Genomic DNA, 287,699 nt, shown 5'->3' on the forward strand with positions numbered 1-287,699 from the left:
GGGAAAAATGAAGCTGAATGAGATTTCATTGCATTTTATTCTTGCCAAAGAGTGATTTCGATTTTTAGGCTTCAGACACAGGAAGAAGACGCTCACAGGATGAGAGTTCTATGTCCAGGCCTGCAAGCACTTGGCAATGTGCTTGCCTTTCCCTCCTCCCTGGCCCAAACGGGGCCCTGTGGACCGCTGGAGGTGGACTCGTTCCTGGTCTCTCTGACAGGGTGAGGATCTTCTCAACACAGTATCTCCATCAACTTCTCCATTCAGAACATCATGATGGGTTTACAGCATTCTCTTTTAGGGATATATGTGCAGTGAAGTGTGGTTGGCTAGTTCCATTCTCAGAGGGCCGTGGCAAGCTGTGGGGGCATTTTGTGGCTGTCATGATGGTGGAGACCACTGGCACGTTGTAAGCGGATTGATGGTGCGAAGTGTAGTATTCTCCCCGCCATGAAGAAGCCTCATCTCCAAGCCTGTGTGAGTTTAGAATGTCATTTGATTTTTCACGTGGCTGAAAGCCTGTTGATAACCATGTCACTGTAGACATGAACCCCCCTTTACATCTAACATAAATTCTCTGCGCACTTCCAGTTCATGTGAAATTTCCCAGTCATGTTATTGCTTTTGTTTTGCCTACATCTAAAGCCTAAAACCAAAAGTCACTTTTTGGGCAGGAACAAAAGCTATTGACTCCCTGTGTAGCTTCACAGTCTCTACATTTTGCCAAAAACAATTCAGGCCTCAGAGAGAAGAGGAAGACTGGGGAAATCGGAGGAATAGCGTGTTTTGTTTGGCAGGATTACTGTCCAGGGTGGCTCACCATCTTAGAAAGATGGCCTCATCCATGACGTCACTGCTGTGGGGCTGCTCTTGCAGCCGCTGCTTTTCACGTGCACCTGCGATGCCCTTCATAGAGACCTCACGTATGAAGCCAGCAGCAGACTTCCTACGGACGCCTCGTTTTGCAGGCAGGCATGGATATTCCCGGAAGGGTACAGCACTCCTGCCGTCAGTGGTCCCGGCTCAGGATGCTGAAACAGGTGGCTCAAATAGCTGACTGACAAAGAGGCTCTGCGGGGCTGGAGAGGGCTGGAGGGTTGCTGTCTGTGGCCAGAGCTGAGCTGGAGTGTGCACATAACAGTGTCTGTGTTTAGTTGTTTTTCAGAATTGTAGTAGCTGATTCAGGCAGTGCATTGCCGGAAGCGTGTCACCCGGAAAAGCGGTGGCACCACTGTGCTTCAGGTACAAGGACATTCACTTATACCCCTGGGACCCGAGGTGGCTGTGGTTCCTCATTTCTATTGGGTTCTGGCTGAGAATGTGGGGTCTTCAGATCCTTTTTAATTTTGTGGCCTCTAAAACTAAATTTAGAAATGGTATCCTTTGAGGACATCTGCCTCCTGTGACAATATTGATAGAGCCGGCAGATATTGACTGGCTTTCCTTTCCTGCTGGAGCTGTGAAGTGCTGGGGATAGAGTGGAGGACATGACGAGGCTCTGGAAAACGTCTTATAAGCGTGGGGCTGGAGCACCTGTGATAACAGCATCCCACGCAGGGGCTGCTTCATGTCCTGAGGGTCCCACTTCTCACCGAGACCCCTGCCTAACGCGTTTAGGAAAGCAGCCGAAGTGCCTGGGACCCTTCCCCCATGTGGGAGACCAGGGGAAGCTCCTGACTTCTGTCTGCCTAGTCCTGGCTATTGCAGCCGTTTGGGGAGTGAGTCAGCAAATAGATGATCTCGCTGTCTGATTTCAAATAAATATATATGTTTTCTAAGACTGAGAATGGCATTCGTTGTTAATGCTGTCATCTATCAGGTACTGATCTAAGGAAACTCCTGGAAAATATAGATGAATAAAGATAGATGTACAGTATGCACATTGGAACAAAGCTTGATGTTAAACAATAAAAAACTGATAAATTACATTAATGTATCAGAAAACCCCATAACCCTTAACATTAAACTTATGATTGATTAGACAGAGGGCAAAACTAACTGATTTAGTGAAAAGAAAAAAAAAAAACAATGGCAGACTGTATGTGGCCATACCATTTTTCAGTTTAAAACTTTTATCTGTTTTCCTGCCTATAATTTTGTTTGGAGAAAGTTCTGGAAGGACATGAACCAGTGGTGATGGAAGAAATCGAATTTTGTGAGATTTTTTTTTCTTTTCCTGTCTGTCCATTTTGTTTTAAATTTTTTTTATTATGTTTTTTATTGGAAAGGCAGATATACAGAGAGGAGAGACAGAGAGGAAGATCTTCTGTCCAATGATTCACTCCCCAAGTGAGCGCAACGGGCCGATACTATGCCAATCCGAAGCCAGGAGCCTCTTCCGGGTCTCCCACGCGGGTGCAGGTTCCAAAGCTTTGGGCCGTCCTCGACTGCTTTCCCAGGCCACAGGCAGGGAGCTGGAAGGGAAGCGGGGCTGCCGGGATTAGAACCGGCACCCATATGGGATCCCGGGCGTGAAAGGCAAGGACCTTAACCACTTGCGCCACTGTGCCAGGCCCCTGTCTGTCCATTTTTTAAAAAAAATAATAAGACAATGTATTTGGGACATAATTTCCAAGTCAGCATATTTTCCTCCATGATTGGGAATAAACAGCATCACTCCCTGTGCTTGCCATAGTTGTTTGCTCAGGTCGCCATAGCCAAATCCCAGAGACGCAGTGCAGAACGTGGCCGTCTCCCAGCGCTGGAGGCTGGGGGCCTGTGACCCGGATGTGGCAGGGGTGGTCTCAGCTGAGGCCTCTCCCCTCGGCCTGTAAGTGGCCACTTTCTCCCCGTGCTTTCTGCTGTGACCTACTCTGCTCCTGTAAGAACGCATGTCCCATCCATTGAAGGTCTGCCCTGATGACCTCACTTCATCAACCAGCCATTTCCAAGTACAGATGCCTGAGAGTTTTGCTCCAAATTTCAAATACATAAATAACAATAGAAATGTCGTTTACTACAGGTGTTCATAGAACAGCGAGCTCTCAGGAGAAGCGAGGAAACCCAAGAACGTGGCAGAACAGAGTACTGCAAAGACACAGCCTACCTGGGATGGTTTGCTTGCTGATGCTGACCTAGAACTTCATGCTTGTAATAGCACCCGTTTACCGGCCTGTTGCACCTGCTGCCTTGATCTCATTCTTCTGCCATCAGGACACATATGTGCAGCATTCTCTGCCCTCCTGACTTCGTGGAAGCTAGATGTGTCTCATCCCAGGGATCTGGCGCTATCTCCCAAGAGTGCTGAGATCTCGGTATTTGCCATTTTCAGCATCCGTGATGACTGGCTGCCTTTGCATCCCTCAGAAACTCGTAACTTGTGTTGTTTAGATGCTGGGCGTGGGCAGTGAGAAAGAATGAAGCTATCTTCTTGCATGGCTGCCTTTGGTGGCCCAACCCCAACGTATGTTCTCATTCAGTCCTTACACTTTCCCCTCATGTCAGACAGCCACTGGACTCTTACGATGGCTCTCTCCCTTGGGAGCAGTGCTGAACCGAAGTCTCTCCAGTTCTGTGTCCACTTTGGGATTCGGGATCTCTGGACCATTCCCATCCCATCCACCCTGGGTCCATCTTGTTGCTCTGTAGCCTGCGAATAAATGAATCAAGGCAACCAGCGCTGTGGGTGTTCTGCACCTGATAGGACGAGGCTACTCTCCTTTCCCAAGAATTCTGAGATCTCGGTGGCCATGTCTGAGCAGGGTTACGACAGTGCACGATGGCCTTTCGTCCTTGGATGCAGCACTTTTAGGAGACAGCCCAGCAGTCCCGTGGGTTTCACGCATTTCTAGGAGGCCCTCACTTTACAGCAGCTGCCGACTTTCTCTTTGATAGTCAGGAGTCCTCAAACCAACATTGCATCTTCCCTTCTTCCCATCAATTACATAGCTATTTGGGGGAAGAGTCCCAATGTAGTAAGCGGGTTCAGTGGGTTGCACTGACTGGTTTCTTTTCCGTGATGTGTTTTGGATAGAGATGCTGATCAAAGAATGGCAAGTGCACAATTCAACTCCAAAACCTGAATAACCACAAATGCTGACTGATAGCTTGCTGGTATAAGGCGGTGGTGGTGGCAGTGAGTGCAGTCTGCCACCAGGGGGCAGGCTTGTCCGTCCAGGGAAGACAATATTGAAAGGGTAGGTCCTGCTGCCTGTGAGCTAACATCTGCTTCTTTGAGTCTTAAGGTAGGGTCCATTCTCACCTGCATGGTTAATTTGAGCCAATTGAGCCGTTATTTGGGTGGCTGGGAAAGGAGGCTGACTGACTTTCATGCAGTTGATCACCTGGTCCTCTGTTTCTTATTCTCTATGGGGTTTTTTTTTTTGCTTGTTTATTTAAAATTTTTAGGTTTATTTTTATTGGACAGGTAGAGTTTCAGAGAGAGAAGGGGAGAAATCTTCCATCCACTGGTTCACTCCCCAAATGGCTGGAATGGCTGGAGCTGGGCTGGTCTGAAGTCAGGAGCCAGGAGCTTCTTCTGGGTCTCCCGTGTGTAGGGTCCCCGAGGACTCCTGCTTTTCCTGCCTGTCAGCAGGGAGCTGGATTGGGAGTGGAGCAGCTTTGAATTTTTAAACTAATATTGGAATGGCTTTCCATTGTCAAGGCAAATTCTTGCTGCCATTACTTTTAATGACTCTGTGAAGTTTCATCCAATCCATTTCTTGTGTTTCTGGTGAGTTAAAGTCTGAGAAACGTTTGGGCTGGGCCAGGCGGTGGCCCTTGTCACCCCTGGTCTCTTCTGCAGTCTTCCCAAATCTATTTGAAAACAGCAGCGTGTGAGACCATTTTGCTCGGCCCCCAACCACTGTAGTCCAAAGAAGCAAAGGTTAATTACAGGTCATGAGTCAGAGTCCTGGACAAGCATCTTTTTGTGTCAGAAAGATAAATCCAATCAGGAACCACTGTTTGATGTTGACAGTGGGCAGCTGCCTTGCTAAATGCAGTGAATTTTCACCAGAACCCTAGGAAGGATGACTCCCTGAGGTCAGAGAAGGCTTCACCTTGCTGGAGAAGCTCCAGAGTCTTCAGCAAGGCGTCTGGTCCTCTGATGTCGTCCTCTGGTGATGTCTTTCACTCATGTTCTTGATAATGAAGTATATGACAAAGGAACACCAAAAAGTGGGTAACGTTTTCACCCTTAAAATGGCGGCAGGTGGTACAGCCCATCTTGGGACCACCAGGAGCCTTGAGCTATTTACTTGAAAGATGAATTCCCCACAGGAAGGGCTTCTGGAAGTCAGGACAGTTGCTAGGGATACATGGGGGTCACCTTGCCTTGCAACAGAAAGGGAGACAGTGCTCTCAATGCCTCCCACTGACTATGGCTGTATGATACTCCCCTCTCGTCATACGAAGGTTCTTCCTTCATCTAAGCTTCTTATCATGAGACTCCCCAAATAGACAGGCATTGTGTATTACACACACACACACACACACACACACACACGCATGCACACACACACACACACACACACGCATGCACGCACACACGGGGAGGGGAGAGAGAGAGAAAGAGAGGTTCCACTCCTCAAATGTTCAAATGGCTCTAGGCTGGAAGCTGAAATTGTGGGCTGGAAACTCAATCTTGCTTCAGTGTGGGTGTCAGGGACCCAGTTATTGAGCCGCCACTGGTGCCTTCCAGAGTCTACATCAGCAGGACCAGGAGCCAGAGACAGTGCAGAACTTGGGCACACCTGATACTGGATACAGGCATCCTAGCTGAATGCCTTATGTGTGTGTGTGTGTGTGTGTGTGTGTGTCTTAGAATGTTTGAGGAAGACTCTAAGTGTAACTTATTATTTATAGATAACAAATTCGTAACAGCCTTAGACATTAGAAAAGCCATAGAAATGTGTGGTGGGATCCATGAACAACCCTGACACCCTCTTACAAGGAGGTTGTGTGTACAGAGCAGGAGGGGATCTCAGGGTGGAACAGGAGGACAAGAGGAGGTCTGTGTCCCAGTCCCGGAGACTCCCGGAGGCCTCCCAAGTGCTTTCGCCACAGAAGCAGTGGGTACTTCGTTGAGGATTGTCAGTATGGACACCGGACAATCGTATCCCAACTGCCTAGGAGATCACAGGGAATGTGAATGCCCTCGGAGGCTGAGAACTCTGAGGTCAGTCATTTCCTATTGGATTTCCCACACAGGATGGTAGCAGCCCCAAACCCTCTCATAGGGTCTGGTGACATGGGGACTACAGTCAGGAGCCCCAGGTGGCACTCAGAGATAAAAAGGGTTGTAAATCTCCTTTTGAACTCAGGAGAGGAACTTTCTCTGGTCCCTATCTAGTTCCAGCCTTGGCTCCCAGGCCTCTCTTACACCAACCATCAGGGTTGCTTGTGAGCCCCAAAATTAGTTCAGATAGACAGAGACTAATAAAGGTCAGCTGGTTGATAATCACACAGCTTGGACCTCACAGATCAAGATTCCCATCTGGCTTTTCAGATAGACAGAGAGAGACTTAGGTACAGATATAGAAAGTCTGGAACAGTCAGGGAAAAGGCCAACTAACCTATAATCACTCAGCCTCTACTTACTGGTCAGGCTCCCTATTTGCTTCTCCTGGACTTTACTAGGTAGGGTGTACAGTTAAATTCTTCCTCACTCACTGGGTTTTTGGGGATTTCCCTGCTCACCTGCCTAAAACTTTTCTATTCTTCAATTGTTAAAATGTGAAGTTCTGTAAAACCATGCTTAACCACTATGTACTGCAAAATTTTAATTGTGGCTTAATTTTCTTCCCCCAAAAAGTTGTATCAGTTTATGGTTGCTGGTTGTGTATATACTAAAATTGAGATGTCAAGGAAGTAGTTACAGGATGTGGTCAAGAACTTGCATTTTCTAACATGTTGATCACTCAATACCATGTTGATTGGCTTCAAAAATTTTTGTTTTTTATAATGATTACATGGTGGATCAGGGTGGTGGGAAGCAGCAAGGTTTAGGGAAAATTGGGTGTACTCATTGTTTCCAAATTTGCTATTTCTCCTGGAGGAAGGGGAGAGACAAAGGGGGAAACCATTTCTGACTTTCCACATGTCCCAGTACCCAGGGATGAGGAATCGCCACCTCATATCAACCCAGAGTCTCCATGTGCACATGTTCTCAGGGCTCTGTCCAAGTGGTTGGATAGTTCTGCAATGCTGCCGATTTCACTGATCTAAGGATGATGTCACCCTCCAATGACCATTGGCTCCATTCACTGAGATTTTTTTGCTGTCATCGTTTATTTGGGGTTGTTGTCCAGTTAGTTCTGTTCTTCTGCTGTAGCACCAAATGAGCTGCCTTATTCTCCTTTTACAACAGGGCCTGTGTCCACTGCTCCGCCTTTTTAATTAAGTAGGACCTGTTCTTACAGGCGAGACCAAGGGCCCAGGCCAGGCTTCCCAAGCGTTGTCAGATCTCTCACTCCTGGGGCTCACAAACCCAGCACCTACCTAGTAGGTGGTCCCCAGGACCCAGGCCATGAGACCCAAGTCCCATTGGATCCTTACCCCTAGGGCTCATAAACCCAGCACCACTTCACAGAAAGGCCCCAGGACCAAGGCCAGGCAACCCAAGCTCTACCAGATCCCCTATCTTTGGGGCTTATAAACCCGGCACCCACCTAGTAGGCAGGCGATGGAAGCCTGGCTAGGTGACACAAGCCCCGTCAGATCCCCCGCTCCTGGGGTTCATGAACCTAACAGCCACCTCACAGATAGGCTCCAGGATCTGGGCCAGGCGACCTAAGCCCCATTGGTTCTCCTATCCCCAGAGATCAGGAACCCAACTCCCACCATGCAGGTGGATTCCAGGACCTGAGTCAAGCTACCTGGGCCCTGTCGGATCTCCCATCCCTGGGACTCACGACCCAGCCTACACTGACTGGGCCCAGGCTGGCATGACTCGCCTCATCTCAGCATCTGCAATCGTATTGCACAGCCTTGCCTAATCTAGTTTGCCCCCATGTTCTAGCTCCTACTGGTGGGTGCTGCAGCCTATCCTAGCCCAGTCTGATTGCTGTTCCAGTCCTAATGTGAACTGGCTATTGTTGTGGCCTGATCCAGCCCCTCAGATCAGCCAGTAGGTTTATGTGTTGGCCCAGACTGGTCTGTCCTCAGACCTGACCCACATGTATGCTGGTGGGTACTGTAACATGGCTTTGTCTGTGCCTTACTTCTTGTGTTCATCTGTAGGGACTGCCTCCCAATAAAGGAGTTACCTAAGCTTGTCTACTGGGTCTCATTCAAGTGGCAGTTCTCATGCACACCAGTGGGTTGTAGGCCCAGGATGACTTTGTCTGCCTCCTGCCCTGGCAGGAATAGTGGCCTTGCTCAACCAGCCACACCCGTTTCTGGTTCTTGTTGGTTGTTGTAGCCCAGCATTACCTGGTACGCACCCAGACACAGCTTTCATGTAGTTCAGCGGGGATCAAGACCTGGTCTGGCAAGTTCTACACCCAAAATGGCTCTCACGAGCACCAGTGGGGGCTGGAGTCAAGCCCAGTCTGTAGCTCCACCGCCCCAGTGCACATGCGTGCTGGTGCAGACAGTAGCTATGTACACTCATTCCTGCTGCACCCAGTCCTACTCTCGTTCTCATCAGTGGGAATACCAACCCATCTGGGATGCCCCTTTAGCTCCCCAGCAAGGCCTGACCCCACCACAGTTCTTGGGTCAGTTCTTGGGTTCTTGGGCCAGCAGAGATTGCAGTTCCACAGGGGTGAGCCCACATTGTCCCTACAGATTCTGCTATCAGACCCACTTCTCTCACTCTTGTTCTTCCCTCCAGACCAGTTTAGCATCAGTCCCCTACTTACATACACACGTTGTGGACTTGTCTGTGAAAGTAAATCCTAACCTGGGTATAAAAACTACAGGTCATCTCCCCTACCACCTGTGAGATCCTATCATCCCTTTGTAAATCAAGACTCTTCAAACCGTGAGGATGCACTGCTGGGTGGCCCGAGGGGCTTCACTCAGTGCCTTTGAGCCCGGCCCACCAAGGCCCTTTGGTAGGGGGTAGCTATGCAGCCTGGCTACAGGCACCCGTGCAAGTCAAAAAAAAAAAACAAACCTTCTAGGATGGGGTGGTCCTAGAAGCCCACTGAGTGGCGTTCCCCCTCAGGGAGCCAGTGTGCTCAACTGTGCATATTTGTGCCAGTTAGAAAAGCATCCAAGCACGCCATGAGTGCCCCTCTTCCAAGGCAGCCATGCACCTGGCTACGGGCACCCATGTGGGTATAACAACAACAAACAAACATTTCCAGGATGGGTGGTTCCCGAAGCCTGCTGAGTGTCTTCTCTCCAGGAATCCAGTGTGGTCAGCTGTATGTACCTGTGCTGGTTCTTAGCTCAGTGTCTTTAACCACAAGGCCAAATGTCCATCTCTCATGGACCCTCGTTGCTCCCTCCAAGCCACACTACTAACCAGGACTCATGGTTGATTGGCTGCTCATCGACTGCTCTCTTGTGCATCCATGAACCTGCCATTCCTTTGCTAGCTATGCTTTTAAAGAGTCACTTGCATTCACTCACAAACCTCTTTATGCTGTTTATACCTCTCCCTTGAATTAACTAATTAATATAACTTACCATTATGCGGCCACTTGATTCCACAAATTGAACATCTACAACATTGCAGACACTGGTGCTCATATTCTGAATAACTCAGTTAAAGAAACAAATGTCCCCCTTTTTATGTAACTTCAATTTTATGCAAAAGCTGAGAACTGAGACTTTGACAAGACCCAACAAATGCAAGCTGCTGAAAAGTTTTGCTTAATTTAGCATAGTTGAGAAAACTGTAAAAAGATTGAGAAAAGATATTGCATCGCCCTGGAAGGATTCCCTGCTCGTAATACTTCCCAAGTGTCTTTAATTTCTTGTTCTGTTGAAAACAGAAATGTCTAGGCTTGGTTCACATGAGGTAAACAGCAAGGAAATAGGATCAGCAAATCCAAGAGAGGATTTGTGCCCACACCCAAAAATATTTATGTATTTTTACATTAAAATGAAGTGCATATTTCTTTTTAAAAGGCATTTATTTGAGACATGGCCAGAAAGAGAGAGGAGAGGGAGCACATTCCTGCTCAAAGAGTCGCTCTTCAAAATCCTGCCATTGAGAGCCAGAAGTACTAGCTGGGTCTCCCAGCCCAGGGTTGGGATGAGCTGCCGTGGCTGCCTTTTCTAGGGTCTGCATTAACACAAACTTGGAGTCGGGAACTGGAAGAGGGGACTCCAGTGAGGGACCTGGGCCTGCCCAGCACCAGAAGTAGCCTTTTTGATGGACAGCCAACCTCTGGCACTAACTGTGTGTGTTCTGCTATTGAGGAGCTTTCATATGAGACACGCAGGGAGCTGCAGCTCTGCAGTCAGCAGTTCCAGTATTGACTGTGGGAACCCTAAGATAAATTGCCTCCTCTTCAGGAGGATCAGCTACCGAGGGGCAATTCTCCCCGAGTACCCATGGGTCTGGGTTTCAGGACTGGGATATTCTTGGAAGGCAAGGCCCTGTGGAGAAAGAGAGAAACAGGGATCTTCATTTGCTGGTTTCCTCCCTGATTTGTCACAATGGTTGCGGTTGGGTCAGGCTGAAGCCAGGGTCTCCCACATGGGTGATAGGGACCCAAACCCTTGATTTTAGCATGGCTCATCCTGGACCCCTATATGGCTGTCGGTGACTCAAGCAGTTGGGCCATCTTCTGCTGCTTTGCCAAATGCATTAGCAGGGAGCAGCCTAGATTTGAACAGGCACTCATATGAGATGCTGGTGTCGTAGTCAGTGGCTTAGCCTGGTGTGCCACAACGCTGACCTCTGAGGATCTTGGTTCTCATTGTGTCACAACAGAAGCTGGGTATGAAAAGTAACACGCTCAATATGTGCCCAAACGAGGTAGACCAGTGTCAAGCACATGAAGAAAGGATGCTAGTTTTGACAAGTTTACAATTTTTTCCTTTAAAATTTTTATTAATACACCGAGAACAGATTTCATGCATTCCATGCAATTCCAAGGAGACAACCACGCTTCCCTCACTCCCGGATTCCTCCCCTACAATCCGCTTACCTCCCTCCCTTCACAGTTTTTTTTCTTAGATAATTTCTTTTGCTTCTTATATCTGAGATGGGTGGGGGGATCAATGGGAGAGACCACACCCAGCCCCCTAACCATCTCAGTCCCTGATGTCATTCCAGGGCCCCTAATGCTGAGCATGTTCTGACGGTTCTGCTCAAGTAGTTCCAATAGTTCTGAGATGCTGCTGATATTGGTGCTCCAAGGATGAGAAAATCCTTCCAAGGGCAATTGGCTGACATAGTCAACCTCAGAGTCTCCACTTGCCCAGAAGATTCTTGTCAAGTTTCACTGGGGTAGTTGATCCATTTGTTGTACCTCCTTTCTTTGCAAACCAATGCGTGCTGCAGCCCAGCCCAGCCCTGCCCAACACACGCTCAACCCTCACATACACCAGGGAGAGCTGCAGCCCAGTTAGAGTGAACCCCAGTGACCCCCTACTGTGCCAGCCCCCCAGCTCTGGCTCCTGTGCCTGTCAGCATGACCAATGGACTGGTCCAGTCTGTCCCATAGCTCATTCAGATCTCATAGATATCATTGGGCATTGAAGTCTAACTCAACTGACTCTACCCTTCATTCCACACTCATGCTGGCAGGTGCCACCGCCTGTCCAGCCAGGCCTGCCCTGAGTCCAGGTTCTCATGCTCACCAGTGGGAGTTGTAACCCATCGGAGAGGTGCCCACAGCCTCCCCCAGACCCCGGACATGCTCTCTGTCCTGGGTATTGCACTCTCCAGGTGGTTCTACAATCTAGTTCGACAGGATTTGTCCCCAGCACTTGCCAGCTGGTGCTGTGGCAAAGCCCAACCTGTCTGCCCTTACTCTGGCTCATGCCTGAACCAGTGGATACAATTGGTTACTCCAGCCTAGCTCACCTAATCCAGTTCATAAGTAGGCCAACAGGTGTTGTAGCCCTGCCAGGCCTGGTCTGCCCCCAGCTCTCATGCTCACCAGCAGGAGCAGTGGCCCAGTAATGGGGTCTACACTACTCCTTATTGGACTTACCACCACCCTTTCCTTGGTCCCTGGTCTCATGTGTGCTGGTGGGTGCTATGGCCCAGTCTGACATAGCCCATCTCACCTTGGCATTTGCTGGGGGGTAACGTAGCTTGGTTTGGGTCCATCTGCCCCTGGTTCCAGCTTGCACTGGCTGGAGCTGCTGCCGATCTCGGCACATTCAGCCCCCAGTCCTAACCCTCATGTGAACTGGCTGGTGTTTCGGCCCGACCCTGCCCCTCCTGCACCCCATCCTGGTTCTCAGATCTGTCATGGGTGTTATGAACTGGCCCAGCCTAGCCTGTCCCCAGATCTGAGTCACACGGATGCTGGCAGGTATTGTATGTAACCTGGTCTGCTCTGAGCTTCTCCTTGCTTTGGTTCTTGCAGGGACAAAGGAGTTCCCTAAGTTCTCTTTTGGATCTCATCTCAGTAGCAGAATGTCGGTGGGTTCTTGGCCCAGGCTGACGTACCTCTTGTCCTGGCAGAAACAGTGTCCTTGCCCGACTGGCCCATATCCAATCTGGTTCTTACTGTTGGGTGTTACAGCCCAGCCACAACTGGTCTATGTCATGACACAGCTCTCATGTGGCCCAGTGGGAAGTTTATAATCTTAAGACAGATCCAGGACAGAAATCAACAGTTGGAGCACTAGATAGCATGTAGCACCATTCAAATGAAAAACAAAACAGAACAAAGCTATATACTACAAGTTCCTGGGAGTGGAGAGGGGTTCAGGAGGACGCTCCATCTGCCCAGGACCAAGGGGATGACTGGGACATTGAAACTGAGATGGTCTTGGCTTAACTGGCCTGTCAGTCACCTTAAAAAATGATGGAGCAAGCCCAGCCAGCCATGGAAGGTGACACTGAGGCATTGAAGTCTAGAAGCTGGCTGGAAACACATGAACGGCCTGCGATCACGTTAGCTCGGGCTCAGGAATTTTAAATCCAGCGTGTGTGTAGCCCTTGCTTGGTGTTGGCCATGAGAGTGTGCAGGAGTTGAAGTGGTTGTGCAAAGTGTAGCAGCCACACGCACATGCATGCTGCCTGGAGTCCGGCTTAACGAGCTTGTGTTTGCAGAAGGCTGTGTCTGCAGCACGCCCCCAAACCCGGATATTATTAGCCAGTTAGCACCACCTTCACAACGACATTCAGTGCTGCAGTTCCAGCAGCCCTGGTTTCTTGTTGCCTCCTTTGAAATAGCTTGATTCCTGTAGATTTCAGCACCAGCCTGACTCAGAACTGAAGGGGCCACGGCGCCTCTGGACTGGGTCACTGGGATTCCTAAGCATCACCAGTTGCCTGCTGGACCAATTTCCTACCAGTCACTGTTGCCTGCCTGTAGGAGGGTGCTTGTGTTCTTCTCCTGGTTGCCAGTCCACATAGCTATCTTTATATATGTATCTCATGTATCTTTTAAAAAGTGGCTTTTTTTTTTAAATTTAAAAAGGCATATTTACAGAAAGAGAAACAAACAGAGAGAGAAAGAAATTTCCTATGCACTTGTTCACTCCCCAAAAGCTGCGGTAGTCATTGGGCTGCTCTGAAGCCTGGAGTCTGGAACTTCTTCCGGTTGTCCTACATGGATGCAGGGTCCCAAGGCCCTGGGCCATCCTCTGCTGCATTCCCAGATGATAAACAGGGAGCTGGATGGAAAGTGGAGCAGTTGGGACTCAAACTGGTGCCTGCATGGGATGCTGGCACCATAGGCAGAGGCTTAACCTACTATACCAAGATACCAGCCCCATTGCGTGTGTTATGTTCATCACATGCATAATATGTGGTAACATATGATGTTACATGGTGGCATTTCAGAGTGTTGTGGGGGGCGGGCTGGTGCTGTGGCATAGCAATTAAGCTTCCACTTCTGATGCTTATATGTCATATCCTTGTACCTGGGCTCAAGTCTGCTTCAATTATTTTTGTTCTCAAGATTTATTTATTTTGAAAGTTGGAGTTATAGAGGGCAAGACAAGATACAGAGAGGTCTTCTACTCTTTGGTTCAGTCCCTAGATGTTGCAATAGCTGCACTGGGCCAGGCAGAAGCCGGGAACTTCTTTCAGGTCTCCCACGTGGGTGGCCGGGCCCCTGACACTAGGGTCATCTTGTGATGGTTTTCCCTGTCATTATCAGGGAGCTGGAGTGGAAGTGGAGCAGCTGGATATGAGCTGGCACCCATACGGGATGTAGACATCACAGGCAGGAGTTTTACTTGCTATGCCACAACGCCTACCCCCTGCTTCCATTCTGGTTCGGCTTCCTGCTAATGTATACCCTGGGAGGCAGCAGGGTCTTGAGTCCCTGAACCCATGAAGGAGACTTGGCTGGAGTTTCTGGCTCCTGACTTTGACCTGGCTTAGCCCTGGCTTTTGCAGCCATCTGGGGAGAAAATCAGCAGATGTAAGATCTCTCTCTCTCTCTCTCTCTCTGTTTCTCTCAATCATTGCCTTTCAAATAAATTAAAAAAAAAAGCTTTTATAAAGTCTGTGGAGAGATGGAACTAGAACAGAAGTTATTTTGCTGCAAAACCCGATCATCAGCACGGGTGCCTCTTGCTGCATCCAGAGCCTCTGGCGTGCGGCTGAGGTCGGTCTGCTTCCTGTTTGCAGGCAGCTTGAAGTGTGGCTGGACAAAGCAACTCTGGGGAAGCTGACTTCTCAGCGACATGCAGCGCCGTGCGAGCACTCTCCCAGGAGTCCCTGGAGAATAGCATTAGATCAGTTTATGTTGGTGCTAAACGTTTTGAAATCCATACATACCACAAGTTTTTATGAAGTTCATGGAAAATGTGTATTATGAAAAGCTGTGCATGCATTTTGGCATCAAAGTATACTTACTTTTTTCCACCTAGAGGCAAAGACACACACACACACGCACACATGCACACAGGGGAGGCAGGCAATAGATATCTTCCATCTGCTCACTCTCCATGCACTCTGAACAGCCAGCGCTGGTCCTGGCAGAAGGCAGGGGCCTGGGACTCAGCCTCACGTGGGTGGCAGGGGCCCGACTACTTGTGTCACCACTCTGCTTCCCAGGGTTGGCATCGGCAGGTACTGTTTTCCATGAGCTTTTAGAGATGAGTGAGCATTTGTCTATGTGTATGTTTCTGTGTGCGCTTGTGCAGAGTGCCTAAAAATGTCCGTTGGTAAACACTGCTGGGTGTGTTTGCATGTGTGTGAGAAGGGAATGCGTGAGCCTGATGTGTGTGTGTAGATTTATATGTGAAGGTGTATACATTCATAGGTGTGTTTGTATCTGTGTGGGGAGATGGGAATGCATGTGTGTGACAAATGAGTGTGGAGCAGATAAATCTGTGCATTTACACACTCATACATGTGTTTATATATGTATGATGTGAGCACACATGTGTGGCGTATCTATATATGTGTGTTTGTGAGTAGGGAACATGGGAACGCGTAAGTATGATGTGTGAAGTATATGCATATATACACTCCTACATGTGTTTGTATGTGTAGGGGGCAGAAATGTGTGTGCATCATGTGTGTGGAGTATGCATATGTGTGTTATGTATACATGTAGGTACATAGGTATGTATGTATACATTCATATGTGTGCTTTGGGGGATGGAAATGTTACATGCATAGTGTATGTAGACATGGGGAGTAACCATATATGTTTGTATGCAGGGGGCATGGAAATATATGTGTATAATATGTGGAATAATTATGTGCACGTTTAACTCATGTGTGTGTATAGAGGGCATGGGAGGTATGGCCTATGCACACAGCCTTTTGGACGGGCCCTCAGAATTAACAGTTGTACCCTGGGCCATGATAGAAGCACAGGCTGGCCTGTTCCTGAATGTGGGTGCATAGAGTGGCTGACTATGCCAGGGCACAGGAAGGTGGGGGTGTGGCCAGGTGCAGAGCCGTCCCTATTTCCAAACCTGCTCTTGGCTCCCATGCCCCTCCCCCCTGCTGGTAGTTTGCGAGGAAGGGGCATTACAGGCTCATCTCCCTGCTGAAAACCACGAGTTTCAACTTCTTGCCAGTGTGTGCATCTGTAGGAAGCAGCTCGCCCTGCTGTTGTGCTCAGCAGGGTCACTGACCACCCACTCTGGAGCATTGCACACCTCCGTGAGAAAGCACAGGGACCCACCTGGTGCCCTGCTCCTCTGGGGGAGTTCTGCCCTCTTCCAGAGCGCCCCTAAGTACACAGGCAAACAGCAAGAGTAGCTTTCGTTATGTTTTTTTCTTTCTATGAAGAAAATGTGTATGAGATGGTGTCAGGGGCCCACCTTCTGCTCTTCCAGGTGCTGTAGCAGGGGCTGGATCAGAGGCAGAAGAGCTCAAAACCAAACCAACCCAAGCCTGGACTGAGTGTGTTCCTGCCTTTCCCCTTTTGTCACCATTCCCCAAACAATACAGTAGAGAGACTACATGCTATCACTTACACCTCTTCAGTTTTATTCAATTACATTTACGTAGCCATGCATGATAGCTGGCCGCAGTGCCGAGTGGTGTGGCAGCACATGGCTGTCTCTAAGGTCTTCCTCTCCCAGATTCCAGTTTCAACTTTTCCTTCTAAGGTGACCTGGCATACTCCCCCCTCCTTCTCCAGGCTCCAACGTGAACCCTTAACTCCATGCCCTGCGATTCCTACAGTTCTCAGACTCTTTTCCATGGCTGGCAAAGAGAGTGGGTTGGGCAGGGCTTACCAAAATGTCAGTAATACGGGTGAGAAAATTCTAGTTCTTGGTCAGACGTTCTCTTTTTTGACGTATCGGATCTACCTGCATGGCAGAAAATAACAGCTAAACTTGAAAAAAAAATGCCCGGAGTTGTAAGTGGATCATATTTCTGTTTGAATTTGATGCATTTTTAAACTAACCTAAGTTTTCAGAGTTAGGTATGCTAAAAGGTGTTAAAGAATCAACATGTGAGGTGAGAGCCTGTGGAAATGACAATGACGTAACCAGAGAAAAAGGAGAGGAGTTTGGAAGAAAGCAACTCAGATTGCATTCAAGTTTTAAGTTGGCCAAGACCTGGGATGAAGGAGGGATTTAGGAAGGATCTGTTTACACAAAGAAGTGAGGTGCAGGGCGTTTCCAGGACAACTGAAAGAGAGTTCAGACTCTTTAGCAGATACCGATGGCAAACGTCCTAAGTTGGGACAGGACAGAGAGGCTAGAGATGGGATGGCGGTTAGGCAGTGCTGTGTACCTGCAAAAGCTTGAAGACTCATTGATCTTAGGAAAGTAGGATAGATGGGGCCAAGTGCAGGCTGGCAGACAGACTGCACGAAAGGAGCAACTCTGGGATTTGATGGAGAGTCCTTGGGTAAAACAGGGGGAAAGAGAGCCCTAGGGCAGCCTGTCCCTCAGACTTGGAGATCATTCTTCATTTGGTCTTCTGTCCAGTTTGGTTAGCTCCAGCTGCCATCACAAGCTGCCAGAACAAGAAGCTTAAAGAACAGATTTTAATGGGAAGGTAGAGGTCAAAGTGTTGGTTGAATTGGTTTCGGGTGAGGGTCTGCTTGCTGGCTTGCTGCCTGCTTACTTCTCTTGTCCTTGTGGTGCAGGAATAGATGGAGATAGAGATGGAGCATAGATAGGTATCTGTCCCAGTCCTCTTCCTATAGGAACACTACTGCTGTCATGAGGACCTAACCCTCAGAACCTCAACTGGCCTTGATCACTTCCCTGCTAACCTCCCAAAGCTTGCCCTTGAGTTGTCACTACTGAACTAAGTCCTCTGCCTTTTTCTTTTCCACATTCCTTTGTGCTGTTGGGTGGCCCCACTGTTGGCATCGACAATTCCCATTGGTACCTTGCACGTGGCACTACTCCATCCCAAGGCTGTGAAAATGAGTGTGGCAGAGAACCAGTTTCTAGAAGTGTATGGTTTGTGGAGGGAATGAGACAAGTACATGATGTCCATCTGAGACCCTGGGTACAGTTTTGACTGGCATCCCAACTACACAGGTGGCAAGAATAAGTGTGTGTGTGTGTGTGTGTCTGTCAGGGGGGTGTAGTTCCCTGCCAGGGCGTGCAAAGAAGATCAGTGGCACCAGCTGGAAGGCCGTAGCTGCAGCCTTGACACAAAATGCTGCGAGGTTGCAGTTAGAGAGAAGGGTTCTTTAAGGTGAAATGGCCAGCATATAAAAAGGCTTACCCCTCCATGCTCTGTGAGGGTGGTTTCACCATTTGAGGAGCCTAATAGGTGTCCCCAGGGCTACTCAAGTCTTATTGCACCTGTGGATTCTAAAGGCAGGAGGCTGATGGAGGTCACAGACCAAGGGGCTGTGTGTCTGCTCTTCCATGGACCACAGGTCAAAGATGCATGTTCTCTGTGGGCTAGAGGTGGGGAAGTAGGTCACACTAGGGAGCCTTATAGGGCTGTCCTAGAGAATTCACAATGTTCACATCTTCCTTGAGATGTTGCTAGAAGGGCCCACGCAGAAGCTTTTTTCATGATCAACCAGAAGATTGCCTTGGCTTACAACAAAGCATGGGAGGCAAGAAACATCCCGAGTTCGGAAGAACAGTGGGAAAACTAGGGAGAAGCTGGCTTTCTCCATGAGAAAGGCACTGGACAGAACCAACATCGGATGGCAATTTGCCTCTTCCCTGTCCAGGGTCTAACCTTGGAGGTCAGAAGTGCAGCCAACAAGGTGGGGCAGAGAGGGAAGAAGCCAACTATGAGCCTGCTGTGCTGGGCAGAAATGCTTGGGCTGGCCTCTGAAGGACCTGAGCATCAAATGGAGACTGAGTGACTCCCTGTGGGCACATGCTGTGAATGGACACAACTGGGCAGGAAGCCAGGCAGTGGGCTTTCCCTGAGCGCTCATTTGGCAGCCCCTTACTGCTCCACCGTGGCAGGCCAGACAGGAAAGAGAACATGGCTTTCTGATATCTTACTATAGTTTGCATGTATCTCCTTAAAATCTTGTGTTGGGAACTTAATCCTCAAGGCAGCGTTGTTGGGAGGTAGTGCTTACCGAGCGGGGTTTCCTTGTAGTGGATCAGTGCAGGCTCAGCAGAGCTTACAGGTGTTGACCTGGCCTTTTGATTTCTCCTTGTTCCTCCACCATGTGTGGCTTTCTGTAGAGTTATGACACAACAGAATGTCCTCATCATGCACCTGCTGCTCAGTCCTAGGCCGCCGCCCTGCCCCCTGCTCCAGAACTGTGACAAGGAAATCTCTGCTCACTATAAGTGACCTGGTTTGGGCATTCTGTTATGGTAACACTTAAAGGATCAAGGTATGCTTAGTGAATTCTTGTCACTCAAGTGTCAGTTATGAAACAACAAGGAACCTTAGCAGAACAGCATACCTGACTCTCGCCCTCCTAACACAAACCCATCAGGCACCTGCTATTTGCTAGGTGCTGAGTGGCCTCCGGGAGACAGATGGGAACAAGCCCAGGCAAAGCCCTGAGCCATGGTCCATGGCCAAGGCAAGGGTCAGCTTGGGGAGACACAAAGGGTATTCAAAGATCTGATGAGGGGAAAAAAAAATCTCATGGTGGTAGTGTGTGTGGGGGGGGAGGGAGAGGCTGGAGTGGAAAGAACTGTTCCATGGAAGAGAGATGCCAGGGTGGGTCATGCCAGGCTGTCAGAGCTGGGTGGGCCAGTAATGACCTGGAATCTCCCAGCATGTGGTAGAAGAGAACGGTCAACAGGGATTAGTGTGGAGTGCAGAAGAGATCAAATGCACCAATCCTGTTGAGATGAAGGAGAAGAGAGTCAGCAAATTTCTAGAGACAGACAGCAATGAGGGGTTGCCTGGGCAGGGGATAGGGGTTCAGAGCCATTGCTAATGAGGATGGGCCCTGTGTGGGGAGGGTGGTGATGACACTTTTCCAGAGTCAGGTTGTGGTGATGGCTTCATTCGATATAGCAAAATCATTGAACTCTGCTCTTTAAGTGGGTGAATTATGTGGCTGGTGAATTACATCTCAAATAAACTGTCAGAAAAATATCTAGGCTCGGCCAAATAAATGCAGAACGCCAAGTTCGTGGGAAATCTGGAACCTGGCAACACTGAACAATAGGACATGGAGGGGGCGTTGGTAAGACAGTGAAGGAGTTGGGGAAGGATGGCGGGTGTAAGTAAGCTCTGGGAGGCAGAAGGGGAGGCGCCATAGGAGAGACGGGAAAGGAATGGACCCGACAAACTCAGAGGTTGCGTTGCAGGCATAATATTTAATGACAATAACTTATACCCAGCTCTGTTTTTTTCTTTTTAAAGATTTTCATTTATTTTTATCATAAAGTTATATACAAAGAGGAAAGTCTTCTTTCTGTTGATTCACTTCCCAAGCGACCACAACAACCAGAGCTGAGCTGATTTGAAGCTAGGAGCTTCTTCTGGGTCTCCCACACAGGTGCATGGTCCCAAGGCTTTGGGCTGTCCTTGACTGCTTTCCCAGGCCACAAGCAGGGAGCTGGATGGGAAGTGGAGCTGCTGGGATTAGATCCGGTGCCCACATGGGATCCCAGTGCATTCATGGCAAGGACTTTAGTTGCTAGGCTACTGTACCCAGCTCTTGCAGATACTCTTTTGAATACATACCAGGCTGAAAAAAGACATGGGAGAAGATGGGAGAGGAAGTCAAAGACAGAGAAGACAGGAAGATATGTAGTGAGGTGGTACAGGGTCCCCAGCTCCAGTGGTGGCATCATGAGGGGATTGAAGGTGAGACCTAGTGCAGGAATGACGGGGATTTAGAGGAAGTTCTTGAGCAGACAGTGGTGGGGCAAGGGAGTCCCGGCTCTACCTGGAAGGTGCTGGGGTGGGGTTGGGGTGGGGTAGGGAGGTGCGGGAGGCAGGCAGAAGCCCTAGAAAAATGATGGCAGGGTGGGGCTTGCTTGGCAGAGTGGTGGGGTTGGGGATGCTGGCTGTGGGGAGAGGTGGCGCCCCAGGAACACTTCATACCAGCAGCAGGTGAGAGTCGGGGTTGGCAGGTAAACTGTCTGAGCTGGAGAGTGCAGGAGGAGGGGCTGGAATGAAGAAAAATAAGCAAGTTGACTGGATAGGCACGGAGGGCAAGACACAACGGGGTTACACAATGAGGCTGCTCAGGAGACTGAAGCCATAGCTTTTGGTAAATTGCAGGCTCTTGGGTAATTACAGGGGCCTTTCCAAAGGCTTCCCTGAGGAGCCTGCCTCTGCCATGTGAGCCCACCCCACCCAGCCTGCCAGGGGTTGATCTGCCTCTCAGATGTGGAGCAACAGGCCCAGTCCTGTCGCCTTCCTCATGGGGCCCTGGCGGGACAGACTGTCGCCTCCCCAGCTCTGCATGGTTGGCCTGTTCCGGTCCCCACTGTGTGTCTGACGGCGTCTCCCTGGGCACTCCCCAGCGTGAGAAGAACCCAGGGCACAGTCCCCAGGGCCAGGGTGGGAGGCAGTGTAGTTGGAACACCAGGTACGGTCCCAGGAGCTAGGCAAAGGCTTGATCAGTGAAGTGATTTGGACTTGATCCTTTATCCTGAGAGTAACTGAAGCTGTTGAGGGTTTTGAAGCAGGTGAGTCAGTTTCTACCTACAGTTAATGGTATGTACTTCATGCCAGGAGCCTGCCAGTCTTTTCATGTACATTATCTCATTTAATGCCAATGGTTCTGTAGGGAGTTGGGCCTCCTTCCCTCCCTCCGTCCCTCCCTCCCTCCTTCCCTTTCTTGCTTCCTCTACCTACACAACATCCAACAATATTTTTTTTCAACTGAGACCTCTTTGTGCCAATCACTGTAAGCCTGTTCAACAAATAGATGAAGATACATGAGTGCTCACTTCTTGAGGGTCAAATCCATTCCTGCATAAGGCTGTCTGTAGAGGCAGCATGGACAGAATTCAAGCTCAGAGTAGCAGAGTCTAGGACACGGATGGTGTGTGGGGCCAGAGGCCTGTTTTGGCTGAGTCCTTCTCCTGTGAGGAGTCCATAAGTCCAGCAAGTCCTGAAGGCAGACGGTGAGGGAGAGCTCGGGAATTGAAGGATGAGATGATGCTGAGCGGAGAGAAGGGGCTGATGAGGTAGTTATGAGTGAAGTGAGGGGGACAAAAGGCACATAGATGAAAGAGCTTGCTGCACGTGAGCACCTGCCATTTCTCTGCTTTTAAAAAAAAAAAAAAAAAGAGCCAGAATTCTGATTTTGTTTTGGGGATGGCAGAGGTGGAAGTTTCTAGTCCCCAGGGATTGGTTTTAAGCCACATGTAGCTAAGATACTAGTCACTTTGCTGCCATTTTAAAAAAAAATAGTTTATTTTTATTGGAATGTCAGATATACAGAGAGGAGAAACAGAGAGGAAGACCTTCCATCTGCTGATTCACTCCCCAAGTGGCTGCAGTGACTGGAGCTGAGCCGATCCAAAGCCAAGAGCCAGGAGCTTCATCAGGGTCTCCCATGTGGGCTTAGGGACCCACGGCTTTGGGCCATCCTCAACTGCTTTCCCAGGCCACAAGCAAGGAAATGGATGGGAAGTGGAGCAGCTGGAATTCGAACTGAATTCCAGCGAAAAGAATGCCAGTGTCACTGGTGGAGGGGAGGCTTAGCTTGCTATGCCACGGCACTGGCCCTGAGACTGTTTTAGTGAGAAAAAAGGGAAAGCTGTCGAGGGCTGTGTGGGAAACACACACACACACATACACACACACTCATTCACACACACATCTGAGAGGTAGAAAGGGAGAGAGAGATTTCTTACCTGTTGCTTCACCCCAAATGCCCACAATGGTGCCCAGCACTCAGGAATCCCAGGTGAGCCACAGGAGCCCAGTCACTTGAGCCAGTACTGCTCCCTCCCGGGGACCACTGGCTGAAGTAAGCAGCAGAGCTAGGGCAGATACCCATGAATTCCCATGTGGGATGCAGATGCCATAAGCAACATCTCTTTAAAATTATTATTATTGCTTTTTTTCCCCCAAATTTTTGATGATGTTTATGTAGTTGATCAGGATGGGAAGGGTCAAGGATTAGGGGAAAGTGGGTGAGAGAGACCATTGTTTCCAAATTTTCTTTTTCTTCTTCCTGTATCTGGGGGAAGAGGGATGATAAGAGAGAAGCTGCACCCAGCCTCCCAACCGCTTCAGTACCTGGGATGGGGAAAGGCCACCTGATGTCAACCCATGGTCCCTGATGTGGAGCACACTCTGAGTATTTTGCTCAAATGGTTTTGATAGTTCTGAAATGCTGCTGATCTCACTGTTCCAAGGATAAGGAAATCCTTCCAAGGTCCATTGGCTGGCATAGTCCACCTTAGAGTCTCCATTCATCCAGATATTTGCTGGTAGGTGACAAATTTGTTTTGCTCTGCTTCCTCCATAACAGTGTCTTAACTGCTGTGCCAAACACCTGTATCTGTGAAATATATTTTTATTTCCTCTGATAGAATACAGGAACAGTAAAAGGAAGATTAAAAAAAGATTTATCTGTTTCTTTTATTGGAAAGTCAGATATACAGAGAGAGGGAGAGATAGAGAGGAAGATATTCATTCTGTCCATTGGTTCATTCTCCAAGCAGTGGCAACAGTTAGAGATGAGCCAAACTGAAGCCAAGAGCTAGAAGCCTCCTCTGGGTCTCCCATACAGATTCAGGGTCCCAAGGCTTTGGGTCATCCCTGATGGCTCTCCCAGGCCACAAGCAGGGAGACAGATGGGAAGTGGGCTGGCAGGACATGAAACGGCGCCCACATGGGACCCCAACACATGCAAGGTGAGGACCCCAGATGCTAGGCTACCACACCTGGCCCAAAGATAATTTTTTAAAAAGGTTTGCTTAATTTACTTGAAAGGCAGAATTACAGAGAGAAGGAAAGGGAAGAAAAAGGTCTTCCATCCTCTGGTTCATTCTACAGATGGCTGCAACAGCCAGAGCTGGGCTGAACCGAAGCCAGGAGACAGGAGCATCTTCTGGGTCTCCCATGTGGGCACAGGGGTCCAAGGTCTTGGGGTATACGTTGCTGCTTTCCCAAGCATATCAGCAGGGAGCTGGATGGGAAGTGGAGCAGCTGGGACTCAAACCAGCACCCCTATAAGATGCTGGTGCCACAGATGGTAGCTTTGCTGAGGACACCACAGCACCTCTCTCATATCCCCAGGGACGGGGATGATCCTTTATAACCTGCCTGCATGTAGCATCCTGACTTTATAGTCATGATGCCTGGAGTTATGGCAACAACGACAAAAAGCCAACAAGTAGCAGTGGTAGACTGGAGAGAGCTAGGTTCTTCCTGAGTCCCAGCAGCCTAAACTAATGGCAGCAGGATCTTCCTGCCAGAGTTCTCAGTTCTAAAATAGCAGCAAACCCATAGCAGTGTACAGTCTTTGCTACCTGGAGCTGACCAGCCGCTAGCTGCTCCCAATGGGGAGGAGGCAGGAAAGAGAGGTGACCTACCTGGAGTGTGGGGTGATGTGGCTGGAGCATAGTTCTGTGTCATACGTCTTGACGACAATCTATCTTGCATGTGTTATTCTAACATCTTCCTTTCCTAGAGCCCAAATTCATTCCACAAGCACAATAAGTATTTTCATCTTGAACAGAGAAATGTCCCCTCATTGATTCTCATTTTACTTCTGAAGATACCAAATGCATTCTCTGTTGCTCTGCCTTTCAAGTCCATGAAAACAAACATTTCAGAAAAACCAGAAGTGGAGCAACGTCAAGTATCTGCTGTAGTTATCTGTGTTCCTGGAGCAGGCATACATCCCCACTCCAGAAGTGGGGACCTGCACGCAGAGCTTCGCCCTTCCAACGAGCATGCTCGGGGGTAAGCACATGAGCCAAGCAAAGCCTACGTGGCTGGTGGTCAGGGTTGACCATGGGAATGACAAGACTTGCTGGTCATGAGCAGCTGTGGCCTGATGCGAGGAGAATGGCATTTGGTGTCACTGATATTCTTTTCCTACTCCTGTGACTTTGTGCAATCATGACACGGAGATGAGACAACTCCTCAAAAGCATCACGGTCATGATGAGTGCTTAGTCCAGCCCTGAACAGGTGGGTGGGGATGCTGCATTCCAGATAGAAGTGCTTGGGTTCACATCTCTGCTTCTGTATCCAGCCTCCTGCTAAAGCACTCTGGGAAACAGCACGTGATGGCTCATGTGGTTGGGTCCCTGCTACTTACAAAGGGAGACCTGGATTGAGTTCCAGGTCCACAGCTTAGGCCCGACCCAGCCTGGTCTGGCATAGGCATATGAGGAATCCGTCAACAGATGGAAGATTCTCTTCCAAATAAATAAGTATTTTTAAGAAGATTATGAGGAGAAGGAAACCACAAGGAGACTGTGGTAGTGAGCTACAAGGAGCTTAAGAAGAACTGATGACCAACATGTAATGTGACATCTTAGCTGGAACAAGAAAGAGACATGAGGCAAGTATACAGAAAACCTGAATCAAGTGTGGACTTTTATTAGTAATAACATCAAATTGGCCACTTTAATGTAACAGATAAATAGTAGGGGAAAGTGGGAATGGGGTTTATAGCAACTTCCTATATTACCATCTCACATTTTCTGCCAACCAAAAACTATTTTAATATTTTATGTTTTTGGAGTCTGGCATGGTGGCATGGTAGCCTAGTGGCTAAAGTCCTCACCTTGAACATGCTGGGATCCCATATAGGCACTGGTTCTAATCCCAGAGGCCCCTCTTCCCATCCAGCTCCCTGCTTGTGGCCTGGGAAAGCAGTTGAGAAAGGCCCGAAGCCTTGGCACCCTGCACCCACATGGGAGACCTTGAAGAAGTTCCAGGCCCCTGGCTTTGGATCACCGCAGTCTGGCTGTTGCGGCTGCTTGGGGAGTGAATCATCAGATGTAAGATCTTCCTCTCTGTCTCCCCTCCTGTCTGTGTATCTGACTTTCTAATTAAAACAAACAAACAAAAAAATAAATAAATCTTTAAGAACAAACAAAAAAGAGCACCTACAACAGCGCTCAACTCCTAATTTAGGAACAAGGTCAGAGTGAGTGCCATCCTATTTGATTTTGCATTGGAGTGTCTATTCTGCGTTATAGAGGAGAAAAAGAAAGAAGCCTTAGCTTGAGAAGCAGTAAATCTGACTTTGTTTTATACACAGATGACATATCATCTATGTATAAAACTCTTCAAAAAAAGTAAGTCAGTTGCTGTTGAATTGAAAGGCAGAGAGAGGAACAAAGATCTCCCATCTTCTCCCCCATGTCAAATGTTCCCAACAGCTAGAGCTGGGCTAGACTGAAGCTAGGAGCAACGAGCTCCATCTGGCCTTCCCATATGGGTGACAGGGACCGTGCTCAAAGTCACTGGTCTTTAGGGAAATGCAAACTAAAACCACAATGAAATTCCATCACATTCTTATTAACAATGACCAGAATAAACAAGACTGATTGGGGGGCATGCTGCTGTGGTTCAACAGACTAGTCCTCCACCTGTTAGCACCAGCATCTCTTATGGATGCTCGTTCATGTCTCGGCTACTCCACTTCTCATTAAGCTCCTGTTTACGGCTTGGGGAAGCAGCAGAGGATAGTCCAAAGTCTTAGAACCCTGCACCCACATGGGAGACCCTGGGAAGAAGAGCCATGGAAGAAGCTCCTGTCTCCTGGCTTTGGATGGGTTCAGCTCCAGCTGTTGCAGCCATTTGGGGAGTGAATTAGTGGATGGAAGATCTTTCTCCTGTGTCTCTTCTCTCTGTGAATCCTATGTGACAAACCAGCAAGTGAAAAGAAACTCACACTAATATTACTTCTTCCTCAAATGCACTTCTCTTCCCATTTTCTTTGCTAAAAAGAGAAAAACACTGCACAGTGGGTTCTGACAAACACGCCTATGGTTCCATTTGCACAGCGCAGCTGTACCCCGTGTTTCTTTCCTATCCAAATGGAATTTACCTTTTAGGTTGCCTCATGTACATGGCTTTTTCTGCATTTGCCTCTGAATTTCTTCTTGTTCACTTGGAGATTCCTGCCTCTTGGGCCTACTTATTTCTTCCAGGGAATAGAGCAGGTGACTCACTGTCTCGGACCTAAGACACTGCATCAAACATTGAGATGTAGGTGGCAAGTATTTATCTAATAACCAACTTGTCATATATATGAATTTTTTTTCAAGACAGGAAAACTTATCTAGCTATGTGCCAGGCAAATTCACTTAGAATTAATTCACTAGGAACTAATTTGGGAAAAAAAAGTAAGGATGTTAACAATCCTTTAAAAAAATAACTCAAGTTAGAAATCCTAATTATAGGTTCTTTTTGCGTAACTTGAAGTGCTACCTAGAGGTGAGGGGCAAAGTGTGGCTGCACAGCATGCTAGCAGAGAATGGAGTTTCTGGATTGTGGAGGGCTCTGGGAAAGGAGAGGAATTTTCCTTTGGGAAGGTGCTGCCCTGCTCTGCTGATGGCCTGTCTGACTGGTGCTGCCGAGACCCCAGAACACAGCAGAGCCTACATCTCATTCAGGGCTCAGAGCCCAAGGGGCACCAGCGTGGCCTTAGGCAGTCAGGAGGGAAGGCATGAAGAGGTGTGTGCAGTTGTTCTGATCTGGAGTCCGCAGCTGGGGGCGTCTAGTGATGCTACCGCTTGGCAGGTTTGTTCCAGCACAGGGACATGCTGTGTGGGGGACAATAGGGGTGCGTTCTCTCTGGGGGTGTCACACCCAGAGTCCTAGCCCTTTCACCTTTACCAAGCCTCCTGATGACTAATGAGGGTTGGGATAAAAATCTGAAGATGTGGGTTCTGTCTGTTGAGGTTATGTTCCCCATTGATAAGATCAAGAGTGCAGTCTGGAGGGGTTACATGTCACTTTTCACACTCTTGGGTTGTGCCCCAGTTTCCACTTTCCAGTTTCCAGGTTGGGAAACCAGATGGGTATATTTCAATATTATCAACAAAACAAAATTAGACCAGAGAATAGACAGATTTATTGGACACACACATATGAGGTTTTGTCTGTTGAATTTCCATGTAGAAATTTTAAAGCCTGGTGGCTCAGAAGTTGATCTTATTTGGAGACAAGTTTTTCAAAATTCATTTTTTATAATAAATTTATATTGAAAAGCAGAGTTATCTCTGTGTGTGTGTGTGTGTGTGTGTGTGTGTGTGTGTGTGTTCCATCTTGTGGTTCACTCCCTAAATGGCCATGAGAATTAGAATAGAACTGGGCTATTCTGAAGCTGGGAGCCAAGGACTCCTACGTGGATGGAAGGGCACAAGCACTTGGACCATCCTCTGCTGCTTTCCTAGGTGCATTATCAGAGAGCTAGATTGGAAATGGAGCAGCTGGGACTCAAACCAGTGCCCCAATAAAATGCTGGCTCCAGATGGAGGCTTAGCCTGATATGCCACTGTTCCATGCTCATAGACAGGTTTTTTTTTAAATTTTTATATAGACGTGCTAAGATCAGATGAGATCATTGGCTGGGCTTTAATTTAGTCTTACTGATGTCTTCAGAAGACAGGAAGCTCAGGATACAGACAGACATGTGGGGACACAGGGAGAAGACATTTTGTGCGCCACATAGATTGGCCTCCATAGCAACTAACTGCTGACACCTTGACCTTGGACTTGGATCCTCCAGCTTCGTGAGGCAGGGCATGATGTTGTTCTCTCATGACAATTTCATGAAAATTAAATTTTGAATAGGCACACACATGCTTGTATGTTACTAATGCAGATTGATAGTCCCAAATGAGTGGGAAACATGGGGTTGCAATGAGCCCACAGAGTTTCCATACTCAGGGAGCAACCATGGAAACCACCTGCCCCATCCAGAGGAGACAGCAAAGGCTGGAGACCCTCGCTGCTCCTCTTCTGGTGGAAAGGAAAACCCTGGGCCTGGCTGAAGGAAATCTCCTGGCCTGGTGCTTCTGTTTCACCAGGGCAAAGCAAGCAAAACAAAATACCATCAAAGAAAACATTGTGTTAGAACAAAACAGAGATGTATAGGTGTAAATTATTTATATTGATGCTTTTTTAAAGGGAGAGATTTGTTATTTAGAGAGCTCAGCCATTCGGAATTCACCCAGAAACCTCAAAGAAAGCAAGAAAGTTAACAAGTCAGTAAGTTCTATGCAATGGAATCCATGTTCAGAAGCTCTCGCCTCCTTTGTTCTCGGAAGCTCTGGACCCTCTTTTAATCTTTTTGTTCTCTCTCTCTCTCTCTCTCTCTCTCTCTCTCTCTCTCTCTCCTTCTTTATTTTTAAAGATTCATTTATTTGAGAGAAAGAGAGATCTTCTGTTGACTCACTCTCCAAATGACTGGAGCTTAACCCATCTGAAGTCAACACCCAGGAGCCTCTTCTTGGTCTCTCAAGTACATGGAGGGGACCAAAAACTTGGGCCATACTCTGATGCTTTTCTTGGCCATTGGCAGGGAGTTTGATCAGAAGTGGAGCACTAGGATTAAGCTGGGGCTCACATGGGACACCGATGCCAGAAGTGGAGGATTAGCTGATAAGCCATTGCCAACAGTTCCCATTACAGTCAGTTTACTTTCCTGTATTTTCTAACCAGAAAATGTAAGACATCTTTTAGCTATAGCTTCTGTTACTGAGATTACACATGCATGTTTCAGAGGAGAACAGTTCCCCTTGGGCCACGAATTTGTAAGGTAGCCTGCACTTCTGACAGTATGCTAAGAAGGTGCAGAAAATGCTAGAATTTTCATGGATTCTCTTGGGGAAAGATGACTGATAGCAATAGCATCCAACCACTTTTCCACTACTGGACTGGGTAGGTGCAGTGATCCTGCTCCTTTCTCACATTTAGAATATATTTCTTTCTTTAAAAAAAATTTTTTTTATTCAATTTAGTTGACACTGGGGTCTCCCTTCCCCCTCTCCCAAGTTCCTTCCCCTCCCCTCTGTTCTTCCCTCCAGTCAGAATAGATTTCTTATAAGAGCTCTGCAGGCACGTGCTGAATTTCTTGCTGTGAAATTGATGCCTTGAAACCCAGCCTATGTGGCTCTTATTCCTTGCATACAACATTTACTGGTGTGATTGCCCCTCCCAACTCAAAAAGAAGGAGAGAAAAATCCTAAGCAATGAGGATAAACTCGAGACTTGGGAAGGGAACCTGGTGGAGGCCTGATGGAGCAACCAGGCAGAATCCTTGCACCTGCATCCTACTATTCCAGTGTGATGTGCGTCACACAAATCCTACAGTCTGGCTCCCCACGTCATTGCCGACTAGAAATGGCAAATGGGAAACAGGCGCATGCAGATGAGAGCAGAAATGACAGCTAAGGAAGTAATGAGAATAAGGACAGCTGAACTGTGAGAATTCTTAGGAAGCCTCCTCATGGGGAGCTTTAGTGAAGGAATAACTCGCTCTGCAAACCTTAGCGACGCACGAGGACTCTGTCGCGTTTCAGACCAGAATGGTGCCATTGAGGAATTTAGAAGACAAAGTATACTGCTGTAAATCATAATGAAGACATTAGTCAGGTTGTTCTGTGCCCTCACCTTGAAGCTTGACCTCTGTTCTTATGAGGCCTGCCCAGCCCAGATGTAGTAACAATCCTGTTAAGTCAGTGTAGATAGAATCTCCCACCCTATCTGATCACCATGGCCTGTCTTCGCCAAGAATCCTGGTGAGTCAGTGTGGAGAGTCGTCTTGCCCTTGATGTCTCCTCTTGGTCATTTCCCATCCGCTGACTGTTTTGCTCTGCTGGTTGGCTGTCTATTTACTGCTGTCTTGGTCAGATTTAGAGTTGAGTATATTCTCTTTGCACTGTCACAGTAGTCTTGATACCAACTGCAAGTAGCCTTGAATAGGGTCTTCCTTACCAGGTGAATAAGGACCAGAATAATTTTTCTTTACTATCACCAAGAAGACAAACTTGTTACCGTAGCCTGAATGGAGACACCCTGGCTATTTGTTGTCCCAGCCCCAGGATTTTTTTGGTAGTCACTCTTGCTCATTTTCCTCTGGGTACCATGAAGCTGAGAGTGACTTTTCTCAAAGGTGGGGTATGTGTGCAGGAAGCTCTGGTCAAAGGTATGCTTTGAAAAAGTAGTCTGAGCAAAAATAGACAGATGGGATAAACAGCGGGGAAGAGGCAAATTTGCCTAAACACCTTCAATATAAAATTTTCTATAGTGAAAGAAAAACAAGTATCTGTAGGTTAAGTCACATATCTGCCAGACAGTGGTTCTAAAAAAATCTATGTGCCCTGACCCATAAGTGAATTCAGTGTCAGTGAGTTGGGGTTCAGGGACTGGTGTTTTATTGTATTTAGACAATGTTGCGAAGACCAGCTGTGTGATCCCTGTTTGAGTCCCTGTTTTCTGTTATTTTTTCTGTTTTTAGTTTTATATAGGAGTAAAATGGCTGGATCATAAGGTAATTCTGTCTTCAGCTTTTTGAAGAGCTACTAAGCTGTTTCCCGCAGAGACTGCCTTGCTTCCCATTTCCACCAGCAGAGTGTGAGGGCTCTTTGACAATGCTTGGGATTTTCTGTTTTTCACAACAGCCCATCTATTAGGTGTGCAGTGTTATCTCCTGGCCCTTCTAATCTACATTTCCATAAAGGCCCAGGATTCTGAGTATCTTTCTGTGTCCGTGTGCTCTGCCCATTAAAAAAAATTATCTATTTTTATTGGAAAGTCAGATATACAGAGAGAGGGAGGGACAGAGAGGAAGATCTTCCGTTTGATGGTTCACTCCTCAAGTGGCCAAAAAGGCTGAAGCTGAGCTGATACAAAGCCAAGAACTAGGAACCTCCTCTAGGTCTTCCATGCAGGTATGGAGTCCCAGGGCTTTGGATCATCCTCTGCTGCTTTCTCAGGCCGCAAGGATGGAAGCTGGATGGGAAGTGGAGCAGCTGGAACACTAATTGACATCCATATGGGATCCTGGTACATGTAGGCGAGGATTTAACTACTGGGATATCATGCCAATTCTGCTTTGTCCATTTTAAAATCAGGTTGCTTATCTGTGTTTGCGTTGTGTTCTTTCTATCAAACCATAATCAAAATGTGATTTGCCAAATATTTTCTCTCATTCAATTGGTTGTTGCTTCACATTTTTTGTAAATGTCTTTTGATGAGTAAAGGTTTTAATTTTGATCCAGCCCAATGCATGTTATTGTGTTGCCTTTATTTATTATTTTTTAAGGCAAAGTTACTGCGAGAGGAGACACAGAAAGAGAGAGATCTCCACTCACTAGTTCACTCCTCAAATGGCCACAGTGGCTAGAATTGGGCAAGTCTGCAGTCAGGAGCTTCATCCAGGTCTCCCACGCGAGTGCAGGAACCTCAAGACTTAAGACATTTTGTGCTGCTTTCCCAGGCCATTAGAAGGGAGCTGGATAAGAAGTGGAGCAGCTAGGACCTGAACTGGCACCCATGATGGAATGTTGGTGCCACAGGCTGAGCCTGCTATGCCATGCCTCTGGGCGCTTGTGCTTTTGATGTCATATCTAAGAATCTATGGCCAAAGTCAAGGCCATGGAGACTAATCCTTTGCTGTTCTTGGAAGAATTTTATGATTTTAGCTCTTACTTTAAGGTCATCAATCCATTTTGAACTCATATGTCTATGTGATATATGGTGAGGATCCAATTTCATTCTTTTGTTGTTTTGGTATGAAAGAGACTTTGCCCCCATTGGATAGTCTTGGATCCTTTGTGAAAAGTCTGTAACAAATATAATTTGGCCACACACAAAGGGATTTGTTTCTAGATTCTTAATTTTATCCCCATGGTCTGTATATCTTGCCCTATGGCAGTACCACATTGCTTTGATTAGCTTTGCTTTCTAGTAAGTTTTGAAATTGGGATGTATGAATCCTTTGATTTCTTTTGTTCAAGATTGTTTTGGTTATTAGGGACTCTTTGTAATTCTGTATAAATGTGAAGACTGCACTTTCCAGTTTTGCAAAAGAAAAAAAAAAACCCGAACAGGCTTCTGATAAGGAATGCATTGAATTTATAGATGCATTTGGATCCAACTCTTGTTTTATTTTTCTTATTTTTCCCCCTAGACTATTAGGATGATCAGGGAACCCTCTAACCTGATTTGACAGGTGCTAACTTTGAGATTCCACAGCCAAGAAGCTTGGAACTGCCCAGCACTCTATTCCTGAGGAGTTCAAAGCAATGAGACCATGCAGAGTATTCGCTGCCTAACTCTTCCGCATGAATTGGGCAGGCACTGTATTCCAAAGCCAAGAATAGCTTTTTTGTGTGAATTCCGACTTAGAGACCACACTTCAGAATCTACTGTCTATGTACATTGATGAATCAGCACCTAAATAAGGAATTGAAATTGGACCAGCTGTTTTGTTTTGTTTTGAGGCTCAATTGGAAAGCAGAATTAGCTTTTCAGTAACTCTTCTTTTGTGAATTCATTTTATTACTTTCATAGCTCAGTGTATTTTGCAATTCATATACATTGGCTAGGAATGCATTCAGTTGTATGTAACAGACTTACTTTTCTCATGTCATATCAAGTCCAAAGGTAGGTGGCTACTGGCATTTGATCAGGCACTCAAGGATTCCAGTGCTAGCATCCTTGTAACTCTTTTTTGTCTCTCACTCACAATTTTGAAATGGCTTCATTGCTACAAATCACTTGTACATTTGTAACAGGAAAGGATGGGTGAGCACCCCAGAGCTCATGTCAAGAAGACTGGCTATCTGTACCTGGAAGAGATCTAGCACTTCAAGGAACAGGACTGTCATAACTGATTCCAGCTGATCCTGATCCACTTGCTAGAGTTGGGCACATTGTCTCCCTAAACATGGTCGAGATTGAATGGAAAGCACAAAAAGAAACAGACAGAAGATTCATTTCTTTATTTGAAAGTCAGAATTACAGAAAGAAAGAGAGGGATAGAGAGACAGACAGACAGTGATCACTCTTCAAATGGTCACAATGGCTGGGGCTGGGACAGGCTTAAGCCAGGAACCTGGAATTCCGCCTGCATCTCCCATGGGGTTTAGGGACCCGAGCACTTGGGCCGTCCTCTCTGCCTTCCTAGCTGTGTTAGCATGGAGTTGTTCCAAAAGCAGAGCAACCAGGACTTGTCTGTGTGTCATGTGCGATGCCAATGCTGCCTAACCGACTGTGCTCCAACACTGGCCTCGTTTTCCTAAGCTCTTTCTACCTCCTGTGGGAATATTCTCATCTTTGATAGAGTAAGCATATCAGAAGTCTCCATCTCTCTATTTCTCTTTTGGGCCTGGATGATGATTTGGCATATGGTGGGTACCCAGTACGTGCAGGTTGACTTCACCAACATGTCAGCTGAACTGTTACCTTCTTCAGCAGAACATGTGTGACAGGGCTGGGAAGGCACTGCTTGTCTTCTGTCGGTCTGATTAGGCAGGTGTTGGAGAAGCCTGGATGTGGTCAACCACCTGTACCAGCAGGTACCAGCTGGGTTAGAGACTCTGTGTCTTTAAGGTCCCCAGTTCACACAGTTTATTATATATCTTGTAAGCATATCCTGTAAATGTTGAAAACACTTTTCTTTTCATGTCCTCTGGGGAGAGAAAAGTCATGTTTCCAAAAAGCATCTCATCAATGATTCAATCAAAGAAATGTCATTAATCAGAAGACAAACAGGAAAAGAAATCCCCCCTGTTGTATTTGGGCAGATTTCCACAGTTAATTTATATTTCAAAATGTGAATGTAAATTAAAAGGCTAAGTACTTGAAAGTCAAAAATATTCCTTATTTGACATTAAAGTCAGTGAACTGATCACATTAGCAGAAACGTAGCTAGTAAAATGTGCTAATTTATGGTGAAGAAATTAAACAGGACGACAGATGGAGACTTGAATGAGTTTTTCTCACCCCTAAATTTGCATATTGTATCTGACAGTGCACAGTCTTCTCGCTTTATATGCTGCCCTGCAGTACTGAAAGAAGTGCAGAGCTATTCATGTCGGCTTTGCTCAAGCATCCCGCCAAGAAGGAAAGGAGGACGGTGTGGAGTCGCAGACTTGGCTTGGCCTCAAGTGTCCTGTTCCCCTCTTCCCTCAATCATCCCTTCTGCATCTATTGCATAAGAACAGGCAACTATCAAATAGCGACATGTCCCCCATTCTCCACTAAATCGTAGAAAACGCACAGAGCTCTAGCTCTCTGAGGAAAGGGTTGGGTGACACGGGGCAATGTTCTCCCAGGTCCTTGGTTACCTCTCCTAACGTTTGAATTCAATGTTGTTTAGATTATTTCAAGGCTTAAGCCATAGAAGCAAAGGCCTGGATGGGTCTTTTGATCTTGGCTCCACTGCCTACTAGCTGAGTGGTGTTGGATAAGTTGGCACTACAGTTTCTTATCAGCAGAACAGAGATGTTGGCTTCATCCAAAGCCCAAAGCAGGTAATAGGCATTCCTCACATGCTAGTTGTTTATTAACTATAGGATTCTTCTCCGCTGAAGTACAAAGAAGGCAACTATTAAATGACAGCCAACCTAGCCTGCTCCCACTATATGCCACTCTTGCAATTTCTAGAAATCACTAGTAGGGTAGCGAGACACTACCAGTACCTTACCTGTGCTTGTGCATCAGAGGGAAAAATTGCAATCCCTCCCACCGGGCAGTACTGGCCAGGTCAAATGTTCCTCAGCCAGGGCTGTGCTGGGAGTCTTTGAGCGTGCCAAAAGATGCCTAACTCTCGTCCCCAAGTCATTAGTCTACAGCAAAGAGAGAAACTGGAAGCCTATGTCCCTGTTGGCATTAACAAAGACAATTTGAGAAGGCATTATGGTGCAGCTAATTAAAAGCCCTTGCCTGTGACACCAGCATCCCATATGGGAGCCAGTTTGAGTCTCAGCTGCTCCAGGCCCAACCAGTTCTCTGCTAATGCACCTTGAAAAGCAGCAGAAGATGTCCAAAGCGCTTGGGTTTCTGTCCCTAAATGGGATAACTGGATGGAGTTTCAGGCTTCTGGCTTCAGCCTGGCCCAGCTCCAGTTGTTGTAGACATTTGGGGAATGAACCAGCCGATGGAAGATCGGTTTCACTCTGCTTTTCAAAGAAATAAATAACTCTTTAAAAGAATTTTTTTTTTTTTGGAAAGGCAAATATACAAAGAGAAGGAGGTACAGTAAGAATTTCCATCTGTTGGCTCATTCCCCAAGTGGCTGTAATGACAGGAGCTGAGCTGATCCAAAGCCAGAAGCCAGGAGCTTCTTCTGGGCCTCCCACATGGGTCAAGGTCACAAGGCTTTGGGCCATCCTCGACTTCTTTCCCAGGCCACAGGCAAGGAAATGGATGAGAAGTGGAGCACCCAGGACACAAACTGGTGATCATGTAGCATCCCGGAGCATGCAAGGTGAGGACTTTAGCAACTAGGCTACTGTGCTGAGCCCTAAACAAATAAATCTTAAAGAAAAAAGAAGAAATATGCCTCTATGGTATTTACTTGAACTGTCAGTTATCTCCATCCCCAACACACACACCCACACATAGAGCTGTACCCAGGAGAGAAACAATTCCTTTGTCATTCTTTTTTTTTCAGAGATTTAAAAATGTTTCCACCTGATTTTTTTTAACCTCTTGTCAATAGGAAATATTTAGGGACCAGGTGCTGGTTGATTTTATTATCCATTTCATAATCATTTGTATCTTTACAGCCAGCTGTGTGGGATTACAAAAGTATGGAAATCTTCACAAGAAAGTACTAGAAGCTGTCTCTGGTGGGTGTTACTGTCTGGCAACCAGGTCTCTTTGTATTCTTAAAGCACTTTTTTTTTTTTTTATCATTCTTAATGTGACAGCAAACCACGCTTTTCTGCCCTTCCCTACAGAGTCAGTGAGAATTAATTCCAACTCATGCAATCTGGCTTCTCTTCTGAATTTATTATTATTATTATTATTTTATTTGAAAGGCAGAGTTACAGAGAGAGGAGGAAATAGAGAGATCTTCCATCTTCTGGTTTATTCACAAAGTGGCTACAATGTCCAGACATGGGTCAATTTGAAGCCAAGATCCAGGAACTTCTGTGTCTCCCATATAGATTTAGGGGCCCAAGGACTTAGGCTGTTCTCTGCTGTGTTTCCAGGCCATCACTAGAGAGCTGGGTCAAAAGTGGAGCAGCCTGAACTTGAACTGGCATCCTTAAGGGATGCTGACAGCATTTCACTGGCCCCTGTCAGAGCGGCATAGAATGGCTGTTGAACCCTCTCCGTCCAGCTCTCTGACACTGTTTTCCAGGAATCCGCCTTGCTCAGGTTCCTGGGAGTTTCATCTTCATGGATCACAGCATCCTCTTGAGTTTGGTCAGTAGGAGGCACTGTCTGCGACCAGAAGGCTGAAGAGTGAAGCTGGGGTTTGTTCCCTCTCTCCCACTCTGTTGGGTTCCCTTGGGCAGGGTCTCTATTCCATGTAGTAGCCCCACTAGTTACTCCGTCCTTTTCTAATTTAGCACTACACAGAATGGCAGCTCTCGTTGCTGCTCTTAGAAAGTCAATGTTACGTTCTATTAAAAAAAAAGAAAAGCAAGTCAATGTCATTGAGAGTTGAAAACCACATGAAAAACATCCTGGAAAAATAACACATTTTAAAGCTCTGCCCTTGTTTTTAAAGCATTGCATTTAATTTATAACCTCGTTCATTTTTTGGGCAAATATTACCTTCATTTATCTAAAAAATTATTTTGTTTTACTTGTGATTTCTTCCTTGGTTTATTGATTCTTCAAGAGTATGCAGTTAGATGTTCACTGTTTTGGAACAACTTCAATTTCCTCCTGTAATTGATTTCTAATTTCATTATGTTGTGGTCAGAAACCAAACTTCTAAGGTTTCGGTTCTTTGAAGATATCAAGGTTTGTTTTGTGACTTAACATTTAGTCTGTTCTGGAGAATATCCCATGTGTGTTTCTTAGAAGCATATGCAAAGCATCCATTCACTCATTTGTTTGTGTGGATAACATAACATTGATGTAAATCTTCATGAAACATCTTGAAAAAGACAAGGCCATGGCCATTCCTAATTCATATTTAATCACACGTTTTCTTGTGGGTTCCACATTCACTACATATCTTCTTTTTCCTTGGTCATCTGTGCAATTCTTCTGTTATTGAAGGCATGTTTGAAAGTCTCCAACTCTAGTTGTTGAATTATTTCTTCATTTATAGCTATTTATTTTGCGTTATGGGTCTGAAATTTGGATCCAGTTTACAGGTATTGTTTTAATATCACTAGAAGAGTTGATTTGAGGAGTCTTTGTTAATGTTGACCATCTGGGCCATCTTGAATTTTGGGGGCTATTAGAGTATAAACAATTTTTCGGACCCATCTCACAGAGTATAGATGACAAGAGCAAGAGAAGTTAAGATTGAAATACAAATGGCTATGATCTTGCCTCTTTAAAGATATCTGAAGATTTATATTCATTTTGGATTATTCATCTAAGCATTACTCTTAAATAGAAGCTTATTGGAGAGTTACTTTGAATTTATTTGTTTATTTTTGGTTGTTGTTGTTGTTTTAACCCCAGGACCACTTATATACCATAAGCTGGTACCATGGTGTAACAGATAAAGCCATTGCCTGTGGCACCAGCACCCCCCATATGGGCACAATTTTAAGTCTTGGTTGTTCCACTTCTAATTCAGCTTCCTGCTAATGCACATGGAAAAGCAGCAAAAGATGGCCCAAGTGCTTGGCCTCTGCACCCATGAGGGAGACCTGGAGGAAGCTCCTGACTCCTGGGTTTTGATGGGCCCGACTCTAGCTGTTGCAGAGACAAGATGTTTGTTTTGGCCTGTCTCTCTCTATATAACTCTACCTTTCAAATAAAGAAGTAAATCTTTAAAAACAAAAACAACAGAAACTGACCTGGTTGAGGCTAATTACTCAGTAAAGTTTTAATAAAGTATTAAGCAAGTGAAACTGTATGTGCAAAAAGGAAGTACATATGAAATTCAAGATATTACCAGTAAAATTAGCAATGCTAAAAACTGTGCATGACTTTGCCATCAAAATGTTCATGTTTCCTCAAATAATTAACGGGTATTGAAATTTTCTTTTTTTTTTTAAAGCATTGGTTATAAGGTCAAAATTAATAGAATTTCTTTTGTCCTTTTTGTCTTTCCAACATGGATCTTGCCATGTTTTTTGTCATGTCATAATTTTAGCTGTGTATTATCTAACTATCATGGGGATGGCCCTGAGATTTCTTTTATCTATAATATGAGCTCAACAATAAGCTTTAAAGATTAAAAAAATGAAAACCCTGCAATTTTGGCAGCATAGCACAGAGTTTATTGAAGGAGGTTTGGAATATTTTCTCCTATCTCAGACTGCCTACCTGCTGCAGCCAGCCACCGCTATGTGAAAAGTCAGCGCCACACAGAAAGGAGATGTAGACTTCCATCCTCTCTGCTCACCCTGCAAGTGGCCAGCTCACACCAGCCAGGGCCGAGCCAAGCAGATGCCAGGAACCAAAAGCTTCATGTGGGTGCGAAAGCCCAAACACTCGGATGCTCTTCCTCAGCTTTCCCAGGCTGGCTTGCAAATGGAGTAGCCGGGACTTGAACTGGGTGCCCATTTGAAGATGTCTTCATTGAAGGCAACAGCTACCCTACAGTGCTGGTCCCTTAAATTCTTTTAAAAACTGTTTCTGTTGATATATTTATTTGAAAGAACAGGAAAGACAGAAAGACAGAAATCTTTCACCCACTGGTTCACTCTCCAAATGCTCACACTAGGCAGGACTGAAGCTGGGCAGTCATATCCCCCATGAAGATGTCAGGGCCAAGAAATTGAGCTAACCTCTGCTGCCTCCCTGTATGCACATGAGCCTGGAGCTGGATCAGATATGGAGCAGCTGGGTCTCAAACCAGTGCCACACCCATGGGAAGACAGAAGGAGCTGCAGAGAGAGGCTGAGTAAGATGAGGAATTCCATGTCCATGGAAGTAGAACTGAGTGCCCATTCTTTAGGACCCATCAGCTTTCTAGCATCTTCTCCAACATACGGTCCAGCCTGTGAGCATTGAAGGATGGCTTTAGGACCCATATGGCTGCTCCATATGGGACTTCTTTAGATCATCTGCCTTCACCCCACTTTCTGCAATAGTATCTCTACAGTTGGCAAAACCAGGGAAGATGTCACAGAAAACAAGCAATGAAATTCTTAGAGATGATCATTGGCATCTCTGATTCACCAGTGCTTGGCCAGATGTGGGAACAACTGACTGAGCCAAGAGTGGGGGTTCTTATCTGCTTGATCCTCACAACTTGCTCCTATGAACTTGACAGCTGCACCTGAAATCTCCCCTAGGGATCATCCTGTTACTAAAAAGAATTTAAGATTCCTGCCGACCAACCGTCAGAGTCCTCAATGACATTCTTCAGGAAATCGTAGATCTGTTTATTTATCCAAGAACTATTCACCAACTGTTGGCCAGATGCCTGGCGCTGGGTTGGGGACGGTCACTGGGGAGAGGGATTGCTTGGTGTCTGGCCCTTCACTCCTTTAATCAGACATATCTGCAGGTGTCTGATCCATGGCTGACATCCTGGATAGGGGGAATTCTGCTGTTTCAATCTTTTGTGGCCTACGGGATGCCTTCATTTAAAAGAAGTTTATATCAAGCAAAGTGCATAGGGTCCTGACCTATTGGTTGATGTGTAAATGAATTCTGTATCAGCACAATGATGAGCCTATGATGGTTATGTGTGTTATAGGTTAGGCTATATTAAGTCACTGTGATAAGTGATCTCTGCATCTCAGGGACCTGTAACGCAACAAGGTTCTTTCTTTCTCCCTCTCTCCCTCTTTTCCTCCCTCCCTTCCTCCCTCTGTCCCTTCCTCCCTCCCTTCTTCTTATCTCTCTTTTTAAAAAATTGATTTCAATTATTTGAAATGCAGAGTTACTTGTGGGAGGCAGTGGCAGGGCCAGGGCAGGCAGATGTTCTTCATCTGCAGGTTCACTTCTCAAATGGTTGCAATGACTGGAGCTGGGTCAGAATGAAGCCAGGAGCAGGGACCCAGGAACTTCTTTGGGTTGCCTATATGGGTGTGGAGCCCCCAAGGACTTGAGACCATATTCTTGCTGCTTTCCCAGGTGCATCAGCAGGTAACTGAATCTAAAATGGAGTGGCAGGGATTTGAACTAGTACCCCCATGGGTGGCTGGTGATGCAGGCGGCAGTTTAACCAGCTATGCCAAGGTTAAGAAATCTAAACAGCCCCAATGAGGTCGTTTTAGCTGCCATTGGAACAATACTAAGTTTGAGGATGTGATGAAGTTAGAGCTCTGGCTTCATGAACACATCAGTACTGTTATGGCAGAAGTGGTTTGGTTATAGGCAAGAGTGGTTGATGGTAAGTTGAGTGTGGGCCTCTTTGTTCTCTCGTAGGTGCTCATTTGCTCTTTCAGCATGCCTCCATGGAATGACACAGATCCCATCGGGTGCAGCTCTTGTATCTGGGGCTTCCCAGCCGTTAGAATCGGGTGAGCCATATTTCTGAGCTTCTGAAGCTGCTCAGTCTGTGGTGTTCTGTTGCACTCAGACACTCATGCTGCATGCCTCGGGCGACCCCGTGTTATATGTCGCCCTCCTCTGGGGCTCCAGCTGACAGAATAACCTCCACCTGGGACATCACCAGTCTGCAGTGGTGATGAAGATTGGTGAACTTTGCATTGGCTCTGACAGTCCCTGCCTGGAGGGTGAACATATTACCATTATTGACTTTTAAAAATGCATTATCTATTTCTTCCCTCTTTTTCAAAAAAAATTATTTTTGATAATGTTACCCAGTTGATTAGGGTGGGAAAGATCAAGGATTAGGGGAAAATGGGTGAGACCATTGTTTCTAAATTTTCTTTTTCTTCTTCCTGTATCTGGGGGAAGGGAGGAGGTATGGAGAGAAGCTGCACCCAGCCTTCCAACTGCCTCAGTACCTTGGGATGTCATCCCAGGGTCTCTGATGTAGTGGACTCTCTGAGGTTCTGCTCAAATGGTTTCGGTAGTTCTGAAACGCTGTTGATCTTGCTTCTTCAAGGATGAGGAAATCTGTCCAAGGTCCATCGGTTAACAGAATCCACCCAGAATCTCCATTCACCCAGACACTTGCTGTCAATGCTTGGCTGGGGTAGTTGACCAATTTGTTCTGCTCTCCTTCCTCTGTTATGGTACCAGATGTCCTCTGCAGGCTCCAATGGACTGCCATGTCCTCCATGTGCATCCGGCTATATGCCCACTGCTTCGTCTTCAGCAGCCCCCAGCAGCCCCCACAATCATCGAGGGGATGAGGTAATGGTTTTTCTCAGCAAGAAACACCAGAGACAGTCTGGTCGAGTATGTCCATTTATTGTAAAGTAAGCACAAACTTATACAGACCAAGAGAAGGGGAAGTAAGAAAGGCGTCTCCCGATGATCCTCCCACCCACCAATGGCACTTTAATTGGCTAGAAAGAAGCTCTATCTCTCTGGATCCTCCAGTCCTGATGCAGGTCACATATAGGCTGGCATGTGATGTGGAACTGCACCGACTTTTCAGAGTTGCTTATCAGGGAAGTCCCAGCACAGCTGGTCAAAGGACAGAGAAGAGAAACTGGGACACACCGTGTCCTTATGACCTCCCACAGGGAAGGCAGAGATGCAGGGGCGATTTCCCACACCATTTAAGCCACTGAGGAGGCCCATTTCTGACACATGCACTCCATGATCAGACCATAGATCCTGTGGTTCTGCCCATGGTTTGGAGTTCTGGGTTCAGTGGTTTAACTGGGGGGATGCCCAAAGAAACTTCATCTGAAGTGACATCAGACCTGACTATTGTGTGCTTGCCAGTATAAGGTATAGCTCTGTTTTGTTTTTAAAGATTTATTTATTTTTATTTAAAAGGTAGACTTACAGAGAGAAAAACAGAGAGAGAGAGAGGGAGGGAGGGAAAGAGAGATCTTCCGTTTACTGATTCATTTCCCACATGGCTGCAATAGCCAGAGCTGAGCCAACCTGGAGGTAGGAGCCAGGGGCTTCTTCTGGGTCTCCCACCTGGGTGCGAGAGCCTCAGGACTTATGCGATTCTCTGCTGCTTTCTCAGGCCATAGGCAGGTAGCTGCATGGGAAGTGTAGCAGCCAGGACTGGAACTGTCATCCATATGGGATGCTGACAGTGGCAGGTAGAGAATTTGCTTGTTGACCCACGATGTTAGCCCCTTGCTGTTGATTTCTCATTGGTTAAACAAGTTATACACATTCTCTGGATGTCCTTGGCACAGGGAAATATAATCTTACCAGAGGCAGCAGCAAGTACTTGGAGACAGTAAAGCAAAGTACGGTGATACTCAATAACTACTTGCTGATTAAAGAACTTTGCAAGGTGATGAATTGTGTGCAGATGGATTTTTTTTCAGATCACAACTGTATAAACCAGTCTCTCTCTCTGAATAGGAAGTTCATGATTGCATACTTTCTTTGTGTTACAGGAAGAGCTGAAATGAGCTAAAATCATTCAGTATTTGGGAGGAAGACCACAGCATCGTTCTCCAACCCCCTCATCCACCCTGCCCTTTTGACATGCATTAGGAAGCGTTCAAGAGAAAAATGTCTAGAACTTCTAAGGATTAAGGAAATATTCGCATCAGTGGAAAGTCAGACTACAAACCCCCCAGGAGTCAAAGCTAGGATCCAGAGTGAAATGGTAAAGAGAGTTTTAAAAGCAATCTGGAACCATTCTATGTAAAACAAGTTGTCTGCCAACAGGAAGCCTCAAAGGGGGTGGGCGAGGTTGTCAAGTATGACGAAATGAAATGGATTCCAGACTACCATGAGGATTTTCTTGATTGAGGCAAGCACAACTTATCAACTCATGCTCTGAGTCCACATTTCCTCCTCCCCTTTTCTGCAAAGACATGAGGGAAAGCACATAGCCTTTGTGGAGTAGCTGGATTACGTTGAGCTGTTTCTTTGTACAAAAAGATGCTTTGGGTGGGTTCTGCAGAAAAAAGTGACAAAAATTCAACATGAAGAGGTCTTAGCGGAAAAAACACAGAAACGAATAACACTGCTTCTCAAAGATAAAACCAGAGGCAGATTTTGACTTCATGGATGGCTGGATCTAGGTCCTTATGTGGTATGGTCTGGTTTCTCTTCCCATTCTCTTGCTGCTTTTTCCTATTCCTAGGGTTTCTTTGCACTTACTGCCCATCAGGAGCTTGACCATGGCATAACATACTTGCCTTGGCCACACACCCACTTGTCTCAGAGCCACCCACCACATAGCTAAGTCTTCAACCTTCTTCCGGCCTGTCGGTTCTGCTGTCGCAGCTGATAGGGTTTCCTCATGAACTTCCATCCAGTTTGTTGGCCCCCATAAGCTGGGATATAAGCTGCTGGTTGTCAATCATCAGTTTCACTTTTTTTCCCTGCATTCATAAAGGAAGAGGAGGGGTATTCCTTGCTGTCAAACTACATCAGCACCCGTGGATGGGGGACAAACATTTGATAATACCTTAGAGACCGTGATGTTGGGGAGAATGTTCCTAGAGTATTACTTGAGTATTTTTTTTAAGGAATGTTTTTTTAAAAAAAATATGTATTTACTTTTACTTGAAAGTCAGATTTACAGACAGGAGAGACAGAAAGATCTTTCATCCACTGATTCACTCCCCAAATGGTTATAATGGTCAGAGCTGAGACGATCTGAAGCCAGAAAACAGAAGCTTTTCTGGGTCTCTATATACGTGCAGGTTCCCAAGGCTTTGGGCCATCCTTCTCTGCTTTCTCAGGTCACAAGCAGGGAGATGGATGGGAAGTGGAGTAGCTGGGACATCAATTGGCACCTATATGGGATCCTAGCACATTCAAGGCAAGGATTTAGTCACTGAGCCTTTGTGCTGGGCCCACTTGAGTGTTTTTGATAGTTCTGAACCTGTTGGTTTCATTACACCAGGGTTGAGAAAGTCTTTCCAAGGTCCACCAAGTCTTACCAAGTCCACCTTAGTGAATCCAAGGCCCAGGAACATGTTGCAAAGCTTGGCCAGGGAAATTGTCCAATCTGTTCTGCTTTCCATCCTCTGATGAGGTAATTGATGTCCCGTGCTGGCCTAGGTGAGCTGACTGTCATGTCCCCTGTGTGCATTGGACATGCTATTCATTGCAAAGGCATAGGCAACTGAGGAGGCCCAGTCCTGATATATGCATCTCAAGGTTGGATCATACATCCTATGATCTTTCCTATGGCTAGATTTTGAGGCCAGTAATGGGAATATCCCACAAGAAACTTTATTTGGGGTGATCTCAGATTTGAGTCTTGTGTGCAGTAGCCAGTGCAAGGTCAGGTTTGATCTGTTGTTTGCACCAGCCAATGCACATACCAGTGGATGCAACTGCCTGGTCAATTCTTTCCCAGCTCCTTATTTCTCGTGGCTCAATTCAACCAGCCCACCACAGACCCCATCCTTGTGCGTGCCAATGGGTGCCACAGCCTAGTTGGACCAGCCTCAATATTCCTCACCAAGCCTGTCCCCAGTGCAAGTGTTTGCATGTGCCAGCCTATGCTGTGGCCTAGTGTGGTCCAGCCTGTATCCCATCTGGTTCTCATGCACATCTGTGGGTGTTGTGGCTTAGCCTAGCCTGACTTGCCCCCAGACCTGGCCCTCACATATGTCAACAGGTACCACTTCCTTTTCTAGCCTGGCCCGCCGCCAGCCCTGGTTCTTGTATTCATCAGCAATAGGTACAGCTTAGCAGAGGAGTGCCCACAGCTCTCCTGTCAGACATGTTTACAGCCCCAGATCTTGCACCTGCCGGAGGCTACTGTAGTCTGGCCTGATAAGACTCACACCAAATTTTGGCACTTGCCAGGTTGTGCTGTGGCTCAGCCTGGCTGGCCTGCACCCATTTTGATTCTTGTGCATGCCAGAGGATGCAGCAGTTTAGCTCAGCCTGGTCCATTCCTAAACTGACCTGCCCCAAATTCTAGCTCTCACGTTCACCAGTGGAACAAGTTCCCCCACCAGGCTTTTTCCCAGTCCTGGAAATCACACATGGCAATAGGAGCAGTGGCCCTGCTTGGCATAGTCTACTCTCAGTCCCAGCCCTTACATGCACCAGTGGGTGCTGCAGCATGGCCCTGCTTGGCCTTGTGCCAGTCAGTCCCAGTTCCCATGTGTGTTAGGTGGGCTTCTAACAGGTGAAGTCTGTAGTCCAGCTTGGCTTGGACCATCATCACCTACAGCTCTCCAAATAAACCAGCAGCTTAATCTGCAGTCCCAACCGAGGCGAGCCCACAATTCCTCTACAGAATATACCCCCAGATCCAGTTCTCTTGTGTTCTGGTGGGTGTTGTGCCCCAGCCTGAAGTGACAGACCCTGAAGTGCCCACTCCTGCTCTGACATAACAGGTAGGTTTGGCAGCCTGGACCAGCCAGGATACCCCCAGCCCCAGCTTTTGAGAGCACCAGTGGGTGGAGGGCAATGCTATTTAACCCATCCCAGGTCTCTCACACTGGTGTGTGCCTTGGCCTGATCCAGACATATACTTCAGTTTTTCCCCTCTAAACCACTCCATGTCAGCTTCCTCACATACCTGCGAGTGCAATGGCTTGGTCTGTGGAAGAACACAGAAGTCATCCCTTCCCTGTCAAAATACCCCCAGCCACTCCCACTGCAAACCGTCCCCAGAACTTCAAATCCATGCAATCTTCCCCAATATGGGGGGCTGGGATGGAATGTCCCAGAAAGAAAGAAAATAAAGAATAAGCAACTATGCTGGCATACTGATATACTTAACACAAATTTGGCATTTACCAGGCTCAGGATTCCTAGTAGCTATTGGCTGTTTTTCTCCCAGCAGTGTAATACTTGCCTAGGTACAAGGCAACCTAGGGCACTGCCTACAGCTGATGCCAATCAACCTTACGTTTCCCTTCTCCTAAGGCAACCCCATAGCTTGGTCGCTTTGTTGCTGTCTACCTTGCTTACAAGTGCTCTTCAGCACTGTGGCGTGCTCCTCTGGTGATCGCTACAAGGTGACAGAGCAATCATAAAGTTAGTGTCGGTAAATAGCAATCACTTCATTGTGCTTGCACATCCTGTGGGTGAGAAATTCAGAAAGGGTTACCAGCAGTTAGGTTGTCTCTTATCCATGGTCTCTTGGCCTCTGACAGAGCTGGAGCAGCAGGAACTACTACCCAATAGTTTCCAGGGCTGTGTGGGCTAGTCCAGCTGAAGGGACTAGATAGAAGTGTACACATGGGCTCTTTGAGCCTTGGCAGTCCTCCTCCTTGGTGAGTGAGTATTGAGTGACCATCCAAAGGACAGATCTTTATCCCAATGGGGGGTGCTGAGACAGCCAGGAGAAGTGACTTGGTCATCTGTGGCCACACTGCAAAAGTTGTTTGGTACCAACTATGCCATACTTTACTGGTTGAAGCGAAGTCCAGATTTAAGAGAAAGGGCTGCAGATCGATCAGTTGGAAGACCATCAAAATACAGGCCATGTATTCCAGTGGTCTCACATGCTTAGCCTCTCACACAGCCAGTTTCTAGTGTGTAACAGGTACTCATCAAATGCTCAGTGAGTAAGTAAACATTGCTCAAGCCCAACAAAGTCAACATATACCTAGTCTGCCACCTAGGGATAATTACTATTTTTAAAACTTTCCATTATTATTTCAACGCACACAGTATATAGTCATTTAGCCTTTTGCCTCAACCATTACTTCTGTAAGTACTATTTGCATTCTGGGATTTTCCACTTAGTACTCCCTTATCAACAGTCATACAAATTCCCAGAAGGAAAACACGCTGTGTGCTTGGACACTTCCAGAGGTGCTATATTTTCTTGATTTGCTATTGGATTCTGACAGTGTTTTATTGGTACAAACAAACACTTTCAAGAACCTAAGTCTTCCCTTATTTGTAGGGCGTGGGGCATATGTTCTAAGATACCCAGTGGATATTTGAGATAACAGATAAAGCCAAAGCTTTTTCTTAGACACATATACCTATGATAAAGTTTAATGTATATGCTTGTCACTGTAGGAAAGTAAGGATAATGATCTAATTAAGCAGAACATGTATAACCACACTGTAATGAAAGTGATGTGGACGTAGCTCTCAACGCATCTGTCGCATTATGCTCAGCGTTCTTCTGGAAGCAAAGGGGATGACGTAGGCCTTGTGCATCGCTTTGGGTACACTGACTTTCCAGTGATTTTAGCACAAGGAGGTTCACCTGCTGCAGGTAATCCTGGATCATTTTCCATTGCGTATTTCCAGGCTGCGGGTGATGATGGGTAAGTGAAGCAGTAGAAAAGAAAGTGCAAAGAGGGAGGGCTACTGTATTTGTGCGTGATCTGGCATACTATGTAAAAATTTCCTTAGAAGATGAATTCCCCAAAGTAAAATTGCTGGGTTAAAGGGTATGCACATTTCTGAGATCTTCGATATGTATTCATACTAATATGCTTTTCTCATTTCTGAGGAACCAAGATTGTACTTTAAATTCTCCTCATATGTCTGAAATTAGATTTATTTTCTTTCAAACAATAAAGCAGAAGTGCATTCTTTTGTATCCGAACTATTTCCCTTAGTGGCTTTTGCTTTGTTCCCGTTCTAGTTCAATGATAGCAGCAGTGCTTCTGAGCGGAATTATCAGGAGGCTTTCTAAAAATATCACATCCTTGCAGAAATGTTCAGATTGAAAATGAAACGTGTCCTTAGTAATTGAATCCCACTGCAGACCAATTCATCTCAGTTCCAAGGGGCAAGGAAAGTGGCACAGTGAGAGTCGTGGCTGTGGCACATTGCCCGTGGCTTGCAAAGTTCCTGGAAAGGGACCCAAGAGTGCAGAGAGAGCCCAAGCTTGGCCTTCAAGCCGCTGACACAGGGTTTAGCTCTCGGACTGTGAGATTCTGATTATCTTTCTAGGAGGCATCCTGTCTCTTCCCTTTTTGCAGAACTTTAGTTCTATGAATGATTTGTGCTGTACTGACATATAACCTAATTTTAGAGTCTCATTGAAATTAGGGAACGAAGAAATATAACAAAATATAGTATTAGTTCCAAAAATTGGTGGGAAATATAATTGAAAGACAATTCTATTTTAGGACAAACATTTTTTTTTAAGTTTAGTTTATTTTTATTGGAAAAGCAGATCAGATTTATGGAGAGAAGGAGAGACAGAGAGAAATATCTTCCATCTGCTGGTTCACTCCCCAAATGGCCGCAATGGCTGGAGCAGAGCTGGCTGATCTAAAGCCAGGAGCTGGGAGCTTCTGAGTTTTCCACGTGAACACTGGATCCCAAGGCTTTGAGCCACTCTCCACTGCTTTCCCAGGCCACCATCAAGGAGCTGGATGAGAAGTGGAGCAGCCAGGACATGATCCAGGACCCATATGGGATCCTGGAGCTTGCAAAGTGAAGATTTAGCCATTGAGCCATCCTGTCCAGCCTTTAGGGCAAAAAAAAAATTTAAAAATTCCTGTGTAGTTTTTTTTTTTATATATATAAAACACATTTTGACACACTTTTTGAAGACTCTTTGCATAGTTACATTTACAATGTTATCTTTCTGTAATCAAGGTTTCCCTAAATATAAATTTTAGATTCTACATGCTTCAAAGCTGTGCATCCTCTGATTTCGTGGTGTCTAATATTTAGTCTGGCCAATATCGGGATCCATAAAACATGGATCTGCCTGGCCACTCTCTCTCTCGGTATGTATCTATCCATATATCACCACCAACATCATCGTCTACCCTTTGTCTGTCTTGGAGCAAATTACTTCCATGAAATAAAACACCGTGGACTTTCAGTTGGGAGACTGAAAAGAGAAGGTTTGCAGTCATTTTCTTGAGTGATATTGTAACAGCGGCAGATCACATCCCATAGCGGCGGGAGTCATTGCCAGGGACGCTGTTGCTGTAGCTGATGCCAACCCTGTAATGAACACTTAGGGAATCAGTGTCTTTCCTGGTACTTGTCCTTTGAACCTGCAATTTTTCTGGGCTGACTCAATGAGCTCTAGCAGCACGAGGAATTCTCCGAAATGGTTGGAATCTTATTCTAACCATGGCTTTGCCTGCCTGTCCATGTGACCATGGGCTCAAAGCCTGCCTCATCGTTGCCAGTGGCTTAAGGAGAGCAGCCCTTCCTGTGAGCTGTGTCTTTGGGCTCGAAAAAGAGGATGACAATGTGCACAGGAAAAAATTGCATGTTGAGTTTTCTTTAAAGATATTTTTTATTTTATTAGAAAGGTAGATATATAGATAGAAGGAGAAACAGAGAGGAATATCTTTCGTTTGATGATTCACTCTCCAAGTGGTTGCAATGATCAGAGCTGAGCTGATCTGAAACCAGGAGTCAGGAGTCTCTTCCAGGTCTCCAGCATGGGTGCAGGTTCCCAATGCTTTGGGCTGTGCTCTACTGCTTTCCCAGGCCACAAGCAAGGAAATGGATGGGGAGTGGGGCTGCTGGGATTAGAACTGGTGTCCATATAGGATTTAGTGCACACAAAGCAAGGACTTTGGCCGCTAGGCTACCACCACACCAAGCCCACATGTTAAGTTTTACAAAGGTTAAACAACCAATGGTAATGGTCTTTTTTAAAATTTTTCTTAAATAAACTTGAAATATTTCGAGATAAAATTGTTTTCTGCACCTTCAATTGATACAGGTAACTTTGTTTTTTCCCTTAGGCTAGGACACTTTCTGTAACACCGGGGCATTTGTACTTGACATTGCCTAGGATGTACAGGACACGGCTTATCCAAGGAGTGTTAGGAACATAATTTCCAGGCTGGGTTTGTGGAACGTCCGGGCTCTGAAGGGCCACAGTGGACACTTGGAAGTGTCTGTATTATTGCCCCTCATGTTTATGGGGTCCAGAGGAGCTCACCCGTGTCCATGATGATTCTATTCATAACTCCTGATCCATGAAATGCTCTGCCTTCCTACACCACCTGGGAAGAGTTCCAGATGTTTCCCTAGTTCCCACACAAAGGCTCGGTCCCACACTGAAGTCATTTGATCCTTTTTAGAGTTCACAGAAAACACGAGCAATACTTCTGAGATATCACAATTCTTCATTTAAGTGTTCAGCAAGCCCAGGGGCCTGGGGATAGCAGAAGTCGATTGAAATAGAAAGATCCCACCATGTCAGTTTCTGAGTAACTTCTCCTCCCCACATTTCCCTTTTCCTGGGGGTTACATGGCAAATAAAAAGTGAAGAAAAAGACAAGAAAAAAAAAGAGACAAAGGAAAGAAGGAAGGAAGGGTAGGAAAGGAAAGAAAAGAAGGAAGGGTAGGGAGGAGGGAGAGGAGCTAGCATGATGGCTCAACTGCTTAATTCTCTACCTCCAAGTGGTGGAATCTCTTATAAGTGCCAATTCATGTCCTGGCTGCTCTACTTCCCATCCAGTTCCCTGCTTGTGCCTGGGAAAGCAGTGGAGGATGGCTGATAGCTCTTGGGAACTTGCACCTATGTTGGAAAACTGGAAGAAGCTCCTGGCTCCATATAGCTTTATCTTCTGCTTTTGTGGGTATTTGGTGGGTAAAGCAGAGAGTGGAAGATCTTTATCTTTCTGTGTCTCCTCCTTGTGAGTTTGCCTTCAATAGAAAGAAATAAATCTTAAAAGAAAGAAAGAACAGAAGGAAAGAACAGAAAGAGAGAAGAAAAGAGAGAGAAAAAGAAAGCTCAATTATTTCCTTTTTAAAGAGATATTTATTTTTATTGGAAAGTCAGAGAAAAGGAGAGAGAGAAAAAGCTCTTCTACCCTTTGGTTAACTCCCCAAGTGGCCACAATGACTGGAGCTGAGCTGATCTAAAGCCAGGTGCAAGGAGCTTCTTCCAGGTCTCCCATGCAGGTGCAGGGTCCCAAGGCTTTGGGTTGTCCTTAACTGCTTTCCTAGGCCACAAGCAGGGAGCTAGAAAGGAAGTGGAGCTGTTGGGATATGAACTGATACCCACATGGGATCCTGGCACAGGCAATATGAGGGTTTAGCCACTAAGCTATTGCGCTTGTCCTGAAAGTCCTGTTCTTTATTCCTTATCTCCATGGAGCTGTTGTCCTAACCTTGGTGCCTGGATTTTTCTTTCTTGGGCTCTTCCTCATTCTCTGGGGCTGAAGGCACACCATGGATTAGTTGTCTAAACTTTGTTTCATGCCACTTATCTTTGCTGTATCATCAATAAGCAATCACCAAGAAGGCATCACTGGTGTGTTGCCTTTTGTTGCAAGTCCGGGCTCTGGATGTACTCTGTTGTGTATTGATTTTTGTCTCAGAAACATGAGTCCTTTTATTGAGTCTCTTTTCAGATGGGTTTGTGTTTTGAATATCAGGCTTTCCATCTAAACACAGCACTTGTTTCCCACATTTATTTTTCATGTCCACCTGGACCTGAGAGGACTCACCTGGCCTCACCATTGTGGCATCATTGCGATGTTCAATGCAGCCTCTCTCCCTCCTGCTTGGAGGTGTCCTCGATCCCACCTTCTGGCTATGGAGCCAGTAAGAGTTAAGTTCCAGCATAACACAGCTGGTGAGATACTGAGCGGAGCCAGGGAGCAATGGATGCTGAAGGAGCTGCGTGGCAAAGCACACCCATGATGCAAGAAGGCACGGAGCTGTACTGCTAGGTGATCAAGGGGAGTGAATGTATAGTTGGATACAGAAGAGTTGCAGAACATCCACTGGGATCTGGGTGAGAGCATACTGCTGGAGTGGCCCTTCGGACCTGGAAAAAGCAATGGGTTGTGTTAGGCAAGGCAGACATGCCAAAAGTAGCACAGCAGGTGGAGGAGGAAGACCACAGAGAAGTGACCATTCTGTGTGTGTCATGGGGGTTCAGTTCCTGCATACATTCAGATCGAAGCACCAATTGGTATAGACCACTTGAAGGCCCAGGGAATATTCCACATCCCTAACCACAAAGGAATGAGCAAAGGACACTGGCATCCATTTGAGGCTGGACAGTATCTCTCCTGGGGCTATGGTTCCAGCCTAGCAACCAGTGTGGGACTGAGTGTGCTGCCATCAGTGGCTGTGCTAGAATTCTGAAATCACAGGCTGGGTGGTCACGCACAGCCACCAGAATCCGGGCAGAGAGAGCTGTTATGACAAAGCATCAACATCGAGTGGTAGCGAGGGAGGACTTTCACAGCGACGGCTCAAGAGTGTGATGCTCTTAGGGATGACAGACAGCCAGCAAGCAAGAATATCATCTCATGTTTGCAACTAGAAGAGATGAAGGATGGACCAGGAGAGCCCTGGGCAACTCCTTAATGAGCGAAACACGGTCCTTTGCTCAGTTCCCACACTTGAGCTGATTTTCCAAGCTTGGGTCTAGTGATTAAAAGAAAGGCCAGATCTTCAAGAGGAAGGATTTGGGGCCCGGTGGCATGGCCTAGCGGCTAAAGTCCTCGCCTTGAAGGTGCCAGGATCCCATATGGACGCCGTTTCTAATCCCAGCAGCTCCACTTCCCATCCAGCTCCCTGCTTGTGGCCTGGGAAAGCAGTCGAGGACGGCCCAATGCTTTGGGACCCTGCACCCGTGTGGGATACCCGGAAAAAGTTCCTGGTTCCTGGCTTGGGATCGGCGCAGCACCGGCCGTTGTGGTCACTTGGGGAGTGAATCATCGGGTGGAAGATCTTCCTCTCTGTCTTTCCTCCTCTCTGTATGTCTGACTTTGTAATAAAAACAAATAAATCTTTTAAAAAAAAAAAAGAGAGGAAGGATTTGATCGTGTTATACAGGTGCAAACAGCACTGATTCAACCAATTCTCTCCCGGGGAGACCACAGCCACTAGTTTAGTTACCGTATACTAGAGGGGGTGTGGATTGCAGGCCTCTAAGGTCCCCTGGGATTCTCATCTCTCAGTCTCCATGCCTCAGTGTGGTCTTCTCACCTGCAGAATAGGGCTGACCTGCACAATAAAGGTTTTTTTGGGCAAGTGAACGAGTGTGATTTTCAAGACTAAGCCACAATATGGCTTCCTCCTTTTCATCTGTTAAATATCTCTGCTTTTGGGAAAAGCCAGGATGACACGAAAGCCACTATTCAGAAAATCCAGGGATCTGTATGAACTTCCCACTCTCTGTCTTGGAATTTGATCTTCCCAGTTAACTCAAACCTTCAATGGAGTGTGGCCCAGCTCACATCTGGGTTGCAATCTCGGGAGGCCCCCGGAACCAAACCTCTTGGGCACATCATGCCCAAATTCCTGACCCATGAACAATCTGTGAGAAGGCAAGGACCACGTGTTATATTGTACCATAGCTCCAACGCACAGGGAAATACTCAAACTGTCTCCAACAAGTGTTTAAGTTGGGGTTGGCAGAGTGATATCATAGACATCTGTCAAAGTGGGGCAAACAGGTGCAAGACGATCAATCAGTGCAGTTTTGGTCGGGTCAAGGGCACACATGGGCTCATGTGGTAGCTATTTCAGTCTCCAGATGTGTAGCTGGGTGGACATGTTTGACACCTGCATAATTGCTGAACTGACTATTTGGCCTTTTAGATCGTGTTGATCGGAAGAGCCTAAAAACTGAAAGGCATTGAGCATCCTAAGAGGAGTGCTGGTGATTAGTGGCAACCTTAGAGTTAAGTGGGCACAATGGTCTCCAGCGTCCTTCATTGAAATTGTCAGCCCAACCCCTGCAACCCCCGCTGGATCCTGCTCAATGACAATGCACTTCTGCAGACTCCAGCAGGAGGAGCCCAACTTGCAGCTGCTGTGCTCAGGGTGGGCTTTGTATTCAAGTGAACGCACGTCGCCTCCAGCTGTTGTATATAGCCATTGGTGTGGCAGAAGCCATCCTCTTCCAACGCTACCACAAAGTTTGCACTCACATGGATCAGGCTATCTATGTGATTGCCCTGGAATTGGTTCTGAGACTCCTTGGGTACCAAAAGATGTGGATTCTCGAGTTCTTGCTATTGCATGGTGTAAAGCTTGTGTATAATTTATGCATTCTTCTATATACTTTCAATTGTGAATACCCAACGCAATGTAAATAGTATGATGATGTGTTGTTGGGGAAATAATGACAAGAAAAAGGAGTTTGTCCTGTTGAGTACAAATGGTTTTTCTTTCACGCTTACATTGGTTGAATCCCAGGTTGCAGAACCCTTGGATAAGGGGGAGGCAACCATGTACCTTCACAGTGTTCCCTCAGGCTGTGTTAACTCTCACTGGCATACACTGCCTGAAGATGGTTGGACTCTCTGGGCCTCCTTGGAACGTGGTTCCCTGTGTCCAGGCCTGAAGGCAATCAGGGGCCTGAGCACAAAGAGCCGCTATGGGGCGGCCTTGGAGGGCTGTGCGGGTCTGAGATCCTGGGGGAGAAACCTCCTGATTCGGCAGCCCACCTCCACGTCTGTGCAGGGTTGCTGAGACACTCGCTCCCAAGCAAAACATCAAGTGCTGCGTATTGTGTTTCCTACACTGAAGAAAGGAGCACTCAGTCTTCACAAGAGAGCTTAGTGTGCTGCTCCTAGACCCTGGTGGAGGTGGAGCCTGGGGATCCTCCAGAGCTGCCCAGCACAGGCTTTGTGACCCATCAGGTTAGAGGTTGGGTGTGCACACAGCAGCCACAGTAAGACAGAAACACCGCAACTGAGCCAGAACCAGAGCAGGTTCTGAGGGTCCCAGCCGGCAGGACAAGCAGCTCAGCTGGCTGGTTGGGAGCCCCTCCAGAGCTGCCCGGGACACCTCCCCGTGCTCAAGCCCATGGCCGTGTCTGGAATTGCCCCACTAGGACCCACTGATGCAAGTAGAGAAAGATCTTCCATTTGCTGGTTTACTGCCCTGATGGCCACAATGGCCAGCCTTGAAACAGGCTGGAATTAGGAGCCAAGCACTTCATCTGGGTCTCCCAGGTGGCTGCAGGGGCCCGAGGACCTGCGCCATCTTTCACTGATTTTCTCAGGCTATTAGCAGGGAATTGGATTGGATGTAGAACAGCTGGGACACGAACCCATAGCATTCTAGGTGGCAGCTTTACCTGTTATGCACACAATATCAGCACCCTCTCCCTTTATTTTTTATCATTTGTTCTCTTTCTACTGATCTATTTCTTAATTATTAATCATTTATGCATACCCTATTTAATGAATGGTCTCTGTATTTATTACCATCAGGCTATCTTATCTTTACCTCAATTGAGGCATTTTCTGTTATCTACTCAGTAACTTTGAGCTGTCACATTATCACTATCTATTTATTAGTTGTCCATCTATGTATGTGAGTCTGCCTATCAATTCCCATCATCATTATCTCCATCCTTATCCATATCATCTGTCTTTTTTCACAGACATACACACACACACACACACACACGCGTGCGCGTGCCGAAACAAATGCATTTTATTTTTAATGGAAAGGCCGACTTACAGAGAGAGGAAAAACAGAGAGAGAGAGAGAGAGAGAGAGAGAGAGATATCTTCCATCCATTGGTTCATTCCGCAGCTGGCCACAATGGCCAGAGCCGGGCTTGCCCAAAGCCAGGAACCAGGAGCTTCTTCCAGGTCTCCCACGTGTGTGCAGGATCCCAAGAACTTGAGTCATCCTCCTCTGCTTTCCCAAGGAGGAAAAAGAGAGCTAATGGGAAATGGAGCAGCTGGGGCACGAGCCAGCACTCATATGGAATGTTGGCACTGCGGAGGGAGGATTAGCTTACTATGCCAGGGTGTCCCAACCACACCTTTAACCATTCACTCTATTGTTTTAAGTTTAATGTCTCATAATTTATGCACACAACACTTTGCACCTTAATTTAAACTGCTGTACTAAGAACAGTAGCCAAAATAGCTTCTATTTTTATAGCATGTTTGCCTGATTCAATTCTGGAAAAAGTCCTGGGGCTTAGGAATGATGGAGAGAATTCTTCTCTCTCGAGATGAAGTAAGCTGACTTTCAGAGGTGGAAACCACCTTGTCCCAGGCCCCTGAGCCATTTGGTGAAGGGTTCTGGTCTCCAACCAGAGCAGAGTTGTACCCAGGATTCCTGGCCTCCCCGCTGGGCTGTGCATTGGAAGCAGCGCCAATTTCCACCAGCAGGGGGCGTCCTCCCCTCACTGTACTGCCAACCCAGCTGGCTGCCGCCGTCTGCCCAAAAGCCCTGACCTGAGACGGGGTGTGGGCTACGAGCACAGTGCCCTTCTCCTCACTGTGTCCCCATCTACCGTCCATCTGGGAGGGTCGCTCACTGTACTGCTACTACAGGCCCCGACCAGTCCACGGAAGGCAACAGACAGGCGCGAGCTTGCAGCCAGAGGTAACCCGCAAGCTTAAGTGCAAGCAGTAACCTTGCCCTTCCTGCCACAGTTGGGTCCGGGAGCTTGCCGTGGCGATTTAGCTTGGTGGCACAAATACTGATTTTTTTCTCCCCAGTGTATCCTGATGGTACAAACCGCCCTGTTTTGCACTGTTTATTATTATTATTATTATTATTAATTTTTGCCACCAACTGTATTATGGTCACCTCCTCCTGCCAGGATCTCCATTCTGTGAATGAAGAATTCGCTCATTTGTAGTGAATACATCCCAAGTGCTAGGCATTGCATGTAGAGTCCAACACTCAACCTTCCAGGGTGAGGGAGTGACAATGAGCAGCCTGGAGAGGGGGCAGGAACAGGGAGCAGCCTGGGGGAGTGAGCCATTGTGGAGAAAAGGTCAGATAAGGCTTGCAGAGCTGGTGACCTTCAAGTAAAGACCAGGAAATGGAAAGCACCAGCTCTGCAGGCCCCAGGGATGGAGTCCCCTCCTCACCTCCTCTCCCCTGCCCCGCAGCCAGGCCAGTGAGGCTGCAGTATGGGGAATGAGGAGGTGAGTGAGGAGAGATGGTATCTGGGACGAGGTGGGGTGCAGGAGGCCATATGTGTCCAGGAGGGTGGGATGCAGGCAGTGCAGTGGTGACATTGGCCTTGACGTAGGATAGAAAACTACCTTTGAATGACAGACGCCTGCAAGCAGAAGGTGATCCATCTTCCTCTACTGAAGAAGTTGACCTTTCCTTCTTTCCCGGAGTAGCCTCTTGGTGGGGTTTGGAGAAAGGGGCCACCCATCACAGCTGGGAGGTGGGGCCTCAGCTCTTCTCCAGGAAGCAACTGTTGCTTCAGCTCTTTGGAAATGGATGGAGGCACAGCGAAGCTGGAGTGCAGCTCCCCAGGTGGGGAGCCAGCAGCACTGAGAGATTGCACCGTTTCCTGCACCAGCGTCAGCTTAGTGGCTGTTGGTAGCAGTTGCGGGAGATGGGCTTGGTATGTGGGCTGCGCTCCACCACCATGCCCACATAGTTTTGGGAGTGGGGACCAAACTCCATGTCACCGCTGCTGCTGAGTGTCCGGCATCTGCCCAGTTCCCTGGATCTATAAGCTTTAAATTCCAAGAGGGATGGAGAGTCAGTGTTTCAGGAAGATCTGGCTTATGGGAGAGAACTAGTTGTTCAAGGCAAGAAAGGCAGACAAAGCCAGCAATGCCCAGAATGAGATCTCCCGGGAGGCGTTGGGGGGTGGGGTCCAGCATAGCAGTGGAGTCTTAGCTGGCCACAAGGCAGGGGCTCCACAAGCAAGGGTTTTGCAGACCCTAGTGGCCCCTGGTTCCCTGGTATACATCATGGCTTTGCACACTTGATGAAAGGTTCCAGGCATCAGATAAGAGCAGCCGTTTATCTTAAGGACTGTGTTTATTCCATAGGGCTGGGGATGGTGGTGGGAGGTGGTACTTACTCCACAGGGCTGGGGATGGTGGTGGGGGGTGGTACGCAGGACCACTGCAGGCTGCCCTCAAGACAAGCTGGATTCCTACAAATGATGAAAACAAAGAGAAACCGCGTTCTTCTGTGAGTTAATGACGACAACACAAGCTGCAAAGCACAGCTGGGGGTGGGACCAGGCAGTGCTGACTGGGGGATGTGGGATTGTCCTTTAGTTTTTGATCCAGAGAGCCAAGCCCTTAAGGGAGTGAGGAATTTCAGACAACGTGGAGCTGTGTCTCTCTGGCAGTGTTCAGGACCGACTGTTCACATCCATTCAAATTCCTGTGTCAAAGCTCACACTCCCTCCCAAGGGGGTGGATTTGATTGGAGGTGAACACTTTAGGAGGTAATGAGGTTTGGTGCAAGCCACGAGGGATCCTTTTAAGAAAAACAAGGAGCCTGCTGTTGTGGGGCAGCAGCTTAAGCGACTGCCTCTGGCTCCAGGATCCCATATGGGAGCTGGTTTGTGTCCCAGCTGCTCCACTTCCAATCCAGCTCCCTACTAATGGCCTTGGAAAACAATGGAGGATGACCCAACTATTTGGGTACCTGCTATCCATGTGGGAGACACGGATAAAGCCCCTGGCTCCTGGCTTTGTTGTGGGTCCAACGAAGGCCATGGTAGCCATTTAGGGAGTGAGTCAACGGATGGAAGACCTCTCTGTCTCTCCCTCTCTGTACCTCTGACTTTCAGAGTCTGTTGGCACCTTGATCTTGGTCTTCTCCACAATTGTGTGAGTTAGCTGTTTATGATCCATCTCCAGGCACGTCCTCCAGGCCTGGGACAAGCAGCTATGTGTCCCTGCAGCCACCCAGTCCAGGCTTCTGTTAGGCAGGTTGAACAGAGTTGGAGACAAGTGATGGCAAAGTTTGGTGGTTGGCAGGAAGTGCAGGATGGGATGTGGGTGGGAGTGGCTGGCCGGCAGGGGTGAAGCTCCAAAAAGAGATGGAGAATCTTGGGGTATCTTTTCTGTGAGTACTTTGGAGGAAGGGGAGCACAGACATGTGATGTAATTGACTTTCTGTTTCTAAGAGATGATATTGAATTTGACCTGGAAGGCAGGCCTAGTAATTAGGCGATGAGAAGGGGGCTGGTAGCTTGGGCTGGGAATCGAAGGCCAGAGTCAGAGATGAGAAGTGGTCAGAGTGTTAGTTATTTAAAACAGTGGTTGAGTTCTAGTTCATATGATGTTATGATATTTTATACTCGCAGCTAATTCCCACAACCTGGTTCTTTACTGTGAGCTGAAAACACCAGACGCAACGAGGTATCTTAGGAGGTTTATTCCAGCGGGGCAGGAACAGGGTGGAGGTGGAGGAGATCAGAAAAAGGGGAGAAAGAGGCACCTGGGACCTTTTATGCAGGTAGGCCCACAAGGTGTGGGGGCGGGGATTGGGAGGGGTCGAGAGCAGGCCCCAGGGGATTAGTGCCTGGGGATGATTGGTGAGGGGGCGGGGTTGGGGAAGGGGCTGGGAGATTGGGGGTGGGATTCTCAGGTGGATTGCCAGGTTACATCTGATTGGTGGATGGCTAGGCTGGCGCGAATGTTGTGGGCTGTGAGGAAGAGGAAATGGCGCCAGGTCCAGGGTATCAGTCTCCGTGACGACCTTCAAATCACTCCTCACACAGAGGTGGCTGGACTTGGAAGGTGTTTGCTGATGGCCAGGAATCCTTTCTAGAAGCTTCTTCCATACTGAGGTACGTTCAACAGCTGGGGTCATGTCGAGAGTAATGGTGGACGAGAACTCTGGGGACACGGGTTCAAGTTCCGCCTTGTTACGTTATGAGAGGCTTTGGGTCACAAACCTTAGCAGGCAAGGTTCACAGGCCGTCTTCCTGGCAGAACTTACTCATGCAATCTGTCCCTGCTCCGGTTCCCAGGCTGCTGCTGCCAGCTTCACCCCTGCCAGCCAACGCTCATTTCCTGGCTGTGCCAGCCTGATTACTTCTAATTGTCTTTGACTGCTTCCAGCTGGGTCTCCTAGCTGGCGTTCTGTGGGAGCACACAGACTGTCTCCCAGTCAGATGGAGGGAGGAGGCTCAGAAGGAGACAGGGAGTTAGGAAGCAGCTGGTGAAAGTCAGAGGAGACCCTTCCCTGGGGCTCTCCAGCCCACCACGCAGGACTGGGGTCTTTAAGGAATTAACTCATCCCAATTAGAGACCGCCCCTGTCAACGGCAAGACAAAGGACTATCTTTATTGATCCCCAAAGGCAACCATTGATGTAACTGAAAATGTTTTTAGAACGAAATTACTCAAGTTTCCCCCAGGACACCAGGGATCTTGTGGCTGGAAGCAACGAAATAAGATTGTTTTTGCTCCTCGGTTCAGCCACCAGTGAATGGAGTTCTGATTGTGCCAGGCACTGGGCTGGCATTACAGGGCCACTAGAAATAAAATTAGAAACAGCCCCTCTCCTCCATAAGTCTAAAGAATCGTACAGTCCAAAGGCAGGTGGGATGAGCTAGCATGTGCTGAGAGAACATAGGAGGCCCAGTGGACCCACCGAAGCGGGTCTGAGACAGAGCGTTTGGGAAGGCAGAAGCAGGTGTGCTGGGTGAAGTTGCTGAGACGCTATGCCCAGGCGGTAAGGAATCAAGTTCGGGCTAATTTGAGAGAACCTTGCCTGCTTGATTCCTGCCATCCACTTTGCTTTCTCAGACCGGGATTTCTGCGTTATTTCTTTCTCAGCAGGACAGCAGGACCTGTAGCTCACAGGCCACTTGCTAAGCCTGGGATGGGGGAGGATTCAGGCTTGTCCAGGTGCCCGTCCCAACAGAGGGAATTACCAGGCAACAGGCTTGCAACAGACATAACCTGCTGGATTTTCCTCTGTTCCTCACCCCTTTCCTAACCTCCACCTGTAGGAGGACTTTGTACCCTAGAGGGTCAGCGAGCATAGGAGTACAGTTGATTGGATAATATTTGCATGAGAACAACCAAATGGATACCTTTTGTGTAACTGATTGGATATCATTTGTATAAGAACAGTTGAGTGGGCAGCATGTGTGTGAGAACACTTGGTGGAATATACAGGACAAAAGGAGTTCCAAACAAAAGCATAGCAACTGTTACTGGGTTTTGTTGATGAGCTCAATACTTGCTCCCTTATCCCATATGACCCTCAGTGTATAAAGTCTGATGCCACTAATAAAACTTCGGCTTTGACCATCAGAGTCCACGCTTGTTATTATCGGCACCATACACCAAGTCCATTGCTGCGGGACAGCGACATCCACCCTTACAGGATAATTAAAAGGAAAGAAAAATTTCTTATTTCATTGTAAAAGTCCTCTGTATTTTTTTTTAAAACTATAACGATATTACGATGAATGGTTTCTGAAATTTGCCTTAAGCCCTAATCAATAAATGGCAGTTTCCACAGCTCCTATTCAACAGTTAGGGCTGCACTGTGGCAAACGTCACAATTTTTCCTGATAGGAGACCCCCCTTGGCCTTGACCCTAGCTGAGTCTTGTATACTTGTTTTTCTCAACATCTACTCTGCTGCCGCCGAATTACAACACCCTCCTCGCCGCCACGCCGGCTCCCCTCATCATTTTAAAATCAGATTCCTGAATTAGAGATATTAAAGGATGAATCTTGAGAAACTGTACGGGTGACACAGGGGCACAGCCAGAAGAGTAGTCCAAAGTGGACCTTGGATACGGCGCCAGCCGCACCCTTGAAAGCCACAAGAACGCTACCCTAGCGTCTTGGCCACAACCGAAAGCTAGGGGCTGGCAGCCGGTCAGCCCTTCAGGGCCCCCAGGGTATGGGAAATCAAACCCTTTGTGCAATCTGCGTTTTATCTGGGTCGCATTTTCCTGGGGCGGGCGGGGGGTGGGGGGGAGCGGTGAAGGCGATGGCAGTGGTCAGTGCCCGAGGCCCCCAACTCCTCCTCCGGGTCTCCGAGCGCGGTTGTGGCTCGATGCCACCTGGTTTCGCCGGGGTTAAACAATGAAAGAACTTTGTTAGCCCCGAACCCTCCCTTTCCCGCGCTGGAGCCGCGGGATCGGGCGGGGCTAGACTTTGCATTAAAGCGCGGGCACCTCAACAGGTAGCATTTTGCAAAGGCCTCCCGACTCAACCCGCCCTCGGGCTTCTCCCCTGCCCCCTCCACCCCCCCCCTACCCTGGCCCCAGGGGGTTCCTCATTCTTGGTTGGGGATCCTGGAGCTTTGAGGGTCAGGGTCTCCAGCGCAGAAACCCTGATGGTTTAGGAAAAGAGTGCTTCCCAGAACAAAAGCAGCCGCCCAGCCGGGAGCTCCCATCCAGCCCACCCCGCAATCGCGGGTGTCTTCTCGGTCGGTGGGTAGGGTCCGTGCAAGGCGCGTAGGCAGCTAACGCCCCGGGCCCTCCGCAGCTGCTGCTGGGCTGGCGTCTCCTCCTTCAGCGGGGCCGCCTGGCCTGCTACCTCCCCCAAATCCTCCTTCAGTCGGTCCAGTCCCGGGCTAGGGGATGCTGCCGTGCTGCTCTGGTCTGGGCACAGGATTCCAAGGGGCGTCTAGCTCCTTCCCCACTGCCCGCCCCGAGTGGGTGCGGCCTGCGTAGGAGGGGAACTCTCTGCGCCCAAAGGTCCAGAAAGCCCCAACCCAGGATCTGCAGCAGAGGCGCAGCCCGAGGAGGCCTGGGAGCGCGCTCGCGCGCGGCCGCGCAGGGTCCTCCCGCGTCTGGCGCTCAGGTGGCCCCGCCGCCCGCTCGCCGCTCCCTCCATCCCTCCCTCCTTCCCTCCCTCCCTCCGCTCCGGAGTCAGGGTCGAGCCTGGCTGTTGCGCGCCGCGAAGGAGGGGCTACGAGGATTTGAAAGTGCACAGGCTGCCGAGTGGAGCTCGCATCTGTCCCCGCCGCCCGCGACCGGATTGAATTTCTGCAAATTCAAACTGAATGGGGCTTTCTTCCGCTGCTTTCCAGAGGGCGCCTGCAGCCTGCCGGGCGGGCAGCTAGCAGTAAGCAAGCAAGCAAGCAAGCGAGCGAGCCGGACCCGAGCGCCCGCGCCGGGCGGACGGCGGCAGCGACCTGGGCGGAGGCTACCTCCGAGGCGCCGGGGATCCCGGTTACCCGACCGCGCCCCTCCCGGGGACCCCCGATCGTCTGCTCCACACCGTCCTCTCCCGACCCGAGGCGGCGTCCCGGGGTCTCCAGAAGGGCCCGGGGCGATCCTCCTTGCAAGAACTTCTTGGGGGCGGGTCCCCGGCCCCCGGGCGCCTGCTATTGTCTGCGCGCCGCGCTCGGCTGCGCGCGGGGCGTGAGAGCCGCGGAACCCCGAGCCCCGAGCCCCGGGCCGGGAGGGGCGCCCCGCAAGGCGGCAGCCAGCGGCGGCGGGAGGAGCCCGAGGAAGAAGGAGGAGCGGCGAGCGCGGGCTGCGGGCGAGCGCGATGCCGGCGGCAGCGGGGGACGGGCTCCTGGGCGAGCCGGTGGCGCCCGGGGGCGGTGGCGGGGGTGGCAGCGGCGGCGCGGAGGACGCGGGCCGGCCGGCGGCGGCCTGCGAGGGAAGTTTCCTGCCGGCCTGGGTGAGCGGCGTGCCCCGCGAGCGGCTTCGCGACTTCCAGCATCACAAGCGCGTGGGCAACTACCTCATCGGCAGTAGGAAGCTGGGCGAGGGCTCCTTCGCCAAGGTGCGCGAGGGGCTGCACGTGCTGACCGGAGAGAAGGTGAGGAGCCCGGGGTTGGAAAGTGTGGAGGGCTGGGGAGCCTCGCTGCGGGTCCCGGGGCTCTGTGGTCGCGGGGCAGCGGGGACCGTACGGGTTTCTTTTCCCTCACCCCGGTGGGGATCGGGGCGGCAGGTTTTGCCCCCGAAGCCAGCCCGCGTCACCTTTTTTGGCTCTCCTGCAGGGCGCCGCCTGGCGCGCCTCGGCGCAGGGACCGGGGACGCTGCTCCGCTGGCCGGTAGGGGCAGCAGATCCGTGGCCGGCGATGGGACTTGGGTCGGAGTGGGGGTGGGGCCCCTAGCGGGTGAGCCAGACTTTGGGACAGCTTAATAACACGACCTTTGCTGTGGAGGGAGGCTAGGCAAGCAAAGACAGAGAGAGACCCTGAAGAAGCCCCCCCGCCCAACAGCAACAACCTGTGTGCTGGGACGCCAACCAGGGAGTTTCTTGAGCCGGGGAGGGTTTCTGATTCCTCCCCATCTCGGCAACTCCGTCCTGCGCACCTCCCCACCACCCTCACTCCTTTTCCTGCATCGCTGTCTCTCCCATGCTCTCCATCTCTCCCTGTCGCTCCCCTCTCCGCCCCACTCCCCCCATACATTTGGAAGGCCCGAAATACACTGCTCCTGGCAGGTTAGGAGATGCTTCCTTATATTTTCTAGGGGAGGGAGGTAGGGCCAACCCCCCCCCCCCCCCTTTCCCGAAGACCTGGAGGGAGGAACCCCCTCTCCAGCTGAGGTAGAGTCTTGTGGTTGGGACTTTGCCACGTGAGGCCCAGGTAGAGGGCTACCGGGGTAACTTAGAGCTGTGGAAAGAAACCGAAGAGGTGGTGACTGACTTTGAAGACTGGGGCGCTCCAGGCAGGGAGTCACCCCAGCTTTGGAAGTTCAGCAGCTCCAGGCGGCTGTGGCTGCACCTGGCTGGGAACTTGTTTAGCCCTGGGGGTGGATGGGAAGCCCCTTTGTGTGGGCAGTTGATGAGAGCAGGTGTCCACAGGCGGAGGAAAGAGAGGTGAGGCTTCCTTCCTAACTGGCAAACAGCCCCATGGCGGAGTACCTGTCCGCGCTCCTGTGAGGCCTTGGGGACAACATTAGGCTGTCCCCAGATCTCCCATAGCTTTAGTATCCCATTCTCTATTTGCCTGCGCTGTCCCCTTGCCCCTGGCATTTGAGCTCAAGGCTTCCTCTCCCTGTCATGAGTCCTGTACTCCACATCTGTCCCAGTGGGTTATGCCTTTCCTTTTGTTTGGAGTGAACAGTTGTAAAAGTGTCTCCTGCCTGAACTTCTGGACTGAGTAACTCTTTAAGGAAGAAGAGGAAGAAAAGAAAATCCTAGCCTCAATCTGATGCGAAGGGAGCCAAGGGCAGGTGGAGCCGAGCGCTGTCTGCCTTACACAGGACTCTTTGATTCGAGGATCAGGTGCAAGGAGGCGCTGTGCCCCTTAATGTGAGCGCACTTCTGTCCCTGGGCAAACTGCTCCAGGCACCACGGGTACTGGGGGCGGGGGGCGGTATTTTTCTCTGAATCACCGAGAATTCTGCCTGGTTGTGTGCAGTTTCTCTTGAAACGAGGCCAAAAGGGCTGAGTCTATGTGCCGACAGTAGAGTGGCAAAGACTACACGTCTGTCCATCCCCGCCCTGTTTCCTGGCTGTCCTGTGCTGCTGCTGCCCCCTAGCCTGGGACTGTCTCCAGAGCTCGGCCCCTGTGCGCCCCTCCCGAGCTGGGGTTCTGGACTTCCCTGCTGGTCCTGCTGGGCCCCTTGGACACCTGAAGTTGCAGGGAATTTGTGCCCAGATGGGTTCCAGAGGAGAATCTCGGCTGCACCTTAACTTTCTCTCTTGGAGTGTGGAGCCTCACTTTGTCCTCACAATGTGAGGGTCCCTTGTAGGTCTGGATCACTCTTGTCATTTGCATTCACGGGATGTAAAATGATTTCCCTGGATCAACTGGTTTGATCTCGTTAAGTACAGTGGTGTGTTTGTTTGCTTTTTCAGATTGAAGTGTGAGAAAAGAGAATGTCTTTCAGTCTTTGGTTCACTCCACAAATGGCCAGGGCTGGACAAGGCCAAAGCCAGGGTCTGAGGGCTTCCTCCAGGTTCCCCTAGGGGGTGTGGGGGCCCAAGGACTTGGTTGTCTTCTGTTGCTCTTCCCAGGCAGGGAGCTGGGAGTTGGGTCAGAAGTGGAGCATCGGACATTAGTGCTCATATGGGCATTAATACCCGGTGATACAGGCGGTGGCTTTACTTGCCATACCACCAGGCCAGACGCTGGCACAGCGGCTCCTAAGAAGGGGATACGAGGGCTGTTGATGTGAAACTTGGTTTGCCAGTGCAGCCGTGAGAGTGCGTGCTCCTGCGACTAGGAGCATCAGAAGAATGTGGATTTTAAGTTACTCAGTTTCCACCTTGGAAAAAAAACAATATTATTCACAGCATGTGTCTTCCGGCACCTTCCATGGCTGAACTCGTAGGTGTGGGTTTTCTTGGAAGTCAGATATACAGAAAGGAGGAGAGACAGGGAGGAAGATCTTCAATCAGTTAATTCACTCTCCAAGTGGCCGCAACAGCTGGAGCTGAGTCAAATCAAAGCCAGGAGCCTGGAGATTCTTCCAGATCTCCCACATGGATGCAGGGTCCCAAGGCTTTGGACTGTCCTTGACTGCTTTCCCAGGCCACAAGCAGGGAGCTGGATGGGAAGCGGGGCTGTTGGGATTAGAACTGGTGTCTGTATGGGATCCCGGCATGTGCAAGGCAAGGGTTTTAGCTGCTAGGATACCGCAACACGCCCAATTTTAAAAAACAAATATTTGTGCCCGTGATCCAACTTGGGAAGTGTTGCTGAGTCCCCTCTCTCTCGCTCTTTGGAGTTGCCTTCTAAGACCCAAACGAACCTCAGGGGGTTTGCAACCTTCAGTTCCTGTTAGAAGGTGAGCTGTTGAGAGTGTTGGCCTGGGGAATGGATACTCAGGTGAGCCAAACTTGCAGAGATCTTGGTGGAAAAGAGCCCAGGAGGGTCTGGGGTTGAGGGGGAAGGGAGCCAGCAGACCCTGCAAAGGCCCCTCTCCCTCCCACTTCCTCCTTTCTTGGGGTGCATACCTTGGAATGAAGCATTTCATCTTTCTCCTTTCGTTTCTTTTTAAAACTCAGACAAGCTCTGGGTTGGGAGGGGGCTTAGAGTGAAGCCCACTTCAGTGAGAAGTAGTCAGCTACAGCCCAGGTTGCCAGAGTGCCAGGTTGTCCAACAAAAAGCTACAAGAAGGGACGAGGAGGGGCTGTCCCCGGTTTGGCCAGGGGCAGAGCTGCGTCCTCCGGGTTTGTATTTCGTTCTAGGTGATTGAGATGAAAACCTCGAGTGTGCCGGCTGAGGATGCTGGGTGTGACGATGGTGGATATCAGTGTGTTGTGTTTTGATTTGGGGAATCTTCTCCGGAAGTTTTAGGTACAGCGCTCCGTGGCTTGCTATGAATCCAGAGACAACAAGAGCAACTTTCCTGTAATATGCCTTACAATAATTTTATTGACTTTTATTGGAAAGGCAGATTTATAGAGACAGAAAAATCTTCCATCTGTGGGTTCACTCCCCAAATGGCCACAATGGCCAGAGGTGAGCCGATCTAAGGCCAGGAGCCAGGAGCTTCTCCTGGGTCCCCCCCGCATGTGCATAGGGGCCCAAGGACTTGAGCCTTCTTCTGCTGCTGTCCAGGTTCATAAATAGAGTGCTGGGTGGGAAGCAGACCAGCTGGTAATCGAACCAGCACCTGTATAGGGTGCCAGCATTTGTAGTAGAGGATTACAGGATTAGCCCAGTGAGCCTCTTAACATGCTTGTCAGACCTCAGTTGTGTCTCCGTGAGGATGTAGAGCTGTGTTCTGTGTTCCTGATGGGTTTGGACATCTTTGGTATCTGGGTGACTGTTTGAAGACTTGCCAAGAGAGGATGACTTTGGATTGAGACCTGTTTCATCTCTCTGAGCTCATGCAGTCTGTTCATCTGGATTGAAACATAAATAGTTTAGTTTCCTTGATGTTGTGGCTGGAACTCATACGGGCACAGTCCTCGTCAGGGCCCCATGGCTTTGGCTAAATGTCCGTGGATGATTGGAGCAGGAAAAAGAATCTGGAAAGCAGATTCTGCAGAAGAATTGTTCTGTGTGGCTTTGGATGCAACGCAGAATCATGGAGCAAGAATATTGAGTAACAACTTTGAAAGATAGCCAGAAGTTATGTTTGCTGCCCTGATGTTAGGAAATTAAAAAAAAAAAAAAAAAACGCATTATACAGTCAGCAGAGCCTGATTGAGAACAACAAGAACTCGGGCTAGAGCTGGTTTAATAAAGCAGGGGCCTTCTTTTGTGACTAAAAGACATATTTGGGAACATAGATTGGCTAAGGTATTTGAATATCTTGTTCTAAACCGTGATTAAAAAGGGGAAGGGAAAAAAAAGCCTATTTATCACTTCACTGGAGCTATTTTAGGGGCTCGGAATAAGGGTTGCCTGCGTGGTAAGTTGTCAGTAATCATGCTTTGAGCACGACAGTGCCAGATACCTGGGGTGAAAGAATTACTAAAAATGCCATTTACTATGTTTTGCATAGCAGGAAATATGACTAATTTTAGAGGTGGCCTTTGGGTAGATCCGTTTTTAGCCAGCATTTCTAATAAAACAAACAGGTGCAAAATCCTTCCTTCCTTTCTCTCTTTTTTCCTTCTTTTCTTCCTTCATCTTTCCTCTCTCTTTTTCTTCCTTTCCTTTCCTTCTTTCTCTCTTTTTTAAAGTGCTAGACATTGAAGGCGGTAAGAAGCTCCAAGGAACAAGGAATGCTTAGAGAACTGGAAATTCCTGTGAGCCCGCTGCAGGGACTTGTTGTAGCAGGGAGGAGGCGATGGCCCAAGCACCTGCTCCGGGTGGCCCTGTGCGACTAGGCCCTGCCCGTCATTTATGAGATTGCAGGCTGCAGTTGCGGGCACATTCTTTTGAACTTCCTACCTGCCTCATCTGTTTGAAGTGCCGTAGAATGGTGGAAATTGGCATGTGGGGCTGGGCTCGCGGTGCTCATTCCTTGCTGCAGGTCTCATGCACTTCAAAGGGCATTCTGAGTCAGCACAACGGTGGCCTGCGGCAGAGGGGCACAAGCCCTCATTTTCGCAGTTACCGGGTTGTGTCCCCAGGTGTACCAACCCCATTCATTCTGCAGAGACTGTTGCGTCCCTCGTCCTGCCTGCTGTGGCTGTTCTGACACAACGTGGCTCTGGGCCTGGGAGTGCAGCAGCGGGAGGGGGACTGTCTTGCAAGAGTGGCAGTTAAGATCAGTTGGAGAGGTGGGCAGGCTGGGCACAAAGTCACTTGACTTGGATTCTGCTGCTGCACTTCATGTTTCTCCTGGTCGCTAGGAGACCCGCCTTCTTGGCCGAGACCCACGGATAACCCTGTTTTAGCCATACCTGGGAAGACTTGTGCTCCACCTGGGACGGGGTGCTGCTGGCTGGTAAGATGGCCAGGAAGCAGCAGCGGCAGTAGGGCAGGAGGGTCGGGGGAGGCAAGTGGGGGCAGGTTTGAACAGTATCCAGCAGGTTGTTGTTACTTCTGCAAGTTTGGGAGCGCCATGGCCTTGCCCCGCTTATAAAGAGCAGCCCGTGGATTCTGTGATTTGAAAGTGTATTCAATGCCTTTCCTAGGCATTTTCTCAATAGATGCTTGAGGCAACCGCAGGCAGGTGAGAACCAGCTGGCTGGCCTCTCTCGTGGAGGGAGCCCTAATAAGATTTCCCTCCACGAATTCTGTTTGTTCATTTGCTATGGAAGCTCAGAAACACATTGTCACCTCCGAGTGCCTTCCACCACAAAGATTCATTCCAGGAGGTTCACCCTGCAAGGGTGAGCAGGGCGGTCGCCCCCTGCCGGCTCCGGAGTAGAGGTCCTTCCGTGTCTCTTCCAGTTCCCATGATTCCCAGCAATCCTGGGTGGTCTCCGGCCTGTGGACTGCAGTAGCACTGCGGTCTCGGCCCCCGCTGCTGCCAGCCTGCCCTTGTGCCTGAGTCGCCTCGTATGTCTCCTTACAAGAACATCGAGCATCGGGGTTGGGGTACGGTTATCTCCAGTGTTGCCTCATCTCAGCTTGGCTACCTCCACAAAGAGCCCATTTGCAAATAGGATCACATTCCCAGGTGCCAGGTCCTAGGACCTGTAGATATCTTTTGGGGTACACCATTCAGCCAACAGTGTTTTCTCACACTGTCGGCCCTGTTTCCAGTTTACTGTGGCCCTTTCCAGGTGCTTTGTAACCGCACAAGCACACTGTTTTTGCACATGTGGAGGTGTAGCTGGGTAGGCTTGTACACTGTACATGCAGTTCAGTATCTTCCTTTTCTCAGTACGCAGTGGTGTCTTGAATTTCTTTCCCCATAACTAGGCATGGGCCTTGTGGCTCAGTGGATGGAGCTGCTGAGCGGGATGCCTGCATCTTATTGGAGTGCCAGGCTGAGTCTCCGCCACTGAGCGTCCAGTTCAAGCTTCTTGCCAGTGCAAGCTGGAGAGGCAGCAAATGATGGCTTAAGTGCTTGGGGCCCTCCGCTCACACGGGAAACCTGGATGGAGATCTGGGCTCCTGGCTTTGATCTAGCCCAGCCCCTGCTGTTGTGGGCATTTGGGAAGTAAAATCAGCTGGTAGATCTCAATCTCTCTCTCTCTGTTGTTGTGTCTTTCAAATACAAAAACCAGAACTGAAAACAAAAAATTGTTGTGGAATGATTTCGTGTTCTATAAAAGGGCTTTTAAAATTACTTTGAAGGGGATAGAGATAGAGTGACATAGAGCTTCCTATCACTGCTTCACTCCCCAGGAGCCTGCAACAGCTGGGGCCGAGTCGGGGCCAGAGCCAGATACTCAATCCAGGTGTCTGGTGTAGGTGGCAGGAACTGAACCAGGCTGTCATCACTGCCCCTGGAGTCTACATTGGCAGGAAGCTGGAGTCAGGATCAGAGGCGGGCTTTGACATGGGTATGAGCAGGTGAAGTGCTAGGCCAATCACCTTCTTCCTCAGGCTTTCATTCCTGCACAGCCTTCGTTGCATGGAGGCATCAAGGTGACTTAACCCTTCCTGGTGGATGGACACTTAGGGTATGATGCAGTAACGGTTCATTTTCATTCATCTTTTTGTTAATTTTTCCAGTGTATCTGAGGAGTAAATCCCTAGCCTTGGGACAAAAGGAGTGCATATTTTTACTATTGAAAAACAATGCCTAATTGTTTTCCATGGAGGTTTTCCCAGGTTATATTTTTCTCGAGCCTCATTCAGAGTATCTGTTCTTCAATCTTTGCAAGTCTTCTCTCACATTTCAATTGTTCACAAACTAGAAGGTTAAACATGCCTTGGTTTACTTACAGTTCTTCTTTATAGGAGAGTGAAGCGTATTTTGTACATTCATAACAATTCAACTTTTCTTTTTTAAAAAGATTTATTTTTGTTGGACAAGCAGATCAGATTTACAGAAAGAAGGAGAGACAGAGATGAAAGATCTTCCATCTGCTGGTTCACTCCTCAAATGGCTGCAATGTCCAGAGCTGAGCTGACCCGATGCCAGGAGCTTCCTCCAGGTCTCCCTTGTGGGTGCAGGGTCCTAAAGCTTTGGGCCATCCTCTATTGCTTTCCCAGGCCACCTGCAGGGAGCTGGATGGGAAGTGGAGCGAATGGGAATTGAACCTTTTGCATATGGATGTCATTCCCTGCCCTGCACTCTCTCCCCAGGAGTGTTTGTCACTCGTTTGTTTGCTCAGTCCCACAAAGTGCTGGGACTGGGGGTGGGGTGGGGTGGGGGTTTCTGGGAGCCGGAAGTCCAAGATCAAGGTGTTGGAGAGCGGAGTGTTGGTTTCTTTGGAGTCTGTGTTGGGGTGGGGAGGGAGGGTGTGTCTGTGACAGCATCTTTTCCCTGGGTCTGTTCACGCTGTCATGCATCTCTGTGTGGTACCTTCGTGCCCACAAGCTTCCCCTCTTTACAGGCCCTTGGAATAGGGCCTTCCCTTGGTCACCTCGTTTCCACGCAATCACCTCTAAAGGCCCTATAGCCACGAAAGCTTGCGATCTGAGCTACTGGGATGTGTTGCTCTGTGACTTTGGGGGACACAATTCATCGTCTGACCTGCATGTCATTACTTAGTGACACTTTCGGTGCCTGAGAAGGGATCACTGCGTTGTCCCCAGGGCCCAGAATAGGAGCAGCTGACACAGAGCAGGGAGGTGACGTCACTGGGGCCAGCTGCAGGTCTGTTTCTCTCCCTGCCGAAACTGGGGATGCCCGTCTTTCAGGCGGGCGTCTGGTTGAGGTGTCTACCTGGAACTCCATGGAGAGGGCCTGGCGTGGAAGCACCTGTGCAAAGGAGGGACTTGCCAGGCTGGGCACCCCGGTGTCTGAGTGTCAGGAGAGGTACCGCACGTGGACGGATCTTGCCATGCTGTGGGCCTGCGAACGGACCCTCAGCTCTTGCTGCAGAAAAATGTACCAACACTGTGGCAGATGGGAGAAGCTGCTATTTGCAAACATACATTTTTTTTGGATGTTTCCCATGGAGATATATGTAGGTTTGGAGTCTGTCTCTTTGCCTACAATTTTTTTTTGTAAGTTTATTAGTCTCTTAAGCCAAATTCCTGCCAACACATTCTGGAATTCTGCTCTTTTTCCCTCCTTGCCCATTTTCTGAGCTGTTCAATTAATTTTTTAATTTTGTTATTATTAGTTTTTAAAGATATATTTATTTGAAAGGCAGAATTACAAAGAGACAGAGGCAATGAGAGAGAAATGAGAGATTTTATTTGCTGATCTTCTCCCTGAATAGCCACAATGGGCAGGGTTGGCTGGGCCAAGCCAAAGGCAGGAGTCAGGAGCTTATCTGGCTCTGCATTGTGGGTGCAGGGACCCAAGGATTTGGACCATTTCCTGCTGCTTTCCCAGGTGCATTGGCAAGGAGCTGGACCAGCAGTGGAGTGGCAAGGACTCGAACTAGCACCCATGTGGGATGCTGGAATTGCAGGTGGTGACTTAACCTGCTATGCCACAATGCCGGGCCTTGAGTCTTTGTCTTAGAAAGCATATCCCACAGTTTCTTGGTACAGTGTCAGACCTTTCTATCTCTCTCTCTTTTTTTAAAAGATTTATTTATTTTTGTTGTAAAGTCACATATACAGAGAGGAGGAGAGAGAGAGAGGAAGATTTTCTCTCCGATGATTCACTTCCCAAGGGATCATAACGGCTGGTGCTGCGCCGATCCGAAGCCAGGAGCCCAGATCTTCTAGATCTCCCACGTGGGTGCAGGGTCCCAAAGCTTTGGGCCATCCTCGACTGCTTTCCCAGGCCACAAGCAGGGAGCTGGATGGGAAGCAGGGCCGCCGCGATTAGAACCAGCGCCCATATGGGATCCCAGTACATGCAAGGCGAGGACTTTAACCACCACGCCATTGTGCTGGGCCCCTTTCTGTCTCTCTTAAGACACTGCTCCGTGAAACGGGCTACTTGGTCCCCAGCTACTCTTGCTGGGACTCTGTGTCCGGCAGTTATGAGTGGCCACGAGCTCAGAGCCTGGTGCTGCAAGCGGTGTAGAAATGAACTTTCCCAGGAGAAAATAATGGAGTGCTTCAACCCTGAGAGGGCTTACCCTGCTAGAAGCCATCATGGGGTTTTGTCCGGCGGTCACCGAGGGTGAGGCTGACGGTGGCCTCAGGTCACAAGGACCCCCAGAGACAAGCTGGTGAGGAATGTCCACTTTATTACGCACAGGTTACAGGTTTTAAAGGGTAAGGAAGGGGCGGGCAGGAGGGAGCATTCCGGCAGACCCCACGCCCACCAAAGACGCTGTCATTGGCTGTATGCCATGTCTATCTCCCTAGATCTTCCGGTCATGTCAGAGGTCACATTCCAGGTGTACTTCCCTTGACCTTCTAGCCATGTTGGAGGTCGGACTCCCAGGAGTAGGCCTGAAGGCTGTGCCTCGGGCCACGGGGAAGGTTAGGCTTAAGCCACGCCCTCCAGGCAGCAGGGCAGTAGCCTGAGTGATCTCCCACAACTAAGATCTAGGGACCTCACCCGGCTGCTGGGTCCCAGGGCAAGACCCTGGATTCTGCACTACAGCCTTTGGCGGAGGTGCTGTGGTCTGGGTTTACAGGTGAGGCTGGCCCAGGTTCTTGGGGACGGTGTGCACAAGGCTGCTCAGATGGGGCAAGGCTGGATTGTCTCAAGGCAACGGCTTGTCAGCATTTGGAGTCCTGTGAGTATCCAGAGTGTGAGTGAGCAGCTGGTCAGGCTGTGAATCGGTAATGAAGCAGAACCCAGGGGCCTGGGCATAAACACTGGGTGGTTGTAGGCAGCCACCTGCATGTCCGGCCTTGCACTTTTCCCACCTCCCTGGGAGAGGAAGGGCTTGGGGCTAAAAGGGGTGTGTGTGTGTGTGTGTGTGTGTGTGTGTGTATTGAGTCATAAATGTATATATATATATACATATATATATATACATACAATTGCTGATGCATCGACATCTATTTGTAAAATAGTTACTATAGATTGTCTCATATTGTGCTAAGTGTAAACTGACATGTGACTTTTTGGGTGTAGACATTGTGAATGCAAGAAGCCAGGGGTGGGGGCTTCTGGTTAGCCAGCTCACAGTCCCTCTCTGGCTTCTTTCTTTTGCCCTGGTTGGGAGCTGGATGGAGAGCCAATGACGAGACTGGCTGGCAGTGCCTGCCTTCCATAGCACAGTGGAGCAGTTTTCCTACCCTCTGCTGGTTAAACCATCCTCCTGTGGGAATGAACACAGATAACTTATTAAAAACAACAGCTCACTGTGCGGAGTCCCTGGGACCAGGCCAAGTGCCCGAAGTCTTTGGCCTCCTCTTTGAACTGGGAGGACCCTAGGAGACAAAGGGAAGGAGGAAGTGGTCCAAGCCCAAAGTCAAGTGTGGCTTGGAAACTTGGGTCAAAGTTGCCCACAGAATGAGAGCTGAGTATTTTTGCATTTTTAAAAAAAGATTTATTTAGTTTTTATTGCAAAGTCAGATATACAGAGAGAAGGAGAGACAGAGAGGAAGATCTTCTGTCCGATGATTCACTCCCCAAGTGACCGCAACAGCTGGTGCTATGCCGATCCCAAGCCAGGATCCAGGAACTTCTTTCCAGGCCTCCCATGCGGGTGCAGGGTCCCAAGGCTTTGGGCCGTTCTCTACTGCTTTCTCAGGCCACAAGCAGGGAGCTGGATGGGAAGCGGGGCTGCCCAGATTAGAACCGGCGTCCACATGGGTTCCCAGCACGTTCAAGGTGAAGACTTTAGCTTTTAGGCCACTGCGCCGGGTGCTGCATTTTTTGTTTGTTTGTTTGTTTTAAATCTGAGCCCTACTTTAGTGAACAAATAGAGGTAAGTGTGGTCACTTAGGTCAACTGGTTTTTAGTGGCGCTTATTGCTGGTTTGATATGGAAGTCTAGCTTTCGAAGCATGTTCTGCATTCCAGGTTAGAACTTTAATTACAGAAACCAGTCTAGGAGTCAGTTTGCCGTTGAACATTTACATGTAATCGTACTGATAAAGAATAGTTGTTTTGGATACACTTGTCCAAGTCTGTGCAATGTTGCTCCCACAGGATGACATTTTATTCTATTAAAAACCAACATCTGTGAGCAGTAGTTGCAATTTCAAGGCCAATTGGATGTAATAAAGCTTGAATCTCCCTCTGGAGGGGATGTGCCGTCTGGCTGTTGCACTTGTGCCTCATTCATTACCCCGGGATGCTCTTCCCAGATCAAGAATGCATTCTTTCTTTCTTTTTCTTTTTGTCATACAGAGCTATTAAGACAACCAGGAAACTGGCTAAGTGTGTAGGGGTTGAAGTAGTCCCCCGCCCCCCGACAATCACAGGAGCTTATTATTCAACTGCATATTTACTTAGAATATTTAAGCTTATACATATCAATTGGTGCTTTTTCCATGATCAAGTAGACATATTTTTAATTATTATTTTTAAAAGGCTTTTTGTTTTTAGTGTTATTTATTTCAGAGTCAGAGTTACAGGGGGCGTGGAGGGAGAGAGATTTTCCATCGTCTGGTTCACTCCCCAAATAGCCACAACAGTTGGGGCTGGGCTTGGCTGAAACCAGAAGCCAGGAGCTTCATCTGGGTCTCCCTTGTGGTTGCGGGAGCCCAAGTCCTCGGAGAAGCCTCTGCTGTTTTCTAGGCACATTAACAGGGAGCTGGATTTAAAATGCAGCAGCTGGAACTGCAGCCGACACTCATATGGACTACCAGCACTGCAGGCAGTGGCTTGACTTGCTCTGCCACAATGCCAGCCACTGAAGTATTCTTGACTATTTAATATCTGTATGTTCTTTAAATTGTTTCAGTTGCAGGTCTACTCTAAAATATTTGACACTTTTAATATAACAAAATGCATCCTGGGCTAAGATTGGGTGATTGCTGCTTAGTTTTCTTACTTAGCCACTCATGCTGCTTTTTCCACTGTACCACTTGTTAGCATACTTTATATATATATATATACTCTGAAAATGAGTTTTTTTTTTTAAAGATTTATTTTTATTGGAAAGTCAGATATACAGAGAGGAGGAGAGACAGAGAGGAAGATCTTCTGTCCGATGATTCGCTCCCCAAGTGAGCGCAATGGGTTGATGCTATGCCTATCCGAAGCCAGGATCCAGGAACTTCTTCCGGGTCTCCCACATGGGTGCAGGGTCCCAAAGCTTTGGGCCATCCTTGACTGCTTTCCCAGGCCACAAGTAGGGAGGGAGCTGGATGGGAAGTCGAGCTGCTGGGATTAGAACAGGAGCCTATATGGGATCCGAGCGCGCTCAAGGCGAGGACTTTAGCTTTTAGGCCACGTTGCCAGGCCCTGAAAATGAGTTTTAAAATATGTTGTTAATGAAATATTTATTTTCATTGCAAAGGCAGTTTTATAGAGAGAGACAGAAATCTTCCATCTGCTGCTATGCCTCAGTGGCCAGAGCGGAGCCAGTCTGAAGCCAGGCGCCTCTTCCGGATCTCCCACACAGGTGCAGTGTCCCGACATTTTGGGCCACCCTCCTCTGTTTCCCACACCATAAGCAGGAAGCTGGGTAGGAAGTGGAGCAGCTGGGACATAGACCAGTGCCTATATGGAATACCAGGGATTGGTGGTGGAGGATTAGCCAGTCAAACCATCGCTCTGACCCCCACTTTTTTCAATAATTAGAGTTAATCATAATGTATGTAGTACCTGATTGAAAATCCTGTTTCTGGGGCTCGTCTGTGGCTTAGAGGGTTAAGCTATCACATGTGGTGCTGGCATTTCACAAGGGCGCTGGTTCAAGTCCTGGCTGCTTCTCTTCTGATCATACTCCTTAATAGTGACCTGGGAAAGCCATGGAGCATGGCCCAACAGCTCAGAGACCCTGCGCCCATATGGGAGACCCAGAGGCCATTTGGGTAGTGAACCAGGAAATGGAAGATCTTTGTTTATAACTCTGTAAATCTGCCTTTCAAATCAATGAATAAATCTTTTTTTTAAAAAAAAACGCACATTTTCTCTTCAATTATTCACAATTTGTCTTTATTTTTCTTTTGTTTTCTTGGTTTGTACAAATTTTACATTTTAAGGATATTACTTTTTTTAAAAATCTTTGTTATTCTGCAGATGTTTGCTCCCAGTCTGCCTTTTGATTCACTGTGTGGCTCCTTTGTTTTGTTTGAGTGGAGCTCTTTGATATTTGGTCTAGTCGGAACAGTTGGGTTTTTTTGGTTTTGTTTCTTAGTTTTCCCTCCTTTTATGCATAAGTACAGGGTGTGCTCTTAGTTGCGGCTCCTAGGTTAGCAGAAAGTCTTGCCAGTGTTTCATTGTTGTCTGTAGAAAAAAAAAAGAAAAGTTTGCCCTGGGTAGGGACTTTTAACTCTAAATGGACTGAAAAGACTGATTTATGTTGGGGCGAAGTATTTGTGAACTCCCTGTGTAGTTGTTTCATCTAGAGACATTTCCCGTGGACTGTCTGAACCTGCCCTCTATTCGTTCTATTACATTAGTGAGTAAAATGCCAGCGTGTCATCTTCTCTCATCGCGCTTGGCTCTATCTGCCCCTTAAATGAAGTTGGTGTTCCTTGGGCCTTTTTGGGAGGCAAGGAGCCTGTCCCCCTCCTGGGGTCTCCCGGCAGAGGGGGTTTTAAGGAGGAGGGAGTGGCAAGGAGGACTGAACACCCAGGGGGTGCATCACACACGTCCTGCTTCCCTCCTGGGCAAGGCCCGCATTCCCTGTGCAATGTTCTGCCATCCCCGGCTGTTCCCGGTCTCTCCGTTGGCCCTCTGGGTGCTGCTCACTGACATCAGGCTGGGAAGGCGTGGTCTGTGGCTCCTTGCTGTCTGCCTCTCCCTGTGGCCTTGCTGGCACTGAGTGCCAGTGCCCATTGGGAGCCCCGTTTGTCCCGCTGGAAGAATCAATATCCTGGCAGGTGATTTTCCACAAGTTATCAGATTGGCATTGATGTGGGCCCAGGTACCTTCATTTCTAACTTAGGATCTTGTCCTGTACTGTACAGAGACACGAATCCTAAGCAGAGGCATAGCATAGTTCACCAGTGAGGGTACGATTTACTTATTTTTAAAGTCTGAACTGTTTTTTAAAATTAGATTTGTTTTACAGATTTGAAAGGTAGTTACAGAGAAAGCAAGAGAGTGAGAGCTTCCGTCCTCTGGGGTTAAAATCCTCAGATGGACAGTGCCCGGGGCTGGGCCAGACTAAAGCCAGGGGCTTCCTCCAGATCTCTCATGGGAGTGCAGGACCCCAAGCACTTAGACCATCTTCTGCTGCTTTCCCAGGCACATAGCAGGGAACTGGATGGGAAGTGAAGCAGCTGGGAATAGAACCAGCTCATGTGAGTGTGGGGGTGAGCCACCGCCTCCTGTGGGACATAGGCATTGTGAGTGTGCCAGAGGATTGCCCCGGAGAGAGAGGAAACCCCAGGTGTTCCTCCAGCCATGGTCAAGGGCAAGAAACAGAGCCTCTCCCTTTTCTCAGCCTCTTGCGTGAGGTAGGGGGCGGTGCCTTAATTGACTAAGCAAACGGGGTGGGGTCTTAGCCTGCGGGCAGCATTCTGGGATTTCCATATGGGCATCACGGCATTTTCTTCTTCCTGGCCCCAGATGCATTATGGGATGTGGCATGTGTTAGATTTAACAGGTGAACATATAGGATGGGCTGGCAAAAATCCCAGAACTTGATTAACTCCTCACTCCTATATTTAGCGTGGCTCTGGGCAAGTTTGTTGGGCGACGTTAATTCCCTTGACTGGGTAGTCAGTCTTTCCTCAACAGCTGGCAAAATATGGTACTGCCAGGAGGGAGTTAATATTTCCTTTCCATTTAGGTTAAAGGGGCATAAATGCATTGTTCGCTGACCCCTTGCCTTAAGCCCCAATATTTATAGCAAAGGCATGGACTGAGAAGTAATTTATTGTGTTTCTTAAACCGGTGTTGTGCCCACCGTCCCGTCCCCACCCCTGCCCCACCCTACTTCTAGCTGCATTTGGCTGCCAGGCATCCTGTGATGTGTGAATGGGGTATTGATTATTTCCTGCCGCCTGGGGGCCAGGAATCCTTCTTGAATTAATTTTGGAGCTTGCAGTATTAAATGTCAAGTTTGAAAGCGTGTCTAAGACCTCCTTGTTGTGGAAGGGAAGGTCATGCCAGGCCTTGGGGAAAGGGAAAGGAAGAGGAGGATGTGGGAGCCCAGGACGTCTCCCTTTTCCAAGTCCTTGCTGCAGCCCCCAGGTCAAAGTCTCTCTGTTTCCATCAAATCCACGGGCAGACTTCCTTCTTCTGCAGACCACCTGCTAGGTGTCCTGTGAGCTCAGTCAACTCACAGCGTCAATATTGAGGCACAGTGAGTCAAACTTTTCTACAATGCATGGATTCCATGCAGGTGCTGGTTTGAGTCCTGGCTGCTCCACTTCCGTCCCAGTTCCTTGCTAATGCACCTGGAAATACAGCAGCAGATGGCCCAAATGCTTGAGCTCCTGCCATTCGCGTGGGAGATCTGGGTGGAGTTCTTGGCTTTTAGCTTCTGGCCTAGTCCTGACTGTTAACTGCCATGTGCAGAGTGATCCAGCAGATGGGAGATTTCTCTCTGTGTGTAAGTGTGCCTTTCAAATAAATAAATGAATCTTTAAAAAACAACAACTAGCAAACCCAGGAATGGGTGTTGTGGTGTAGCATGTGAAGCCAACTTGAGATGTCTAGATTCCATGTTGGAATGCCTGATCTGATCCCTGTCTACTTTGTGCTTCCCTTCTGGCTTCCTGTTCATGTGCCTGGGAGGAACCAGGTGATGGCACGAGCAGTTAGTTCCTGCCACCCATTTGGAAGCTCTGGCTGTAGTCCCTGACTCTCAGCGTCGGCCTGGTCCAGTCCCAAGTATTGGGGGTGTTTGGAGAGTGGGTCGAATAAATAAATCTTTCAAATAAGTAAATAAAAATTAAAAGAAAAAGCAACCCAAGCATTATGGTTATAGAGATGACCATTTTTCTCTCTTTTTGGATTCAAATATTTATTGCTTTTTTTAAAAATGCAGAATCCATGAGTTTTTTTTTTTTTTTTATACATTATGAAGTCTATGCCAGACAAACAATTAGCAAAATGTGCCTCTCTGGGCAGAGTAATTAGGAAAACAGCATCCCTTCTGAGCAGGCCAATGCGGAAAAGGCGTGTCTTCTGTGTAAGCCAATCAGAAAAAGACTTATCCCTAAGTGGACCAATTAGAAAAAAGCTTATACGCTAAGTGGACCAATTAGAAAAAGGTGTTTACGCTAAGTGGGCCAATTGCAAGAGACTCCTCTTTGGGCAGAGCAGTTGGAAAATGCCCTCCTGGTTGAGTAGCAGTGAAACACTGTCCGCTTTCCCCAGGGCACAGAGGTTTAGCAAACCGGGTGGGGCCGGGATTTCTGCTCGGAATGAACAGGTGCAAGAATCAGGTGTGCTCTCACGGGAGTGGAACTGAGCTGTGAATCACAAACACAAAATGCCAGCTACGTCTCCTTACGGGAGTGACACAGGATTCTCAACTCCAGCTGCAGAGTCCCTCCTTGGGAGGTGCTTTGGCTGGAGAGGAGCAAGATGAGAAAGACAAAGACATTGAGAATGTTGGCATCGCTGGCTGTCTGGAGCCACAGTCCTGTGCTGGGAACAGCTGGGGCCTGGGAGAAGCCCTGCCGGGACCCTCTGACCTCTGACCCTGCTGTCTCCTGAATCATCCTTCAAAACCTGGTGCAGGCCCCCGCCCCTTCCCTGGCCTCAGACTTCCTGTGTGTTTGGAGCCGTAGCAGCTGTTAAGCCTGGGTCTGCCTGTGTGCAGGTTCAATAAGAAAGTTCCTTGCCAAGTGCTGATTACTCATTAGCTCCTTCTGCGCCATTCCTTCCTTGCCTGGCTAACTAGGGTGACAATTTAATAAGGGGCCCGTCACAGTTACAGGCAAGTGGGGAGAATGAAGAACCAGAGCGTTTGAACAGAACTGCTTTTTGCTTTGTTTCTGGGTGGGGACCATGGTGGTTTCCGGTTTCTTTGTGTGTAATTTGAGAGGCTCATCCATCCTCGGTTGAAGAGGAAAGACTTCAGCTTTAGGGGAGTCACTTCTGATTTATTGTCAACAGCTGGGTGGGCTATGCCTCATTGGTGACCGGGCACAAGCCACTTTTTAGAGTTGCCCAGCGTAGCTTCTGCCTCCAACAGAGTTTGCAAACTGATGCCTGATGCCTGGCGTTTTGTAGTCATTGTGGGTGGAGGTGTTTTCATCCCCAAACCAGGGGTGGGCAGTGTCCGGCCCATGAAATCATGTGATGTGGCCCTGCCTGTCATAGCTGGACTCACAATCTATAGCAAGGTAATTTCGATGTTAATCCTTTTGTACGACCCACCAAATGATGTTAGAACTATTCATATAGCCCCTCAGCAGGAAAGAGACTGCTTGCCATTCACCTAGGGGGGGTGGCTCCAGGTGGAGGAGGGGGTCACCCTGTACCTGACCCATCTTGAAACCTGCTTTTGACTGAGTAGTGCCCTCCGCAACATCCTGCATTGCAGCCCCAAGTGCCAGCACCTCCATGCGTTTGGAGAGGGGGCCACTCAAGAAATTATTAAGATGCCACGGTGGTCATGTGGGTGGATCATGTGGCTGATCCAGCACACCGTATGTCCATCTTTATAAGAGGAGGAATTGGGTCCAGACGAGTGCGCGTCCAGAGGGGTTTCTGTGTGGGGACCCTGGGAGAAGACACCCCTGCATAAGCACCCGGTGTGAGCTGCTTTCTTAGGGTGGCAGTGTTTCTGTGGGTTGGAGACCCAAGGCTGTCTTTACCTCACTGTTCTTCTGTGTGCCAGTTGTGGTTTTCTGACACTTACCTTAGAGTAGGGCCATCCTGCAGAACCTCGTCCTCCTTGGATCTCTTATTGGTAAATAAACCCTGCCGGGTCCTGGAGGTTAGGACTTGGGCATCTTCTGGGTAGTATGTGATTCAACCCATTAGGTCATGTTGGGATTTTTCTTACCTCATTAGCCCTGAAAAGGCCATGAACCCTCAAAGCAGAGAGCAAAGACAGGCGGGGTCAAGGGGACAGTGAAGGAGGAAGGGTGTGGTGGCCAGGAGTCCTACCCTGGTCTCTGGATATGATTGGTTACAGGGTCCGCAGGATACCAAACCCACAGAAGTTCTAGTCTCTTTAGAAGATGATGCCCTGAATGTGTTTCCTGTGCACGTCTTTGCCTGTTCTTTGCATTTTCTTTAAATTACTTGTCATGCACCCAATCCAGTGCAAAGACCAGCTAAGTAGTTATTGTGCTGGATTGCTTAGGGCAGGGGTAGGGAGCTGTTTTTCTGTCCAGGGCCATTTGGATATTTATAACATCTGTGGGCCATGCAAAATGAGCCATTTATAAATTAGCCTGCCAGGCCCAGTGTGATAGCGTAGTGGCTAAATCCTCACCTTGCATGCACCAGGATCCCATATGGGCACTGGTTCTTGTCTCAGCTGCTCCACTTCCCATCCAGTTCCGTGCATGTGGCCTGGGAAAACAGTAGAGAATGGCCAAAGACCTCTGGACCTCGCATCTGCATGGGAGACCCAGAAGAAGCTCCTGTCTCCTGGCTTTGGATTGGCTTAGCTCCAGCCATTGCAACCACTTGGGGAGTGAACAGCAGTTGGAAGATCTTTCTCTCTTTCTCTGTGTAAATCTGCCTTTCCAATAAAAAGACAAATAAGTCTAAAAAAACTAGGTTTGCCATAAGTTCAGTTTTGATTTCCACCTGCCATTATCTGCCATATGATTTCATAGGTCTTAGGTGACCCGTGGAGTGAATGCTTCCCAACCCTGGTTTTGGGAGCAATGACAAGGAAAAGTCTGTGTGTGTTCGGTACAGACGCATTGTTTTACAAGCAGTGATCTCAGCCTGCAGGTGCCAGGGATCCATTGCCCTGCCCTGGCTTTGTGTTCTCTGAACTGCTGGAAAACCATGCTGGAGCCTTTTGGGGAACCCCCTGCATGCTGTTGCCCTTGCTTCCTTCTTTCTCTCTCCTTCTTCCTCCCTCCCTTCCTTCTCTCTCTTTCTTTCCTTACTTCCTTTCTTTCTCTCTTTCTCCATGGGAGGGGAGAGAGAAATCTTCCATGTGCTGGTTCATTACTCTTCAAATATCCACATCAGCCAGAGCTGGACCAGTCCAAACCTGGCAGCCAGGAGATTCTTTCAAGTCTCCCATGTGGGTGCAGGGGCCCATGGACTTGGACTGTCCTGTGCTGCACTTCCAGGCCATAACACATTCTGAGTGACTAGGGATTAGGATTTCGCCAAGGAGGCAGATCCAGAGCTGGGAGTTAAATTCTGATGTGAGTCATGGGTTGCCCCACTTCCAGGCCAGACACCTGTTTCTCCTTCTGATGTCATTTCCCTTAAACAGTCCCTTTGTCCCTGTCTTGTTTAGTCTCCTTCGTCCTCCTAGCTCAGTTCCTCCTGGTGTTATGTGCCCGTCCAATCATGTATGGAGCAGATGCCATATCCTGTGATTCTGGGGTCATGGCTTCCTGCTTTGGGGCCCCATGCTGTTGTGTGCTGTGCTTTGGATGTCTCAGCACTGTTGCAGTTGGCCCTGCTCCGGGAGGTCTCTGTCTTCGGAGCATCCCCCGGGTGGCCTTCCAGTGCTTCTGCCAAGCCCACCCTTCTACTCAGCTGAAACGCCGTGTCCTTCCATGGCACCTGCCCCTCAGTCTCTACCCAGCCTGCAGTGGTCGCCCTGCTCCATGCTCTTCCTCCGTGTGTTGCCTCTTGTTCCTCCATGTGGCAGGTTGGGTTCCTGTAAGTAGATGTGGGCTTCCTCACTAGCTGCTGGGATGCTCAGAGGCAGAACCAGGTCTTAATGATTTTGTACAAATACTCTCTCTGCCTTGTGTGTTTCTTCCCCCAAGAGTGGATCTCCAGGGAGCTTGGCAGCATGCAGGTGCGCCCGGGAGCTCTGGCTGCACTTCCACTTGGCACAGTTCAAAGGTTTCCTCCGGCTGAGTCTGTCAGTGTCTGGAAGGAGCCACTGTCTCGGCCAAGTCGGTCGCAGGATTGTTGTGGCTTGCTAACTTCCTGTGGGAGAGGCCTCCGTGGTGTGAAAGAATTCCCAGGACTGTGTGGCTTCCAGGAGCCTCCGGGCCAGAAGTGCCACATGGAGGCTGCATGTCCAGGATCAGGGTGGTGCCAGAGTGTGCCCTCTGTGGGTGCTGGGGAGGAAGGTGCTCCAGGCTGCTCTCCTGGCTTCTCGGCTTGGTGTGGCGCTCTCCCTGGGGGCATGCTGCCCTTGTGTTGTGAGGGCACTACTTGTAGGACATTAGGGTCTACCCTGATAAGCTTTTCACAGTGGAGTACGGCTCAACAGCCTTGTTCCCAGGGAAGGGTGCATCTGAGGTCCCGAGGCTAGGCATTCCACGTGGATTTTTTTTTTGAGGGGAGGTAGGGTGGGGCACAGCTGGGTGACTTGGTGGGGAGACCCAAGCAGCCACACTGTCCCCTCTTTGTTGGCTTGGCTGTGACCACATTGTCAGGTGTAGCCAGCTGGGGCTGGGGATGAAAGCCTGGGGAAGGGAGGTCAGCCCTGTTGTCAGACCTCGGAGCTAGGGACAGAGCTGGCGTCTGTCACAGCTGTGTTTAGCTAATGTTTAAACTTACACTCACTCTGCTCTGTTTACCTGCCCCTCCGGTGTGACCCCGGCTCTGACAACAGGGCGTGATGGAACACCCTCCCCCTTGTAAGAAGATGTCGCTGGAGTGGGGCTGGGAGTGAGGGGCGGTTATGCTGCTGGTTGGGGTAGAAAGGTTTGTTCCTTTCTTGATCACATTGAGTCACCAGGTTCTGCTGTTCATAGTGGTGCATTAGCCTGTGGGCAGTGCAGCTGGGGGCCCCATCCCAGTGCTTGGCAGCCCTCTAGCTGGCAAGAAGCAGCTTAGCTGTGGGTTGGTGGGTAACTGCAGACCCTCAGGTTCCCAGATGGACAACAGCTGGGCAAGTTCTTCCTCTGGGGTAGGTGGACCAAGCATTTTTCTCTGTCGAGAGGGGAGAAATTACAGCATCTTTTCCACAGGGTCACTGCAGGTCTTGCTGCCAAGTGCTTCATAAATGAGACTTGTTCCAACTTGAGATTTCTGGGGTTTGATGCAGCTGGCAAAGAGAGGGTAGTTTTCAGAGAGCCCGTAGGTGTTATGCTGCTTGGTGGCTGAGCCAGGCACTGAGGAGCACTCCGTGACCTCCCGGTGAATACAGTTGCCTCTGATATCCGTTAGGGGTGGAGTGGGGTTGGTGTCAGGATCTCCTTGGATGCCAAAGCGGAGTGGTGTTTGCGTGTAACCTATGTGTACATACCTAAAACACGGCGTGTGGTATGCAGATGGCTGTTGGACGGTATTCCTCAGGGTCTGATGACAAGGGGATGAAGGTTGTTCAGTGCAGGTGCCCCCATCGTAGATCCTGTACCAAGTACCAGACAGGCAATGCGCACACACGAGGGAGAGGGGGAACCAAGGTCACCCCAGTTGTGCTTGCACCGTGGCCAGGGTGCCATGCCCACCATGCTAACGTGCAGCAAGTTACAAATTGTACTTGTTGGAACTTGCTGAATTTTTTTTTTAAAAAGCTGTTTCAACCTGAGATTGATTGCATTCACAGATGTGTTGTGGATAGAATTGTGCATTTCTTTCTTTGAAAAAAAAAATTTTAAATGATTGTTGGAAAAGCAGATTTACAGAGAGAAGGAGAGACAGAGAGAAAGATCCTCCACTCACTGATTTACTGCCCAAATGGCCACGACAGCTGGAGCTGAGCCGATCTGAAGCCTGAAGCCATGGTCTTCTGGGTCTCCCACGTGGGTATAGGGTCTCAAGGCTTTGGGCCCTCCTCTATTGCTTTCCTAGGTCTTAAGTAGGGAGCTGGATGAGAAGTGGAGCAGCTAGGACAGGAACTGGCACCCATATGGGATGTCGTTGCTTAGTGGCGTAGGATTAGCCAATTAAGCCATTTCGCTGGGAGACCCACCCAGTGTGTGCCTGACTTATTGAGTCACACTGCTTTACCAAACAGGGTGGCCAAAGTTTCTCTGTTTTTTAATTTGTTTTTTAATTTTTGGCAAAGGGAAAGAGGCGGGTTTGTAGCTTAGTTAGTCTTGTTTCCCAGGATAGCGTTAGCTAGGATGCCGTTAGCATCTTCCCAACCTGATTTTGACACAACAAAGCTGCATTAATGTTGATGAAAGCTGCGGATAACTGGTGCTTGACCCACATTCACAGAAGGGGACCCAGTAGGGTAGAAAATCACTGGGAATTATCACTCCAATCACAGCTTCTCCTCCACCAACCCCCCTTCCCTGCTCCAAGGTCTTAGAACTGAAAATTATTTTCGTAGTTAAGTGATCACCTTCTTTTAAACAGGAACATCCCTTTGAAGTCTATGCTAATCTGCACGCTTCAAGTTCGTCTCTTATTGGACTTGGCTATGTAAATATTCATGTTTCTGCATGTGTGTATTTCATATTGTTTTCTTAGTTAACTTTTCTGCCATTAGAATAATAAAAAAGGAGTTTGCTACGTACTGATGGTCTGTTGAGTTGAATCTGTAGTTTTAATTCTCGGTCACAGGAATTAACTTATTTTTGACCTCTAAATCACCTTTATAGCTCACAGATGACTAGATCATGAATTAGAAATCTATATGTTCCTTTCCTTTCTTTCTTTTTTTTTTTTGAAATTTATTTATTTGGAAGGCTGAGTTACAGAGTGAGGGAGAGATGGAGCGAGACAGCTTCCGCCTGTTGTTTTATCCCCTAAATGGCTGTGATGGTTGGAACTGAGCCAGTCCAAAGCCAAGAGCCAGGAGCTTCTTCCAGGTCTCCCACATGGGTGGCAAGGGCCCAAGCGCTGAGCCATTTTCTGCTTCTTTTCCAGGCATATTATCAGGGAGGGAGCTGGATTGAAAGTCGAGCACCTAGAACTTGAATCTGTACCCATATGGGATGCCAGTGCTGCAGGTAGCAGCTTTACCTACTGTGTCACAGCGTTGACAACAAGATCTTTCTGGTGTCCTGGGTAGAACTGGGATATTTGGGTTTCATATTTGGCCTCATTATGTGAGGCTCCCAGGCAAGGCTCCCAGGAAGTAAACCTTATCCTTGCAATGGGAGCCCCCTAGATCCAGTTTTCTGAGCGATTCAGCTGTTTGTTTCTGTATACTCACAGTGAACTCCGGGAGATTCCAGGGGGCAGCCAAGGACTGCTTCTGACTGTATCTGAGCAGAGGAACAAAATTGGTTGTTCTTTTTCGTGTGTGTGTGTGTGTGTGTTTAAGTAGAGTGAGATCAAGAGAGTGAGCAGCAGAGAGAGCTGTGATGTCGGGATTGGATAGGGTCCAAAACTGGGAGCCAGGAGCTCAGTTGTGTGTGTGTGTGTGTGAGAGAGAGAGAGAGAGAGAGAGAAGCTCACTCACATGAGCATCATTGCTGCCTGTAGGATCCCCGTTCGCTGGGAGCTGGAGTCAGGGCAGGGCTGGGATTCCAACCCGTCTGGGATGTGGCAGCCTCACTAGATCAACTGCCTTTCTTTGTTTTAGACGGTGTTAACTCCTAAGCCTTGATTCCATTCAAGTGAAACTAAGCAAAATCAGCTGAGAAGATAACCCTTGTTGGGTGGCTGTGAATTTGCATCTTTGACTGCGCCAGTGCCTCCAAGCCATCCTGTTTCTCTCTAGACTCAGCTTGAGTTCTTTTCCTGCCATGAAGCAGTTGGTCGCAGCTGGAAGATTTTCTGTGTAGCTTTCCTTCAGAAAATCTTTTGGGGTTTGCACTTGTGTCCCCTTCGCATCTTGGCTAGCCATTCATCCAATTTCTAATGGCTGCAATTTCCTGGACCTCGAACCTCGCAGTAGAAAATCCAAATGCAAATAAGAAGGCCACAGCCTCCTTCTTCCTAGGCAGGGAGCAGCTGTCCTTCTGAGTCTCCAGATGTTTCCTGGCAGCAGAGTTGGTGTCAATGTGTTGGAAAAGGAGACAGAGAGCAAGAAACTCGAAGCATGCACCTGCTTGTAGCTGTCCTGGGACTGTTGGAGTTGCATTCCTTTGGATCAGGGTGTTTCTTCCTGTGGTTTTAGTCCCACTTAATGCTGAAAAGCTTGCTGAGTTTTACTGGGCCTTGATGGCAAACTTACCTGTCTTCCCCAGGGCCTCTGCCCAAGTCCTAGCCCTCAAGACCACAGGATGTGCCTCTGTGGAGAGAGAGAATCCTTCCAGAGGTCATTAATTTTAAATGAGGTCATTAGGTTCAGCTCTAAGCCAGTTTGGTGTCTTTATATAAAAAGAGACAGTTTGGACACAGACACACACTCACAGAGGGACAAAAGCATGGGGAGAAGGAGGCCACCAACAGGCCAGAGAGAGGGCTTGGAGGGTGTCCGTGCTGCTGGCATCTGGATCTCCAGCTTCCAGTCTGAGAAGGGAGCCACTTCTGCTGCTGAGGTCGCGCATTCTTTGGGCGTTATGTGTCAGGCGATGTTCATGAAGATGACCGAAAGAACACCATGTGTTACCCTCTTCTTCAGGAAGTGAGAGCGAGAGCAAGGGAGTGAGAGTGAGAGTGAGTGAGCGAGGGAGAGAGAACAAAAGTTGGGGGATGGAGCCTTCCCAGGCATCCCCTAGCCCCATGTGCACATGTGCGTGTAGACCCTGGCATGCCTCCCACTGGGTTCCCCCACACTGTGAGTTGCTTGTGAATTCCTGGTCTTTCTGTGCGTGATCTGCTGTCCGCCCAGATTCCCGCCCGGTGCGGAGGAGGCCAGGAGGATTTATGGAGTCACGGCAGGCACACAAATCCTGCTTTGTACAGACTGACACCGTAAAGGCACATGAATAAATCAGAATGATTGGGGTCAGAGGGAAGCCTGCGTTTTCCGTTTTTGATGAACATGGGGCACTGGGGTTTAGCCCTGCCGTGTAGCATGTGATTTAGTGGGGAGAGGAAGGCAAGCTTTATGTTTCCCAGGCTCCGGGGAAGCCACTGAAGAGCTTGATGGGAGCCTTCATGGGAAGGGGTCCCCAGCGGGCCTTGGCCCTGCAGGCAGCCTTGCTTTGCTGGGGCTCTGGCATCTGTTCCTTCACTCCAGCGTGGCTGGCCGCCTTTTCTGTCCCTGTTGGCTTCATCTGCGTCTGTTGTATTCTAGTCTCCATGTGTTGTCACTGCTACCAGCCTGGCTTTAACTGCAGCTGGTCACTGTGCACCAAGCACTTGGGTGATCTTCTTTCACTGTTATTATTGCCCCAGTTCAGGGAGAGACTCTTGGTGGTGCACTGAGGTTAGGCTGTGGGATATCTCACCGTGACGTGGCTCAGGTTCTACAAGGCTCAGTTTACTTCTCACTGAGAGTGTGTGTGCCTGGTGATTGCCTATGCGCAGGAGAGAAGAGGGAGTGTTTCTTTGCTTCATTCATGCACCAGGATTCACAGCTGAGTGCCAGGTCTCAGGCAGGCAGTGTGCTGGGCCTGGGTAACTGATTTGCCCAGAGCATAGCAGCCAGAACTTCTCTGTCTGCTGCAGTCACTTCTTACCGCAGGTGTCTGTTCCAACCTTGGAAAATATTCCAGGTGTAAAATATGCATCAGTGTTCATAGACATTTTATGAAAACTAGAACATAAGCTAGCTCGTCAAGAATTTAGAGAGCTTGCTCACATGCTGAGATGATGTTAGTTTGCCTTATAGAAAATATATAATGGAGCTGGCATTGTAGCACAGCCAGGTAAGCCTCTGCCCATGACACCCACATCCCATATGATAACCAGTTGGAGTCCCAGCTGCTCCACTTCTGGTCCAGCTTATCCACTTGGGAAAGCAGAGCAGGATGGCCCAGGTGTCCCGGCCCCTACCACCCACATGGGAGATCCGGGTGGAATTCTGGACTTCTGGCTTTGGTAGCTGTGTGGGGAGCAAACCAGCACATGGAAGATATTGCTCTTCCTCTCCTGTTTCTGTCTTTCTCTGTAACATTGCCCCTCAAAGAAGTAAATAAAGCTTTAATAAGATCATCTGGGTCCTCTTACATTCGGTGGCCACCAGGAGATGTGAGCTATCCCTCATGGCCTGGAGCACACTGGGCACACAACTCGGTGAGGATGTCAGTGTTGGACCTTGAGCCCTGGCACTGTGAAGTCCAGGGCAAGAGGCTGCTTGACAGTTAGTGCCAGCAGTTGCTGCTGACCCATAAGCAAGCATGGTAGGCTGCAGATATCTTGCAGTGGGTAAAGCTGCCACTTGGTGGTTGCAGCAGCCTGTATCAGAGTGTTGGTTTGAGGCCAAGCCTCTCTATTTCCAATCCAGTTTCCTGCTGATGTGCCTGGGAAAGCTGTCAAAGATGGCCCAAGTACTTGGGCCCATGCTTGGGTATGGGAGACCTGGATGGAGTTTGGGGCTCCAGAATTGGGCCTGACCCAACTCTGGCTGTTGGATTCACTGGGGCAGAAAACCAGCAGATGGAAAATTGGTATCTCTCTCGCTGTCTCCCTCCCTACTTTCCTCTTTCTTGTCACTCTTTCCAATAAATAATTCTTACAGTGGCAATATGGTGGAGCCCGCTGTCTGTAGGGCATTAATTCTGAGATTGCCACAGAGCTCTGAATCCACAGCTGCGCACACGTGTGTGTAACAGTGTTTGCTCTAACCCTTGCATACCCTCAAGTGTGCTTCAAGTCATCTCTGAGTGACTTCTGATACCTCTTACATGCAAAGGCTGTGTAAATCATTCAGTTGTGGTTTTCAGGGTAAAGCAACAAGACAAAAAAAATCTGTACATGTTCATGGCAGGTTTTTTTTTTTCCCCCTTAAAGATCTATGCATCTTTTTGAAAGGCAGACTATCAGAGAGAAAGAGATCTTCCATGTATTGGTTCACTTCGAGTGCTTACAACAGCCAGCTCTGGGACAGGTCAAAGCCAGGAGCCAGGAGCTTCTTCCGGGTCTTCCATGTGGGTGCAGGGACAAAGCACTGCTTTCCCAGGGCAGGGATGCAGGCAGGGGTTTTTATGGTTCTGGTCACCGGGCGGCTGGGCGGGGTGTCCGTGTAGCCGGGGTTCTGCTGGCAGGGGAAGGTTTCCCTTCCCAGCAAATGAACTGTGAGGTTAGTGAGGCAGAGGAAGCCACACACAGATATCCCAGAATCTTCTGGACTCCCTGGATCTGCTTGCTTTCATTTTGAATGTTTATTGTTTTGTTTTGAGAGAAAGAGAAGCAAGCAGGTTTGCTAATGAAACCCACTGGTTTCGTTAGCAAATGCCCACAGTATGTGGGACTAGGCCGGGCCAGGCTAAGAGCTGGGGACTCCATGTGGATCACCCATGGACGTGGCAGAGGCTGAACCTATGAACCATCACTGCTGTCTCCCTGGGTGTACGCTAGCAGGAAGTTGGACTGGGAGCTGAGTCAGCACTTAAACCCAGGTCCTCCAGTGTGGGATGCGGGCAGATGAGAGGCAGAGAGATCATCTGGAACCAGGAGCTTCCTCTGGGTCTCCCATGTGGGTGGCAGGGACCTAAACCGCTGGGCCATCTTCCACTGCTTTTCCAGATGCATCAGCAGGGAGCCGGGTCAGAAGTGGAGCAGCTGGGACACAAACCAATGTCCAGAAGGGATGCTAGGGTTGCAGGCCGTGGCTTCACCCACTGTGCCAAGGTGCCAGCTTCACTCCCCCGCCAAGTGATTTAACTGCTGTGCCAAACACCCTGCTGTTGGCTTTTAGATTATGCACCTGGAGGCTCCCTGTCCACTATCCCCGAGTTCCAAACCCGGATGCGTCGAGGTCTACATGTTAGGTAATTAAAAGTGGGGACAAGTGGCAGAGGATGCAGCAGAGAAAACTGTGTGTGTGTGTTTGGGGGAGGGGGTGGTGTGGTTAATGAGGAAGGGAGACCACTGCATGCACTTTTCTAAACAATATATTTATTAATGGGACATCTGAAGGGAGACTCTGTGTTAAGTAGCAAGATGAATTCCACAAGGTCTCAAAAGCTTTGCAATTTGGCAGAAACAAGGCCTTTGGGATGCATCTGATACAGACTAGCAATGCTGTAAGCATGGCCTGTTGTAGTCAGTGCCTTCGCCCCCTTCCAGTGTCTGAGTTTGGTGACCTCTGGCTGGGCGGGAATTTATCCTCGTGGATAATGAGGAGCTCTTGATGAGGAGGACGTGAGAAAAAGGCATCTTGGTTTCAGCTAAGAGTTCCCCTAGCTCGTGACCGCCGCCCTTGTACATGCAGCCCGTCCGCCCCACCTTGCCGTCCCCCGATGCTCCTCCGCTTTGTGTGTTTTTCTCTCCCCCGCAGGAGCCAGTGTGTAGTGGCCACCGGCAGGTTATGCTTCCAAGGCGGTTTGCTGATCAAATCAGAGCCAAAGTGTCCTCCAGAGGGTTCCCCCAGCCTTCTTGCATCAGGAGCTGCCTTTGTTATTTTGGTTCTTTCCTACACCACAGTTGAACTTTTGTTACCTTTAGCCAGCACCGGCTTGTGTTAGTATTGCCAGGATCTGTGCTAATGAGCTTGGCTGTTTCCACGAGTACAAAACTGAGGAAGGACATTTTCCCCCCCATTTGCTGCAAGATGAATTTTAGCTCACAGCCACGGGAGGGTGGCCAGCGGGGAGCCCAGGGGTCAGGACCGGTTGAGCTGCGGTACTTGAATAGAAGCAATTACTGGATCCCAGCAAAGCCAGTTGTACACGCTTTGCCGGCCTTGAAAAGGAGAGACGCCAAAATTAATTAGGAAGGCTGATTTCCCCCGGCTGCATTTACACACCTTCGTTTCTCTGGAAGGAGGCGTGAAACCAATTTATTTTCAAAACTTCTCACTGGTTGCCGCTCATCAGCACTTTCTCTGGCCTCTTGCACGAAGCACGGGCTCCCGTCAGTTTCCTCGCGGCTTGGAGGGCTACCTGGGCTCATCTTTCATCGGCCCCACTCGGGTAATCATTCCGTCCACATTGTCTCCCAGCGCCTGACCTCTGATCACGTGACTTGCCAGAGCGTGCGGATCTGTGTGACAGTTCCTGACCTCTGATCACGTGACTTGCCAGAGCATGCTGATCTGTGTTACAGTTCCCATGCAGGTTTGCGTTCTCGTGGGCCCCCAGAGCCACCGTGGGGGGCGGATTGGTGGTTCGTTCTGCATTCATCTGTCTTCTCACAATTGCGATGGCTGAAGTTCAAGGTCCATGTGTGGGCAGGTATGGTCTCCCCTAAGCTGGGCCTGTGCTATGTCCTTGCCTGTGAGAGTGGCACTGGTGACCCTTCTGACAGACACCAGCCAGCTTAGGCCACACCCTCACGACCTCACTGAGCTCTGACCAGTTCCATCAAGGCCTTCTGTAAGTCCATCTGCAGTCATACTGGGGATCGAGCCTCAGTATCAAGTTCATTTCAGACACAATTCAGTCCCTAACAGGTCCTCCTTAATCGAGTCTGTTTCCAATGCCATTTCTGTTCATTCATTCATTCAAGAAATACTCAGTGACTAAAGTTGTGGCATAGTGTATTAAACTACCACTTGCAATGCCAGCATCTCATATGAGCAGCTAGTTCCAATCCCAGCAGTTCCACTTCCCATTCAGCTCCCTGCTAATACACGTGGGGAAAGCAGTGGACGATAGCCCAGCCCCAGCCATTAAGTCTGTTGGGGAGGGAACCAGCAGATGGAAGGCTTTTGTTTCTCTCTCTCCTTCTCTCTGTCACTGTCATTCAAATAAATAATTGAGTGAACCTTTAATTAAAAACATACTCCTTGAGCTCTGTGAGCTCCCCGGCCACGGCTCTCAATGTGTGTCTTAGCTCCCCCTCCAGTGGACCCGTTCCGCTTCCCTCGTCCACGCCCTCACGCTCATAACCACTGTCGGCTTGCACGGCTGCTGACCTGCCAGGCACACGCTACCCACCCACCCCACCCAAGGCTAATGCGTGAATCCACAGGTGGGAGGGAGAATGGTGGGTCCTGGGGCAGAACAGTGCTGGGTGCTGGCTAGGGGGAGGGGAGGGTGAGCAGGAGGCTGCGACGTTGGGCTGCTCCGAGGAGCCTGCCTGGGAAGATCATGTCTCACAGTTATGCACAAAACCAGGGTTATCATTTCAGCGGTGGAAGGGAGGGGCTTTGAGCAACTGTTACATTGGAGCTGAGGAAGCTGAGCGCTCACGTGGTTAGACCTCACCCGGGCAGTGGTGGAGACCACCAAGGGCTTGTACAACTTTACCCCTTACCCCCAACACCCATGCCTTGGGTGAGCTCCCTACCCCTTCTCTCCTCTGCTCTTTCTCCTTTCATTCTTCCTGGCTCCTCGCTGTGCACCGAACTCCCTCCTAGGGGCTGGGAGGCCTTCCTGGAAAGTAAAGCGGAGAATGCTGTACCTCGCTAAGTGCCCACATGATGGATGTGACAGCTGGGGAGGTGTGGGGTGACCTGAGCCAGCCCAAGGGGGAAGCAGAGTGTAACCTGAGGCCAGCTGTGGAGGGGGGTCTGGAGTGTGTGTGGGAAGGAATTCCAGGCCTAGTGGGTGGGGGGCTGGAGCAAGGGCTGGGGAGTGAGGGACCTGCAGGGAGGCCTGACCCTGGCCTGCAGCTGCAGCGGTGGGGGAGGGTGGGGAAGATGATTGATGAGGGGTGGGGTAGGGTGAATGGAGGAGAGGAAAGGGTGAGGCATTCACACAGTTGGGGATTCCTCCCAACCCCAAGAGGAGTAGGGGGAGGGAGTGATGGGTTTGAGGGGCTTAGGGAATATCCAAGTGGAGGTGGCAACAGGCACAGCTGGGCTTCAAAGGCAGGCGTTCATGGTCACTGCTTATGAATGGTTCCTGATGGCAGGTGCATCCCTGGTGGGAGCCGGGAGAGGCCTGGGGCAGGTGGAAGAGGAGGCAGGAGGTAGGGCACCTGGGCAGGCAAGAAGTGAGCAGTCAGAAAAGGCTGTGGGCATCAGGACGGCGCTGGTGAGGACCTGAAGGCAGCCAGGTGTCAGGGGCTTCTTGGCTTCAGTTTATTGTACAGACACTCTGCTCCTAAAGCTTGCCGCTTACTGGGGACTCCAGGAAGTATTCCCAATGCTAAATGCTCATCATGGACTTCTGCCTTTAGTTCTCCAACACCCGTCCCCTGCCCCCCCTGCCATGGTGGCCACTGGGATCCCTGCTCTGTGTTTTAAACAAGGGAGGACATTTAAGCATGGAGAGGCCCAAGCTACCATGTGGTGGGCACAGGGCCCCTGGCTTCAGATCCCATGTTCCCGGCTGCTATCTGGGGCTGCCCCACCTTGCAGGGGTGTGGACAGCAGGGCTCGATCAGAGGAGGGACTATGAGACTGGCCCAAATCCCTGGTGAATAAATCCCAGCCCTTTACTCTTTTCTTAAATAAATATGTTATTTGAAAGGCAGAGAGATCCAGAGAGAGGACAGAGAAATATTTCATCTGCTGGTTCATTCCCCAAATACCTGCGGCAGCTGGGGCTGGGCCAGGCTGAAGTCAGAAGCCAGGAGCTCTGTCCAGGTCTCCCACATGGCTGGCAGGGCCCCACGTGTTAGAGCCACTGTCTGCTGCCTCTCAGGGGACACGTAAGCAGGAAGCTGGACTTCAGAGCAGAGCCCGGACTCGAACCCAGGCGCTCTAATACGGAATGCCAGTGTCCTAAGCTGTGTTTCATTCTCAGCACTGAGTGGCTGCCCCTGGTCCTTTCTTCTCATCAGAGTTTCACTTTCCTGCAGGAACTCCTGCACGATGGCAGGATGTTCAGGTGGTTGTTGGTGTGCCCCAGCCGCCGTATCCATTGACACAGGCTTATGCAGCAAACATTTATGTTCTTACACTTCTGGATGCTACAAGTTCAAGGTCAAGGTGGCGTCAGCATTGCTTTCTCTCTCCGGCTGGCAGGTGGCTGCCATCTTTGTGTGTCCTCTCATGGCCTTTGTGGGTGCTTGATGTGAGACTGAGGAGAGATGGAGGGGGAGGGGAGGGATAGAGAGAGAGAATTTCAACATGTGATTTTTGGGGGTTGGGGGACTGTGTTCTGTTCATGACATACGGGGATTTATAGTCTTCCTGTAGGATGCACTTGTTGCCAAGAACAGCGTCAGGCCTTTTCAGTGTCTAGTAGATGTGTGTTGTTGGAGGAAGAGATTCATTTGAGTTTAGCACAGAGTACTCATTAAGAAACCCCAGAGCCTGGAAAGAAAACTCTTAAAAAAATTTTTTTATTATTTCCATGTAGAAATAAACTTCAGTGGGTCAGGACCTCCCTTTGTGCATTGTGGATCTTAAAGACAGGAAGTGTACTTCGAGGAAGGGAAGGCTGTGGAAAACACGCATGCGTGTGTTGGTCATGACTTGGGAAACAGCCACACGTGCTTTGGTGCTAATGTATAAAACAAGTATGCATGCTTTCATGATGTTCAAGAGGCGTCTCTTTGGTCAGCATTTTTCTTTCCTTCCTCTTAGACGTATGCACGATCCATTTGGCACCTGCCTGTTGGCTTTGGAGATGGCTCTGTCCACAATTCTAGGTGCGTTTGAGAGGAACGAACGCATTTTAAAGGCACTAACAGATGGTCTTGGAGGAAGGGATGCGTTCAAATGGCTGTGGGCTCTGATGCTGTGTGGATAGCCTCCCCTTCGGCAGTATTTAAGGGCGGGAAGGAAGCTGGGCTTAAAGGAACCCCCGTGTCGCAACGAAAAGCAGGCAGACTGCACAGAGTTCGTGGCTCTGAGATGGGGTCCAGCTTCCTCTCTCCACGGTGCACCTGCATGCTGTTTCCTCTGTAGGCTGACAGGCTGGATATAAAATGACACACTGAGAGCAGTGCCAGTTGAAGGAGCGCGCACTTAGAGGGGACACTATATTAAATCAGGGGCCAGTTGGGTTCTGGAAGTTGCGCCATTGCTGAGAATAAAGGCTTCTGCACAGCTCTCATTCTGAGTGGGATTCAGTGTGAATTCTAGCGTGAATTCCTTTCGGCAGGTGCTCCTTGCCCTGACAGATTGGGAACCACCTGCACCCCTTCCCCTCCTCGCCTGTGTTGGAGTCAGGCAACACTCCCAACCCATTCGGGGCAAACTCTCCGCTGCTTTCTCTTCTCCCGTTGGGTTTTGTGGTCTCTGCAGTCTCTTCTGTTTGTGTCTGTTTGACAAGCAGAGGGACAGAGAGAGAATCGATCTTCCATCTACTCATTCACTTTCTAGATGCCCATGGCAGCCAGGACCGGGCTATGCTAAAAAGCCAGGAGCCTGGAAACTCCATTTAGTTTTCCCATGTGGTTGGCAGGCACTCAAGCTCTTGATCCATCATTGGCTGCCTTATGGGATGCATCAGCAGGAAGATGGATCGGAAGTGGAGTAGCCGCACTGCAGGTGTGAGATGTGGACATCTTAAGGGCAGTTTAGGCTACCACCCCGTAGTGCCTTCCTCTGACGCCCAGTGAATTTAGATCTCTTTGATCGTGAGCATTTGTGGTTCTTTGGCACTAACTTATCTGAATATGAGGAAGTTACTTTGCTGAGTCATGTGTCATGGGTAGGCTTGGTTCGTTTGTTGAATAAGACGGGCTGTTACTTGGGGAATGGAGGAGGCTGCTGAATAATCCCTTCCAGCTGCTAAGTGCAGCGGCTGTGCCAGTCTCATGCTCCACCGTTGGAAGATGGCTCTGCGTCTTGTTGGAGCTCTCTGAAAATGGATTCCCCTGTACAGCGCTAAGAGGCTTCGCAGCCTGACTCTGCTGAAGGGCTGGAGTATTTGTTTGACTGACATTTTGCAGAGAATTCTTTGCTTTGGGTGTGCTAGGCTGGGGTCCTGACTGGTGTCACACACACACACACAGAGTTTGCAGATGCACACCCCCAGACATACACCTGCATAGGGAGCAGGGTGGGAGTTCCAGCATGGCCCTGGCTGGGCCTTGCCTCAACGGTCAGCGATGCCCTGGCAGCTGCTGTTGCCTTGAACACGCTTGACCATTTGGCAGGGTGTTCATGTTTGCCCCTTGTCTTCTGTGTTTTAAATTTGTTGGTTCAGTTGCTTGAAAGGTAGAGTGACAAAGGCAGACATGAGAGAGAGAAAAATCTCCCACCTACTGATTCACTCCCCAAACAGCTGCAGATCCCTATTGGGGCTGGGTAAGGCCAGAGCCAGGAGCTTGGAATTCCAGCTGGGTCTCCCATGTGGGCGGCAGGGGCTCAAGCACTTGGGCCATCTACTGCTTTCCCAGTTGCATTAGCAAGGAATTGGATTGTAAGCAGAGCAGCTGAGACACGAACTGGCACTTAGATCTGGACTGCTAGCGTCACAAGCTTGACTTAACTCTGTACAACACCAGTTGATGTCTCCCCCACTAAAGCTGCTTATTGTTATGTTCTTAAAGATTTACTTATTTCTATGAAAGGGAAAGGAGAGACAGACAAAAGAGAGGAGAGCTATTCCATCTGCTTGTCCATTCCTTAAATGGTTGTACTAGCCGAGAACAACTTCCTGGTCTCCCATGTGGATGCAGGAGTCAGCACTTGGGCCATTTTGTGCTGCTTTCCCAGGAACCTTAGCAAGGAGCTGGATGGGAAATGAAGCTGCTGGGACTTGAACCAGCTCTGCAGCTGGCAGCTTTACGTCCTGTGCCACAGCGCTGGCCCCAAGCTACTGGTTTTGTCTGTGGACCCAGCCTGACTTTGAACTATGCCCGGGTGGTCCTACTCTGCTTGCCAGTGCCTGAGTACTGTCACAACAGAGTCCTCCCAGGGCCAATCGCAGATTAGCTTCTCCTTAATTTCCTGTTCGCTTTCCCCCACATCCCGGTTGTTGTGGCTGAAGTTGAGGAAAGCCAAGGATGTTGTTACATTTTTAGTCCTTCCAGCTCAGGGAGGGTGCAGCCAGGGAGTGAATGAAAGTGGGCTGGTGATGGAAATGTGGAGGGGTCTGTATGGGACAACCTCCCCCCACCCCAGGCAAGGCAGCTCCAGGGCTCCTGGGCTTCCTGAGGGGCTCCCACCCAGAAGAACTGGGGGACCAGGGGACTAGATGACAGTGACTCCACTCCAGTATGTTAGTTCCTGGGGATGCTGAAGCAAAGGGATACAAATGCAGTGGCTTCAGGCTGCTGGAGTCCAAGTCACCTTCATCAGGCCCAGCTTTGGGTGGACATGGTCGTGCTCCCTGCCCCCCAGACCCTCAGGAAGGTGTGGACATTACCGCTTCTGGCCTCTGGTGGCTGTTGGCTGGCATTCCTGGGCTTGTGGCTGCATTGGTCTCCATCTCCATGTCGATGTCTCCTCCGTGTGTCTGTCTCACTTCTTCCCTTGTATTCATGTCTTTGAAAGACCCCCCGGGGGGTGCGTGAGGAAAGTGAGAGCACCTCATCTGCTGGCTCACTTTCCCAAGTGCCCACATTTGGTGGCCCAGGCTGCTGCTGGGACCTGGGAATGCCATTTAGGTCTCCCTTGCAGGTGGTAAGGATCTAGTGACTTGGGCTGTCACCACCTGTCATGGGCAGGAAGCTGGAGATGGGGCTTGAACCCAGACCCTCTGCTGGGGGTTGTGGCCACCCAAGTGTGTCTTGGCTTCTGTATCAGATGTGTACCTCCTTCCTCCTTCTTTGGGGGATGCTTGTGATGCATTGCAGGCTGCCAAGTTGATCCAAGACCATTTCTTCATCTCCAGACCCATAGCTTCATCCTGTTTGCAAAGCCCTTTACACTCAGAGGTTTCTGGGCTTCGGATGGGGACCTGTCTGTGAGGCTATTTTTCAGCTGACCCCACTGCGTCTGTCCATGAAGGCAGACAGCTCCAGGCTGGGACTGGACTGCAGGTGGAGTGGGGGGACCCGAGTGGTTCCAAAGTGATGTGTCCCTTTCCGACAAAGGAGGCGCTGGAAAAAGAACAAGAAGTGGGAGAAGTTGGAAGTGCTTGGAAGTACTGCATTTGCTTAGAAGTGGGAGCGCACAGGGAAAACCACCCCAGAACATCCTGGTGTCCAGCAGCCATAGACCCAAATTGCTAGGGTTGTAGTAATGAGTGTTTGTGATGGTGATGGCTCTGCACTGTGGTGAGAGCCACCTGTTCCCACTGCTCTCTCTTCAGAGGGACCTGTGCTGTGGACATAGGCTGTCCAGTTACTGGAGCCTCATGGAGGTCCTGCTTGTGGCAGGGATCTAAAAGGGTCCAATGCCTGGCATGGACTTGGTCAGCCCTGAAAGCAGAACTGGGGCAAGAATTGGGGTGCTTAGGATGGGTCAAGGCTGGGTATGGGGGTGTAAAGGGCTGCAGGGAAGGGGAGCTCGCTGGGAGTTTTAGGAATGCCTTGAGTGGGCAGGGAATGGGGGCAGAGTGCAGGGTAGAGAGCCTGCAGGTCAGAGGCCATGGTACTCAGCTGTGCCAGCGAGGATCCCAGGGTATCCACGCTGGGCCACACCACACAGTCACTCTTTCCTATTTAATGTCTTGTGAGTGCAGTAAGAAATACCAGCGAGCGTGGTGGGTTCAGGGGCAGAGTCCCAAATCAGAAGTGTCATAGCAGGACTGGGGATCAAACTGTCCTTGCCTGTCTGTGGCTTTCCCTGGCTGCTGGCGCCCCTTGCGTCACCACGCCTGCGCTCCAGCCTCTCATGGCCTTCTCCTCCGCTGCTGGTGCAGACTCTGCCCTGTGCCTCTGTGTTGTAAGGATGCCAAGGGCCGGTGGGTCTCATCACACAGTCCCTCCCTCAGTCACCTCTGCCCAGATAGTCACACTGTCACCATCCAGGATCAAGGGCTATTATTCAACCCAGCAGAGGTAGTTAAGGAGCTACATAAATGATCCTGAAGGCTGAATGAATGACTGCCAGGCATTCTGGCTGATGCTTACTCTGTTCTTCCAAGAAGAGGGATACTTGAGGGAGCCAAGGGGCCTTCAGGAAGTTCATGGCAAAAAAAAAAAAAAAAAAAAAATTGAACTAAAAGATAAGTTTACTTGGTCCCAAGCCTTTTTTTTTTTTTTTATAGCATAATGTGTGTGTGTGTGAGAGAGATTTTTAAGGCTGTCAGGAATGCAAAGTGTGTAAAGCTGTTAGTCTAGCATATGTTGAGCTAGCCGGGACCAAGCCACCACCGGAGTGTGACTTTAAGTAATTCCGTGACTGATAGTGTGTCCCAGTGTTGTGCTGTGTATGACTCCTCAACTGGGTGTCCTTGGCCTTTGAGTATTATTTACATCTGTGGATTAAGGGCCTGCAATTCCCTATTAAGGGAGTCTCTTGTCTGGGAGGGATGATAGATGAACTGTTGCCAGCTGGTCCTGGTTTGATGGTAGCACCTGTAGGTCGGTGACTATGATGGAATACTGTGTGCGGTGCAGGGGACACGCCCTGCTCTCTGCAGTGTCTTCGCACAGGTGCTGGGGTGGCTTGTGGGTGAGGAGGGGCGTAAGTACCTCTGGAAGGGAGGTGCCACTTGACTTAGCCCCTGAAGGTCATGGGTGGGAGAACCTGGAGAGGGATGGAAGGTGTGTGCCTGGGAAACTGGGGGTCTGGGATGGACCATGGTGGCGAGGGAGGAGGCTCATGGAGCAGACACTGCAGAGTTCCTGTAGGTAGCCATGGGCCTCCAGGTGCTTCCACAAGAAATCCCAGCTCCCGTCCTGTGGTCTGCAGGCAAAGTGTAGCGTGAACTCAGGAGGTTGAGCCAGCCTCAAGCCTCAAGGAGAATAGATGGGGGTGTTGGGGCAGCCCCTCCCCCCTCTCATCTCCTTTCTCCTCCCCTCCCCTCTGCTCCATCTTTCTCTTTCTCCTTCTTCCTCTTTTTTTTTTTTTAAGATTTATTTATTTATTATTACAAAGTCAGATACACAGAGAGGAGGAGAGACAGGAAGATCTTCTATCCGATGATTCACTCCCCAAGTGAGCACAATGACCTGTGCTGCACCAATCCGAAGCCAGGAGCCAGGAACTTCTTCTGGGTCTCCCATGTGGGTGCAGCGTCCCAAAGCTTTGGGCCGTCCTCCGCTGCTTTCCCAGGTCACAAATGGGGAGCAGGATGGGAAGTGGAGCTGCTGGGATTAGAACCGGTGCCCATATGGGATCCTGGTGCATTCAGGCAAGGACTTTAGTCACTAGGCCACTGCATCGGGCCCCCCTTCTTCCTCCTTTTGTTTTCTTACAGAATTTGCTTTTTTCTCTACAATCTTATCCTTTTTCATTTTGGTAAAGTACTTTTCTTAGCTTTATTTTTAATTGAAAGAGAAGTTATGTTATTTTTAAAAATTATTATTTTAATTGGAAAGGCAGATTTACAGAGTAGGAAAAACAGAGAGAAAGTTCTTCCCTCCCTTGGTGCACTTCCCAAATGGCTGTAACAGCCGTAGCTGAACCAACCTGAAGCCAGGATCCAGGAGCTTCCTTGAAATCTCCCATGTGGATTCGGGTGCCCATGGTCTTTTGCCATGCTCTGCTGCTTTCTCAGGTCATAAACAAGGGGCTGGATCAGAAGTGCAGCAGCCAGGACTCGATCTGGCACCCATATGGGATGCCGATGCCATAGGCGAAAACTTAATCAGCCATGCCACGACACTGGCCCTCTGGTGTTTTGATATGTATGTCTATATTGGGAAATGGTTCTCAGGATCAAGCTTATTAACACCTCGCATAATTGTTATTTTTAATGTTGTGGTGAGAACATTTAAGATCTACCCTCTGAATAGTTTTCAAGTATACAATATGTTGCTGTTGACATCAGACACCATGCTGCACATTTTAAAAATTGTGAATAATGTCCAAAAAGTATTTGCACCTGTCACTGCATACTACAAATATGTCCCTATCAGTTATATCTATTTTATCAATTATGAATTAGTTATCTGTATGTTAGTGTCTATACTGATATGTTGATACAATTAGATAATACAATTCCAAAAAGGGAAATGAATAGAAGTATCATTTTCTGGCACCTCAAGAAAGCTGTTTATAAGATGTCCCTGGAGGTGGTCGGGGGGACTGGTACGTTGGCTCAATTGACTAATCCTCCACCTCCAATTGTGGCATCCCATATGGGCGATGGTTCGTGTCCCTGCTGTTCCACTTCTGCTCCAGCTCACTGCTTATGGCCTGGGAAAACAGTGGAGGATGGTTCAGGTCCCTGGGGTCTTGTACCCATGTGGAAGGCCAGGGGGAAGCTCCTGCCTTTAGATTGGCTCAGTTCTGGCTGTTGTGTCTGTTTGGGGAATAAACCAGTGGGTGGAAGATCTTTGTCTCTCTTCTCTGTAAACCTGCCTTTCCCATAAAAATAAATAAATCTTAAAAAGAAGTGAAAAGATGTCCCCAGGATGCTGTTTTCTCCCTTGGAGAATATGGGCCTGGGTGCTGGGATACAAGGTGCTGGCTGCACCAGGCTGTTTCTGTAGGTCCAGGGGGGAAGGAGAGGTGGGGCAAGGCTAGCAGAGGGCCCTGACCAGCTGGCACTGCTTTCTCCTGCCTCTCAGCCCTGCATGTTCCCTGGGCTTCTTGAGGCACCCAAGACCTGCCTTTGCCTGTGATGTGTGCTAACGGCCAGGTTCTTCTCGGCCCTCTCCTTAGGTGGCTATCAAAGTCATTGACAAGAAGAGAGCGAAAAAGGACACCTATGTCACCAAGAACCTGCGGCGCGAGGGGCAGATCCAGCAGATGATCCGCCACCCCAACATCACACAGCTCCTAGATATCTTGGAGACGGAAAACAGTTACTACCTGGTCATGGAGCTGTGTCCCGGCGGCAACCTCATGCACAAGATATATGAGAAGAAGCGGCTGGAGGAGGCGGAGGCCCGCAGATACATCCGGCAGCTCATCTCGGCCGTGGAGCACCTGCACCGCGTTGGGGTGGTGCACAGGTACGGGTCCCGCTGCAGGTTCTGTGCTGGGTATCCGGTTCCTACCAGGCTGGGCAGCTGCAGTCCATTTTACTATTCTTCCCTCCTTGGCCCAAGGAATTGTTTTGCGTTGGGTCAATGCCGGTGTGGTTGCTCAACCAACAGGCTATGCCCAGGGTGCCTGGGCAGCTGTTCTGGGTGTTCCCTTTTGTAATTGTTTGTCTTTGGGCTGCCTGCCATGCTCAAGTTTTTCATTTGTATGATGGGAATATTACTTTTTTGTAGGTGGGAGGGAATAGCATTTGTTCACTAAGTGCCATTTCACTGTTAAGTCCCATTTTCCTTCTTACTGTCTCATGACACCTGTTGCTCAGATGCTTAAAGAAATGTTGGGTGTGAAGGTGGTACAAGATTCTTTTTCTGCTCCTGCTGGGCCAGTGACATTTGTTCTGTTCACTTTACCTGTGGTAGCAGCTCAATGACTGTTTGCTCCAGTTGCTTGGAATCACCAGTTGCCCTTGAAATTGAAGAGTGTGTCCCCGAAAGTCACAACAGCTCTGAAAATAATTACAGAAGCCAGGCTTGTTTATGTCACCTTGTTGTTCCCTGCTGGGATGAGGGGACACCCAGAGAGTGAATAGAGGGCTAGCATTAGTGTGCAGTGGGTTAAGCTGCTGTATGCATCATGGAAATCTCATAGGGGAGATCCAGTTTGAGTCCAGGCTGCTCCACTTCTGATCCAGCTCCCTGCTCATGCACCTGCGAAAGCACCGGAAGGCAGCCCTGCCACTCACATGGGAGACTGGGTAGGGCTTCCTGTCCCTGGCATCTGGACCAGCCTGGCCTTGCAGAGAGCTGGGGAGGGAACTAGGGGATAGAAATGAACTCTCCCAGTTTTTCTGTCTCCCTGTCCCGACTCTGCCACTCTGCCTTTCAAATAAAAAAAATCTATATCTTTAAAAATATCATTCTGAGTAACGTTGTCGTTAGTGATGGCGCTTACTGTTTATTCTATATGTAAGTAATTCCTTCCCACCCAGGGACATGTTGGTTTCACCCATAGAGGCATGATTTGTCCTTCATGGAATTAAGATGTATGATTGCTCTGGGTTTTGAGAAACATTAAAAATCCTTTCTGATTGGCTCTCATTTTGAAAAGCAAGGTCAAGCACACATGTGTGGCATGCGGACGTGTGTAGGTCCAAGTGTGCACACATGTGTGAGAGGGTCGTTTGCTGAGCGTCCCTTCACCTGCTTCAGTTGCCCTTTCCATCCAGGGGTTGTCTAACCATCACCGCACTCTGACTTGGGAATATGTTTATCACCCAGTGATGGGGAGGCCCTCAGCACCAGCCATCATGCTTCTCCTCTGCTTTCTGCCACTCTGGCTTTGCCCACAGGCTTTGCTTCATGCAAGTGGAGTCATACCGGAAGTGCCTGGTCCTTTGTGGTGGCTTCTTGCCCTCAGCGTGATGTGGTTCAGGTTCATTGGTGTTGTACCATGTTTTCCTGCCCCCTCCTTTTGGTGGCCAAATAATATTCCATTATGAATGTGCCATGCCTGTTTGATCTTGTCACCCATTTAGGAACATCTGGATCGCTTCCAGTGTGTGGCTGTGATGTATGATGCTGTCCTTTATGTGCAAGCTTTTGCATGAATGTCTGTTTTTCCTTCTCTGGGAGAATTTCCACTCTTAAGGAATCATGGATTTAAAAAATTCCAAATCCAGAGCCAGTGCCAGTGGTGTTGTGGGTTAAGCTACCATCCTGCACCACTGGCGTCCCACATGGGCACCAGCTGGAGTCTTGGCTGCTCCACTTCAGATCTAGCTCCCTGCTAATGTGCCTAGGAAAGCATGGAGGATGTCCAAGAGCTTGGGCCCTACAGCCACAGGAGAGACCTGAATCAGGAAGCTCCTGACTCCTGGCTTCCGCTTGTTGCAGCTGTTTAGGGAGGGATCTGGCAGATGGGAGATATCTCTCTCTGTTTTTCTCTCTCTCTGTTACTCTGCCTTTCCAATAAATAAAACTTAAATTCATGGACTGTTGGTACCGTTCTTGGGCTGAAAGACCCACATGTTCTGATCAGCAAAGAGAACAACTCTAGGTTTTGGTAGAACCCTGAGATTCTCAAGGGAGGCAGAGCTGGTACTGTGGGAGGCTCCGCCTTGTGCCGTGGGGACCCAGGCATGCTGCAGCACGGTCCCGACTGAGCACTTCCCTGGACCAGCCATGGCCGGGCTCCTTGGAGTCCCTCCTCTTGGGCCTACTTCTAGTTACCAGCATGTGGTCCTCAGATCATGGATCTTTCCTAGAACTCTCTGGATTCAGATCGGCAGGAAAGGGAACATGCCGGAATTCCAGGTGAATTGTACTGGTTGCTTTTTTGTTGTTTTTGTTTGTTTGTTTGGCTCTGCCCAGCCAGACCCTTGGGTCATCTATGATGTCCTAGTTCAGTAATTAGGAGCATGGTGGCTGTTGGGGTAGGGGTTGGCTCCAAAGGCAAAGGCAGAGAGCCCAGGGATGAATCAGCTCAGAGTTCAAAACCGGGCATGATGTGAGGGGCTGAGCTCTATCTGGGACTCGTGGGGTCTCCCTGGGGGTTTGTGGGCCACTAAGGACGTGAGGACTACAGAAGGAAACCCCTGGTGGGACTGAGTACCACAAGACACACAGCGCACAGCACCCCGGGAATCTCCCGCAGGAAATTCTCAACGACACTTTTAGAGAAATTCTAACAAAAGCTGATCCCTCCCGGTGCAATTACTGTCGGGATGTCTAAGGAACGGCTTTAATAATGTTTTGATAGCAGAGACAGCTGCTTTTTTCTTGTTTGTGTCTCCAGCTTTCTACGTTTTCCTCTTCTCTCCTTGGAAACTAACGTGTAATCCAGGAGTGATTGGCTTGGCTCTTTGGAAGGCAGAGCAGATAGAGACTCGGGAGGACTTGCACTTTTCAGAAGGCCTTGCACTTTTCAGAAGGCCCGCCCACCTGCCATGGCACACACAGACATGAGAGCCCCAGACCTGAGGCCTGTTGTTTTTGTTGTAGGTGTGTTCTGTGTGCAGAGTGCTTGGACCCGAATGTTGCCGTCACCATCGGGTTACTGCCATGCTTTGTGCTGCAGCCCCTTCCGGGATGGGAGTGCAGGTGCCTAAGGTGCAGGGAGCTTCATGAATTATGCTGAGGTTCAATTTTTCGAATCAGAGAGGACAGTGTTTCAGATGGAGCCCTGAGTCCCCAGGTGGGAAGCTTGGTGGCACAGAGGGCAGCTCATCCCAAGGGATTCTGGAAGGGTTTACGGGGCCACTTGTGTACAGGGATGTGAAGGGCTGTGTGTGCTAGAAGACGCTTTCAGAACGAGGTTCCCGATGACAGTGACATGCTGTTGTGTCTCAACCAACTTAATGCTGCTGAAACCGTTATTTCCTCTGAGAGTTGATCCACTTGGTTACTGACCTAGACCTACTTAGATGTGATTTAAGAGAAACAAATCTTCAGATATCATGGTAATATTAGAAGTGGAATTTAACACAAGAAAGTTAAAGCTACATAAAAAGCAGATTGCCTTAGTTGATGGGGAATTGCATGTGATCGGGACTTGGTTATGTCCTCAGCTTCGGTGGGCTAAACTTTTTTTAAAGACTATTTATTTATTTGGAGAGCAGCATAACAAGAGAGGGAGAGAGGGTTCAGCCCACCTCTGGTTCACTCCCCAGATGGCCGCAATGTCAGGGCTGGGTGAGGCCAAAGCAGGTGCTTCATCCGAGCCTCACCCGTGGGTACCATGGATCCGAGCACTTGAGCCATCTTCTGTCTGCTTTTCCGTGCGCATTTGCAGGGAGTTGGATGAGAAGTGGAGCTGGGTGAAGTTCTCAGGCTTTTGGACCTGCCTTTTCAGGTCCCCGATGCAGGGAGTAGGGATTACCCATTGCACCTGCTGGTTGCCACTGGGCTTAGGCAGGTGAGTGTGTAGGAAGGGCTCAGACCACAGGTGCCTGGCCAGCACCAAGAGTATATGCACTTGGGGTGTGCCAAGGCCATGACAGGATTACAAGTCTAACTCACAAAGACTTCCCAGAGTCCTCTCTGCCAACCCTTCTTGCATGACTACTCCCTTGTCTGGTGTCTCTATTCTGCACAGCCAGTAGCTTAGCCCACGACTTGCCTGGTGTAGGTGCATTTAACTCTGCCAGACTTTGCTCTGGAAACCCGGTAGCCAGCCCTCAGTACTTTCTAAAGCATTCCATGTGCCCCCTGGAATTTCAAGGGAGTTTCTTCAGGAACTTAGTGCTGATCTGTTTATTTTCTAAAGTTGCAGTGTGTCAAGTGGCATCTTTTCAGTGAACAGCCCTGCCATGTTTGTAAGTAGAATTAGTTTCTGGAGCATTATAAGAACTCAATGAAGATGCCATTTAAAATAAATACTTCAGGCATGTGGTTAATGACTTTTTTCTTATGTTTTATCAGTGTCTTATGATGCTAAATAAACAAAAGAATTGGTTTTAGCACAGTGCTTTTGAGGGTGAAAACAAACCAAGAAAACGTCTCGTGGCCACAGAGTACCCAAAGGCCTGGGGGGAGCTGGGGCTTTTCTTAGCTCCATGTTAAAATCTGCCTATGGCCACCCTCGTGGGTGGAGCTTTCTCCCTCACCCTGGGTTCTGGGTTCTGTTCTGTCCAGTAGGCCCTGCCCTTGGAGGGTCACCTCCCCTAGAGTGAATGCCCACCAGCGGATTCCTCACCTGTTGGAGTGTCTTCCCCATCAGCTCATCTCCACTCACAGACCTGCCCTCCTTCCCTCCACCTCTGCTGTGTCTTGGAGGGGGCCCAGAGCTCTGGGGGCTTCCTGCCCCTTGCAGGATGCCTCTCCCTCCGCCTCTTCCATTCTCCTCCCCTTCCCTCCTTCCTCTCCTGTCCTCTCCTCCTCTCACTCCTCCCTGCGTCTTCCTAATCCCTTCCTCTCTCTCCTCCTTTTCCTTCTCCCATCTTCTTCCTTCCTCTCCCCCTCCTTCTTCCCTCCGTTCCCCCCTCCCCTTCCCCTGTTCCCTTCCCCTCCCTCCCCCTCATTTTCTGCCTCCCCTCCCCTTCTCTCTTCCCCTATCCATGTCTCCCTTTTTCTCCTCTCCTCTCCTGTCTCTCCCCTCCCCTCCCCTCTCCTTTCTTCTTTTTTGATTTATTTGAAATCCAGAGTGGCAGGGAGAGGGAGAGTGTGTATGGTGAGATGGGGGTGGATGGGAAAAGGTCTGAGAGATCTTCAGTCCGCTGGCTCACTCCCCAAATGGCTGCAGTGGCTTGGCCAAGTGCAGGCCAAAGCCAGGAGGCAGCCTGGAGCTTCCTCTCTCCCAAGTAAGTGGCGGGGGTCCAAGTACTGGGGCCGCCATCTTCTGCCACATCTCTAACACATCAACAGGGAGCTGGATTAGAGGCAGATCGGAGGTTTGAATCAGTGTTGCAATGTGGATATGCGATGCCAGCGTCACATGCTGTATCTTAGTTTGCTGTGCCACAGCACTTTCAAGGAAGCATCCCAAGGGCAAAGCTGATACTTAGCAGAGCACATGTTTGCTTGTGGGCCGAACTGGCATCACCCAATAGCTCATTTCTCTGAGTATTCTGTGCCTGGAGGTACCACTTTTTGTTTATCCGTGCACCTGCTGAGGAACATCTTGGGTGCTTTGTGCTTGGGGACTTGATGAATAAACCTGCCATAAACACTTGTGCCCATAAGTTTTGTACTCATTTGGGAAATACCTAGATACAAATCAACTTTTTTTTTTTAAAAGATTTATTTTTATTATTTTTTATTGGAAAGGCGGATATACAGAGAGGAGAGACAGAGAGGAAGATCTTCCGTCCGATGATTCACTCCCCAAGTGAGAGCAATGGCCGATGCTATGCTGATCCGAAGCCAGGAGACTCTTCTGGGTCTCCCGCGCGGGTGCAGGGTCCCAAAGCCTTGGGCTGTCCTCGACTGCTTTCCCAGGCCACAGGCAGGGAGCTGGAAGGGAAGCGGGGCTGCCGGGATTAGAACCGGCGCCCATATGGGATCCCGGGCGTGCAAGGCGAGGACCTTTAACCACTTGCGCCACCGCGCCGGGCCCACAAATCAACTTTTGAAAGTAGCATTTGAGGGACAGGTATTTGGCACAGCTGTTGAGACACTGCTTGGAATGGCCTGTAACCATGTCTTAGCTCTTCTTCCCAAGAGTTTGCTGTTAATGCACACCCTAGGCAGCAGCAGGTGGGTCCATGCCACCCTCACCTGGATTGGTTCCTGGCTCCCAGCTTCAGCCCAGATTGGGCTGTTACAGGCATTTAGGGAGTGAACCAGTAGATAGGAGATCTCTCTCCATCTGGCCATCTTTCGGCCTTCTAAGTCAAAGAAAAAGAAAAGAAAATGATTGGAGTATTTGATTTTTTAAAAAAAAGATTTATTTATTTTTATTGGAAAGTCAGATATACAGAGAGGAAGAGAAACAGAGAGGAAGATCTTCTGTCCGATGATTCACTCCCAAGTGACCACAATGGCCAGTGTTGCGCCGATCTGAAGCCAGGAGCCAGGAACTTCCTCCAAGTCTCCCACATGGGTGCAGGGTCCCAAGGCTTTGGGCCATCCTTGACTGCTTTCCTAGGCCACAAGCAGGGAGCTGGATGGGAAGTGGAGCTGCTGGGATTAGAACCAGTGCTCATATGGGATCCTGGCACATTCAATGTGAGGACTTTAGCTGTTAGGCCACTGCACTGAGCCCATTTGATGTTTAAAAATAGGATTTTGGTGAGGCCAGTGCCCTGACTCAACAGGTCAATTCTCTGCCTGTGGTCCTGGCATCCATTTGGGTGCTAGTTTGAGTCCTGGCTGCTCCTCTTCTGCTACAGCTCCCTGCTTATAGCCTGGGAGAGCTTGGAGGTTGACCCAAGACCTTGGGTCCCTGCCGCCATGTGGGAGACCTGGAGCAAGCTCTTGGCTTCTGGCTTTGAACCAGCTCAGCTCTGGCCATTGTGGCTGTTTGGGGAGTGAACCAGTGGATGGAAGCTATCTCTCTGTAACTCTGATTTTCAAGTAATACAAATCTTAAAAAAAAAAAAAAAAAGCGGGATTTCCTAAAGTGTCAGAAGAAAGCATCCCTCACCCCCTTTCTGGCTAAGTTCTAAAAGGCACAGCAGGAAACAGTTTCCTGTGCCTTGGATTCACAGGTAAAGCCACCACCGTGATGTGGCCATACATAACATTGGTGCCAGCTTGTGCCTGGATTCTGCACTTCCCATCCAGCTCCCTGCTGATGGGCTGGAAAAAGCAGCAGAGGATGGACAAGTACTTGGAACCTTGCCACCCACAATGGGGGACCTGAAGGAAACCATTGGCTTCAACCTGGCCCAGCCCCTAATGCTTGCTTGTGGCCACCTGGTCAGTAAACCAGCAGATGGAAGCTCTCTGTCTCTGTAACTCTGCTGTTTAAATCAATCGGTAAACCTTTTAAAATAGAAGTTCAGCAGCAAATAGTGATGAAGCAAAGCCCAGAGAGGCTGGTCCTGATCTCTTCCCCGGGGCTGGCTGGGCCCAGCTTGGCAGCTCAGTTATCCTTGAACTAAGCTTGTGGTAGGAACCTCCAGACCAGGACATGGGTTAGTCTGAGATTGTTCAGAAACCCCAGCAGAAGGAACATCTGTGGCAGAAGGGAGACAATTGCAAAGCCCCAGTTCACGGTCTCTGTCCACATCTTCATCCTAGCACCCCAGGGTTACCGAGGCCCAGAAGGTGATGTTGGTGTTTTTCTCCCTTTGTCTGATCCTTGGTTTTCTGCCTTCTCCCCTGGTTCTGCTGATTAGGCTCCTGGCTGTTCTGGCTGTAGTTTGGAGGCTCCTGGGTGGGTCAGCAGGAGTGTTCCGGGCAGTGTGTTCTGGGCCTGCTCTGCTAAGCTGGCCTGCCCCGCTATGGCATTTGTTGTGCAGCACCATTTGCCTCTAACACCTTAGTGAGACTTCCGTCCTTCCCTGGCTAAGAGGCTCCGTGTTGCTTGAAACAGACTGTGTGCTGCCCACTTTTTCAACACCTTCCCGTTTGGGCCCTGGCTAGCTTGGGTTGTGTGTGCCCTGTTGTTTTGGAGTTACCATATGCTTGAGTAGAAATTGGGGTTTTGCGTCTTCGAGGAGGGGGAATGCCTTACTGAGTCCTTATTCCAGGCAGTTTTGATGATTCTGTCTTCACCCACAAAGTCTTCATTGGAGAAGAGACATTCACCTGGAATTAACCTACAGGTGTCTCTGAATGTCCTGTTGGTCACCTGGGAAGGGGATAAAGATCTTTTATGGGATATCTGCTGCATGTCACGGTTGAGACCCCCTTCTGAAAACAGTTGGCTAAGTGGTTAATTCATGGAGATTTCCAGGGTGGGGAATATGGTTCAGAAGATTTCCAGCAGGTGCATCACACAGGTGGTTCAGAAAGGGCTGTGTCTGTAGCACCCAGTGGCTCCACTTTCGCCTGGACAAGTTTGAAGGAAGTTGTTATAGTGAAGTGTGAGGGTGTGCAGCAGTATACATACAATAGGCATGCCATTGTATGTGGCATTTTGCTGCATGGTCTCTATGCAATGTGGGCTTAAATATGCATCTTCATGAATAGCCTCAAGTAGCACTGGATAATTCCGTTGTGTTCCTAAGGTGTTTTCTCAAAACTGTTTTTCTGAGGGGCAAGGTCTTGCTAGTGGAAAAACAGATGAACGCTTGACGTTTGGGGCCATCCTGTATTTGGAACTGTGAGGGGTCTTCAAAGAGTTTGAAGAGGTTCTGCTGTTGTGGCATAGTGGGTTAAGCTATCGTCTTTGAGATCAACATCACACAGGAACCATGCTGCTCCACTTCCCATTCAGCTCCCTGTTAATGCCCTGGGAGAGCAGCGGAAGATGGTCCAAGTACACGGGCCTCTGTCAACCACTTGGAGACCCACATGCAATTCCTGGCTCCTGGCTTCATCCTGGTCCAGCCTCGGGAATGAATCAATGAATGGAAGATCTCTTGTTCTCTCCTTCTGTCCATATCCCTGCCTAATAAATAAATCTTTTTTTAAAAAGCTATAGTCTTTAAAAATATTGCACAGAAAACACATATCATGAAAAAGGCTATGCCTGGATCTCAATGATTACTACACCAAAAGACATTCCTTTTTGCCATCGACTTTCTTTTTTTAAGATTTATTCTATTTTTATTGGAAAGGTGGATATACCGAGAGGAGAGTCAGAGAGGAAGATCTTCCATCCGATGATTCACTCCCCATGCGGCTGCAAAGCCTGGAGTTGAGCCAATCCGAAGCCAGGAGCCTCTTCCGGGCCTCCCACACAGGTGCAGGGTCCCAAAGCTTTGGGCTGTCCTCGGCTGCTTTTCCAGGCCACAGGCAGGGAGCTGGATGGGAAGTGGAGCCGCCGGGATTAGAACCGGTGCCCATATGGGATCCCAGGTGTGCAAGGTGAGGACCTTAAGCACTGCAGCATCGCTCGGGCGCACCATCGACTTTCAAAGGCAGGTGCAGGAGTGAAGCATTCTACCACTGTAAATTGTGCAGTTCTCCCTGTTTGTAGCTGTTTTTGGATTGGGGGACTATCCGTTTACAAGCTCCGGGTTTTAACACAGTCCAGGTGTCCAGCCTGGAGGCCCCCGTCAGCTGGCTTGGGCATTTTAGCAATCTCACTTTTTTTTTAGCCAGTTCCTTAGTTGTTTTCATTATGAACTCTCACTTTTTGTGCTTTGTGTGTTGGCAGCCTGCCTGCCTTCTCTCCTGTCTGCTGGCAGTTGCTTCCCAAGCCTCTGGGTGGGTCGGTGATCCCTCCATCCTGGTGTCCTCTGTCCCTGCCTCCCACCCCACACTGTGATTTCTCCTTGGGAAGTCTCAATTCCTCTCAAGGTTTCCACTTCTGCTGCCTGTGGTGAGGTTGTATGGTATCTTGCCCCAAGAAGCAATTCTTCGTGTTTACCCACAGGGCAATGGTATTTAAGCACTGAGGCCAGACCCCGGTTTCTGATTCTGAGATGGCTTTAGCTGGCAGGGTTGGGACTGGACTTCTGATTCTAAGATGGTATGAGCTGGCAGTTTGGGGACCGAGCTGGGAGCAGGTGTTCCTGTTAAGTGGGGCACTGCTGTCTTCTTGGCCACAGACAGCCCTAGCTCCTTGTTCCCTTTTGTTTCTGGATGTGAATGAAGTGTGCCTGTTGCCATCTTCATTTTTCTCATGATTACACTATTGAGTTGTTTACAGTGGAGACAAGAAGAGCAAGCAATTGCCTTTGCTCAACCCTCTATTCATAAGCAGACCAAGAATGTTATGTTTCCAAACAATAAGAGAGAATGTGTTTGTGTGTGTAGAAGGTTTTTTTTTTTTCTAAAAATATAATTGTATTTATTTAAAAGTAGGTTAGAGAGAGAGAGATGTGGCAGGGCGGGGTGTGGGGAGAGCATACATCTGAGGAGTGAGACCCCGCAGATGGCTACAAGATCAGAGGCTGGGCCATCCAAAGCCAGGAGCTTCAGCCAGGTCCCCCATGTGATGGCAGGGGTCCAAGCACTTGGGCCATCTGCTGCTGCTTTCCCAGGTTCATTAGCAGGGAGCTGGATCGAAGCAGAGCAGCAGAATTCAGACTGATGCCCATAGAGGGTGTCATTGTCGCTGGTGGTGACTTGGCCACTGTGCCACCATGCCGGCTCCAAGGAAGAAGGCCCTTTCATAGTAGATAGTCAAGATGTGGCTGAGGTGACAACCTGCCCGTAAACTGCCAGAACCTCTTGGCATCATTGGGCCGGGTGGTTTTGATGATCTGCTTTGATTCGCTCTTGCATACATTTTTCCAAATACTTGCTTTCCACATTGGAAATCCAAAGCGATCTCTTACATTTAGATTCATTGGTATTTACTGAGTGCTTGGAATGTGTGTGCAAAGGCCCGGGGTGCAGTAGTAGCCGCACCAGTCATGCTGCCTGCCCTTACGCTGCTTGCTGTGGGCCACCACAGCAGTCTGAGGAGCACTGTTCCCCACCACAACGCCTGTCACTTGGGTGTGGACAGATGGCCTTAGCAGAAGCTCACTGACGCTGGCCTGGTGAAGGTTACGGGTTCTTGGGTGTGACCCTAGGGCTTAGCCTGCTGGTGCCTCTGGATGCCATCTGCTTGAGAAACATTCATCGGTGATCACCTGCCAGTTTGCTGTGACATTGAGAGGCATCCGCTTTAGATTGCTTCCATCTTGTTTTTCTTTCTTTTTTGACTACTTCCCCGTTGTTTGCTCTGGCTGGTGTTGTTCACTGTGTCTCAAACCCAAGGCGCATCCATGTCCGTGGCTGTTCCTCTCCCTCCTAAGCCAAGGTCCCGTGGACGCACCTGTTGAGGTCCCAGTTCCTCCAGAAGCGTTTTGGGGATTCCTTCCCATCCTCTCAGCTCTCTGTCTTCTGTGACGTCCATCAGCATTCACTATCCCCAGCCAAGGGTCCTGTCCTGTGTCCTGTGGCTGCGTGTTGGTGGGCTTTCCATTGAAAGTGGTTCTAAGACAGTTCTTGTCCCTTTGGAAGCCAAGTGACATTTCCCCGTTTCAAATGCCTGTCTGAAATGTTGTATGGTTTTGTCTGTTTCAGAGACTTGAAGATAGAAAATTTGCTACTAGATGAAGACAATAATATCAAGCTGATTGGTATGACTTTATTATTATTTAAAAAAAACAAGATTACAAGTGTTTTGTGTTGTTAATTCTCAACTGTGAAAATTATCCATGGTCTCTATCTAATTCCAAGATAATACTTCCAGATCCCATTCTATGATGTGCAATAGTTAATCATGGTTTAAAAAATGAAAATTAATTTTACTAGCAGTAATGACTTAATTTTGGACAGTGAAACATAATTAAGCCGATAACAGTACCATAATATGATCATGAAATGAATTTCACAGTGCCAAATAAATTTATCTTGGCAGTGGGTTTCTTTGAATTACTCAGATCACAACTTCTCTGTAAATGCAGACAGAGTTCAAAAACCTCTTGTGGAGGTTTTTGCTATTTAGATTAATCAGAAAACTATTTAAAGATGAATGGCAAATAGTTTAGTTAAAAATGCTGTCTGTAGCTTCATCGTATCCTATTCTATTTTTCCGTGAAGGCAGCGACCCCTGGACCAGGGGGAGTTCGGCTTACTTTCTTTTTAGAATATGCAGTCACCTGAGGATGCCTGGGAATTGATACCAGGACTTTCATTGGAGACCAAAACCCATGGATGCTTAGATCCTATAAAATGGGGTAGAGTTTGCATATCAATATCTACACACCTGCCTGTGTGCTTCCTGTCCTCCTTAGATGCTTTGTAACACCTCATAAATAGAATTGTTGTGCTGTGTTTTTGGGGAATAATGACAGGAACAAAGGTCTATCTATGTTCAGTGCAGGTGTAGTTTTATTTTGGGGGTGGGAATGGGAGCAGAGAGGATATTTTGGTCCTTGGTGGGTGGCACCCAAGGATAAGGAGAGTGACCGTGAGCCCCATCCGAGCCCTGTGGGATGGTGTAGCTGCCACAGAGGAGCCCTGGGGTAGTCGATCAGAAGAGCTCATGATTTAGGCTCCCACAGCAACTTAACCCCATGGCTCCTCCTCTAGCAAAATTCAAGTTGTCTTCTTCCCACCTGCATGGCCAGTCCTGGCCACAGGGCATCATTTCTGTCCCCAGCTACTAGCATCCTTTGTCCTTTGGACCTTTTCTTTCTCCCACTTCAAGTGTAAGTCATTTCTTCTTTTTTTTTAAATTATATTTTTGACAATCTTTACACAGTTAATTAGGGCTATAGGAAAGTGGGTAAGACTATTATTTCCATGTTGTTTCCTTCATGTATCTGAGGTAAAGGAGGATATTGAGGGAGAAGCCCCACCCAGTTTCCCACCCACCCCAGGTCCCTGATGTAGGGCATGCTCCGAGATTCTTGCTCAAGTGGTTTTGATAGTTCACCAGTTATGAATCACTGCCAGTCTCACCACTCCAAGCACAATGAGGTCGTTGAAGAATCCACTGATTGACATAGTTCATCATAGAGTCTCCATTTGCCCAGTTTTTCACTGCCAACATATAGCTGAGGTGGTTGATTGACTTGTTCTGTCTTCTGTCTTTTCTTAGTTAGGGTTCTGAGTCCAGCATTTCGGTTGGTGAGATCTCCAAAGAAACTTTGAGGTGTTCCCAGACCACATTCTTGTATGTACTAACAAGTACAGGGCCCGGCACAGTCCATTGCCCTGATCAGCTGGTGGTTAAAATTGCTGGGTTGGTTCAGCCCTGACTTCCACTGGAACCAATGGGTGTTGCAGTCCAGCCTCATTCTGCCTGCCACATACTCGGCCTTCATATAAACCAGTGGGAGCTGCAGCCTAGTTGGAGCAACCCACAATAACCCCCACCAGGCCCTTCCCCTACCCTGGTTTGCCAGTATGTATAGCAGACTAGTCTAGTCTGTCCCACATCCCATTCAGCTCTTGTACATGTCAATGGGTATTGAAGCTTAGTTCCATCTAATCATCTGAACTATCTAGCCCTCACGAATGTTGTTGGGTGTTTCTCTGTCTAGCCACCCCAACCCCCGTCCCAGTTTTCGTGCCCTCCTGTGGGAGTTACGGTAACCCAAGAGGGAGGAGCCCACTATTTCCCTCCTAGGCCTCTCCCACTCCTGGATTAGCAAGTCATTTCTTCTACCTCTGTGACTAGAAAGAAATTTCTAGAAGGGGGAGAGATGGAGTTGTTGGTGAATTCGACTTTTGTGCCCAAGAAGGAACTTTGGCTTGGTCAGCTGTGAATTCATCTGCAGACTTCACAATAGAGATCCTGGTGTCACAGCTGGCGCCCAGCCCGGCATCAGGCAAGAGAAGCCTTCTGGGGCTCCAGCGCTCCTGACTGCTGATTAAACATCATTAATAGATAGGGATGGATCATCTGATGTTGAAAGATTAACAGTGATTACTGCCTGGCACAATGGCTCAGTCCTCTACCTGTAAGTGCCAGCATTCCATTTGAATACTGGTTTGTATCCTAGTTGTCCCACTTCCTATCCAGCTCCCTGCTTGTAGCCTGGGAAAGCAGTAGAGTGTGGCCTAAAGTTTTGGGACCCTGCATCCCTTGTGGGAGATCCAGAAGAAGTTTTTGGCTTCAGATTGGCTCAGCTCTGGCCTTTGTGATCATTTGGGGAGTGAATCGGCAGTTGGGGGATCTTTCTCTGTATAGCTCCTTCTCTCTGTAGATCTGTCTTTCCAATAAAAATAAATGAAAGATGGACAATTAAGAGGAAAGCAGCCTCCCCCACCAAGCAAAACATTTTAAAAACTCTGTTAGAAGATGCCGAGGTAATTCCAAGGACTTTTTGTTATTTTACCATTACCTTTTACTTGTTGTGAGGGCCAAATGCAGAAGCAATGGGGCAAGGCAGTGTTGGCATGCCCGCAGGATGCCCTTCTGGGCCTCCAGGGGATGGGGTGGGGAGGAACGGCTCCTGGGGGTCCCTCTTTGGGAGATGTGGAGGAAGTGACGAGCTGCCCTGGCAGCAGAGATAGTGTCAGAGAACAGGCTCTAAAAGCCAGGCTGACGACACATTGAAAGCTAACTCACTCTGCCATAGGGCAGGTGACCTATGGAGGGAGCCCAGGCGATCCCAAAGGACCATTGCCCCATACGTTGGCACCTACCCTTTTTGCTTTGGGCTTGCTGTCCCTTCCTGTCTTCCTGAGCAATAGCCCCAGATGGCTGCTTAGAAAACTGCCTCGTAGAATCAGCTGGAGTTACACAGAGAGAGAGAAACAGATCTTCCATCTGCTGACTCACTTCCTAAATAGCTGCAGTAGTGGGGGCTGGACCAGACTGAAGCCGTGGGCCTGGAACTCCATCCAGGTCCCTCACGTGGGTGTGTAGGCTCAAGGACTTGGACCATCCTCTGCATTAGCACTGAGCCAATTTGAAGTGGGGCAGTCAGCAGACCCTCAAACCGGCCTCTGTATGCGAAGCCAGCTCCACAGGCACCTCTACCTGCTGTGCCACAACCCCAGCTGCATAAATACGTTTTTTTATGAATGAGAACTTTTCTCAGAAGATTCTGAAAGTACCAATCGTCATGAACAATGGCTGCATTTATTAAAAAGTAGCTCACAAGATGAACTGAATAAGAAAAGAAAAGCTCCTTCAAGGAGACCCGCTTAAGTTGAAGAAACCACCTTGCCCAGCATGCACCCACTGTGCCCCTCAGCAAGTGTGATGGCCGATGTTTGGACGTTGGGAACCCTGGGACGGAACCAAGATTTCAGCGATGAATGATGCAGATGCAGATGCAGCTGCTAAAATGCCGCTTGTGAAGTCAGCACCCCATAGCCAGGTGCTTGGGGTACAGTCCTGGCTTTGCTCCTGACTCTGGCTGATGAGTCCATGGGGGGGATGGGGCAACAGGCGGGTGAGTACCTGCCATGGGAGAGATCCCAATTTTGTTCCCAACTTAGTCCCAACGTTGGTGGTATAGTGGTGAGCATAGCTGCCTTCCAACTGTTGTTAGCATCCTGTCTGGGCATGGTATGCTCTACTTCCCATCCAGCTCTCTGCCAATGAGCTTGGGAAAGCAGCAGAAAATGGCCCAACTGCTTGGGTCCTTGCACCCACATGGGAGACCCCAAAGAAGCTCCTGGCTCCTGGTTTTTGCCTGACTTAACCCTGTCCATTGCAGCCATTTGGGAGTGAACTAGCAGACAGAAGATCTTTCTCCCTCTCTTCCTGTCTGTAACTGTCTTTCAAATAAATAGAAGAAATCTTTTTAAAAAAATAGTAGTAAGAGAGAAACTAGGAATCTGAAAGAGGCTTGAAAGGACACACTTTGGATTGCTAAGCTCTTCCAGCTGCTCTAAGTCATGCCTGGGACTGGAAGAGAAGGCGTGCCACGCAGCAGGCACGCTGGGAGCTGCGTTTTGTGGAGGTCGGGCTGCATTTATTCCTGTCTGAAGGAGAAAGACCTGGTGCCTTGGGGGTGTTTGTGTGTGCCTTGGTGACTGGGATCCCGAGGTCTCTCCCACCTGCCTTCTCTAACTTTTAAGTTACCTCTTCAAAGGAACTACTTGGTTATTTTTTTCAGAGGTGATTATAGCTATTACTGTTTCCTCTTATAATAGTTTCTCTTTCTTTGAAAGGTTTTTTTTTGTTGTTGTTGTTGTTTAAATAAGTGCACTGAAGCCATGTTGCAAATGAAGTACAATTACGGATGGGGAAATCAGTTTGAATCAGGTTTCCCCCAGACCTCACTTGGAGACAGCCTTCTGCTGTTTAAGTGTGATAGAAGTGAACTTGAAAGGACCCACACTCAAAGCACTGTTGCATGTTTCCCAAAGCAGCATTTATTTACTTTTCTTTTTTTGGAGATTCATCTTGCACTGCTCAGAAAATTGAGCGATAATTGTCCTAAGCGCTTACCAGATCTAATCGAGGCAGGTCTGTATGGTGTGCCGAGGAGGCGGGCTTCTCTGGTGTTTCACAATTCTAATTACAGGCACATGTGTAAACTTTTAGTAATGAGGACTTTGCATCCACAGCATGCCGGTTACTTCTCTGTTTTCAATCATCCCTCTTGGCAAGATCCACCAAAGTCAGTTTTAAATGGTGATCCAATCCCTTCTACTCCCCAGTTTTTGCTAATTTATCATCTTAAAACTGTGCTTAAGATAAGGCCAGGATGGAGTCCCCCAGCTTGCCTGGGATGGGAAAGAGTGATCTGGGCTCTGCCCTGCCCCCCTGCCCTCCCTCTTCTGCTGCCAGGCCCTCTGGGTGACCCAGGAAGTGGTCTCAAGCAGGGTGCCCTGTGCTGTTAAAAGGACTTGGCTGAGATTAGCCTGAGAGCCTTTTGCTTTCAGAAATTTCGAGCTCACATTTTTCTGGGACAAGATCTTGCCCCTGACATGCCTGCCCTTAACATCCCATTATCTTTGTTTTATGCTACTGTCTTTCCATTGCCTCCCACCCCTGAAAAATGGAGTGTTCTCATGCGTTTGACCGTGTGTTAAAAATTCCTTTAGGTCAGCCAGCAAAACAGGCCTCCAACTTGTCGCACAAAGCCATTTTCCTCTCTGGAAACAACATCTACCCCATCCCACCCCACCCCTAGTCAGTAGTCCTCAAAGCGGGATGTGAGCAGGGTCCCTGGAGTCTCTAGCTCTGGAGCCTGAAGGGCTGCTCTGTGCTGGGTGTGTGAGGTCTTGCCGGACCGCGGGCAGGAAGTGCAGGGGAAGGCAGGGAGCCAAGCAGGGAAGCGGAGGGAGAAAAAGAAGTTAAAGAAAACCAAGGTCTGAGCAGGTGGCATTGTTCCCATTCTTCCCCATGAAGCCTGTACCCTGCAAGAAATTCAGAAGCGTCCAGGACTTTCTGGATTCTGCTGTGATGGGGTTCTCTATGGAAAAGCTACAGTCTCCCTGCAGGCTGCGCCAAGAACTGTGGGAATGCCCGGCTCTGGCCCAGCCTGGGTTTTTCTGCTCTCCCAAGCTGTCTTAGCAGTCACGTACTTTGCAGGTGGAGACTTGCTGGCGTGAAGGAGAAAATGCAGTCCTCACTCCTGGAGCCAGTGTGAGAGGTTGGCTCCAGTCTCTCCGCAGCCCTGTTTGCCGTCTGGAAGTGGAGTAGGGGGTGGGACCTTAGTGTTTACATTGAGGTTCAAAGAAGAACTGATGGGGATTGAGATCAGCAGATTTGGGGAGGCAGTTCTCTAATTACCTGTCAGCTCTGGTATCTTTAAGATCAAAAGTCAACAGTCTCAAAAGACATAATAGCCCTGGATGCCCTGGGCATGCTCTCCCCTCCCCAGAGGGCTTTAACATCCAGGAACAAAGCCAGGCAGGGAGTGGCTTAGGAACTTTGTAAAGACTTTGATGGAGTGAGAACCTTTAGCCCAGAAAATCCCCCCCCATAAGCAGCTGGACCTCCCTGAGAAAATCAATTCCCTGGAGCGTTTCTCTCACTGGGAGGGGCACTCTGAACTCCCTATGCTTGTTAGCTTTCCCAGTCTCTATCCTAGAAAGCAAAGCTTTCTCTCTTCTGGACTGATTCAAGGAGATTTGCTGGAGCTGCACTATGAGCAAGTGCCAGCTGGGTTTCTAGAATGTTTTAGGATGTTCAAGAATGAATGTGCTCCCACTAGGTTTCTAGAATGTTCCATCTTCAGCAAGGCAGCCCCACACCACTCGGCATCCTCCTAGGCTTGTATCCCTGCACCTCCTGGTTTCTCCTTTGAGATGCTGTCTTGTGTGTTGGCCTCAGAGAAGGCTCTCCTTCCTTGCCGTCTGCAGTCTTTGTTGTTGTTCTCCTTTTGCTAATTTGTACCCCCCCCCCCCTTACAGACTTCGGTTTGAGCAACTGTGCGGGCATCCTGGGCTACTCCGACCCCTTCAGCACGCAGTGCGGCAGCCCCGCCTACGCCGCGCCAGAGCTCCTCGCCAGGAAGAAGTATGGGCCCAAAATCGACGTGTGGTCCATGTGAGTTGCCCAGCCTAGCCAAATGAACACTGCATCCTTTCTGTGCATGGCACCCCCTACCCCCTGCCTTGTGCCCACGACCCCCGCCTTCCATCCATGGCCCCCTGCCTTCTGCCCACAGTCCACCTTGTGCCCACCCTCTGCATAGTGCCTGTGTTTCCGAGTCTTCACCACCTTGGCCTCCCTCCCTCTGTCATGCTTTGTGCTTGGCGCTGACTTTCCTTCAGTGATACTTCCCAGTTCTCCAAATGGCGACATGCCGCCATACTCTGATTTTACTCTCTTGAGCCACTGTTGAGTTCCTCCTTCAAAGCCCCCCACCAGTGGTCCCCTGCATGCTCCTTCCTTTCACCTCCTCTTTGGCACCTGTCCTTGCCTGGTCATTCTCCTGTCAGGTGGCTCCTTGCCTGTCACCCCGGTTGGGAAAGAAGATTCTAGAACAGCAGGGAGCTCACGTGCATTGCATGGGAATCTGGGAAATGAGTGGCAGATTGGGCCCTCATGAGGGTGTCCTGTGATTGGAGTGGTGGAGCTGATGTGAGGCAGGACCAGCCGGGGAGAGTGCCAGCCAGCTGAGGCCAGCTGCTCCAGAGCCCTGCCTGCGAGGGAGACTGGTCAGTACTGTGTTGTCCCCAGTCATCACAGCGATGGCGGAATGGGGTCCCTTCCAGACCAGAATGTGGGCAACAAGAAAAGGATGTGTGACTTGTAGGAGTAAAGGGCCCTTTGGGGAGACCCCTTGAGGAGGGTGACCGCATTCCTTGTCATCCGTGTGACACTTGCGGTCCATACAGTTTACTGTTACTGTGTCAGGGGAGCAGGTTAGCTGTCCAGTGTGGAAAGGTGCAGGGGGAGATGAGCCGGGGGTAGGCTGTAGGGCTGTCATGTTGAAGCACAGCCCTTTGTTCTTGCCTCTTATATCAGGTTGCTTGATGTGGGCAAAGAATTCACATGTAGTGAACACAGATGTTGCATTGCTCAGCTTGGGCCCCAGGAGTCAAACCAGAGGGGTCTGCTCCCCAAGGAAGGGTTTCCCCAGCACCTTCTACCCCTCCCCTGCCCTTTGCCTCCTTCTCTGTCCCTACCCATTAACCAGAACCAATGACTACCCAGAAGTAATGGTGGTGACAGGTGGCCTTGGAGGGGGTATGGAAGGAGGCAGGTGGCCCCAAACCAGACGCCTGGATGCGTCAGGGCTTGTGTCCAGCCAGGGAGCAGCTGGCTGTGTCCTCAGTCCTGGCTCCAGGGGACAGCCAGTCCCTTCCTTGGTAGCTTCTGTTGTATTTCCCACCCCACCACCCCAAGATCCTGCTGTATGGCCCAAGGTGCTTTGACAAGCTCTAAGGGGCTGCATCCCGAGTGCTGGGAAAATAAAATCACATCTGTGAAAGCCCTCAGTCTTTCTCTTCACTGTTGCAGGGCTCTGGGGCTGCTGGGAAGGAGGAACAGAGGGAAAACTCAGAATATGCAGGGATTATTTACATGGTGATGGAAGAATAGCCAGGAGTCATGTTCAATGGTGAGGTCTCAGTGGGCAGAGCCTGTGGGGCACGCAGCCTGGAGTCTGGGGGTGGGGGGACTGTGGGGAGAAGACAGAGGGGGAGGGGGGAGAGTTAGAGTTCTCAACTTTGATGGATGGAGTGATCAGGAATTTGTGTGATTTTTCTTCTTTCCTCTCCCCTCCTCTCTTCTCCTTTTCTTTTTTCTTTTTTAAGATTTCTTTTGATTTGCAAGGCAGATTTGGAGAGAGCAGAGACAGAAAGAGAGATCTTCCATCTGCCGGTTCACTCCCCAAATGGGTCACAGAAGTTGGAGCTGAACTGATCTGAATCAGGAACCTCTTCTGGTCTCCCACATGTGGGGTCCTTGGGATGGAGTTGCAGGTGCTGGTTGGTTTGCCGTGGGGCTGGAAGCATTGGAGATGTAGAGTGCATCTGATGCTGCTGCCCTACTGGGCGCTGTGGCTCAGCAGCACTCTACACCGCGAGGTGTTGGTCATGTGCTCTCAGGATCAGGTTCACAGGGCTAATGGGGAACAGTGGGTGTCAGGGGGGAGTCTGCAGTATGTCCTGAGCCTGGGAGAGGATCCAAGTCTCCACCCAGACCGTCACCAAGTTGAAAAGTTGGAAGTGGCACCATCGGAGAATGAGCACTTTTATATGTTCAGATGAAGTTGTGAGAGTGGGTCTGGTAAGAAGTTAGCATCCTTGGTGATACCAGACAGTTTCTCTCTTTCTCTTTCTCCTCCTCTCTCTGCCTTGTGAGGGTAGGTGTGTCCAGGAGGAGCGTCCTCCCCAGCCATGACTGTGAGGACATCCATGTGTGTGGTGTGAGCCCAGCCTGAGAGATTTGGCTGTGTAGCCCTGGACACATGCAGGGCTCAGCTGTAACCAGATGCAAAGGGTGGGGCGAAGCAGAGCGACAGACCTGGCGCTCTACCAGCCAGGCTGCAGAGGGGAGCTGCATCTGCTGCCAGCGGCTGGCGGGTTGGGGACTGTTCCAGGTGGAGGAAATGGCATCTGCAAAGATGGGCGGGTGTACAATATCCAGTGACTGTGGCTGGTAATTTGGGATAAAGCATACAACTTGAGACTCTTTTGTACAGAATTCATCTCCTCCTGCTTTGGGGTCCTGTGCGTGAGATGGAGTTTCTGTTTAGTGTCCCAGATTGTTCTACCAGGATTGGAAGCAGACAACTTGAGGAGTCTTTCATTTTCAAGACTGCTTAAAGTGAGAGGGAAGGTCCCTCATGGGGGTGGACGTTGTCACTACGAAGTCTTCTCTTTTTTATTGCTGTCAGACAGCAGCAGAATGAAGAGTTTACGAAAGTGGAATTCCCCTGCCTTCAGACTCTGGCCCCTGTGTTGGGCGTCAGGGACTTTTTCTCCAAGATGTCTGAGACTGACTTAGCAAGCAAACCTGGCTGCCACCCCAGGGGAGCCTGGGAGAGCAAGCCCCTCCCCACAAACAGAGCCCCCTGGGCCCTGCCCTAGCACAACAGGGACAAATGATGCAGGTAAAAGAAGTGGCTCTCTTTCTGGGGAGTTTCCCTTTGCTTTCATTTTAAAAGATATTATTAATATTATTATTTTATTATTTGAAAGGCAGTTTGAGAGAGAGAGAGATATTGTATCCACTGATTTACTCCCTTAATGACCATAATGGTTGGAGCTAAGCCAATCCAAAGCCAGGAGCCAGGAGCTTCCTCTGGATCTCCCACACAGATGCATGGTCCCAAGGACTTAGTTCATCCTCTGCTGCTTTCACAAGCCACTATCAGAGCTGGACTGGAAGTAGGGCAGCTGGAAAACATGAACCCGTGTTCCTATGGCATGCTGGTGCTATAGGCGGAAGCTAAGCCTGCTAAGCCACAGTGCTGCCCTTCTCATTACTTTTGAAGGTTATTATTTGCAGGACTGTGAAAATATCCTTTAAATCGCTCACCCCTTTCCCTTATTCCGGATAGCTGAATTGTATGTATTTCCCGATGACTGGAGATTTCAAACACAAAACTCAAGGTATTCATCCTGCCGCAGGAAACCTTTAAACCTTTGCTCCCATCACTGGGCTTTCCTTCCTTAAAGAAAACACTGTCGGGCCCGGCATGATAGCGTAAAGGTTAAGGTCCTCGCTTGAACGCACAGGGATCCCATAGGGGCACTGGTTCTAATCCCAGCAGCTCCACTTCCCATCCAGCTCCCTGTGTGTGGCCTGGGAAAGCAGTGAAGGACGGCCCAAAGCCTTGGGACCCTGCACCCACGTGGGAAACCTGGAGCAAGTCCCTGGCTCCTAGATTCAGATTGGCGCAGCACCGGTCGTTGCGGCCACTTGGGGAGTGAACCATTGTACGGAAGATCTTCCTGTCTGTCTCCTCCTGTCTGTGCATTTGCCTTTCCAATAAAATAAAGAAATCTTTTTAAAAAAAAAACTGTCATGGAAATTACTGCTTAAAACAGTGAGAATACAAATGGACTTTATTTGCAGAATATTAAGACGCTCACTTGAGAACTCCCATGAATCCCAAAGCAAAAAATGAAGAGAATGATCCCCAAAAGATGGAGAATCCAGCTTCTTTTGGGGGGGGCCAGGGTTGCTCTTGACCCTTGGGGAGTCCCCGGGGTGTGTGGTTGAGTCACACACCACACATCCAGACCAGTTGGCTGAGTGGCACTGTTCTAAGGCAGCCCTCCCACCTGTACATGGGACTGAGTATAGGAAACAGCGAGAGATTGTTCAAGGCATCAGACTTGGGACTTTGTAAAAGTTCACCTAGATTCCATCAGCTTCCCCACCCAGCCGCCCTCAGAATGGGGGCTGGCAGGAGGAGGGGACTTTTGGGGGGGAATCCAGGGGAATTTGGACTTTAAGCAAGAAAGCTCCCTTGAGCTTCCTAGATGTCTTGGGTATAAAACACACGACTTTTTCTTTTGTAGTTAGCTGCTTTGTTGGATATAGAAGCGGATCAGGAGAAGGGAAAAAGAACCAAAGTCATTCAAATGCATAAGAAACCATTTGTCAGGAACAGGCACAGTTGGATGGAGTGGGGTGCAAGTTTGAGCTTCCTGAATGTGGGGGGTCTGGGTGGGCTTCCTCTCTCCCAACCTGCTGGAGATCTCTTGATCCTGGAGCTGGGAGGAGATTGCTGTTGGCTGTAGTTATTTTAGTTTCTTAAATTCCTTTCTTGCAAATTACCCAGAAATCATGTGTTCATACTTGGGTATCAACAGGGCAGTGTCTGAGGCTCCTGTCCATGCGCCCTGCGAGGGGACTGGACCCTCCACCTGCTGGTATTGCTGTACCCTTGCATCTTGCTGCAGTCAGGGTGATCTGCAGGGAGCCGTGATCCTGTCTTTCTTCTTCCTGGGCGTTTCGGCTGCAAAGGAAGATTGGTGCCTTTAGGAGGCAGGACTACCATCTGGCTGTCCCAGGGCCTCTGGCTTTCTGCCTCCAGCCACCCTGCACTGTCACACTTTGTCGCTTTGACAGCAGATCATCCCATTTGGTCCTCGAGACAGTGGTTCACACTGGCTGCTCTCTGCTTGAAGAAATTCTATTGTTGTGTTGGCCTGTTTTCCCCCCACCTCTCATTCCCAGTCTCTGATTGCTCTCTGTCTCCTTCTCTCTGTCTGATTTCTGGGGGTCCCACATCTGCCACCGCGAGCTGATGGGCCCTGAGCCGTATTTCAAAACATCCGTCAGGACATTCTTGAGCGTGTTTGCAAACTACCCCTAATTCTGCAGGATTACCGGAGCTTGCAAACCACATTCCGCAGCGTCCGCTTGGCATTCCCACATCCTTCTGAAATGTCAGAGGGACCAGATCTCTCTTCATCCTAATGTTAAACATGATGAAGCGTCTTGGGGAGAGGGCTTAAGAAGCTCCTTTTGATTTATCTTCTAAGATCTCAATGTAGGTTTCCGTCATTGTTGGACATCAGGAAACAAACGTAATTGTAGCTATTTTCCCCCTGTTGTTCTTTTTAAAATAAATGGGACACCAAATCACCATTGTCCAACCATTAATTTATGCCAGGTGCTTCTTTGAGTACTTTGTCTTTGTTCCCTTTGTGCTTCTTGCCAACAGAGAGCTGGGAACCCTGAGTAGCCACATTTTAGAGGGAGGAAACGTGGGGAACAGAGAGAAAGCGAAGTCCTCTTTCTTAAGGATGGTGATTTCTGTTGACGATGAATTCATCTCAGAGCAATGGGGTTCTGGAGTCTGTTTAATCATCAGAATTCCTATAGAAGCTAGTTGCTGCATCCCAGGTTGATCCCACAGTGCCCTGGTGCCATTTTTAAGATAAATAAGCATGTGTTATGCTTACCTGTGCTGCTATGCATATTGCAGAGGAAAAAAAAAAAACAAATCCATGGGGATTTGAAAGGTTTATCATCTTTTTTTTCCTTTGTAGCGTTCTTTTTCCAGAAATGTTTATTTTTATTTGAACAGTAAAATCATAGAGAAAAGGAGAGCGAGAGCTCTTCCAATCTGTTTGTTAACTACTTGGATGACCACAGTGGGAGTCAGGACTTCCACGTGGGTGCAAGGGCTCACACACCTGGGCCATCCTCCCTTGCTTTTCCAGGCCACAATCAGGGAGGTGGGTCAGAGGTGGAGCAGTCAGCGTGTGAATTGGCGCCTATGTGGAATGCTGGCATTGCAGGCAGAGGCTTTACCCAATATACCGCAGCATCAGACCCATACACCATCCTTTCAAAGCAGGATTGGGGAACCAATTTTCTGTGAAGGCTATTTTGATGTTTTTAAAACCATTTGTAGGGCCCGGCGCGGTGGCGCAAGTGGTTAAAGGTCCTCGCCTAGCACGCCCGGGATCCCATATGGGCGCCGGTTCTAATCCCGGCAGCCCCGCTTCCCTTCCAGCTCCCTGCCTGTGGCCTGGGAAAGCAGTCGAGGACGGCCCAAAAGCTTTGGGAACCTGCACCCGCGTGGGAGACCCAGAAGAGGCTCCTGGCTTCGGATCGGCATAGTATCGGCCCGTTGCGCTCACTTGGGGAGTGAATCATCAGACGGAAGATCTTTCTCTCTGTCTCTCCTCTCTCTGTATATCCGCCTTTCCAATGAAAAAATAATAAAAATAAATCTTTAAAAAAAAAAAAAAACCATTTGTAGATAGTGTAGTGGTTAAGGTCCTTTCCTTGAATATGCCAGGATCCCATATGGGCGCCGGTTCTAATCCCAGCAGCCCTGCTTGCCCTGCCTGTGACCTGGGATTGCAGTCGAGGACAGTCCAAACCTTTGGAACCCTGCACCCGCGTGGAGACCCGGAGGAAGCTCCTGGCTTTGGATTGGCTCAGCTCCAGCCATTGTGTGGCCGCTTGGGGAGTGAACCATCAAACGGAAGATCTTCCTGTCTGTCTCTCTTCCTCTGTGTGCATCTGCCTTTCCAATAAAACATAAATTAAAAAGAAAAAAGAAAATTCTCAACTCGAAAATCAGCCTGCTGTGAATATTTTGAGTTTTGCGTCCCATCTTGCAATTTGTCTTGGCAGGACCAGACCAAATGATTTTGTGGCCCTTGTATAGCTGGACGTTCCCCAACCCAGTAAAAGGAAAAGCATTCTTGCTCACTGCGGGGTCATTGAAATGGAGCTTCCAGGTGCAGGAATGTAGAATTAACCGGATGGCTCTGGACAGCTAAAAAACCTGGAACAAATTTAAATATTACTGAGACTGAAACCTCCTCCCCCAGAACATTCGAATTTGCAGTGTTCCTTTGATCAGATGGCTCGTGTGTGGTGGGAGCAGAATCCTTGTACCTGGATGTGTCGGATTCTCTCTGCTGGAATGACCCAGCCCGCCTGTCACTTCTCCACCCCCACCCTCCAGTAACTTCAGACATGGGTGTGGGCACAAGCGCCTAGAGAGGGCTTTCTTCCAGTGCAGACCGCAGGACCCTTCCCAGGGCTTTCTGAGTCAGTCTGCAGGGGGACCCAGGAACAGGTATTTCTAACAAACTGCGGTACCCCGAGGACCACCTGTTGGGATCCAATGTCGTAGTCCAACCACCAGGAAGCTTTGTTCTCCAACATGAGGGAGTTCAAAATCTTCATCATAGGGCCTGGCGTGATGGCTCAGTGGCTAAATCCTCGCCTTGCGTGTGCCAGGATCCCATATGGGCGCCGGTCCATGCCCCAGCTGCTCCACTTCCTATCCAACTTGCTGCTCCTTACCTGCAGGAAAAGACCACCCTCTTCAGGTGTGAGTGTGGATATTAGAGTCCAGTCTGAGGCCGCCAGAAGTGAACAGGAAATGAATCCTTTGTTCTTTATTTTTGCCCTTTGGCTCAACTTCCTCGGATCCTGCTCAGATATTGGATTTTTTTTCCCAAAGAATTATTAATTTTTTTGAAAGGCAGAGTTACAGAGAGAAGGAAAGAGAAAGAGAGAGACCTTTTTTCTGTTGGTTCACTTCCCAAATGACCACAATGGTTGGAATTGAGCTGATCTGAAACCAGAAGCCAGAAGCTTCTTCCAGATCTCTCAAGTGGGTGCAGGAGCCCAAGTTCCTGGGCCATTCTCTGCTGCTTTTCTAGGTCCTAAGTAGGAAGCTGGATTGAAAGTGCAGCAACCAGGACTTGAACCAGTACCCTTATGGGATTTTGGTGCTGCAGGCAGAGGATTAGCCTGACCTTGTTGCATGATGTACTAAGGCTCTGGGGTGTGAAGGTCGCAGGTCCAGCTTGCACATCAATAACATGCTGGCCCTGGAAGAGCAGGTGTTCCGGAGCCAGTGGGCAGACACTGTGGACAGTGGCCTTGGAAGCCCATCCTCACTGCCCTGTATGACATGGGGCAGCCTTGAGAGGTTGGGGACCACTCAGTGTCCCCTAAGATCTTTTTGTCAGAGATACATTGCAGCTGTTGCACCTGTGTGTCCCAGGCCTCTTGGCAGAAATTCTGTGACATAGGGGCAGCCTTTGAACTTTCCAAACTCCTACCGATCTTGAGGAAGCATCCAAAGTAAGGAACATCGAATTCTGCCCCAAAACTTCGAAGTGCATCGTGGCCCCATTGCTTCTGGGACCCATCATCACTCCTGTTTCTCCTTCCTTCCTCCTGCCCCCTATGGGCTCTCCCAGCTTCCTTTGGTCCTGTTAGTATTCCTACCGAAGGGTCCGTGCCCCAGGTTTGCCACCCAGCAATTGTCCTCCAAATAAGTGTCTGCTCTGCTTGTCTCTTCCCATTGCAAGCCTTGACTTCCTTCCCAACTCGCAAGAGCAATGCACTGGATCTCCCGCCGAGCTCTTCTGTGCCCCCATTCTGTGCTGCTTCTGTTGATGTAGGTGAGCTGCCCACTCCAGGACTCTCACTTACCCACATCTGTCTGTATCTGGAGTAGACACACACAGAAGTGATCTACTTGCCTGTGTGCTTGCCATGTTCATTCTTGTTTTCATTTCCTGGTTTACACGTTCCATTGCAGCATCCTCACATCCAACAGCCAAACATACAGAAGCCCACTTTCTGTCCCTCTCTCTCTGTCTCTCTCTCTCACACACACACACTCACAGAGTTGTCTCTTGTGAGGAGTTCAGTCTCCCCGCTGAACTCCTCTTGTGAACACAGGTAGTATGGTCCAGCCTTTTGTTACTACCTGAGTCCTCCTCATTGCTGATAAGGGCCGTGCTTATTTGCTTGTGTGTTTCCACAAGTGTCTCTTGCCCTATGCGGCACCTATGGTGTGCAGCCTCCCTGAGCCCTCTTCTGTAACCTTGCCCAAGGAGGGCTGTCCAGCAGACTTTGGTGGCGTGGGTGTTTATATGCCTGTCTCTGCTGTGAGCTCCAGAGGCAGGATCGAGCCTCGGCGGAGGTCTGCAATTTGAGAGTGAGCTGGAGCTTAACTCACGGGCTCTGGGATGTGTCAGGGCCTGGAATGCTGTCATTCAGGGGCGCCTCCACGGCTTTGGACCTCCACGGCCTTCATTTCTGTCTGTCTCAGTAGGATTTGTTTTGACTGGAAGTCCTGTGGCATGTGTTTACAGTGCAATCCCCCTCCCCTGGGGGGTCTTTGAACACTTGGGACCTGGAGGCAGGCCGGCATTTGCATCCCTACCAGGAAATGTCTTCCAAATGATGTTAACTTGGCACGCTTGGCAACAGAAAAACCCTCCGGGAAGATGCTGCTGTCCTCTACGCCGGTGCTGGGCAGAAGCCGGGCAGCCCACCCAGAACGTTCACAACCACCATGGAGACGCCCGGGCCAGGAGCTGAGTGTCAGAGTATAAGGGCGAGAAAAAGAAACCTCTTCCCTCCCTCTGGCATGAGCAGTTTCTCTAGATCCAGGCAAAACTTCAGGGAAATTTTCTTTTGAGGGACTGAGGGGTAACTGGGCACCTAGTCTGGCTGGAACTGGCCCTGCCTTATGGGGCAGACCCTGTGACTTTTGTTCTGGCCTCTTCTAGGTGTCACGTGCTGTATACTATGCTTGAAAAACCACATCACAGCAAGACACTTGTTGGCATGATCCCTAACGCTTATGAGACTCTCCGCCTGTCATTTGGTCTGGGTTTCATTTTGGTCAGCTTGGTCTCTGCTTGCCCTAGTTGGTTCTGCCTACCAGGAGCCAGAGTGTTGTAGATTTTTGTCTTCCAGATTTTGGAATTTTTGTGTGTATGTACATAATGAGGTATCTCAGGACTGGGGCCAGGACCCAGACCTGATGTTCATTTGTGCTTCATGTTTACCTAAGCAGTGTTTTGAGGCTGCCTGGGTTTTGAGCACAACCCCTTACAGAGCCAGGGGTGGAATGTTACGCCAGTGGTGTTGTAGTGGAGCTCACAGTTACTTGGTGTGTGGGTTTTGCGTTGACGATGCTTGCTCTGTGCATCACTGAGAGAGAAGGGACACAACTTCCTCACTTCGATCCCTCCCATCTCCTTGGTCCATTGTCCTGATCTTCTCAGTCCTACCCCCTTGACGCCTTCAAGGTGATGCTGAAAGTTCTGGAAAGATGATGAGGCTGAGGGCCTGCTGGTGATTGCCATCAAGGTGTCTGCCCAGAGCTGTTGCCGAGCCTTTATCCTCCTGCTCCTGCTCCTCCCTCCTGCTCCCAGCCCCGGCACCTCCACTGGAGAGCCCTATTCTGGTCTCACACTTTGCTGTCTCTCCTTTCAGAGGTGTGAACATGTACGCCATGCTGACCGGGACCCTGCCCTTCACTGTGGAGCCTTTCAGCCTGAGGGCTTTGTACCAGAAGATGGTGGACAAAGAAATGAACCCCCTCCCCACCCAGCTCTCCACAGGTAACGCCTCTGGCTGCTCCCTCTGCATCTTTCTGTCCTGACTAGTTAGGGCCTGTTTTGAAGTGATTACAGCAAGCCCCTCGTGTCCGTGGGAGGATGTATTCCAAAGCCTTCCACTGATGCTTGCAACCCAGAGGAGTGGACATGTGCTGTGTCTTCTCCTATGCATGTCTGCCTAGGATAGAGATCCATAGCCACTGCCTAACAAAGGAGAATCCATGTAACAAAATACCTAGTAAAGGCTACTTTATGCATTACTTCTGGAATTTTCCATTGAGTGTCTTTGGTTCATGGCTGGTCACAGGTAACTGAGACTACATGGAGTGACATCATGGGGAGGGGTGGCTAGCGCAGCAGTGGTGCCTGGCTCTCCCAGGGTTTCAAGTGTCTTTCCTGTTGTAGACACTGTGTCTCAAGAGGTGGCTGGTTTCTGCCTCTGCCCACAGCTACTCTTTCTACCCCACCTGCCACCTGCATGCTTACCTGTCCCATGATCACCCCCAATCCCTAACTTCCTCCTTCCTGCTTCTGGCCTGGACACAGCCCAGGGCGCTCTTGTGTTCTCCACTTGAAAAATAATTGCAGGCTTGATTGTCTGGGGACTTGGGCTGTTGCAGTGTTGACTTGGAGAAGCTTGGTGTAGAATCACATGTCTATTATGTCTTCTCTGGTCAACTTACTGGGAAGAAATGCTAGTTGCATTCAGCTGAGGCCTGTTCTTGGTTTGTTGAGTTTTTGAGCATGTTGAGAAGGTTTTAAATACAACAGTGGTTCGGTGGCTTCATCACACTGAATTCTCAGCTGTGTTTGTAAAAGTTCTCTTGAACTTAAGCTGGCTCCTATTTCAGTAAACAGTTTGAATTAGGGTTTGGGTTTCACAGCCAGTGGATTAGTACAATTTGATCTTTGGTTTGCAGTTCACTTTAGGTTCTTGGCCTTAGCTTGGCTTTGATAGGCATTTAATTGGTTCCTTAGAATAAACTCACTTTTACCAAGGTAAAGCTTTTGGCTAATATCTGTATCTACACACACCCACACTCACCCACCCATCCATATACACATGTGTATAGATAGATGTATATACACACATGTGCATATGTATACATAGGCATATATATATTCATATGTATTTATATATATTTAGCTTCAGTTTATGATGCTAGGCTAAACTCCAGCACTTTTTTTTTTACTACTGTTACACATTTTTCTCTTCATGTTACAAAGCATCAATGAGGCTGACCTTGAATTTGTCGGTGAGAGCCAGGCCATGCTTTCAGCTTTGTCTGGGAGGGCCACCTGCTGAGCAGGCATGCACAGTGTCCCTGGGAAGATAGGCACAGGACTCCTGCATGAGGTCCCTAGCTGGTGGAGTTGGGGATCCTGAGGATTGCAGTAGTCAGGTCTTGGAACTTCCAGAACTACTGAAAGTGTGGGAAGCCCTGTGCAACGTGCTGCGTCCTTGGTTCACTTACTCTGTATTCCATTTCATCTAATCACTCCATGCCTGTGTGCTGTATGCCAGTAATGTGTGAGCATGTTCCAGGGGCCAGGAAGCCGAGAGAGGACAAACCTCAAGCTCTTCTTCCTTACCAAGTTGGGGCATCAGCGGACATGCGATGAGCAGATAAATGAGAGTGTGATGGTCAGTCGTATGCGTGTGATAATGGGGTAGTGAGTAAAGAACTTTAAAACAATTAAAATTTAAAACTGTTTAAGAATCATATTGTGGCATAATTGTAAACTCACACACAGTTGCAAGGAAAAAATAGAGACCCTCAGCCAGTTTCCCCAAACAGTAGAATAATACCACTAGATAATGAACATGGGTGAGCTCTGATGGTCTCATTCAGATGTCACAAGGTTCATGTGTGTGCTGGCATGGCTTGAGTTCTGTGCACCTGTATCGTATGTGTGGATCTGTGTGATGTCTCCATCCATCACTCACATGCCCTGTGCGGCTGCCCCTGTGCACCTGCAGGCCACAGCCGCCTTCTCCCTCCCACTTTCCCTCTTTTCCTTGCCCCTGCCAACAGCTGCTGGGCTCCTCATCTCTGTACTTGTGGCATTTCAAGAATGCTATATCAGATGGCTCTTTGAAAAGTTGGTGGAAAATGGAATTAAAAGACAAGCTTGCTTTGGTGTGTAGAAATGCATGCCTTTGAGGCGTCTTCAGAGAGGTCACCAGAAGTGTATATTATGAAAATGCAAGGCAAGGGCTCCAATTTTCTGGTACCAAAAATAAAATTATCTCTTAATTCCAGGAACTTTATTTATTTATTTGAAAGATGGAGTGATTGAGTGAAAGAGAAAGATGGTTCTCTGGCTGATGCACTGCCCAAACAGCCACAACAGCCCCTTCTGAGTCCCCAAGGGAAGTGACAGGAACCCAAGTGTTTGGACCAGCATCCAGAACTTTCCAGGTTAGCAGGGAGCAGGAGAAGTGTGAAAGAGTCAGGACTTGGCTTAAGCACTCAGATAGGGAGCGTGGGCTGTTACTCACTGTGCCTCAGCACCCAGCCCTCTGGGCTGTTTGAAGCACTCGGTAGAAGCCAACCTTCGCAGGCTGCACTCGGTGGTTTCTCAATGGTGAAAAGAAGTGTAACTCTGAGACATGAAAGTGTGCCCTTTGAGACACTGGAAAACATTCTAAAGGCAATTCCAAGGGAGGACTATTAAAAATGCCCCCTGGGCGTGCCAGCACCCTTGGAGCCAGCAACCAGCTGACCTCACAGGGCTCCAGTTGGCACTTCTCCTTCACCCTTCAGCTCAGAAGGTGCTGCTTAAGGCTGTTCAAGTCCACATTCCTGCAGCCCGGTGCTGTCTTGACTTGCCAAGTGTGAATTGTATCTCTAGACCTGCCTTCTCAGGGAAGGAATTTAGTGTCCTGCTTGCTTGCTCACTCTCTCTCTCTGTCTCTCTCTCTCTCTTCCGCAGTGAAGCTGGAACAATGGAACTCTCTCTTCTCCATTCAGCCTTTAGGCCTTTAATCCAGGCATCACAGGCGATGCTGGTGGGTGGCAGGGGTTCCCAGGTGGGGATCCAGGCTGCTGACCTGGGTGGTAATCTGGCTGGGAGCTGACCTAGTACAGGAGGCCAGCTGCACTATGCGGAGCCTGAGGCATCCTTTTTGTCTCTAGCCTGAGTGGCACCTGCGGTGCCTGGGATGCCTTGTGTGTAAACTCTGCACATCCCACTGGCTGTATCTATCTGACCACCGCTTTGAGCCCCGATGACACCATCCATGCACAACTGAAAATGCTAGGAACCAGAATTGCTGTTGTTGAGTGACCGTGTGTAGTTGCTTTCCGTGTTGTAGTTACACAGCCCAGCGAAGGAGCCACGGTCACTCCCGACTTCCCTCCGAGGACTCTGGGTCTGAGTCTGTGAAACTAGAATCTCCCAGTGTACTGGGCACTTCTGACCCTTTCCTTGTTTTGTTGAGTATAAAAGGTGACCTCGCGCTCTAAGGCTTGGGATATTTGCTCTTGTACCTGTGACTGAAAAGTCATGGGTAATGTCAGCGTCATGGAAAGAGGCCACTTTTACTGTGTTCGTGAACACGCATCTTTATTCACTTGATTCTCAGTCCTACTTGTAATGATCACATCAGCTCTATCCTAATACAAAGGAATCATTATTATACTCAGTTTGCGGTGGGAATTTCTTCCATAGAGTCAGTCCTCTCTTGAGTCGGCTGTGGGGGACCCTTCGGTTCTTTCTGCTAGATGGCTTCCCCTGCTACATGCTGGGACTTGCACATGGCAGGGGGGCAGAATGCCTCCCCGGCTGAGGAATTCCTCACTCTCAGCTTCTGCTCTCATGCCTGGGAGCGACAGCCTGTCTGGTGCACTGAACAAGGTTGTTCCACATGAGCCAGGCTGCATGCCCCGGATGCACCCCTGGGATGCTGAAGGAAGACCGTAGGCCTTGACCCAGGGCGGCTAGGGACTTCCCCGAAAGCCCAATTGAATCAAAGAGTTCCTTAACCCAGGAGACGATGAGGAAGCAGCTTTGAGTGAGGCTAACTTCCAAGTCCAAGGGCTCCATCTTGTCACCTGTGCATGCAGTGATCCGGTGCTCAGCCATGACATTCCAGGGCTCAGGAAGGACAGGGGTTTGCACTGCAGGACCGTGGACACGTGTTCATGGCCCCAGAGGTCAACCTGGTTCTGAAGGCGGAAAGGGTTAGTTTGGAAGGCAACATGCCACCATATCATGCTCAGCGTGCCTCACCTCACCCCTTTTCTCTCAGAGATTCAGTGTTTGCGGGGCCGTTCCACAAACTCCGGAGAGTTCTTATGATGTCCTCAGAGTGCCTTTTGGTGAGCGATGCTATGTTTGTGACGTCTAAAGACCATAAAATTTTCCAGGAGAGAGCTGAACTAAAATTACTTGTGTTCCTTAGCAGTTTGTGGAGACGTGGAGCACTTGGTTGTGAAAATAGAGCAGAAATGTGCCTTTGGTTTGTCTCCCACTCTCCTGGCTAATTGACCTCTGAAAAGCCCCCTGGGCGGGGGTGCCAGAGTGGCCTGCAGGTCCTTCGTGTCGCAAGTCACCCAGCAAGAACAGGTGACTCATGGTCAGCACATTAGGCCGGTGGGCTTGGTGATTAGCCTGGGGCCCCCTGGGCGCCTCTCTGCTTTACAGGGTCTGGGGAGGAAGTGGGTGGCTATGGAGAATGACTTGGACAGAGGGAACCAAGAACAGGACAGCCCTGGCTTCCGGTGTCTGTGAGGGACCCAAGGTGAAAGCCAATCTTTCTTTTGGCCCCCTAAATGTCCCTAGGTAAGATCCAGTGACTGCAAAGCACAGATTTTGCAGGAAAGAAAATAGCTTCCAAAAAGAGGAGGCTCTTTTTCTGGAGGTCTGTTTGGTTTCAGGCCTCTGGGAGGGCATTCCAGGCAAGTTTTATTTGGAGATCCAGCCACGGAGCTTACAGTGCTAAACATACCTCGTGACTGGGACAGCTTCTGCATGTGTATTTTTATCCACTTCATTTGTTGTCATTTTTAAACAATTTTTTCATCTATTTCAAAAGCAGAGAGAGAGAGATGTATCTGTTGGTTTACTCCTCAGATGGCCAGGGCTGGGCCAGACCAAAGCTGCGACCTCAGAACTCAATGCAGGCATCCCACAGGGCTGACAGAGACCCTGAGTGCTTGAGCGGGCACCTGCTGCTGTCTCCCAGAGTGTGCAGGAACAGGAAGCTGGAACTGAGAGCGGAACCCAGGCACTCGGGTTTGGGATGTTCGTGTCCCAGGCTGTGTCTCAACTTTGGTATCAAATACCTGCCCCTAACCTTAATGTGGAGCGACCTGCTCCTGACCCCAGTTACTGCATGCAAACCCACCCAGTTAGAGTTCCTTGGTGGCATAACCTAGCCGAAGGTAGTTTCTCTCTCTCTCTTTTTTTAAGATTTATTTTTATTTTTTTTTTATTGGAAAGGCGGATATACAGAGAGGAGAGACAGAGAGGAAGATCTTCCATCCGATGATTCACTCCCCAAGTGAGCGCAACGGCCGATGCTATGCCGGTCTGAAGCCAGGAGCCTCTTCCGGGTCTCCCACGCGGGTGCAGGTTCCCAAAGCTTTGGGCCGTCCTTGACTGCTTTCCCAGGCCACAGGCAGGGAGCTGGAAGGGAAGCGGGGCCGCCGAGATAGAATCGGCTCCCATATGGGATCCCAGGTGTGCAAGGTGAGGACCTTAACCACTTGCGCCACCGTGCTGGGCCCGAAGGTAGTTTCTCTTAAGTTGGTTCTGGCATCAAAACTGGCTTCTGTTTGGATGGCCTTGCTGGCATCCTCCTGCAGAGGACGGGGCTGACAGAAGGCCTATCTTGCTTTAAAGAACGATATTAAAGTGACAACTTAAAGCCTGCAGAAAGTGAAGATTTTTTCTTTATGGTTTTCCTCACTATGCCAGATTTTTAGCAAATTGAAAAACAGCTTTGGAGAGAGCGATAGAAACATTGGGCACCATGCAGCATCTGATTATTTTTCAGGATTTATTGTGTGGTATATTGGAAATTGGATATCCTGCACAAAACTACATAAAAGATTTTCGATGGCGGAGACATTGCATGAATGTGCTGTGAAATGAGGAGTAAACAGAAGAGTTCATGGTGCCATGTGCAACTCGGACAGGCTGTCTGCATTTTGAAGGACCCCCTGGCACGGTGTCCATGTGTGTGTGTGTGTCCGTGTGTGTGTGTGTGTGTGGACTCACGCTGAGCAGGTGTGCAGCCTGTGGCCTGCCTGCATGTGATACAAATATTTTACCCCCATATGCTGTTGTCTGAATTGTTACAATCGCCAAATGCAAATGTTCTGTTTCAAGGTGAACAGGTTTCCTACCTCTGGTTGATATCTTTCTCTCTCTCTGACTTATTTATTTTTACTGCAAAGGAAGATTTTCAGAGAGGAGAGACGGAGAGAAAGAGCTTCCATCTGCTAGTTCACTCCCCAGATGGCTGCAACAGGCAGAGCTGAGTTGAAGCCAGGAGCCTTTTCCGGGTTTCCCACAGGGATGCTGGGGCCTACCGGCTGCTTTCCCAGGCTACAAGCAGGGAATGGGACAGGAAGTGGAGCACCGAGGGCATGAACTAGTGCCCATATGGGATCCTGGCACTTGCAGGGGGCGGATTAACCTGTGGAGCCATTGTGCCAGATCCTGGTGCTTGAGTTGATAGCAGGTATACTGTAAATGTTTGCTCATGAAAGAAGACCCAGGAGGTTTTAAAAAAATTTATATATGTATATTGCCTGAAATAGAAGGAAAGGGTTACAAGGATTTTTTAGTTTTCCCTATAGCATCTCACATCCTCTCCTTCTATATCAACTCCAGCAGGACTGATATGACCACAACATCCTTATAAATCAGGCAAGCATTCTCCGCATACACTGTGTCCAGGGGGCACCAAAGCTAGGACCTGGCAGACGACACACAGTAGGGATGTGTGGCTTCTTTAGGGTACTTAGTACATAATCTAGGAGCTTAAAATGTGAGTCCTGATCCCCAACAAGAACAGGTGACTCATGGTCAGCACATTAGGCCGGTGGGCTTGGTGATTAGCCTGGGGCCCGCTGGGCGCCTCTCTGCTTTACAGGGTCTGGGGAGGAAGTGGGTGGCCATGGAGAATGACTTGGACAGAGGGAACCAAGAACAGGACAGCCCCGGCTTCCGGTGTTTGTGGGGGACCCATGGTGAAAGCCAATTAGGAGGTACGGTTTCCAAGCCTGCCCCCTCTGGCCTTTCCTGAGGGGTTAGCAGCTGTCAGTCCTTGAGAAGAAGCACCTGCTGTGAGCTTTCTTTCCTCTCTCCAAGCCCAGGACCAGAGCATCTCTGTGGTTCACCACCCACAGTAAGGAAAACCACACAGGTTGTATTGTGGTTCACAGGGCTTGGGCTGATCCAAAGCAGTTCTTGTTTCAACATGAGGTGATGGTGTTGCTTAGACTGAAATGCTTCAACTCTTTGGACCTGTAAACAGAGGAGGAAATGGGGTTTTTTGTTTGTTTTTTAGATTTATTTATTTTAATTGTAAAGTCAGATATACAGAGAGGAGGAGAAACAAAGAGGAAGATTCCCTGTCTGATGGCTTACTCCTCAGGTGGCTGCAGTGGATGGAACTGAGCTGATCCAAAGCCTGGAGCCAGGAGACTCCTCCAGGTCTCCCACGTGGGTACAGGATCCTAAGGCCCTGGGCCGTCCCCGACTGCCCTCCTAAGCCATAAGCAAGGAGCTGGATGGGAAGCAGGGCTGCTGGGACCAGAACCGGCGCCCATATGGGATCCTGACATGTGCAAGGCGAGGACTTTAGCCACTAGGATACTGCACTGGGCCCAGAAATGGGGTTTTAAACCCCCACCTGACTGCTTTAGCCAGGCTATGTCCCAGAGAGTTCAAGGGTGGGTCAGAAGGGACAGAGAGTGGCTGCCCTGGGTGTCCCTGTGTCCAACCTGCTATGTGCTCTTGGCCCGATGTCTTCCAGGCGCCATCAATTTTCTGCGCTCGCTCCTGGAACCGGATCCTGTGAAGAGGCCCAATATTCAACAAGCACTGGCCAATCGCTGGCTCAATGAGAATTACACAGGCAAAGTGCCCTGCACCATCACCTATCCCAACAGGTAAGAGGGACGCTCTCCCAGGCCGGCGGGGCTCATGCTGTGGGCGGGCACCTTTGTTCCTCAAGGAAGCTGGGCAAGATTCCAGGGAAAGCCATGCCTTCTCTCAGCTGCCTCTTGTGTTGCAGTGTGGACGGGGCCTCCCCAGGTGGCAGTGCAGTGGGGTGCCCGACAGCAGGGAGTGGAGGCCAAAATCTAGGCCACACCCTGGGCGTGCCTTGCTTTGAGGGGCTCCTCCGAGTTTATGGGAAGGGACTATGAAAACAAGCTGTGGCCAGTGTGTGCGTGCGTGTGTGTGCGCACGCCTGTGCTTACATGCATGTATGTGTTCATACATATGTCTATACATACAAACACCACATGTCATGTATGTGTCTATTTCTGTGAAGTATATTTGTGTGCAGGTTGGTGAATTTGTGTGTGCCTGCATTTACATGTATGTGTGTTTGTGTCTTGGTATATGTTTGTGAGTATATGTGTTTGTGCATGTGATAGCATATATCAGGGTTTGCCTGTGTTGATGTGTTTTTTGGTGTGTGAATTTGTGTGTCTGTGTATGTCTGTATTTGTAAATGTGTCTGTGTGTCTTGGGTATGAGTGTGTGTGTGTGTGTGTGTGTGTGTGTGTGGCAACCTGCCAATCACGTCAGGCAGAACCCCCTGATTCCCCCACCCACTCCTTCGCCACACCTTGGGCTCTTCTGTCATCGTGCTTTGATATAGTGGGGCAGAGGGAAGGGGCTTCAGGCTGCGTCTCCGTGGGTTGGACCCTGAGAGCTGCTCTTCCAGACAAGACTCCCTGGCTCCGGGATGTGGCTGTCCACCCTGGCCATGCTTCAGAGAGAAGGCGTTTCCATCCTTCTGGGTCCCAACTCAATGGATTGTGTCCTCCATTGTCCCTTTCACATGGGCGTGGAGACCACCTGGTTCAGTGCCTTCTGGGCCAGGCCCCTTTTCTTCTTCCTGCAGGCTGACGGGGCAGGAGGTGGCGGGCTGCTGCGCATTTGAACTGGCTCCGAGTGGGCAGGAGCAAAACACTGACTAGGAGACGCACAGAAGAGTGAGAGGCCAGGGAAGGGGGTGTCCTCTTTTCCAGATAGCCTGAGATGGTGTAGAGGCCTTCGCAGGGAGTGCTGTCTGGGCGGGAGGTTCCACACCGTGCAAGGACTGAGGGCCTGCATCCATGGCCTGGGCTGGTTCACACCCGTGGTGCTGGAAAAGATTGGTTTCTCTCCGTTGCACTCCAGAATTCCAGTATCTGACTCACGGGAGGTAATGGGAGCCAGCTCAGGCTGACCTGGATTCCCCAGGGAGCCTGCAGATTGATGTCTTTGGCCACTAGCAGCTCAATGAGGGCCTGTGTCTGAAACAATACACCAGGTGACACAGAAAGCTGAGCCGAGGGCCATGCCTCCTGCCCCATGTACCTCATGGGGTGTGGCTACAGGTGCGCATGCTGTGAAGAAAACAGGCTGTGGGCACCCTGGCGGGAGTCGCCACCCTCTAAGTCAGTGTCATCTGTCTGTCAGACATGGACACTGCTGCTAATTAAGCAGCACCAGTGTCAGAAGCACACAGGCTGCATCGTCAGGTCGTGACATCTGGTGGTGTAGCTTCCGCCCAGGCTACAGACAGGTGGAAACTTACATTCTGATGCCTGGGCTGCTTTTGCCAGGTTCCACATTTGGGCTTGGCAAGCAGTGTACCAGCCGCTTAGGTGCTGAGGGAAGGGCTGGTGAAAACGCAGATGCTCTTGTATCGTCAAGGAAGTGGCAGGTATGTTTCTGTGGAAGGCCCGTGATTTGTTGTTGTGCAAGAGGGACAAATTGTGGTCAGACTTCTGAGCTGTTGGGGGATGCCCAAGTGGTCACAGTCTTTATTCTGATAACAAAAAAACAGTTATTCAAAAAATTGCATATTTGATCATTTTTCTGGGTTTGCCAATTGATGAAACAGAAAAGAATTTCCAATCAGAAAAGAGTATGTTTTCTTCTTTTTTTCATTTGAATATTTTTGGAAAGGTAGATTTCACAGAGAGAAGGAAAAAGAGAGATCTTCCATCTGTTGCTTCATTCCCCAATTAGCCGCAGTGGTTGGAGCTAAACCGAACCAAAGCCGGACTCCGGAGCTTCTTCCCGGTCTCCCGTGGGTACAGTGGCCTGAGGCCTTGAGCAGTCCTCCTTTGCTTTCTCAGGCAGAGATGGATCATAAGTGGAGCCATGATCCAGTGTCCATATGGAGTGCTGGCACCACATGGTGGAGTATTAGCCTCCTGTGCCACCATACTGGCCCCAAGAGAGAAATATTTTCTTTATGCTTTATGATTTCCCCATACAGCCAGCACCAGATTTAATTACTTTAGTTGTGATTGATATTTTTTCTTTTGAGAAAATAGAGAAAATAAAATCCCTGTGTTTTATACCATCCTCCATCCTCCTGCTGTGATACCCTCTGGCCCCCGTGGGTTGCTGCCCAGCAGGCGAGCAGAACATAGCATTGCAAACCAATGTTTGAGATAAATGTCTGTGCTGGCCAGACAGCTGGGTGCCTGGCTCTGGACCCTGGGTTAGGTGTGGTTGTCTCCACAGAGCCCAGCACCTGACTCGCTAGCTCCGAGTCAGGTGCCAGGTGGTAGGGAAGAGGATTAGAATTAGCCCACAGGGATGCAAATGTGGTGGTGACGTGATTTTATTTAGTTGCAATTATTTGCAGTGTCCTGGAGCCATGTTGCCAATCTCTATTCCAGACGTGCAGAAGTAGTGGGAGTTCACAAGTAGGTGTAGAAACCGTGCGTGTAAAGTGTTCCTGGGAAGTTTTTGAATTTAAAAAAAATTTTTTTTAGAAGTTTTATTTATTTTATTAGAAAGCAGATGTACAGATCTTCCATCTGATGATTCACTCCCCAAGTGGCCGCAACGGCGCTGATCCAAAGCCAGGATCCAGGAACTTCTTCCGGGTATCCCACATGGGTGCAGGGTCCGGCACCCATATGGGATCCTGGCACATTTAAGGCGAGGACCTTACCCATTACCCTACCGCGCTGGGCCCTCCTGGGAAATTTTTAAATCACCCATTTCTCCGTCAAGAGTGGCCGACCACCTGTGCTGTGACAGTGTTCCTGTTTTTGGAGATTTCAGACATATCAGGCAGAGGTGGGGTGTGTGTTGCTCACCTCCCAGCCCTGGCTGGCCCTTACCCAGGGATCCACACTCTGTGCACCTGCTCTTGGCAAAGAGTGTGACCACTGGAGCGTCACTGTGATCTGGTTGGCCAGAGACTGGATCGTATCTATGGTCTGATTGGTCAGGGGTGAAATCATAGGTGTGATCTGATTGGCCAAGGGGTTAATCCATTGTGTGGTCTGATTGGCCAGAGACTGGATCATAAGTGAAATGTAATTGGCGAAGGGCAGAGCCACACTCACACTGGAGTTGAGGCGTTTTCCAACAGCTATATCTTCTATGCTAATCCAAGTCATTTTTTTTTAAACGAACAAATCGTTAATGCTTTTTACACTGGTCATCCAATCTCCTTCCATTCGTCCTCTCGAGTTTGTAATTTTGCAGCAAGCAGGAGTGAAGAAATGTAGGTTCATTTGATTTTTTTAATTTTCAGGACGGGAGAGTCCAGGGTGCTGAAGAGAGAGCCATCTGCCCGTAGGTGGCAGATGATGGTCGGGGGTAGGGGGGAACTTAACTTCCTGGCACCCCTATGCCCTGGCCCTGTGCCTGGGCAAATTCACCTCCTTGCCATTGTCATGATGGGGTCACACCCTGGGGTTTCTTTGCAGAGGGCCCCATTTGGATCCCTGCCGACCACCCCACTGCCCATGCACTCTCTCCCTTGGGATCCTGTGATGGTTGACTGGGTCTCTGTTGCCTCTCAGTGTGGCTTTGGAGATGCAGTGATGGTGAGGGCTTGGTCCCAGAGCCTAGGCCAGGCTGCCCAAGTGTGAGCTCAGGGACTGCCCCTTCCTGCCCCCTGTGCTCCTGAGGGAAGATTCTGTTTCCCCACCTGCAGAATGGGGCTACTGGTGGTACCCACTGGTAGCATTGGCGGGAGGGCTGCATGGGTTTCAGTCTCTTACCACCCCTAAAATGCAAACTGCTAAGTGCTGATGAGTGAATGAATGAATTGAATGAATGACATTTCTTTCACCCGGGTGCCCTTGAGAGTGCCCCACCTGCCAGCGGTATCTCGGACTCCTTGTGTGTGTGGACCTGGGGACTCCCTGTAACTATGGTTGGCACCTGCACAGTAGCCAAAACCCTTGCTCTCCCGCTCTGGGGACACCACCTGCACGGCAGCACGCACACTCAGAGAATACTGTCCAGTTATAAAGCAATAGAGGCAGCACCGGGGAACTAGACTGTCGCCTGAGTGCTAAATGACCCTGATGAGTCCGTACACCTGCAGTTTGTGTTAGAGGCAACCAGCAAAGGAGCGTGCGTGCGTGAGCCAGGGCTGTGCGCCTTCGCCGTGAGCCTCGCTGGGACCGTGGAGCGGTAACTTCCTGTCTCTCGGCCCGGCAGGATTTCTCTGGAAGACCTGAGCCCCAGCGTGGTGCTGCACATGACGGAGAAGCTGGGCTACAAGAACAGTGACGTGATCAACACTGTGCTTTCCAACCGGGCCTGCCACATCCTCGCCATCTACTTCCTCTTGAACAAGAAACTTGAGCGCTATCTGTCAGGGGTAAGCTGAACCGGGAGGGAGTTCTCTCTTTTTCCTGTGGTGGAAAAAAAGAATACACAACAAAATAGCTCTGAGACCCTCCAGGGTATCTTGCTAGCTGACACTTAATCACCCAGCTAAGGTGAGACTGAGTTTCCAGAAGGTGGTTAAAGTGGCAGTAAAACCTGCTTCTCAGGTAGCGATCTTTCTGGAATGTTCTCCCACAGAGGGAAGTCTTTTGTGTGGGCTGCAAGCCTCTTTTGCCCTCAGCCTCCCTGCTGTCTTTTGAATGTGCTTGCGTCTCTTAGCTCTGGGGACTGTTGGTCGTATTCAGCTCTAAAGCCTGGCACGCCAGGTGGGTGTCTGGCACAATAGCTAGGACGTAGCTTGGGGTGTCCATTTCCCATATTAGGGTGCCAGGGTCCAAGTCCCAGCTCTGCTTCTAATCCTAGCTTCCTGCTCATGTGCATCCTGGGAGGTGATGGCTGCTGATGAGCTGGTACTTGGCCCATGCCATCCATGGGGAAGCAGTGCGTGGAGTTCTGGGCTCTGGGATTTATCCTGGTCCAGTCCTAAATGTTGTAGGTATTTGGGGAGTAAACTGGTGTATGGAAACTTTATGTCTGTCTCTGTCTTTATAATAAATTAAGAAGCTAAAAAAAAGTACAGAATATAAGAAAGCCACTATTTGAATTAACATGCCCAGCTTAAAACCAACTAACAAACAAAAAAACCAAGATGCTTGAGGCCAGCACTGTGGCGGTGCAGATTCATCCGTGTCCCATTCAGCCTGTGGGTGGGAAGGTTTGTGTCCGAGTCCTGATGTGTGAGCACAGGTGGGGGTTCTGCAACCTGGGTTGGGCAGTGGTATCCTGACATCCTGTCCCCATAGTCATTCTGGTTCCTGGTAGGGGAAGTCAGCATCTCCCAGAACTATCTGGTGTTGACGGAATCATCTTTCTTAAAATGCATTCTGCAGAGAAATCTGGGGTCTTGGTCTGTCTTCTGTGGATGTTATTGAATTCCACAGAGTACGTACTTTATACAGAATAGAGGCTTGTCTGCCTCGTGGTGCTGGAGGCTGAGAGTTGAAGAGCTTGGTGCCAGCACCTGCTCAGGCCTTCTGGGGAGGACTCCTCACTGCATCAGAACGTGACAGAAGGCAAAAGAAAGCTAGAGAAACAAAGGTGCTGTTTGAAAAGTTTTCTGAAAGTTATACTTATTTGAAGGAGACATAGAGGTCTTCCATCTGCTGGTTCATTCCCCAGGTGCTTGAATTAGCTGGGAATAATCCATGCTGCAACCAGGAGCCTGGAGCTCCACCCCAGGTCTCCAGTGTGGGTGGCAGGGACCCATGTATGTGAGCCTTCACCTGATTCCTCCCAGAAAGCTGGGAATGGAAACAGAGCCAGGACTGCAAGCCAGGGACCCTGACTGGGGATGTGTACCCCCCCAAGAGACACCTTAACTGCTAGGCCACACACCTTTCTTGGAACCTGCTTTCCTTACCACCCAAACATACTCTCAAGAATAAATCCACTCCCTAGAAGACCAAATTCTTATAGAATGACTTTAATCCATTCGCCAAGAGTCCTCATGACCTATGACCTCTCATTAGCCTCGTCAGCACTGCTATATTGAGGATTCAGTTTCCCATATCTGGCCTTTTGAGGAGTGCTTTGAAATCGCACACCTGGAGCAAAGACTGGACCATTCTGCATACAGCTACACCTGCTTCTGCCCAGAACAGTGGGTACTGATCAGATAGAAGTGGAGGTCAGCCAGTGAAATGCAGAATTGGTAGGAAGCTCATCTGAAACCTGGCTGAGTATTCACTTGCATGACCTTGATGTGACCTTGGCCCTATGGACCTTGTACCTGGAGATGCAATCATAATGTAATTGTCACCGCTAGGAAGACAGTTTGGTATCTAGAACTTGAGGACAACATCTGGAGGTTTTTTCCAGAGCTATTCACATGATAGCCCGACCCAGTGTATTACACAACTTGCCAAAAAACAGGCTTTGGGAGGGGCTGGCGTTGTGGCATAGTGTGCTACTTCTGATGCCAGCATCCTACATGGGCGTCGGTTCATGTCCTGATGCTAGACTTCCTGGTCTGGCTCTGTGTCAATACACCTAGGAAAGCAGCAGAAGTTGGCCCAAGGACTTGGGTCCCTGCCATTCAAGTGGGGGAACTGTCTGAAGTTACTGACTTCTTCCTTGAGCCCGACCCTGCTCCAGCCAATTAGGAAGTTAATCAAAGAAAGAGCTCTCTCTCTCTCTTGCTTCCTCTGAAGTTCTGTCTTTCAAATAGTTATTAAAAAAAAAAAAAACTTTTGAGATTTCTGGATTAGAAAAAAATTATGAAAATCCACCTGCAATTGAGGCAGAGATATCCCCAGGGGATGAGATGGATGGGGTTTGTCTGATGTTGGCAAACAGGTTCAGTCAACCTCTAGAAACCATCGACGACTATTTATAAAAGCTAGTTAGATTTGTTCAGCTGTCAGGGTAGAAGTCCAGATGTTTCTAGAAGCTGATTCAGCTTTGGCTGTTTGCTAGATTTTGCTTCAGCAGAAAATTCTGCGCAGCACTGTTTGTTTTTTCTTGGTGAGCTACCAAAGAAAAGATGTGAGTGGACGCATTTTCAGAAGTGACGGATTTTGAAAATAAGAAGTGCTAATCCTGCCATGAGGGTGGGAGATCACCTTCCCTTCCCTAACACACCGTTCCCCGCCCCCCAGAAGAGGGTCTGCCTCATCTCCATGCTGCCATGTGGTGGAGGGGTGCCCAGCTTCCAGCACTGGGAACCCTTGGAGAAAGCACTTAAGCCGTGGTTTGTGTTGTTTCATAATGTGCCAAGGAGAGCTCACACCACACAACCGCTCTCCGTTGTCATCCTGAGCAACTTCAGAGATGTCCTGGCCTTGAAGCTGCTTCTTGTTTTTCTTGTGTAGGAGCCTACATTGTGGATTTCTTTCTTATTTTCTTGTAAATTCTTAAATAAATTCGTGCCTAAATTAGTAGGCACCTGCTACCGACTTTCTCACGGCTAGGGGTTCCAGGCCGTGCCATTGGTGACAGCGCTGCTCAGCCCTTAAATGGATCTCACGCAAAAGAGGGTCAGTACCCTGATTTTCTGTTTCAGATGAGGAATGTTCCAAAGACTAGTTTTTGCCGCATGTTTCTATGAAGCATCAGATTAACAATTTCTCACGTTCAGTGAGTAATATTGCTACTTTCCTCAGTTGAAGTTCAGCAGTCATCCTGGCAGGACCAGTTCTTGGGGTGCTGACCAAGTAAGGGAGAGGGATTCTGGTTTTCTGGGCAGTTTCTCACAGTCCCATCCACGCTCCGGGTTAGACATTTTCCTCTTCCAGGACGTTGGAAAGCAAGTTCACAACTCGTCTCCAGCCAGGGAGATTGTCTGAAGCCCCTGCTGAGTTCTGACTTGTCTGGGTGTCTTGCCATCTGCCGCATGTCTGCTGCTCCGCTCTGCCTGGCACCAGGCTTCCAAGCCAAGTGTGGAGAACCTTCAGTGGAAGCTCAGCGCTCCAGCGGAAGCCGGAGGCGGGTTTTATTTTTCTGTGTCTGTCTGGCCTTTACCTCTTCGCAGCCACAGGATGCGCCTGGGCTGAGAACCCATACCTCTGACCAGTGACTTTTTTCCACCGGAGGGAGTGTGTCTCTGCAGGTGGCCACAGCTGTTCGTTTCGCTGCACGGTGTGTGCTGTCCCGGTTATTAATCTTATCAAACAACTGCTGACACCTGCGGTATGATGTTGAAATCCAACCTAATGAACCTCACAATAAGTGGTGTGTTTGTTCCTCATCATTTTTTTCCCGTTTCTTTTTGTTTCCCCTTAAAATCCAAGAAATAGAGGTATTTTAAGTTGGAGACTGTAAGGGCATGCCTTAACCATGTGTTGTTGAGAAGTGAATGAACCGGCTTCATTTTCTCTCTCTCCAGACAGCCCTGCAGCTCAGGTGTAGTTGTCCATCTTCCATAAGCTGTGTTATGAGTTGCTGTGGCTTTTGTTTGGTGGCATATGTGTTGTGTGCCTGTGTCCATGTGGCATTTTCAAATAAGCTAGCAGGCAAGATCGGTAGCCTATCTGGTGGCTCAATAAAGCAAGTTCTTTCTTGCTCACCTGTTTGGTTTTTACCTGTTTTTCTAGGTGTATTTATTTATTTGGAAGTTACAGAGACATGGTGGAAGAAGAGAGAGAGCGAGATCCACTAATCTACTCCCCAAATGGTCACAAGTGCCAGGGTTGAGCAAGGCCAAAGCCAGAAGTTAGGAGCTTCTTCCGGGTCTCCCGTGTAGGCAGCAGAGGCCCATATGAGATGCCAGCATTCAAACCATGATTTACCCACTGTGTCACAGAGCTGGTCCCTGCTTTCATGTCTTTTTTTTTTTTTTTTTTAAGATTTATTTTATTTTTATTGGAAAGGCAGATATACAGAGAGGAGGAGAGACAGAGAGGAAGATCTTCCATCCGATGATTCACTCCCCAAGTGAGTGCAATGGCCGATGCTATGCCAGTCCAAAGCCAGGATCCAGGAACTTCTTCCGGGTCTCCCACACGAGTGCAGGGTCCCAAAGCCTTGGGCCGTCCTCGACTGCTTTCCCAGTCCACAAGCAGGGAGCTGGATGGGAAGTGGAGCTGCCAGGATTAGAACCGGCAGCCACGTGGGATCCTGGTGCATTCAAGGCGAGGACTTTAGCTGCTAGGCTACACCGTCGGGCCCGTCATATCTTAGAACAAATCCATTGCATGGGTAAAAAGAACTGAGGCCCAGCAGGGAGCAGTAACTGGCCATGGTCAGCTGGCCCTTTTCTGGCAGCACCATAACAGAAGTAGGGCTCTCCCGTGCTGTAGGCTGTGCAGGTATATGTGCCTATGTTGTGATTCACCAGTGTGCCAACCTTTTCCTGCACTTGATCAGCCAAGTGCTGGTTTAAAAGTTAATGACTGTTTAATGGATGTCTCTATTTGCTGAGAGTTTGGCCGTACTTTTTCCTCTTTTCCCTGGCAGAAATCCGATCTCCAGGATAGCGTCTGCTACAAGACCCAGCTCTACCAGATAGAGAAGTGCAGGGCAGCCACAGAGCCCTATGAGGTGAGTGACCCTGGCCACGAAAGCAGAGCATGACCTGCAGAAAGGGGTACAGTGGGGTGGGGATGCCATTGCAAATGCCAACCAGAGAGGGTCCTGACCCGCCAGGGCCTGAGCAGGGTGGAGCGGAACTACAGGCCATGCCTGGGCTGTCGTAGGGATGGCAGGAGGAGAGGGTAGTGTGGGGACCCTACCCATCCCTCTCCCCAGCCAGCTATCTAATATCTATAAGCCTCCTTGGCCTTGTGAAGGAAATTCACATGTGATGAGCCAGGAATGAGACTCCCCGAGGCTCAGGGCACAGGCCTAAGCATTCCCAGGTCTGGGAGAGCCCTCAACAAGATGTGCTGATTCTATGCCCAAGTCTGTCACTGCCCCGCCCCTCCTGCCTCACTCCTCTGCCCCGGCACCTTCATCCACATCCCCTACTGCCTGGCTCCAGCCTCCTGTCCGCTCTCCTGGACCCCCGCCAGGGCCTCCTCCCTGGGTACCCTTGTCCCTGCAGCTGCTGCATGTTGTCTGCTCCATATGGCAGCCAGAAGTAGAGGCGCCTCCAGGGCTGCCACTGTGTCCAACCAATGTGGTTCTTGCCCCTGCTTTGTATTCCCGCCCCACTCCGCCCCTGCTTCTTGATTTTTCCTTAGCTTTGCTGCACGTCTGGCCACCTACACAGGCCCTTCCGTCTTGCTAAATGTTCTCCTAAATGTTCTCCCCACCCCTCTATCCCATGTCTTTTTAACTGCCAGGGTGCAGTCAGCTTATCAGGGCTCATACCACCTCCCAGCCTCTGCCCTGGAGCCCCCTCCCAACATCACCCCTCTTTTTCTGCTTCCTGGTACTTGTCCAATATGTGTTTTGCATTTCTTTGGGCATGATCTGAGGAATTTTCTCTCCCACCGTGGACTGAGATTGCAGAAGAGCTGGGTTCCTCTTGCCTCTTATGGAACCCCTGGCATCTTGCCGTGCCACATGGGCTCTGGGCACTTAGCAAATGTCTACTAAGGGGACAAATGTAGACCTTGGTCTGAGTCACAGAGGGCTGATAGAGCTGGGGCAAACAGGTGGAGAAGGTAGAAGGGCCAGGCTGCAATTCTTGCTTGATGACCCTAGTGGCTCTGCCTTGAGGTGGGAAGGACCCCTCTGGGCACCCACAGAAGGTGGCCTCCACTCCCCTTTGGGGTCCAGAAGCTGCTGTTTTTGTCTTCCTGGCCTTTTGCGTTGTGTTTGATTCTTTTGGATCTTCTATAACAGTGGAGAGACTTGGCCACCCAGTGCCACTCTGCCCATGCCAGAAGCGGCCTCTCAGTGCTCTTGCAGGGGCCCAGAGTGTGCATCCTTGACCCAGTCCCACTGAGCTGTGTGTGACAGAGCCCCCAGCTACACACACCCTTTCTCTTCCCGTCACTTCTCTGGTGATAGCTTCCCTTGGTCTGAAAACCCATGGTGTGTACACGTTAAGTATGCATTGAAATACTTAACAGTTAGGATTTAAATAGGAACACTAATGGGCAAACAGCGGCTTCCATTTTCTAGAATCCATTTGCTTTCTCCAAACTACCATGATGTTTCTGCTAATTAAATTACAGCTATTACCAGGTTATCTGATCTGTCTCTGTTGGAACCTAGAAAGTAGAGGGAGGCTCATTAGAAACAGCTTTCTGGGAAGTCTAGCAGGGTGGGGATGCCCAACTTACAGGTAGAGCCCCCTCAGAGGTCCCTTCCCCCTCCACTGCCACTGCCCTGTAGGAGCCCAGGCAGCCGGGTGCAGGTGGATAGAAGTTTCTGGCATATGCCAGCTCACTGGGAGGGCGAGGCTCTGTAGCTCAGTGTCTGAGTCTCCTACCTCTCCTTCTGGCAAACATCAAGCTGTGCCAATAGCCTGTGTGTTTCTCTCCATTCTAGCTCTCTTTTTCCTGGGGGAACAGAGAGCCTGAATGGAGTTGCAAACACGCCCCTCCGGGGAATACAGTGTTGGGAGTTTAGGACTTTGCTGTTTGTGTCTGTCCAAGTGGGATGTGGCTTTCATCCAAGGTGCCAAGCAGATGCTTCTTGCTAAGAAAGACGGCCCTTCTGAGAGATGCAGGGGAGTAGCATAGGGGATGTCCAGGCAGAGCCATTGCTCTTTGTAAACTGGCTCATCAGAGATGAATGTGTAGGAGAATCTGCGCTGGAGGCAGTGGCAGTCGTGGTGGCATGTGGCATGAAGCATGGCCGGGGGTGAGGTGGGGTGGGCGCAGCTGCCTTCATCTGCCGGAGCCACTGGTGGTGATGCTGTGACCACTGAGAACTCTGTCCAGGCAGGCACAGCTCCAAGAACGACAGCAAGAAGGGCCGGGAGACAAGCATCCAGGATGCCATTGTTGGCCAACTCCACCTGAGAGCAGAGTGTGCTGGCAGATAGGAGCTGGGTCCTGGAGCTTTTAGTCCAAGCCCAAGGTGGTGGCTGGGGGCTGCGAGGTGGAGGGGGGCATCTGTCCCAGTCTTTGGAGGTGCTGCCTCACCCCAGGGTCTTCCCTCTCCTAGGTGCAAGTCCTCCTTCCAGTGCCCTTCATTTTTTTCAATACAGTTATTTATGTTTATTGGAAAGGCAGATTCACAGAGAGATGGAGAGACAGAGAAACAGCTTCCATTTGCTGATCCACTCCCCAGATGGTCACAGTGGCTGGAGCTGAGCTGATTCAAAGTCAGCAGTGTCTTTCCTTGTCTCCCACCTGAGTGCGGGGGCCTGAGGACTTGAGCAGTCCTCTGCCACTTTCTCAGACCATAAGAGGGGAACAGGCCACAAATTTTGAGCAGCCAGAACAAGAACTGGTGCCCAAATAGGATGCACTGCAAGTAGCGGGTTAAACCGGTAGGATACCACACTGGCTCCCCGGTTTCTGCTCCTCCTCTTTCTGCAGGGATGCTGGCCTGTTTTGAATGTGCTTAGCGCTGTAGAGACGCTCTCCAGCTAAGGCTGCATGCCTCGGTCCTAGGGGTTAGCACTTCATGAATTTGGGGAGAGACCGGCTGAAGCCACAACAGGGCTGAGTCATCGCTCAGCTGTCTGTGCCTTGTCTTTCCTCCTCAGAATCCTCACAGCTTTCACAAACAGAGCTCAGGAGCAGGACAGAGAACCTGCGCTGTTGGAAATCAGAGCAATCACTGCTCAGGGGCGCAGAGTGGCTGCGGGGGCCCTTGGCCTGCAGTTCGTTCCTTGCTCTGAGAGCTGTTTTTGCGAAACTGTGGAGCTGCTCACTTGTCTTTGGAACACACCTGCGTTCTGGGTCTTAGATTTCAGTGAAAAAAATACCTAGAGTCTGTTCAGCACACGTGTTAGGACACCTGCAATGACTTTAGCTATAGTTTAAGAGTCTGTGCTTCGTTTGACTTTTTTTTTGTATGTAAATATTGAAATAAGTCATTCTCAACAAGAGCTGTTGGGAAAGGAGGAGGACATAGAGTTCAGCGAATTAAACAGCAGGTGCAGCCTCTTAAATTACTGCACGATGCTGCTTTTCACAGGCCTCCCTGGACACATGGACAAGAGACCTGGAGTTCCATGGTGTGCAGGTAAGCACCTGGGGTGGATGGGACTGTGGAGACCGGGGAGGGTCAGAATCTTCAGGGAAACAGACACACGGGCACATGCATGTCATGTATACACTCCGTGCACGTTTGGACAGAGAGAGGAGGAAACTGGGTTTGATTTCAAGGGAATGGCTTGCACAGTTGAGGAGGCCAGCAAGGCTGACCGCGATGGGACACACAAACTGGCAGGCTGCAGACCTGGAAAAGCTGATGTTGCACCTGCAAGGTCAAAGACCAGCTAGAGGCAGTTTCTTCTTCTTTTCCAAAATATTTTTATTTTATTCATCTTGAAAGGCAGAGTTAAAGAGAGAAGAAGTAGAAATCTTCTATCTACTGGTTCACTCTCCAGGTGGCTGCAGTGGTCAGAGCTGGGCCAGGCTGATGCCAGGAGCCAGGAGCATCTTCAGGGTTCTCTATGTAGGTGCATTTGGGCTCGTTCACTGCTGATTCAGTTACATTAGCTAGGAGCTGGATTGGAAATGAAACAACTGGAATTAAACCCATGCTTGTGTGGGATGTTGCCATCTCAGATTGCACCTTAACCCACTGTGCCACAATGCTGGTTCCAGACAGAATTTCTTTTTCCAGTAGTCCTCATTGTTTTTTGTTCGTTAAGCTGTGGACTGTCTTGAGGATCATCTACTTCAAGTTTACGGATTTAGATATGAATCGCGTGAAGATACTGTCACAGCAGTCTCGTACTTCTGGTGTTTCACCAAACAGCTGGGCTTCATGGCCTGCTTGAGTTGCAACGTGAAGTTAACCATCTTAATCTCACCCCAAGGGCTGGTCAGCCTGTGCCTGGGGAGGCAGATTCTGCACACCTGTGCCTTTGTTCTCAATTAAAATATGTGGAATCCTGGTGGGAGTGGGCTATTGGAATCTTCATAGATCAGATGGGTGTTTTCTATGCTGCGAAGCTGTGGCCACACACTTGGCTATGCATTCCCACGTCTCCCTGTATGAGAAATCGTGTTTGTAACATTCTAGAACCTCCTGGCTTAGGGGGCCTGATTTATGAACCGAGCCTTCTTTTTATCAACTCACTATTTGTTTTGTTGTCAGAGGCAAAATCAAAGGAACTCCCTTTAGTAATTTAATTCCCAGCCAGAGACCTAAATCAACTGGCTGACAATACCTAGCCCCTCCTTGGGCCATCTCAGGTAGCAGGGACACTCGAAGGATACAGCTGCTGCTTGCCTCAGCTCCCAGCACCTCGCTGCCCCATACATGTGAGCATGCAGGAGAAGGCCCATTCCCCAGGCAGCAGACCACCCCCATCTTTCTCCAGCCTGGGCTGGCAGGCAGTCTTCATCCTGTTAATGACAGTGAAGTACATGCCAGGTGGGTTCAAGCCATTTCAGACAGATTGGGATGGGTTCCCATTTCCAAGGTGACTCCCAGGGCTGCTGTCCCTAAAGTCAACTCTTTGGTGGCCAGGCTGTCCCCAGTGACCCAGCTGTCAGGAAGGAGCACTTTGGGAACCAGCTTTCTGGAGTCTAGGCACTGGAGGCCCAGCCCAGCCTCCTTCCTCCTGCCGGCACCTGCTCTCATCTCCCTCTTGACAGCATCCATGTAGCATCATCCCTGACCCCTTCCCCTCCTCCATCAGTGTCATGCACCATGGAAAGCCTTTGGGGAAAATAGGCTTTGTTAAGGCCAGGCTTTCAGGATGACCAGGGTTTTGCTTTTCTTTTTTTTTTTTTTTTTTTTTTCTTTTTAATGTATCCTGTTGTTTTTTATTTTTGGGTTTTTAAAAAAATTATTATTATTATCATTTCATAATACAGTTCCATAGGCTCCTGGCGTTTCCCTTATTCCCTCCCCAATTCCCTCCCCCTGACCTAGTTCCTCTATATCATTACTAAAATATAGTTTTTCATACACAGTAATATGTCCATCATTGCAGAAATGGACAATGGCAAAGAGTCAGCATCCTATTGTCAAGATATAGTGAACAGTTTCATTGTAAGTCCATCTTTGTCTGGAAGTAGAAATGCATACTACATTGCATCCTCACATCTGGATGTTAGTCTCCATTTTACAGCTATTGCACATCCCCTTAAATGAAAAGTCATAATACAAAATCAACAATAGAAAGAATAATAGAAAGTTACAATGCCATGAAGTTAAATGACATGTTACTAGATATGACAGTCTCCATTACACAGCTACTATACATCCCCATAAATGAAAAGCCACAAAACAAAATGAACATCAGGGAGAAAAAAGAAATTAACACCATGAAGTTAAGTAACATACTACTAAATGACTAACGTGTAGCTGAAGAGATGAAAATCAAGAACCTTCTTGAAGAAAATGATGCTACTGTATGATCTACGAGTCATTGAATGATTTAATCAGAAGAAAGTGTTTTGAAGAGATGAAACTAACAGAAAACAACAAAACCCATGCGATATAGTTTCCACTGATTTTGTTTGTGAAGTGTGTCTCTTCTGGACAATAAATAGATGTTGTTTTGTTTTTTAATCCAGTCTAGTAATCTATGATGTTTGATTGAACTTAAGCCATTTACATTCAGAGTTTAATATGTGTGGGTGGTACTTTGGTCCTGTCATTTTAGGAGTGGGTTGTTCATTGATTTAGTCTTCTGTTGTCATTTTACTGGGATGTTCTTCCCGTTTGCCTTTGGTTTTGGTGGGTGCTATTCCTCTTCTCTGTCAAGAGAACATCTTGAAGTATCATTTGTAGGGCAGGTTTGGAAGAGGCAAATTAATTTAACTTTTCTTTACTGTGGAAGAATTTTATTTCATTTTCAAAGACAAAAGAAAGCTTTGCTGGATATGTTATCCTGGGCCGACAATTTTTTTCTTTTAGAATCTGGATATGTCACTCCATTCTCTTCTTGCCTGTAGAGTTTCCTGTGAGAGATCTCCTGTGAGTTTAATTGGCGTTCCTTTATATGCCAGTTGATTTTTTTCACGTGCACATTTAAGGATCTTTTCCTTATGTTCAATTGAAGAGAGCTTGATAATCATATGTCTTGGTGAAGATCACTTTTGATCACGCCTGTTGGGAGTTCTGTGTCCCTCCTGGATCTTGTTTCCCAATTCTTTCTCCAGATTAGGGAAATTTTCCTTGATTATTTCATTAAATACATTTGCAAACTCAGTTTCTCTTTCCGCACCTTCTGTGGCTCCCATAACTCTTATAATAGGTCTCTTAATAGTGTCTTTCAATTCTTGAATATTTTGTTTGTCCTGATCCAGCTCTGCTTCCAGCTTTTTGTTTGCTTCCCCCTGATGACAGGAAATATCTTCCAGTTCTGAGATTCTTTTTTCTGCTTTCTTGCTTCATTCTATTTTGGAGACTCTCCATTGTACTTTTAATTTGCTCCACTGTGTTCTTAATTTCTGATATATCAGCCTTGATTTGCTTTATTGCTTCCTTAAATTCTTTGAACTCTTGTATGTGTTTCTCACTTTTGATCAGAAGCTTTAAAATGAGTCTTATGGATTCTGTGTCCCCCATTTTTTCGATGTCTTCCTCAGTAAACTCTGAGGTTGCCAAAGGGTTTTGTTCCTTTGCAGGGGAGTGCTCAGTAATATTCGTTGTGCCTTTGTCTCTTGGTCATTGCACTTCTGGTTAGCAGAGTCCTCTCCTTGGGGCAGGTTTCTAAGCTGTGTCACCCACAGGTCTACAATATGATTTTACTTATTGCAGTTGGTACACAACTTTTTGCTTGCAGCCACTTATGCCACAACCTCCAGTGAGTTCCAGGTCTGGGTTCTTATGTTAGATTTTCACCGTGGTCTCCCCAGCCCTGGCTCACCACTCTCTACCTCATGTGATACCGTTTTGAGGCTGCACTGTTGTCTCTGCAACCATTCTCCCTCTTCTGGTTGGAGTAGGTTCCAGGCTTAGAGAGACACCAGGTGTCCTATATAGTTAGGTTGTTGGTGGCGCTGATCTTGTTGGAACCTATTGGACATTAGGTCTGGGTGCCACACGGACCTATTTTGACCTTTACGATGCCATAGTTGGTTTTATTTTCCTGCAGGACCAATGTAATCCACGGAACTCAGTGAGTTCTCGCGAGCTCAGCACATGGTCAGTTCACTGTTGTCCCCTGCAGTGCTAAAGCTGTTGCCACAGTGCACAAAATGGTGCCTGATGTACAACTACTAGAGTTCTTGATCTGCTGGCCATCAGGCCTGAGGGCTACCCAGACCTGTCTTGGGTGGTACCTGTAGAATGCCACGTTGCTGCAGTTCGTCAGAAATGAGTTCACTCTCAGCTCAGCTTATGCTCAGTCTTTTCCCTTGCCTTTGCTTCCTTATGCAAAATGGTGCCCAATTAGGCTCTAGGGTCAGACTGGGCTGTGCAATCCACCCTGTTCTCACACTGCCTGTCTATGATCTGCTGCTCTGTCTCTGCTCCTGGTCAAATCAAAGGGACCCGCAGGACGGACAGTTCTTTGTCTGGGTTCACCTCCCAAGCCCCCAGTGAAAGTCCCTTCCCCCCTGGTCGCTGGTGGCGTTCCAGCTGCTGGTGGAGTTCAGATCGCTGTTAGCTGAATGCTGCTAGAGTATCAGTCGCTGCAACACCACACTGTTATGTCTGCTGCTTTCCTGTGTCTCTCAGTCTCCAGATACCCCTCTGCTGTTGTTCTGTCCTCTCCTATTTCCTGGAATATGTCCTCTCTGCTTCATCCTGATTAAATGTTTTTCCGTCCGTTTCAATGTGTCCTTACCCTATTTTGCCATCTTGATTCTTCCAGGATGCCCAGTATTATCTAAGTCCATGCTCATCTGTGGCTGATGGTCCCAGAGCATGAACCTGTTTGGAACCCCCTCTCTGATCTGCTTCTGGGAGGTGGGCGGGTGTGGCTGTGTAAAGCTACCAAAGTGAATGTTGAGTTTGGATGCTCCATTCTCCCCCATCCCTGTAACACACAGACCCCCTGTGGGCTATGCTGGGGTAGGAGGAGAGGAAGGCCTGGGTACAGCCTGCAGCAGCATGGCTAGGTGAGCCATGGGCTGGAGAAGAGGGGTCGGATTAGCCCCTGGGAAGCTGTTGTTCTGTTACATAAGGCGGTTGAGCATCCTGCGTCCCAAGAAAAATTGTCTTCTGAGAAATAAGCCCTATGCAGGGAGCGGTCAAAGTAGTCCATGAGTTGCACTTGGCAGGAGAAATGAAGTTTGGAGACCAGTCTTGGTCTCCATCCATGCCTCCTACACTTCTAGGAGATGGTGGTCCCTTATCAGGGTCCTGATAGACCCTCCCTCATGAACTGCTACATCTTGATCCTTCAGTTTTTTTTTTTAAGATTTATTTTTATTATTTTTTTATTGGAAAGGCGGATGGATATACAGAGAGGAGAGACAGAGAGGAAGATCTTTCGTCCGATGATTCACTCCCCAAGTGAGCACAACGGGCCGATACCATGCCGATCCAAAGCTAGGAGCCTCTTCCGGGTCTCCCACACAAGTGCAGGGTCCCAAAGCTTTGGGCCGTCCTCGACTGCTTTCCCAGGCCACAGGCAGGGAGCTGGAAGGGAAGTGGGGCTGCCGGGATTAGAACCGGCGCCCATATGGGTTCCCGGGCGTGCAAGGCGAGGACCTTTAAACACTTGCGCCACCGCGCCGGGCCCGATCCTTCAGTTTTTGAGAACCAAAGTACGGCTAGCAAGGAGCTGAAAGGAAAGGTTTCTGGCCGATTTCTAAGTATGGTACCTACAGCAAAGCTGGAAGGAAGTGGATCAATTAAAACTAGTTCTTCCATAGGGAGAAGGTTTGAGGAGGGGTGGGGGGAATCCCAGTGCCCATAACACTGTGTCACATAATGCAATGTAGTTAATAAAAAAAAAAAACAGTTCTAAAGAGTTCTATCAAACTATATTTAAAATGGGGGCTAGTGCTATGGTTTGGTGGGTTAAATAGCCGGGTAAGCCCTACTTGCAATGCCAACATCCCCTAAAGGGATCAGTTCATGTCCCAGCTGCTCCAATTCCAATCCAGCTCCTTGCTAACGAGTCTGGGAAAACAATGGGAGATGGGCCAAGTGCTTAGGTTCCTGAACCCACAGGGAACCCAGGAAGAAGCTCCTGGCTTAGGCCTGGCTTAGCCATTAGGGGAGTGAACCAGAGGACAAAAGATTCTCTCACTCACTCACTCTCTTTCCCCACCGCCTCTTTGCAATTCTGTTCTTTAAATTAATAAATTGAATGTTTTTAAAAAGTAGTATTTACAAATGGAGCTCAGAAATGTATCTATTTATTTCCTGTTGATGGTGTTAACAAGTAGGGCTGGTAATTCTTGTGTGAAAACGGAGAACTGGGCAAAGCAGGAGTTTTTGCAAGACTTCTCGGGCCAGTCTGAGCCTTGATGAGGCTGTGTGTGTCTACGGAAGAGCTCGTTCTCCTTTGCCTCGTGGCACCAGAGCAGAGTGAGGCGCTAGGAGTGGTGATCATCCTCTGTTGGCTTGATCGTGGGGTTCTGGAACACACAGGGGCCCTGCTTAGACATCCTGGGGTTCTGGAACACACAGGGGCCTGCTTAGACATCCTGGGTGTCTCAATTTCCCTGCTCTGCTCCCTGAACCTGGTCTTCCTGAGAAGACCTGAGTTTGATTCCTCCCAATGTCAGAGGCTCAAAAGTCCCAGAGCCTGGCTGTGGTAGCTGGCTAAGAATGGCTTGTCGTGTCGTTATGTGGCAGAGGGCATCCCCTGGCAAGGGAGTGTACACAGGGGACCTAGGAGCCACCCAGGCCAGACTCCTCCTGTGTGTCAGGAACCCACTCCTGTCATATCTGACTTACCTCCAGTGTGCATCTCAACCCTGTCACAGTTGTCATGCTGCATTTTGGAGGGGACGTTCCAAGCCATGGCATGCTGATAGCATGGATGCATGGTCTGTGTCGCACCCAGTTGACATCGTGGGAGCCATCAGACAGTGGTGTGTCCCCTCTCTCTCTGAGTCTGTCCTTGCCCTCCGCCATCGGACTTGCCTCCCCAGGCTTCCTGAGGCAAACAGTGTCAGCCAAGGGTTCACGACTCCAAGTTCAAGACTCAGCCTGAGTGAATTATTCCACTGCTGCAGGCAGTTTCCTGATTTGCAAATGGGTAACAAGTCGGGCTCACGGCCTTCTGCCAACTAGAGCATCTGCTCCCTTGTGCACTCTCAGGAAAGGTTAATGGGGGAAGAAGTTTCCCAAAACTTCTCTCCTGTCTTCCCAGCTTCCCTGGTCACTGGGTCCTGGTCACTTCAGCGAAGGGTTAGGCCCCCCAGGGAGCTCCTGGCCCTGGATGTGGCACTGGCCGCAGCTCAGCTCAGCCCCCACACTTCCCTGTTTTTTCTCCACTGTTCTTTCCCACTCAGACACTGGACAGCTTCCCCCCCAGCCCTGCCTGCCAGACTTTCCAATGCCCTTGTTAGAGAGAGCTTTAAAAGCACAAAGAACTGTTTCTTTGTGAGGCTTTTTGACAACATCGATGAAATATAGATGAGCCCTCTTGAATTGCAAATGCTGCGATGGTTGAAGAAGGCAGAGTTGGGGAAGCCGGTCCTTTTGCTTCACCCCGGGTGAGGTCAGAGATGCAGCGGCCTTGGAGAGTTGGCTCCAAGCGCAGCGTGGGCAGGACTGGGCAAAGAGCAGCTTCTTCCTGTCCCCCCAACCCTTCTCAGGAGCTTACAGGCAGCTAATTGCAGCTCAATTCCATTTTTTAAAAAATTATTTTATACATTTCAATAACTATTTATCATGTTTTCTCTAAGTGCCTGGCTGTATGCCAAGGACTCTGAAGTTGAATACATAGAAAATAGTCCAATGCTTTCTCCTCGGAGGGAGTAGAATGTGGCTAAAGGAAGCCAGACTTATGACAGAAACGATTCTCTGTGTGTGTGCTGGTATTAAGTCTGCATCTAATTGCCCTGTGACTCTAGGGTAGAAAGGAGCACCCCTGCAGCTGGGTCTGCTCAGGGCGCCATGGACCTGTGGGCCAGGTTGTATCGGTTATTTCCTTGGCTTGACGGGAACACACAGGCTGTGATGCTGATGTGGAAGCAGTGTTGATGTAGGCTGCCTTTGGAAGCACCACAGTGGGTAGGGTCTTGGAGTGCCACCCCTCCTGCAGACGGCTGGGTCCCACGAATCCTAATCAGAATAACCAATCTTTTTGGAGCAGCCTTGCTCTTGTTGGATGACCATCAGCTAGCATTGTGCAAGTGGCCAGAGACGATCTCAGGATTGTACGTCGTGCAGCCAGAGGGAGATGTGCGAAGGTTTTGTTCATTGCTCATTCGAGAGAGCATTGGAGAACTGAAGAGCCAGGTCCCCTTTGAGATGACTTGTCTAAGACAAATCCCACTGTATATGCTCTGGTGCAGCAGAGTTTGTGTATTGGTTTCTGTCCTGCAGGATAAAAAGCCCAAAGAACAAGAGAAAAGAGCCGACTTTCTTCCTCGGCCATTTTCCAAGAAGTTGGACAAGAACCTGCCGGCGCACAAACCACCCCCAGCCTCACTCACTTCACCAATGCCGAGCAGCAAGGCCCTGCCGAAGGACCGGAAGGCCTCCAAGTCCAGCTTTCCCGACAAAGGTGGGCAGTGAGCTCTGGGGCCTCGCTCATGTTAGTCCCCTGGCCACACACTTTGTATAAGCTAAGAACAACGTAGGTGACATGAACCACCTCACCTGTACAGGAATGGTGTGAGGACATGGAGGTGGGGTATGTGATATTACAGAAACAGATTGGGGTACACTGGATCAGAGCTGGGAGTACAACATTGGGAACAGGAGCAGAGATGATGGTGTAAGTATTTCAGGGCTTGGGGTTGGGTGCAGAAATACAGAACAAGGTATAGGAGCAGACAGGGTTGTGTGGCATCATCAGAGCTGAGAGTGGGGGCACAGGAATGTGAACCTGGCGTGGTTAGAGTTGGGTGCAAGAATACAGAGCAGGGCACACAGACTGTAGTGGCACAGAATGTGGGGACATGGTGTCATGGGGGGCTTCCCCAGAAAAGTAGACCTTTAGAGGCACTGAAATGTGATTGAGTCTGGGCCTCAGGATGTGATGCTGTGATCTGGGTTCAAACCCCGACATTGCTGCTTGCTGGAGACCCCCGTTTCCCTGCCTCTGAGGGTCTTCATTGGATCCTTTCCTTGTGATGGCACCCACATGGGGGTTCTTGGGTGAAAGAAATGAGGACACACATGTAGGGTGCATGCATGTGGGCTGTGCATATGTCTGCTACATGTACGTAGGCTACAAGTGGGATGTGCACATGTGAGCTGTGTACATCCACATGCACAGCCTACATGTGGGCTACACCCGTATGAGCTTGTCCACTTGGTTCAGAATTCAGCACCCCCAGGTACCTGATGACTGTGAGTGTCCCTCCTCTAGGAGGAGTGTGGAAGGAGGAAGAGGGAAAAGGGAGGGTTCCCCAGCCCAGGATTCACACTGAGCCTGAGTCAACTTGTTGTTACTCCAAGGAAATGCTCAAGGCAGGCTTCTTGGGCAGACAAAGAGGTACATGGAGCTCATGGTTTGGGAAACTCAAAGTCCAGATAGCTCCTGTTCTAGAGACCTCATGAGGGTCCCAGGAGAATCATCTTTGTCCCTTCTGGGGACAGCCTGCAATTGACCTGAGGACTTCCCAGTAAGACCCCTCTGCTTCTTCAGGGTATACCACCCCTGTTCCCACTCCCTTGAGAACCCAGAGTGTCCAAACCAGGCTCAAACCATTGTACTAACGGGGTGTCTGGGCCTAGGACCATGAGGCAGAGGAGCGGCTTTCATCACCACAAAGGTGATAAGGAAGAACCATAGGGCCCATTAATCCTGAAATAGGAAAAAGCCGAGTACGTGACAGGGACGTGGCCATCTGAGGTCACCTCCAACTTACCATGCAGATGGGCCCTGGATGGGATTCGAACCCTCCTCTCACATGCTGCTCCCAATTGAGAGGCCTACGTTGTCCAGAATAACTACCCTTTTTGGTGCCCAACACACAGTAGCTCCTGGGGCCAGCAGGGACATCGGAACCCTGTGTCACTGGTGACTTGTTCCCTGCTCCTCCCACCCCCACTGCATAGGCTGTCTCTGCAGGTGGAGCTTGGTCCCCTGTGCCAGCCACAGGGGAGATTGATTTGGGTGTCTGTGTGTTTACCAATAGCGAGGAGGACATGCAGTGTCCTCAGCTGCTCTTAGTTGCTCCCAGCAGGCGGCAATTTGCTCCTGCAGCTTGGCTGTGACGGGGCCTATAAAACGTTAGGCAGGAAAAAGCAGCTCAGACAAAGCTGGTTCCGCATGAACTTGGCTTTGGTCCCCGCATCTTCAGATCTGGAGGGGAGTTTTCCCATTCTCGTCTGGCATGGTTTACAAACCTGGATTGCGGTCTGTGCCAGCTGGAGGAGGTGGAAACCCTGGGGAACTTGCTGACTGCCTTTGCTGCATGGAACGAGGGAGGGGAGTTGTGCCCCAGGGCCAAGCTGGGGGAGGCCCAGCCAGAAACTGCAAGTCAGGAGGACCCTCATACGAGAAGGGAATCCTGAGCTCTGCTGTGCAGGGTTGAGGGCAGGAGATATGGTGGTAAGTGCTGTGAGCTGAGCACAGAAGGAAACTCCTACAGTGGTCAGAAAGTGGCATGGTGGGAGAGGGGTTGAGGAGTCAGTGTCGAGGGGTATGGAGTATTGGGTTGGCAAGGTGTAGAAATCTGGAGCCAGGTTCTGCTGGAGAGTGGACACTGCTGCTGTACCATACTCCGGGAAGTGTCAAGACTGCATTTTCTGCTGCTCACTTTTTACAAGAAGTAGATGAGGCAGAGGGGCCGGAAGGAGAGAGAGCCTTCCAGTGTGGCCTACCCTGAGGACCAGGCTGGATGGGTGCTTATGTGTACCCAGGAGTTTTGTGGAGGTTGTGTCAAGCATGTATACCTTTTCTATTCAGAGGCTCTGGCAGGCTGCAAGGGAGCAGGTGTGAAGCTGGGACTGTGGGGCAAAGGACTATTCAGGAGGCCTTCTGCCATTCTACCCTGGAATGGTGGAGTGGGCCCCAGTGGCGAGGGTGAACACTGCTCTTCCCTCTGGTTCTGGGCAGCCATGGCCATACATGGCCATGCTATGGTTGCTGTGCAGTCTAGCTGGCAGCCTGGGCAGGCCAGAGAAGGACAAGGGAGTAGTTACCATGACTCAATGGGTGTGGCTTCTGGGCGTGGTCTTCATGGCTGCCTGGGAGTGGCTTCTGTGGCTGGGCAGTGTTCACATCATGAGTGGCCTCCTGATTTACTTTCTTGGTGCACAGAAACCTTTGGCTGCCGCAACATCTTCCGCAAGACCTCTGATTCCAACTGTGTGACTTCCTCTTCCATGGAGTTCATCCCGGTGCCGCCACCCAGGACCCCCAGGATTGTAAAGAAACTAGAGCCCCATCAGCAGGGGCCTGCAAGCACCTGCCTCACCTCCAAGGAGGACCCCCTGCTGCTGGACTTGGTGCACTCCTTCGAGTCCGTAGATCGTGATGACTCCACGGAACTGCTGTCCCCATCCCATCACTACAGGATCCTGAACTCACCCACGGGCCTGGCCCGCAGGAATTCCAGTGAGCGGACGCTGTCCCCGGGGCCGCCCCCTGGCAGCGGGTCGCTGCTCCAGACTTCTCTGCACCCCACTCTGGTCTCCTTTGCCCATGAAGACAAGAGCACCAAAGAAGAGGGTGTGTGTTCCCCACCCCCGGGCACCCCACAGCCACTGGGCAGCCCACCTTGTGTGAAGAGCCGGGGCAGGTTTCCCATGATGGGCATTGGGCAAATGCTGCGTAAGAGGCACCAGAGCCTGCAGCCGTTGGCGGAGAGGGCCCTGGAGGCCAGCCTGCCCCCTCTGCAGGCCTCGTCCCCAGGAAGCTTGCCTTTCGACCTGGCAGATGGCATCAAGGGCCAGTGCTAGCTAGGGGGCCTGGTGGAGTCTGAGGCTCTCTGAGGAGAGAAGACCTCACAGGTGCACCCTTCTGCCACCCCAGCCAGGAAACATCCAAAATGCACAGACTCCGAGCCTGTAGCACGCGAGCCTCTGCCAGGGACCCCTGGACATGGCAAGGAAAACTGGCTGCAAGCACAGCCATTTCAATCATGCCATCCTCTTCCTCTGCCCACTTCCTCTGCAGGAAAAGTGTGGGGAGAGGGTCCCTGGGCCACTGCCAGGACAGTCACTATATCCTCCTCTATGTCCTCACTTCAGCTGGCCTCACTCACATGGGGACCCACAGCATGACAAAGACCACAGGCTCCTTGGTGGGGGATCCTTCCAAGGCCACAGGGAACTCCCAAGCCAGAGAGAGCAAGCTACAGGAGGAGCTTTGGACAAAGAGGAAACCATTGGGAACCTTGATGAAAGAAAACAGCTAAAGAGTGCACTCATTTCCCGAACACGATTTTGACAGATTTATTTTTTAATGCTTCAGTTGCAACTTGCTCATGGTTGAATGATCTTCCAAAAAGATCTCTTACTTTGGGATATGGCTAAATGGAAATGACTTCATGTTTGAGAACACCAGGCTGTAGCCATGAAAAGCTGTTCCACCAAGTGTGTGCCTCACCAGAAGTTCTGCCGGCATTGGCAGCTGCAGGGCCAGTGGCCCATGGGGACCCAGGACCCCAGCTACCTTGTGTTTGTCCCCACTGTGTCAACATAGCCCCCCCCCCCCCATCCTCCCAAGAGAGCCCGGTTGCAGCTGGCTCCTTAGGAAGAAACACAAGGATGGCCATGGCAGAATTTGGATGACCAGAAGACCCTGTTTCTTCTGTGTGCTTCCAGAAGCAGGTGTGGTTTGCAGCTCATGTTGTTCACTGTGAACTGCCTGGCAGAGAACATGGCCAAGTACAAGATGGTCTTCTTCCCTGGAACAAACAGCTTTTCTCCAGCAGGGTCCCCAAAGTGTTGTGTCTTCACACCTTTGCCAAGGATTGAACCAAAGAGGTGTCTGTGGTTTTGTGTCCTACGTGTGTTTTGTGGACCCCAGTGGTGTCTTGACCGTCACGAGCTAGAGCCAGATGGGGGCTACCTCCACACGGGCCACATGGATGACAGAGAGCAGGGTGGCAAGGAAGGTGCCTGGCACAGGGTGCATAGCCGGTCGTTTAGATGAACAGCCTGGTGGCTCAGAGTCTTTGATGACATCAGTACTGTGGCCATCGCAGGCTGGCTTTGCAGTTCTTGGTGGAGTCCACAGTGTGCCAGCATCCTTGCCCACTGCAAGCCAATGACATTTGCCTGGAGGCCAGCCCTGGCTGGAGAGTGGCCGAGTGGATCTTGGTTTCTCATCAGCCAGTGACATTCGTCCATTGACCCTGCGCATCTCCAGGTGAACAAGGAGACGACACATCTTTGGCTGCCCCCAGGAGTGACTGAGAAACCTCTGTGCTGGGTGCCCATGGTGGGAACCTAGGGCTGTTGAAGCCCTTCCTGGGGACTGGCTGGAGCTGCGGTGGGGGGTTGCTCCAACTCCAGGGTACACTAGGAGGAAGGGCAAACTCCTGGGTGCTGATGTTCCTTTCCTATGGACCAAAGTGCAGGATTTCACCTAGAAAAGGGAACCGATTAAAGCAGAGAGAAGAAAGAACTCCTCTGTCAGATGTTTCTTCTCATCGGACCCAGGATGCTGGGACTTCCGATCATCGCAGGGGGTTCCTTTTGGGAGGATGGTTTCCAGCTGCAGCTGTTCTACCCTGTCAGCTCGCCGGGTGTGTGCCTGTAGGTGGTGGTGAGCTTTCTGTAGCCCCTTTTGTCTTTTTATTTTTTCGTTTTCTTTCTCCCCTCACCCCTTCTCCAAGAACGCACGCCTTCTCCGTGCTGCTGGTAGCCCAGAGAGAACCTGTCTCCCATCTACATGAGTTTCAGGGGTAGCGGCTGCATCCTGCCCCTCATGGTTGTTGCAGTTTGGTTACATGGATTTGAACTCAGGTTTATTCCAGTAAGCACGAAGGCAGAGTGAGGAAGGGGATAAACTGTGAGTACTGTGTGTGTGTGTGTGCGCGCGCGCGCACAAACATGTGTGATAGCACCTGACGAATCTATGTAACCAAGTCAATGGAGAAATGATTAATGCTTTATTATTTTATTATATTTATATGGAAGACTTGACCAGCCCTTTGGAAAGTATGAGGTGTGTTGTCTGTCTGACCTGTGAGTGTCTTCCATCGGCCCGTGCCTGTGATCTCCACCAGTGGAAACCACAGGGCTGCTGTCACGTGAAGCTCGGGAGGAAAAAGTCCATTGTAAATGTATGATTCGGTCGGGAGTCAGGACTGTATTTATGTCACTGTGATTGAATACATGTACTTTTGTAATGACTGTGAAATACATTTTTCCATCACTGTGACTGCTTCTTTATTTGGTTGTAAGACTGGGAACATGGAACACATGACAGCTAGCACCGTGTTTTCCTGAAAGCTCAAGACTCCGCCTGCACCATCTCACTTGAAATAGGTGCACCTGTGAAAGTCTGACTGGCTTGCTGCCAGTGAGGACTGGCATTTTCCACCTTAAGGGAAATCCACAGGGATCTCCACAGGGACTCTTGATAAAAATGGCACAGAGGAGAGGATGCTTGTGACCATGACTTCTGAATGGTGTCCTTGTCTTAGGCTTGGTCAAGGGCAGGGCAAGTGTGCTGGGCTGGGATTTGGAAGCTGGGATTGGCTGCTGGGACTGTCCTAGTTGTTACTTCGTAACTATTCACAGCTGTTTTTCCTATTGGCCAGCTTCTACCCTCTGTTCCTGTCCCGGTGGGAAAGCTTCCTGCCCCTGTCATTTTGTATCCAGAGGATAACAGAAGAAGAGTCTAATTCCGATGACAGCTTTCCTTGTAGGAATCACTGCACTTTAAAGCAATAGGGGACCTGACTTGCTTTGGTACAACACCAGCCTTTTGTCTTTTCTTTGAATTACAGTAGTATATAATGAATGCTTTGTTTAATTGAAATTTAAAACAAAGTTTGATAAAACGGAATTTGCAGCAAAAACCGATACATGTAGGCATTTCTTTCTTGAAGGGGATGTGCTGGCTTTGCACGACATGATGTCCTCCAGTTGCATTCATTTTTCTGCAAATGGTATGATTCTGTTCTTTTTGATGGCTGGATAATATTCCATTGTGTGTGTATATAATTTATCCATTCAGCTAATAAGGGACGCCTTGGTTAATTCCATTTGTTGTCTCTTGCATGCAGTACTGCCATCAACATGGTGGTGCAGCTATCTGTTTAATAAATGTGGTCATGTCTTTGGGGTCTATACCCAGGAGGAAATATATCAGAGACTACTGATCATACAGCAAGTCTATTTCTAGTTTCTTAGGAACTCCCCACACTGTTTTCCACAGTTAATGGCATTAGTGGCTGCACTAATTCACATTCCCACAAAGACTATCAGAGCCCCCCTTTCCCCACTTCCTTGCTGGCATCCTTGCTTGCTCTGTCTTTTGGATAAGAGCCATCGTGGTGGAGATGATATGACATTTCATTGTCAACACCAGGCTTTTTGAAGAAGAGAAGACTGGGGTCCCAGATCATTTAAAGATGGCTGGGGCGGGGAGAGTCCACAAGTCAGCTGGCATCAGGGCTGGTCTGGGCACATCACTGTACCCCCAAAGCAAAGCCACTGCTGTGGCTTGAGGGGCGATCTGCAGTGGATCAAGTTGCCATGACAGCAAGGACTTTCAAGGTCCCTACGAGGACCAGGTCTTGGCATGGTTTATTTTAGAATTATTTGTGAGGCAGGATTACAGAGAGAAGGGGAGACAGAGAGCTCCTCCCTCTGCTGCTTCACTCCCACAAATGACCACAATGGCCAGACCTGGACCAGTTTGAAGCCAGGAGTTTATTCTGCGTCTCCCATGTGGGTGCAGGCTCCCAAACCTTGGGCCACCTCTGCTACTTTCCTAGCCACAAGCAGGGAGCCGGATTGGAAGTGAAGCAGCTGGGACATGAACCAGCATCCACATGGGATGCCAGTGCCGTGGGTAGGGGCCCAGCTCACTGCACCATGATGCTCTCCCCCAGGTCTTCCATTTTTAAGGTAGTCTCCAGATTGTGGCCCTTCTTCATATTCAGCACATCATTCTCGGGCCAGCCACCATTGCTCTGGGACCCTGCATTCTCCAACATATCTCCCAAGTAGGCAACAGCCCCTGCACAACTGTGTTACCTGCATCAGCTGTTAAAAGGTGACTGGGTTTTAGTGGATGAAGTCGATACAGCATGTTTCTATAAAGCCTGATCATAAAATGAGACTTCCCTCCCCTCAAAAAGCCAAACTGACCTCGTTTTAGGGGGAGTTGGAAATCTCCAGGTTATTGTATTCATTCTCGGTGAGAGTAATTCAAACCAGTCCTGGGAGCCGGTTCAATTTCATGTCATCACTTCTCAATGAAAGGAGTATATTTCCTGAGTAGTAGGCGAGCGTATTCTTTGTGGCAGGTTTTTGGTTTTGTCAAGGGAGCTTTTCAGACATCTGGTTCTAAAGACAAATCGGGCCCAGATTTGTGCTTTTTTTTTTCTGAGCACGTGTTCTCGTGACACACAGCTCTGAGGTCTGATGTCTGTGGGCACCCAGGGACAGTAAGGGGAGGGAAGGGATGGGCTGAGGAGAGGCGGAGTATCAGAAGAGAAGCTGAGTGGCAGGCCAAGCTTTGTGATCTCCGCACACAGGTCTTCTGGTTTGAGCTGGGGTTCAAGGGAGCAGGAACTTTAGTGGCAAAAGGTTAATTTGATAGGAAGCAGATGTCCCTGAAAGATTAATTGGAATTGAGTGGTTGAAAAGATGGCATGGGACCATTATGGCATAGCCAGTAAAGCCACCACCTGCATTGCCAGCATCCCATATGGGCACCGGTTTGTGCCCTGGCTACTCAATTGCCAATCCAGCTCTCCACTCATGGCCTGGGAAAAGCAGCAGAAGATGGCCTAAGTACTTCTGCCCCTACCACTAATGTGGGAGACCTAGAAGAAGCTCCTGGTCCTGGCTTCAGCCTTGTCTCTGGCCCTGGCCCTGGTCAGGTCCTGGCTTTTGCAACTATGCAAGAAATTAATCAGAGAATGAAAGATTTTTCTGTTTCTTTCCTTTTTTCTGTTACTCTGACTTTAAAAAAACAAATAAGCTTGAAGATGGGGCATTGCCAAGGCATAATGCTAGGAAACTGTTACAGGTAAAAAAATAAAATATATACGTGAGTCTGACTGACCTAAGAGCCTGAGCTACTTGGATTCCCTACTTGGAAAATGGCCCATGAACAACAGTTTAGCTTGTACTTGAATCATAGATCATGACACAAATTATTTATTCTAAGGCTCATGACCATAGGCGGCTGGCAAAGGGCAGCTGTTTGTAAACGTTCACTGGGAGCGAGTTGGATAGTTAATTCGTGGCAGGATGGACAAGCTTGCCTGCTCTTGCTCCCTTCTCCAGGGTTCATCTCACGAGTTAACTGATGTATTAGGTGTGCTAGGCTCTGCCATGAAAATAGATCACGTGCTGATTTCTGGTTGCTGTCCAACCCCAGTGTTTGTAAGTCCTGGCTGACTCCCATGCAGCTGTCTTCCACGTGGTGACGGGGCTCCATGCCCCACCCATCGAAATGAAACTTCTCCAACAGCTGCAGCAAAGAAAGGGCAAGCTCGGGTGTTTCCCATAAGGCCTTGAAGCGCTTGGTGAGGTGGGTGGGGAAGGGTCACATCACTGCCCTTGAAACAAGTTGGAACTAGTCCCCTAGCATTGCCTTTGAATGAGAGCCTAGGAAACTTGACTAATGTATCTACCTCTTTAGGGGAAGTACAGCTGGCCGGCCTTGGAAAGTCTCCTAAAATTGGACTGGCCTTTCCCTCATTGTCACATAATTACAGCACTGAAGGATGACGTTTGTTAAAGAGATTGGCATGGCAAATCTTAGAATCACTTAGTTGCATACATTTAACCCCTGACTCCCAGTGCCATGGAATGTGACTGTGGAGCCAGACAGGTGAACTGAAATGGGGCCATTTATGGCTTGGTGTTCTTGGGCAGAGAGAAGTTGGCACAAGAAGCAACCCCAGGCAGAGGAAAGACCAGCGGAGGGTACAATGAGAAGATGGCTAAGGAAAGAGGTCTCTGGGAAACTCCACCTGCCAACACCTTGATCTTGGGGTGCCAATCTCTCGAACCTTGAAGAAATGCACTTCACTTGGTTGGACCTCCATGCTGTGTGCCGTGCAGTGGCTGCCCAAGTATTGACTAACAAGTTTTCACAAGTTGAGTTCCAGATGCTAAGTTCCACTCACCAGTTCTGACACATGCACTCTACGGTCAAATCACAGATCCTGTGATTTTCACAGTGGTTGGAATTCTGAGTCTAGTGATCCGGTTGGGGTGGGGGAGGGTCCCCAAAGAAATCTCATTAGTGGTGGTTCCAACGTGACTCCTGTGTGTGCCAGCCAGTGCAGGGTCCAGTTCAGACCCACATGGGTGCAGGGGACTGAGCACTCGGGCAATACAGGTATTTCATATCTCTCTGAGCTCCCTGCTAATGCTCCTGGTGATGCTAAAGCAGGGAGCATGGTCCAAGCACTTGACCCTGGTTACACGTGTTGGAGACCAGATGGAGTTAAAGGCTCCTGGCTTCAGCTTGGCCCAGTATTGGCCATTGTGGCTATTTGGATACTGGATCAGTAGATGGAAGATTCATTTTTTATCTCTCTCTCTCCTTGTCTTTTTCTGTGCCTCCCCACCCTCACTTTGCCTTGCAGTTTTTTAAAAAAATCTTTTAGAAAATGATTTCATTCAAGGGAACACGGAGGTAGGGAGAGAGCCGGCTTCTCTCCTGGCCACTCTTTCTATCTCTGGATGTCTGGGCTTGTCACCCCAGGCATGACGATGCTTTGGAAGGGCTGTGCTGGTCACAAGTCTGCCACTGCCATTGCGTCCTTGCCCTCAGGTCCGTCCCTGCCCTGTCAGGGCAAGATGGGGCATGACCCTGCCCTGTGAGGTTGTTTTTCCTTCAAGCCATTACCCATTTCTGCTTTGTGAATGGCTGGTCAAAAAATGAGCCATTGCTTGTGGATACAAAGACAAGCTCTTACTCAAGGTCTTAGGGCACAAGTCTAAATCAAGGGCAACATGCAGCTGAAGGATGTTCGCAGACAAATCATGACCATTACTCACAGCCGGATGACGTGAGACCACGAGTTGGACAAGTGTCCCAGACACTGAGAGATGAATCGTGTCATCTGAGTCAGAGGGCTCCGAAGGGCCCATTCAAACACTTGAGCTCCCACCCACAGCTCCCAGAGTTACATAAGCTGTTCTCGCTCTCAGAACCCTCAGATCCAGGTCAGAGAATCCCAAGGCCCTGGGAGCTCTTTCAGCTCCAGGCTGGGATCCTCAGGAGTTTGACAGTCACTGGAAAGCACGGATTCTTAGGGTAGAGACAGTGCAACTTCACAGAGTGCAATGTGAGAATTAACTGGTAACAATACTGGAACAGTTTCACTTAAAAACTAACACAGCTAGGGGTTGAAATGCAGGCTCAGTGTGAACTTTGTCACTGCAGCTCTCATTGTTTTCTCTGCTTGGAGATAGTGGAAGGGATGGTTTTTAAGCAGAGGAGATCAAGTTCAACTTTCATTTATGGCTACTACATTTCATGCTAGAATGGAGAAAAACACAGTAAAAAAACAAAAACAACTTGTGCCTTGCCATGAGTAATTCCTTGCTCCACACTCAGTTCTCTTCCCCCTAATTAGATGAGGGCCCCAGAATCCAGAGAGTGTTTGAGGATGTCATGAAGTTTGGAGTCTACTCACTCCCCTGTGCAAAACTGTGACCACAGTGGGCATGAGCCTTGGGATGATCACACAGAAAGGACACTGGTTCATGCGAGTGTTGGGAAGAAGAGGGTATTTGCCAGGATTCTTTCCCTTCCCAAGTGTGGTTTGCTTTTCTCTCAGCTGAATATTTCTAGTAATGGTTGTGTGCTGGAGCACTGAGTACAATAATGGCTGTCAACTCTGTGATGCTGTCTTACTCACCTTTGTATCCAGTGATCCAAGCATGGTGGATGGATGGATGGTGAATGGGTGAGTGGGGATATGGATGGACAGTGGGTAGGTGGATGGATGAGTGAAGAGATGGAAAGAAGGAAGGAAGAACAGAGGGACAGGTAGTTGGGTGGACCAATGGACTGTCAAAAAACTAAAGTTGAGAACCAATATTAACAGGAGTTACAGGATTTATATTAGTGAGTTTCTAGAGGGCAACTCTAGAAAGAAAAATGCTGCCCTCATCCAGGGTATAAGCTCTCATTCTTAATAAGCAAAGAAATAATGGTTCAAGGGGAAATAAATAGGGCTCTGACAGAGGGCAGAGCTGTTATTACTCTCAGCACAGGTCGATCTGTCCCCTTGGAAGTGAGGAATCATGGGCCTCAGTTGTATGTTGAAGCTGCTGTCTCCAGTCATCAAATGTATGTTATGTCTGTGTGTTGTCATTTGGTGGCAAGATGAGTGCCTGTCAGATAAGCTGGGACCATCACTTCCTACTCTCTCCACCTGCAATTGTTTATCAGGCTGGTATGCTGAACCCCAAGACCACTGTATAAAGCAAGAATGAACACCGACCCTGAAATCCTGTTACTCCCTCTTGCTGTACCGGCCAAAGCCAAGCCATCTGAGAGCCACCGTCAGTGGGTATGATGCATTTTCACAAGGATGTGGGGGACTGATGGAGGGCGGCATGCCCACAGCTGTCCTCTCCTACCTGATCTGGACACTTCTCCACTGTTGCAGGCTGAATTTAATCCATCACTGCACACACACACACACCCCAATTCCTGTTGAAGCCTTAACCCCCCAGTACTTCAGAATGAGACTGGCTTACACAAAGGGCTATAAAGAGGTGATTATGCTAACACAAGGCCATCAGGGCAGTCCCTAACGCAGTCTGGCTCATGCCCTCATTTAAGAGGGAATTAGACACATAGCAAAACATGCCAGGGAGGCAAGCTCACAGAACATAGATAGAGAAGTTCATTGCTCTCTAAGAGAAGAGGTCTCAGATGAGGAAAGCAAACCTGCCAACACCTTGATTTTGCTCTTTCAGTCCCAGAGAACAGAAGTGTCTGTCATCCAAGTCACTCAGTCAGAGGGATTGTGTCCCCGTAGCCTGAGCCAACCAGCACACCCACAACTCCCAGACGTGAGGACCTTGAAATCTGCACAGAGGAGCTGATCATTCAGGGCTGGCTGTGGTGAAGGGTCAGCCATCCTCACTTGCACTTGACCAAGACTCAAGAGGAGTCTTGGTTGGTAGAGTAGGGTGGAAGCTTTGAAGTGGAGTAGGGAAGGTTTCAGGTGCCCTGAAGGGAGGTACTGGCCTGGAGCACTTGGAGGTGGCCTAATTGGAAGGGAGATATCCTAGGTGACTGGTTCAGGGAGTGTATTTGACTTTTTCTCTGGTTGTTTCTGACTTGGAAGCAGGGAGGCTGGTTGTCTCAGACCAAATCTTGACTATTGGATGCTAAGATTCCTGTGGGAGCCAAGGGCCAGGGGTCCATTATTGCCCATGACCTGGCCTTGTCATTCTGTATCTCACAGGGCAGTAGAATGTCTTCTCACCCAGTTGCCTGGCCATACCAGTTTCCTAGAATTGCTGTAACACATTACAATGAACTTGACAGCTTAAAACAGAAATTTGGTTTCTCACAATTCCCTTGTCCCATCCAGGATGGCTTTGTCTTCACACCCGTGAAGACCAAATCCCCAAAGGTCACATTTTGGGGTCCTTGGTGGACATGAACTTGGGGGACACCATCCATCCCACCTACTGAATGGGATCTTCTGCTGTCTCTAAGACCAGAAGCCTGGCAGGTCTGGACCATGGGTAACTTGGGGGATTTTATTCTACAAAGTCTCCAGGTATCCAGATACAGGATGTTAGAAAGTGCTTTGGTACCATAGGAACAAAGAAGGGTGACCAGTGGAATGATGGGCAGGCCCACTCCAAGGAAGGCCAACTATGGGGCCAGGTTGGTTGACTGGTAGCCTCCTCACATGAGCTTTCACAGAGCAACCACAGAGACAGCTAGGCCATCATGGGGAAGAGGGTGGGAGCCCTGAATTGTAGGAATAACATCTTGTTAAGACCTGCAATTCACCTTAAAGAATTCTTCATAAAGGTTGTGGAATGGGAATTAAAAGATAGGTCTATTTCCATTCAGAATATTTTGAAATACATAGGCATAAAGGTCTCCAAAAAGTTCATGGAGGACCCGGTGGTGTGGCCTAGCGGCTAAAGTCCTCACCTTGAACATGCCAGGTTCTAATCCCAGCAGCTCCACTTCCCATCCAGCTCCCTGCCTGTGGCGTGGGAAAGCAGTCGAGGACGGTCCAAAGCCTTGGATACCTGCACCCACGTGGGAGACCCGGAAGAAGTTCCTGGTTCCCGGCTTTGGATTGGCGCAGCACCGGCTGTTGCGCTCACTTGGGGAGTGAATCATCGGACGGAAAATCTTCCTCTTTGTCTCTCTCCTCTCTGTATATCTGCCTTTCCAATAAAAATAAATCTTTTTTTAAAAAGTTCATGAAAATGTGTAGAATTGAAAATGAGGCATGAATTTCACAGCTTCTCTCAGTTCCACCTTCTGTTGTTGCTTTCTCACTAAGTCAAGTGCCCCAGAGAAGACTAACTAGCAAGAACCCTGAACACAAGTGGAACCGCAGAGCCCATTTTCATCCCACCCTTGCCATGTAGGTAGTAGAGCAAAAGGCACATCAAATGAGAAACCAACAGAGTAGGGACTTGGGGTGAGAGAGTAAATGTGAGGATTAGAGAATCCTTGTATGCCAGGCACTTAGAACAGTTGAGTGCACAGTGAGGGTTACAGAAGGATTAACAATTGTGTGCTGGCTGTGTTGCGGTGCTATTATGCAGAATACACGGGCCTGAGGTTTCATCTTTGATCTGCATTAAAGAGCTGTGGGCAGGTTGCCTCCATCTCTGGTGAGGCGCCTCACTGGGATAAAAATAAGAAACACAAAAGACAGATTTAAGAGACTGAACCTGCCTTCTAATGCCACTGCCATTTTTCAAAATGCTTTTATGAAATTCTGTTTTGCCCTTGGAATTCCTCATGCTCTTTAAAACACATACTCACAAATGTATTATTATTTGGAAACAATTTGATTTACAGAAAAAAATTTTGCTAAGATGATGTAGAGAGTTCTGGAATACCTTTTACCCCATTTCCTCCGTTGGCAACATCTTAGCATAAGCCATTAGAACGTTCGTCAAAACCAAGAGGCTGACGTGAGGGTATTTCTGTGAACTAGACACCAACCTTTATTTGCATGTTGCTGTTTGTTTGGAAGCTGGGTTCTCCCCCAAAATCCGTGTGTTAAAGGATTGGCCCCAGGGTGCGGTTGCTATGGGGAGGCGATGGAACCTCTAGGGGGTATGCCCAATGGAAGGTCCTCAGGTGTCTGGGCACACTGCCCTCAGAAGGTTGGTCTCACAGGAGACTTGTTAGAAAACCTGAGGTTGAGCCCAGCCTACATCTCCTGCTCTCACTTTCACCTGTCATGGCTTTTTGTCTTTATTAGAAGATAAGCAAATGGGGCTGCCCACGCTTGGCCTTGAGCTTCCAAAATCTGGAACTACACCTATCTTTTCTCTTGAGTAATTTTGTTGTCCCAAGTACTAATACAGCAAATTAATACAGCTGTCACCCATTTGCCATTCATGTCCTCTTTCCAACCCAGGAAAGCCTTGCAACTTTCCAGCCTTCTCTCGCTTGAGGTAGTTGGCCCATCTTGGCGATGCTTCTTGAGCGGGGCGGTGTGCTGGAGCTTGAGGTGGACTGGCCTGGTTCTGTTGCATGTCTCCCTGTGTGGGTTTGTGTTCTTTATCAGGATGAGACTGCAGCGGTGGGTTTTGCAAAGAATGCTGCCGCGTTAGAATGTCCTCATCACATTGTGTTAGAGAAAACAGAAATGCCAGGTGATATCATCCGCCATGTGAATGCCCATCATCTCCTAGGTCAGCCTCTTATTGTCAGGCTCTTATTTTTTCCCTTTTTCTTCTCTAGTCTTTGGATGTAAATCACTAAGCCCAGCCCCAAGGTTTGTGCTTAGTGGGGATGGAGTTGCACTTTGCAGAGGGGACAATATTTACGTACATTATTTAAAAATTCTTCTTTAGGTAAGATGTGCTTCTCCACCCCTCACCTGCTCCCATTATTTTGTTCACTCACTTGGTTGTATTAGTATAAGCATATGGTATTCAATTTATACATTGGGTTATTTATTTATTGTTTAAGATTTATTTTTATTGGAAAGGCAGATTTGCGGAGAGCAGGAAAGAGAGAAAGGTCTACCATCTACTGGTTCACTCCCCCAAAAGGCCCCAGTGGCAGGAGCTGAGATGACTTGAAGCCAGGAGCCAGGAGCTTCTTCCAGGTCTTCCATGTAAGTGCAGGGTCCCAAAGATTTGGGCCATCCTTGACTGCTTTCCCAGGCCACAAGCAGGGAGCTGGATGGAAAATGGAGCAGCCAGGACATGAACCGGGACCCATATGGGATCCCAGTACTTGCAAGGGGAGGATTAGCCAATTGAGGCATTGCACAGGGCCCTGTATGTTGGGTTATAATCTAGGACTGCATGATTTGTATTGTTGCCTGATTGCTCCAACTGCAGCATTAGGGCCCCCCTTTCAGGTTTTTTGAATGTACCCCTTCCCTTGGTATTTGGAGTGCATCCTTGTTTCCTAACACGGCCAGCTGCTCTGGGCTTGTCTTACATTTTCCCTATTTCTGCTTGGAATCAGCTCTTTCTCTAAAAAACCCTGATTCATTGCCTTCTTTAGCCTATTATCGTGAGGGGCAACTCCAGTTCCTTTGTGGATGGATGTTAAAACTATAATCACAACCAGAGTCATGTCTGGTGAAATAGACAGGAAATCAAGTACATCAAATTACACCTTTTTTAAAAGAAGAGATTGATTGACTTTTTCTGAAATTCAGAGTTAGAGAAGAGAGAGAAACATCTTCCACTTACTGTTTTACTGGACAGCCTGAAGCCAGGAGCTTTCTCCTGGTCTCCCACATGGATGACAGGGCCCCCCCAAATTGGGCCATGTTCCACTATTGTCCCCAAGCCATTAGCAGGGAGCTGAATTGGAGGTAAAGCAGCTGGGACAGGAGCAAGCACCCCAGTGGGATGCCAATGTCACAGGCAGTAGCTGCTTGCTATACTACAGCGCCAGCCCCGGAATTACACTTTTTTTTAATTTAAATTTTATTTTTTAATAATGACTACATGGTTGATCAGGGTGGGAAGGACCAAGCTTTAGGGAAAATTGGGTGTACTCATTGCTTCCAAATTTGCTACTTCTTGTTGTTCCTGGGGGAAGGGGAGAGACAAAGGGGAAAAGCACTCATGACTTTCCACGTGTCCAGTACCCAGGGATGAGGAGCTGCCACCTTATATCAGCCCAGAGTCTCAGTGTGTACGTATTCTGAGGGAATTACATATTTCATCAAAACTCCTAGAGCACTGAGTAGGCAGTGAGCCAACAATTACTGCAGTTCTGATGCTTTTTAGAAAGTGTTTGCTAAGTCCTGATCACATTAGTATTTCTGCATAAAAGAATCTGATCATCTCACTGCTTCCACGGGATGAACTGAGCACAAGCAAGGTCACTGCTGTTCAAGAGACAAGTTAGCGCTGCCTCTGCTTCTTTATTTCAGCGTGGGTGTTTCTCCTCCGACTCAGGGGAGAGGCAGCATTCCACATCAGCCTGAATGCATCGCCTCTGATCACAGTGCAAAGCACAGGTTCTGTGATCAGGAGCGCCACTTTCCTAACAAACTCAGAGCCAAGGCTGAGGCTTTCCAGCATGAGTTCATCATTCGAACTCCCTGGTGAGTCTTCCCAGACATTTCCCTGGTGTCCTAGTCCGCTTGCCTTTGAATGGGCACACCAGCCAGCGCATGCGTCAAGGTTTGCGCAACACTCAACCCTGCTGGGATGTCCTCCACTCTATCAGTGGCCAGGCAGCACTTTTGTATTCCATCACCGGCCTATCCCCTTTCTTTCATTTTTTTTCCTCTTCTCTCTCCTCTCTTCTCTTCTTTCCTTTCCCTTTCTTTCTTCCCTTCCCTTACTTCACTAAAAAACTTGAGGGGGCCAGCATTGTGGCATAACAAATTAAACCAGTGCCTGCAATGCTGGCATCCGGCTTTGCATTGATTCTTGTCCTAACTTCTGCACTTCTGATCCAGCTGCCTGCTAATTTCCCTGAGAAAGCAGAAAAGATGGCCCAACTCCTAAGGCCCCTGGTCCCACACAGGAGACCTGGATGAAGGTCCTGGCTTCTGACTTTAGTTTGGCCCTACACTGGCCCTTTAGACCATTTGGAGGGTGAACCAGCAGAAGAAAGATCTCTCTGTCTCTCTTTCTCTCTCATTCTATAACTCTGCCTTTCAGATAAAAAAAAAAAAACTGTTTTGATGTCAGAGAGAAAGTTCTTGTATCTGCTTGTTTAATGGTTTACTCAAATAACCAGTAGAGCCCAAGCTGGGAACCAGGAACTCAAACCAGGTCTCCAGCGTGGTTGGCAGAGACCCAAGTGCATGGGGCATCGCCACAGCTTCCCAGGTGTGCATCAGCTGGCAGCTGGAATGTGGAGCTGGAACTTGAACCCGGTCACTGTGATCAAGAATGAGACCATCTGAGCTTCTGCACCAAACACCTGCCCCTCCTTGCTTTGTTAAACTTTCTATGACAAGCAGTGGTTCATTCCTGCTGTTTTTTGGCTTGTTTTTTTCTTTTTTTGGTACATGTCTTGTGTACTCATTGTTTTACTTGATACAGACTTTGCAACTCTTTGCTCTGAAAATCCCTATCAGTTTTACCAGGTGTGAAGCAGCATGACCTTTCTTTACTCCTAGCCCAGCGCAAGCCTGCCCATGCGGTTGGTGCCCCAGGCACAAACAGGCTACAAATCCATGCTGGGGGCAGACAAGCCCCGCAAGACACCAGGTTGGAGCTCACACAAATCTGCCTCTTTAAACGGACAAGCATTGGTGTGCTCATCTTGTCTTTAGAAAGACCGCATATCATTTAGCCAGGAGTGACCCCCAAAACTGTCCCTAGAGCTTTATTCCATAAATGAGAGCAAGCCAACTCCTGCTGGATCCAGCATAGCTCTTACTAGAGCCTCTCTCTCTCTCTTTCTCTCGTGTGTGTGCACTCGCTCTAGCTTGCTCATCTTATTCCAGCTTACCCAGGCTTGTTTTGAAAATGTCAAGATTGAAAGTCACTGAAAATGAAATTTCTGCTCGGTCTTACCCACTGTTCAGCTTGCCCTGTGTCGCTGCCTTCTGGATGCTTCTCCAACTGCTTCACTGAGTTTGTCAGCATCCTCCGTGGCTAAGGGAACAGACATGTCGCACGGATTGCTCCTGACTCTCTGTTGCGGATTGAATTGTGTATCTGCCCCACCCCAGCCCTAAGTCATGCAGTTTTCTTGTTATCCCCTTTCCTTTCCATCTCCTAGGAAGGTCCCCAGAAGCTAGAGGCTGCAGGTTAGGGGTGTCACAGGCTGGACCATCCTGCAGACTCAGTTGGGGAAGGTTCAGGGGCCTTGATCCCCATGCTGGAGTGGTTGATGTTTTCCACACTGCTCAACCATACAGAGTTGGAGTGGTTCTATGGTTCCCTCCCTCAGTGTGGAAGACCCTATCTAATTCAGCTTGGGTTGCCTGACCCAGGCTGCCTCTTTCCCAAAGTTGTAGAGCTTGGGAAGTTCAAGATCATGGTTGGTCCTGAAGATCATCCTCCTCTGGGCTGGCAAATAGCTGCCTTCTGGCTTTGTCTTTACTTGGCAGAGTGATGGTCTCGCACTCTTTCTCGAAGGACAATCATCCTGCCACAGGCCACACCTCCTGGTACCCTCACCTTGGGGTAGAGAAGCTAGGACTTGGACCAGCACCATATGGAATGCTAGTGCTGCAGGTAGTGGCTTAGCCTACTATGCCATAGTAATGACCCAGTCAAAGCTCTTTAACTCTGGGTCAGTCACTTGTTCCTCTGTAGAGTGGTATGCTAAGAGCACATGGACATTGATGCTCAGCCTGGGCCTTCAGAAATCCCTTTGAGCCCATCTTACAGGCACAATGCCTGCTTTCGGGTGCTCCCTCTCTCCCAGCTTGCACCTGCCACCCTCCTCCACGAGTATGCTCTGGCCCTGGTTCACCTGCAAGAGTTTGACTCCACAGGCTGCTGGCACTGCTTGAAGATAAGGCATGCTGCTGGCCTCCCCTGGCCTAGTGGCTTACTTTATCAATACTTGGGAATTGATAGGAATGGTGACAAAGGGTAATGACCCCATTGTGCTTGGTCCAGGATCTTCCCAGTCTCAGCACTCCAAGTACTTGGGATGGTTGGTTACAGATGCAGAAGCCCTGGAAGGTGTCCATTCTGGCTGCCCCAGGCTATGCCTCTCTGTTCAGGTGGATGTTGTGCAGCCCTCTGGCCCTGGCTGCCACAGCCGAGCCTGGCCCTGGCATGCAGGAGCTAGGGCCTCCAGGGTATCCCTCCACCTGCAAGGCTTTTCCAATCATCTGTCTACTCCCCCTCAGCTGCTTGCCATACAGAGTCTGCATCCAGGACAGCATGTGGCAGCAGGGATGTCCTGAATCTTCCCCCATTTTAGCATGCCAGGCAGGGGTTCTTCCCAAAGGAGTTGGTCTTGGCAAAGCTCATGGAAGCTGTGAATGAGAAGCAGCTGCCCCGCCAGCATCCTGTGCGGTTGGGAACAGGCACGCTGTGCTGGCACCTGGCCTGTCCCCACACGCAGGTTGCCAAACAGCTCCTGGGCAGGCACTGATGGGAACTGCCAGGCAAGGCCTGTCTTGGTGACCATAAACCCTGGTTGGGGAGTACCCAAGGCTGCAGGCCAAATGTCCCACAATAGCCATGTTAGAGCAGTTTGCAAGGGAAGCCTGAAGGAGTTCCCCGCCTCCTCCCGCCCAGTGTTTTTGCTTCATGTGGTCTTGCTCCTTGATAGAAGTGTTTTGTTGAACTTCCGCGATGGTCAAGATGCTGCTGATCATTGGAATTCAACCTAACCCTCATCTACTCCCCACTACTTTCAGAGCAGTTGGAGAATCCCCACCTGCCACAGTGCAAGAATTCTGCCTGCTTCACTTTCCCAGCTGTTGCCAAACTACTACCCAAGTTTGTGGATTTTCCTGGCATTGTGAGGAGTTATGGGAACCACTTTGGGAGGTGTGCAAACCAAAGCATATACCACATGGTGTTTCTGCAATGCAGAAGCTTCAACTTCATTTCTTAATGACTCCCTCTAGCCTAGTGGAGTAGGGGCTCCAGAAAGGAAGGGTGTTGGCAATTCCTTTCAGAAAATCTGTCCTTCAACAGGTGAGGGGTGACAAGAGCTTGTGAATGTTCTGATATCATGCAAAGCAGCTCCAGCTTTCTTGCAGAGGAAATAGAGCCTCTTAGCTATGCTTCCCAAACCTGTCTTCTCAGGCAAGGGAGGAGGTACCTGGGTCTTGATAACATCTTAATGCTGGTGCAGTGCTAACAGGCAGGGCTGGATGAGGGGGAGTGATGGCGGAGTGTCTAAAACTGGAAGAAAAGAAAGTTCAGGCAATCCAGAATCACTTCCTTTACTTTTGCAAGGTTCAGTGCTGGCTATCAGCTTTGATTTCTCCAGGCAAGCTCTCCAAAAGACCAATGGCAAAAGAAAAGGACTGTCATCTCCATGTGTACCTTGAGTTATGATTTCAATAAGTTCTGGAGACTCTGCTTTTATCGGATTCCTAAATACCTGCAAGTTGTGCTGGTATTATGGTATTATTTTACTATTCCATAAAGGTCCATGAAACTAGAATCATGAGGCATGCCAGGGAGTTTTAAGCTTCAAGGTACCCTTGCTTGGTACGAGTTGGGACTACATCCCTGGGTTGTTGAAACCCCTCCCAAGAAATCATGTCATTGCTGTTCCTTCCCGCATCTGGGGTTACCCGTGAGATTGAGCGTCATTCATTCTTTCATTATTTGCAATATTCCTTAAGCCTGCAGGCAACATTGAGTTCCTGAATGCTTTCCTAGACTTACTTTAGAACTATGAGGAATGATTAAGGCGGAAAGCAGCAGAGTGCTCGTGGTAGATGCACGGAGGAAAGAGGGAAGGGACAATTAGGGCAGTGCTGAAACTCTCCTACCCCCAGCTGCCTTCTCCTCCCTTTCCTGGCACCCCCATACCCATGCCAAGTCCTTCTGATTTGATCCCGCATCTCCTGGAATAACTGAACTGCCCAAGGCTCTTCTTACTCAGTCATTTCACGGAAAGGAAACACTTCAGTCCTGATCCTGCACCCTCTCAGATAGAAAGGCGTCTGAGGACGAGAGTAGAAATGGTTGCGGTGACAGTGTCTCATTGACAAAGTGAGATGCCAAGTGCAGAACTACGCTCAGGGGTGAGGCAGAAGAAATACACAAAAACTAGCGCTCAACTCTGATCTCCCACATGGGAATCGCTAAGGCCAAGGGTTGTTCTTGGCTCAACATTGGCACAAATATTCAAGATCATCCATGTTGTTGAAGGAGCAGAGACGACCCCAGAGAGAGAGAGAGAGAGAGCGCTCTAGCCCTCTAGCCCTCTAGCCCATGCCTTCCTCTTGGCAAGGTCAGCTGTCAGTTACAACAGTCGGGTCCATCCCAGAGCTTAAAGTCAAGCTTTCTTCCATAATAGTTTGCAACATTTGATCCTTGACACTGTGTAGGAAAATAACCTCGCTCTAGTGATTGTCTCCAGGTACACCACTCCATGTGACCAACCCCTGAACAGGACACACATACAAGCAAAAATCATGTGGTTTATCGTATCAACTCTGAACCCACAGCAAAGAAGAGGATGGGACAGGTAGCAACGTGTAGGAGAGCCAGGGTGAGTATGTCCTCTGCGGTGAGAATTCAGTAGTGCTTCATAATGAGTGTGTCCCACAGCAGTACTGGGCAGTGCTCCATGGGCAGAGGAGCACCTGGAAGTCCTCCCTCTTCCCTGGCTCCTAGACCTTTCTCTTCCCTCCTCCCTGGCAGATTCGGATCTGCATCCTTTCCCTGGGTGAACCAGCACCACAGGTGGACCAGCTCTTGGCAAGTCTGCTGGTCTTTCCAGTGATGCTGGAACCTTGGGGTCAGGGACCTGCTCTCTGGTCTTGCCCTTGGTGTCAGAGGCCAGGATGGTCCTGGGGATGCCCCTGCATTTTGCATCTTCTGCTGTAAGAGAGGACCAACAGAGGGAAGAAACAGGAGGAAGCTGAGTTCTCCCCTGTGAGCATCTGTGGGCCTTCTCCTCCTGCCTCATCTCTTGCCCTTCCTTCTCACTAGCCCTGCACAGGTGCCTCTGGGAGCCAGGTTTCTAGTTATCAGTGAAATGATTTCTCAATTTCACTGGGCTTTAAATTTTTTTCAAAGGCAGATTTACAGAGAGGAGGAGAGACAGAAAGATATTCTACCTGCTGGTTCACTCCCCAAATGGTCGTAATGACCAGGACTGAGCCAACTTGAAGCCAGGAGCCAGGAGCTTCTTCCAGGTCTCCCTTTCAGGTGCAGGGTCCCAAGGGTTTGAGTCATCCTCCACTGCTTTCCCAGACCACAAGTAGGGAGATGGATCAGAAGTGGAGTAGCCAGGACCTGAACCAGTACCCATATTAGATGCTTGTGCTTGAAGGCAGATTAGACAACTGAGCCATGGTGCTGGTCCGTTAAAAAAAATTTAGTTGAAAGGCAGTGGTACAGTGAGAGAGAGATAAATGGAAAGAGAGAGAGTTTTTTCATCCAGTGGCTCACTCCTAAATTGGGTCTGATGTCAGGGGCTAGACCAGGCCAAAGCCAGGAATCAGGAACTCTAACTGGGTTTCCCATGTGGGTGCAGTGGCCTGTCTTCCGAGGCTCAAAAACAGGGAACTGGATTGGCTCACATGGGATGTTGGCCTTGTACGGGGTGGACTAATTCACTGCATTACAATGGCTACCCAGCATGCATCTGACTTTTTGACGTGTGAACCCTGTGAAGCCTATTCTACACTGCAAGATGTGGGGGAGGGAGGAGCAGGCATTGTGGCATAGTGGATTAAGCCTCAGCCTGTGGCTCCAGCATTCCATGTGGGTGCTGATTGGAGTCCTGGCCATTCTGCTTCCCATCAATCCTGGCTCTTGGCTTTGGACTGTTTTGCCTATCTGAGTAGTGATCCAGTGGATGGAAGATTTTCCTTCTCCTATTTCTTTCTCTGTAACTCTGTCTTTCAAACAAATAATAAAAGGAAGGTGGGTTAGGAAAGTGGCTTCTTGTTTGCTGGCTCTCAGACACAACATAGGCTGTGGTTTGGTCCAAAGCAAGAAGCAAGCGTCTCAAACCTCCACAAGGCTGGATTTCCTCACCCCGTAGGGACAGACCCGCTTGCCTGGAAGTTTATTTCATCCAGGTGAGACCTCCAAGTTAGGACACCTGGAAGTCACCAGGATTCTGCTGTTTCAACAATCAAACCCAGCCATGAGTTACAGAGAAGAGCAGTCAACCCATCCTGAGAATGATCAAGTTAACCACGTGAAATTGCCATTTTTGTAGATTGATGCAATGCTGCTTGACTTAACTTCACCTGCCCGCTGATGGCCGAAGTGGTAGGTCTCAGTTTGACTGCATGTGAGACCAGGGGTTTTCAAAAATAACACAGGATGGAAACAAGCCCCAGGGCACACTGCAGATCAATTAAACTGGAATCTCCAAGGCTAGAACTCAAACAGCAAGATTTTTTTTAAAAAAAACTCTCTGAAGAGGGGGATTTCATTAGGCAATCGGAGCCGAGGTTTCTGAAACAAATCAAAATTGTATGGTTTCTCATAAAACGTCAGTCATCTCTCCGGTGGGTGACCTTCACATGGCAGGTGTTCTCTGGTGTTCTCTGGGGATTCCATGTGAGATTGACAGGATTGTGACCCCAGGCACAGCAGAGAACACACTGTGGTAGCTTCCAGCAGCTCTGCTTCCGGTTCCCCAGGCCCAGCACTCTGCAAACCTGTGCCCAGCCTCATCCAACAGGCAGAGTGTGTGGTTTTCAGATAATGGGGATCACAGAAGTCCTGGCTCTCTCCAGGGGACCAGTGGGCTGGGCTGTTGCCTCTGCTGAGCTCAAGGATGGCCGCTCTTAGCTCTGCATGTTTTCTGTGGCTCTCATCTAGAAGCAGAGACCTCGCTGTCCTCCAAGGCCACGTTTGTCAAGACAAACCCCCTACCAGAGCCACATGCAGATGGTTGTTTCAAGGGAACCCACCCTGGACCACACCAGATTCCTTGCAAGAGGATTCAAGAGTCAATGTTTTAAACCAGATCCCTTCCCTTGCTAGCCAATGTGATGTAAGGTGCCTGGAGTGCAAGGACTGTGAAGAGGCTCAGCCTGGCCTCTGGCCATGGCTCAGGAGAAAGTCCAATTCCTACTACTTCTCCTTTTTAATGTTTCTTTTTTATTAGAAAAACAATTCTACAGAGCAAAGGAGAGACAGAAAAACAAAAAGATCCTCCATCTGCTGGTTCGCTCCCCAAATGGCCACTATGGCTGGAACTGAGCCAATCTAAAGTCGGGAGTCAAAAGCTTCTTTTGGGTCTCACATGGGTGCAGGGTCCATCTTTCCTTTCTTTCCCAGGCTGTAAGCAGGGAGCTGGATGGGAAGTGGAGCAGCTGGGACACAAACTTGCACCCAGCATTTAGAGAAGGATTAACCTGTTAAGCCATTGTGCCAGCCTCCAAATGGCTACCCTTACCAATGACCAGAGGGAGTTACCAACTTCCTAAGGGAGTTTCTGGGAGTTTCATCTCATGCCCCAACTCTCACATGTTGGTGGTGTTGGAACCCCCAAACATCTCAAATATTCCCTCCCCCCAGTACTAGAGAAGCATCTGTTTCCATGTATAGCAGTTTTGTGTCCGTGGGGATGTAACCCAAAACCCTTGTGGGTGCCCGAAGCTTAGATTATACCAAACCCTTAGACAGACTGTATTTCTCTATCTTGTGATAAAATTTAGTGTACAGACCAAGCGCAGTGAGAGATTTACAATCATAGTGATATAGCAGAGTGACTGGAATATTATATTACAAAATCTATGTGGATGTGATCACCCTCTCTTGAAAGAGTCAGAACAAATATTATTTTCAGACCGTGGTTGATCATGGGCAGCTGAAACCATAGAAAAATAGAATTGCAAATAAGGATGGGAAGTATTACATAATATGCTCATCTATCCACCCACACACTCACTCACCCACCTATCTTCCCTCCATGCACTCACTCATTCACTCATCTGTCTCTCTAGTCCTTCTCCCCTCTTCCTTCTCTCTCTCCTTTGCCTACACCCACCCTCTCCACATCCGCTATGTGCTGGACATTGTTCTTTTTATTTTAAAATATCAGGTGTGTTTTTAAAAATGATTTATTTATCTGAAAGGTAGAGTTACAGAGAAAGAAGGAAACACACAAAGAGAAAGAGAGAGAGCCAGAGAGAGAGAGAGAGCTTCCATCCATTGGTTCACTCCCCAAATGACCAGCCATGGCTGGAGTTGGACTGAGCCGGAGCCAGGAACCAGGAGCTTCTTCTGGGTCTCTCCTGTGGGTTCAGGAGCCCAAGCACTTGCATCATCCTCTAGTGTTTTCCCAGGTCATTAGTAGGGAGCTGGATTAGAAATGGAGCAGCCAGGAATCAAACCATAGGGGATGCGGGCACTGCAGTAGGCTTAACCTGCTACATGCAGTGCTACCGCCTGAACACTGTTCTAAGCACTTGCAATACATAAATGAACAACATATTCAGAAATTTCTGCTGGGGGCCAGCATTGTGGTGCAGTGGATTAAATGGCTACCCGTGGCACCAGCATCCCATGCAAATGGTGGTTCAAATCCCAGCTACTCTACTACTACCCAATCCAGCTCCCTGCAAATGTACCTGGGGAGACAGTGGAAGATGGCTCAAATGCTTAGGTCACTGTTGCCCACATAGGTCACCTGTATGGAGTTTCTGACTCCTGGTATTGGCCTGCGATTACCCCAGTTTGGGCAGTTATTTGGAGACTGAACCAGTAGAAAGAAGAGCTCTTTCTCAACCCTGCCTTTCAAATACATAAATAAATCTTTTTTTAAAAAAAATGGAATTTTCCTTCTAGCAGGAGAAGGATAGTGAGAGCAGTAGGCCTAGGGCAGAGTACTTAGGAAAAATCTCCAGGATGAGTGAGATGGAATGTCTTCTTGTGCCTTTTCATTTATTTACTTGAAAGTAAAAATAATAGAGATAGAGATCTTCCACCTGCTGGTTCACTCCCCAGATGGCTGCAAAGACCAAGACTGAGCCAGGCTGAAGCCAGGAGTTGCATCCATGTCCCCTCACATTGGATGCAGGGACCATCTTCAGCTGCACTTCCTCTTCACCGGCTCTACCCAACCCAGGCACATTAGCAGGGAACTGGATCAGAAGTGGAACAGCTGGGACATGAACTGGCACCGGTACGGGGTGCTGCTGTTGCAGGTAGGGGTATTATCTGATATGCCACAATGGTAACCCTGCAATTTCATTTCATTCTCTCTTTAAAACTCCTTCCCTTTTCTGCACAACTTTTTAGTCATGACAAGCTGCACTTCTGCACCTGCCCTTGAAATAGAGTATATGCTGAGGCTGTTTCTTGAGTGTGGCTCATCAATTTCTGCCCAAGACAAGGGGAGGACTTGCTGGCCACTTCTGAAGTCAAGTGGAGGGAGGGTTGGGTAGAGCCGGTGAAGAGGAAGTCATGTGGCCCCTCATCACAGCAATGACTCCCCAGGACCAGCCAGAAGACAAAACTTCCCCATGGAGGGCCAGGGAAAGGGCAAACAGAGACACAGCAAAAAGCAATGCTAAAGGAATAACAGGGGATTGTCACCATCCTATACAGGGAGTGGGTGGTGAGGAGTGTCTAATGGAGCAGTGATGTTTACTAGATGAAAACAACCAACCCAGAGCAGACAGGGGAGGTGGAAGATCACCTGATCCACCTCCTTCCCTCCCTGGTTTGTGCTGGAGCCTCCCTTAGGGGGCCAGCACAGAGCGCACTGCACCACGTGAGATCCTTCTTAACTGTTCTTATAGATGGCCTTTCCTCCTGCCCCAGGGTGTGGCCTATGGTTCTAGCCCCTTGTGTGTACGTGTGTGTGTGTGTGTATGTGTGTGTGGTGTGCTGGCAAGAGGTGTGCGCATGTGCGTGTGCATAGATGAGAGCCACATGGGTCTTGCTAACCGACCTTGCACAGTAGTGATGAGGCTGGATGACAGCTGGTGGCCACAGAACCCCCGGAGAAGAAAGTTCTTCCTGTGTGCACCATTGTCCTGGGAGAGGGGAGCCTGAATGGGCCACATGGAGTCAAGGCTTCACTTCCTCTTTTTCTCCATCCCCAGGATGGACAGGCCAGGTCTTTGCCTGTTGAAACTCAGAAGTGAGAGCCCCCTCCCCCTGGGGCAAGAGAAATTTTCGAGAATGGAGAACACAAGCTGTGGGAGAGTTGAGGAATGGTTCCTGGGCCCCAATAGAGACCACAGACAGACAGACAGAGCTCCTCTGGACAGCAGGGCCTGGGCTTTTCCTTTCAGAGCTGCCCTGCTGTCTTCGACCGGCCCCCACTCCACCCCAGAGAAGGGAGCACGACTCCATGGAGCCCACAATTTAAAGGTGTCTATGTGGTCATCCATTTCCTTGGTCAGGTGCTGGGCTTGCAACACAAAAGCCCCAGCCCAGGCCCAGGTCCTGGCCTGGGAGGGGTGAAGGCTGTCCTGCCAGCCCCTCCTTTGCTCTGGGCTCTAAGTTTCTTGGCTGTTTCTGAATTCCTAAATGGAAACAGGGCACTCATACACAGCCTTCTGGAGTAGGAAGTGCGAGTTCCTCACATTGGTCTTGCCTTATTGGTCTCTGCTCATGTGAGCACGTGAAGCGCTGACCAGTCCATCTGCCTCCCACGCCTGTGTCCACCAGGGGCCCCCTGGGGCTCACCTTGAGCAGCGCCTGCTGGCCGTTCCCCCTTCCATCAGATCTCAGTGTTCCTGGAACTAAGTGCAAATATCCAACAGGCAAGGCCAGCAAGGACAGCCCCACCATGGCTGCCCTTGACATTCATATCCTCCACTGTGCAGCCAACAACTGTGGAGAGAAAATATTCAGAGGCACCTTGCTGGGGTGGGAAGTGCCCACCCACGTGGTCTGTCCACGTGGTCTGGCTCTGCCAAGGCAACCAACCACAGGCAGGACTCAGAATTCCACAAATTCACCACAGGTGAGTTTTTGACCTTATCCTTTTGTATGACCCAGGAGTGCTGTTGTAAATACTCATACAACCATTGACAGGAGAAAGATTTCCCGGCCCTGAGCTAAACAACATCATAGAACCACTGCTCAAGGAACAGTACGTGTTGTACGAATCGTCACGCGACAGGCATGGTGTCCATCAGCAACACAGACCCCACAGACAGCAGTGGCTAGACCACACAGTGGTCACAACACACAGGTGCCTGTGAGGTTTACCCCAGGACCTCATCTCTGGGAGACGCTGCTTTTATGTGGCACACAGTCGCAGTCTGGAGTTGGCTTCAAGCCTACAGGAGGAAGTGCAGAGTTTTGTGCAATGACAATGTCATTTGACAGCAGGGCTGGAGCACCTGCAGATTGAGGGACTGCTGGGTGGGCTGGGATAGGGTGTCCCCGGACCCATTCCCCAGGCATGTGTAGGGGTGAGCAGTGGCTATTACTCCCAGCTGGGAGCCAGATCTGTGCTGGGTGACAGGTGGGAGAAGCAGGCAGAAACAGCTTCCAGAAGAAATCTTGTTTGTTTTGCACAGTTGTTTCCTGGAAGACCCAGCCAAGAGGCTTGCCAGTCACCCTCAAATGCAAAATCAGGGGAAATAAACATCAGCCACCCTGCATGATTGTAGACCACTCCCTACTGTTGCCACATAAGCCCCCTTTTCCCGGCCTATTCCCAGGCACTTGACCTTCAGTGCAGCCTGCTTGGGGCAGGGCAGGCTTCTTCCATCTCTCTCACCACCCTGTGTGTGTTTTCTCACCTTGCTTCAAAGGGCCAGAAAGTCCACTGGTGCTTTGTAGGCTCCTGGTAAATTCCACTCCCACCTCCCCCCTTATGTATGTGAAAAGCAGAGTTACACAGAGAGAGGAGGGAGGAAGAGAGAGATCTTCTACCCTGTTTCACTCCCCAAACAGCTAAAGCAAGAACCCTGGGTCTCCCCTGCAGGTGGACAGGACCCCAAGCACTTGGGCCATCCTCTGCTGCTTTTCCAGGTGCATTGTCAGGGAACTGGATTGGAAATTATGCAGCTGGAACTTGAACCGGTGCTCATATGGGGATGCCAACTTGTTTGGTGGCAGCTTAATTTGCTGTGCCACCACACTGAGCTCGGCATCTAGTCATCCTAACGGATACCCTTTAGCCCCTTTAATCCGTTTTATATTAGTGTGAGCTGTGCAGCTCCTGCCTCTCAAGCTAGATTATGAATCACCCGGGAGGCTGTCCCCTCTGTCTCTCCTTGGCACCACTCAGGGAACCTGGTAGGCAGCGTGTTTCTTTGACTAAAGTGGGGGATTCAAAATTGATGGAGTGCCTGAGCATGAGCAGGAGCCTTCGAAGCGAAGCCGATCGCGTCCTGCCCACACCTGGGAAGTCCCGTATCTTTCTCAGGGTCTTTGACTGACACGGTCCTGCAAATTTAATCTCAGCTCAAAGAAGCATGGTGTGCCCTTCAATAATTTGGCAAGATGTCCCATCTCTGAACTAACCCTGGCAGGATCAGACTCTACTGCATCTCCCTCCTCCTATACAAGCCCCCAGGGGCACCAGAAAGCTGAACTCTTACAAGCAAAGCATTATGAAATAGTCCCTGTGGAAGCAGACAGTGGCAACTTGAGAGCAGTTCCCGAATATTGCAAGCAGGTGACTGAAGGGCTTTGGACACTTGGAAGGTTGATGACCATGTGACAGGCTGTGTGAGTTCAGTGGAGAGCTGGTTGTCTTCAGTGACCAGACTTGATTTCCAATACGGAGGGCCAGAGTTCGGGATGGATGGCTGTGAGGATAGACTGAGGGGGTGACGGAGTGGTGGGACAATGCTCTTCTCTCCTCAGCCTTACCCTTCATTCCTTTGCTTTCCAAGAGCCTGGACTGAATTTGGGGCTAGAGCTTCTGAAATGCTTCCATCACAGCCTTAGGTTGCTCTGGGGCCAGCAGAGGCTAGCGGTGTGCACAGATCCAGTGTGGAAAGGTGAAGAGTCCCGGGCTGACTTGTAAGTCTCACACCATCACCACGCCCTGCCTCCTTCCTCATAGATGGTCAGCACTTTTCCCAGTGGAATGAGTCCAAGGCTCTGTTTGCCAACCTGAGACTGTCCCCAGACTCCATGGGAATTCTGAGCAGGTCACCTCCCAGGTGTCCAGTTCAAGTAGGGGAGGCATTTGCTCACAGAGCTGATGCAGGGGTTGAGGGTGGGGAGGCACTAGCTGGTGTTAGAGACTTAGCTCTTGTTAATAGGATTGGTGAGAAGAGAGAGGGCACGTTGAGACAGTTGACACAGGGGCAGCTGGGAATCAAATGGCAATAACCATGCAAGCCTAGGAGGGGTACTCTGTTTCTGGTGAGGAATGGCATCCAGCACACAGGTTCTCACTTGCCTAAGGTACAGGGGTGCACCTGCCCAAGCTGCCATCTTCTGTCTGATTCACTTTGTCAAGAGGTTATTTCTTCCCGAGGGTAGGGGGACCTCTCACCGGGAAGGACACCCTGCTCATGGACACTTCCACATCCTGAAACAGAACCTCCCTGCAGCCAGGGTGGGGCAAAGGCCCTCATGGGAGGCCTCGTAGACAGAGAGCCAGAGACTTCTGCTGCGTGCGGCAGGGGCTGTGAGTGAGGTGGGACACTTTTGCAGGTGCAATGCTGTCAGCTGCACCTGGGAGGAGGTCGGTGAGGGAGGGCAAGGCCACCCTAAGGCTGATGCACCTTGAATCCCCACCCACATGGTGCCAGTCAGCACACTGAGCTACACCGGGGTGGCTGCCTCCTCCCTGCCCCTAAACTTCAACCTGGCCCTCACACACACCCCTGATGGTATTTGAGACGTGAGCTTGTTGAATAAGCCTCTACAAGAACAGGGGCTCACAACGGTGCCAAAGCATGGTCCAGCTTGCAGGTGCCACTGTCCCAGCCTTCGTCTCTTCCAGATGTAGCCTTAATGGGTATGTGTGCTGTTTAGACACAAGAGACTACCTAGTTCAAGACATTCACTTGCAGAGTTGTCACTGTCCCGCAGCGATGGACTTGGTGCACGGAGCCTATTATAACACGCGTGGACTCTGACTGATGGTCCAAAGCTGAAGTTTACTAGTGACATTACTTTACACACTGAAGGTCATATGGATAAGGGAGGAAATATTGAGCTTATCAACAAAACCCATCAACTGTTTCTGTACTTTTGTTTGGAACTCCTTTTGTTTTGTATATTCCACCAAGTGTTGTCATTCACATGCTGCCCACTCAACTGTTCTCATGCAAATGATATCCACTCAGTTATACAGAAGGTACCCATTTGGCTGTTCTCATACAAATATTATCCAATCAACTGCAATCCTGTGCTCGCTGACCTTCTAGGGTCACAATGTCCTTCTCCACAGGGTCATGGGTGGGCTGTGGGGAAGCCTGGATTTGTTTCTCCAGGACCCTAACAAAAAAAAAAAAAAAGATCTGGGAATTGGTTTACAGAGAGGGGAAGCCCAGGGAACCTTTTATTTCCTTTATTTTTCTGGCCTGGAATTTCCTAACATGGTTTGGTGTGTGTGTGTTTGCGCGTGTGTGCATGCGTGCAAGCACAGAGAAAGGTCCACTTTAATGCTGTAGGAACACAGGGATCCTCATGATGCCACCCCCAACAGCGAGCCTATACTGGGGCAGATCACATTCAGTGGGCAGATGGCAAAGTCATGAAGAAAACCCCGAAGGAAGCCAGAGAGGGAGCATCACCTACCCAGCAAGGAGCAAGGATAATGAACCCAAAGGGGCTGGCATTGTGGCATAGAGGTTTAAGTTGCAGAATAAGAAGCCTGCATCCCATTTGGGTACTGATTCAAGTCCTGACTACTGCACTTCCAATTTAGCTCTCTGCTAATGTACTTAAGAAAGCATCAGGAGATGTCCAAGTGCTTAGATCTCTGCCATCCGCATGGAAGACCTGGATGAAGCTCCTGGCTCCTGGCTTTGGCCTGGCTCAGCCCTGCCTATTGTGACCATCTGGGGGAGAGAATCAGCAAATAGAGATTCTCTCTGTGTGTCACTTTCAAAAAAATTAATCTTTTTAAAAAAAGTTCAAATGGGGAGTGTGGCATTTGCTCATAGGAGCTGGATGTAGAAGCTGAGGATGGGACCCTCTGCTATTCCCACTCTGGTGGCTGCTTGCTGGGCTGGGTGGACAGTGGGAAACTTGTGGGGGCCTGTGGATACGGGTTTTGGGGGTGGAGGGATAAGAGAATAGCACCAGTGAGTATGTGGGGACCTGGGAGCTCATCTTTAGGCAGGTGGAGCAAACCTGGGGATTTCCCCATGTGCTTGGTCCTGGGCAGGGAGAGCCCAAGGTCAGCACGCTGCCTTGGCCTTCTGGTGGATCAGGCCTGGAGAACCTCGGCAGGCCTGGATCTTGGGTGTGTGGAGGGGTAAGGCACGGAGCCAGTGCATGTGCCAGGATCTTGGGAACCTGGTAGATGGGGAGAGCTTTGGATCAGCACACCACCTGCTGGGCTTCCAAAGGCTGGGCTGAAGAACCCATGTGCTCCCGGGAACAAGGATTGTGGGTTGAATAGGGAAAGGAGCAAGGGGATATGGGGTTAGGAGGCCCACTGTGGGAGTATCTCGCAGGTGAGGAAGGATTCCTGAGGGATTCCCAACAAGGCCACTGTACTTGCAGGTAAGTGAGGGAACTGAGATCTGGTATTTTGGAGGGTAAAGATAGCAAGACCTTTATGGGTCAGACCAATGGACCAGCCCACATGGGAAACCTGAGCTGGGCTTGCTAGCATGGGTCATTGCTGACCACCACACTCCAGCCCACATGAAAACTAGAGCTGGGGGCCTGACTGGCAAGTCTAGATCGTAGCACCTGACAATGAATGTTGGAACAGGGGATAGGTCACATTAGACTGGGCCATGACACTAACCAGTACACAAGAGAACCAGGTTCTGGGGTAGAATTGTGGGGGATATGTGTGGGCCTAACCCTGTGGAATTGCAAGTCCAGCTGGTTAGTTTCAGAGTTCAAGTGGTGATGGACCGAGTTAGGCATGACCATGGAACCTGCTGACAGTCACGTGTACTGGGGCTGGGAATAGGCTGGACAGGTCCAGGCTGCAGCACCTGCATGAGCACCCTAAAACAGGGTGTGGGGTGGGCCAGGCTACAACATCCACCAGCCTATACAAAAGCTGGGACAGAGGGGCAGGCTATGCCAGCTTGGCAGCTGCTAGCATGCATGAAACTTGGGTCTGGGAGTGGGCCTAGTGGGAGAAACTTGGGAAACTCCTCTGGTGGGCCATAGCTCCCACTGGTGAGCACAGGTCCAGGCCTGGGTTTTGGGCAGGCTGGGCAAGGTAGCTCCATTTGCTGGTATGGGTTGGTTTTAGTAAGGGGCAGACCAGGCAGGGTTGAGCAAACGTTAGTTCACTGATAAGTGTAGAAACCAGGCTGGAATGCAGATCATGCTGGGCTAGGCTATCACACCTGTTGTTTTTCATGAGCCAGGGATGGGAGCAGACTGGGCAAGGCCAGGTTCTAGCACCTACCAGCAAGAGTTGGGACTGGGGACTGGCTGGGTCAGGCCAGGCTACAGCATCTAAAGCAAAGGCCACGACAGGTGAGGGGCTAAGCCAACCTAGGTCAGAGGAACCACTGGCATGCGTGAGATCTGTGGCTGGGAATAGGCCTGGCTGGGGAGCTAAGGGTTATTACTGGGTTGTGATTCCCACTGGTTAGTATGAGGGCCAGAGTGAGGGCTGTGGTCTGGGCTGGACATGGCTGCAATGTCCCTTGGAATGGGTGTGGACTGGGTCTGGGGTGTGCCAGACTGGGCTAGACTCAAGCACCCACTGGTGCTGAAAACTAGAATGTAGTGTAGGTTGGGTCAGGTTGGGCCACAATACCAGCCAGTCGACATTAGAACTGGGATTGGGGGCTGGAAGGGTTGGACTAGGCTGTAGCCTCAGTCAGTGTGAGCTGGAATTAGGTGTGGACCAGGCTCAGCCAGGCTATAGGAATTAGGGGTGGGCAGGATTGGGCTGGGCTGCAGCACCCATTGGTTTATGTAGAAGACAGGGCTGGAGACAGAACTGACCCAGAAATTGCAATCACCAGTGTGTACATTGACAATGGGTGATGCACTGTGCCAGACCCTGACTGGCAAGTACACACAAGAATCATGTCTGGGATCACCTCAGATGAGGTTTCTTTGGCAATATCTTCCCAAAGAAAGAAAGAAAGAAAAGAAAACACCAAGACCTCAATGAAGTCTTGAGAGAGAAGTGGAATCACTTTGTTTCATGTGTTACTAGAAAAAGCTCACCAACTAGAATTCTGCACCCAGAGAAGTTTTTCTTCCACAGTGAGGGGGAACTACAGGCTTCCTCTGACGTATCAAGGCACAGACACAGATGTGCCTGGCAAAGGTGCTAAAAGGTGTGACATTGCGATGCAGTGGATAAGCTGCTACTCACGATGCCAGCATCTAGCACTGGAATGCTGCCCCGGCCCGCTGGGTCTTCAACGGAGACCTGGGGAGAGAACCGACGATTGGGGGGGAACAGGAGACACGAAGAATGGGAGCAAGACAGGAGGTCTGATCAAGCTCCGAAAACTTTATTTTCTCAGGCAGTATTTAAGCCGCAGGTAAAGGCTGGGTGGGGGGAGTTTTACAGCAGGATGTGGGCCAGATAGGGCAGAGGTCACCAGGACAACCGTTATCTTGGGTGAACAATTACAGGTGAAAGATTACGAGGAATCTGGGTGAAAGATAACTGGGTCTAGCATTCCAAGACCATTACAAAATGAGGAAATAACAAAATGGAGTCACTCCTGCTGTTCGGCAGTTCTCTGGTCCCCGGCAGAATGCTTGGTTGGATCCCAGCTACTCCACTGAAGATCCAGCTCCCTGCTAATTCACATAGGAAGGCAATGGAAGAGGGGTCAAGTCCTTGGGCCCCTGCACTCATGTAGAAGACCCCAATGTCAAGTTCCAGGCTCTTGGCTTTGGCCTGGCAGCCGTTTGAGGGAATGAACCAGTGGACGGAAAATCTCTTGCTCTTTGTATCTCTACTTCACCCTGCCTCTGGAAGAGATAAAAAAAAAAATGCATCTTCAAAAAAGACTTTATTTGAAAGTTGTTGTGTATTAGAATCAGGGGAAATTGGGTAAAACTATTGTTTACATCTTTTCTTTTTCTTCTTCCTGTACTGGGAGAGAGGGGATAAAATGAGTACGCCCAGCCTCCCAACTGCCTCAGTACCTGGTGTCGTCCCAGGGTCCCTGTTGTGGGCCATCTTCTGATGGTTCTGCCCAAGTGGTTTCAGTAGTTCTGAGATGCTGCTGATATTACTACTCACTCCAAGGATGAAGAAATTCTTCCAAGGTCAATTGGCTGACCTAGTCCACCTCAGAGTCTCCATTCACCAATAAGATTCTTGTCAAGGTTCACTTGGGGATGTCCCAAGTGATTGGGTCCCAGTCACTTGTGTCATGTGGGAGACCCAGATGGAGTTCCTGACTCTTGGCTTTGGCTGTTTGGGAAATGAATTGGCAAATGGAAGTTCTCTCTTTCTCAATGTCCTTTCCTTTGTCAGTCTGTATGTTTCTCTCTGTGTGTGTGTTATCTCTGCCTTTCAAATCAGTCAACAAATCTTTCAAAAAATAAAATAGACCATAAGTGAAGAAAAAGATCAGGTGCACCCAATTTGTATGTATCGAAAGATTCCTAAATTGTGTCCACATCCAAGCAAAAGAGGGACAGAAAGTATACAACACAGGCAGAGATCTTTCACCTACTGGTTCACTCCTGAAGTGTCCACAACTTGTAGCGTTGGCCCAAGGACTTGAGCCATCATCTGCTGCCTCCCAGAGTGAGCAGTAGCAAGAAGCTGCAATGGAAGTGGAGGAGCCTGGACTTGAAGCCGGCACTCAGACATAGGATACAGGTGTCCCAAAAAGCATCCTAACTACTGTACTGAACACTCATATTCCCCCAACACACACACATGCCAATACATACAAGCACACACACATACACATACCACCCACATGCACACATATGTCCACGCGCGCACACATGCGTACACACCCCCATAAACATGCATGATTGTACACACAACTCCCATGCACAAGCAAGCACTTCCACACATGGGCATGCACATGCATATACACAATACATTCCCCACATATGCCCACCCACATGTGCTCCCCATGCATATGCATACATACTGCATTCACATGTGCACTCACACACAAACATGCCCATACACAGCTGTCCACACATAATACACTCCCACACACGTGTGCACATACGTTTTTTGAATACCTACAGAATGAACTTCTCTGAAGTCTTTAGCATCGTTCCAGGTCCTTGGACTGCAGCAAGGAAAAGAATCAAGCTGATGGGTCCAGACAATAAAGAGGAAGTGGGGGTGCTGTGGAGAGGCAGAGGATCACAGGTTAGCTTTGGAGCATGGCTGGCTCTCTTGGAACTGCAGGAACTGTCTGAAGGACTGGCCGATGCCTCAGCAGGGGTTGATCTAAGACAGAGCTGGCCCAGCATGTGGTGGGTCAGTCCCAACACTGACACCTCTGTCTCTAGCAGGTGTTTTGTGTTCTCCCACTGGGTACTGGAGTCCCAGCCTGGTGCAGAGAAGCCGGTTAGATAGAATCAGCCAGCAGGAGGACCAGCATAGAGGCAGCAGGCCAGCCTCACCTCCAGCAGCCTGTTGTGTTCCTGTCTCTCTCTTGGGGATGCTCTACTGTGCCTTCCTCACAGCCCAAGAGCCCAGGTCTCAGGTGCACCTGTTTATAGCTTTCCTTTGCCTAGTTTTATTTACCTGAAGTCAGCCACAAAATAGTAAACAAGATATTCCAGAAATAATGTTCATGACTGATGATTTAAACATTTTGTGGGATTTATTTGAAAGGTAGAGAGCTAGAGAAACAAAGACAGAGATAGAGAGAATTTTCCATCTGTTGCTTCACTTCCCAAATGTCTATAAGCAGACAGAACTGAAAATTTCATCCAGGTACTTTACATGTTGCCTCCCCAGAAGCTGGGCTGGGGGAGAAGCTGGGACTTGGGCTGGGCATTCCGACCTGTGACCCAGGTGTCCCATGAGAAACCTTAACCACTATACATGAGACGTTCAGGAGCTGTCACAGTCATCATGGTACCACAGTGGCACTTATTTACATGTTAGAGTTGTTTTTATTCTTAAGTATTGTCAATCTCTTCCTGTGTTGGATTTACTAATTTAACTGTATTGTTAAGTATGTAGGTGTTCAATAAACACAAACAAAACAAAATCTATACAGAATTTATAATCATGTGAGGTTTTGGGCCTCCACTGGATTGTTGGATCACATCCTCTATGGACAAAGGAGACTTCATCCATATAGGCAGAGACTATACTGTGCCTGCTAGCTGTGTGCTCTTGGGAAAGTTTCTGAATCTCTCTGTAGCTTGGTTTCTCATTACCAAATAAGGATGCTTCTAAACAGTCCTTTCTCTGTATGTCTGCTGGGATCACAAGCACTAAGCTCTTGAGTCAGTGATAGTGCTTAGGCACAGGTTTATCAGTAGTAATTTTCCTCTTAATTAAATCAAGTTCTAGGATAGCAAAATGAGCCAGGCCCAGAAGTCAAGTGGGTGAGGCAATGCATAAGCTCAAGAGATGAGGAAGGCAGGTGGTGCAGGCCACAGGAGCAGGGGCTGGTGCCAAACACTCAGCAAGTTCCTGTGGACCCATACCCCACAGGAGGCAGCAGTAGCCACAGGGAAGCAGGTGTGATAGAGTCCCAAGTGGCCATGATTCACTGAAGGTGGCACTTGCTCCTTGGACTGCCCTCACTCTGTCAGGCGCTCATGCTGGCGCTGGGCTGAGCTGGGCAGACATCACCAGATTCAGTGGAACAAAGCCCATCCTCTAATGACCATTGCAGCCAAGATCAGCAAGAGGGGGGACTAACACTATGGCTTGGACAGACACCAGCAGCACCAGGATGCTGGCTGAGTCGGCTTGCAGGATCCAGAAAATCTTTCTTCTCTTGTCCCAATGTGCTGGAAACTCCCATGTTGCCTTTGGGCTGGTTTAAGTCCTCTGATCCCTTATCCATCCAGGCCTGCCTTTTCCATATTAGACCTGTTTAACAATAACACCTTCCTCTGACGTGATCCAGCTCCTTGAAGTCACCGAAGCTGGCCACGCTTGCGGGTAGACCAATGGGTCTTCTGGACTGCAGAGGGAGTGGCTGACAACCTTCAGGAACATGTGCTATTTCCGGAGCTGCTGCCTGTTAGCTGAGAATGTGCACAGCTGGAAGAGGCTTCAGCCGCATTGTTGCCGATACAACAGCTCTTATTTGTTCTCTCCCCGTCCACCCCTCTTCCCTCTTCAAACCTCTTCTCATGGTCTCTCCCCTGTCCAGTGAAGGTGTTCCTGACACCTAGAATGTGTGGCAAAGGAGGAGAATGTAACCAGAATATAAACTTACATTCATTATGTAAATATAAGTTTACATTGTCAAAATTATGTAAACATAAATTTATATTGTCAAATTTTTTTTAGCAAGGATAGGAGAAACTGAGAGAAGGCAAGAAAGAGAGGGAGAGAGAGATTTTTCCATCTACTAGTTCACTCCCCAAATGGCCACAACAACTGGCTCTGTGCCAGGCACAAGCCAGGAGCCAGAAGCTCCGTCCAGGTCCCTCACCATAGGTGGCAGAGGCCCAAGCATTTGGGCCATCCTTCAAAGCTGCCTTCCCCGGCACATTACCACGGAGATGGATCAAAAGCAAAGCAGTGGGACTCAAACCAGCACTCCAATACGGGATGTCAGTATTGCAAACAGTGGCTTACCCCAGTGTGCTATAACACCAACCCAGAGATTTCTTACTAAGAAATAATGCCACCTTTGATTTTCTGACTTTGCAGCAACTAAACAATGTCTGTCAAGCCTTTGAAAGTCTGCTCTTTTCCTTTTTTCCTCTTTCCTCTCTCTTTCGTGTTCTCTTGCTTGCTTGCTTGCTTGCTTGTTTTTGAATGTCAGAGCTTCTCCACTATTCTGCAAAGGCTTCAAATGCTTATAACTTTAAAGTTATCACTAAAAAAAAAAAAGACAAAAAACAAAAAATGAAGTTGTCACTGATCTAGCATTCATTGAAGAAAGCATTCCTTCAACAAATATACCATCTCTTGGACTATTTTGCTCTCACATGATGCCAGAGGCTGGGTAAGTGTCTAAACCACAGAAATGTGTTTCTCCCAAGTTGTGCTGTCACCAGTGGAGGCACTAGCCAATTTAGTGTCTGGTGAGGGTCAACATCAAGCCCACCTTGCGACCACACTCGTCGTTTGCGGAGTGGGAATATATCCACACCACTGGACCTTCCACCCATCAACACTGAGCATAATCAACACTCCAGTGTATTTAGGCCAAGCTTTAGTCTATTTTTTCAGTAGTTGGACCAAATTACAGGGACTTATTGGGAAGGAGATTTACTGCAGCCTGAAGTTCAGAGGTGACTACTCAGGACCAGGGGCCCCTCAGTCTGGGTCTCTGGAAGCTGTACAGGAACTGGGCTGACTGGGTAGCAGAGAGAAAAAACCTAGGGCAAACTCTAACAGCATAACCAGCTTGTGAGGCCCACCCTCAGAGGGCACATCGTCAATGACCAAAAGATTTCTCACCAACCAGAATGACATCCAACTTCCATCCTTCACCCATCAACCAGCAAGATATCAGCAATTAAACACTGGTCTGAGTTTTACTGTACCCAAGACGGTATTCCTTAACTTCCTTTAATAACATATTCTACTTTCTTGTGTAGAGGTCTTGCTTAGAATTCGTTATGCTTGTTTCTGAGTATTTACTGTGTTTAATCCTACTACAACGTGTATAGTGTAAACTTGTCATCTTTTAATTATATATATGCCAATACTATTGGTTATTGATTAGTAATGGTTGGTCTTATAGTTGATAAAATCTACATCCATTTCCAAAGACAGTGTGGCATCCGTATTAACTTCTGAGGGCTGTGATCGTAAATTCCCACTCACTGGTTTAAAATTCTCTCATGGATTTGGGGACTGAAGTCCGAGAGCCAGGGCTTAGCTGAGCTGTACTCCCTTGCACTACAACCAGTACGTGACTGGATTGAGGGCCCATCCTAAATCCAGGATGAGCTCATTTCAGCAAACACCCTATTTCCAAATGAAGCCACATCCACAGGTTCTGGTGTTAGGGTTTGCACATGTCTTATGTAGTAAGAGATTTTATATATATATAATACACACACACACACACACACACACACACACACACACACGGGAGGGCACTGTAGCTCAACAGATTAATTCTCCACTTTATGCACCAGCATCCCATATAAGCACTGGTTCGTGTCCTGGCTGCTCAATTTCCCACCAGTTCCCTTCTTGTGGCCTGGGAAAACAGCAGCGTGTGTGTGTATACGGTTTATATAACATAAGAATATATTAATACATATAATTTAACTCACAGCAATATCTAAGCTCCTACAAGCCTTTTCCCCAGCCTTTACCTTGATAGTCACTGCACCTGCTTCTGTCCACCGAGCCATGCACCTGCTGGATGATTCCATCCCAGCCCTCCCAGAGGTCCTGCCTTCTCATGAAGGCTGCAGACCCTCATGCTGTGGAAGAAATACCACCCTTGTAGGAACTGCTTCCAATTGCTGGATGTTTGAGAGAGAACACAGCCTCAGTATCTGTTGGGCATCTTCAAGCTGTTGCAGGACCTGGCCTCAGGCTCCTGCTCTGTCAAATGGGCAGCCGGGCAAATGATGCCAGACTGTCCTACAGCTGATGGATCTGCTCCTTCCTCATTCTTTCTTCTGTCTGCTCTGTGTAGGGACATGGATAAAAGGCTGTGCCTGGGACACAGATCTATGGAGGTTTGCATGTGTTGAAAATGACAAAGGGTCAAGGTTCCTTCCATAAAAGCCCGAGCAGAGGACAGTGAAAACTTCCAGAATGAGGCTTAGAAGTGAGATGTGTGCACACTGAAGCCCGGCTGAGCCAGGCCCTTGGGGACTGAGGGAGGGAAATTCGCCAACCAGCATTACTGCCTTAGCCAAGCCAGTCAATGCTAGCCTTTGGACAGTCCAGCTTGCTTCCAGCATTTTACCCCAGGTTTCTGACACCCTCAGACTCCTCCAAGCGTTACTGCTGCTCCTGGAATGGAAAGCAAAGATGTTTGATGACTGTGACCTGTGAATGCTGTTCTCAAACTCCTCTGTGCAGCTCCCATCTGGGCAGGGGTGGGTGGGTGGTGGTGCATGGCTGCTGCGGCATCGTACCTGTCGGCAGCTGCGGGGAGCTTGAAGCTGTGCTGCAGCAATCAGGTGTCATAATATTGTTCCCCAGCATGGTTAATTATGGGAATCTTTCTGTACACAGGCAGTTAGGAAGTTCTCTGTGGCAGGTGAGGATCTGGTTGCTGGATTTGTCTTCCCACTGGCCTGGATGTGGTTGCCTCCAGCGCAAGGCTGCAATTCTCCATCCTGCAGCTTTGCCTTGGGCTCAGCTTGGACTGTGGCCTGTCATCACCCTGAGCCCAGCCCACCTTCACGCACTGTCATGACCAGCAAATTGCAACACATTTTTAAAAATATTGATTTATTTTTGAAAGGCAGACTGATAGAGACAGATGAGAGGGAGGAGAGAGAGATTGTCTTATTTATTGCCTGAATTACTGCAACAGCCAGGGACTGGATCAAACTGATGCCAGTAGCTTGGAGCTCCATCTGTGTCTCCCACATGGGTTACAGGAGCCCAACTACTTGAGCTATTTTCTATTGTTTTCCCAGGTAATTTAACAGGGGGCTGGATAAGAAGCAGGTGTTCTAATAAGGGAGGCAGCTGTGGTAGAAGTGGCTTAATTGGCTATGCCACAAGTTCGGCCCTCAAAATATGGCATTTCAATGGATGATGCGTGAACATGGGACATAGGACCAGGTGACCAAGCATGTCTTCCTTAGCCTGTTCTTATCTCCTGGAAGTGGCTCTATTGCATTGGTTGGAGCCAAGTTTCCAGACAACAAAGCCATAGCCAAGGTTTGGAGAGATGCATGGCAGGGTAAGGATGAAGAGTTGGGGAGAGCGGGGGAGCCTTGCTTGCTGGCTCTGGCACCACCCCAAGATTCTCCATGTCGGCATCCTCTGTCACAAACAGACTCTCTGAGCCCCAGTCTTTGCCCAGGTACTTCAGAGTGGAAGCAGGCACTAATTCCCATGCCCTCAAGGAGCTCGCACAGCCAAGAGTGCAAACAAGGGCTCCTGGGGGTTCTACATGTTTCGTCAGGAGCTTGTAGAGTTTACTGTGGAGTACATTGGAGGTAAAACTCAGGACCACTCAGTGGTGGGAAGAGACACATGAGACATGCTTGTTCTGAAAGTTGGAGGGCACAGGACCACTGCCCCAGGGATGGGGATGTTAGCGCTCCTGGAGGGACATGAGCTGGCTGCCTGGATGGCAGGAGCCAAAGGCGCTGGCAGAGGCAAGGTAGGGAGAAGCTGAACAAAGGCCAAGGCTGTGGTGAAATGCTCTATGTGCAAAGTTACCTGGCCCCAAGGACGGAGAGTGCTCAGACAAAGAAGCTATCTTTTCCCAGGTAAGGGGGCTCTTGAGGGCTTGCTGACGCTACGAAGGTACACCTGTTATGAACATCAGAGGATCTCTGCTCGGAGCAGTCCAATTGTGGCCACTGGTCCAAACCACTTTCTCTTGGTGTGAACTGCAACTTGAGAATAGTTTACATTTTTAACTGGGCCCAGCGTGATGGCTCAATGGCTAAATCCTTACCTTGTAAGCACTGGGATCCTAGATGGGTGCCCGTTACTATCTCAGCTGCTCCACTACCCATCCAGCTCACTGCTGGTAATCTGGGGCAGCAGCAGAGAATGGTCTCATGCCTTGGGACCCTGCACCCATGTGGGAGACCTGGAAGAAGCTCCTGGCTCCTGGCCTCAGATTGGCTCAACTCCTGCTGGTGCTATTCAAGGAGTGAACCATCAGGTGGGAGAGCTTTCTCTCTGTCCTTCCTTCTCTCCATAAAATATGATCTGCCTTTCCAATAAAAATAAATAAATCTTTTATTAAAAAGAATATATTTTGGGCCCTGCGCAGTGGCGCAGTGCTTAAGGTCCTCGCCTTGCACGCCCGGGATCCCATATGGGCACCGGTTCTATCCCGGCAGCCCCGCTTCTCTTCCAGCTCCCTGCCTGTGGCCCGGGAAAGCAGTCGAGGACGGCCCAAAGCTTTGGGACTCTGCACCCGCGTGGGAGACCCAGAAGAGGCTCCTGGCTTCGGATCGGCATAGCATCGACCGTTGCGCTCACTTGGGGAGTGAATCATCGGATGGAAGATCTTCCTCTCTGTTTCTCCTCTCTGTATATCCGCCTTTGCAATAAAAATAAAATAAATCTTTTAAAAAAAAGAATATATTTCACCTTTTTAATCATTACAGGAAAATAAGAGGCCAGTACTGAGGACAGCAGATTAAGCTGCCACCTGTAGCAATGACATTCCATATGGGTGCAGGTTTAAATACCAGGTGCTGCATTTTAGATGGAGCTTCAGGGCCGGACTGAGCACAGGCTGTTGGGGTCAACTGGGGAGTGACCCAGTGGATGCAAGATAGATCTTTCTTTCTCTTTGCCTTTCAAATAAATAAATAAATCTTTTTAAAAAATTAAAAAGAAATCTAAAGAATAGTGTGACAGGGAGTGAATGATTGAGGCCAGCATCATGGTGGTGAGAATTCACCAGAGAAAAAACATGTTGCCAAGTAGACAGTAGGCAGGTCAGGTATGGGCTGACACCTGCTCCAACACAGGGGAATGCCTACAATGGCAGTCCCTTGTATTGTTAGGGTGATTGTTATCATATGCTTGTAAGTCAGCAGACAGAACAACCTGAGGCTATATGTTACAATATGGACAACAATGCAAGTAGCTTCGTTGTAACTGCAGGATTTCCTTGCTTAGGATGAATTCTCTATGACCTGTGGGGTTTCCCATAACAAGTAATTTGCATTTATGGCAGGCATTATTATTATTATTATCATTATTATTATTGTTTTTGTTATTATTTTCAGTAATGATTGCATAGTTGAGAGGCCTTTAATTAACGTGGGGAGGGATGAGGTATGGAGGAAGGTTGGCGAGACAGAGATAAATGCTTCATTTTTTTTTTCTGCTCCCACAGAGGAAGAAGGAAAGGGGTCCACTCCTTATTGTCAAACACATTAGCACCTGGGGATGGAGGATGACGCATTAGATCTTGACATGGGGAAGAATGTTCCAAAGGTGTTACTTGAGCAGTTTTTGTAGTTCTGAGAAATCATCGGTTTCATTGCACCAAGGTTGAAAAAAATCTCTGTCTATTGCCTCACCAGATTCACCTCTGTGTGCATCCACAGACCTGGACAATTGCTTCAAGGCTTGGCCAGGAGAGTTGTCCACTCTGTTCTAATTTCCATCCTCTGGGGAGGCATTTGTTGTCCTCTGTTGGCCTAAATGAACTGGCTGACACGTCCCCCATGTGCATCTGGACATGGTATCCACTGCATGGGCATGAGCAACTGAGGTAGTCCAGTGTTGATACATGCTCTCCGAGATTGGATCACACGTCTTGTGGTTTCTGCTATGGTCAAGGATTGAGTCTAGTGGCCTAGTTGGGGAGTTCCCCAAGAAAACTCACTTGGGAATTACTCAGACTTGATTCTTGTGTGTAACAGTGCAGGATCAAGTTTGATCTGTCTCTTGCACCAGCCAATGCACACACTGGTAGATACAACTGCCTGGTCAGTTCTATCCTATCCCCAGTCCTATCTCTCACACAAACCAGCAAGTGCCGTGGCCTCTCCCAGCCCAGCTCACCCCAGGCCTAAATCTCAAAAACACACCAGCAGGTGCTATTGCCTAGCTGGGTTTGGAGGATGAAGTAAATTTGGCTTGGAATATTCTTGGAGGAACTGTAAGACATTTACTTTGGGTAAGAGGATGGGGGCCTAACCAAGGTGCTGGGTTACGGGAGAGGATTCACAAATCTCCAGCCTGTGGAGGGCAAATGATGCCAGTGCAGCAGTAGAAAGGTAAAGACAACAGGTGAGTTTTAACCTCATATGAGTGACAATGTTCATGGGGGGCCACGGAGAAAATATGGGGAGGGGAAGAGGTCTATGGAAAGCATAGAACATTCTGCATGATTGCAGGTTCCAAAATCATGCACATCTAAAATCCTACACTCAAGATGAAGGAACCCCAGCCAGGAATGATAGAGGGGCAAGCACAGGCTCCTGGGAGTAGTTCCACATTCAAGGAATGGGCAGAGAAAAGAGAACCTGCACAGACAGAGAGGCCAGGAGGCTGGAAGAGAACCTACAGTGCTCCGGGAGCCAAGCCAGGGAGGAAAGGGCCATTAAGAGATCGTGGATGGGTCAGCCATGATCTGGACCGCCTGCAAGGTGAAGAGTGTCATCTGAGAACTGATGATGGAGGTGCCTGGACAAGGCAGAGATGGAGATGGGGAATGAGGACTGGAGTGAGTATAGCAAGTGAGGCAGGGGGACAGTGAATGTGGCTTTTTCTTGCAGGCAGTCTAGGTGTGAGAAGAGAGAGAATGGCATCAGTGGTAGTTGTGGGAAGGATGTATGGGGCTGAGGAACAATTTTTGTGTGTTGCTGTCATTCTTAATCCCTGAAGACCTGTGCTTTGTGATGTTTTGACCAGCCCCACTTCACAGGGAGAGGTTGAAACTTCAGAAGACAGCGGAGGAAATGGGGGAACAAGGGCTGGTCCTTTGGGAAAGAGAGTGGGGATGAATGAGTGAACAGTGACGACTGAAATGGAAAGGAGTGAGGAGGAAATGGAAAGGTTAAGAGGTTTTGCTGCTGCCTGGCCCCTTGCCAAATTCCCTGTACCCACCAGGCGACAACCTGCTTGCCCACCAGCCCAAGGAACATCAGTGGAATGCCGCAGACTTCTTTAGTCCATCTTATAGACATTGACCTAAAGGGGATGTTTGAACTTGGGGGCAAATGATACAGCTTAAATTGAGTCTCATCAAAGAACCCCAGGGCTTAAAGGCTGTTTTTAAGCAAAGAATGGGTAAGCATGAATAGTGTCATGATAGTTGTCTCATTGAGTGTCATAGGTCAAAGAGGTTGTTTTAAGATGTTTGAGCACATCAGTCCCATCTTGTGTCAAATGTGCTGTGTGAAGGATAAACCATCCTTGTCTCATAGGATCGCCAAAGTTAAGAAATCTAATATATGCAACTACAAGTTTATGTGGCTAATTTTCAGTAGTGTTATTTTGAGATACAGGCCTTTTTTTCATAAGACACATTTTCCATGAAACTTTTGAACAACCCTGATGTGTGAGGATGTTAACTTTTTTTTTTTGCACAAAAATCAACTTATCTTTGAATTCAATATCCTGTGAAGTTCTTAATGCACCTTGCTAACAGTGGTCAATCAGTCTACATTTCCAGAGTATTCATATATATAAAAAAAAAATCTGTCAAGGTTGAATGTGGGAAAAAGTTTTTTGAGGGACCCAATGAAGTACTATCTATTCATTCCCTTTGAACCTGAACTTACCTGATGACTGGAGTGTGGCAGACACAATACTGTGTCCATTGGGAATCCAACAGCCTCTGCTTTTATGTTCTGGGGACGCCATTAGCTCCCTGGGAGGGTCAGACCAGGAGAAGTCCATGCCAACCATGTGGAAAGGCTGTGTGGAGGATGATTTTCCTTCTGAATTCACACAGGTGTTGAAGCTCCAAAGTCCTAAGTTACTAGTTCTGCAATTACAGTGGGTAGGAGGTGGTCCTGGAAAAAGCAATACGGTGGATAGAACACAGTCCTAGCAAGGGTTCTCAGGCCTCCAGGTGTGTGCTTTCAGAAAGTATTTCCCACAGCAGGGTATACATTACGGAGTTGAGCCCAACCCTTGTTGCTGTTTCTTAGTTTGTTCTGTGATCTTTCTTCTACCTGTTCTGCCATCACCATCTGCTGCCCTCACGAGAGCCCAGATGGAGACACACTTGAGCCTCTAAGACTGTGATCTCAATAACCCTTTTCTCTTTAAAGATAGCTGCCCAGGTGTTTCATTGCAGCAATAAAAATCTGACTAAATCAGAGATTCAAGGACTTGCAACCCACCCCAGTGAGGGCCAACGCTCAGACACCTGATCCAAGCTGAGCCGTTTGGGACAGCCCTCGCTCTTCAAGTGAACTGAGTTGACCTCATGTAGAACAGCGACCGGTTCTTCCCCATTCGGCTCTCTCCAAATTGCAATATGTTGAACAAGTAATACAACCATCACTGCTTTAAGTCACTAAATTTTGGGTATATTATTTTGCAACAATAGCTACACAAGCATAAAACTTTCTGGGATATTTGAAACATGCAGAATGGCATAAAGTCATCTACATGAAATATTTGAAAACGATGAAACACTAACACTGAATCTGTGGTTAGTCTTCTCTAATGAGGTGGGGGGTGGTGGAAGTTAGACCCTCCATTTCAATCTACCTGACAAGTGATTCCAAACCCTATTTGTAGACTATTTCTCTGGTTTGCTGTTAAGATGTTTCAGAAAGACTGTTTTTGTCAGCATCTGTGCTGCTTTGTTGGTGCATAAAGGTAGAAGCATAAATATTGCATGTTCATCGCATAAACAGCTCCAAGTCCTGATAAGTAAAAAAAAAAAAAAAGAAACTAGACCTATTCATAATCCCATCATAGATGTAACCATTACTGGCATTATTTTTGCTTGCTTGTTTATTTTCTTCTGGGAGTTTCCAATGTTTGCTAATAATAATAAAACACAAGCTCCTATTATATGGCCATAATGACATGCTTTGTTTTTCTTGAATGTATTTCCATATCTATCAATAATGCATACATCACAGCCGCATACTAGTACATCAAATGTATGCTCCATAATTTGTCCAGCCACTTACTTCCTTATTGCCAGACATGGAGGCTAGTTCTAGGTTTTCAGTTCCACAACAAATGCTTCAGTGAACATTTTTGCAGTTAAATTGTCATGCACATATTTAATTATTACTTCAGAATAAATTCTGAAAAAGGGAACTGCAGAGCAAATAAGCTTCCACAGAGTCAAAGCTTTGCTATATAAAATTCATAAATAAAAATCATTCTCAGGAAGGGGATTAAAAGTGACAATCCAGGGCTGGTGCTGTGGCACGACTGTTTAAATCAATGCCTATGACTTGTCTCAAATGAGTACCGGTTCAAGTCCTTGTTACCAGAAATGCCCGGTGGGTTCTTTCCTCAGCTTAGTATAGAAATAAAAAGCCGGGAATCTGTTGCAAACAGAAAAGTTTATTTGCGAAGGGACCAGGGAGCAGGGAAGGGAAGGAAGGGGAGGCACCTCCGGAAAAGAAGCCGGGAGGTGGGGTGCTCTCGAAAGAGGAGGGAGAGAGAAGGGGCCTTTGGAAGGGTCTTAGGATTTTAAGCATTTCCTGACCCCTCCTTGTTGGGCGGGAGTCTACAGGTAAGATGTTTCCCATTGGTGGTCTCCTAATTAATTAAGAAATGGGTGGGCAATGCTGGTGCCACCCACCTGAAGGTGTGGCCAAGACCTCAGAGGACCTGGTTGGTCTCAGTCCTGGCTATACACGTTCCAACCCACCTCCCTTTTGATGATCTTGGAAAAGTGGTGGAAGGTGGTCTGCCTGCTTGGGCCCCTACCACCCATGTGGGTGACCCAGATGGTGCTCCTGGCTCCTGGTTTTGGCTTGCCTCACCTCTGGCCATGGCAGACATTTGGGGGAATGAGCCGGGAGACCTAAGACTGCTCTGTGTCTCTCGTGCCTCTTCTCTATAACTCTGCTTTTCAAATAAACAAAATAAATCTTTAAAATAATAGTAAAACTTATCATCCTCCACTGTAACATAAAAAGTAACTGTCCCTGTTCCCTGGTGCTCCCTAATTATATCACAGTGTCCCCCACTTGTTCACAGGAGATGTACTCCAAGCCCCCCATGCCTGAATCCAAGAATAATACTGAACCATGTATATACCACTTTTTCCTTTATATACCTTTGATAAATATTTGTTTACAAGCTTGGTAAGAGCTAAATAACAACCAGTAACAAAAATGGGCAATTGTAACAACACATTGTGTAAGGAGTTACTCGAATATCCCACCCTGGACCCTGCGCCATTTCCTCTTCCTCACAGCTCACGAAATTCGCGCCAGTCCAGCCATCCACCAATCAGGCATTTCACCTGAGAATCCCACCCCCAATCTCCCAGCCCCTTCCCCAACCCCGCCCACTTACCAATCATTCTTAGGCAATCACCTGTGACAGTCTCAAGCACCAATCCCCTGGGGCCTACCCTCAATCCCTCCCAGTCCCCGCCCCCCACACCTTGCAGGCTCACCTGCGTGACAAAAAGCCGCCAGGTGGCTCTTTCTCCCTCTTTCCGGCCTTCCCGCTTCCTCAACCTTCCTCTTTTCCGCGTTGATCTCCCACCACTTCTATCCCGTTCCTGCGCCGCTGGAATAAACCTCCAAAGATACTTTTGCATCTGGTGTTTTCGGCTCACGGTAAAGAACTAGATTGCGGGAATTAGCTGCGGGTAATAATATCGTAACAGCTAGGACTTTTTAAAATAACGAACACACTGTAATTACATTTATTTAAAACTTATGAAGTGGGGCTCTGCGCCGTGGCCTACTGGCTAAAATCCTCTCCTTGAGCGCGCCAGGATCCCATATGGACCCCGGTTCTAATCCTGGTAGCCTCACTTCCCATCCAGCTCCCTACTTGTGGCCTGGGAAAGCAGTGGAGGATGGCCCAAAGCCTTGGGACCCAGCACCCACGTGGGAGACCCGGAGAAGGTCCCAGGCTCCTAGCTCCGGATCGGCACATCTCTGGCCGTTGTGGTCCCTTGGGGATTGAATCATTGGACGGAAGACCTTTCTCTGTCTCCTCCTCTCTGTATATTTCTGACTTTGCAATAGAAATAAGTCTTTTAAAAAAAACCTGTTCATTGGTGGAATTTTCCACATCATAGTTTTGAACTTTGGTTGGCTACAAGTAACTGAAGCCTTGGAAATTGATACTTTCTCTTTTTATTGCAAAGTCGAATATACAGAGAGGAAAAGAGAGAGAGGAAGATCTTCCGTTGGATGGTTCACTCCCCAAGTGACTGTAATGGCTGGTGCTGTGCCAACCCGAAGGCTTGAGCCAGGAGCTCCTCCACGTGGGTTCCCTCACGTGGGTTCAGGGTCCCAAGGCTATGGATTGTTCTCAACTGCTTTCCCAGGCCACAAGCAGGGAGCTGGGTGGGAAGCAAGTGTGCTGGGATTAGAACCAGCACCCATATGGGATCCTAATATGTTCAGGGCGAGGACTTTAGCCGCTAGGCCATGTGCTTGGCTCTCTGCTTTTCAATGAAGGCATTTATTAAGGAAAACTGTAGAATGTTGGCATAGATTTATCCCAACAACCAAACACCAAGTTGGAGTGGGAGGCCAGCGTGGGAAATAATTTAGGCTTCTAGTTCAAGGGATGAAACTAAGAATATTATGCATGTGAAAATGTATACGTCAGGAGCAGGTGCTGTGTTCCCCCAGGCCTGAATCTGTTGATCCTGGCTCTAAACTGGCTTGTCCAGCCTGAAATGTAGTGAGGTAGTAGGCTAGTTCCAGGAAGCCGTTTCCCATCCCCCGCCCCCACAGGTGTTCCCTCCTGCCCACCTGTGACTCGCCTATCACCTGAGAGGGGGTGGTTTTGCATTGATGTGTAACCACTCCCCTCGCAAGCCCCTATAAAGGCTCATGATAAGGAGGGGCTCCTCTCTTGGTGATGTGCTTCCATCACTCTGGCACTCTGGCTTTCCCAGGACAGGTATCCCCCGACTGTTCCTCACCCTCTTGTTTACTGCTCGGGCGGGACAAGGAAGATAATGCTAGGATGCTTTGTATTTCTCATTTGTTTACTATCCAGAGTTCCAGGAGAAGTGAGGTCTAGCAGTGATACAATGTGGGCAGAGAAGCCAAGCCAGGGAAAGGTGAATGTCTGCAACTTTGTGTCTGGGTTATTCATTGCATGTCTCAGGATAACATTGCTGGGGAAGCTGGGACATATAGGTTTTTAGTTTAACGGATGGACTTCCTCTTGGGGTTTTGCTTGTTTGGACTGCTATATGAACTTGTGGTTTGCTGTTTCTAGTGGGCCCTGTTATCCCCAAGCTTGGTTAATAAACAGTAATAAACCTTAGAAATGTCTGGCATGATCTAGCTCGTACCCCGCAACAGAAGTCGGGGTGCTGAGCCCACACTCGGTGACCCTCAAGATGGCACTGTCTGCAGAAAGCCCCTGTGGAAGGATTTGCTAGAATCGTGGGTTGCCATCATTTTGTGTGACCGGTTAGAAATACCGGTCATGGTTTAGGTATGAGTTAGCTGTGGATGTGGCCAGTTCAACCATGCACACAAAGTTCTAGGGTACCCCACCCACGGGGAGCCTGGGCTTGTCATTCTTGCTGCATATTCCACAGTAGGAAAGTTGATGTTGTCTTATCGTTGGAAGATTGCATACTTACAAAAAGATATTAATTGCCAATGTCAGAGATGACCTCTAGGCATATTTTTATTAAATTTCTCAGTCACATTGAATGGAGTGGTATGCACAACCACATAGAGACAGCAAGGAGAGGAGTGGGAGCGAATGGCAGGAGACGGACAGACCTCCAAAACTGGGATTGGATTTGTGCCCAGTGCAGTATACTTTGATCCACCTGTCACTGGTTTCAAGTCTGTTGCTATTATGCAGTGTTTGCAAGTGAATTACCAGTTGAGGGGACATTTGGGTCCTTCCTAATTGCCTGATACTATTACTGAAGCTGAAGCCTATCCCTCAGTCCAAGTCTTCAAATCCCCCCAAATCTTTTCGAACAGATTCCAAAGCAGGAGTTATTGTTCAAAGAATAGGAGTGTACCTTGTATCTTTATGCAGATTTCCTCTTTGTTTTCCCAGAAACCTGCCTAACTGAGCAGCTTCCAAGGCTGACCATATCTACATCCTTATGATCCTGTAACTTTGAATACATTCACTGATAGGTAAGATGGCATTTGACTGTTGATTTAAATAATACTGAATTTTAAGTTTTCTATTTCCATTATGTGTATTATCCCTTTCTGTTTCCTTTGGTAATTGGTATTTGCCCGTTTTGCTTATGTTTCCCATTTTCTGGTTATTTCATATAAGAATTCTTTGAATATGAAATCAATTAGCCCTCCTATATCGGCATTCATTGCATGCAGATACGGTGCAAGCTTTTATGACTGGTCCTCGGCTTGCCTAGGCTGGGTTTTGCAGAGTTCAGTGTCATTATGTATTTACTTCCTCAAGCTTGTTCTTTGCAACTCCCTCCCTCCCTTTTATGTTTGGGAAGTTTATCCATCCGTGGGAGCATCCCTTAACCCGTGGCACTTTTGAAGTGTTTTTTCAATGGTTTCATGTTTGGTATTGAATTCTCAGCCATCTGGGATTCATTTTGGTCTAGGCTCAAGAATGGAAGGACTTAACTTGCCGTTTCCCCTACCCCCTCCAAAGCTACTCATCTGCTCTGGCTCTGCAGACTAATCCTCTCCAAACTCCCCTGGGGCAGGACTTTCTCCCACTCTGCAATATTGGAATGAGGAAGGAGAGTGGTCCTTAGGTCAGTCCAGAGCTGCCCGATTGGGGAGCGGTGTGTTTTGTAGAGACTTTTGTCTTCCTGTGAGGTCACCCCCACATGGGATCCTTCTTAAGTCATTGAGAGATGGGCTAATGTCATGTCTGACTGCTAGTCTGAGGCTCCCGACCTTGCACTGAATCCTCAGCCAGGGGTAGGGCAGGCACTGCAGAACTGTGCCCCAAAGCCCTGCCCGTTGCTTCGGTACATGTAAGGACAAGCACTCGTGACCAGCGTGTTCCGAGTGTCTTCCCTGCCTCCGTGGACCAGTCCTTTGGCCACTTGCATGGGCTGCCCATGAGCTCCCCTTACTGGTTTCCATTCTGCCACGGAAAATCATTTAAATCTTTCTTGGGTAGATGGTGTAGGTTCCCAGCCAGGGCAAACGTGCACAACCCTCCTGCCTGCAGTTCAAGGAGGCCAACAGCCTTACTGTGGAGGAGTAAGACAGGATAAGAGGTAGTTGGGATATTTCTTCCCATTTCGTAGGTTTGTTTGCTTGTTTTTCTTTCATGGACACCTTGTCCCTCTGAGGAAGGACAGGGAAAGGATTATCATATCAATTCACCATCTCAGAATTGTCATAACAAAAGCAAGAAGTGGCCCACCTAACCTCATCTGTCAAAGGGATGGTGCCTCCAAAGGAGGAAGTTAACCAGTCCCACCTGTTTTTGAGGCTTTTTTTTTATAATTATAGTTGATTAGGGGAAAAGGGTCAAGGTAAGACCCATTGTTTCCACTTTTATGTGTGTGTGTCTGGGGCAAGGAGGGAGACAAAGGGAGAAGCCCAACATCCCACCCCATCCCAGGGTCCCTGACATGGGGCATGAACCCAGGGCACTGCTCAAGTGGTTTCGATATTCACCATTTCTGAATTGCTCCCAATCTTGCCATTCCAAGCATGATGAAATTCTGGAGAGCAGAATCCACTGGCTGACATAGTCCACCTTGGGGGTCTCTGTTGTGGTACCAAGTACCAAGGTGTCCTGCAGCTCCGATGGACTGCCATATCCATGTGCACTTGGGGCTATTGGGGCTATCCACTGTTCTGTCTGAGCCTCTGAGGAGGCTCAGCTCTGGCACATGCACTCCATGATCAGACCATGAACTTGCAATTCTCTCCATGATTGTGGTTCTGAGATTGGCAGTTCAGTTGGAGGGATCCTCAAAGAAACTTCATCTGAGGTGATCCCAGACCTGATTCTTGTGCATTGGGTCCGGCCTGGATGGGGTACCCTCCACAGCTGCCAAACAGCCGGGAGCTGCTTTCGCCCCAAACCCACGCCTGAACTGGAACTAAATCTGCCAAATTAGACTCCAGAACCACCTGGAGAATGCGTAATCTGGGAGTGGGAGTGGCCTAGTAGGAAATAGAGGGCACCTCCCTCTTGGGTTACCACTCCCACTGGAGAGCACGAAAACCAGGACAGGAGCTGGGGTGGCTAGACAGAAAGGTACCCACAAGTATGTTTGTGGGCTGGATCATAAGGCTGGTTGAGTTGAACTAGTCTTCAATGCCCATTGACATGTAAGATAGCTAAATGGGTTGTGGGACAGACTGGACAAGCCTGCGGTACATACTGGCAAGCATGGGAACCGGGGTAGGTGGCAGGCTTGGTGGGGTTATGGGAAGTTGTCCCGACTAGGCTGCAGCTCCCACTGGTTTGCATGAGGGCCGAGTATGAAGTGGGCAGTATCTGGCTGGACTGCAACACCCATTCGTTCATGTGGAAGACAGGGCTGAAAACAGAGCTGACCCAGCAATTGCAATGACTAGCATGTGCGTAAGCTGATTGGGCAATGCACTGTGCCAGGCACTGTACCTCAAAAGTTTCTTGGGGATCCCTCCAATTGAACTGCTGATTTCAGAACCCCAATCATGAAGAGACTATATTAGCCAGTGGATTCTGGATAGATTTCATCGTGATTAGAATGGTGAAATTGGCAGCAATTCGGAACCGTTGAATTATCAAAACTGCTTGAGCAGGACTCTCAGATCATGCCCCCACATAGGGGACCTGGGATGGGTGGGAGGCTGGGTGGAGCTTCTCCCTTGTTTCTCCCCTGACCCTAGAAACAGGGGGAAAAATGATATTTGTGTGTAAATAATGTTGCCCTATGTCCTGTGGTCCTAGACCCTTTGTACCCTAATCAACTATGTAAGATTCAAGTGGCTTCTTGACAGCTAGCAGCTCTGATGATAGCTGTAGTTTCCTGACTGTATGTTCTGTGATGGAATAAAGTTCCGCAAGCTAGTTATTGCCATAGTAAACCTATAACTGAAGTGTCCTTTCCTTAATCCAAAAGAGGACAGCAGTTCATCACCAGTTAATGGAAGTTGTTTCGTGTTATGTGGTTGTAATCTGTAAAGCTACTTGTCCAGATGAAATATACAGTTTAAATAATACAGCTGTCCAGTTGACAGACACACTTCTCTGCCAGTGGAGTAAGTGCTCCTTGGTCTGATTGAAGCCCAGGAATCCTTGCCTTTGCTTTCCCAGGTTCATCCAAACCAGCACCAGCAGAGGCTCTTAGGTATGCAAGGGAATGTTTATGGTGTACGGATTTCTGTTGCTGTGTTTTTGCCCTCATTATCTCTACCAGTATTTCCCCCATGGCAGTGAAAGGCTAAAATGAGTGGCTGAGTGAAGCCAAAGCTGTAAAGCACAGTTGAAGTAAGTCTTTCAATAAAGCCTATATAGAAAAAAAAATTATAAAAAAATTTTCTTTTGAAATGCACATCATAAAAAGAAAAAAAAATAGCCCCTAGTGCCAGTCGCTGCCAGCTGATGCAGTGGGAGTGGTGGTCAGGCGGCGGAGGCCTTCACATTCCTCCTACCAGCTTTACCCACTACCCTGCTTGTTCTCACATGTGCTGGTTGAGTACTGCGGCCCAGTCTGGCCTGGGCCACCTTGCCTGGGCATTTGCCGGCGTGTGCTGTGGCTTACCTCTGCCCACCCCCCTTCTAGCTCCCACTGGCAGTCCCACTTTTCCTGAGAGTGTGATTTAGAACCAGGTGTTATTGTGAATGCATTTCTTTTGTTCTTTGGGCAACTCCCTTGAGATGGGGTATAACAGATACTAACTCCCCTTATTCACAGGTGTTCCTCCCTTGTTCCCCCCTCCTACCACTAGGGCAGGGGCCACTTTCTCTCTTTTCCTTTCGTGTGACACAAGAAATGAGGTTGCTGCCGTCTTTCGGGTGGGTTTCCTACATTACTGCAATGAAGATGGCAATGCCAAGATGCTTTGTATTTCTCATTTGTGTACTATTGGGATTCCAGGAGAGGTGAGGCCTAGCTAGCATGGAATGTGGGCAGAGAAGCCAGGGAAAGGGGAATGTCTGCAGCTTTGTAAGTGTGTCCAGGTTATTTGTTGCATGTCTCTTAGGATAACTTATTGTTGGGGAAGCTGGGACATAGGTTTGTAGTGTGACGGATGGACTTTAGGATAATGACCATTTTCCTCTTGGGGTTTTGATTGACTGGATTGCTACATGGATTTGTGATTTGTTATTTTTTTCCTTTCTTTTTTTATTTAATATTGTTATTGGAGAGGCAGATATGCAGAGATGAGGAAAGATCTTTCCTCTGATGGTTCACTCCCCAAGCGGCTACAATGGCTTGAGCTGAGCCAGTCCAAAACCAGGAGCCAGGAGCTCTTCTGGGTTTCCCACGCGGATACAGGGTCCCAAGCCTATGTGCCGTTCTTGACTGCTTTCCAGGCCACAGGCAGGGAGCTGGATAGGATCCTGGCGAGAACTTTTTTAACAGCTATGCTATTGTGATGGGCCCTGATTTGCTGTTTTTAGTGGGCCCTGTAATCACCAAGCTATTAAAGACACCTCTGCTCAGGACTGTGGCCTTGAACTCGCCTGCTAAAGCTCCAAACATCGACTCAGCCAGGGTTTCCCAAGGAAGGGCCCATGCTGTACCTGAGCATGGGGTATTGAGAAAGGGACCAGCGCTGTGACAGAGCAAGCACCCGCATCACATGGATGCTGGCTCAACTCCTGGCTTCTCCAAATTCTATCTAGCTCCCTACCACTGTGCCTGGGAAAGCAGTAGGAGATGGTCCAGGTGAACCTGTGTGGGAGACCCAGATGAAGCTTCTGGTTCCTGGCTTTGGATGCCACTTTGGGCCTAGGGACTCTTTCTTTTACTGCCCTCCCTTGTCCCCCCCCCCCCAGCACTCCCCAAGACAGCCATTAGAGCTAATGATTAAGTGCTGATAAAGTTCTGAGAGGAATTCTACTAGGAATTCCACAGCCAGAAAGCCCTCTAACTCAGTATCCCAAGAAAAGGAGGGAGGGGGAGGGAGAAAGGGGATCCATTTTGCTACAGAGACCAGCTTTAGTCTGAAGCAGACTGGGACCCCATTCTTTTTCAACGTGCCCAAGCACATTCTGTTAAACTTTTCACACGACTGCAATTCTTATGCAGAGACAAGGAGCTCAGAGCAGGTGGTCTCCATCAAGGTTCTAGAACCATCTATAATTGAAATGCCAGGGCTCTGACTTGACCAGAGAGGAGAGAACGTTAAGACACCCAGGAGAGAGTAACCAGGGAAGAAGAGGGGAGAAAGTACACCGGCAGGTGGGGGCTGCGGGGCTCCGACTTCAGAGGGCAATGGTGGGACACTGGGGCAGCTTTGTCCCTACATGTCCTACCCTACCAGTTGCCAGGGAACATTTGAATGGCTCCTTCCCTTGAAGCAGTCCTGCCCAGGTGGCCACTGTGGGCACGGGCCCAGCTCTCTGCAGCTCCCATTGGCTTCATCTGTTTCCCCCCACACAGGAAACCATGAACACATCAGTACTGCTGTGGCTTACAAAGGGGGGGCCGATATTGTAAACAGTCAAGATAAGCTTCACCGTGGCATGGACACAACGTGTTCATGACTCCCCCAGGGAAGCTTGTCAAACATTCCTGGGCCTATCGCGCATGCTTCTCCCCTCCCCCTGCATCTCCCAAACCCAGTGAAATATAGCACTATACACTGAGAACCACTTCAGGCACTTCACTCATGCTCATGTTGTAGGATGTTCGACATGAAAACTTGACAGCAACCTTGTTTCTTGTCTCACACAAAAGAAATTTTCATGCAGACAATTCTAGTTTGTAAAGCAGGACTTATTTAGAAAAGAAACGGAAAAAGGGCTGCCATAATGGCAGGAGGGGGCTCCATGTGTCCTGAGGAAAAAAACCCAGACCTCCTGTTATGGGGTTCAGCCAGTGATAGCCAGCACCCATTGACTGGGCAAATGGAATGTGGCTGTGTCCCCTACCCTCTGTCCTGAAGGTGGGGCCTAACAGCAATGGAATGTTAATTCCATCCTCCCGCCCATTGAGAGGGGACAGTATTGTAAACCACGCCCCTAACAAGCCCCTTTAAAAGACTCCTGAAGCAGGCACTTGCTGTCTTGCTGGCCAGGTGCTTCCACAGTTCTGGCATCTCAACTCTTGGCTGACCAGGACAGGTAATCCCCTGAGCATGGTCCCTGTGTACTGCTTAGATGGGACAGTGGGTATAGTAACGTTATTTCTGATTTGTGTGCTGTCATGAGTTCCAGGAGAGGTGAGGCCTGGCAGTAGTGGAATGTGGGCAGAGAAGCCAGGGAAAGGGGAATGTCTGCAGCTTTGTAAGTGTGTCCAGGTTATTTGTTGCATGTCTCTTAGGATAACTTATTGTTGGGGAAGCTGGGACATAGGTCTTCCCATTTGTTCCTCTTGGGGTTATGTTTGGTTGGATTATGATTGGTTGGATTGCTATATGGACTTGTGATTTGCTATTTCTAATGTGCTGTTATCACCAAGCTTGGTTAATAAAGACTAATAAACCTTAGACATGTCTGGTGTTCTCGCTTGCACCCCATAACACTCCTGCCATAGTGGCAGGGGAAAGGAAAGAAAAACCCAAGCCAATGGTGGAGATGGTGTCTTTTATGCATCATCTCAGGGAAGTTACTAATGGAATTTGGTTTCAAAACAAACCTCAGAATGGTGGGAAGGGTTAACTCCTTCCAGGCTAATGACAAGCTGATCACTCAGCTTGGGAAGTTCAGCCCATTGAGCACTGAACCTCAGAAGTGATGCTGTGTCCTAGGCAGCTTAAGAAGCAAAGTGGTGGTAGATGTGATATTTTTATATCTTGTTTTCTGTTTGGAATCAACTTCTGCCATAAACTATAGCTTGGGTAATGCGGTTGTGGTGCATATACAATGTTTTAAATGTTTGTCAAAAATCGATAGGGATTATATATATTTTCTATTTCATTTTATGACAGTTTTGTAGCCTCTGGGGTTCCCCTGAGCCCTCCCCCCATATTGAATTCCTCCATATTGTTGCAGTAGTACAGTTCATAACCAGACCTGATTCCTTCATTGTGGGCATGGACCATGCAGTGAGTCCAGCATCTTATTGTCCATTTGTTCAACAGTTTCATTGGGAGACAATCCTTGGTCTGAAAGTAGAGCTGACAGGATATTATCCCCTCCAATGAGATGTCACTACCCTACTTCAACAATAGGAAGAAACATGGAAATTTACAACATCTATGAAGTTAATTGACATCATAGTGAGTGACCAGTATGTTAGAAAGTGCAAGTTCTTATCCACATCCTGTAACTACTTTATGGACATCTCAATTTTAGTTTAGATATAACTGGCTGCTATAAATAGCTGTCTTGTCTATTTTTCATTTTTATATTTAGCAGCCTATAGTATTCAAATGTATTTTTTTACTGAACTTCATGAACTTTAGGATAGTCCAAACAGGCTTATAACACTAACTACCCATATGTTAATGAGCAGAACAGTTTTAGGAGGGATGTGCAGAGAAATCTTCAATTCCTTAGTAAGGAGTAACTGATCTTTGTGTCCTACCTACTAAGGTATGATAGTCCAAGCTGACTTTTTCCTATCTGTTCTAAGCTTTCCTTATTGGTATTGTTAGAGTATTGGTATAATGTTAGTATGTTAAAATGTTAAGAATATTAGTGTTAGGTGATATTAGGCCCTTTTGGGTGAGAAGCCACTACTTCGCTAGGTCAGAAGGCGCCTGCACTGTGGGAAAGCTCCACGTTAGTGATAAATCTTGTTTCTCTGTGAACTCATCTACCATCTAACCTGGGTGCAGGAAGGCAGGGGCACAGTTCCCCGGCCACAGAGACTGGAGGAGCCATAAAGATGAGGGTGCCAGGATGGGATGAGCCGTAAACAATAAGTGTGGGAACGTAAATAATGAGTGTGAGAATGGAACAGACTGCTTGCACCTAAATTTGTTACTTTTGAGTTGACTTTGATATATGTTACAGCAAAGTTGGGGTATATAATCTCCAGCCACTTGGCTGGCCTGTGTTCCCCAAGTACGATCTGACCCCAGCGTGCTGGCACAATAAACTCTTTGCTTTTTTTTTTTTTAAGATTTATTTTTATTTTTTTATTGGAAAGTCAGATATACAGAGAGGAGAGACAGAGAGGAAGATCTTCCATCTGATGATTCACTCCCCAAGTGAGCCGCAACGGCCGATACTATGCTGATCCGAAGCCAGGAGCCTCTTCTGGGTCTCCCACGCGTGGGTGCAGGTTCCCAAAGCTTTGGGCCATCCTCGACTGCTTTCCCGGGCCACAGGCAGGGAGCTGGAAGGGAAGCGGGGCTGCTGGGATTAGAACCGGCGCCCATATGGGATCCCGGGGTGTGCAAGGCGAGGAGCTTTAACCACTAGGCCACCGCGCCGGGCCCTAAACTCTTTGCTTTTTGCATTCCAGCAAGACTCTTTGTTGTTTTCTGGGGGTTGACTAACTCGCACTCTAATGTCCGGGCTGGGAGCTCTGGCCCGGACTCTAACAGTATCTGTCTAATTTTTGGGGCACTGGAGCGACCCTGATGGTCATTGCAAGAGAGGGTGGGGAGCCAAAGTCGTAACTAAATAAGCACCAGAGAAAGCTCCTCTCCTGATTCTCAAAAGAAGTTTATTTTTCTGTTTCTGAGGACCACTCAGGGCTCCTCCCAGCTGTTGTTCCGATGACATTAGATCCTGTGAGGAAGGATCTGGGCTTCTTCCATCCCCTGTGGGATATCCAATAGGGAATGGTTGATCTCAGAGTTCTCAGCCTACGAGGTCACGCAAATTCCCTGTGATCTCCTTGGCAGTTGGGATATAGTCCTTGGTGCCCATACTGGTAGTCCTTGGTGAAGTACTGGGAGTCTCAGGGTTAGGATACAAGCTTCCCCCTGTCCTCCTGCTCCACTATGGGGTCCCTTCCTACTTGGTGCGTATGACCTCCTGTTAAGAGACAGGATCACTCTTGGATCCAACTGTATGTCTTTATAGTTTTTGCTAATGTTTAATGAGGATTCAAATCTGCTGTCTGTAAGTTACCTGTTACGATCTTGATAGATTACATTTAACATTTTCCTTACTCCAAAAAGGTAGAAGATTTCTTGGCTTTCATGACCCATTGCGGAATAACATAGGATATTAAAAGCATATCAGACTTCAGTTCTTTCATGTAGATCATAAGCAGTCTATTTTCAGGATTGACATTATTTCATCCTTTTTTTTTAAAAGATTTATTTATTTTTATTATGGAGAGACAGAGGAAGATCTTCCTGATGATTCACTCCCCAAGTGAGCGCAACGGCCAGTGCTGTGCCGATCTGAAGCCAGGAACCAGAAACTTCCTCCAGGTCTCCCACGCGGGTTGCAGGGTCCCAAGGCTTGGGCCATCCACCACTGCTTGCCCAGGCCACAAGCAGGGAGCTGGATGGGAAGTGGAGCTGCTGAGATTAGAACCGGTGCCCATATGGGATCCCGGCGGCATTCAAGGCAAGGATTTTAGCAGCTAAGCCACGCCGCTGGGCCCCAGGATAGACATCATTTCATTTTTTTTTAAATCTGTATTTCTTTTTTTTTTTAAAAGATTTATTTTTATTATTTTTTTTCATTGGAAAGGCGGATATACAGAGAGGAGAGACGGAGAGGAAGATCTTCCATCCAATGATTCACTCCCCAAGTGAGCCGCAACGGCCGATGCTATGCCGATCCAAAGCCAGGAGCCTCTTCCGGGTCTCCCACACGGGTGCAGGGTCCCAAAGCTTTGGGCCGTCCTCGACTGCTTTCCCGGGCCACAGGCAGGGAGCTGGAAGGGAAACGGGGCTGCTGGGATAGAACCGGGGCCCATATGGGATCCCGGGCGTGCAAGGCGAGGACCTTAACCACTGCGCCACTGCGCCGGGCCCAACATCATTTCATCTTAAATTTTAACGCAAACAGATGGTATCTAACTTTTTGGGATTGGCTTATTTCCTTTAGCATAATGGTTTCCAATTGAGCCCATCTGGCCACGAAGAAGTGCATTTCATTTTTTTAATAGCTGAGTAGTATTCCACGTAGTACATGAATCATAGCTTTCTTAGCCTGTCTTCTGTAATGGGCATTTCAGTTACTTCCAAGTTTTTGCAATTATTGATTGTGCTGCAATGAACATAGGGGTGCATGTTGGCTTCTGGTGTAACAGGTGTTGGATAAATTCCTAAAAGTGTTATTGCTGAATCATGGTATGCGTATTTTCAGTGGAGTGTTCTCCATGCTGATTTCCACAGAGGCTGTACCATCCTGCAGTCTCGCCAACAGTGGAGTAGTGTTCACTTTTCCCCACATCCTCGCCAGTTGTTGGTGTTTTTTGTATGTGAGCCATTCTTACTGACATTAGCTAGTACCTCAGTGATGTCTAAATTTGGATCTCCCTTTTTGCAGAGAGCTGAGCATTTTTCCGTATGTTTGCCATTTGGATTTGTTCCTTTGTAAAATGTCTGCTCATTTCTGCCCATCTCTTGAGTGGTTTGTTTTGTTGCTTTGGTTGTTCTGGAGATTAGCCCCCTATCTCCTCTGTAGTGTGCAAAGATCTCCCATTCTGTGGGTTGCTTTTTTCTTTTGTTGTACAGAAGCTTCTTAGTTTGTAGTCCCATTAGTTTATTTTGGCCATAATTGCTATTGCCTCTGGAAGTCAGGGCCTACACCTAAATCTTGCAGGGTGTTTCCAACATTTTCTTTGAAAGTTTCCGGATGAAGATTTAGGTCTTTTATCCGTTTAGATTTAATCTTGGCATATGATGAAGGAAGTGGGTCTAACTTCTCATTTCTGCAGGCTATCAATAGTCCCACCAGCATTTCTTGAAGATACCTTCCCATTTCCCTGGATTGTCATCTTTTTTTTTAATTTGGTCAAAGATGATTTGGTTGTATCTGTGGGTTCCCTTCTACTCCTTTTATTTTACTCCGTTGATGCTCTCTTTGTGCCAGTACCAGGCTGTCTTAATAACTATTGATTTGAATGACTCTGAGACAATTTCAAAATTCACTTTATGTATGTGAAGGTGTTTTCCATTGGTTATTGTGAATAATTTTTGTCTATTTTCTGCACAGAATATGTTTTTAACATTTGTTTGAAAGACAGATTTACAAAGGAAAAAAAGGGCAGACAGGGAGAGAGGGAGAAAAAGAGATCTTCCATTTGGTGTTTCACTCCCCAAATGGGTGCAATGGCCGGAGCTGAGCCAATCCAAAGCCAGGAACCAGGGGCCTCCTCCAGGCCTCCATGAAGGTGCAGGAGAACAATACTTGAGCCATTCTCTGCTGCTTTCCCAGGCCATAGGCAGGAAGTTGGATTAGAAGTGGAGCAGATGGGACTCATACTGGTGCCCATATGGAGTGCTAGCACTGCACACAGAACTAGCATAATGTAGCATCAACCCTTGGATTATAGCTTTTTAAATTTTTATTTGTTGAACTTTACTTAGTGCAGCCAATAAAAATTTGGTATAATCTAAATTATTGTTATATTCTCTTGGACAGACACAGGAAAGCAGCAGACACAACCGTGTGGTGTTGCAGTGACTGATACCCCAGTGGCATTCAGCGAGCCATGATCTAAACTCCACTGGCAGCCGGAACTCCACCAGCACCAAGGTGGGAAGGGACGTTTACCGGGAGCTCAGGAGCTCAACTCAAAGAACTGTCCAATCCTGCTGGTCTGTTTGATTTGACCAAGAGCAGAGACAGAGCAGCAGGTGCCAGACAGGCAGTGCAGGGAACAGGATCAATTTAACAGCCCAGTCCATCCCCTACAGCCAAATTGGGTGTCATTTTGTACGTGTGGGGAAAACAGTGAGCTACACATGTGCTGAGCTGGGAACAGACTCGCTGAGCTCAGTGCATTGCAGTGTCCCACAGGGAAACAATACTGACTTTGGCATTGTACAGATCAAAATAGATCTGTGTGGCCCTCAGACCTAACAGCCAACAGGTTCTGACAAGATCAGTATCAAGGGAGTGGTACAAGTGACTGCAAAGAAAGTACCAGGTACCAACTGCAATAAGTAAAATTGAACTGTAGATCTGTGGGTAACACAGCTTAGAAACCTATCCCAAAAAGAATCTGATAACCAGAAGCACAATGACCAAGGGCAAAAGAAGCAGTGGCACAATGAATGTTACTGAAGACTCCCCTGCAAAGCAGCAAAACCCTTTGCAAACCTCAAAGTTTACTGAGGAAGACATCGAGAAAATGGGAGATAAAGAATTGAAAGTGCTTCTTATAAAGCTACTTATCAATTATGAGAAGTACATGAATCAGGTACTCGAGGAATTCAGGGAATGTATTACACAGCAAGTAACGGCAGTGAAGCAAATGAAGGCTGATGATACATCAGAAATGAAGAATAGAGTGGAGCAAATTGAAAGTACAGTGGGGAGTCTCCAAAATAGAATGAAGGAGGCAGAAGAAAGAATCTCAACATTAGAAGACAATTCCTGTCACCAGAGGGAAAAAAGAAAAAAGCTGGAAGCAGAGCTGGATCAGACCCAAAAAAGGATTCAAGAATTGAAAGACACTATTAAGAGGCCAAATATAAGAGTTATGGGAATCCCAGAAGGTGCAGAAAGAGAAGCTGGGGTTAAGGGTGTGTTCAATGAAATACTAAGGAAAAATTTCCCTAATCTAGAGATAGAATTGGGAAACAAGATCCAGGAGGGATACAGAACTCCCCACAGGCTTGACCCAAAGCGATCTTCACCAAGACACATGATTATCAAGCTCTCTTCAACTGAACATAGGGAAAAGATCCTTAGATGTGCACGTGAAAAAAATCAACTGACATATAAAGGATTGCCAATTAAGCTCACAGGAGACTTCTCACAGGAAACTCTACAAGCAAGAAGAGAATGGAGTGACATATTTCAGATTCTAAAAGCAAAAAATTGTCGGCCCAGGATAACATACCCAGCAAAGCTTTCTTTTGTCTTTGAAAATGAAATAAAATTCTTCCACAGTAAAGAAAAGTTAAAAGAATTTGCCTCTTCCAAACCTGCCCTACAAATGATACTTCAAGATGTTCTCTTGACAGAGAAGAGGAACAGCACCTACCAAAACCAAAGGCAAATGGGAAGAACATCCCAGTAAAATGACAACAGAAGACTAAACCAATGAACAACCCATTGCTAAAATGACAGGACCAAATTACTACCCATTCATATTAACCTTGAATGTAAATGGGTTAAACTCATCAATGAAATGTTATAGATTAGCGAATTGGATTTTTTCCCGTTTTAAAAATTTTATTTTTGACAATCTTTACACAGTTAATTAGGGCACAAGGGTTTAAGGGCTATAGGAAAGTGGGAAAGACGATCATTTCCACATTTTTTCCCCAATATCTGGGGTGAAAAGGGAGGTAAAGGGAGAAGCCCCACCCAGTTTCCCTCCCATCTTAGGGCCCCAATGTTGGGCACGCTCCAAGGGTCTTGCTCAAGTGGTTTTGATAGTTCAACATTTTGAATTGCTGTCAATTTCGCCATTCCAAGCACAAAGAAATTGCTGCAGAATCCACTGGTTGACATATCTTGTCTATCTTGGAGTCTCCATTTATCCTGTTTTTCACTGCCAACATATGGCTGGAGTGGTTTATTGATTTGTCCTCTTGTCTTTTCATGGTTGGGGATCTGAGTCTGGCAGTTTAATTGAGGTGAACCCAGACCAGGTTCTTGTGTGCTTGCAAGTACGGGGCCTGGTACAGTCCATCCCCCAATTAGCTGGTGGTTGCGATTGCTGGGTCAGTTCTGTTTGCAGCCGTATCTTCTACTCAATGGGTGTTGCAGTCCAGCTTGATTCTGCCCAGCACACACTTGGCCCTCACATAAACCAGTGGGAGCTGCAACCTAGTTGGAGCGACCCATAATGTGAACTGGATTTTTTTTAAAAAAACAAAACCCATCTATTGCCTACAGGAGACATCTCACCAACAAAGATTAGTGGGAACTGTATCATGGATTTTGATTTTTTTTAAGTTTAATGTCTTCAAGTAGATAATACAGTAGCATCATTTTCTTCAAGAAGGTTCTTGATTTTCCTCAGTGACACATTATTTAGCATGTTATTTAACTTCATGGCATTGTTAATTTTTTCCTGTTTTTGTGGCTTTTAAGGGGATGTATAGTAATAAAGACTCATCTAGTAGCATGTTATTTAACTTCATGGCATTGTATATTTCTCTTTTTCTTCCTGTTGCTGATTTTGTATTGTAATTTTTCATTTAAGGGAATGTGAGAATACAATGCGTTATGCATTTCTACTTCCAGACCAGAAATGGACTCTAGGTGAAACTTGATAATAGGAAGCTGGACTCTTGTCATTGTCCATGCCCTTAATGATGGACATAGACTGTTTGTTTATAAAGAACTGGAGTATAGTAATAATGTAGGGGTACTTTGGAGGGGGTGTGGGGAATCCCAGAGCCTGTGGAACTATATCATAAAATGATAATAAAGAAAGCTATGAAATAAAAATGAAATAAATCTAAGCAAATAAATTGAAAAAAAAAAGCATGAGGTCAAAGAAGCTGCAACTCCTCTTTTCCCAAGTAAGGTTGAAATATAGATGTACCAACCTGACTTTGTCCTGCCCTTCTGAGCGAGTGCTGAAAACAGGGACCAGCACCGTGACACTCCATATGAGCACTGGTTCAAGTCCTGGTTGTCCCACTTGCAATCCTAGCTCCCAGCTAACACACCTGGGACAAAGCAAAGAATGGTCCAAGTTCTTGGGCCCTGCCACCACGTGGAACAGCAGGATAAGAGTTTGTCTCCTGGCTTTGGCTTGGCCAGCCACAAGCCATTGCAGCTGTCTGGGGAGTGAAGCAAGAGCTGCCTTATCTGTCCCAGTTTAACTTTCTGTGTCATTTTGCCTTTTTTTTTTTTTTTAAGGAAGGTCTTTTGTCCAATGGTTCACTCTCCAAGCGGCCACAATGGCTGGAGCCTAGTCAATCCGGAGCCAGCAGCTTCCCGGTATCCCACACAGGTGCAGAGTCCCAAAGCTTTGGGCCATCCTTAACTGCATTCCCAGACCACAGGCAGGGAGCTGGATGGGAAGCAGGACCCGCAGGATTAGAACCGGTCCCCATATGGGATCCTGGGTGTGTTCAAAGCAAGGACCTTAACTGCTGCACTATCGCGCCCAGCCGCATTTTGCCTTTCAAGTAAATTATATATATAAATTACAAATAGCGCAGTTTAAAAAACACAGTAAAGGACAACAGATGACAGTACTGTGTTTTACGTTTTTCAAGGAATTGGTTCCTTTTATTTCCACCCTGGTTACATCCGTTCATCATTTGAAAGGCCTCCTGTGATTGTTCATTTCATGTTGGCCTGGAGAGGCTGTAGCACCCAGCTGTGTAATCAAACACCAGCGGAGGGAGGTGTTGCTGCGATTGATATCTACTGTGAAATGACGTTTAAGACCATTCTCAGTAATGAGCATGGCCTTCAGCCAGCCCTTAGGAAGCTGAGCAAAGCCTGAAGCTTCCTGGAGAAGAGGAAATTGAGTTTCGAGCTGGTGGGGACTGATCTGCAGATTCAGGACTGGGCAGCCCCTCTAGGGATAAGCCTAATTCTGAGTATGACGATAGCCAGCCACATCTGCACCTACAAGGAATGTCAGACTTTGAGATGTGGAACTGAAAGAAAAGCTTGTATGAGCCAGTATAAAGCCAGGATCTTCTGTCTCCCACATGGGAGCAGGAGTCCAGGCTCTTTGGCTTATCTCTGGTGCTTTGCCAGGTAGCTGGATCGAAAGTAAAACAACCGGGGCTCGAACCGGTGTCCATATGGGATAATGGTGCTACAGTTGAAGACTCAACTAAATCATGGCACCAGCCACAATCATATCTGTGCTCGTTTCTCTGTGTCTGGATGGGTCTCGCGCTTATACTTCTCTGGAGAACTTTGACATGCATCCCACAGAGCTTAACTATCTATGTGGATGCCACTCCTTAAGTAACAAAGGGAAGATCTGCCTGGTGTCATGGCACCTGCTGAGCCACACTGTACTGAATGCTGCTGGCTCCTGAGAAGCTATGCACTTGGCACAGTGAGCTGGAGATGGCTGTCACCTTGGTGGGTCTTGGTGTCATTGTGGGGATTGTGGCAGGTGCAGGGAAGCAAGGGAGACTTAAGACTGTAGACTGAGTGTCCTCCTGTGAAACTCAGAATCCTTGAGTCTGAGCCTCGAAGTCTGCACCTTAGCTGGATCCTGAGCAATTCTGCAGCTGATCTTGGGAACTACACCTTAAAGCATGGCCTCCGAGGCTCCAGATCTTGCAGGACTTTCCTTAGGCCTCCCTCGTTACACAGCTGGGAGGAGGGAGTTGAGTGCTTACCCTTGGTCTCTTGACCAGTGAATGCCCTGCCCAGTCCCAGTGCCTGAAACCAGGAAAAGCACACCTTGGATGTTAGGTCTGCACAGTTTTGCAGGGAATCACTAGACTGGCCTGTGTTCGAATCCCAGTGGGGTCCTTTGTTGATTCTTCCCTACCATTTCATGATTTCTTTCCTGAAACATAAGGACCCTGCAGTCAACTCATTTAAACTTGCTGATCAATAGTCACTTAAGTCCGAATTTAAGCAGGCAAGTATGGCCCTGGTCTGAAGCCTCCTTTTATGTGCAAGCCACCCCAGGCAGCAGCCCTACACCAGAGTATGTACAGAAGAGCTTTGTCACTGATGTAGAGGGAGAGGGGCCGCCCCTGCCCAACCTTAGATGATGTGGATGCTGAGTGCCAGGAGTGGATCTGACCTGCCATTTGATATGGCCATTAAGAAAATCTTTACTGGAAAGAGCTCTCGGGGGTGGGATGCAGGTTCCTGGGAGTAGAGGATGGAGGAGCTTGAGGGTGGAATGCTCATAAAACACCAAGATAAGAAAGTCCAGGCGACCAGCCCTGGATGCCGCAGAAATTCCCTGACCCCAGAAGTTTCCTGCCTCCCCGCTGCATTCCAGGACCCCAGAGCTCCTTATCTTCTGACAGTTGCTTGCTTGTCCCCAATTCTTACCTCTGGCCTCTCCTAGCCCCGGACCTGGAAAACATCTGGACAAACAGTGCTGGTTCCTGGGAAAAAGGCCGTTTGCAGTCTGCTTCATTTCACGTTCTGATTTTATCTTGCTTATAAAATCCATATGGACAGAGTGAAAGGAGGGGTTGGGCAAAAGCAACCGGGCTATGTCTGTTGCTGTCCACACAGCCTCTGCAGGGGTTCAGAGCCTGGCTTAGCTGATCTCTGTGGCTCACAGCAGTCACCTTAGCTTAGCCTATGTGCTTCCTTGAGAGCCACTCCTGGATGGATGGAAATGATAAGCAGAAAAAGAAGCTAAAACCAGACATGACCTCAAGGGTTGAGATTGCTACTGATTCCATCATCTGTGCTTGTCCTCTCTCGTGAACCCAGGAGAAGCTGGCAGAAGGTTCCCCTTCCCCACCAGCCTGCTCTAGGTCTTTGCTGGCTGTGTGACCTGGGGAGAAATCCTCAGCTTCTCCTGAAGTCTTGGTTTTTTGACTGGAAAGTAAAACTCATGCCTCCAGGAATGTTTGTACATCACCAAGCACACAGTAGGGCCTCAGGAGATGTTCACTTTTGTTCTATGAACAAATGACTTCAGCTAGCAAGTGCTGCATTTTCTTTCTTGGTGTGGCCCACTATCACTTAGAGTTCTCAGAGAATTAATTACTGCAAGGGCTGTGGACTCAACTGACAACTGTGACCGTGACTGTTCAGGAAGGCAAGGGTCTTCCAGAGTATCTGCCTAACCCCGGTTATGCTTTTTTTCATTTTTGTCTCTTCCCTCAGAAATCTCCAGCACCCCCATCTTCTGTTTTTTTTAAAAAAATCCTTCTCAAGATCCAGTTGGTCATTTCTTCCCAGCAGCTCTTTCCAGCCTCCCCAGGCCTTTGGTCATCTCCCTTACAGAATGTTCTTTGGTAAATCCTCATATCTAGCACAATACTTTGTGTGTAGCGACAGAGTAGCAAATAATGGACAGGTGGATGGGTGGGTCAGTAGATGAGTGAATGGGTGGATGGGAGGGTGGGTAGATGGATGCATGTGGGTAAGAAGCTGGCTGGATAAATGGGTGGATGGATAGACAGATGGATGGATGAATGGGTGTGCGGATGGCTAGATGCGTGAATGCATGGAAAAACTTTCTAGCTGCATCTCAAGTACCATCAACAGTTGATACCACTCTATCTCTAAATGCTGTGATGAAGTAATTTCCTCATATTCAGTTGACATTTATTGCTGCAAGTACAATAAGCAGAGGATGAATGATGGACATTCAGCAAAAGGTCAGTTCACTTAACTCCACACTCAAAATACGGTCTTGGGAGATTTTGCCTGCATTTGGTCTCCCTCTGGGGAGGCTTCCTGCAGTAGCTTGGATGCTTGTCCCAATTGGAGGTCACAGTATCTGCCCCACTTTCTCGACTGCTCAGGGGAACTGCCATGACAAACCCAACCAAGCACGTTATAGCCTTAGTGATCAGACAGGGTTTCTCGCCTTGTTTCTGAATCTCTCAAGCTGTGGAAGAAAATTACTTTCTGTTGTTAGGATGGAAGATGGAATTTAACAAAGATCGCTGGATTGGAAACGAGGACATCTGCTCTTGGCCTGATTCTGCCACTGATTTGCTCTGGGATTTAGGGCCAAGCATCTTACCTTGCCAGACCTCAGCCTCTTAGTGAGACAAATGGGGTCTGTGGATTAGAGGGCCTTGTTCAATCCTACAAGGGCTGATGATCCCATATTTCCCAAAGATGGGAAGACCCCAGCCCCTGCCTCAGCTCCTCAAAACTTCCTCAAGACTCCCCTCTTCCTGATGCCTTCTGCTCTGTCTGCCTCAGGGCCCAGAGAGGAGTATACAACCCAGGTGGGAGCTGTTTAAATGCTGCTTACAAGCCCAGAATTGGCTCTCACAGCTGCTAGCTCTGTGATCTTGGCCAGTTACATAACCTGTCTGTGCCTTGTTTACTTCAAGTGTAAGATGTGATAATAAGGATACACCTACTTAACATCCATAAATAAAGATGATTTATTTAAAAGGCAGAGTTAGAGAAAATTTTTGTTGCTAATTCACTCCCTGAATGGCTGCAATGGCTGGGGCTGGGTAAGGTCAAAGCTAGGAGCTCATAATTTTATCTGGCTTTCTCACATAGGTGGCAGGGCCAAGCACTTGGGTCATCTTCCGCTTCCCTTCCAAGAACACTAGCAGGGAGCTGGATCAGAAATGGAGCAACCAGGACTTAAACACGTACTCATATGGAGTGCTGGTGTCATTGTCTATGGTCTGACTTGTTTCACCACAAGCCAACCCTGACCCTCATGCTTAATGCTGAGCAAGGGCTGGGAAGATCATGACATTTTTGAGAGAGCCACAGGTCATGCATGGCCTCTCATCCTTCCAGGTTGCCTGGAGAGAGCTGCCTCATCATCAGAAATCTGGACTCCCTGGCTTCTGGCTTGCAAAAGTACCCTGCCCACAGGCTCTTGGTGTGTGGTTGGGCTTGGTTGTGGTGCTTTAGGGGTTGAATTAAGCCATTTTCAGGATATAAGAGAGTAGGAGACAATCTAAGACTCATCTTCGCTTACAATGACCCTGCCTCTGTATGAAGTCATGGCTACAGTAGGAGGGTTAGGATATCAATGCTCAATTTGGGAGGAAAATTTGGGAAGGTGATGCAGAAAGGGTCTTTCTATGCCTACTGGTTGGCCCCACATTCTCTTCCTTCCTTTTCCCCCTTTGTCATTGTGGCTTTGTCATTGTCACTTTGGCGCTGCCATCTGAGTAAAGAACTGTGGTCTTTGACTGGAAGTGCCACAATGAAGAAAAGATGTGTGGTTCACACATGAGCAGAAGTGGGCCACCCCTTGACCCTGTCCACGCATGTGTATAGAATGGAAATGCTACTGGGGCAAAGGCTCAATAGGTTAATCCTCTTCTGTTAAGGACTAGATCCCATGTGGGCACTGGTTCATGTCCTGGCTGCTCCACTTCTAATGAAGCTCCCTGCTTGTGGTTTGGAAAAGTGGCAGATGACCTAAAGCCTTGGGATCCTACACCCATTTAGGAGAATCAGAAAATTCTCCTGGCTCCTGACTTTGTATCCTCTCAGTTCTAGCCCTTGTGCTCATTTGTGGAGTGAACCATGAATGAAAGATTTTTCTCATTCTGTCGCCCCTTTTCTGTAAAATTTGTATTTCCAATACTAATAAATCTTATAAAAAAGGGGAGTTGGGGGAAACACATAAAGAGTAAACAACAGCAGGTAAATATTGTGGAACCAGGCCAACTGTTCTCCTTGGATGTTTTGCAATGTTGCTGAATTATTGTTGGGTTACAAGAGGGTGCTGCTTTATTTTCTGTGTTATTTTCAAATGTTTTTGGAGAGGCAGCAAGGAGGCTTTGCAATGGAAGGCAAGGAGCTTGGGAAAACTCCAAGAGCTGGTGAGAACAACTGTGATCCTGGTCCACTCTCCTGCTCCTCTCCTCCAGGGCTCCCCTGTGTATGTGTGTGGACCCCTGCCTGCATAAGTACGGGCACACACACATATACATACATACATAAACACCTGCCCTGGCCAGACCCGAGGCCTGTGTGTGCTCAACATTTGGGGAGTTCTGAAAGCCTGGGAAAAGGGGGCTGGGCAATTCAGCAGGGAGTGATGAAAAGGCTGAGTTGGAAACTTCTCATTGTGGTCCCTTTGACCACTATGATGAATGACCTTGGACCTGACTACAATAGATTTAGCTGTTGGAAGCAATACATGAAGTTATACATGTGAGCTGGGGGTCCCAGAAGATGCACAGAATAGGAGATGAATGTGGCTCAACTTCATGCAAGCTTAGCTTAGCTACACAATGTAAGTAAATAAGTTACCTGCACTAGATCCATGTCCCCAGGCACTCTTGGTGACCCTACACAGTGTGGACTACACACTGCAGGGTGGATGATGCTCAAGGTGGGTGACCCACATGATGAGATCCTCCAGTACATGAAACCACCTGGGCAAATCTCCACCTCCTTGGGTGCCTGTCTTCCCCTCTCTAGTGAGAGTTCACAAGAGACAGCTCTAATATGGGATGAGGTAGGAACACTACAGAATGCTACTCAACGCCCTCTAATGTCATTCCACTCCATTGGCAGCTGTAAGCCAATGTCCTCTGTGTGCTTCCTGGGTGGGATTCTGGGGGCTCAGTGCCCAATGGGGTGTGGGTCAGAGAGAGTTAACATCACAGGGAGTGGGGGAAGGGGAAGGGGCAACAGACCCTGAGCATTACCCATCTCAATTCCAAGCTCAAGATTAGGCCAGCACCATTGCCACTGAAATCTGCCATACACCCTCATCTCCACCCACTCCAAGCTCAGAAACTTTCAGAATACCCCACCCACCCACCTTGCCACCGACTGCTCCACCTCCCTCAAACCTACCCACCCACCCGTCCAAGAAAACTGCCAACCAATGGGAGCTGGGCAGGGCACAATTTGCTTGCAACAGTCTCACAAGAGTAACTTTATTTTGAAAAGATTTGAACCAGTCTCCAAGAGTACCTGCCAATAATGACATCCTCTTTCAGGGAAAGGAAACAGTAAGAAACCTTTTTTTGTATTTGGCTTTTTGATTTTTTCTTTTTTTTAAGCAAGGATAAAAGAGCAAAATGAGGTAATTGGTGCCGGAATACATGGCTTGGAAACATCATTTTTTTTTTTCCTACAAAAACACAAGCCAGCCATCTATTTATAGCGTGTCACTAATGGATATGAGGAAAAAAAATGACGTTGGAAACATTACCGATGATGGAAAAGGTGTGCTATGGCTGAGGGCGGTGACCACCAGGGCTGGCATCTGCCAGCAGCCCTTACACTTTGGTAAGTGTGAGGCTAAGTGGTCCTGGGTGGTTGCAGATGATCAACAGGAATTAGCTCATCTGCTTCTCACTGCCCTGCATGCAGGTGTCGGGGTTCCCACTGTCAGGAAGTGGAAGCTGAGACAGAGCAGCTTAGGTGCTACCGGGAACCTGTGACTGCATCCTAGCCATTATCCCAAGGGCCTTTGTCCCAGCTCGGGCTCCATGTTGCAGCTGGGCTCAGCTTCTCTCCATTCTCAGAGACCCCACCCACAGCGTCTGGGTGATCTGTGGTGAGAGCCTGAGAAGGAGGCCTAAAAGCACAGACTTGTGGACCAGGTGTGGCCCCTAGGTGTGCCTTGACTGCAGCACTGGGAGGCTTCAGGACAGTGCTGGCGGGACCCACTCCAAGAGGTCATGATGTCCCAAGTAAACCACTGGCTCTCTCATCTATGTGGCCTGCTCCCTGCAGCACTCTGTCTGGGAACTGCCAGCTTCCAAGGCCCCAAGTTGGACCACTCCCTAAGAGCTGACTGCTGTCAGAACCAGCATTATTGTGTTCATCTTGTCTCTCTGCTTGGGACTGTAGACTCCTGACACTGGGTTGTGTGTGAGCACCTCACAACCAAGGGCCTAACACATTCCTTACCAGTATTGAATGGATTAGTGGTCCCTGCCTGCATCGCCTATGCCGCAATACAGCAGTGTCCTCTAGTCTGTGGGGACTCATTCCAAGACCCCTGACCCAGCAGATAGTATCGAACCTTGTATAGACTATACTCTTTCACTATATATGTCACATATGTATAATCATATGTATATATAGAAATAGTTGATAACATCTAAATTTAGCCCAGTAACAGATTAATAGCAAGAAAAATAGAGCAATCCCAAAGATACACTATAACAAAAGCCACTTAACATTTATGAATTATTTTTTTTACAAAATTTTTCATCAAGTATTTTCAGACCATGGTTGGCCATGGATAAATGAAATCTCTGAAAACAAGACTGAAGATAATGGGAGTGAAAAAGAAAGCAGCAGGCTCAGGATTAGACTGCAAAAAGCAGTAACAGGTCCAAATACTTAGCACAGGATAAGATGACTTCCCTATCAACCACAGTTCATATGGACTGCAGCTCAGCGGACCTTGGTCACAGCCCTAGCGTGGTCATTGGCACTAGACAGGTTACCCGGCATCTCTGGGATTGTGGGTCTCTCATCTTTAGCAAGGGGCAGGCACTCCAGACACCCTCAGGGTGGCTGCAAACACCCCCCCAGACAGATGCCTGCAAGCTAAATGAGTCTTAGCAACTATGACATTCTGACAAAGATAAAGCATTGTCGGGCATGCCTGCAGGTTAGGGGACAGAATGAGAGCTATGGGACAGACTGCTCTATTTTTCTTTAGCTAAATAATTAATTCATACTCTGCTTTGTTCTAGGAAATGTTAAGGCTTGGCAGCTAAAAATGTCCATGAGCATCTTGTATCACCCAAGTAATTCATTCTCATTGTAAAAAGCATAGAGATAAAGATAGTTTTTAAGAGAAAACAGCCATGCGTCATGGCTCAACATTAAAGGATTCTGAGGTTTCCTTCTCTGTGCCTCAACATACCCTTAAATATTTACCTTTATTCCTTACCTAATAAAGTTTAAATAGTTTTAAAGATTTTATTTGAAAGGCAGATTTTATAGAGAGAAATAGAGATTTTCCATCTACTGGTTCACTGCTCAAATGGCCCCACAACAGCCAGAGCTGAGCCAATCCGGATCTAGGAGTCAGGAGCGTCTTTCCAGGTCTCCCACGTGGTGCAGGGGCGGAAGGACTTGAGCCATCTTCCACTTCCTTCTTGAGCAGAGAGTGGGATCAGAAGTGGAGCAGCCAGGGCTCAAATTGGTACCCATATGGGATGTTGGAGCTACAGGTAGAGGGTTAGCCTGTGATGGCACCTCACTGGCACCAAAGTTTGAATATTAATATCAATTTATAATTCTATTCTCAGCATTCTAAGACTGCTCCATGCATTCTAAATCTTTACTGATTCCCTATATTGGGTTTTCCCTAAGTCAGTTCCACTGTAAGCAGTAATGGCAGATTGAACATCCTTAGGTAGGGTATAAATTGAGATCTGAAGATGACGTGATGGTCACCTCATTTCCTGGTCTAGTAAGTAGACACATAAAGATAATAAGAAACCATGGGAAAAAAAAAAAACAACTCCACAAGAACACAAAATTCTAGTTCACCTCCCGTGACCACCCTAGTCCTTTTCTTGAAATATCAGAAATCCATATCTTAGTTCAAAACAAATTTGCTGTCACAGGACAGCTGAAGATGCTGCCTGAACATGAGCCAAACCTCGTCTCTGTGCTTTTTGGCTGTTATGTCTTAGAATAACTCTAGAAAAACAGTTCTGCAAGGTTTCAGAGGCTGATTGTCCACCAAGACTCATCTACCTCTCTTGAAGGGGAGCTCGTCTTTGCCTAGCCTCTTGACCAATCAGGCCACAAACACCTTCCCTTTGACTCATATGCTCTATCTCTACCAACTCCTGGGGCTAACCACTTTTTCCACCTTTTAGCTGACTATCTGTACACACTGTAATAAAAAAAAATAAGAAAAGGTGGCTCTTCTGAGCGACTCTTCATCCACTTATTCCATGTTGGGCGATTTTTCTTTCTCTTAGTGTTGATCTGACTTCCTTGTACATTGTGGCTCTCTAATGATGGGCATGTAACTGGGTCATAGCTTTTTCTCCTCCCGTGTTATTTACCTTTCATATTTTTATGCATGCTTTGTTTTTCCTTTTAAGAGTAAAATATTTTTAATAACCCTGTCATCCAATAAGTTATTTCATTTTCCCTTTGAGGTTATGTTTAGCAAGTTTCTCCTTCTACAAACTAATACAAAACTATTTCATTTTCCCTTCCGGTATTTTCATTAAAAAAAAAAATATATATATATATATACACATACCAGATGTGAATTATTACCATGGCTGTTCTAAGGCAGGGATCAAGCTTTCTTTTTTCCAAATGGTTAGCCAGTTCCTTCCATACCACATACTAGATTGTTCCCTCATCCTCACCTAACACAAACCCAAGCTTTAGCACTTCTCTCTTTTATGTCACTCCTTAGTGACATTTGTGCTTTATTCTGATCATAATTGCCTGCTCGTAAGTCTGTATCATTGTCTCCGAACTGTTATCCTGGTCACAGTCTGCCTTAATATCTGGACAAACAAATCACAAGCCTTTTTCTTTATAAGAAACGTTGACCTCAGGCTGGGCATTTGATGCGGCCGCTGAGCCCACCACTTGAGACGGCCAAGTCCCGTGTGTCAGAGGGCGTGGTCCTCTGCTTCCATTCCAGCTCCCTGCTTTCTGCCACCATGTGGGAGACCCAGATGGAGTTATGGTCTTGAGCTATTGTAAGCATTTGAGAAGTGAAACAGTGGGTGCAACACCTTTCTCACTCTCTCTTTATTATGTGTCTGTAGTGTGTCTGCATGTATATGTCTTTAAAATAAAATTAATTTAAATAAATATTTTAACTGGTCAGTTTCACACTTTAGACTGAATCAACTTTAAAATCTTCATCAAGTTCCCAAAAAAATAATTTTATTGGGTGCCTAGGCATTTTTTTTTTCCCAAGATTGATTTAGTTATTTGAATACCAGAGCTATGGAGACAGAGAAGCAGGCAGAGACAAAGAGATCTCTGGTTCATTCCCCAGATGACTGGCACAAAATCAGACCAAAACCAGGAACCTCCCTTGGGTCTCCCAATTGCATGGTAGGGACCCAAACTCTTGGTCCATCTTCTGCTACTCTTCACTGAACATTAGCAGGCAGCTGCATTGCAAGTGGAACAGCCTGGACGTGAACTGGCCCCAATATGGGATGGAGGAGTCACACTGTAGCTTTACCTGCTACGCCACAACACCGTTCCCAGCAAGTAAACTGATCATGAATATATATGTGAAATTGTATATATGGTTAATACATATGAAATTAATGAGATAAATAAGTGTGCTCAATACTAAACTCCTCCAACTCTACCTTTCTGCTTTCCACAGTGGGGTTTTTAAAACCTGTTACTCAGGGAAGTCGGTAGGTTTCCAGTTCCGTTCCTGCACACTACTCCTTCCCAGTCAGGATTCTGCAGTGTCAGCACTCTTGTAACCAGGATCCTCTTTTTTTTTTATCTCTCTAAACACCTACCCTTGGACTGCTAGTGCATTTGTGTTCCTTTTGTAGCACAGGTGCTGGGCTCTCTTGGCCCATGACCCATTCAGGATCATCAAAGCTGAGGGTGCTGCTAGCAGGTTCTGAGTAAACCCAGATCTGGTGGAAGTTTCTGGGACTTTGGAGAACAGTCTCTCAAAATAGCTGTCCCTGGCTTCCTTTTCTGGTTAACTGGTACTCACTTTTTTCTTCGACTCCTCCAAAGAGGAAGAGTCAGACATGCTTGGCTCTAACATGGGATGTGCACTCTGAAACTGCTCCATGATCTGTTCTCACTAGACCATCCTTGCTTCTCTGTCCAATAAGAGTCACACAAAGATCTCTTTGGGGAACCTGAAGATAGATTCTTCAGTAATCTCCACACTGGCTGAGCAGGAGACTTCTCCAGGCAGTTCTAAACCCCGTTGATGCCAAACTGCTGAGATTGGGCGTCAGGATATGTGACTACCTTCTCTTGCTCCCCCAGAAGCTGAGTGTCAATGTGCAGTCAGGGCTAACAGTCACTGCTTTAAGCCATACCCAACTGAGAAACCAGTTTCTATAAATGAGTCACAGAGACCAATGATGGAGGATTGGACAAGGGAAGCAAGGTGTTCAGGTGATATGGGGGCTTTGGGAAGGTCATAAGACCAGGCTTGAAGTCTACACACCTGTATTGATGTCCCACACTATATTGTAAAGCTGATGTTGAGATGACATGGCTGCCTACTGCATCTGTACCCTGGGGCTTGTCCAGGTTTTGAGAGGTTATTTTAAAGAACAATAACAATAAAACCTGAACAGAAAATTAGGCACAAAAGCAAATATGCAGAATGAGGGAAATACCTCCAAATTTAGGTATTTCACAAGCTAAGAAATATTATAAATATGTATGAAAAATGTGGAGTGGTCATTTAGCCAGCAGCTAAGACACCCGTGCCCAGGCCAGAGTGCCTGAGTTTGATTTCCCAGTTCTAGCTTGCTGTTAATGAAGGTAGGTCCTGCGAGGCAGCAGGTGTTGGCTCAAGTTCTTGGCTCCCTGCCACTAACATGAAAGACCTGAATAGATTTCCTAGCCTAACCTCAGCCCCACCCCTGCTAAGGTAAGCATCTGCAGAGTGAACTAGAATTTGAGCTTCCCTCTTTGTCTCTCTACTTCTCAAATAAATATAATTTTTGGAATTACAAATATTATATAATATTTTAATTATTTTCCTGGTGTACTTCTACAATGCACAGGTTTCTCCCCTTCCAACCCCCATCTCCTTTTTGGCTCTACCTTAGCTTGGGTTGCTACAACAAAACACCATAGATTGGCTGACTTCCACAGCAGCTGTGATTTTTTTCAGAAACCTGGACATTGAGTGCAGTGTCCAGTGAACTGGGTAAGGTAAGGCTGTGGTGAGGGCTCTGCTCTGGTCTGAAGATGGCCACCACCTTACTCTGTGCTCGTATTATGAGAGTAAGAAAGAGAGGGCGCTCTGGTCCCTTCCTGTTCTTGTAAGGACTAACCCCATCCCAAGCACCCAGTGTTATATACACTTAAGACACTTAAGTGTACACACTTATGTCAGACAAAGTCACAGAAAACAAATGGGACTACATCAAACTAAGATGCTTCTGACCAGCAAAAGAAAAACTCAACAAAGCGAAGAATCAACCAACAGAATGGCAGAAAATCTTCATATACTACACAACTGATAGGAGGCTATCAGGATTTATAAAGAGCTTCAGAAACTCAATGGCAGCAAAATAAACAACCCTGTTAAGAAAATAAGTGAAGTCCTGGAAAGAACAAGATCTGGGCATGGGATGAGTCCAGTAGGGAAACAGTGAGCACCTCCCTCTTGGATTGCCACTCCCACTACTGAGCATGAGAACTAGGTCTAAGGGCAGCCATGACTAGACAGAGTGGCACTGGTCAGCAGGTGTGTGGGCTGGATAGTGGGGCTGGTTGGGCTGAATTAAGATTCAATGCCCACTGACATGTATGAGAACTGAATGGGATGTGGGACAAACTGGACCAATCTGCTGTACATACTGGAATCACGGTAACCAGGGCAGGGGGCAGCTCTGCTGGAGGTTATTGCAGGTCACTCTGACTAGGTGGCCGCTCCCGCTGGTGTACATGAGGGCTGAGTGGGCTGAGTGTGTGGTGGGCAGGATCGGGCTGGGCTGCAACACCCATTGATTTGTGTACAAGACAGGACTGGAGACAGAACTGACCCAGCAATTGTAACTACCAGTGTATGCATAAGCTGATTGAGATGATGGACTGTGCCAGACCCTGTATTGGCAAGCACACATAACAATCAGGTCTGGAATCACCTCAGCTAAGGTTTCTTTGGCAATTCCCTCCCAGCTGAGCTGCTGAAATCACAACTCCAACCATGGAGAGAATTGCAGTTTCCAAGGTCTGATCATGAAGTGCATGTGTCAGAGCTGAGCTTCTTCAGTGGCTTAGATGGAGCAGTAAACAGCATATCCAGGTGCAGATGGAGGATATGGCAGTACATTGGAGTCTGCAAAGGATAGCTGGTACCAAAACAGGACGAAGGAGAGGACAGAACAAATTGCTCAATTACTCCAGCCATGTGTTGTCCGTGAATACCTGGGCAAATGGAGACTCTAAGTTGGATTATGTCAACCAGTGGATTCTAGAGAGATTTCATCATGCTTGAAGTGGTGAGATCAGCAGTAATTCAGAACTGTTGAAACCTCATGAGCAGAACCCTCAGAGCGTGCCCCACATTAGGTGGTATCAGGTGGCTGTTCCCCATCCAAGGGTGCAGAGGCATTTGGGATGCTGGGTGTGGCTTCTATCCTTTTCTCCCCCCTTTCCCAGATACAGGAAAGAAAAAAAAAATGGAAATGGTGATATCACCTACCTTCCTATAGCCCTTGACCCTTATAACCCCAATCAACTATGTAAAATCATCAAAAATAAAAATAATTAATAATCTAAAAATAAGGAAATGGGTGAAGGAAATGAGTAGACATTTTCCAAAAGAATAAAATCAAATTGCTAATAGACAGATGAAAAGTGCTCAGCCTCCCTAGTTACTAGGGAAATACAAATGAAAACTACACTGAGGTTCTACCTAACTTCAGTGAGAATGGCCTACATTCATAAATCTACTAACAACACCTGCTGGTGTGCATGTGGGGAAAAAAGGCACCCTACTTCAGTATATATACAATATACATATATTCTCACAGATGAACTGCAAAATGGAGACCAGCATACAAGAAAATGAAGATGCATTGCCTTATTCAGCTCTACTTCTAATACAAGGAGGACTCCAAGTGAAACAGTTAAATCTCACTCAGTAATGTGATACTAGATTTTCTACCATTGCCTATACCTACAATGCCATGAAGCACATAAATAGCAGAATATTTAATTTGTAACTGTTACTAAAGAACTATATTACTGTCATAATTACACCTATAAAACTATCACAGAAAATAATAAAAATGTCTTTTTAAAAAGAATGCAGTTACATCAAGCCAGGTGCAGGGGTGCAGTAGGCTAATCCTCTGTCTGTAATGCCAGCATCCCTTAAGGACACCGGAGCATGTCCTGACTGCTCCGCTTCAGATTCAGCTCACTGCTTATGGCCTGGGCAAACAGCAGAAGCTGGCCCAAGTTCTTGGCACCGTGCACACAAGTGGGAGACTCAGAAGAAGCTTCTGGCCCCTCGCTTCGCACTGGCTCAGCTCTTGCCATTGCGTACATTTGGGGAGTGAACCAGTGGTTGGAAGACATTTCTCTTCTCTCTGAAAAATCTACCTCTCAAATAGAAATAAATAAATCTTTTTTTAAAATGCAGTTATGAAATACAATTTTATCATATTTCTACAAAGAACAAGTGATTTAATCTTTTAACATAGTTGATGTTATTTTATTTTACTTTTTAAAGAATATTTTGGAAAGGCAGATCAGATTGATGGAGAGAAGGGTGATACGATCATATTTTGAAAGTCACAAATCCGGTTTCTTCACAAATAAGTTTCTTTTTTAATCAACATTTTCAGGAAGGATTTAAATTGCAGCACTCCAAACTGCATTATATTTAAATTTACATAATCTGACACTACCAAATCCATGAAACCAATTTGCTTTCCTCCTTTCTTTGCCTATTTTGGCAACCTCCCACTGCATTTTCACAACAGCCCCATGCATTGGCAGTGACTGCTCCCACCAAGGGAGAAAGGAACAATGGTGGATTTTCCATACAGTGCAATCTAATGTGACTAAGTTTCTCGATGGGAGATTCCAGAACAATTTCTCCCACAAAAGGAGCTCTGTCTTGGACCCTGAGGTAGAATGAAATCAGGAAAATGGTTCTGAAGATTTACTCAGTAGCCAAGATGAATCGAAATTCTGGGAGGAAAAAAAAATAAATTATCCAAATAGATTGGTGGAAAGTGCCAAGAAATGCCTTCCAGAACAAACACATGTATCAAGACCAAGGACTCCTCTTTGGGAAGGGAAAGCCCTTGGTGGGGAAGACAGAGAGGCCCCTGCAAAGCGATATTAGTCAATGTTTCTGGCACCCTGGACAAGGCAGAGCCCCTCAAGCAGAATGGACTCCAGCTCCACCCTAGTAGCAGATGTGCTGTTGATTCCTCCAGCCTGGTCCCTGATGATCAAGAGAAAGTGATCACCAAGACTTCCAGGACTTCTCCAAAGTTCTGATACACAAAAGGACCAAGAAGAGGATGTGGAGAGACAACCTGATCCTAGCACAACTAGATGACGCCAGAACACAATCTATGTGATCCTGGATAGACCTTGTTCTTGGTTGGCATTCAATAGTGTTACAATCTGAATGGTTGTGTTTGCTCAAAATCCATATGACCTTCCAGGTGATGATATCAAGAAGTAAAACCTTCAGGGCAGGGTATTGGCCTAGTGGGTAAGTAACCGGCTAGGACACTCATGTAGAGTACCTGTTATCAGTCTCCCACCCCTAGCTCCTAACTCCAGTCTCCTGCTAATGCAGATCCTAGGTCATAGTGGTCATTTGGGGAGTGGACAGCAAAGGGCAGATCACTGTTTGCATAAGTCTGAGAAATAAATATCTGTTTTTCATAAGCTACCTGATTCATAATATTCATGTTGGAGCAACCCGAATGGACAGTGAATAGTCTTTATTAGACTGAAACGTCTCAAGAATAAGTATTTTGGGGGGAAACCTGTAGCTTTATCCATGGCCAAGTATGTAAAGAGTGTTCCATGATATTAAATGCATGTTGATGAAATCAATACTCTGCCAAAGTCTTTTAGAAAACAATCCTCATTTCCTCTTAACTTTAAGTAAAATATTTATCTGAAAGACATAATGATAGACAGACAGAGTGGTAGATACTGGCTTACTCTCTGTATGTCCACAGCAGCTGAGAATTCAGTCCAGCTCTTCCACATGGATGGCAGGAAGGCAATTACTTGACCCATCACTTGATGCCTCCCATAGACTGCATTAGCAGGAAGATGGAGCTAGGTGCCAAAGCCAAGCATTCTGGCACAGGATACAAACATGGTAGTCAGTATCTGAACTTAATGTAAGGATGCTCTAGCTGACTGTTGTTAGTACTCAATATTCACAGCCAGTATGATGCTTTGGTTTGAATATGTATCTCCTGACATTCATGCTGGAGTTTAGTTCCTGGTGTCTTGTGTTAATGATGGGAACAATCCAGTGAGGATGGCTGTAAGTGGAGTCTTAGGGAAGTGATCAACGCTGGGTTAAGTCAGTGAAGTGGAACCTCCATGACTGAACCACAATGTCTTTATAAGGAGAGACAAAGCCCATTTAGTCAGGCAGATGGGCTCTCTGTTTCTTGCCATGTGATGCCCAGTGTTACCTTGGTATTCTGCCAGCAAGAATATGTCTCTAGAGGATGAGTAAAAAAGCCACCAAATCTTGAGACTAGAACTGTAAGCCAAAACAAAGCTCTTTTCTTTATAAAGTAGCCTATCTCGGGTATTTCAATATAATGATTAAAGTTGGCTAATACAACGATCTAGCCTGAGGGATGAAAGACAAGTTGGTTCTGGATAAACCTCTTCTCCTGACCAGGCAAGTATGGGAGCAGACTCTGGTCTACACAAACTTGTAAGCATTTGCTTAAGGAACCTTGGACTCCCCTCTGACCATTCCTGCTCCCTAACCCCAACCCAGGAGAACGGAAGTTTGTCTTTTTGGAATACCATTTGGATCCTGGAGTTCATTCTCACATCCAGGTCCTGTGACCATCAGCACACATGGAATGTCAGTAATTCTGGATTGTAATTATCTGCTCTACAACCAGGTCAGGCTATACATAGCCTGGAAATGTCAGGCACCCAAATTAGTCACCACCACCAATGCGACTCAAATACTTACTGTGGCTGGATTGTTTTACAGCAAGCATTTTTAGTTAGACCACTCCAATCCAGGATGTTTTAACCAGAAAGCCTTTCATGACTATCATAGGATAAGTACCCAACAAGGATAAGGTGGTGATATCTCAATCCTGCCCATCTTCCCTGTTCACACCTTGTACTTTATCTCCTGTTATTGTTCTGAGATGGTCTCTTGGATTTAGGGATGCTTTCGTTTCTGTATGACCCTCTGCCACAGATTCAATCTCCTAATTCCTGTTGGGGGTAGATTCTTCCCCCTCCTGTCTCCATCCCCCACAACCCAGTAGGAGGGACCTCTATGTAGGAAAGGATTAGCCTCCCTGAAAAAATTCCTAGAATATGCTTTCTGGTGAGTGTCTTTGTCCCCACTAAGGTCCTGGAACTATGCCAAAGATCCTTTGCTAGCAATGTGATTTAAATTGGAGACCTTGGGCCATGCAAGATCAACATGACCTCCAAAGGGGCTTGGGACAAAAGCCAGCCGATGGTTGCCCATGTCTAGAAGATCAAGTTCCTGCAGAAACCCTGGATACAAAAATGCAGGTGATTTTTCCTGGTTAGTGATACTCTATGCCGCATGCTGTTGTCTTGGGGAAAACAGGTGCTCTCTGTTAGTTCACATCTGATGACTCATAAGAACCTGTCCTACACACCGCTTCCTTTGGCTGATTTTAACACATTCCCTTTGGGTATAATAAACTGGAACCCTAAGTATAAATACATTTTTGAGTTTTTGAATCCTAGTAAATTCTTGAAGTGGAGGTGGTCTTGGGGACTTGCTGTTGGTATTAGGAAATGAGAATGGTGTTGAGGCCCTCCAAATTTGGAAATCCTAGTGGAACTTCAGTGTTGGCCCAGCTGGCCCAAGCTCCTGTGAGAGCCCATCACTAGTTTTCCTCCCAGACCTTACGGAATATTCTGTTCTCAGTCCATTTCTGATTGACAGGTATCTTTCTGACACATGGTGCTCAGAACATCCTCCTTCCACTGTTGCTCCAGATTAAGCCTCCTCTCTTTTTGTTCATCTCACGTAGGAATCACTTCCTGTCTCACATCACTTCCTTTTCCTACCAGAAACATATACTTATATTCAAAAGAGAATTTCTGTCAACAATCAATCCCCAAATCATCAGAATTCAATGCGTTTTCCGGGCATTTCTTCTGGGCATTGAACAAACCTACCTACAATAAGTCCCCGTATAGAGACAAGGAGATCTAGTTAGAGAATCCAGGACATTCAATAGCTGCCAAAGACCTATCAGAGAAAATACTGATATAAGCTTGGAAGAGCAGGAGGCCTCTGGATTGCACAGAAATGAGAACTGAAAAGGATAATTCTGCAACATTCCTTAGACAAATCCATCAAATACAAGAGAGAGCATTAGATTTCCTATTCTGTTGTTTCAGTGGTGACCCAATTAATACTTGAGCTAACGACCACCTATAACAGTATTATGTTTCTTTAAATCCCAAAGTAAGTGTTGGGAAAGTGCAATAAGAGCATACTAATTTGGATCAATTGGTGAAAAGCTCAGAGTTAATGAAAGTTAGAATTGCAGACTGTAATGGAAGAAACACAATTGTGTTACTTCTAAATACTTGCATACATTAAAAAAAAAAAACCGGCAAAGTAGAAGTCTTATGGGTCAATTGTGATAAGTAGACAATTATCTTTTGTTGTTTTACATTATTTTGGTGCAAACTGGTGTTGTTCAAGTGTTCTTATAATAGTTTCTATTCTTAAATTGCCAAGGCATCTGAGATTGCTGTTTCATAAATTTTGTGAAGTAGTAATTTTCACCTTTCATAAGGACAAAATATGAAGGAGGAAAGAGATAGGCAGAAGGCCTACATTAATAAGGCACCAATTAATTTGGATGAGTTGGTAGATTAAAGATCTGCAAGCTGAGGAGAGAGCTGAACTCTTGCCTTCATCAATGCATTCACCCATTCAGTAAGCATTGCTTTCAGGCTGGTGGGGTTTGGGGGTCTGTTTTTGGGTGTGTGGATACAAAACTATGAAGAGCAGAATGCTACTTCATTCCCCCAAGGAGTCTGCAGTCCACAGCAGGGTGGCAAGCAGTTTCAAAGTCCTGCACTTGGGCTTAACAAAGGGCCTGGTGTGTTGTCCTGGAGCACAGAACAGGGGACATTCATTCCTGAGTCTGGGGCTGGCTGCTTTCCAGCCACCTCTTGCGGGCACACATGACCACATGACTCAGTTTCCCCAAAGGAATGCAGACAGAACCATGTCTACTACTGCTGAACTGGGCCTTCAAATGTGGCATGCCTCTTGCCTCTCTCCCTTGAAACTGGGTGGAGTGATCTGGATAAGGGCAAAGCCCTTGGCAAAGCTTTGAGTACCTGGATGGAATGGAGTTCCTACCCACAGGCCAACCTCTCTGAACAGTTGGAACAGAACTGGCCGCTCACTTTGAACTGTTGCTTGATGGGGAAGGACAACTACAATTTTCAAACTGCTCAATAATGGAACTCTTCCTACAAAAATTGTTAAACACCTGGCAAAATTAAAGCAAACATATTTTACTAAACTCCCCACCTATTTACCCATTGATCATTCCTTCTGTTCTTTTTTTCACTGAGCTATTTTATTGTACTGGAAAGATAAGGAGAGAGAGAGAGAGAGATTGAGCTCTTCCATTTGTTGGTTCACTCTCCAGATGCCTGCTGCAGCAGCAGGGCTGGGCTGAATCCAGGAGCAACTTAGTTCCTAGACCAAGCCAATGGATGGTCCTTACACACCTGGCAATCAGGGAGATTTTCTTTACCCACAGTCACAAGCAAGGAATAGGGAAATACGATGTGTGTTTTGGAAGGCCACTGGATGGACTTCCTCCTGGGAGGCATTTGCTTTGTATTCCTCTGCCAGAAAAGTCATTTTTGTTGAGTAGCAGAGTCCTTCCTCTCTTGCTTTCTGTCTACAGACCCTGAGTCATCTTTATAGCAGATTTGAGGCACCTACAGGAAAGAAAATTCAGACCCATGTGCCCCCATTGTCCAAGGAATTTGGGTTTAACTGATCTGTGGTGGGGTCCAGGGACTGAGCTTTTGAGAAAAGCACTCAAGTCAGTTTTTCCAGTGAGTCCTCTAGATACAGATCCTGGACGTGATGCGGGATCATTCTTTCCATAATGGCTAGTGCTGCAACAACATCCAGGAAGCTCAGAGTCCCTGGTTGTCCCTGAAACTACTCATGTACCCAACCCCAATTCCATCTCCACTTCATTTGCAGAGAATTTCCAACCTGTTTTAGAAGCAGAGGCTTAACCATGTGGAGGATGTTGGATAACTCTGAAGTCAGTTTGCATCCAGTTGAACTTCCAAGAAATGTTCAACCTGGGATCATTTTTCTGACCACAAGAAGGAACAAGGCATAACTTTCATGGTTGACTTTGGAAAAGTAGACTCTCACCTGCCTCCTTCCTATGCTTTGCTTCCCAAATGAACTTCCTTTCCAGTTGTGTCATTTGGCTGCTGTTGGAGGAAGGAAAACTTTCCCAGCCTGGAGCACAAGCGCCTCAGCTTTCACAAGAAGCAGAAAGGGCTCCCCTGCAGTCCTCGGAAGGCTGTACCAATGGGGAACTCTAGAGTCCCTTCCTTTGGCCTTTGATTGATTCTGTTTTGAATGAACAAGCAGGAACTTTGCAAACCTGCCCTGAAAGATTGCTGTGGGCAGGAGAAGCAAGCAGAAAATTTGTGCAGAAGCGTAAAGACAACTATGGGGAACAGTGGCCGAGCTAACACATGGCCAGGACAAACCTGCAAGGACACTGCCTAGTGTCCTCAAGCTACTGTGCAATAGCAGTCATGGCCAACTCCAGAGATGGGCTGTACTATCACCTGCCAGTGACCTAGCTCTCAGTCCACACCTGTTCTGCCACCTGCCCGCCTCACCATGTGCCCTCTTGATGGCCACACAGCCCCCAGCAGGGGCCATGCCCAGCCAGCTCCAGTGTCAGGGGCACCCACCTCCCTCAAGGACTGTCAGTTGAGGCAAACAGGAAGCTCCAAGGACATCTGATGTCAGTCTCCCAAGGGCTGCCACAGGCAGGTTAGAACAACCCAAGGTCAAGGCCTCACAACTCTGAGGCTTGAAGTCCAAAGTCCGACTCAGCTGCACAGTGGACCTTCTGCTCCTTCCTGATCCTTGCAGCTTCTGGCAGCTCTAAGCATGGCTTGGCTGGGCCAGCTCAACTCCAGGCTCTGCCTCCACCTGTATGTTGCCGTTTGCTTATGTTCTCTGTGGTTTTGCAAGACTCTTAACTGCCCCAATACAGTAGTAGGTCTTTATTGTGATTGCTTCTGCAGTGACTCTTTCTCCCAGTAGGGTCACACTAACGGGAAGGACTTCAGTGCACCTTTTTTATGTGGTGGGGGAGACCCAGAACACTTCGGGTGAGATGCCTGGGCCCTGTACGTTACATGGAACAAACAGCACAATTTGCCTCCCTGATTTCCTCCTTCTTGCTCCCACCTCCTGTGCCCTGCCTTCCTCTCTCTCCTCTCTCTGTCCCTCTTTCGATTTCCCCAACCCCACGCTGTCCTCTGCTCCATCTGTCCCCTGCCTATCTCCTTAGAAGACACCTGTGCTATATGCAGATGAGGACTGTCAGGTGGCCCCAGATGACCCTGGCAGGTTGGCTGCTGTCAGGCCCTTGTGGGGAAGGGAGAAAAGGCCAGCCTCCTGCATCTGAATACGGTTCTGCTTTGCCAGTCCTGTCTCCACTGCTGCTTTTAGCAGCTGCATAGCTTGTGGGGCCACTGCCCCAGCCCTCACGCTGTCATTCAGCCCTGCAGGCGGTGCCTGGCTCCCCTCCCCACTGTCACGGGACACACACCGCCCTGCTCTGCTGACATTGGAAAGCCTCTGTCTGGACAGAGAGGACAGTGCTGCAGTTTCCATGGAAACCTGAGTGCCTGTAGCAACTCTGATGGGGGATGTTGGTTCTCACTGGACAGGCCCTGGTTGAGATCAGCCCTTCCACAGCCTGGAGCTAAGGGGGATGCCACTCATGCCCCCTCTCTGGAGCTCAACTAACTTCTCCCAGGTTTAGGGGGCTTTCCCAGGGTGGCTACCTAGTGCTGTGGGGGCTGAGGTGGGGCAAGGACACAAGCACCAGCTCACAGTTCATCACATCATTACTCCTACTGCACCTAACAACTTTTTATCATGTACACGTCGTGGTCCCCCAAAGCACATGAGAGTTAAGTTTGAGCCCACTCTTTCTTGTTGACCATCTGCCCACACAGCACCTGTTTCCCCGTTAACCAATGCCATCAACTCCTTTTCCCCACAAGGCTTCTTATATCCAGGAAGTTGGACCAGAATGCTTTTTTAAAAAATATCTTCAAAAATTTGGAAACAATTGTTTCATCCACTCTCCCCATTCCTTAACTCTTCCCAACCTAATCAGTGGTCCACATGGGCATGCGTCCTTTCTATGTAAACATCATCATAAATAAAGTACATTAAATATATATGTAAATATATATAAACCTGGACTGTCCAACAGTAAAGAGAAAAGCCATCAACTTGGGATGACTCCTCCAGAGAGCGACCTTAGAGGGAGGTGTGGTATGGGGGTGTTTGAATAAGAAATCCTATGGGCTATGACCTTATCTTTCAGATTTTTAGGGCAATTTCTGATTTAATATTAGGATACCGTGGCCCAGTTGCCGTAACCGTATTTGGAAATGTGTGTGTCTCAGGGTTTTTGCTGAGAACTGTGGCCACAATCCCTTCGGGCCACACAGCTGACTGTCCTGTTACGGCAGTTTGCCTTTCTGGTCCCCTGACTGTCAAGCCAGGGGTGGGTGTAGCCCCAGAGGAGCGAGGCCCATGGCCTTGGAGCCCTCCCTTCGCTGCTCTCCCTGCCTGGCTGTTTCTATTCTAAGACTTGTACTGAGCTGCACTTGTCTGTTGAGAAGCTTTTTTTCTTTCTTTTTTTTTTTTTCTGGAAAAATTAAGCTCCTTTAGAGATTAAAGTTTGGTTCCCTCAGCTTCCTTAGGAATTCATAAGTGTGGAAATTGGGCCATCTGGACATGATTTTTCTATTTGCTAAGCAGACGGCAGCCTCAGGCAGGGTCAAGGTGTCTCTCCCTCTGTGCCCCCCCGCTGGGGCCCCCTGGTCTTAGGGGACACTCCTCTGCACTTGCTTTCCTCCCAGGACAAGGACACCTGCCCTGTTACCCAACCAGACTAAGCCACACTGACTCTGTCCGTGTTTATCACTCATTTGTGCCCCTGGCCTCCTGGGGGCCTCCTGCCTCCTGCTCTGGCCCCCGCCCCCGCCATGCACACACACACTGGAACACATGGTAATCAAGGACAAGGGCATTTTGTTGGGCCAAGGAACTAACTTTTTCTGGTCTGTCTTCTGAGGCTTCAGGTTTTGAGACTGTCCTAGATGGTATTTTTAATTAAAACTAATAGCTGGGGCTGGTGCTGTAGCTCAACAGGTTAATCCTGTCTGTAAGCACCAGCATCCCGTATAGACCCCAGTTCATGTCTCAGCTGCTCCATTTCCCAGGCAGCACCCTGGTTGTGGCCTGAGAAACCACTGCAGGATGGCCATCATCCTTGGGACCCTGCACCCACGTGGGAGATCTTGAAGAGACTCCTGGCATCAGATCAGCTCAGCTCTGGCCGTTGTGGCCATCTGAGGAGTGAACTAGTAGATGAAAGACATTCTCTCTCTGCTTCTCCTTCTCTCTGAATATCTTACTTTTAAATAAAAATAAATAAACATTTTCTTTAAAAAAAAAAAAAACAGCTACTGGCCCCTCCTGGAGGCAGCAATTCATCCCATCCCTCCAATGACATCAAATGTGACATGTGACTTATGTAACTCCTAGGAAAAAGCTTTAAGGGTCAGTGTGGGGTTTGCCAGCGGTGTGTTCCCTTCTACAGAGGGTCCAGGGCTCAGAAGGGGACTGTGTCAGTAGCTTGGATGGCAGGAAGCAGGCACCTACCAGGTGTACAGTATCTGCTTGATAAACTCCTGTGGCTGGAAGTCATTGTGGGTTGAGTATGACTGTGGTGAGGGCCAGTTCCAGAATTCAGGGGCTTCTTTCTCCTTTCAGTTTGGCTTGGCAGGTGCATGGAAGGTCTGTCCCATCAGAAGATGGCACGGATGCTTAGTTCATGACCACTCTAGGGGTCAGAAAGCATCCCTTCACTCCCTGCCCTCTGATCTCTGGCCTTGGGGTAAACTTGATGCCGTCTGTGTCCACTTGTGCTGCGATTTGTGCCCAGTCTGCTCTGAGGCAGGATGCAGCCTCTTTCTCCGGCCCCGGCAAGGGCTCAGTACCATGCCAGACCCACCGAGCAAGGCTCATTACCATGCCAGACCCAGCGAGCAAGTTGGATTTTACCAAAGACTTCCCAGCAGACAGAGTGAGGAGCTTGAGTTCACATCCTCCATGCCAACTGCCCATTCATATCCAGCAGTTCTGACTCAGCAGGACCTGGAGTCAGAAACATCTGAGCAGAAACAATGTCAGCGCTACCACCTCCAAGGCAACTTTCGCTCCTAGAAACCTGAGGCGCCTGTGCAAAATCAAGCTAAGCAAGAAGACAGTATCCCATACTCAGTATGCTAAAATCATCACCGCTCTGCTGGGGCTTAGAAATCTTCACCAGAGGGTCCAGAACGGTAGCCTACTGGCTGAGGTCCTTGCCTTGTATGCACCAGGAACCAGCTTATGTCCTGGGTACCTGATGTCCTGTTCAGCTTCCTGCTTGTGGCCTGGGAAAGTAGTGGAGGATTGCTGAAAGCCTTGGGGCCCTGCACCTGCATGGGATACCTGGAAGAAGCTTCTGCTTAGATTGGCTCCGCTCTGGCCATTGCGGCCACTTGGGGAATGAACCAGCAGATGGAAGATCTTGCTGTCTCTACTTCTCTCTGTGGATCTGCCTTTCCAATAAAATAAAGAAGTCCTGGAAAAAAAGAGAGAGAAAGAAATATTCACCAGAGAAGCTTGCTTGCTCCGTCTCTTCCTCTGCACTGTCTTGCTCGTGGACGGGACTTCCTTTTACCCCTCCTTTCCAGCCGCTGGGGGTCCAGTGTCCACTCTACTCCCACCTTTAATGATCCCTGTGGACTTGGGAACCTGAGCTTTGTACTCTCTCCTGTTTCCGTCATCTCTATCTCCCTCTTCATCTCTATCACTCTCTCATCTCTAGCTCTACCTTCTCAAATCTCTATCTTCTCTCTCTCTATGTATACGTATATATCATATATATCTATATTTATGCGTATATACATACATCAGTCTCACTGGTCCTCCTTGCACAGAGTGGTCTGGGAGCACTGGAACACCCTGTCTGTGAGGAAGAGATGGCCTTGAGGAGTTACATCCCTTGGCACCCATGCCCTCTCTTTTCTGCTGCTGCAGGTGGCTAGACAAGAACCAGGTTCTCTGCTGAAGGAAGGATGCCGCCAACTTCTTCTTCATCATCAGTGAGTTGAAGTCAGGATCGTATCCATACCTGGAATGTGTACGTTTTAGGACTTGTAGAGGAACATCTGGCTAAAGGCCTTTCTGGACAATAGAAAATTCCAGTTCCCTGAGGCCAGTCAGTGAAGATCTGTTCAGGCTTTAGAGCCAGGCCCCTTGGGTCAATGACAGCAAGGATATTATTTGGGAGACCAGCACTGACTGCAATAATCATATTCACCCCCTCTTTTTTTGAGTAACTGTGTCACAATTTTGACTTATTTCAGTCCTGTGTTCCATTAAGACCTCCAGCTCTTCCTCATGGGCCAACTATGTTCTGACGAAACTGTGTTGAGTGGCCCAGGAGGCCCAGAGGATGGGGGTGGAACCTAGAGCTGGCCATTTCTCCCCAGGATTCACCCCCAGCAGCCTGGCTCTTGGGTCTCATGAAGCTCCACAGCCTCTCGTTAAGGGTCTAACCTTCTAGCTTCAAAACAAGACATGGCCTCTCTCCCTAATACCTCTTGTCTTTTATAGGGGGAGAGACTGTTCTGGGTTTATTCCACCACACCTATGGGCGCCCCTAGGATGCTGCTGGCTCCTCAAAAGCCGGAGGGTTAATTTAGCTAATGCTTAGCGTCCAAGGCAGCAGATGTTGGTAAGGCTGCCAGTGGCAAGAGATAATGCCTGCTATTGGTCTGGATCTGGTGTCTCTTGGCCTGTTTCCATGCCCACTTTCTCACCCTCCCAGGAAGCCCATTTAAGCCTTCTTCTAGCACTCCTGGTCAGTCTACTTTCTGTAGCTAGAACAAAATGTTGGAGACTGATTCATAAGGAAATGGAGGTTTATTGGGCTTACAGTTTTTCAGACTGGGCTGTCAAGAAGCATGGTGCCAACCCATGATTGGCATCTGTTGAAGGCTTCTCACTACTTTATAATAACCCAAGAGGAACTTCTCCAGCTTATTTCAGCTAATTGCTGAAATGTTGAGGTCAAACAGCCCCATAAATGGATTTCTGATGGAGGCTGGTCACCACAGGCATGGAGGTGCAGATCACATGATGGGGCAGGAAGGGAGAGAGGAAGAATTGAGACTTAACGCAAGTGATAAACCTCTGGCAAGAACTAGCTCCTCGGGCCTGGCACAGTAGTGTAATGGTTAAGGTCCTTGCCTTGAATGCGTCAGGATCCCATATGGGCTCCGGTTCTAATCCTGGCAGCTCCACTTCCCATCCAGCTCCCTGCTTGTGGCCTGGGAAGGCAGTTGAGGATGGCCCAAAGCTTTGGGACCCTGCACCCACGTGGGAGACCCAGAAAGAAGTTTCTGGCTCCTGGCTTTGAATCGGCTCAGCACTGGCCATTGCGCTCACTTGAGGAGTGAATCAATGGATGGGAGATTTTCCTCTCTGTCTCTCCTCCTCTCTGTACATCTGCCTTTCCAATAAAAATAATAAAATAAATCTTTAAAAAAAGATGTATTTATTTTATTGGAAAGGCGGATATACAGAGAGAGGAGAGACAGAGAGGAAGATCTTCCATCCGATGATTCACTCCCCAAGTGAGCCGCAACGGCAAATGCTATGCCGATCCGAAGCCAGGAGCCTCTTCTGGGTCTCCCACGCAGGTGCAGGATCCCAAAGCTTTGGGCTGTCCTCGACTGCTTTCCCAGGCCACAGGCAGGGAGCTGGATGGGAAGTGGAGCAGCCAGGATTAGAACCGGCGCCCATATGGGATTCCGAGCGTGCAAGGCGAGGACCTTAACCACTGTGCCACTGCACCAGGCCCAAATAAATAAATCTTAAAAAAAGAAAAAAAAAAAAGAACTAGCTCCTCAGGGCCTGCATGCAACTAACAATCCAAATACCTTGCGCTAGCCCCACCTCTCAGAGCCCACTATTAGACCAAGTCTTCAGCCTTCACCCATCACCTCTTGACCTTGAGAAATCAGAGGTGAGTTCTGGAAAGACAAATCTTGCTCAGCCTCATAACAGCCTTCTCACTTCATCCCGTCATGGAGACCAAGTGTGCTAGTGCTAGTCCTTCCTCCTCTTGTAAATCCACTGATGCCCACACTCACTTCATCGAACCCTAATTACCCCTAACTACACACATACACACACACACACACACACACACACTTGAGCCCCACCTCCAAATGCCATTCACAAGTGGCTTAGGAGGTCAAAGCCTGATGAACTTTTTCTTTTAGTTTTTATTGGAAAGGCAGATTTATAGAGAGAAGGAGAAACAGAAAAATCTTCCATCCACTGGCTCATTCCCCAAATGATCACAACGGCCAGATCTGAGCTAACTCAAAACCAGGAGCAAGGAGCTTCTTCCAGTTTTCCCATGTGGATACAGGTTCTCAAGGATCTGGGCCATCCTCTGCTGCTTTCCTAGGCCACAAGCAGGAAGCTGGATGGGAAATAGAGCAATGGGTACACGAACCAGTGCCCATATGGGATGTTGGCACTTAGAGGTGGAAGCCTCTTGAGCCAGTTGAGCCTACGCACCATTTTGAGAGAAACATTTAAGCTGCAGCAGCACCCAAGCACATTACCGGGCAGCCTACAGAACAAAGTCTATGATAGCAAACCAGATTTGAAAGAGGATCTGCCCTATCCAATACAATGGATTCCAGCTCCCATGGCCTGCACTGAGAAGATCCCGTGGCAAAACAAGTCGGAAATTGTTGTAAGAGATTACCCACTTCCTTCCCACACTGCATTTCCTCTCCTTCAGTAATCCTCAGCCAAGCAACGGCCGGGCAGTGGCCCCACTCCTGCACATGTCGTCCAGGGTCTGCACCCTAGGAAAAGACCTTAGGTCCGCTGGCTTCCATTTTTGTCTCACGGAAGCATCATCTCAGCATGAAGGAGTTCTCTACAGCACATTCTGGATCGGGCCAGCGAAGAGGGCCTCAGGCCACTCTATTTGTTCTTAACATTAATTCATTAGGACCTGTGCTCCCTTCCAGAATCAAATCTGCTGTCCTGAAGTGTCCTCCCATGGCCCAAGTACCCCTTGCCAATTGACACAATCAAAGCTGCTTCCCTCTCCCTATGACCGCCCTTTAGCATTGAGAAGCAGCTGTACCTTCTTTAGTGCTGAACTAAATATAACTGATTCCTTTGTCAGTTTTTCCTCCATGGTGATTTACAGTTCCTGGCCACTCTGAAGGTATGAGTGGGAGGAGTCTTGCCATCCATGCTGCTCCTGTTGGAGGTAGACTAGGTGACCCCTCGGGGAGAATGGGCCATTCCTGTCTGGAGTTGCCAAGGAGGTGGGCTGCGCTGATTTCCCTTAGGGGCTGGGTTGACCTGTGGGCTCTCTTTGATTTTTCCTCACATCATCGGTTGCCAGTTATATTTTCCCCACACTTGAAGCTTGACAAACAGATAAAAACTTAAAAAAAAAAAAAAAAGGTCTTAATTCAGGGACCTGGCGCAATGGCTCAATTGGCTAATCCTCTACTTGCAAGTGTTGGAATCCTGTATGGGTCCCAATTTGTGTCGCAGTTGCACCACTTCCCAGCCAGCTCCCTGCCTGTGGCCTGGAAAAACAGTCGAGAATGGTCAATATCCTTGGAACCATGCACCCACGTGGGAGACCTGGAAGAGGCTTCTGGCTCCTGGTTTAGCCAGCTTAGCTCCAGCCATTGCACCCATATGAGGAGTGAGCCAGCAGATGGAAGATCTTTCCTCTGTCTCTCCTTTTCTCTGAAAGTCTGCCTTGTCAATAAAAATCAATAAATTTTTTAAAGTGATTTTTAAAAATAAATTTAAAATTCAAATTCAGGCATTTATATTGATTAGTAGTTAAGTTCATCTTAACTGCTTCAAGAGAAAATTCTAGTCAAATTCAATATGTCTGGCATTATTTTATCTTTTCCATTTTATGTTATTGTCAGATCTGAAAATCTGCCTTATTCATTTGTCCATGAAAAGTGCTGAAAAGGAATCTTGCTAGGGAGAAGGCATGCTTCCATTGAAGAGGTGTCATGCAGTGCTGGTCAGCTGCAAATTCTAAGCAGATGGCTTGGAAATTAGTTAGCAAAAGGGTGATAAGCTCCTTGTCAGCTGATTGCCTAGTTAATTCAATCATCTACACCTGGGCAGAGTGAGAGTCTGCCTTACTCAGAAAGGTACTGGTAGCTTCTGCCAGATGGCGTTGTGGAAATCAAATTACATCAAGGATCAGTCTCTGAATATCCTTAAAACAATCACAATGAAGTTGATGTGCATTTTCTAAAGGATGTGTTTATTTCTACTTGAAATAAATCAGAGAGTTAGAGAGACAGAGAGAGACAAAGAGAGAGAGAGGAGAGATATTTTCCATTTTCTGACTCATGCCCCAAATGGCCACAATGTCCAGAGGTAGGTAGGCTTAAAGCCAGGAGCCAGGAACTTCTTTCAGGTCTCCCACATGGGTGCAGGGTTCCAGAGACGGGTCATCCTCCACTGCTTTACCAGGCAGACAGGGAGTTGGACTGGATGTGGAGCAGCCAGGACTAGGACTGTTGCCCATATGAGATGTTGGCACTGCAAGAAGAGGATTAGCTCGCTATGCCACCCTGCTGGTCCCAGGTGTGCTTCTTTAGAGTGTATGCTCACTCCCAGTCACCACTGAATTTGCAAATGTGCACACACCATCTGTTTCCAGCTCAAATCTAACAGCAGCGTCTTACTGCCTGGATTTGTTGGTAGAGTTAGAGGAAGTCATGTGCCACAGCTGGGAGAATCAGAGTCAGTCCAGAAACCTTGGCTGGAACTCTCAAGTAAGTTCTTCTTTCCAATGCAGTTGCTACACATGGAGAATGGGGGAATTCAGAACTTCCCACATTCAGAGGGCTTGTCTGTGAATCAGGTCTAAAGAGAAACTAGCAGAAGGTGAAGATGGGTGGCTGCTAAGTTCTCACGACCCCCTTTGACACCCTGATCTAAATGTCTCTGAAAATAGAACCTCATTTATTTTTCTTTTCAGCTACAAGAACCAATAAATTCTTCAATTTCCCCTGAAACACCCAACTTCTTGAAATTTGTCTGTACCATTTTTATTTCTAATTCTCCATCCCAAATATATACATGAAGGCTACAACTGTCCTTCTGAATGGGGCTTTAGCTGTATGTCCATAAGATTCAATGGACCTTCAGTCCAGAATACTGTCTAATATCCCCTGTGGCATTTTTATTGGCCTTAATTATCACTTAGAAGTGCACTGGTGATTTTCAAGCATCGGAGTCTCTTAAAGTTATTTTTTATTATTGTTTCCATCCCCACCACTGTGTAAATGTGTGCATGGGGTCACATTCCCTGGAAAGTCGTCCTCAAATATCAAGGAGAACTCCACAGAGGTTTCCTCCTCACATCCGTCCGTGAGTAAGCTCTTGCCCTTCACCTGTTACAAATGTTCAGGGTCAGATGTCATCTAGTCAGTTTTTTTCTGGGAGTGGGGCTCCGGAGTTGTCAACTATCTACTCTGCAAATGCCAAGATCCAGACCTCTGGCTGAGTGAGGCATGTGCTCTGATTGTCCACACCACTTCCCAGCTCGGCTGTCCATCTGAATGACACTCAAGGACTTTGGGCATTGTGTTCCTCTTATCTACTATTGTGGAGCTTCCTACGTGACATTTCACTACCACGTCATGACAGCTGTGTTTGTGACTTTCTCCTCCATGCAGAAACCAAAGAAAGAATTTTTGTTTGTTTGTTTGTTATACCAAAGAAAGTTTTAACCTCAGGGCTTTGTCTCCTGCTTCAACATTTGCACATCAGTTGGTGGAAAAACAAAAGCCTCTGTCCCAAGCTTCCTTCCTGTAGCTCCCAGGCTTTGGAGGTCAGTCTCTGCAGCGGAAGTACTTCTCATGGCAGCCTTCAGGTGTGGCAGATGTTGCACTCAGGGATCAGTTCAGCAGGTGAGAGAGGCCTTTCTAGAACCGTGCGCTGAGTCAAACACTGTTGGGACCCATGTCATCCAGACCTTTAATCTGACTCCAGCAATGGCCTTCGTCCTGTTCATTTTCATCTTCCTTGTTTGATAGGAATCAAATTCTCCCTCTTTCTTCTCCTGCAACAAGTGGGCCACTGTGGAGGGGAGTGCAGACTATGGCATAATCAATGACCACTAATTTAAAGGGGACACGAGGGTAACCCCTGTTCTTGGTGCACAACTTCTCCCGCTACCCCATGCAGTCACTACAGTCACTCTTGCTGCAATTCCCAGAAAATCCTGGACAGCAGGTTCCGGGAAAGAGCTAACACTCAACAGCCAGGTGGAGTTGTTTAGCTCAAAAGATGCTCCACCAAGCAGTGTCTTATCCCTCCCTCTCCTCCTCCTCATCCGCCCCATCTCCATCCTTTTAGCTTTGACTGTTGCCATGGCCTCCCAAGTGGTGTCTAAATTTCCATCCTGATTTCCTCCAGGGTCTTCTCTACATAGAAATTAGAATTTTTCCAAACTGGAAATTATTCAAGCTAATGTAATTCATCCTCTCACCTACTATGTTCTGCTGCATTTCCCACTGCTGGTGATGAAACACAACAGCGCTTGCCATGCTGCACAGGTCCCTGTGGGCTCTCCAAGCCCTGCTGCCTCACTCCCCACCCATCCTCCCTCACTCTCCTGTGGATGGTGCCTTCTGAAGCTTCCTGCAGGTCTCTCAGTCCCTTCTTGCTTAGGCACTTTGTACCTGCCATGATCAGGTGTGCATTCAGCTCACTCCTTCACTTCAAACGGATCCCTGCAAATGCCAACATTTTATTTATTTAAGTTTTTTTTTTTTTATTTCTGCCGGAAAGGCAAAATTTAAAGACAGAAGTAACAACAGAGAGAAAAATCTTACATCCACTGCTTCACTCCCCAAGTGGCCACAATGGCTAGAGCTGAACTAATCTGTAACGAGGAGCCAGGAGCTTATTCTAGGTCTCTCAAGTGGGTGCAGGGTCCTAAAGCTTTGGACTATCCTCCACTACTTTCCCAGGCCATAAGCAAGGAACTGGACTGGTGCCCACTTGGGATTCTCGGCTTACAAAGCAAAATTTAGCCACTGAACCATCGTGCTGGGACCAAATGTCAGCATTTTAGAGAGGTGTTACCTTGCCTCCCTCCACGCCCATCCCCATGGAAAATGGAGCCCTGAGCATTCACTGGCTCCATATTCTGGGTCTTTTTGGATGCCACTGAGGTTTAATCCACGTGGTCATGTTCATCCTTTTTCAGTGTACATTCTCCCGAGTGGTGAGCCAAACATGCCATTGTCCCACCATCCTGCAATGAATCAGACTACGTTCATTAAGCAGAGCTTCCCTGCTCCTTTTGTCCTGTCTCCTCTTGTCCTTGAAAGTAAGTCCTTGTAAACCATGAGCCTGATTTTCATCTTATGTTTGTCTTTTTCAGAGGTTCTAGATGTGGAGTTGTATAGAATGTAGCCATTTGGCTTCTTTCATTTAATGTTAAGTGTTTGAAATTCATCCCTGTTGCATAGAAGAAGCTATTTAAAAAAAAAACCTGTTAAACTGCATTCCATTTGTTAATTTGATGAATGCCCATTCATTTAGTACTTTTTTATGAGTAACGATTCTGACATTATATCTGGTACTCTACATAACTCCAAGTCACACAGATTTTCGTTTTCCTAATTTTTTCTAAAAGGTTTTATAGTTTTACATGTTACACCTAGATCATTTTGTCATTATGTCAAGGCTCTTTTTGATCCATTTGCTTGTGGCTGTCCAATTGTCGCAAGACCAGTTGCCAAGACCAGATATTCACTTTTCTGTACTGAATCCCTTATGCATCTTTGTCAAAAAAAGAAAAAGATCAATTTTCCATCCTAGCAAACTATTTTTTAGATATCAACAGACTGATTTCTTGGTTTGTATGAAGAGGCAAAGGAATCAATAGTGGAGGACAAAAGAACACTTGGAGGACTGAGAGTGCAGCCTAGGGATTTCATGTAAACTTACGGTTGATCAGGACAGTGTAATAGAAATGAACGGACAAACAGATGAGCAGAGCATAACAGAAAGCCCAGAAACAGCTCCACGTGAGTGTGCTCAACTGAGATTCAGTAATAAAGTAAAGGAGATATAAAAGAGGGAGTCTTCCTTTCAACATATGGTGCTAGAACAACCAGCATCCATGTGCAATGAAATGATCCAGACATGCATCTTCTGCCTTTCACAAAAATGAGCTCAGAGAGATCACAAACCTAATGAAAAATTCAACCCTCTTGAGATTCTAGGAGACTGCTTGGGGCCATGTCTCATGCATTGAGCAATTGGACATGATGAGACAAACTGACTGGTCTCTATGAGGTTCTGTCTGCTCAAGAGCTACATAAGGATGAAGCTCAGGCCATGGGGGAGGGTGCAAATGCGGGATGAGCTGTGCAAGATTTCTGGTGCAGAATCAGCACTCAAGATAGCAAAGATAGTGTTCACAAGAATAGAAAGGCTACTGAAACCACTTCTACAGCCAGAGATGCATCTGAGCTAAAAATAAGCCACAGCGCTCTGGAGAGGAAGGTGGAAGCGCCGGAGATGTAACACTGGATTCTTATTCTGTTGACTTCAGGTAAGAGAGCAACAGTGACTAGGAAAAGGCTGAGCTGCCTCTGTCCTTGGCAACTGTATCTTCATATCTTTGTTCAGGATCCATCTTTGCTTGCTGATCCATTTCACAGCTTCACCCAGGTGCCCTCTCTGCTGGAGGACATCCAGCAGCTGGCAGGGCACACTGCCCCCTCCCTACAGAAGCAGCAAGCAGAGAGAGGACAGCCCCCCGCCCCGTGTCTTCTGGTACCTTATGCAAGAAGGGTCAGGTCAGAAGGGGCTGCCATGGTGGCTCAACAGGCTAATCCTCTACCTTAAAGTGCTGGCATCCCATATGGGCACTGATTCATGTCCTTGCTGCTCCACTTCCCATCCAGCTCCCTGGCTGTGGCCTGGGAAAGCAGTTAGAGGATGGTCCAAAGCCTTGGGACCCCACACCCATGTGGGAGACCTGGAAGAGGCTCCTGGCTCCTGGCTTTGACCAGCTCAGTTGGCTGTTGCAGAGTGAACCAGCAATGGGAAGTGAACTAACAGATGGGAGATCCTTCTCTCTGTCTCACCTTCTCTGTAAATCTGCCTTTCCAATAAAAATAAATGAATCAAAGGTCAGAAAAGCTGAGCCCATGTTGAAACCTGGTTGGGGGAATGCTCCAAAACCCCACAGAAATAGAAGACCTGCAAGAGAGAACCTGGAACAAGGCTAGGTCTAGAATGTTCTTCAACTTGGGATCTGAATTGGATGTGGTTGGAGGAAGATGTATGCCTAGAGAGAGAGTGCAGGAGACAGGGGCTGCTGGAGTCCGCTTTTGGAGGGGATGGGCTGACTCTCAGGCTGCTGCTGCTCCAGGCAACCCCAGGGGTCAGCAAAAACTCCTTGGCTTTGCTGTGCTGCCACCAGCACACACATATGCGGACACACTCTCTCTTTAGATATTTATTTTTGTTTGTATTGGAATGGCAGATTTACAGAAAGAAGGGGAGACAGAGAAAGCTTACCCATTTGCTGGTCCACTACCCAAATGGCCACAATGGCCAGAGTTGAGCCTATCTGAAGCCAGGAGCCAGAAGCTTCTTCCAATTCTCCCACGTGGATGTAGGGTTGCAAGGCTTGGGGCCATTACCACTGCTTTCCCAGGTCATAAGCAGGGAACTGAATGGGAAGTGGAGTAGCCGGGAGATGAACCTGACCCATAGGGAATGCCAGCAGTTCCAGACAGAGGATAAGCCTACTGTGCCACCATGCTGGCCCTTGCTACCAGCCCTCATGGGGAATCCCTGCTAGTCCTTCTCCTTCTCTGGGCCCTCCTCTGGGTCCATCTTAGCTGTAAACCCCTGCCCCAGGGCACACTTCCTTGCCATTCTCCCGGCAGCCTATGCAACAAAATAGCCAAATGTTCCATGGTCCCTGCCCCACCTGGTAGGAAAGAAAGCACCCAGGCAATTTCTCAGAATAATTTGGCCCAGGTACAACTATTTCCCATCAACAAAAGTGAAACTCAACATCACATTAGCCCATTCCAATCTCACAAGGTGTTTCCTTTCTCCCGAAGCCAAGCTGTTGCCTTTTGATTTTGTTTAATTGTGTCCACATGTGGATAAACTAAGAAATGAGTGGTAACTTGAGAAACAGGGGCTTTCTCCCACCAACAAGGTGGCTTGCCTGCCTGGCATGTTGTGCGTGCTCTCTGACCTTACAGCCGGAACCTTGGGAGATGATGGTCCATTTACCGAGAAGCCAGACTCCTGAGATGTGTTGCTGAGTCTATGGGAAGGGGCAGCGTTGTTGCTCACGGTCTGCTGGGAGGCGGGGGTGTGAGGCAGCTGAGCCGCTCCTGCTGGCTTTTTGGCTAAAAACCGCCATATGTTCCAACTCAGGCTCTCTTCTGATGCATATAAATTAAGCTGGACTCCTGGGGCCCGTCCTGACAGCTTTCAAGTAAGGCATGTTTTGTTTTGTGTCAGCCACACTTTCCCCTTTCATCCGTAACGCCCGCCTGTCTACGGGCACATTTCACTTGGACTCTGACACAGAAAGGCTGTATCATACAGCGTGTGGAATCAAAGTATCCTGGAGAACTGTGTTTGTGAAGGTTGCCAGATCACTACGGAGTGAGTTCATCGACCTTTAACAAGACCAATAAATAAATAAATAAATAAAGGGAAGAGTTTAAAAAAGGAGGGGTGATTCATGCCCAAATGCCCGATAACAAGAAGTAACACCAAAGACTCTGTCAGAGGCACCATGTTGCACTGCAACCTCATAAAAGGTGCTTCTGCAGGGGCTGGCACTGTGGCACAGTTGGCCAAGCCTCTACCTGCAGCACCAGAATCCCATATGGATGCTGGTTCAAGTCCCGGCTGCTCCACTCCCCATCCAGCTCCCTGCTAATGTACCTGGGAATGCAGCAAAGAATGGCCCAAGTCCTTAGGCCCCAGTACACATAAGAGACCAAGAAGAAACTCGTGGTCCTTGGCTTCAGCCTGATCCAGGTCCGGCTGTTGAGGCCATCCAGGGAGTGACAATAAAATGGAGATTTTTTCTCTCTCTCCTCTCCCTCTGTCATTCTGAACTTCAAACAAACAACAAAACAAAAAAACTGCCTTCCCAACATTGGGGCATTCAACTCTGAACTGACGTTGCCTTGTAATTGCCCTTGATCTCTCCCTTGCAGTGAATCCCGTGACCCATAATTATTGCTTCAGGAAACTTATGTAATCTTCCTCGTTTTGCCTTTGAAAGTTTCCCTCCCCGTCCCTCTTAAGAATGCATGCATGGTTTCCACGACACGGGTATTCCATCTTACAAGACTCCCTGCTTAGTTCCAAATAAGTAACATGATTCTTTAGAAAGCCTGTCTCATTTGTTGCTTTAAGGTTGCCCTGGGTGATCCAGTAGACTTTCTCCTTACATATTCACATAAAATTTAAAAGTGTCACATCCAACATTATGACCTTAAATGGTTTCCCATTACCGCCACAAGAATTTTCTTTCAAGCAATAAATTTATTTCCCTCAAGTGAAATTTGCCCCAGAACCCCCATATAGAAAATAACTAGACAGGGACCTAAAAGCAAAGCTCTTCCCCAGCCGGAGGGGGACCTGGAGATGTTGGCTCATTCTGACTTCACTCAGGCTCTGCTGCGACAGAAGATTAGTCACATGGGAAGTGGGAAACCTTGGACTGATCCCGGTTGCTGTCAGGTTGAACTGATTAGCTGTCCAGACAGCAAGAAGGAAAAATCATGGGGCGAGCGCTGATCAAAACATCCTGATGTGCCCCTTCTCTAACCTCTCTCGGAAGGATACCAGGCACCCCACGTGCCTTCAGGAAGCAATAACCCGCAGTGACCATGTGGAGCGACCAGGGGACTGGGCCCACAGGTTCATCTGATTCCAATGGCTGCTCAGCCACTCCAGCCAGAGTGTTTCATGGTTTCCCAGCACAGCTGCTGTGTTCCTGTCCGTCTGGAGACATTTTTCTCTACCTCCTGCGGGGAAGGGGAGAGAATCCCATGCACTCTAGGAAATGTGCTCTCAATCATATTTGCCTGTCAAAGGAAAACATGTCTAGCCCCTTGTTGGAGAGCATGAGAACCATTTGTGGGTGAGGCTGAGATTCTGCAAAGACAAGGTATTTCCTTACCCATTTGGCCAAGGGAGGCGTGGGCTGCCAGCTGATGGAAGGGCCCTGGTAGAGGGCCCTCCTTCCATGCCTGAGCTCTCTCACCTGTAAAACCCAGAGTAGGGTTGATCTTACATATTCCAGAATTTCCTGAACCACGTTCAAGCTGCAGGTCTCATTCCCCACGCGGCATTTGACTTTGAGACTCTCACCTTCAAGGAACTACAGCAATGGCCCCGTCCAAGTCCCCACGTGTTCGGGTGTGATGGTTAGACTCATGTGTCAGCCAGTGATTCAATCAAAGACCAACCTAGAGGTTGCCAGGAAGGTATTTTATAACATGTGGTTAACATCTACAATTGGCCGGCCTTAAGTAAAGGAGATTACCTTCGATAAGGCAGATGGATTTCATCCAATCCATCGAAGGTCTTAGAGCAAAAACTGAGATTTCCCAGAGAAGAAGAAAGCCTGCCTTGAGACCATGACATAAGGAGCTTGTCTGGCTTCCAGCCTGTTGGTTTGACCTACAGATCTGGAGCTTGCCAATTGGACTCCCATGATTGTATGAGATAATTCCTCGAGGTGAATCTCATTGTGTGTGTTCATGTGTGCATGCATATCTGTATCAGTATATGTGTACAGATACACACACACTAACTATATGAGGAGTCTTCCAAAAAATGTTATATTTCTCATTATAAGCGCCAGCACTTTCAAAGACATTTTGCTAAGTGATGATGCCAGCCATTTAGTCCTTTCCCTAAAGAACTGAGAGTCCTAAGAAATTTAATCATGTCAGCATAGCCTTTTTTTCACATGAAAGGAAACATGAAAGAAAAATGGGTGCCCTTTAAAAACTTTCTTAAGCATTAGTCAGAAGGGGCCAAATGACGACTGTAAAGCAGATGCCATTGAAACTTCGCAGAAGAGTCCTGGTTTAGCAAGAGAAATGAGCATGACTATTGCCATGGCAGAGAAGAACCTTGTCGGTAAGCTTCCCCAAGTTTTTCTGCTAAAGATTTGCTTCATTTTCACAATAGCTCCCCTAAGAAGCAGGTGCTATCATTCTTTGGCCCTCCAGGAAGTCAGCAATCCAAACAGCTTGAGAATCTCCAAAGCTACTGCTGTGACGTTTGCCCTTGGGCGATCTACTTTTGCTTTGCCTGGACCACTGCTATGGCTCAGTAACCATTACTTTGATTGTGTTTTGTCTTCAAAGTTGTTCCAGTAAAGCTGTGTTCATCTTTTTTGTGATTCTTGGAAGAAAAGCTTCAAGATCTTGATCCCAGTTTTCCATAAATGCTCGTATGCTGCTGACCTGGGCACACAGTTTTGGCAGCCACCAAAAATAGTTTGTTCCACATAAATCAAGCCAATTGAGATGTTCAGGGTGTTGGCTATTCCTTCGGCTGCGATCCGTTGGTCTTCTTCAGTCAGCTCAGGATGAGTGTTCTCAGATGTGGCTGTGCTGCTGCAGTAGGCTTCATCTTCAACATTGTCTCATTCCTTCTTAAAGCAAGTCATTGCTTTGGAAACCACTGGTTACTTTGGTACACTGTCTCGATAAACTTTTCAGAAGGCATCAACAACTTCCCCATTCTTCTACCCAAGCTTCTTTACACATCTCTTGATTGTTCTTGTTTTGGTTTCAAGCAGAATTCATCTTTCTTCTCAGCCTAATGTTATATCCTTCTTGACGCGTCTAATGAAATCCTGTTCAGGCACATTATGGCAAGTTGGTATGATTTTGTTGGGTGAAAAATCTCTGAAAGCCATGCATAGCTTTTTTTCGTAAGATGTGTTTTTCAGAAAAACTTTTGGATATCCTTTGAACATTAGTGTCAGGAATCCTGCAGACCCCAAATCCGTGGAGTTCAAATTTCTTACACACATCTTCCTACAGAACACTGACAAGCTCTGGATCACATACAATGCCTAATGTCACATGAATAGTCATTGTACATGATGATTTAGGTGATAATTACAACAAAAATATATCCATGTTCAGTACAGGCACATTGTTTTTCAAATATTTTCAATCCACAGTTGGTTACATGCATGGATGCAAAAATCCAAGGATTTGGAGAGCTGACTGTAGAATCATTTGTTATCATCTGTTACCCATCCATCCACTCATTCATCCACCTATCTATTCATTTGTCATTCGTCCTATTGACTCTATTTCCCTGGAGAATTTTAACTTTGGCATTAGGACTCTTCAAGATAGATTGTCCTAGATTTTATTAATGCTAACAGGCAGGATCAGAATTCACAGATCCTTTGACTCGTATTTAATTCCACAGAGTTTGTACTGGAACACAGTTCTTCAATTACTCCACTATAACCTAAAAGCTTATCTTTAAATGAAATTCTCTTTATGAAAAAAATTATACACTTTCCTAGCTGAGTATAATTTTGTACTATGACCCATAGCAATGAATGCATTTTAGGCAGTCACCCAATACATACATATTCACATAGACTTAATTTAGCATAAAACGAGACAAAATTTCCTGGAACAACAATTTCCAGTGTAATCTATTAGATCCTTTCTGTTTTATTTTGTTTAATATTTTTTCAAACACTATTCATCATCATTGCTGCTGGAATAGGCCTTTGTTGCCTCTATCGCATCTGCTTCAATCACCTCTGACTCATCAACAGCTGTGGTAGAATATTCCACATGAGCCCAGATTCACTTTGCTCATATCTTACCATCTCATTACTTGCACAGTGAGCACAGCATCCTGCTTCATGCCCTTGGACCTGGGAACTTCATGTCAGAAGTCTGAGCTTCCTGGCCCTCCTGTCTCCCATACAACTACAACATGCAGGTGGGAGAGTTAACACTTCCCGGGAAGTCCTCCACCAGTAGGGAGAGCAGTTGACTGATGGCTGGTGGTGGTCTTTGTCTATTTTGTGTTGCCATCACAGATTACCTGAGACTGGGTGCTCCACCAGGCAAAGGAGTTTGGAGGACCAGGAGTGTGGTGCCATCATCTGCTCAGCTCCAGTGTGGGCCTTGTGGCAGGTGGCAGGTACTATCACCTAGTAAGAGGGATGAATGCATATGTGAAAGAGGCTACATGGAGGGGAAGCAAGAGAGGAGGGAGGAACAGATTTATGGCTATGTAGGAATTTTCTCTTGTGGAAGTTAATCTACTCCTACTAGATCTAACTCATTGCACGAGACCAGCATTAAGCCCCTCACAAAGGCAGTCAGTACCCAATTACCCCTATGCCCAACTTCTTCATTATCCCAATACCTTTCAACACTATCACATTGGGCAGCAAGTTTCAACGTGTGTTTTGACAGAGACAAACCACCTCCAAACCATAGCATTGGGACTGGAAGTGTGGTACACCAGGCTAAGCCACCATTTGCAACACTTGCATCACTTAGTGGAGTATGGCTCTCCTTCCAATCTAACTTCCTGCTTGTGTGCCTGGAAAGCATCAGATGCTGACTCAAGGACGTGGACTCCCTACTCCCCACATCGGATACCAGGGTGGAGTTCCTGGCTGCTGGCTTTGGTCTGATTCAGATCTAGTTGTTGTGGCCATTCGGGGAGGAAACCAGTAGATGGGAGATAACATGTTTCTCTCCTTTTGAAATAAATGAGCAGCTAAATGTTTTTCCAAAGCCAAAACAAAACACCTGCAGCAGTCTGGAAGGCATTCTGTGCAGTTCTCAAAGTACTTGGTGAGCTGAAGATCCTGCTTATGGCAGTTACCTTGATAATACACTTGTCCACTCCTGGTTCCTGGTATCACCTCACACATCAATGACCTGTTCCATGACTGTGTCCCAACCTCTGTTTTCCAGAAAGTCCTACTTTAGACCCATCATGCTTAGCCCTGCAAAAGCTTCCTGCCATCTTTCTTGGAATTTTCTGGAATAGTCAAGATTGTCAGGAATTCTTTTGGCTTCAGCTAAGTCTTTCCATTGCTGGACAAGTTAGAAGTCTAGGAATAGTGGGCCAGTAGCTATCCCCCCAGTTTCTGAGGATTGAACTCTGTGCTAGTAATATATCCTCTCCTGCTGGTCATTAAAATCATTGCTTTTCTTTGAACAACAAAAACAGGAAAAATCATCTTGAGATACTGTATGAGTCACTCCTCATTTCCCCCAACATGGCCAGCTCCGCAGAATCACTAATCTGCCTCTATATTTGGATTTTTCTATACATGGGATCATATAATAATACATGAGCTTTGCTGATTGACTTCCTTCAGCCACCCAGGAGGTTCATGCATGTTGCTGAGGTGCCAGCACTGTATTTTTCTTTGTAGCCAAGCAATATTCCATTGTCAAGTTAGGCAACATTTAGGTTTTCATTGCACAACTTCACGGATGCTCTGATTGCTTCAAAGAGTAACCTACTGTGTTGAACTGAAATCTGCCTTAGAATCTCACCTGACTTTGGACCTGCTGAGCGAATCTGTGACAAACCTTCTCCCAGTTTGCATGAGAGATGTGCAGAGGACTTTCTCCTGGCAAAGATTTCACATTGAGGCACTGGCATGATCTGTGCCTTGTGCCCTGTCACCATAAACAGCCATACTCAGACTAGATGAGCTGCTTCCACATACCTGCTGTTGAGATGATTACAGGTGCAGTGACGAGCATCTTCTCTCACTCCCTCACGGGAGAACCACCTTTCAAGAGCCTGCCCCAGTGACTTAAATACCTCTCCCACCTCCTAAACACTATAAAGAGGATTCAGTTTTTCACCTTGACCACATTTTCTTGGTCACAATCAATGTAAAAGTGGGATGACCAGAGTAGAAGATCATACTACATACTATCCTTTTCATTATAATCTTATATAATAACAATAAAATGACACTGACCCTTAAATAGAAATCATGTTGTGATTCCGTGTCCCAAAGAAGATTCCTCCAGTTTGAATTGTTTTAGTAGCAATGTGCTCTGGGAAGAATGAGAAAGGGCCCATTTCCCTCAAGGACCCTTTTGCAAAAGAGAAGGAGGGCCCAGTGACCAAGACCAGGCCATATACGGGAAGCCTCTGGGGGGATATGGCTGGAGAATGTTTTCTTCCCAGACTATAACTATGTGGCCACATAATACTATCAGCTCTAATGCAGTTTGACGGTAAAGGGCCTGTCCGGGAACAGAGAGAGAGGGAATTCTGTTTGATATTATTTTTAATCCATGTGTGTTTCCTCAGCTCAGTTAAGGCTTTTCCAGGACGAGATTCACCTTCAGCACACCCTTGTATCCCATCCAGGACTGCCACTACCCTACAGACTCAGTATGAGCTGAACACTTTTGAAAAATGGGTGGATGTGAGTAGATAGGTGGATGTATGGATGCATAAAACAAGGGAGCTAGAGAAGAAAGGAGTACAAATGCGTTCATCTTGGCTGCCTATTCCTAGAAGCACCCAGCCTTTCCCTGAGCACAGCTGCCTCTCAATGGTTCACCTGCTTTTCCCATTGGTCAAGTAATGCATCACCTCCATATATGCAGAGCAATGCCAGGCCTCCTAGCAGTAAATGGGATTGCTTATTTTAATAATTAAGATAAAGCATCTTACTCTACTTGGGTTACTTAACAGAACACTATAGTCCAGATTGCTCCTAAACAATAAGAATTTTCTTCTCACAGTGTAGAAAGTGTGAAATGAAGGCACTAATGGATTTGGTGCCTGCTGAGGGCCCGAGTGCTGGTTTAGACAGCTGTTGTTCCTCTGTGATCTCCAGTGGTAGGAGAAAGAACCCAGGCAGCTCTTCCTGTAGTCTTTAATAAGCTCCCTGTCCTGGTCAGCTTTTTGCCACTAGAATGGGATGCTTGAAGCAACTAGCATAAAAGCAAAGGGTTCCTTTAGCTCAGTTTGGGATGCTGGGAGTCCTAACAGCATGATGCAGGCTTTGACAAAGGCTTCCCAGTGAGTACTGAGGAGGGAGTGCAGGAAAGATCCCATGGTGAGAGAGAGGGAGCCCAGAGAGAGGCTGGGCCCAAACTCAGGTCAAATGAAAGCTACTTTCCAATGGCATGCTCCAAATGACTTAATGACCTCCCATTCCACCCTACCTCCTAAACATCATTAATAGGTCTACATCTTCCTTGTATCATGAACTCCTGATTTTGACTTTTGAAGTCATGCATGAATTCAGAGGTCAAATCATACCCGAGCCACAGCAGGTACTAATCCTATTCGTGAAGGTTTCACATTCTAATCACTTCCCAAAGGCCCCCAGCTTCCCAACACCACCACTTGTGGAGGTTGAGATTTTAGCATGAATTTGGAAAGGGGAGAACAAAACCATCTGGTATACAACATAATGTACGAAGAAGACTAAATGATAATCCCCACTCAGATGGGAATTAGAGAGGTAGCAAAATTCTCCCTCCTTGGCATGGTTGGCACACAGCCAGTGGGTACCATCCACCCCTTAGCAACAGGAGTCAGGTGGATATAGGAAACTTACAGAATGCAAGTACCTTGCCCAACTACTTCCTTGTACAATGAGTTACCTGAAGATGAGAAAGAAGAGATGACTTCTCCAAGTTTGCACTAGTAGTTTTCAACCTGTTCTAGGATTACAACTCTGGTTCTACTATTTCTGCCTTGTGCCTCTCTAACACCCTCATGAGATCAGTTCTTAAAGATCCACAGTTATCTCAAACACAATGTCATTTACCTGTTCAAACATCTTCCTAACTCCAGTGGGAGAGTCATTGAGCGTGAATAATCCTCTTTTCTTCTCTTTTCCCCCCCAGTTTTTGGGATTAAGGGTAGGAGCTCTTCACCCAGAGGGTCCTTTAACTCCTCGTTCCACTCAGTGGCTAATGAGTTGGAGATCTGCTGGAGAGAGCCCCTGGGGACAATGGCGTCACGGATGACCCACAATCACATGATAGCGCCTGGTGGGATTAAGAAAGCTCTTTCAAATCACTCAATTTCCCCTGGTGTAGATCTGGGCCGAAGTATCTGACAGACTGCTCCCGGTGCACTTTTCAAAGCTGAGAAGCTGTGAGGATGGCAGTTTCCTTGGGAAGTGCAGTAGCTATTGCAGAACAAGGATCAGCACCTTTCCACCTCAGCAGATGAAACATCCTCACTCAACCTGGGAATGGCGGGTAAGAATTCATGACTACCCGTTTTTTTCTACCCCAACAGGAAGAAATCTTTAAAAATTCTCTTTTATGAAAATATTTAAAGATCTACTTTGGGCCCCAGAGTGATGGCTCAACTGGTTGATCCTTCACCTGCAATGCTGGCATCCTATATGGGTGATCCACTTCCCATTCAGCTCCCTGCTTACTACCTGGGAAACCGGCAGAGGATGGCCCAAAGCCTTAAGACCCTGTACGCACATGGGAGACCTGGAGGAGGCTCCGGACCTTTGGCTTCAGATCAGTTCAGCTCTGGCCGTTGTGACCATTTGGGGAGTGACACAGCAGATAGAAGATCCTTCTGTTTATCCTTCTCTCTGTGGGTGTACCTTGTCAATAAAAATAAATAAGTAATTATTTAAAGGTCTGCTTTTTTTTTTTATTTGAAAGGCAGAGTTATACACACACATTCATACACACAGAGAGATAGAGAGACTGACTTTCATTTGCTAGTCAACTCCCCAAATGCTTGAGCCAATCAGAGGCAGGAGCCTGGAACTCCTTCTGGATCTTCCACATTGAAGGCAGGGACCCAAGCACTTGGGCCATTTTCCAACGATTTCTTAGGTGCAATGGCAGGAAGCAGGATCAGAAGTGGAGCCACTGGTACTCATTATGAGATGCCAGCATTGCATCCACATTGCCAGCCTCCGGAATTCTTAAAATGAGAACTGTGCCTCATTTCTGAGTCCAGGATCTGGAATATTTGAAAGATAAGGAAACTTTGCCAGTTTCCTAATGAATACAGTTGGATGGATCATCTACCTAATTGAGTCTTAGGTTCTTATCTGGAGCAAACACCAGCAATTATTAGTAATAGTAGCTGTGTCCCAAGCTGATAGCATAAGGAGCAAATGAATCATTTCAATAAAATGTACATATGATAAATGCCTTCCATTGTGGTTATTTGGAAAGATTGAAGGACAAGGGTAAGTGAAAGGACAGACTGAGGCATCCAGCATTTCAGGACCCAGCCCAGTGTTGGCATGATCTGCACACACTGCTCAACATATCTTCCAAAGACAACATGTGTCACAAACATTCACCTGGGGCTTTTTTTTTTCTGCTTTCAGATTCTGCATGTAAGGAAACAGCAGAGCAACAACTAAGAGTGCAAAGTGGCACAGCACATTAGCTAGCAAGCATGTTGATCTGTCTGCCTCCCAGGTGCTCCTGCACCTGCATTCCAGGGCCTTCGGATGCCATGCGCTCTCTCCCAGGAGACCAAAGAAGATTCTCATTTCCTCCCTGGCCAGGGCTCTTGTTAACACTTTTGCCAGGCCCTCAAGGATCCCTGGGACTGCAAGTATGTTTCAATTCTCCAGCACGGAAGGCCAAGGAGTGGCTCCAGGCAACCTGCCAGAGGAAATGAAGAAAGCAGCTTTTGATTTTTAGGGCCATCAAAAAAGACCTCCGACCCAACCTGCCATGACTTTGCCAGGATGCCATAGAACAGTGCAATTACCTTACAAAATTTTTCTTCTCCATCAGGGCCCTCCTCAGAACAGACATATGGGATTCAAGAATGTGCCCCAGAAAGGAAAAAAAAAAAGTGGAAAAGTCAAGCAAACATTGACTAAGGGGAAATTAGATTTGCAGAGAACTGAGCTTGCCTGTGCTGACTCATCACTGCCTTGCTGGTAGACAGAGGTGGTGTCCTGTTGGGAACAATGAAGGACCCCTCACCCCTCAGTGGTCCCCAGTGGCCCCACAGCATCCTTCTGAGCTTCCCTTAGCCCTTTCAACCCAGAAAGAAAATTCTAGTGCTCCAGTTTGAATGTGTAACCCCTTAGAATTTAATCTCCAGTAGTGTTTGGAGGTGGGGCCTAGGGGAGGTGATTAGGGTTAAGTGTGGGACTCCTGGTGCTGGCACTGGTTGCTTTACAAGGAGAGGGGGAGAGAGTTAAGCTAGTGCACCAGCTGTGTCTCCCTAGAAGATGCCCTCCACCGTGCCACACAAAGCAGCAAGAAGGCATTCATCAAGATGTCAGCACTGGGCTGGGCACAGTAGCCTAGTGGCTAAGGCCTCTCCTTGCACTCACCAAGATCCCATATGGGAGCTGGTTCATATCCCAGTTTCCCTGCTTCCCATCCAGCTCTATGCTTGTGGCCTGGGAAAGCTGAGGATGGCCCAAAGCTTTGGGACCCTGCACCCGTGTGGGAGACCCGGAAGAGGCTCCTGGCTTCGGATCAGCTCAGCTCTGGCTTTGCAGCCACTTGGAGAGTGAGCCAACAGACAGAAGATGTTTCTCTCTGTCTTTCCTCCTCTCTTAAAAAAAAAAAAAAAAAGATGCCAGCACCAGGCTCTTGGCCTTCACAGCCTCCAGACCTGAGAGCCAAAGGCATTGCTATTCTTTATGGCCTAGAGAAATGGATTTCCTGTAGAGGCAACTAGAAGATTGGCTGGAGGTGGAAGAGGCCCTGAGTAGAGTGGCAAGGATAGCCACATGCAGGAGGTACACCCCCAGACCTCCCGTGTACTGGGATAAGGGAGAAAGATATAGATCAGAAGGGGGCTCTCTGGAGAGAGGAGAGAGAGGAGAAAGGTGGGGATGGAAAGGGAAGAAGTGCAAGAGAAAGAAATCAGAGAAGCACCAGTGAGAGAGAAGTTTCTTTTGAGGACTGTGACACCGAAAACACACATCCTCTTCCATGCTTACTCTCCGAAATCAGCAGCACAGATGCATGCTGCATTTAGCTTTCAAGGGGTTTGTGCCCTTCACACCTGAAGGAGACCTGGGTAACTGCCTCTCCTCTCCTTACCCTAAAAACTCCCATTCCTTTCACACACACACGCGCACACACACACACACACACACACGCACAAACACACACACATAGTTGTTTCTCTGTGTAAATGGCATTGCTTATTGTATCTTTTCAGCATATTCATATTTGTTTAGCTTTGTTGGTTTTGTCTGGCTTCTAGAAAGTGCAAGTGGGCACATGTTGTGTGAGTGATGCAGATATTTAAGTTTCTGTTACAATCTGGAATGTGAGCGTGAAACCAAAGTCGGCCAAGGACTAAGACCAAGAAGAAGGTGGGTCGTGGAGTGGAGGAGGCCCAAGGTGAAGTGTCAGGCATCTTTTGTGCATGAAAAATTTGAAGTCTGTCTGTTGAAGCCAGCAGTCTAAGCTGCTCTGCTCACTAGCTTCATCTCTAGGGACAGTCTCACATTTCAAGTGTTGGCTGACTTGTAATACACTTTTGACTCAGGGTGGAAGGTGCTGCTCTCAATCTAACGCTATGGACAGGATTCAGTGACCGCATTGGGTTTCAAAGGAACTCTCGGTAATTCTCTACTCCTCACAGGGCAGACACCCGATCTCTGGGAAGGTTTCTTCCCAAGCACCTGCCCTGACCCCAAAATCGAATAGATCAGGAACTGTTTACCAATCAAGAGCACAGAGAGAGTCTGCAAGGGTGATAATCTCATCTTCAGAGTGAATGAACCAAAGTGGCCACTGGGTAAGGCATGGGACCCTCAGTCTCAATAAGGGAACAAAACTTTGTGTTTTCCTGAGCTCCCAAACACAAACCCAGCTGTGGGCCATCGGAACACTCCTCTCTGGGTCACTAGACCATGCAGTGGGTAAAGTCTACACACAGACACACAAACAGTCCTATGAGATGACAAGGTCCCTTCCCTTTTCCTGAACCATGTCTACTAGCCAGAGGGAGCCACCCCAGGACCTGGAAATTATAACCTCAATACAGTTTTGTGCTTTAAGTTTTTATTGTTATTCAGGTGAAAATCAGATTATATGAAAGTAACTGTTTTAAGTAAGTAATTCAGGAATGTGTAGCAAATTTGCACTGTGAAATCACCACCTCTGGTTTTAGAACACTATCTCCCTGCAAAAGAAAGCCCTGTGCTTCCCGTTGACTGAGAATGGACAACCTGCAACTTAGGGACATGAACAGCAAACAGGGAGTGATGAAAGACAAAAGGAACCCAAAGAGGGTAACACAAAAGAAGAAAAGCTTCAAAAAAATTATCCTTAGGGCCTGGTGCGATGGCGCAGTGGTTAAGGTCCTTGCCTTGCACACCTGGGATCCCATATGGGCACCAGTTCTAATCCCGTCAGCCCTACTTCCCATCCAGCTCCCTGCCTGTGGCCTGGGAAAGCAGTCGAGGACGGCCCAAAGCTTTGGAACCCTGCACCCGCGTGGGAGACCCAGAAGAGGCTCCTGGCTTTGGATCAGCATAGCATCGGCCGTTGTGCTCACTTGGGGAGTGAATCATCGGACGGAAGATCTTCCTCTCTGTCTCTCCTCTCTGTATATCCGCCTTTCCAATAAAAATAAAATATTTAAAAAAAAAATTATCCTTAGATGATTTTGAAATTTCATAGAAATGAGAGAAAACTGGATGAATTTGAAGTTGAAAGGATCACTTAGCAAGAAGAGAAACAATATAAAATAGGGAAGAGGAAATAAGACCATAGAGTCTTTGAGTCAGGGGTGGGTACTTGGTGCAGCGATGAAGATGTCTCCCATCCCATATCAGAATGACTGGGTTTAAGTCTGACCTCTTCTGATCCAGCTTCCAGTGAATGCACACCCTGGGCAGTAAGATATGTTAGCTCAAGCACCTGATGACTCAATGGCTAAATTGTCAGCTCGTATGTGCCAGGATCCCATAGAACGAGCACCAGTTCACGGCTCAGCTGCTCCACTTCCCATCCAGATCCCTTATTGTGGCTTAAGACAGTAGTAGAGGATGGCCCAAAGCATTGGGACCCTGCATCTATGTGGGAGACCCAGAGAAGGGCTCCTAGTTCCTAGTTTCAGATCAGCTTAGCTCCAGCCATTGTGGTCATTTGGAGAATAAGCCAACAGACAGAAGATCTTTGTCTCTCCTTCTCTCTGTAAGTCTGCCTTTCCGATAAAAATAAATAAATCTAGCAAAACAAAAAGAACACAACTCTTTAATATTGACTTGATCAAACACTGTTATATGTCTACATTGGGGTGCTGAGAAAGAAAAGGACACATGGGAGTGCAGTAGGGGAGACAGGGAGGTATAAAAACACCCAGAGTTGAGATGTCAACTGATACTGTTCACACATTACTTAGAGACACAGAGATAAGTCTCCTAACATACCTCTAACCAGCACGAGTGTGTGGCTTTTGCCATGTCAGCAGACTTGTGGGAGCCTGGAGGATGGTGCCAGTGGGGTATGTGGGGATCTGGGGGCTTGTGCCCAGGCAGACAGAGCAAACCTGGGAATCTCCACATGTGATTGATCCTGGGCAGGATTGAGGCTGAGGGGAGAGCTCTAGGTTAGCATGCTTGGGGCCCTGACTTGGGGACTGGGAACCTTACTGGGTCTCAGCTGAGCGCAGGGATAGGGTTCTAGGCTGGCATGTGTGCTGGAGGACTGGATCTAGGAAACTGGGAATATGCCTGGGTGGGTGGGCAGGTCTCCAGGCCAGTCTGCCGCCCAACAGGAAATCTGGGCTGTGGAAATCATGCTTGCGGGCTGGGGTCTTTGGATTGCTCCGGAAAGCGGGTATGGGATATAAGGGAGAGGCGACCACTGAGGGAATATGCTGTAGGTGAAGAATGACTTCTGGAAGATTTCCTCTGACAAGGCAACTGTACTTGCAGGTAAGCATGGGGACTGAGATTGAGCAGTTTTGAGGAAGGAAACTGGAGGACCTTTCTGAGTCAGATCAAAACACCTTTTCATGTGGAAGACCTGAGCTGGGATAATTAGCATCAACCACTGCTGACCACCACCCATCAGTGCACATGAAAGCTAGGGCTAGGGGACCTATGTGGGAGGGCTCAATCACAGTACCTACTACAAGTGTTGGAACAGGGGCAGGTCATATTAGTCTAAAAAGACAATCGGGTCTGAGGGCAGATTCTGTGGGGAATGTGTAAGCTCACCCCGTGGGACCAGCTAGTTTGCTCAAGAGCTGGGAGTGATGATGTGCTGAGCTGCACATGATCATGGACTTCACCAACACTCATGGGTACCGGGGTTGGAAACAGGAGGGCTGGTTCAGGCTGCAGCACTAGTAGGCACACCGAAACAAGACGGCAAACTATGTCAGGCAAGGGCCTAGTACCCGCTGGCACATGTGAGATCTGGGTCTGGGAGTGGACCTGGTGGGGCAACTTGGGGAACTCCACTGGTGGGCTGTAGCTCCCACTGGTGAGCATGTAATTTAGATCTGGGTATTAGGCTGGGCAAGGCTGCTCCACATTTCAGTTGAGTGTGGGTTGGCTTGAGGAGGGGAGGGTTGATTGGATGGGTCAGGCCAAACCTTAGCCCACTGGAAATGCATGAGCCAGGTTGGGGTGCTAGGTTATCACACCTGCCAGTTTTCATGAAAGCAGGGTTAGGCTGCAGCATCCACCAACAGGAGTTGAGATTGAAGGTGGGCTGGGTGAAGCCAGGTTCCAGCATCCATTGGCGGAGACCAACACAGGTAAAGGATTATGCCAGGCTGGGTCAGAGCAACTACCAGCATGTGCAAGATCTGTGGCTGAGAGCATGCCTGATTGAGTAGCTAAAGGGGTGCCCCCACTGTGCTGTAATTTCCATTAGTGAACATCAGAGCTGGAATGGGGGCAGAAAACTGGGCTGGACACGGCTGAAGTATCCTTTGGCATGGGTGTGTACTGGGTCTTGATGTGCCAGACTGGGTGAGGTTCCAGCACTCACTGGTCCTCGTAAGAGCCAGAGTGGGTATAGAACAGGCAGGGATAGGTCCTGATACCTGCTGAACCATGCGAGAACTAGATCTGGGGGTAGGTCAGACAGGGCTGAGCTGTAACACCAAATGGTAAGAACTGCAATGAGTATGGGCTGGTCAGGCAAGGCCACTGTACCTGCCAGGACAGGAGATAGGTCAAGTCAAGCTGGGCTAGAACCCACTAGTGTGTTTGAGATCACTGGGAGGTGACCTAATAAAGGAGGTTGGGGAACTCCTCTGTCAAGATGCAGTGCCTGCAGGTGAGCACAAGAACCAAGGCAAGGAGCAACCCAGACCAGGATAGGTTACAGTACCTGCTGGCATACGTGTAGATCAGGGATGGGGGCAGGCTGGACTGGGCCAGTTCATAGCACCCACTGGAAGATGCGAGAACTAGGATAGGGTGTGGGGTGGGCCTGGTTGGGCTGCAACACCAGCCAGTTGATTTTAGGGCCAGGACTAGGCTAGATGGCAGTACCCACAAGCATGAGCTAGAATTGGGCCACAGCACCCACTAGCATACATAAGACCTGGGTGGGTGGAATGAGCCTAGAAAGGGGACTACAGGAGTTCCCAAGCTGGGCCAGTGCTCCCACTGGTGAGCATGAGAGCTGGACCAGGGGCAGATCAGTCTGATCAGGGCTATAAAACCCATTACCCTGCATGTGAGCTATGTTAGGGGGAGAGCTAGACTTGACTAAGCGGCCATATCCACTGGTGCATACATGAGCAAGAGTAAGTACAGGCTGATTGGGCTTTGCTGCAGCATCAGCTGACAAGTGCTGGTAGTAAGGGCAAGTCCTGCCAAGCTAAAATGTAGAACCACCTGGAAAGGGCAAGATTTGGGGTTGGGAATGGGCCTAGTAGGGAAAATGTGGGCACCTCTCTGGTTTGCTGCAGCTCCCACAAGTGAACATGAGAACCATGGCAGGGCACAGGCTTGACTGGACAGGCAGCAATACCCACCAGCATAAGTGTGGGCTGCATAATGGGATTGGTTGGACTGAGCTAGTCTCCAATGCCCATTGATGTTTATGAGAGCTGAATGCAGTGTGGGATAGACTGAACCAGTCTGTTGCACAGACTAGGATGTGTAGGAACCAGGGCTGGGGAGGACCTGCTGGGGGTTATTGAGGGCCATTCTGACTGCTATAGTTCCCTCTGGTGTGTGTGAGGGCTGGGTGTGTGGTGGGCAGGGTTAGGCTGGGCCACAGCATCTGTCAGTTTGCTTAAGAGATGGGGGTAGGGTTAGAGCTGACCAGACAACTGTAACTACCAGTGTAGGTGTAATCTGCTGTGGGTGACCAACTGAACTGGACCCTGCAGTGGCTGGTCCACACAGGCATTAGGTTTGGAGTCACATCTTGTGAGGTTTCTTTGGGAACTTCCCCAATTGGACCACTGGATACAAAACTCCAACCATGGGGAAAACAACAGAATCTGTGGCTAGACTGTGGAGTGCATGTGTCAGAACTGGGTCTCCTTGGTTGTTGAATTCTGTGCAGTGGACGCCTTGCCCCGGTGCACATGGGGGACATGACAGTTTACTGAGGCTGCAGAGAACATCAAGTACCTTGGATGGCAGAACAAATTGGACAGTTCTCCTGGACAAGCTTTGACAGCAAGTATCTGGCTGAGTGGAGACTGTAGGGTCAACTATGTCAGTCAATGGACCTTGAAAGGATTTCCTCAACCTTGGAGCAGCAAAGTCAACAGCATCTCAGAACTGTCGAAACCACTTAAGCAGCACTCTGGGAACATGCTCCACATGTGGACCCTGGGATGACACTGCGTGGCCATCCCTCATCCCCAGGTGCTAATGTACTTTGATTGCCGGGAGCAGCCCTCTCCCCCTCTCTCCCAATTACCCCCAGATACAGGAAGAAAAAAAATTTTGGAAGCAATCGTCTCATCCACTTTCCTCCGTACTTCGGCCCTCCCCTCCCTAATCAGTAGTTCACATGGGTATACATCCTTCTCAACTATGTAAACACCATCAAAAATAAAATCAATTTATTATTTTAAAAAAATTAAAATAAAAAACACCTCTAAAAACACTCAAAGCTGAACTGCATAGACTGGACAATCTATAAAGAAAAGAAATGTATTTTTCACAGTTTTGCAGACCAAGAAGTCTAATAGCAGGTGCCAGTATCTGGTGGAAGTTTCTTGGCTGCCTCATAGCATGGTGAAAGACAACACCAGGCAAGAGGGTGGGAGTAAGAGTCAGGGAGGTGGAACTGGCTTTGACCACACGCTTTTCCCAGGAGCTGACCCGCTCCTGCCAGAACCACCTTAATCCAGCCCGAGAATGAAGCCCTGGGAATCAAATCCCTCACACAGGCCCCCTTCCTGACACTGTCATGATGGCGATCCAATTTCTACATGAATTTTGGAGGGGACTTTCAAACCACAGCAGAAGCGATTGCCGTTGTGCAGGAGGAAACATGTGGAAAGGAAGGGGCCAGGAGGCTGGTATTTTTTTCCCCACAATGTAGATTTATAAGCATAGGGGATCAACCCTCCCTCTCTCCTTCCTGCCTCTCTACCTCCCTCCTCTGCTGTTTTTGTAGAAGATTTTTTTCATTCTCTTTGAGTTTTAAAACTAGATCCATGTATTTCTTTAATAGGAATATGAATTACTTTAAAAAAAGAAAAAAACTCCATCATTGTGACAACTTGATCCACCACCCAAGCTGTATTAAACTGAGTTACAGACATGTGATGATCTCCCTCTGTGTGTGAGCTGACCATGGAAGAGCAAATGCTACTCACTGTTAAGTCCCATTCCTGGAAGATGTGACCTCTTTTTCAACTCTGAGGAAATGGAGCCACTAACTACAAATCAAATCCAGTTACAGTCAAAATCCCAGTGATGCGTAACAAAAATATTTGTAAGCCCCAGGTAATGGCCTAGTTATCCCAGCATAACTTGTTGTAACAGCATTTTTGAACACTGAAAAATTTATAGCTGTTGCTTCCACTCCAGGCTCCTATAACATCCTATAATCTCACCAAAGAGCAGTTCATCATACTTTATTGTCTTTTTCTGATGAGAATTTTAACGTGTTTTCTTAAAACTGTTTTCATGAAGACAAAGGCCATGGCTTATTGACTTTTTATAGCGGTGACTAATACATGTGAGGCATGAAGGAAATGTTTCAACAAAGAAAGAACTGAGGAAGGATCACATGAAGGTAAAAGAAACTCACAAAGCAGCAATCAGGATAAGATGCGAAGGAATACAATAAATAAAAATAAAAGATTGTCCCAGCAGCAGAGGCAGAGGTTGCAGACCTGGGCAGCACAGGACCAACCCACTCTCAGCTCGTAGTGTTTGCTGGGTGCCAGGCACTGTCCTAGGAGTGTTATGTAGGTGACCTCAGCTGATTCTCACAAAAACCCAAGCCAAGGTGAGTTGTTGCCCTTCCTGTCCCAGAAGGAAAGAAGCAAATGGCCCCAAATCACTCAAGTTAGCAAGCGGTAGAGGCATTACAAATGGGGCCTAGACCACTTGGCTCCAGCTTTTTTACATGAACATTCCTCATCTACAGCCACAAGAATTAAGGTACTTTGAAACAGATGTTTCCGGGTTATATCCATCCCAGGGAGGTCTGACTTGGCTGGTGCTTGGATTTGGGTGTCCCGGGCCTGGCAAAATGACTCAATTTTCTAATCCTCCCTTGTAATTATCAGGATCCCATATGGGTGCCAGT

The 287,699-nt window shown here is 48.4% G+C and overlaps 1 protein-coding gene across 1 annotated transcript; it reads left to right on the forward strand.

The window, feature by feature from the left end:
• Positions 1 to 64,056: 64,056 nt before the first annotated feature.
• HUNK (hormonally up-regulated Neu-associated kinase) lies at positions 64,057 to 167,374 on the forward strand. The gene is made up of 11 exons (XM_040980888.1): positions 64,057 to 64,332; positions 104,439 to 104,731; positions 116,330 to 116,385; positions 123,077 to 123,212; positions 133,848 to 133,975; positions 141,966 to 142,101; positions 146,630 to 146,792; positions 151,814 to 151,897; positions 155,399 to 155,446; positions 163,844 to 164,024; positions 166,734 to 167,374. The coding sequence occupies exons 1-11, from the start codon at positions 64,057 to 64,059 to the stop codon at positions 167,372 to 167,374; spliced, it is 2,142 nt and encodes a 713-aa protein (XP_040836822.1).
• Positions 167,375 to 287,699: the final 120,325 nt, after the last annotated feature.

Source organism: Ochotona curzoniae, unplaced genomic scaffold (genome assembly GCF_017591425.1).
Source record: "Ochotona curzoniae isolate NIBS_2020 unplaced genomic scaffold, NIBS_Ocur_1.0 contig_3498, whole genome shotgun sequence".
NCBI lineage: Eukaryota > Metazoa > Chordata > Mammalia > Lagomorpha > Ochotonidae > Ochotona > Ochotona curzoniae.

What these genes read in the sequence shown, in the direction of transcription:
- HUNK (XM_040980888.1), top strand. Translation starts at nt 64,057, where the DNA reads ATGCCGGCGGCAGCGGGGGACGGGCTCCTGGGCGAGCCGGTGGCGCCC. An exon ending in CGCGTTGGGGTGGTGCACAG is followed by an intron (nt 104,732 to 116,329) that starts GTACGGGTCCCG and finishes TGTCTGTTTCAG; the next exon opens with AGACTTGAAGATAGAAAATT. An exon ending in CCCCACCCAGCTCTCCACAG is followed by an intron (nt 133,976 to 141,965) that starts GTAACGCCTCTG and finishes GATGTCTTCCAG; the next exon opens with GCGCCATCAATTTTCTGCGC.